Source organism: Scyliorhinus torazame, chromosome 15 (genome assembly GCF_047496885.1).
Source record: "Scyliorhinus torazame isolate Kashiwa2021f chromosome 15, sScyTor2.1, whole genome shotgun sequence".
NCBI classification, from domain to species: domain Eukaryota; kingdom Metazoa; phylum Chordata; class Chondrichthyes; order Carcharhiniformes; family Scyliorhinidae; genus Scyliorhinus; species Scyliorhinus torazame.
Window position 1 is genome coordinate 130,146,336 of NC_092721.1, and position 288,358 is coordinate 130,434,693.

Genomic DNA, 288,358 nt, shown 5'->3' on the forward strand with positions numbered 1-288,358 from the left:
TATATGGCCATTTATCTCTCTGCTGTTTGTGAGACAATGGCCTGGGTTTTGCACGAAGAACCGTCACGCGGCAACCAATGCCTACTGTTATTACACAATAAATAAAACAGCAACTTCTGACATCTGTACATGTGCAGTTAAATCTCAAAGTTGCTGTCCAATTTTCCCTGCTCTTTTACAAGCTGAAAACCACTGGTACCGAATGCCAGTAAATGTGGTGTTAAAATGCATCAAAGGCATTTAGTTAATGTACTCACTCACTAGTTATCTACTAAACACTGAGAAGAAGTTAGGGTTCATGCATTGAGGCATAAGTGTTTTTTTTTAACTATCTACTGAAGGAATTGCCTCTGACACTGAAAATTTAATGTTGCACGCTTAGAATCGATTCCATCAGAATTTCAGGCTTTCTTTCTGCCATTTTTATGCCTATTGTAATCTCATCAGCTTTCCCTCATTTTATTTCATTTTCTGTGCCTGCTTTTTGCAAGTAATTAAATATTCTAATCTACTTCATGCTTAGACTCTACGGGTGTGCTGGATTTTCAACTACATGTGGGGGTGATAATGGGTGTGGACTCACATTGGGCTGGATTCTCCGATCCTGCGGACATAGCCGCAGGATTGGTCTGGTCTTACGACCAGAAAGTCAATGCTGCCCTGCACTGATCCTCCGCCCGGTGGGGGGCTAGCAGCCATAAGCGTAAATCCCCCGGCTTTACCTGCGGACACGGCCGGAGAATTGCCGGGTCTGTGGCTGTGCATGCGCAAGGGGGCGGCCTGAGGGGGCCGCGCTGTGCAACATGGCAGCGGCCCCATGTGGACCAGTCCTGCCAAAAACTGTCCCCCTGCAACCCCCTTGCCACCCTCCAGACCACCCCACACCAGCCCCCGCCGAAGCCCCCCCTGCCAGTGGTACAGCTCCTCCTCCGACTGTGGTGGTGATGGACAGTCCACGGCCGCCACGCGAGGTCCCCGAATGGTTTGAGCACATGCGATGCCATCAGGGACTCGGCCCATCGGGGACGGAGCATCAGAGAAGGGCCTCAGGTGATGTCCTGTGTTTTTGGGGGGGTGGAGCATCGCAAAAATGGTGCCGCCCCCGATTCCGGAGTAAATGGGGATTCTCCGGCCAATCGCCCAACGTGGGGCGAAATTCTCCCCCAACGGCGCGATGTCCGCCGACTGGCGCCCAAAACGGTGCCAATCAGACGGGCATCGCGCCGGCCCAAAGGTGCGGAATGCTCCGTATCTTTGGCGGCCTAGCCCTGACATTGAGGGGCTAGGCCGACGCCGGAGGGATTTCCGCCCGCCAGCTGGTGGAAATGGCGTTTGTTGCCCCGCCAGCTGGCGCGGAAATGCGGCGCATGCGCGGGAGCATCTGCAGCCGCTGTCAGTTTCCCGGCGCATGCGCGGGAGCGTCAGCGGCCGCTGTCAGTTTCCCGCGCATGCGCAGTGGGGAGAGTCTCTTCCGCCTCCGCCATGGTGGCAGCCGTGGCGGAGGCGGAAGGGAAAGAGTGCCCCCACGGCACAGGCCCGCCCGCGGATCGGTGGGCACCGATCGCGGGCCAGGCCACCGTGGGGGCACCCCCCGGGGTCAGATCGCCCCGTGCCCCTACAGGACCCCGGAGCCCACCCACGCAGCCTGGTCCTGCCGGTAAATACCAGGTTTGATTTACGCCGGCGGGACAGGCAATTTATGGGCGGGACTTCGGCCCATTCGGGCCGGAGAATCCAGCGGGGGGTCCCGCCAACCAGCGCGGCCCGATTCCCACCCCCGCCCAATCTCCGGTACCGGAGACTTCGGCGGGGCGGGATTCACGGCGGCCAACGGCCTTCTCCGACCCGGCGGGGGGGGTCGGAGAATGACGCCCGTGATAGAACAAAGAACAAAGAACAAAGAAATGTACAGCACAGGAACAGGCCCTTCGGCCCTCCAAGCCCGTGCCGACCATACTGCCCGACTAAACTACAATCTTCTACACTTCCTGGGTCCGTATCCTTCTATTCCCATCCTATTCATATATTTGTCAAGATCTCGGCATCGTCGATCAGAGAATCCCGCTGATGCACGATCAATGACCACTAAAGCGAGGTTGTAGTCCAACTGAAGGATTTAATAAGCTAGATGTTTCCCCCAGCAGCTCAGGTACAGAAAGAAGGCTGCTGGGGTGGCATGGGCTCTTATACCCCGCCTTGCAGGGTGGGGCTACCACACAGCTTGACCAATAGGAAACATACAATATCTACCAATGGTGTTTCAGCATTACCAGGTACTGTAATACCTCTACACAGACTACCACATTCAACCCTGTTAAAAAAGAGTCCGGCGGGGGTGGTGGCTTGATTTTACAACATGGTAACATGGTTGAAATTATAGTTATGGAGGTACCGTAATACCTCCGTACAGTGTTTTGTAACTATTTACAGATTCACAATTATCGATATACACTTTTAAAATGAAGCAATCAGTCGATCGGGGGCCCTGGTCGTCCTCTGTGATCGGCAAAGCTCTGGTTGTGACGCCGGTGGAGGCTCGGGCGCCTGTGGCTCCGGGAGCGCGGCCTCGATCTCTGTGGCAGCTTCGACACCCCTAGACAGCGCTGGTGGGGATCACGGTTGACCTGGGAAACGGTTGAACTGGGCATCTGCGGGGTGCATCGGAGGGTGGGGGGGCCTAGACGGGGCCGGCGGAAGGACCGATCCTCCTGGGAAAGGGGCGGCTGTAAGGTGCACCAGTGGGAGAGAGGGTGGGGACTGGTGGCTGGGGTGTGCGTGGGGATCCGGCGGGCGCCAGGTCTCAGAGGGAGACCGTATCTTGCCGGCAGTCGGGGTACGCCACGTAGGCGTACTGGGGGTTAGCGTGGAGAAGATGGACCCTCTCAACCAACGGGTCCGACTTGTGCGCCCGCACGTGTTTTCGGAGCAGGATGGGTCCGGGAGCTGCCAGCCAGGTCGGGAGAGAGGCCCCAGAGGAGGACTTCCTGGGGAAGACAAGGAGACGTTCGAGAGGTGTTTGATTGGTCGTGGTACAAAGCAGTGACCGGATGGAGTGGAGGGCATCCGGGAGGACTTCCTGCCAGCGGGAGACTGGGAGATTCCTGGACCATAGGGCCAGTAGGACGGTGTTCCAGACCATTCCGTTCTCCCTCTCTACCTGTCCATTACCCCGGTGGTTGTAACTGGTCGTCCTGCTCGAGGCGGTGCCTTTGCTGAGCAGGAATTGACGCACTTCGTCGCTCATAAAGGAGGACCCCCTATCACTGTGTATGTAAGCGGGGAACCCGAACAGTACAAAGATGCTATGGAGGGCCTTGATGACAGTGGTTGCGGTCACGTCGGGGCAGGGGATGGCGAATGGGAACCGGGAGTACTCGTTAATTACGTTCAGGAAGTACGTGTTGCGGTCGGTGGAGGGGAGGGGGCCTTTGAAGTTCACGCTGAGGCGTTCAAAGGGACGGGAAGCCATTATCAGGTGCGCTTTCTCTGGCCGGTAGAAGTGCGGTTTGCACTCCGCGCAGATTTGGCAGTCCCTGGTGGCTGTCCTGACCTCCTCGATGGAGTAGGGCAGGTTGCGGGTCTTGATAAAGTGGAAGAAGCGAGTTACCCCCGGGTGGCAGAGGTCCTCATGGAGGGCTCGGAGGCGGTCCACTTGTGCGTTGGCACATGTGCCACAGGACAGGGCATCAGGAGGCGCGTTTAGCTTCCCGGGATGATACAAGATCTCATAGTTATAGGTGGAGAGTTTGATCCTCCACCGCAAGATCTTGTCGTTCTTGATCTTGCCGCGCTATGCATTATCGACCATGAAAGCAACCGACCGTTGGTCAGTGAGGAGAGTGAATCTCCTGCCGGCCAGGTAATGCCTCCAATGTCGCACAGCTTCTACTATGGCCTGGGCCTCCTTTTCGACTGAGGAGTGGTGGATTTCGGAAGCATGGAGGGTACGTGAGAAGAAGGCCACGGGCCTGCCCGCTTGGTTGAGGGTGGCCGCCAGAGGTACGTCAGACGCGTCGCTCTCGACCTGGAAGGGGAGGGACTCGTCGATGGCGTGCATCGTGGCCTTTGCAATGTCTGCTTTGATGCGGCTGAAGGCCTGGCGGGCCTCTATCGACAGGGGAAAAACTGTGGATTGGATCAGGGAATGGGCCTTGTCCGCATAGTTGGGGTCAACACTGGGCACAGTAAGAGAAAAACCCTAGGCAACGCTTCAGGGCCTTGGAGCAGTGAGGGAGGGGGAACTCCTTAAGGGGGCGCATGCGTTCAGGGTCGGGGCCTATAACTCCATTTCGCACTACATAGCCGAGGATGGCTGGGCGGTCGATGCTAAACACGCATTTATCCTTGTTATACGTAAGGTTAAGGATCTTTGCTGTCTGGAGAAATTTTCGGAGGTTGGTGTCGTGGTCCTGCTGGTCGTGGCTGCAGACGTGACATTATCGAGATACGGGAATGTTGCCCGTAACACGTACCAGTCAACCATTCGGTCCATCTTGCTCTGGATGACCGAGACCCCGTTAGTGACACCGAAGGGAACCCTTAAGAAGTGGTAGAGCCGCCTATCTGCCTCAAAGGCAGTGTATTTGTGGTCACTAGTGCAGATGGGGAGCTGGTGGTAGGCGGACTTAAGATCCACCGTGGAGAAGACCTTGTAATGCGCGATCCTGTTTACCAGGTCGGCTATGCGGGGGAGAGGGTACGCACCCAGCTGCGTAAACTTGTTGATGGTCTGACTGTAGTCTCCCCGGTCTTTACCACCACTACTTGAGCTCTCCAGGGACTGTTGCTAGCTTCAATGACTCCTTCCCTCAGTAGCCTTTGGACCTCTGACCTAATAAAGATCCGATTCTGGGCATTGTACTGTCTGCTCCTGGTGGCGACGGGTTTGCAATCCGGGGTGAGGTCTGCAAACAGGGAAGGCGGATCGACCTTGAGGGTCGCGAGGCTGCAGACAGTGAGGGAGGGTACAGGGCTGCCGAATTTGAAAGTTAGGCTTTGGAGATTGCACTGGAAGTCTAACCCTAGGAGTGTTGCCACGCAGAGGTGGGAAAGGACGTAGAGCTGGTAATTTTTAAACTCCCTTCCCTGGACCGTGAGGTTTGCTAGACAAAACCTCTTTTTCTCTACTGAGTGGGAACCGGAGGCCAGGGAGATTTTTTGATTAACGGGGTGGATGAGGAGAGAACAGCGCCTTACCGTGTCGGGGTGTATGAAGCTCTCTGTGCTCCCAGAGTCGATTAAGCAGGACGTCTCGTGCCCGTTGATTAGTACTGTTGTTGTAGCAGTTGAGCATGTTCGAGGCTGGGACTGGTCCCGGGTCACCGAGGCTAATCGCAGCAGTTGAGTGTTCTCTTCGGGCGATGTGCGGTCAGCCGAGCTGGGGTCCTAGGAGTCCATCCAAGATGGCGGCTCCCATTGGTCGCACATGGCTGGGAGTGCACAAAATGGCGGCGCCCATCCATCGAACGTGGCATCCGAGGGACAAGATAGCGGCATCCGAGTGATGCACGTGGCCCTGGAGGCGGAAGATGGCGGCGTCCACTGGACGCACGGGGACCGTGGAGAGGTTTGTGGTGGCAGTCCGCATTCGCCACCGGAGATCACGGCGACCGCACGAGCCTGGCATACCACCACGAAGTGGCCCTTTTTACCGCATCCCTTGCAGGTGGATGCGCGGGCCGGGCAGCGCTGCTGGGTGTACTTGGCCTGCCCGCGAAAGTAGCAGCGGGGCCCCACGGGGTTGCCAGGCCGCCTTGCAGCACAAGCTTGTGGGGGGATGGGAGATTTCTCGGGGTCAGCTGCGGAGGGGTTACACGCTGCCCAGGGGGCTGCCGCGTGATCGGGAACAAAAGCGCGGGCGTTTCGGGATGCCACATCCAGGGAGCCTGCAAGGGCCCGTGCCTCCTTGAGGCCTAGGGTGTATTTTTCCAGCAATCGCTGGCGGATTTGAGAGGACAGCATACCTGTCACAAAAGCGTCCCGGATCAAAAGTTCTGTGTGGTCGCTCGTCGAAACCTGCGGGCAGCTGCAGTTTCTCCCCAACACCAGGAGTGCACGGTAGAATTCTTCCAGCGATTCCCCAGGGATTTGTCGCCTCATTGCTAGCAGATGTCGGGCGCAGACCTGGTTTACCGGGCGAATATAATGTCCTTTTAGCAGCTGCATTGCTGCATCGAAGTTGTCCGCGTCCTCGATGAGGGTGTAAATTTCCGGGCTCACCCTCGAGTGCAGGACTTGCAATTTCTGTTCTCCCGTGTGTGTGTTTTCGGCCGTTCTGAGATATCCTTTAAAACATGCCAGCCAGTGCTTGAAGGTTGCCGCTGAGTTCACCGCATGGGGGCTGAGTTGCAGACACTCCGGCTTGATTCGGAGCTCCATCATTTTAAATCTATCTTATTAAATTGATGCACGATCAATGACCACTAAAACGAGGTTGTAGTCCAACTGAAGGCTTTAATAAGCTAGATGTTTCCCCCAGCAGCTCAGGTACAGAATGAAGGCTGCTGGGGCGGCATGGGCTCTTATACCCTGCCTTGCAGGGCGGAGCTACCATACAGCCTGACCAATAGGAAACATACAATATCTACCAATGGTGTTCCAGCATTACCAGGTACCGTAATACCCCTACACAGGCTACCACACCCGTCCATTGAATTTCACACATTCAAATAGCGTGTGTCTTTGGGGCATAAACAAAGAACAAAGAACAAAGAAATATACAGCACAGGAACAGGCCCTTCGGCCCTCCAAGCCCGTGCCGACCATACTGCCCGACTAAACTACAATCTTCTACACTTCCTGGGTCCGTATCCTTCTATTCCCATCCTATTCATATATTTGTCAAGATGCCCCTTAAATGTCCCTATCGTCCCTGCTTCCACTACCTCCTCCGGTAGTGAGTTCCAGGCACCCACTACCCTCTGCGTAAAAAACTTGCCTCGTACATCTACTCTAAACCTTGCCCCTCTCACCTTAAACCTATGCCCCCTAGTAATTGACCCCTCTACCCTGGGGAAAAGCCTCTGACTATCCACTCTGTCTATGCCCCTCATAATTTTGTATACCTCTATCAGGTCTCCCCTCAACCTCCTTCGTTCCAGTGAGAACAAACCGAGTTGATTCAATCGCTCCTCATAGCTTATGCCCTCCATACCAGGCAACATTCTGGTAAATCTCTTCTGCACCCTCTCTAAAGCCTCCACATCCTTCTGGTAGTGTGGCGACCAGAATTGAACACTATACTCCAAGTGTGGCCTAACTAAGGTTCTATACAGCTGCAACATGACTTGCCAATTCTTATACTCAATGCCCCGGCCAATGAAGGCAAGCATGCCGTATGCCTTCTTGACTACCTTCTCCACCTGTGTTGCCCCTTTCAATGACCTGTGGACCTGTACTCCTAGATCTCTTTGACTTTCAATACTCTTGAGGGTTCTACCATTCACTGTATATTCCCTACCTGCATTAGCCCTTCCAAAATGCATTACCTCACATTTGTCCGGATTAAACTCCATCTGCCATCTCTCCGCCCAAGTCTCCAGACAATCTAAATCCTGCTGTATCCTCAGACAGTCCTCATCGCTATCCGCAATTCCACCAACCTTTGTGTCGTCTGCAAACTTACTAATCAGACCAGTTACATTTTCCTCCAAATCATTTATATATACTACAAAGAGCAAAGGTCCCAGCACTGATCCCTGTGGAACACCACTGGTCACAGCCCTCCAATTAGAAAAGCATCCCTCCATTGCTACCCTCTGCCCTCTATGGCCTAGCCAGTTCTGTATCCACCTTGCCAGTTCACCCCTGATCCCGTGTGACTTCACCTTTTGTACTAGTCTACCATGAGGGACCGTGTCAAAGGCCTTACTGAAGTCCATATAGACAACATCTACTGCCCTACCTGCATCAATCACCTTAGTGACCTCCTCGAAAAACTCTATCAAGTTAGTGAGACACGACCTCCCCTTCACAAAACCGTGCTGCCTCTCACTAATACGTCCATTTGCTTCCAAATGGGAGTAGATCCTGTCTCGAAGAATTCTCTCCAGTAATTTCCCTACCACTGAAGTAAGGCTCACCGGCCTGTAGTTCCCGGGATTATCCTTGCTACCCTTCTTAAACAGAGGAACAACATTGGCTATTCTCCAGTCCTCCGGGACATCCCCTGAAGACAGCGAGGATCCAAAGATTTCTGTCAAGGCCTCAGCAATTTCCTCTCCAGCCTCCTTCAGTATTCTGGGGTAGATCCCATCAGGCCCTGGGGACTTATCTACCTTAATATTTTTTAAGACACCCAACACCTCGTCTTTTTGGATGACAATGTGACCCAGGCTATCTACACCCCCTTCTCCAGACTCAACATCTACCAATTCCTTCTCTTTGGTGAATACTGATGCAAAGTATTCATTTAGTACCTCGCCCATTTCCTCTGGCTCCACACATAGATTCCCTTGCCTATCCTTCAGTGGGCCAACCCTTTCCCTGGCTACCCTCTTGCTTTTTATGTACGTGTAAAAAGCCTTGGGATTTTCCTTAACCCTATTTGCCAATGACTTTTCATGACTCATGCTGGAGTTTCTAAAGGGAGGGTCATTGGAGGAGCCTGATAACTATATACTTGCATTCAACATACTGTTAAGCTCATTGAACAGCTTGTTGACTGGCTGAATAGTGACAGAATCAAGGATTCAATGTCATTAATGGAACAAAGGAACCATCTGAGGCACAGTAGTGCACAGCTGTCAAGAGCACAGTGGACAACCATTATTCATTGTGGCTGCTGTTGTGTTCCATTGTGTGGGTCTGTTGTCTGTTCTCTGTGCTGTTCGTCAAGCCTGGGTATGGTTACAGGGGATCAGAAACAAAATGGAAGGCTAGATGTTGTAAGCATGAAAGAGCAGACATTTTAAAGCATTCAATAAATCTGCTATTCAGATATTGAAACTGGTGTGCAATCTCTCCACCCCTCTGGGGCATAAAAGACTACAATTGCCGATGAGATGGAGAATAGTTTAAATTTACTGGCCCGAGCACCTATCCCTTGTTCACCGGGAGATACACCCATACTGGGGGATCGATGGATTTTTGGGTTTAGGATCCCTTTGTTTGGAACAGGGTGGGCAGTTCAGAGGTAGCAGTGACTCACTCACAAGAAGGAATTATTTCTACATTGTCTTGGAGCAGAAGGCAGGGGAATGTTTGAGCAGGTCATGGAAGACACATCTATGTTTGATTCAGTGGTAATGGCTCTCAAAAATGTGTTTTGGGCCATAGGAAAGTGTTATGCATCTTGCCAGAGAGCCCATCATGGTCAGACCTTGAAAAATGTGCTCCAATTATGTAGTTGGCAGCATCAATTCACAACACCATGTCCAGCTCCAGGCAAATAAAGCGTAACTCATGCTGGAAGTGGAATCATGTGTAGGTCATCGACATAGAGACTTTGTCGGGTCGACTTTTGGAGGAGCCACATGGGAACGTAAAGCACCAGGTCATTAGAAGGAATGTTCAGCTGAGATCACAGACATCTCAGTTTCGCCTCCCATTGATGTTGGTGCAAAAGTATTTATATGGAGTAAACACTTTCATCATTACCTTTTGCACCAAACTTTCACTCCTGTGACAGACACGCTTCAAGCTTACGATTCTGTTAACCAAAGAGAAAATGCTGTAAAATCTCAGCAGGTCTGGCAACGTCTGTAGGGTGAGAAAAAAGCTAACGTTTTGAGTCCAGGTGACCCTTTGTTAAGGCTATAAGACAGGGAAAGTGAGAAATATTTATATCATTTATACCGTGGGATGAGAGAATGATTCTCTCGTCCCACAGTATAAATATTTCCCACTTTCTAAGTCTTTTAGCTTTGTCAAAGGGTCATCTGGACTCGAAACGTTGGCTCTTTTCTGTCCCTACTGATGCTGCCAGACCTGCTGAGATTTTCCAGCATTTTCTCTTTGGTTTCAGATTCTAGCATCCGCAGAAATTTGCTTTTATGATTCTATTGCTCTGGTTATGGGACTGATCACAATTCCAGTACGTTACAAAAATGTCAACTGAGACAGGTCCATATTCCAAGCTGCCTAAGGAAGAACCTTTGAGGGTAAACCTCTTTGATAAGCTTGGCTTCAAACCTGAATGCCCCACCAGAGCACACAGTAACATATTCAATGACATAACTATGTACAACAATATCCTTCCTTATTCACTGAATTTAGAGAGAATGAGGGATATTATCATGCTTGTCATGTCAGCACATCAAGTCTGCCAGTTTTGAAAGATGTGAGATGGATGCTGTTTGGGATTCCTGCGAAAGTGCCACAGGAACTGAGACAACAGGAAGCAGACAGTATCATTGAAATAACGAACTCATTGCCATGGATATCAATGCAAAAAAAGAGAACATAGACTATGCATCCGACCTTAAGGGAACCAAGAAAGCAATCAATCCAAACCTGGATCCACTTCTCATGATCCAAGATCTATTGGCAGCATTTCATGAGTCCATAATCTTCAATATGATTGATAAGCTAGGATCTATCTGCAGATCACACTAGCAGAGCAAAGCCAATATCTTACAAATTTTGTTATTCCAAAGGTGTGTTCCAACACTGCAGAATAGCCTACAGTTGAAGTTCAACATCTAGCACATTCCAGAATATAATTTCTTCTTCCTGTCAGATGTTAAGGGTGCACGCAAACTACTTGACAATTCAGTTATCCATGTGAAGGACAAAACAGAACACAATCAGCAGTTATCAATGGCGCTCACTCGCACAATACAATTTGTCGCACAACACAATTTGGTGCTCAACAAGACAAATGCATATTCATGGGATCTGAACTTGACTTTCTGGAGTACAGTGCTGGCAGCAGCTGGAGTAAAGCTGAAACACGACAACATTAAAGCCATGCATGCGCTTCTGACCCCATCTATCATGAAACAGTTTGTTGGTACTACCAATTTTCACCATAAATTCATTCCTAAGTACACAACAGTTACAAGCATCTTCAGAAGCTACTGTTCAATAATGCACAATGGGAATGAACAATCGCAAAGCAAACAGCATTTAATATGTTAAAGGTGAAGATAGCAATTCTACCAGTTTTCACACATTTCAACCCACCTGTGGAAACGTATGTCACAACAGATACATCAGGAAATGCATTTGAAGTTGTGCTCTCGGAATATATTGAAGGAGGCGAACAACCAATTGCTTAGCATCACATCCGTAATTGGAAACTAAACACATATATTCTCCCAGAGAGTGGAACGCCTGCATCTATGTTTGGGATGTTATAACAGAAAGTTCACTCTCCACATAGATCACCAAGTGCTCACTACATTGTCAGCCATGTTATGACATCAGGGTCTGGTCATCGGCCTCTGCACATCTACAACCTAGTAATTAACTTACTGATGCACGATCAATTATACTCAAGACGAAGTGATTTCATAACTGAAGGCTTTAATGGACGAGAACTTGTTCCCCAGCAGCTTCGGTACAGAAGGTGAAGGCTGCTGGGACGGCACCGGTTCTTATACTCCGCCTGTCAGGGCGGAGCTACGTATCAACAGCCAATGGTAAACTCCTAAGTTTAACCAATGGTCATCAGCCTCTTAGGTACCACAATACCTGATAATACCACATTCACCCCCTGTTAAAAAAGAGTCCGGCGGGGGTGGTGGCCAGTGGTAACAGTCGCCTTTAACATGGTATGATCAGATATGGAGGTACCGTGATACCTCCTTACAGGGCTGTCGAGAATATTTACAAAGTGTTCGTTCACTGTTAAAGTCACAGTGAAGCAATCAGTCGATCGGGTGGCCTGGTCATCCTTCGGGATCGTCTGGGCTTCGGTGGTGATTCTAGTGGGGGTCCAGGTGGTTGCGACTCCGGGAGCGTGGTTTCGGCCTCCCTGGCAGCTTCATCACCCCTAGGCAGTGCTGTTGGGGCAAACGGTTGACACGGGGGGGGGTGCCTGTAGGGGGCGTCGGTGGGTGGGCGGGCCTAGGCAGGAGCGGCGGGAGTACTGACCCTCCAGTGTGGTGCTGAGGGGGTGGGGGGGGGGTAATGGCTCTGGTGCACGTGGGGTTCCGGCGGGCGGCAGGTCCCGTAGGGAGACCGCATCTTGCCGGCCGTCAGGGAATGCCACGTAGGCGTACTGGGGGTTAGCGTGCAGCAGGTGGACCCTCTCGACCAACGGGTCCGACTTGTGCGCCCGCACGTGCTTCCGAAGCAGGATGGGTCCGGGTGTCGCTAGCCAGCTTGGGAGCGAGGTCCCGGAGGAGGACTTCCTGGGGAAAACAAGGAGACGCTCATGAGGTGTCTGATTGGTAGTTGTACAGAGCAGCGACCGGATGCTGTGGAGGGCCACCGGGAGGACTTCTTGCCAGCGGGAGACTGGGAGATTCCTAGACTGTAGGGCCAGTAGAACAGTCTTCCAGACCGTTCCGTTCTCCCTCTCCACCTGTCCGTTTCCCCGGGGGTTGTAACTGGTCGTCCTGCTTGAGGCAATGCCCTGCTGAGCAGGAATTGACGCAGTTCGTTGCTCATAAAGGAGGACCCCCTATCACTGTGTGTATACGCGGGGAAACCGAACAGTGTAAAGATACCCTGGAGGGCCTAGATGACGGTGGTTGCGGTCATCTTTGGGGAGGGGATGGCGAATGGGAACCGGGAGTACTCGTCAATCACGTTCAGGAAATACGTGTTGCGGTCGGTGGAGGGGAGGGGGCCTTTGAAATCCATGCTGAGGCGTTGAAAGGGACGGGCAGCCTTTATCAGGTGGGCCCGCTTTGGCCGGTAGAAGTGCGGTTTGCACTCCGCGCAGATTTGGCAGTCCCTGGTGACTGTCCTGACCTCCTCGATGGAGTAGGGCAGGTTGCGGGTCTTGATGACGTGGAAGAAACGAGTGACCCCCGGGTGGCAGAGGTCCTCGTGGAGGGCTCGGAGGCTGTCCCCTTGTGCAGTGGCACAAGAGCCGCGGGAGAGGGTATCAGGAGGCTCGTTTAGCTTCCCCGGACTACAAGATCTCATTGTTGAAGGTGAAGAGTTCTATCCTCCACCGCAAGATCTTGTCGTTTTTAATCTTGTCCCGCTGTGCATTATCGAACATGAAAGCAACCAACCGTTTGTCCGTGAGGAGAGTGAATCTCCTGCCGGCCAGGTAATGCCTCCAATGTCTCACAGCTTCAACTATGGCTCGTGCTTCTTTTTCGACCGAGGAGTGGCAAATTTCAGAAGCATGGAGGGTTCGGGAGAAGAAGGCCATGGGCCTGCCCGCTTGGTTGAGGGTGGCCGCCAGAGCTACGTCGGATGCATCGCTCTCGACCTGGAAGGGGAGGGACTCGTCGATGGAGCGCATCGTGGCCTTTGCAATGTCTGCTTTGATGCGGCTGAAGGCCTGGCGGGCTTCCGTCGAGAGGGGGAAGGTTGTGGACTGGATTAGGGGTCGGGCTTTGTCTGCGTAGTTGGGGACCCACTGTGCGTAATAACTGAAAAACCCGAGGCAGCGCTTCAGGGCCTTGGGGCAGTGAGGGAGGGGGAGCTCCATTAGAGGGTGCATGCGCTCAGGGTCGGGGCCTATAACTCCATTTCGCACTATGTAGCCTAGAATGGCTAGACGGTCGGTGCTAAATACGCATTTATCCTTATTGTACGTTAAGTTAAGGATTTTCGCGGTCTGGAGAAATTTGCGGAGGTTGGTGTCGTGGTCCTGCTGGTCATGGCCGCTGATGGTGACGTTATCAAGATACGGGAACGTTGCGCGTAAGCCGTACCGGTCAACCATTCGGTCCATCTCTCGCTGGAAGACCGAGACCCCATTAGTGACACCAAAGGGAACTCTTAAAAATTGATAGAGCCGCCCATCTGCTTCGAAGGTAGTGTACTTGCGGTCACTATTAAGGAGGGGTAGCTGGTGGTAGGCGGACTTGAGATCCACCGTGGAGAAGACCTTGTATTGCACAATCCTGTTTACCAGGTCGGCTATACGGGGGAGAGGGTACGCGTCCAGCTGCGTAAACCTGTTGATGGTCTGACTGTAGTCAATGACCATCCTATGCTTCTCCCCGGTCTTTACCACCACTAATTGAGCTCTCCAGGGACTGTTGCTCGCCTCGATGACCCCTTCCCTCAGCAGCCTTTGGACCTCTGACCTGATGAAGGTCCGGTCCTGGGCACTGTACCGCCTGCTCCTGGTGGCGATGGGTTTGCAATCCGGGGTGAGGTTCACAAACAGGGAAGGCGAGTCGACCTTAAGGGTCGCGAGGCCGCAGACCTTGGGTAAGGGGGGATTTAGGGCCGCCGAATTTAAAGGTCAGGCTTTGCAAGTTACATTGGAAGTCCAACCCCAGGAGGGGTACCGCGCAGAGGTGCGGCAGGACATAAAGGCGGTAATTGTTGAATCTCCTGCCCTGGACACTGAGGTTCGCTAGGCAGAACCCCTTTATCTCCACCGAGTGTGACCCGGAGGCCAGGGAGATCCTTTGGTTTACAGGGTGCGTAACAAGTGAACAGCGCCTTACCATGTTGGGGTGAACAAAGCTTTCCGTGCTCCCAGAGTCAATCAGGCAAGATGTCTCGTGGCCGTTGATGAAGACCGTCATTGTTGCTGTTGCGAATGTCCGAGGTCGACTTTGGTCCAGTGTCACCGAGGCCAGATGAAGCAGATGCGAGTTCTGATTGGGCAGCGTGTAGTCGGCCGTGCTGGGGGCCTGGGGCCCCATCCAAGATGGCGTCTCCCATGGGTCGCACATGGTGGCCGGGGATGGACAAGATGGTGGCGGAGATGGACAAAATGGCGGCGCCCACCCGTCCAGCGTGGTGTCCGGAGGGCAAAATGGCCATGCCCGTGGGTCGCACGTGGCCCTCGGATAGGGGGGTGGCGGTGAGCGCTGGCCGGTCGGGGCCTGAAGGGGGGTTGCCGCGGTGGTCCGGAGTCGCTGGAGACCGCGGCCACGGCGCGGGCCTGGCAGACCCCTACAAAGTGGCCCATCTTGCCGCACCCTTTGCAGGTGGCGGTGCGGGCTGGGCAGTGCAGGCGGGGATGATTGGCCTGCCCGCAGAAGAAACAGCAGGGCCTGGCGGCGTTAGCGGACTGTCTCGCCGCGCAAGCCTCCGGGGTCAGGGGGAAGGTCTGTGGGGCTGCCGCTGTGGGGTGCCACGCAGCCCAGGGGGCCGCCACACGGTCGGGCGCCTGGGACTGCGCGTTGTGGGAGGCTACGTCCATGGACCCTGCCAGGGCCGGTGCCTCTCTAAGTCCCAGGGTGTCCTTTTCTAGGAGTCTTTGGCGGATCACTGAGGAGCTCATACCTGCTACGAAGGCATCCCTGATTAAAAGTTCCGTGTGCTTGCTCCCCGAAACTTGTGGGCAGCCACAGTTTCGGCCCAGAACCAGTAGCATCCGGTAGAATCCTCCAACGATTCCCCGGGGCTTTGCCGTCTAGTTGCAAGCAGGTGACGTGCGTAGACCTGATTTCCAGGGCGGACATAATGTCCTTTTAACAGTTCGATCGCGGCATCATAGTCCTCCGCCTCCTCGATAAGGGTGTAGATCCCAGGGTTGACCCTTGAGCGCAGGAGATGCATTTTCTGTCCTTCTGAGGGGGTGCCTCCGGCCGTCTCGAGGTAGCCTTTAAAGCACGCTAGCCAGTGTTTAAATATTGCAGCCGACTTCTCCGCGTGGGGACTGAGTTGTAGGCACTCCGGTTTGATTCGGAGATCCATCCTTCCAGCTTAAGTCTAGTCGATTAAATTGATGCACGATCAATTACACTCAAGACAAAGGGATTTCATAACTGAAGGCTTTAATCTACTAGAACTTGTTCCCCAGCAGCTTCGGTATAGAAAGTGAAGGCTGCTGGGACGGCACCGGTTCTTATACTCCGCCTGTCAGGGCAGAGCTACGTATCAACAGCCAATGGTAAACTCCTAGGTTTAACCAGCCTCATAGGTACCGCAATGCCTGATAATACCACACGTACTTACCACACTATTATCACAGTTAGTGGGAATGATAGCGAAGCCTTGCGACGTTGAAGACTTTGGGCAGGATTCAGCGTGGAGTCGGGTGCGATGGGTGAAACCCAGGAGATCCCCTTCGGCCCAGGCTGATCGTGAGTTTGGCTGAGGCCATACACATGAAATGGGGAGAGTGAAGACAGGTTTGAGGGGGCCACAGTAAGGTTTGGGGAATGATGGGGGTCCTGAAAGGGGGAACCCTGAAAGGAGGGAGGTGAGAGATCGGAACAGCCTTTCAAAATGCCGCCCAGATCTTGGAGGAGCCGGTCCTGCTGGCAAATACAGCTCCCAGTGCTGGAAAAAATTCCAAGTGTAGCCTCAACGCCGAGAAACTCCTCAAGGCTCAAAGAAAACGGCCAAGTGCCGTTGAATAGCGGTCTCAATTTTGACATTGCAGCTGTTGTGAAACACCCCTCCAAACGCCCAAAACCGGGCCTTGGAAGTTCTCTCGTGAATCTTGCCCTTTGTGATCATGTTATTTCACACATTATTGTGAAGGTTGGTACATGAGAAGAGTTGAAGGCAGAATTAGTGACAGTGTACTGCAAAAGAGTAAGCCACAGTGGCCTTGCAAAATAGAGGAAGAGCTGGTCCCACGGAATACGCAATGAATTTGCATTGTTTGATGATAACTATGTTGCATGTTGAACTCAAGCAATTATTCCAAAAATAATATGGCAATGTGCATTTCATCTTGCCCAGGAAGGTCATTGGGTGTTGACAAGGTGAAGCAATGATCCTGTGAAGCGGTCTGGTGTTCAACAATAGCCCGCTGTATAAAAGAGACCGTTGGAAACTGCATAGCATGACACCCAGTGAAAATTCTCTTAAACTGTATCCCACACCTCCACAACCATGATCAAAAAGAGCATGGCAAAAACTCCAGATTGTTACTTTTGGAGAAACACAAACAGCACCTGGGAATCAATGTCTGAACTTCTGTGGAGTTGCACTCAGATTGCCACTCTGCTCCTACTTTTTTACCTTTCAATCTGTATGATCCTTTCTGACCCAATCTTCTGACTCAGGCCGGGCAAGAACTGTGCAGGTTAATGCATTTCCAGGGCCTTCTGTCAACAGCTTCAGAGTGGGGTGCAAAGAGCCCCCACCCACATCTTTACAGTGCAGCTATTATGAAGCAGATAGGTTTAAAGGTCCAGCCACATTCAAACCAGGGCAAAGGTCAGTGTCAGGTAAATGGTTATAATTTGATGGGAGGCGGGGGTGAGCCGGGCACTCAGAGGGAGGGGAGGGGGGCAGTCAGGGGGAGAGTCAGACATTTGGTGGACGTTATGTTGGCTCGGGGTTGTAATTGGGGGTTGGGGTGAGTCCAGTGGGGGGGTGGGGGGGAGGGGGGGCGGGGAAGTGGGCAGCCCCCTGGGAAGATTAGATAGTGAGGTTGGAGAGGCTCTGCAGGTTTAGGGGCGGGCAGTACTGTGGGTAGGGGGAGTCCCATTGAGGGGGAGTTATATCGGAGGGGTGGGGAGAGGCATTGTGTGTGTGTGGGGGGGGGGTGCGGGGATCGGGGGTAGTCAGGAAGGTTGGGGAGTCCTTTAGAGGGAGTGGTGGTCCAGTACTGGGGGATCCCTATTGGGGGGGGGGGGGGGGGGGCGGCGGGGGCTGTTGTGTGTCAGTATAATAGTTGCCCAGAAGCTAGAAATGTTTTAATTCTTCTCAATTGTTCTGGGTAACTATTGACCTAAGATAGTTGGATCAATCTGAAGTTTGTGATTTAAATCACATTTATGGGTGCTTCCCAGTGCACGGCGATTGCCAATCAAAGTTTGCACTCCCCAAGCAATTGCCAGGCACACCTTACCTGGGAATGTTCCCGGGATAGGGCTGGGCATTCTCTAGCGCATCTTCGGGGTACTCCACAGTTACACTCTTCCAGAACTCGAAAGTTACAACCCAATGTTTTTTATTATTGTTCATGATCTGCTAAGTAAATGTTGGAAATCGTTACAACAAACTCAATAATCATCATTGTTTCCCTGACATTTTAGACAAGTTGTTTATAAAATGAGATTTGCTGAAGGTTATCACTCAGGCCAACAGACCACATTTTGTTTCCAATCAATTCACAGAGTTCCTGGCAAGCTACTATTGAATTCACCAACATCTGATATGGCAATACAACCCACAGTCGATTGGTAGCCTTTGATGATTCAACTAGGCGATCATAGACATTCTGAGAGCTTGTATGTTGGAGGAAGAAATGCTTGAACGGTCCATATATCTCCTACTCTGCATATATCAATTCACTCCACACTCTCTGACCAGCAAGACATCAGCTGAACCTAGATTCTCGCATGGTACTGATTATTCTCAAACTGTCACTGCTATCGAACGAGAACGCAGAAGAAATCACAAAGTGACAAGGTAAAAGAAAAGCATAATGTCTCATCCTGGAACCCTTTAAGATGCAATTGAGTCATCAGTGCAGATTAACCCAGATCATTGAAGGATGCACCTCACTGAACGAAGCACTCCCTCAATTGCACTGGACTATCAATCTAAATTTTGTGCGCAAGCTATTCAAGAAAGACTTGAATGCACTTTCCTCTGCCTCAGAGATGAGAATGATGCCAGATGAATCTAGGGGATAAAAGGGAACCACGATTTGAAGTTGGAGATTGTTGAGTTCACATCAAACAGCAAAACAATGACCATAAACTCACATCATCTCCATCTGGAGTAAAGCACATCAAGTGGTTGTCAGCAGCACCAAGTGGAACACGAGATGCTTGATAGTGAGCAGACCGGGATATATTGAGGACAGAGATTATGAGGATACATTTCCTTTCCCGATGACCGACCACCATGTTGATTATCCAGCTCATTGAGCAAACTCAGGTTTGTAGGCTCAGCATCACCATCAGCAACCTGGGACTGGGCGACTGGAACCTGAAGGACTGAATTCACTTGCAATTCAGTGATGCTGATGTCTTTCCACACCAGCTTGCTGTGTCACGTTCGATACACATCTAAAGCTTACTGAGCACAGACTAGATGCTCGATCCCAATGCTAGTACTGAAGCAGCTGGAATGATGAAGCTGCATTGCCTCTGCCATACAAACAGCACATTTGTGGCATTCCTCAAGGCCGAGGGGTCTTGTTGGTCTCATTGTCTGTGTGAAATCAGGATGAATAATTCCATTAAGGCATGAAAATGCTATCTGTTTGAATCTTAGAGTGAAAATTAGAGTTTGGAAATGTGAGTAAGTTGAGTACATGTGCATTTATTGGGATGCTTTGTGACAGGGATTTACTGAAAACCAGCAACATAACAATAATAATGTTCCACACTGGACAGATGAGCAGTTAATCCCTTTTTGGCGGTGCAAAATATGGGAGGAACAAAGAACAACGAAAGGTACAGCACAGGAACAGGTCCTTTGGCCCTCCAAGCCTGCGCCGACCATGCTGCCCGTCTAAACTAAAATCTTCTACACTTCCGGGGTCCGTATCCCTCTATTTCCATCTTACTCAGGTATTTGCCAAGATGCCCCTTAAACGTCACTATCGTCCCTGCTTTCACCACCTGCTCCGGCAGAGAGTTCCAGGCACCCACTACCCTCTGTGTAAAGAATTTGTCTCGCACATCTCCTCTAAGCCTTGCCCCTCGCACCTTAAACTATGCCCCCTAGTAATTGACCCCTCTACCCTGTAAAAAAGTCTCTGACTATCCACTCTGTCTATGCCCCTCAGAATTTTGTAGACCTCTATCAGGTCGCCCCTCAACCTTCTTCAGTTTGGTCAGCAGAAGAATTTCTTGGTCTTCTTGGAATCCTTTAAGATCCACTTGGCCATCAGAACATGTAGATCAGCCCAGATCATTGTGTGGTGATATGCTTGTGAACAATGTTGCAGATAGTTGGTGGTGCGACCTCCAACCAGCAGGTGGCGGTGCAGATCCACCATGCGGTCTCGAGACAGTGGTTATATAACAAGGCACTCAGATATAAGCCTGGGCAGATCCAGTGATCCGGAAAAGGTTGGAAGATGTACATGAGGACAGTCGTGCATCGGGGTAGTTCCAGAGGAATATAAAGTAACTCTATGATAACTTGCTCTGTATCTGATCATTACCTTAACACGTGTGTATTAATAAAGATGCTGGTTCAGACAAGTCACAAGCAGTTCTGTGGATTCCTTGCTCGACATCGAACACTGAACACAACATGGTACCAGATTGCTGAAGATTTGAAGATAACGATGGTTGTGACAAAGTTAAAATTCGGGGGAAAGACAGATCAGCTGAAGTGCAGCCATTGGTGACTCAGTGCTGTAAAAGACTGAAGCTTGAGATGGACAGACTGAAAGCCCTCACCAGCTTCAAGTATCCAGTAAAGTAGACGAAAACTGGCGGCTATTCAAGCAGCAGTTCAAACTCTATGTTTCGGCCCTCAGCCTGCAGGCACAACTGATGAAAGGTGAATAGCATTGCTGCTAATGGTGGCAGGTCCACAAGCAATTGAACTGTATATTACATTTGCTTTTGACAATAAGGAGGATAGCAAGTGATACAATTAAGTCATTGGATACTTTGATCGACATTGCTTATCCAAAAGGAATGAGACATTTGAGAGATATATGTACCGTACGCGTACCCAGATATCTGGTGAATTGTTCAACAGTTTTGTCACTGATTTGAGGCTGAAGGCCCAATCATGCAACTTGAGTAGCCTGAAATCTTCTCTTCAGAGTCCACGGTGCCTGGTACCCACTTCTCAAGGCCAGAAGAGATTGGCGCCTGGGTGTGGGGAAAGAGCATACTGGAAGGAGGGAGCATCTGGCCTCAAACCCGGTAATTATATTTAAATTCACATAGATCAGCTGTAATCAGGTTCTCGCCCTCTTTGGCCGAGAACCTGATTGGGCCAGGCCCAACAGGCCAAGAGACCAACTAATCATAGCCTCAATGCTTGTGCTCTTGGCTCCTTCAAGGATGCTGATGTTAGTCCACCTGGCCTCCCAGCTGATGCAGAGCTAAAGTACATTTGGATTTTGGAATGTATTTTATGCTGTGTTTAAGAGTCTCCCTGGTGTAATAATGCCCACAAGCCTAATTACTTCACATTTCAACAAGTGTAATGCCTTAGTTGACGTAAGTAAGCTAATGTGAACTATCAGGCAAAGGACATCATATGAAATGATGTCAGAGACAATGGGTGCCAGGAGACTGCTCTTCAGCAAGGAAGCAAGTGGATGCCTTTGTGAAATGTTGAAGGAAGACCTGAAGCTGAACTCTAGCTGCTGCACTGCTTTAACACAACTCTGCCCGTCAGCATGTACTGAACATTCACCTGGAAGATGACCTGCCACTAGAAATGGAGGAGTTGGAGGAGGGAGAATATGGTGCCTAATGCGGACATACCTCCTGGTGCAGGTGAAGAAGTTCAGGCTCCATTTTTCACCTCCCATCCTCCCCTCACCTTCCCCTCCCTTGTCTCCCTCCCCCTCCCTCTCCTCCACTCCCCAATCTTTGACTCCCTCCCCGCTCCTGTCCTTCCTCTGTTAAAGTAAAACAAAAAAATACTATTCATGAAAGGGAAAAAATATATATTTTATTGCAAGAAATTTGTAAAAGTTGAGGTAGTTATTAAACAAAATGTCATACTGCAGCTGAAATGTTAACATGGTATCAAAGTTTTGTATTTATAACATTCTATATTTCAATAAATGTTTTCCATTAAACTTTACAAACTTCTGGAAATGTTTTATTCAAACATTGAAACACAACTTTAAAATATTAGATAATTATAAATAAATACACGTTGAGCATTCCTTCTACGAAATTCCGAAAACCGAAAAATTCTGAAATCTGCACTTCTTTTCGAGCGCTGACATGACATCACAAGACTATGGGAAGGTTCTTGGGTGGTGCACAGGCCCCATCATGCCGCAAATGTGCAGGTCCCAACGCACTGCACATGCAAAGGTCCCAACATGCCGCATGTGCACAGGTCCCAACACGCTGAACACGCGCAGGTCCCAACGCGCCGCACATGCGCATCATCACATTACATTCCGAAATCTTTAAAATTCCAAAATCCAATACACCCTCTGCCTCAAGCATTTTGGATAAGTGATGGTCAACCGGTAACCTATTTGAAGTAAACAAGGCAGGAAAATACTAATAATAAACACCAATCAAAAAACTGTTTCAAAACACATTTCACATTAAATCGATGGGCTGCTCAGAAGAATTAAAAAGGAGCATGCATAAGAAAAGGAGGACGTAAGATAGTTGCCTCCCAGACAGTGAACGCTCCTGGGCATTATGGGCATTTTTGCCTGCAGAAAGAAATGGCAATTTCAAGCACAGAGACGGCTGAAAGCTTGTGCCTTCAGGGAATGTTTCCATTCTAACACTTATGACCAGGACAGAATCATCTCCACGGTACCAGAATTTTATGACACCTCGGAAAGTTATCAAACAGACATAATTGCATTTGATACATCAAAATCTGAGTAGGCAGAACAACCATTATCCTCTTTCTTAACTTTTAGTCAGAAACTAGGATTTTAAGTTTTAGCAATTACTTTATCCATTAAAATATATACACACCCCTGTTTCCAACTTATCGTCTATGAAGTTATAGAGTCAGCGAGTCATAGATGTTTACCGCATGAAAACAGACCCTTCGGCCAAGCTTGTCCATGCCGCCCAGTTTCTATCACTAAGCTAGTCCCACTTGTCCATATCTCTCTTTGCCCACTCTGCCCATCAAACTGTCTAACTGCTTTTTAAAGGACAAAATTGTACCTGCCCCAACCACTGCCTCTGGCAGCCCGTTCCAAATGCTCACCACCCTCTGTGTGAAGAATTTCCCCTCTGGTCTCTTTTGTAACTCTCCCCTCTCATCTTAAACCTATGCCCTCTAGTTCTAGACTCCTCTACCTTTGGCAAAAGATGTCGACTATCAACCTTATCGATGCTGCTCATTATTTTATAGACCTCTATAAGTTCACCCCTAAGCCTCCCACGCTCCAGGGAAAAAAAGTCCCATCCTATCTAGCCTGTCCTTATAACTCAGACCATCAGGTTCTCTTCTTCCTGATTAAATTTTGTGTTGCCATATTCTAAAAGAAAGCATACAAATACTTTTAAGCAAGCCACACGTAAAGTTACGTAATATATTGCCGATTGATATAGTCGTTTCATAGATTTAAAACAAAGAACAAAACCTGAGAAACCTCCACCCGATCCCCATAACCCAGTAACCCCACCCAACACTAAGGGCAATTTTGAACACTAAGGGCAACACGGTAGCATTGTGGATAGCACAATTGCTTCACAGCTCCAGGGTCCCAGGTTCGATTCCGGCTTGGGTCACTGTCTGTGCGGAGTTTGCACATCCTCCCCGTGTGTGCGTGGGTTTCCTCCGGGTGCTTCGGTTTCCTCCCACAGTCCAAAGATGTGCAGGTTAGGTAGATTGGCCATGATAAATTGCCCTTAGTGTTCAAAATTGCCCTTAGTGTTGGGTGTGGTTACTGGGTTATGGGGATCGGGTGGAGGTGTTGACCTTGGGTAGGGTGCTCTTTCCAAGAGCCGGTGCAGTCTCGATGGGCCGAATGGCCTCCTTCTGCACTGTAAATTCTATGTTAATCTATGTTAATAAATATTGAATAATAATCATAAATCATTTAAAAAAATATTACACTTTAAATGAGCCAATAAAAATGGCATTAATTGTGGAAAAGAAATGCCAAAAAACAATAAAAAATGCTTCAACATACCTTAATAATAATAGGGAATCCTTGGGCTGTCTCTGTTTTCACTTTAAATCTGCTGTTTCACAGCATACCCTCAATGGGCATTCCCCATCTATCCCCGTCATATGGGAGCATGGCTACACTCCTCCTGCGCCACACTGGGGCCTGCGGAAACTGTCCCAACTTAGGCCCAAGGTTTATTGCAACGCAAAGGTATATACAAGGGGCCCCGAGCCAGTTCTTTCGAAGGTAGGACACATAGTCCTATGTAAGTGTCAGCATAGGCAGCTGCCAGGCATATTGTGGCATTTTTGACAAAGATATCCAAATTTAACGTGGAAGACAGCATCTTGTTCTGGGGTATGTGTGTCGACTTTCCAAGCAAGGGCCAGGACCTGATCCTGAGAGACCTGCGCAACGAGCACCAAAAGGTGTCCAAAATGTAATGTTAGCACGTAGCTACATGCCAGCCTGGTGGCCGGGCCTGGGCCGAGAGAGAGAGAGTAGCCCAGCAATGCGGCGTATGTCAAGAGCACCAGAAACTCCCATCAGCGGCACGGCTATACCCATGGGAATCGCCGGGGCAACCATGGGTGCAGTTAGACGCCGACTTTGCTGGGCTGTTTCAAGGCTCGATATTCTTACTCCTATTAGATGCCACTCTGAGTGGTTGGAAATCCATAGGATGTCGACTTGCACAGCACCCATTGAAAAATTATGTTTGTCCTTCCATACACACGGTTTCCCAGAGGTGTTAGTTACAAATAATGAAACACCCTTCATGAGTGCAGAATTCTCAGGATTCCTGAATGCTAACGGGGTGCGGCACATCCATACGTCCCTGTTACACCCGGCTTCCAATGGGCTGTTGGAAAGGGCGGTACAAATGTTCAATCATAGACTCAAAAAGCAGACTTCAGGGTCGATGGACAAAAGACTGGCCAGGTTCTTGTTCTGCTACAGGACCACTCCACTGGGGTCGCACTGGCTGAATTCCTCATGGACTGAAGGTTTCGCACTTTTCTTAGTCTGGTTTTCCCTGATGTTGGTGGGAAAATCACCACAGCCAGGAGCTGCAAGTGCCTCGTTCAACGAAAACCACCCCGACTTTTTATACCAGGTGACGCAGTTTATGTTCGAAACTTTGCAAATGGTGCCCACTGGATCTCGGGGACAAACATCTGCCAAACTAGGCGGTATCTTACCAAGTGCAGGCACAAGGTCGAATCCTGCGAAAGCACCTTGATCACATTCGAGCCAGGTGGCCAATTCTATGGAAAATTCCTCAGGAGAGGAAAGTTAGAGTCAAGCCAAATCCGATGCCCAAAGAGGCATGTTACCAAGACACCAAAATGAGAGAGGTCGTAGATACGGATTCGGACATGGAAACTCAGGCGTTGGAGGTCCCCGACGGGGAGTAAGCAGTGCAGCAGCCTCAGACAGTGGATCCACCACAATGTTCCAATCAGAAGCTGCAGTCGCCATCCAGATATACTCCATCAGATCCAGGAAAGACAGCCAAGTGCATAGAGCGTCCGGCGCCCTCCTACTCCGCAGTCGTCAGAAGCGCCTTTGGACTTGGAGCGGGCAAGGATGTTCTAGCCCGCACGAGACTGATGCAGTTGGAGCAAGCAGTCTCCCCATGAGACTCGCCAAACATGAGCTCCCCCACTAAGGGGGCGGGGAGCCCTAGTTGAAATGAAATGAAAATTGCTTATTGTCACAAGTAGGCCCTAGTCGCCACATTCCGGCGCCTGTTCGGGGAGGCTGGTACGGGAATTGAACCGTGCTGCTGGCCTGCCTTGGTCTGCTTTCAAAGCCAGCGATTTAGCTTTGTGCTAAACCAGCCCCTCTTACGTCATGGTTAAGATCAGTATAAAGTTGGCCAGGGATGGAACTGATAGGACAAACCTGGCTTGGATCTGATGTACATTGTAAATGCTTTTGCGTTGCAATAAACCAAAATTACTTTTGTACCAACTCAGTCCAGACTCATTTGTGGTTTACAGAACCCTCTCTCGTTCTCTATCAATTTTCTTTACCTCTGTGCCTGTAAAGTCATCAACCTTTTAACTCCTGGAACTAAATTGCATTTCCCTTAAGCCTACAATCACACCACCAGTCAGCACCAGAATCCTTCTTTAAATTCAAAATGCATTTAAAATTAAGATCCTTGCCAGAGAAGTGTTATCAATTGCCAACTCCGGATAATGTGAGCGGACAGACGTTTCACTCTGCCGAGCTTCACGTTGGCCAAGGAAAATACAGCCCACAGAATCTGTTTTAGCTCTTGGCGTTAACTATATGCAAGCAAATGCCGGATTGTTAAGATCGATATTGAATGCACACCCAATCATTTCTCAACACCCATATAAATATCCTGTCAGTAACTATTTTCTACTGTTTTCCAGTAAATTGATACTAAAATGACATGCAAGCTGTGCATTGCCACTCGTGGAAATGGTAAATAAAGATACATTGTTTACATGATGGTCAATTCAATACAACTGACATTTCCAAATTAATGTATTTGGGAGTTGTTTCAGGGGTTTAGTTGCTGGCTCATATATTCATGTTAATTTGTTTACGAGACCCTACCTTGAGTGAGCTGTATCTGCCTTCAAAGGACAGCACTTTGAAGACAATCTTTTTAATGATGAAGTGGACAGGCCAAAAGAGACTTATGAACAGTCCTCATTATAATGTGTAGGAAAACGAGAAACTGTTCTCTGCTTATGTCAGCAGCAAAGAAATGCAATCTGTGATTTAACTTCGCTGCTTCAATCTCTTCGCCATTGCCAATTAATATAATTTGGGGATGACATTGATATGCTGACATCATCTCCAATGGGGCTGAGAGGCAATGGAGTGGAGCAAAGAATAAAAAGAACAATGAGGGGCTGGATTCAGAAGAAAAGATGACTCGTCTACTTGTAGCTTTGAGAGAGAGTGATGCCAGTTGTGTTTTTCAAAATACTTTATTTAATGCTTGTAAGGCCATGAAAAAAAGGCCAATAAAATTCAGGATATTAAAAATAGGAAGGATTTGCAACTTGGAATGAGAGTGTAAAATCTGGATTGCCGATATGTTGGGCAGGATTCTCCATCCATTAACGGCAGTGGGATTCTCCGGGCCGCCTGCAGTGAATGGGAGATTTGGCAAGGGTCAAATTCTCCTCCCTCACTAGCAGCGGTGGCAAGGTGGGCTCGCAATGGAGAATTCCGGCCGTTGTAGGAGCCACACCTGGTCCATTTCCAGCGGGTTCTAAAAAGACAGCTGATTGGCAAAGCCAGCTTTACACCTGAATGGAAAATTGGGGATCTACCCCAACGATATAATTGTACAAACCAATAGTTAGATCACAGTTCAATTGGGTGCAGCTTCGGGCACCTCGGGCGGGATTCTCCGCGAACCGGCGGGGTGGGTATCTGCGACGCGAAGGAGTGGCGTGAACCACTCCGGCATCGGGCCGCCCCAAAGGTGGGGAATCCTCCACACCTTCAGGGGCTAGGCCGGCGGCAGAGTGGTTTGCGCCGCGCCGGCTGGAGCAGAAGGGGCTTGGTGCCACGCCAACTGAGTTGGCACATGCGCGGGAGCGCCAGTGTGTACTGGCGTCATCCCAGTGCATGCGCAGGGGGGTTCATCTCCACGTCAGCCATCGCGGACTGTGACAGCGGCCGACGCGGAGGAATAGAGTGCCCCCACGACACAGGCCTGCCCGCAGATCGGTGAGCTCCGATCGCAGGTCAGGCCACCGTGGGGGCACCTCCCGGGGCCAGATCCCCTGCGCTCCCCAGAGGGTAAGTACCTGTTGTAATTAGAGAACTTGGGCGGGATTCTCCCAGCCCGGGGCCGGGCCCGAGAATCCCTGCAACTGGGTCCCGACGCCGGCACGCGATTCTCCACAGAGCGGAGAATCGGCCGCCGCCGCCGTCCACACCTAGTCGCAGCCGGTGGGAACTCTGCACGCAGGGTCGGGGGACGGCCTGTGGGAGGGGGGAACATCCGATGGGGCCTGGCCCGTGATCGGGCCCACCAATCGGTGGGCGGACCTCTTGCTGTCCGGGCCTATTTTCTTCCGCGCCAGCCCCTGAACTCCCGCGCCATGTTGCGTCGGGGCCGGCGCATTGAGGGAGGCCAGCGCGCATGCGTGGGTTGGCACCGGCGCCACTGTGCATGCGCGGATCCCGCGGCGCACAGTTTGCAGCAGCGTGAACCGCTCCAGCTCCGTGCTAGCGCCCTATAGGGGCCAGAATCAGCACTCCCAGCGGCCCGTTCACGCCGTTGTGAAACGCGAAGGCTTTTCCGACGGCATGGACACTCTGCCGCCGACTGGGAGAATCCCACCCCTTATATTCAAGCCAGTGTGGATTTGCCAGGCTGATCACAGGGAGGGAAACAATAGTTCAGTGATTCAATGAAGAGGGCAAGAGGGTGTGCTAAGAGCAGCCCCGGCATACCAATAAATGAATTTTAAACCAACAGCATAAGACAACTTGCAAAACTGCGGAAGCAGCATGCAATGGGCAGAGCTAAGCAATCCTACAATCAATGGATCAGATCAAACTCTGCAGTTCTGACGCATCTTGTTATGAATGGGAGTGGACAATTAAACAACTCACTGGAGGAGGAGGCTCCATTAATATTCCCATCCTCAATAATGGAGGAGCTCAGCACATCAATGCAAAAGACCAGGCTGAAGTATTTGCCTCCACCTTTAGCCCGAAGTGCTGCCTCCAGAACCAGAGATACCAATCTTCAGTGAACTCCAGTCACTCCACGTGATGTCAAGCAACAGCTGAAGGCATTGGATACTACAATGGTTAAGGGCTGTGACAACAATTGGCAATTGTAATAAAAGCTTGTGCTCCAGAAATAGCCACACCAATGGCCAAGCTTTTTCAATACAGCTAAAAGACTAGCATCTACCCGGCAATGAGAAACTTTTCCCAGGTACGTCCTGTCCACAAAAGGTGGCTCACCACCACCTCCTCAAGGGCAATTAGGGATACAGAATAAATGCTGGACCAGCTAACCATGCCCATATCATGTGAAAAAATAATATTTTAAAAGCAGGATGAATTCATGAAGTCAATTTCTGACCTACTAATCTATAGACCATAAGATTGTGAGATATGGGAGCAGAATTAGGCCATTTGGCTCAATGAGTCTGCTCCGCCACTCAATCATGGTTCATAAGTTTCTCATTCCCGTTCTCCTGTCTTCTCCCCGTCTACTCTCGATCATCAGCAAAGTGACGGAAATGGTCTTCGACAGTGTTGTCAAATGGCACTTACTCAGCAATAACCTGAAACTGATGCTCAATTTGGGTCCCTCAGGGTCACTCAGTTCCAGACCACATTCCAACCTTGCTCCAATCAGGGGCAAATGAGCTGAACAAAGAGGTGATATGAGAGTGACTGCCGTTGACATTTGACTGAGTATGGCATCAAGGAACCTTAGAAAACTGGAGTCAATGGGAATCGAGGGAAAACTCTCCACTGGTTGGAGCCATGCTCGGCACAAAGGAAGATGGTTGTGATTGTTGGAGGTCAGCCATCTCAGTCCAGGACATGGCTGCAGAGTTCCTAGGATAGTGCCCTAGACCCAACAATCTTCAGCTGCTTCATCAATTACCCTCCCTCCAACTTAAAGTCACAAATGGGGATGTTTGTTAATAATTGCACAATGTTCAGCACCATTCACAAATCGTCAGATACTGAAGCAGTCCATGTCCACATGCAGCAAGACCTGGACAACATTCAGACTTGGGTTGATAAGTTGGCAGCAACCTATGTGCCACACAGGGGCAGCACGGTGGCACAGTGGTTTAGCCCTGCTGCCTCACGGTGCCGAGGTCCCAGGTTCGATCCCGGCTCTGGGTCACTGTCTGTGTGGAGTTTGCACATTCTCCCCGTGTTTGCGTGGGTTTCACCCCCACAACCCAAAAAATGTGCAGGCTAGGTGGATTGGCCACGCCAGATTGCCCGTTAATTGGAAAAAAATGAATTGGATACTCTAAATTTATTTTAAAAATCCTTTGTGCCACTTGCCTGGATGAAGGCAGCTCAAACAACACTCAAGCTTGACACCATGCAGGGCTAAGCAGCCCGCTTGATTTCTCCCCCTTCCACAAACAGTCAACACCTCCATCACCGCTTTACAGTGGCAGCCATGTGTACCATCTATAAGATGCACTGCAGTAACTCACCTGCACCTTCCAAGCCCATGGCCACTATCATCTAGAAGGACAAAGGCAGTAGATACCTGGGAATGTCACCACCTGGAGGTTCCCCTCCAAGTCACCACCACCCTGACTTGGAAACATATCACTGCTCCTTCACTGTCACTGGGTTAAAATCCTGGAAGTCCCTTGCTAACAGCACTCTGGATGTACCTACACGTCAGGGACTGCAAAGGTTCAGGAAGGCAGTTTACCACCACCTTCTCAAGGGAAATTAGGGATGGGTAATAAATGCTGGCCTAGCCAGTGACGCCCACATCCCGTAAATGAATTTAAAAAACACTTGACATTTCTTCAGTGAGTCTGTAGCAGCAGAACCTTTTGCTCTCATTGTTTGAATGAAAAGCTGATGACTGCAGGGTTTTGCTAAGTGCTGAATCAATTACAGAATGCAATTTAATCAGAGCACCCTTGTGGACTCCAGAGACTGCAATTACTTTTGAACTGCCTGAAAATAAAAGGCCTCTTGTAAACTTTTATGAAGTGTTCTATTGACAGATAAGAAAATCATAATCTAAAAATTGGATTGCACTATTCAAGTACAGAGTTCACGATTCGTGATCAAATTGCGCCAATTCCAGTGGAGATGGGCATCATGCAAACTTGCTGCTGTCACTCCAGATACATGTTAATATTGTTGGCAACAAGAAACTCACACACTGCTGGCTGCCTCTGCACTTTGGCCTGTTGTTTTTTCATCACCAGGGAGGCTAGCAGCATTGTGATTGTACTTGGTGCAGTCAGTTTCCTATTCTGAAAGGCAATCAGTCCATCTTAAAGGGACGCTGCACTGAATGACAGAAAGGCACTGCTGGATGCTTTTGCTGCAATTCTAAACAAGAAATGGAACACCATGGCCGAAAGGGAGCTCCTTTTGGGCCTGATCCATGTCAAAGTGGATGTAGTCTTCCGCCCGGGCATACAGGGCATATGTGATGTAGTCTTCCGCTGGGCTTGCTGCCTTAGTGCTCAGTTGGGGAGGGGGAACCTCGACTGGGGATGAGGTGAGCCTCCATGAGAAGATGAGGGGAGATTGGGGGGGGCAACCGGGGGCAACCTCTTGCTGCACCACCATGCCAACCCTTTAATTGTGTGTACCCATTCCGGGGGCAGCCGTTGTCCCTGCCTGTCTGCCACAACGATCACCCATAACCCCCACCGGCTGCCGAGGCCTCTAGCCATGCAGCTGAAGGCTATTGCTAATGGGGAATTGGCAGTCGTGGTTAAGTTAACACTTCACACTTGCCAAGTGTATTCCAATGGGTAGGTGGGCCCTGTAGCATGTGGGAGTCATTGTCTAGCATCCCAATCAGACCGTGATGCCTGGACAGTGTACCTGAACACTGTGGGAGGGAACACCAATCGCACACAGAAGCCAACATTCGAACACCCAGGGGATGGGACACAGCTCCGGGGTACATGTCCACAGCGGATGATGGGTGAGTGCCACAGGGAGGGGACCAGCACCCGGTCTGGGTGATGTTGCGAGCGGGTGTCTGGGTTGTGGTGATCTTTCTGAGGGGTTTCAAGAATGGAAGACGTAGTGATCACAAAGATACACAAAGCTCTTTCGAAGAACTAAACTAATTTTATTAACACTACTAAATTTGAGTTCGACACTTATTCTGAATAGCAAAAGTACATGTAAGAATTAAACTACACTCACTAACACTATCTCTATCTAATAATTATAACTATTATATCTTAACTCACTCTCCAATACACTATGAATCATTTCTTCTTCAGATTCAGTCTATTCTCCTCCCCCTAGCTTAAGAGCCAAAGCTATTTATAGTACTGCCCCTTTGCTCCTTCTCGTGGCTAGGCTTAACATAACATTAACTCTTCACATGCTGTACATTTGTATAATGTCACATGGGGTACAGGGTCTGGTGCCCAGTGAGGGTGGCCTGTAGTATGTGGGAAGGGTGTTCCGGGTTTGGGGGGGGGGGGTGTGGAGGGGGAAATCAGGGGAGAATGGAGGGTCCCGGGGTGGGAGCCACTATAATACTAATAAGTAAGCACTTGCAGGGGAGGCTGCTGAATGACGGGAGGCCATTGGATAAGGTGTGGCTCTCATTAATTGTATAGAAATGGTGCTTATGTGGTGATAATTTGTTTCTCGCCACCCATGGCGAGATCCCGATTTCGCTGACGGTAGTGGGCCTGCTGCATCGCAAGCTGTTTGGCGGTTCCCGCTTTTGGCCTCTCCCGCTATTCACCGGCCTCGTTACGCTTGAGCGTGAGTGTAACGAGACCGGAAGATCACGTCCTCAGTCTCAGGAATGGAGAATCCAGCCCAATATATTTCTAAACTTTAAATCTAATTAAAAAGTAAAGATTCAATTAGGTAAGGTTGAGCATTTGGCTTTATTTTTGTGATTGGGTTTGCAGCTTCGTTGTACAGCTGCTGCTTCATAAATACAAATGAACTTTGTTACGCTTGTGTGGAATCACTTATTTTATGGTATGTCAGTAATTTCACTGAACTATGTGTGAATTATTTCTACCTCCCATTCATTCTAACCTATTGAACATTCATTCTAATGTTAGTTAACGCTACAGTGTTTCAGATTAGCAGAAGGATTCATAATAAGCAGGTTTTTCCTTCATTAAAAACGTAACAACGTTTCGTCTTGGAATCTTCCCTGTTTTTCAGACATAAAGCTTGACTGGTGTCACCTGGCTGTGTGATGCGACCATCAATTCACTCAAAGACACGTGGAGAAGTAAACCGTGGTTTTAATCAGCTTAGAACTGAGCCTGCCTGTGACCGGTACACCACTGAAGACGGCCCCGCAGGTCAGCAGCTCTTATACTTCCTGTAAAAGGGGTGGAGCCATGGGCGGAGCCCGTACATGCCCCAACATACCCCCTGTGGGTGAAACCACACAATCGGCCATAGGTAGAGCCCACAGGGTTAATAACATAACACAGTGCACTGGTGAATTATCAGTAATGATACATTCACCACATTCACCCCCTGTTTAAAAATGAAGTCCGGCGGGGGTGACGGGCTCATAGATTCAGTCGGTCCGGTGCCCGGATCGTACGTTGTGACCGCCGAAGCACTGGTGTTGCAGCCGCTTCGGGTGGCTGTGGAAGTGGGTCCCGTGCGGTCACAGGCGTGGACTCCGGGAGCGGCTCTTCGGAGCTTCATTCCTGTGGACCGGTGCGGCGGGTGGGAGGGAGCGCGGGAACCATATAGGGGTGGAGGGCACTGAACATGGGAGGTTGGACGGGACATAGTGTGGGGGATGCAGTAGTGGGAGTGGTGGTGGAGCCTGCGGGCACCAGGTTCCGGAGGGAGACGGTATCTTGCCGGCCATCGGGGTGTTCGGCGTACGCATAGTGTGGGTTGGAGTGCAGGAACTGGACCTACTCTACCAGGGGGTCGGTCTTATGTCTCCGAACATGTTTTCGGAGGAGGACTGGACCCGGTGTCATCAGCCAGGGCGGAAGCGAGGCCCCTGAGGTAGCTCCCCTAGGGAAAACAGACAAACGATCATGAGGAGTCTGGTTTGTGGCTGAGCAAAGGAGGGACCTAATAGAGTGGAGCGCATCGGGGAGGATCTCCTGCCAGTGAGAAACTGGGAGATTTCTGGACCACAGGGTCAGTAGGATGGTCGTCCAGACCGTCGCGTTCTCCCTCTCCACCTGTCCGTTTCCCCAGGGGTTATAACTGGGGATGCCCTTACTAAGCAGGTACTGACGCAGTTCGTCGCTCATGAACGACGAGCCCCTGTCGCTGTGGACATAACTGGGGAAACCAAACAGGGTGAAGACACTATGCAGGGCTTTAATGACAGTGGGGGTGGTCATATCAGGGCAGGGGATGGCAAACAGGAAGCGGGGGAACCCATCTATGATGTTAAGGAAGTACATGTTGCGGTTATTGGAGGGGAGAGGTCCTCTGAAATCGATACTGAGGCGTTCAATGGGCGGGATGCCTTTACCAGGTGGGCCTTATCCGGTCGATAGAAGTGCGGTTTAAACTCCGCACAGATTTGGCAGTCTCTGGTTATAGTTCTGACCTCCTCGGTGGAGTAGGGAACGTTGCGGGCCTTGATGTAATGGGCGAGCCGAGTGTCCCCCGGGTGGCAGAGGTTATCGTGGATAGCCCATAGTCGGTCATCTTGCGCGCTGGCTCGTTGAGCTTCCCAGGACGATATACTATATCGTAGTTATAGGTGGAGAGTTCGATTCACCTCCTCAAGATCTTATCATTCTTGATCTTGCCCCGCTGCGTAATGTCAAACATGAAGGCAACCGATCGTTGGTCGGTGACGAGGGTAAACCTCCTACCAGCGAGGTAGTGCCTCCAGTGCCGCACGGCTTCCACGATGGCTTGGGCTTCTTTTTTGACCGAGGAATGTCGAATTTCGGAGGTGGTGAGGGTGTGTGAGAAAAACGCTACCGGTCTGCCTGCTTGGTTGAGGGTGGCGGCGAGTGCGACCTCTGAGGCGTCGCTCTCCACCTGGAAGGGGACGGACTCATCCACCGCGCGCATCGCAGCTTTGGCGATGTCCGCCTTGATGCAGTTGAAGGCCTGGCGGGCCTCGGCTGCAGGCGGAAAGAGGGTGGCCTTAAATAGTGGGCGGGCTTTGTCCGCATACTGGGGGACCCACTGGGCGTAATAGGAGAAAAATCCAAGGCACCTCTTCAGGGCCTTGGGACAGTGACGGAGAGGGAGTTGTAGGAGAGGGCGCATACGGTCAGGGTCGGGCCACAGGACCCCATTTTCCATGAAGTAGCCGAGGATGGCTAGCCTGGTTGTGCGGAAAACACATTTCGCCTTGTTCTAGGTGAGGTTGAGCTTTTGGACGGTTTGGAGAAATCGGTGGAGGTTGGTGTCGTGGTCTTGCTGATCATGGCCGCAGATGGTGACATTGTCCAAGTACGGAAACGTGGCCTGCAGCCCGTACTGGTCCACCATTCGGTCCATCGCTCGTTGGAACACCAAAACCCCGTTCGTGACGCCGAAGGGGACCTGGAGGAAATGGAAAAGGCGGCCGTCTGCCTCAAGCGCCGTGTAGTGGCGGTCCTCCAGGCGGATTGGAAGCTGGTGGTATGCAGACTTCAGATCCACCGTGGAGAACACGCGGTAGTGCGCGATCTGGTTTACCATGTCTGCAATCTGGGGAAGAGGGTACACATCGAGTTGCGTGTACCGGTTAATGGTCTCGCTGTAATCAACCACCATCCGGAACTTTTCCCCGGTCTTGACGACCACCACCTGAGCTCTCCAGGGGCTATTGCTGGCCTCTATGACCCCCTCCCGCAAGAGACGCTGGACCTCGGACCTAACGAATGATCAGGGGGTTGGATAGGGTGGACAGTGAGAGCCTTCTCCCGCGGATGGAAATGGCTGGCACGAGGGGACATAGCTTTAAACTGAGGGGTAATAGATATAGGTCAGAGGTCAGAGGTTGGTTCTTTACGCAAAGAGTAGTGAGGCCGTGGAATGCCCTACCTGCTACAGTAGTGAACTCGCCAACATTGAGGGCATTTAAAGGTTTATTGGATAAACATATGGATGATAATGGCATAGTGTAGGTTAGATGGCTTTTGTTTCGGTGCAACATCGTGGGCCGAAGGGCCTGTACTGCGCTGTATCGTTCTATGTTCAATGATCTATGAATGTCCTGTCCTGCATGCTATACCGCCTGCTTCTGGTGGCTACTGGCTTGCAATTGGCGGTGAGGTTTGCGAAGGGAGGGGGGGGGGTGTCAATTTCTAGGGTCGCGAGGCTGCATATGGTGAGCGGGGGCAGGGGCCCCCCCGAATTTAAGAGTTAGGCTCCTGAGGTTGCACTGGAAGTCGAGTCCCAAAAGGAGAGGAGCGCAGAGGTCTGGGAGCACATATAGTTCAAAATTAGCGTACTCAGCACCCTGTATCGCTAGGGTTGCAGTAGTGCCCCCTCGGATTTGCACCGAATGCGACCCAGAGGCGTGGGAGATGGTTTGTTGCGTCGGAAATATTGGGAGCGAGCAGCATGTTACCATGCCCAGGTGAATGAAGCTCTCTGTGCTCCCGGAGTCGAAAAGGCAAGGTGTCTCGTACCCGTTAACCCGGACGGCCATCATGGAGCTCCGGAGGTGCTTAGGTCGCGACTGGTCCAGGGTGACCGCGTGATTGGAGGTGCTGGGGCGGCCCCGCGGTGGCTGTCCGTGTAGGTCGTACGCGTTGAGCGGCGTAGCAGATGGCGGCCAAGATGGCACCCCCCATGGATCGCACGTGGCCGGCCGCGTGGGGGAAGGATGGCCAAGATGGCGGCCCCCATGAGTCACACATGTTATGCGGAGGCGAAGTCGGCAGACACGCTGCCGCCTTGCGGGGTCTGCGGGCCTGTGAGTCTGTGGATCGGGTCTGTGAGTTCGAGTTCTTAGACCTGGCCAGGCAGACCTTGGCGAAGTGTCCTTTTCGTCCGCAGCTGCTGCAGTTCGCGTTGCGGGCCGGGCAGTGTAGTCGGGGGTGTTGGGACTGGCCGCAAAAGTAGCAGGGTAGCCCCCCATGATGGGCGGGTGGCCGCGCGGCACAGGCCTAGGGTAATCTCGGGTCGGGGGCCCACGAGGGGGTCGCGTGATCGGCCGGGAACGCAGTAAGGCTCTGAAAAGCGGCCTCCAGAGAGGTAGCCAGTTTTACCCTGTCGTCCAGGTCCTGGGCCCCTTTTTCGAGCAGGCGCTGTCTCACATAGTTCGATTGGACCCCCGCCATGTAAACGTCTCGGACGGCAAGCTCCATGTGCTGAGTGGCCGTAAAGGCCTGGTAGTTACAGTTGCGCATGACGGCTTTGAGGTCGCGTAGGTAATCATCTAGTGACTCCCCGGGGCGCTGGTGGCGAGTGGTGAAGACGTGTCACGCGTATACCTCGTTCACAGGCCGCACATAGAGGCGTTCAAGTAGTGCAAGGGCCTCTGTATAGGAAGCGGCTTCACCGAGCTGGACAGAAATGTGATGGCTCACCCGTACATGGATGAGGTTCAGCTTCTGTTCGTCAGTGACGGATGGCGTAGACGACGCGGCGAGATAGGACTTGAAGCATCGAAGCCAATGTGAAAACATTTATTTTGCCTCCGCGGCCTGTGGATCGAGTTCCAGTCTGTCATGTTTGAGGGCTGATTCCATAGTAGTATTTTAAGCTGATTAAATTGATGCGACCATCAATTCACTCGAAGACACGTGGAGAAGTAAACTGTGGTTTTAATCAGCTTAGAACTGAGCCTGCCTGTGACCAGTACAACACTGAAGGCGGCCCCGCAGGTCAGCAGCTCTTATACTTCCTGTAACGGGGGTGGAGCCATGGGCGGAGCCCATGCATGCCCCAACATATACCCTGTGGGTGAAGCCACACAATGGCCCATAGGTAGAACCCACAGGGTTAATAACATAACACAGTGCACTGGTGAATTATCAGTAATTATACATTCACCACACTGTGCATTGTCAGGTGATGCGATACACACTTCCATGTCACATATTCCTTGTATTGAAAGTTTGCTCCCTTTATTCAATATGGTTGGCTTGGTTTGACACACTGACATTATTTTTAGCCCTATGAAAGCAAAATACTGGGAATGCTGAAAACATGAACCAAAAAATACTAGATAAACCCACAGGTCTGGCAGCATCTGTGGAGAATGAAACAGACGTTTCTACAGAAGGGTCATATGGACTCAAGGATCTTGGTGTCAGCGCGGATACCACGGTGGTAAAAGAGTCTCGTCCTCAGGCATCCGAAGAAGGTGCTCTCAGATTGGATCCGATGTTGGATCTCTGCAGCGATATCAGCCTTAGAGGAGAGGTGGCTCCCCAGGTAAGGGCAATGTTCCACATTTGGGCCTTGCTGTGTTCTTTGTGTTGCTTATTTCAGGATGGTTGGCGTAGTGTTTCCAAAGGTCACAAAATAGCTTTAACTTAAACAAAGCTGTGACTTTATTGACACTACTAACTTGGATTCAACACGTACTTCTTAAGAATACACAATTGATCAGTAACATCTAACTACAGTCATCTACTGCTAATCTCACGATTAGTTTAAATTATGATCTAACCTTACTTGCACTATCTGCTCTTCTGACCTTCACTTGCTAACTCCTGCATACACTCCTCCCCTGAGGTCTAGCATCACTGCCTTATATAGTTGCAACTGTAGCTCCCTCTCGTGACTACTCATTAACCCTTGCAATGCTGATAGTTATGATAATACCACATGCCTGGCAAAATTAAAAGTAATGTTTTCAACAACACTTTCTAGAATGAGATGAGTTCACAATCAGATTTCAGCATGCATAATTTAAAGCACTAGTGATGCAGATTACAGTACACAAAATGTCCCTTCAGTAAGAATGCCTGCCGCCTTGATGTCTTTTTGCACTATTTCTGTAAAATAAGCATGCTGTCACTGCTTAGCCCTTTCCCCATTCCTTTTTCCTTCTACATTCCTCATTTCTAATTTCAATTTAATTTCGAACTAATCGAGCCCAATCTGTCTTTTCCTTTTCTATATTCCTCAGACTTGCTTTGTTCTCCTGAGGCAGTGAAAAACAGAGGGCAGCCTACCTGCCTCTCCCATTTCTGTCTTCCATCTCTCAGTGGTATCAGTGAGCAGAATTCTGCACTCAGTCAAGCGAAATGATATTGGAATAAACTCTGTTTGTTCAGAAGCTTATATTTGACTCATTTTGTGAATCAATTAGATTTAAATATAAGATCAGTTGTCGTGCTAAATTACATTGTCATTTTCATTGGCCCATGCAATTTGATTACTGCATCAGTTATTTCAATTAATTTAATAATTAGAGTTATAAAAGCAACTGGAATGTTATTTCAGATTTAGTCTGGGTTTTTTTTAGACGATCAGCAGCTCCAGCGAATTGACCAATTCCTTTGATTGGACAATTCCTTAAACGTTACCATATGACGATGTGACAAATACAACTAAAACCTGGGGCTGGATTTTCCGCCCCGCCGCGTCACATTTCCATTTCACCCCGCCGGTGGGATGCTCCATTACGTCGGCAGGTCAATGGGGTTTCCCATTGTTGGGCAGCCCCATGCCATCGGGAAACTCCCGGGCTGCCGGCGGAGAATCCAGCCCTTCTTGTTTCACAAATAGCTTTGTTATGCATTGTCAAAATCAATTCTCAAAATACAATTTAATTGAAAAAGAAACCCTTAATTTCTGCTCAGGCTGTCTCATTCTCCTAATCTCCGTTTTTGCCTATTTTAGTTTTAAATTGATTCCACCTAATCCTTTTATAGCTTAAAATCCCTTTTCCTATTCTGTTCATCTTCCTCATTTCAGCTGCCCATTTGGGTTTTCATTGACTGAGAACCAGCTATAAAGGTTGGCCAATCGATGTAAAACATTCCTCAGAACTGGAGCAAAGCAGAGGGCAGCACAGTGGCGCAGTGGTTGGCACTGCTGCCTCACCGTTCTGAGGACCGGGTTCGATCCTGGCCCCGGTTCACTGTCTGTGTGGAGTTTACACATCTCCCCGTATCGGCGTGGGTCTCACCCCCACAACCCAAAGATGTGCAGTTTGGGTGGATTGGCCACGTTAAATTGCCTCTTAATTGGAAAAAAATAATTGGTTACTATAAATTTTAAAAAAGAACTAGAACAAAGCAGAATTGATCATGATGGGCTCCTCAATCTGGCTAGATAAACTCACCCATGGGCGGGTTTCTGGTGCGGCACGCTGTCAGGATTCTCCGTTTCGCCGGCTGGTTAATGGGATTTCCCATTGTGGGGCAGCCCACGCCATTGGGAAACTCCCGGGCTGCCGGCAAAACGGAGACTCCCGACGGCAGAGATTTCAGCCCATTATGTATGCAATGCAGTAATTTTTTTACAAACCAACAAGATATTTTTCCTGACGTAAATAACTTATATTTTGGAACATAAAATGAGTAACTTGAAAATATGATTGGCAATCTTGGCTCCATAGTTACATGACAGAGATGCCAATCTACAGGGCTGCAGTCTTGAGGTGTACAAGGATACAGCTTTTATTTCATATTTTAAGCATTTTGCCAATAAGTTCAATAACCATTCTTTTAAATGCCAATAATGCTGAGCAACGTTCAACTTAACATGGTCATTGTCCAATTTCCCTCTTTACAAAGACAGGAGCAAAATAAATAATTAAGTTAGGAGCAATTGATTTAATACTGGTTTGGCAATTATTTTGCACGGTGAAAAATAATAGGCCCAATTTAATGGATACATTTCCAAGTGTGGTAGCGAGTGGGAACTGCTGTGAGCTTCCCGATGCTTGACCTGGCAAGGCCATCACTGGTATCAAATGTTAATTGGTCCACTTAACGAGGCCCCACAGACTTCACGCTGCAAATGATGTCCCGCTGGCTGATTCATTGGGACCGCACTTGCCAGCTCCCCACCAACAAGGGTTGGCAGAACCTAAATCGATTCTGCAGATCAAACCCCACACAGCTCGCAGCCATGCACCGAGGAGACCAGCCCCAGGATTCTGTGATATCGACCGGGACAGATTTCTGCATGCGGTCGAGTGCAGAAAGGAGGGGCTCGGAGGGTCAGCCACAGGGTAGCCAGTGCTGCCTGGGAGGAAGTGGCAGGGGCTGTCAGCTCGGAGGCGCCACTAGAAGGACCAGCACTGAGTGCCGTAAGAAAATCAACAACCTCAACCGGGCTGCTCAGGTGTGTTGCCATATCCGCAGCTGCGTGCCTGCTAGCCCCCCACCAGACAGAGGAGCGGTCTGTTTTGCGCCATTTCTTCGGTCATGAAATGCCACCGTTCCCGCACCGGCGTCAGTACTTAGTCTCAGAATCGAAGAATCCAGCCCCAGGAATTTGAGGGTGGCAGACAGCCAAAAATTCAAAGTGGAACAAAGGCATAATTGCCAAGACCCTCAGAAACAAGGAGGCCTCAGAAGCAGACAAGTCAGTGATGCGCGATCAATTACACTCAAGACGAAGTGATTTCATAACTGAAGGCATTAATCTACTAGAACTTGTTCCCCAGCAGCTTCGGTACAGAAAGTGAAGGCTGCTGGGATGGCACCATCTCTTATACTCCGCCTGTCAGGGCGGAGCTACGTAACAACAGCCAATGGTAGACTCCTGGGTCTAACCAATGGTCATCAGCCTCTTAGGTACCGCAATACCTGGTACTACCACATTCACCCCCTATTAAAAAAGAGTCCGGCGGGGGTGGTGGCCAGTGGTAACAGTCGCCTTTAACATGGTATGATCAGGTATGGAGGTACCGTGCAGTCGAGGATATTTACAACAGTTAAAGTCACAGCGAAGCAATCAGTCGATCTGGTGGCTTGGTCGTCCTTCTGGAGTGTCTGGGCTTCGGTGGTGATTCTGGTGGGAATTACGGTGGTTGCGACTCCGGGAGCGTGGTTTCGGCCTCCCTGGCAGCTTCGTCACCCCTAGGAGGACTTCCTGGGGAAAACAAGGAGACGTTCATGAGGTGTCTGATTTGTGGTTGTACAGAGCAGCGACCGGATGGCATGGAGGGCCATCGGGAGGACTTCTTGCCAGCGGGAGACTGGGAGATTCCTAGACCGTAAGGCCAGTGGAACAGTCTTCCAGAATATTCCGTTCTCCCTCTCCACCTGTCCGTTTCCCCGGGGGTTGTAACTCGTCGTCCTGCTCGAGGCGATGCCCTTGCTGAGCAGGAATTGACGCAGTTCGTCGCTCATAAAGGAGGACCCCCTATCACTGTGTGTGTACGCGGGGAAACCGAACAGTGTAAAGATACCCTGGAGGGCCTTGATGACGGTGGTTGTGGTCATGTCTGGGAAGGGGATGGCGAATGGGAACCGGGAGTACTCGTCAATCACGTTCAGGAAATACGTGTTGCGGTCGGTGGAGGGGAGGGGACCTTTGAAATCCACGCTGAGGCGCTCAAAGGGACGGGAAGCCTTTATCAGGTGCGCCCTCTCTGGCCGGTAGAAGTGCCGTTTGCACTCGCGCAGATTTGGCAGTCCCTGGTGACTGTCCTGACCTCCTCGATGGAGTAGGGCAGGTTGCTGGTCTTGATGAAGTGGAAGAAATGAGTGACCCCCGGGTGGCAGAAGTCCTCGTGGAGGGATCGGAGGCGGTCTACTTGTGCAGTGGCACAAGTGCCGCGACAGGGCATCAGGAGGCTCGTTTAGCTTCCCCGGACGGTACAAGATCTCATTGTTGAAGGTGGAGAGTTCTATCCTCCACCGCAAGATCTTGTCGTTTTTAATCTTGCCCCGCTGTGCATTATCGAACATGAAGGCAACCGACCGTTGGTCCGTGAGGAGAGTGAAACTCCTGCCGGCCAGGTAATGCCTCCAATGTCTCACATCTTCTACTGTGGCTTGTGCCACTTTTTCGACCGAGGAATGGCGAATTTCAGAAGCATGGAGGGTACGGGAGAAGAAAGCCACGGGCCTGCCCAGTTGGTTGAGGGTGGCCGTCAGAGCTACGTCGGACGCATCGCTCTCGACCTGGAAGGGAAGGGACTCGTCGAAGGCGTGCATCGTGGCCCTTGCAATGTCTGCTTTGATGCGGCTGAAAGCCTGGCGGGCCTCCGTCGACAGGGGGAAGGTTGTGGACTGGATTAGGGGTCAGGCTTTGTCTGCGTAGTTGGGGACCCACTGCGCGTAATAGCTGAAAAACCCGAGGCAGCGCTTCAGGGCCTTGGGGCAGTGAGGGAGGGGGAACTCCATAACGGGGCGCATGTGTTCGGGGTCGGGGCCTATAACTCCATTTCGCACTACGTAGCCTAGAATGGCTAGACAGTCGGTGCTAAACACGCATTTATCCTTATTGTATGTCAGGTTAAGGATTTTCGCGGTCTGGAGGAATTTGCGACGGTTGGTGTCGTGGTCCTGCTGGTCATGGCCGCAGATGGTGACATTATCCAGATACGGGAACGTTGCGCGTAAGCCGTACCGGTCAACCATTCGGTCCATCTCTCGCTGGAAGACCGAGACCCCATCAGTGACACCAAAGGGAACCCTTAAAAATTGATAGAGCCCGCCCATCTGCTTTGAAGGCAGTGTACTTGCGGTCACTATTACGGAGGGGTAGCTGGTGGTAGGCGGACTTGAGATCCACCGTGGAGAAGACCTTGTATTGTGCGATCCTGTTTACCAGGTCGGCTATATGGGGGAGAGGGTACGCGTCCAGCTGCGTAAACCTGTTGATGGTCTGGCTGTAGTCAATGACCATCTTATGCTTCTCCCCGGTCTTTACCACCACTCCTTGAGCTCTCCAGGGACTGTTGCTCGCTTCGATGACCCCTTCCCCCAGCAGCCTTTGGGCCTCTGACCTGATGAAGGTCCTGTCCTGGGCAGTGAACCGCCTGCTCCTGGTGGCGACGGGTTTGCAATCCGGGGTGAGGTTCGCAAACAGGGAAGGCGGGTCGGCCTTAAGGGTCGCGAGGCCGCAGACAGTAAGGGGAGGTATAGGGCCGCCAAATCTAAAGGTCAGGCTTTGCAAATGGCATTGGAAGTCCAGCCCCAGGAGGGTAGCCACGCAGAGGTGCGGCAGGACATACAGGCAGAAATTGTCGCAATTCCTGCCTTGGACAGTGAGGTTCGCTAGGCAGAACCCCTTTATCTCCACCGAGTGTGACCCGGAGGCCAGGGAGATCCTTTGGTTTACAGGGTGGTTACAAGTGAACAGCGCCTTACCGTGTCGGGGTGAACCAAGCTTTCCGTGCTCCCAGAGGCAATAAGGCAAGACGTCTCGTGGTCGTTGATGAAGACAGTCGTTGTAGCTGTTGCGAGTGTCCGGGGTCGACTTTGGTCCAGTGTCACCAAGGCCAGATGAAGCAGTTGCGAGTTCTGATCGGGCAGCGTGTAGTCGGCCGTGCTGGGGGCCTGGGGCCCCATCCAAGATGGCGTCACCCATGGGTCGCACATGGTGTCCGGGGATGAACAAGATGGCGGCGGCAATGGACAAAATGGCGGAGCCCACCTGTCCAGCGTGGTGTCCGGGGGGCAAGATGGTCGCGCCCATGGGTCGCACGTGGCCCTAGGATAGGGGATGGCGGTGAGCGCTGGCCAGTTGGGGCCTGAGGGGGGGTTGCCGCAACTGTCCGGAGTCGCTGGAGACTGCAGCCACGGCGCGGGCCTGGCAGACCCCCACAAAGTGGCCCTTCTTGTCGCACCCTTTGCAGGCGGCGGTGTGGGCTGGGCAGCACGGGTGGGGATGATTCGCCTGCCCGCAGAAGCAACAGTGGGGCCCGGTGGCGTTAGCGGGCCGTCTCGTAGCGCAGGCCTGCGGGGTCAGGGGGAAGGTCTGTGGGGCTGCCGCTGCGGGGTGCCACACAGCCCAGGAGGCCGCCGCACGGTCGGGCGTATAGGACTGCGCGTTTTTGTAGACAACCTCCATGGACCCTGCCAGGGCCCGTGCCTCTCTAAGTCCCAGGGTGTCCCTTTCTAGGAGTCTTCGGCGGATATCTGAGGAGCTCATACCTGCTACGAAAGCATCCCTGATTAAAAGTTCCGTGTGCTCGCTCCCCGAAACTTGCAGGCAGCCAGAGTTTCGGCCCAGCACCAGTAGCGCCCGGTAGAAATCTTCCAACGATTCCCCGGGGCATTGCCGTCTCGTAGCAAGCAGGTTACATGCATACACCTGATTTACAGGACAGATATAATGTCCTTCCAACAGTTCGATTGCGGCATCATAGTTATCTGCCTTCTCGATAAGGGTGTAGATCCCAGGGCTGACCATTGAGTGCAGGAGATGCATTTTCTGTCCTTCTGAGGGGGTGCCTCTGGCCGTCTCCAGGTAGCCTTTAATGCACGCCAGCCAGTGTTTAAATATTGCAGCTGAGTTCTCCGCGTGGGGGCTGAGTTGAAGGCATTCCGGTTTGATTCGGTGATCCATCCTTCCAGCTTAAATCTAGTAGATTAAATTGATGCGCGATCAATTACACTCAAGACAAAGTGATTTCAGAACTGAAGGTTTTAATCTACTAGAACTTGTTCCCCAGCAGCTTCGGTACAGAAAGTGAAGGCTGCTGGGATGGCACCATCTCTTATACTCCGTCTGTCAGGGCGGAGCTATGTAACAACAGCCAATGGTAGACTCCTGGGTCATCAGCCTCTTAGGTACCGCAGTATCTGGTACTACCACAGCCAGTTTCCTGTAGCCGCCTGGAGGCCACGTTTTACATCCAACAGCCGTTAAGTCTTAGAGCCAAGGCAATGCAGGAAACCTTTGTAACGGCAGTTTAAATAATTTCATTGGACCAGGCCAAGACATTTCCAAGACTTAAGTATCCTACCTGTATTGTGTGGTAATTATAAGCTGGTTTTGACTCATTGGTCTATTTAATTTGGACATTGTTTGGGAAAGAGGAAGTCTTAAGGTGTTCAGGGATCAGGGACACCAGCTGGTCCCGCCTTGTCGGAAGGTGATCCTGCAAGACAAAAGACAGGACATATGGTGAGATCACGGATAGATGAGGTGTGGGGGGAGGAGTGATACACGTGCCATCAGGACATCACAATGCATTGGGGGCTCACCTGGTTGTCCCATGCCAACCTCTGCCTCTTCAACTGCCCGCTCTCCCACCTCACCAACCAGATCCATCAACCTCTACTCCACGACGGTGAGAGGCCGCAGGTCTGGTGGGCCTCCTCCAGTCTTCTCCTGCTCCCAGCGATTGTGGGTCGCCTTCTCCTGGGGGCACAGATAAGGCACAGTGTGAGACACTCGAATGTGGGCAGGACAGGGGGTCCGCAGCTAGTGGCCTGCGGACACTCGGCGATGGTGGGTGGTATGGGTGTTGGCATGTAGGGCAGCGTGAGCTGCATGTGGACTGCTGGCAGGTGGGTTAGGTCACTCTCTAGGACGGATAGTTGGCTATGGGAATGCGGGACAGAGGTGGTGCCAGGAGCACGGAGATGGTGCCTCACCCGGCTGGCTTGGGAGATTGCCCATCCTCGTCGAGCACTGCCTACCGGCCTGCCTGGTGGGGCCGCATGGGAGTGGGTGGGCGGGGAGGGGGGGTGATGGGTGTGGGGTCGGGTTGTGTGGGACAAGGGTAGTGCCTGGGCATGGAGCTGGTGACTCACGTGGGCCGCAATGAGGAGGTCGTGCAGTGTCTAGTCCTCGCAGTTGGGCCCATGGCACTCACGGCCTCTTCCACTTCCGCCCAGGCCCAGTTGACATCGGCGGGTGACAGCCTCCTTCTCGCTCCGGAGAACAGGATGTCCCATCTCTTCTCCACGGCATCCGCAATATCTCCAGCTCTGTATTTGTGAACCTTGGGACTGCTCTCTGGGGTGCCATCTTCTTCGCTGGAATGACTGTGTGGGGAGGGGAGTGCTTACATACAGCTGCAGCTTAGCAAGCTCTCTAGTACTGATCCTGACCCCAGAAAATCACATGCCAGCGTGCGTTGGAATTGCACTAGTTCCACGTGGCGTGAGTACTCGCCCGTTAGCATGTCCCGAATTGCTTCGGCAATCGCCACCCCATCGGGCCCGTGGAACATCCCCAATAAGTCCCGGCGTCAGCACTTAGTCTCTCAAACGGAGAATCCCACAAACTGTCTTCTATCTTTTTAAATTGTTACCTTTCTCAATAAATCTTTCCCAGTTGAAGTGTTCAGTATGAATCAAATGATTTAATAGATAATTAACTCTTGGGTATTTATTGCAAACAACTGCATCCCATAAATCAAATTTGACAGTGGTGAGCTGGGGAATAGTGATTCTATGGTAGTAACATAAAATTTCCCTGTGGGAAGCAGGGTCTGGGTAGGCCCTCTTAAACAGCCCGTCTAGAGTGAAGGTGTCCTGGATGCCTCCTTCCCGCCTCCTCTTTCTCCTCTTCCTCCTCCTCCCAAAGTAATCTCTGGATTCCTGATGACAATGGCACTGCTGAAGGCGATGTTGTGGAGCGTTCTGCTGAGTAGCACGGATGCAGGTTCAATTCCAGTACCAGCTGAGAATTCTGAATTCTCTCTCTGTGCACCCGGATAGGCGTCGGAATGTGGCGACTAGGGGCTTTTCACAGTAACTTCATTGCAGTGTTAATGTAAGCCTACTTGTGACAATAAAGATTATTATTATTATGTGAAGACACACTTGGTGTGCAGGGCAGCCACGAGCAGTTTAGGCATGATGGTCGATCTTGTGATCTTCCTTTCGAAGATTTAGAATAAACTTTTCATTAATTAAAGTTCAGAAAAATCTCGATAGGAATGTCGCTATTTTAGGTCATGTGTCAGGTCAGGCTAGAAAAGGAAGCAATTGCTACCATTCAGGTCTGTATTGTGGCCAAATGTAATAAGCAAATTGAGATTCTTTTGAATGATATGAACTTTGAGGAACAGGGTTATCTTAAATGTTTTGTTAAAATATGGCATTTATTGAGAAGCAAAGTGGATTGCCTTAACAAATATTCACTTCCAAAACAAAATACTGCAATGAATGTTATTTATTAACTGTTTGGCCTGAATTTCCCTGCAGATGGACCGTAATATAATATAATATAATACAGCATAATATAATATAATATATAATATAATATAATACAATATAATACAGCATAATATAATATATATAATATAATATAATATAATGTAATATAATCTAATATAATACAGCATATCATAATATAATATAATAGACGTAGTTTAGTAGCAATCAAACTCATGGTTGACCCCAAGAAGCCCCATGACATCAGGTCAAACATGCACAAGGAAACCTCCTGCTGATTGCCACATACCACAGCCCCACAACCCCACCCCATAGCTGATGAATCAGTATTCTTCCATGTTGAACACTACTTGGAGGAAGCCCCGAGGATGGCAAGGGCTTAAAAAGTACTCTGGGTGGGGGATTTCAATGTCCAGTACCAAGTGTGGCTCAGTGGCACCACTGCTGACTGAGCCCTAAAGGACATAACTGCCAGACTGTATCTGTCCCAGGTGGTAAGGGAACCATCAGGAGGGAAAAACAAAGTTGACCTCATCCTCACCAGCCTGCCAGCTACAGATGAATTTGTCCATGACAGTGTCGGTAGGAGTGACTATTGCACAGCCCTTGTGAAGACAAAGTTCCACCTTCACTTTAAGGATAACCTCCATCATGTTGTGTGGCACTACCTCCATACCAACAGGTCTACCAGCTCAAGACGAGGCATCCATACTACTGGCCATCAGCAACATAATCTGTAACCATATGGCCAATCATATTCCCCACTCTATCATTACCTACAAGACAGGGGATCAACCCTGGTTCAATGAAGAGAGCAGGAGGGCATTCCAGGAGCAACACCAGGCATACTGAAAAATGAGGCATCAACCTGGTGAAGCTACAACATAGGTCTACTTGCATGTCAAACAGCATAAGCAGCAAATAATAGATGGAGCCAAGCAATTCCACAACCAATGGATCAGGTCTGAGCTATGCAGTCCTGCCACATTCAATCGTGAATGGTGATGAACAATTAAACAAGCCACGAGAGGAGGAGGCTCCACATCCTCAATGATGGAGGAACCCAGCATATCAGTAAAAAAGATAAGACTGACGCATTCACAACAATCTTCAGCCAGAAGTACCGATGATCGTCCTGGGTCTCCTCCGGAGGTCCCCAGCATCACAGATGGCAGTCTTCAGCCAATTTGATTCACTCCACGTCATATCAAGAAATGGCTGAAGAAATGGAAAAAGGTTACAGGCCCTGACAATATTCCGGCAATTGTACCGAATCGTACCATGCTCCTGACCTTGCCGTGCCCCTACCCAAGCTGCCCTAGTATAGTTACGACACTGGCATCTACCTGGTAATGTGAATACAGGCATGTTCTGTATACAAATAGCAGAACAAATCCAACCCGGCCAAGTACTGCCCTATCATCTACGCTTGGCCATCAGTAAAGTGATGGAAGACGTCATCAACAATGCTGTCAAGCAGCACTTGTTCAGCAGCAACCTGCTCATGGATGCTCAGTTTGGAGGCTGCCAACATCACTCAGCTCCTGAACTCATTACAGTCTTGGTTCAAACGTGGACAAAAGAGTTCAATTCCAGGGGTGAGGTTAGAGTGACTACCCTTGACATTAAGGCAGAATTTGTCCGGGTGCAATTAGGGATTGGCAATTAATTCTGGTCCAACCAATGATGCCAATATCCTTAAAGAATAAAAAATATATATGCAATAGAAGGAGATTTGGATAATAGTATTATAGAGAGCAATATAATAGATGGAGAGTAGTATAATAGTAATATTATAAATAGAGAGTAATATAATACATGGAGAGTAGTACAATAGTCACATAAAAGGGACAGAGTAATATACATGATGGATAGTAATCTTTTAAATAGAGAGTAATATAATAGATAAAGAGTAATATAATAGTATTATGCAAGTACTAGCTGTCTGAGAAAACCTTTTGGAGTTTAACAATTTAGGTGGGGCTTATGTTTAGCCTGGCTTGTCCCTCTCAAACTACTTTTCAGATAAGTCATGTGAAAGAAGGAATGGAAATGGGCACATCCTGAGATGCATAGAGGTTGATTGCTTAGGGGCATTTTGATTAGTCTCTTATAATTCACTGGCTTCTAGCTCTTGGTGGTGTGTTACCAACATCAGAAAAGCTAACAGGAACAGGCTGATTTTCCATTTGCTATTAAACTTTCAAACCTGATTCTTATACTTCAAAATGCACCATGTGCATTATTTTGCCGCTAAAGTGAAGCTTGTACCTTTAAAGTCACGAAATCTAAATGCCAATAGATAACTTTAAATCCATTGGCTTGTTTGGTGAGGGAGCTCAGATCACTCAGAGCTTGTAATTGGTTCCTGGTAGAGAACTACAAAACTGTTTTTAAAATATTATCTGGCAGTGATAGTCAGGGTCCTCCATGTGATGACTCTGAGCTTGCTGGTCAATATTTGAAACCCCACTCCCATCGGCTTTGTATCATTGGGCTGTTGAAGGTGGAACATTCCCCACTCCTGCCTTGCTAGCTGCTAATTTCTTGCTAATTTTGCTTCCAATGTTCAGCCAGAACGGCCTGGAAAAAAGCTTGGTAAAATGTTCTTGCCACTGCTGAGTGTGTGTGGCTCGCAGGGCTGAGAGAGTCTTGAACATCAAAAACTTTAATGACAGAAAGAAGTGGAAAAAACAGTGACTTCCAAGCAGTAGTTGTAAGCAGATGAAAACCCTGCTTATTTGGCTGCAGGGAAGGATGGGTGGAACAGAAGGTAATGGCAGAAGAAGGCTGGGCTGGAAGTGAGAGAAAGCAAAATAAGCCGGGATAAATGGAGGAGGGGAATGGATTCTCCACCTCGTGATGCCAGAAACGCGAATCGCGATTTGGCACCTGGCAATAATCAAGGTTCGCACCCGGCGTTGAATCAAATGCAATGCTTCGGTCCCTCGCTGGTGGCGATAACGAGACTTATGCCCCGCTCCGGTGGTGGCATGCAATACAGGCATTTACATACATTTGTGTTTCATTAACAGGTTGGACCCACTGTGCTTCGGGCCTCCGCAATGCTCCATCCATCTCAGGCAGAAGTCACGTGGGTGCGATTAACTATAGGTATTTACATGCGGGGACAGGCCCTCATGCTGATGGGGAGAGGGAAGGTAAGTAAAGTGTTAGAAATAGTACCGCTTGCTGGGAGGGATGGCTGCCAGCGCTGGGGGGAGGAGTGGGGAGTGATTTGGTGATAGCTCTGTGGATTCGGGCTGTCCCCCCCAGGATCGGGATGGCCCGGCTCAGACCTACATTGCTGCAGTATTTGTTTTAAACACACCCATTTGGTACAAGTTACAGACTCCTGGCTGCTCACTCTGCTAACTGGTCATTGTGTCCAGTAAATGTTCACAGAGCCTCTGGTCATCTGGGAGCCAACTCAGACTGTTGTGTTATGCTTCTTCATGTAGCATAAGCTGCTTCCTTGATGTATACTCTGACAAAGGAAGGTTCAGACTTGGAGAGAGGTTTAACACATTTATTGAACAGTTAACAATTCTCCTACTTGAGTTCGACTCTCCTGCTAATCTTACTATAGTAACTCAGTCTAACTAACCAGTCTGCTCTAATCCATGCGGTGGGTGTGATGCTTCCTGATCTGCCCCTGTCTCTCTGAGTGTCGCCTATGGAAAGAGAAAGAGCATGTGTGCCCTGTCCTTTTATATGGGTTGCCCCCTTGTGGTAATGTCACCTCTGGGTGTGTCTTGACTGCTCATTGGTCATGCCCTATCTTACTGACCTATTGGTTGAATGTCTGTGTGCCATGATGTCTCTGGTGCTCCCTCTAGTGTTTATTTAGTCTTAGTGTATTTGCATTAACCCCTTGTGTATTTACAGTGATGCATATCACCACACAGACCACCCCTCTTTTACCCTCAGACCCCAGCTGACCCAAAGGAATGGGCGTGGCTAAGCTCAATCAGCTTGTGCTGGCACTCCTTTGTGCGTTCATCAGAATCACTGCCACACTGCATGGGAAGCAGGGGAATAGCAGAGCTCACCCTAAACAAAAGACACATGCAATGTGTCTTTGGCACCCTCCCTGCCACACTGTGCCGCTCAGGGCAGAGACTTCACCAGTCACACTATCAGCCAACGCACTCCACAGGACCACCAGCTGTCTCCAAGCCCTGCCTGCCCACCATGCTCCTGCTACCACCATCCATACTGCCCCTGGTCAGGTTGTCATAACCTGTGTGTCACACCCAGCACCCACATCACACTTCAGCTATGCTTCCAGCAGGCACCCACTTCGCTATCTCACTCCCACCTGTAGGACCGGCCCACACACAAGCCTCTCAACATTGAGGCGATTAGTGGAACTCCACGACACTGTCCACTGCACAACCAGGTGTCACTCTGCTGGCGCCATAACACACGGCACACCCAATGAGGACACCCATAATAGACCCAACTGGGGAAACAGGCAGCAGCCACAGAGCCCATCGCTGACATGGGTTGCAGCAGCCACCGCTACCCCTGCTAACAAGGGCGGGTGGTGAGGATAGAGGCTCCCCAGTACCTCTCACTGATGGGACAGGGATGCAATGTGCAAGGCAACATATTGAAGAGAATGGCCAAAGGGATGGGGATGGGACAGGGAGGTGGGGACATGTGGAGGATGGGGCTGAAGTGAAATGATGGCGCACCTGGGACTGAGGGGGTTTGGAGTACGATATCCGGTCCTGGTGGGCATCAAGGTGACCGTCGCCCTGACCTTTTTTGCCTCTGAGTTTTTCCAGGCGCCTAGTGGAGACCTGTCTGGGATATCGCAGACCTCCGAACATAGCTGCATCTGCGCTGTTATGGATGCCCTATATGCCAGGGCAGCGGACTATATCAACTTCAATCTGGACTACACCCACCAGGATGCCCGGGCAGCTGGATTCGCCATTATTGTTGGCATTCCCAGGTCCAGGGGCTAATAGATGGGACACATGTCTCCCTGCGTGCACTTAGCTCATCAGGAGTGCCCTTCAGCAATAGGAAGGGCTTCCACTCCCTGAATGTGCAGTTGGCAGTTGGTTTGCAACCACCAGCTGCACATCATACATGTCTGTGCCCGATAAGAATGCAGCGTGCATGACGCATACGTCCTGTCGCATTCATCGGATCCCTCGATCTTTGAGGCGTCCTTCGGGTGACCGACGTGGAGAACCTTACAATGACGCCCATGCTGCAACCAGGAACATCACTGAGTGGTGCATCGGTGTCCTAAAGATGCAGTTCCGATGCCTGGAACTCTCTGGCCATGCTCTCCAACATAGCCCGAGGAGGGTCTCGCACATCGTGGTGGCTTGCTGAACCCTTCATAACATCGCACAGCAGAGGGAGGACATTCTGGAGGAGGAGGAAGAATGCCAGGCTTCATTTGACAAGGTGGATGAGGAGGATAGTGAGGATGAACCTGGCATGGAGCCTGAACTGGCACGGGAGGCCATCAAACATGTGCCCCGGCCCACCGCATATGGGACAACCTCATCACCTCCCGATTTTCCAACTGAAACCTGGCCACCGGCAGCTCCGTCACCCTTCCCACCTCTCCATACTCTTCCCCAACCCCTTTCCAAGTGTTACCCCTATGAAGATGACGACTCACTGTGAGATGAACTCTGATGCTCCCCATCGTCTGACAAAGTTTGGTTCCTGCCTGCAGGATCACATTTCACTTTCCACCAGGGTGATCCCTGCATGTGTACTGGCCATTCCATCTCACAGCCGCAGCTATGCCTCAGGGTAGTGGAGGTGGGGTGGGGGGAGAAGTGGAGGGGGGTTGGCTATGGAGATGGTGAGCAGTGATGTGATACTTACTGGGTAAGCTGTCCTGCAAGGCAGCCTCACACTTTTGGCCATGTTCCCTTCTGCCGCTGAGGGCAACCCCAGGTGGAACGTCCAATTGCCCTGGGGGCCCCGCCTCGTGCCATCCTCCAGCACCCACACTACCAACCTCCCCCACCCCCCACCTGGCTAACCCTCTGCACCCAGCCCTGACCATTCCTCACACCCTTCAAACAGAGGATTGAGGCAGGTTGTAATTTTGGTGCAAAGGGTTTAATAGAGATGAGTTATGATATTGTGCCTTGACACCTACCTACATATGTGCTGCACCCATGCCAGCTTAACTGGTGTCTAGATTTCTTGTCTTACTTGATCTACCACTCTTTCTTGGTCTGACCCCAGCCAGCAAATCAGTAATGGAGGCAGCTTGCTGCGTAACCCGTCCTCTGACCTTTGACTGCCGCCCTCTGGAAGGCCTGGATCTGGATGAGCCCGGTTGACTTTCGGTTGTCACAGGTGACGGGGTTCCAGCCTGCCCATCAAATGTGCCAATGCCTGGCAAATCCCTCTGTGCCTGGTCCAGGTCAGACAGTGTCAATGCTCCCGATGCCCTTGGCCATGATCCTGTGAGTGCAAGGCACCTGGTCAAGGGGACAATGCAGGTATTGGGGTTTGGTGCAGGGTGAGATGTAAGGGCAGATGGGTTTTTGATCAGCTTCTAGAGGAGTGGGGAGGTGGTCGGTGAGGAGTGAGGGACAGGTATGATGCCAAGGGCACAGAGGTGGTGACCTGAGGAGGTTGTTCATCTTATTTTGGCACAGTGTCCCAGTCTGCCTGGTGAGCACTCGCTGTTACTGCCACTTCCGCCCAGGCCAGGTTGACATCGGCGGGTGGTAGCCTTCTGCCCACCCTGGGGAAGAGGCCTCCCCTCCACAGGATCTTGCATCCTGTCAAGCTCGGCATCGCTGAACCAGGGGGCAGCTCTTTGCGGGGGCCATGTTCTCGACTGGAATGGGTGTGTGTGAGGTGTGGATGGCTTGTCAGCAGCTCCAGCTTGTCAAGCTCTCCAGCGCCAATTTCGACCCCATCAAATCCGGTGCCAGTGGGAATTGCTCTGGATTCAAACGGGCAGAGTGCTGGCCCATTAGCATGTCCTGAATTGCTCCGGAACTAGCGCCCCCAACAGGAATGCCAAACCCATGCAATTCAGTCCCGGTGTCAACACATAGGGCTGTATTCTCCATTTGTGAGAATTGGGGCGGGATTCTCCTGTCCGCAAGCTGTGTTTTCCTGCGTGGCACGCCCCTGCCAGCAGCGGGTTCTCCGTTACCAAAGCGGCCAAAGGGTTTCCTATTGTGGCCACCCAACACCGTTGGGAAAGCCTCGGGCGTGGGTGTGCTGCTGGATGACCAGAGGATCCCGCCGATGGAGATCCCGCCGGAGCGGAATTGCACCAGTTTACGATCCGCTTGCAGTTGTAAAGCGGATTACAACTCAGTGTTCCACGCCAAGCAAATTTATACATGCCGTGGAATACACAAGATTCTCAGTGAATCCCACTATTGGCCTGCCATCTTGAGCAGGCGGCTCGATTGCGAGGACCCGCAGCCAGCAGCCCCCCGCACTGGAAATTGCCCTCAACCCCCCCCATCACAAATCGCCCTCACCTCCCCCCCACCATGCGGCAACCCCCCAGCCCCAGATTGCCTGGATGTCCCCCCTACCCCCAAGTGCAGGATGATCCTTCCCCAGAGACCCCCATAATATGTGAGACCCCCAGGGATCCCTCTAATAGGGGGACCACCACAGGGACCCTTGTAGTAGAGAGATCCCCCACAGGGACCCATGTAATAAGGAGACCCCCACTCGGAGAATGCTGTAATAGAGGGACCCCTGCAAAGGGTCCCTCTGCCTAAAGGAACCTTCTCTACAGACCCTCACCACAGACAGAATCACCCCCACTCAGACCCTCAGAAATGTGCACTAAGTGCATCCCAATCACTCAAGTGTGTCATTTCACTGCACTTATCTCTCTTCGATGTGGTCAATGTGTATAAACATTGGAAATTCACCACTTAGGCCACTGAAGTGTGAAAGGATATGAATGAATCAAAGATGCAGATGGTTTTTATGAGAAGTCCATCACAGACCACTACTCCAATGGCTTACAAATAATGGATCTGTGGGACCAGACGCAGGGAAAGCTGCTCTCCTTCGAGGAATGGACACATGGAGCTGCAAGGTAGGTATAACAGCTATAATTCTTCCCACTGCCCTTGTCTGGACTGCTCACTAGCTTCCTGCAGGGGGCGGGATGGTCTGTGTGTGTGTGGGTGTTCTGTGTGTGGGGTGCTCTGTTGGGGGTTTCCGTCAGGCAGGGGGTCCTTATGAGGGGTCCCCCTATTACAGGGATCCCTGAGAAGGGTCCCTGAGAGGGACACCCAGGCAATCTGGGATTGAGGGCTGCTGTGAAGTGTGGGGGGAGGTGGTCGGAGCCGATGTGCAGTTGCGGGGTGGGGGTGGGAGGTGAGGGGGTTGGTTGGGCCTCAGATGGGTTCGGTTGGCTATTATGACTCATTTGCATTTATCTACATGCTCCCGCTGGCTTGCGGCATGGGAACTCATTCACGTTACCAGCAGGGGGTCGGACACCGCTTTGGGTCATGAGGCTTGATCCTCTGTCCCATCAAGGAACCCATTCCGGGCATCCCGGGACGGAGAATCCAGCCCTTAGTCTCTCAAATGGAGAATCCCACCCTCAGAGTGCAATCGTATGTGGCAGCAGAAGAGTGCAGGGAAACAGTAGCTACAACACTTTTCTGGGAATTTATGCATGTGAGAAACGGAAGATTAAAAGCATTGGCAGAAAAAAATGACAAGAAATGTTATAGGAAGCAAGTATTACAGCTACAGATTATACGCACTTCAGAATATCCCGGGCGGGATTCTCCGCTGCCCGATTCCGATACCGCAATTGGCGATTGGGCGGGGAATTCCTTCCGACGCCCAACTCGGGAGTGGTGCAGGTTTGACTCGTCGGTTTCCTAGTCTTCGGCCCCTCCGAAATGGCGTCATCGCATCACGTGCCGCACGGCGTTGGAATGGCATTGGTGTGTCACCGGAAGGCCCTCCCCTGATGCTCTGCCCCCGATGGACCGAGTTACCGTCCGCGACGTTGGTGTGTGGTCTGAGCAATCGGAAACCCGGTGTGGCGGCCGCGGACTGTGTCCTGTGCTGCCACAGTCGGCCGGGAGCCATGCTGCTGGCCGGGGGGGGGAGGAGCTTCTGCGAGGGCTGGGGCGACTGGTGGGGACTGGCCAGGGGGTGGCCAGGGGTTGTCCTGCGGGACAGAATTTGGCAGGTCGGCTCTGCGACCGGCCGACGCCATGTTGTATGGTGCACATGCGCGGCCACGGGCCCGGCCATTCTCCGGCTATTTTTGGCACGGGAGCCAGGAGTTTTACCCGGCGCAGCTGTTAGCCCCTAATCGGTCCCGGATCAGTGAGCGCTCGGTGCTGATTTTGGCATCGTAAACGCCACAGTTCCCACTCCGGCGTCTGCACTTTGCCGCTGGATCGGAGAATATAGTTCCTCCTTTATTGCTAAAGGAATCCCATTGCGCTGCTACTGATAAATAAAAGAAACCAAGCTATTCAAGTGACAACTTATCGATTAAATAAAAACAGCGCTCACTTAATAATCACTGGGTTGACTATTTCATCCAATGTACTCATATAAATTTATTAATTGAATTCATTACTTTTTTTGGAAAGGTAACCAGCTTACTGGAAAATTCACAAATTAAAATGAAGTAGTAAACAGAGTTTAGAGGGAGTAATATTGCCTTCATTTATTTGGCAGTTGTTAGAACCCCAATGGAGGTCCCAGGATCAGAACGATATTTCCCGTTACTTTCCCGGAATATGAACTTCCCATTTAAGGCAGGCAGGCCTTCCCCTTTAAGGAGTGGGGGTTTCCGCGGGGGTTTCCCAGCTTCAAGGACAGCCCCAGATGTATAAAAACCCTGACCTAGCTGCAGGTTGTGGAAGGAGACCCTTAGGGGAGTGGAACAGTATTATAATTATATTGAAATAAACCTTGTTCTGTAATCTCTACTTGCGCCTGTGTGTTCTGCCGACCGTGGATTCAACAAAAGTAATTTATGTTGAGAGGAAGGCAGACACAAAACCTAAAGTGGTGTAGCAGGGCCTTGGACAGGCTGGAGATGGAGGAGATTAGACCATGGCACAGAAGGGACGAAGTCAGATTGGCGGAACAGCACAGAAGGCCCAGAGGGCCTAGGCTGTAGAGAGCCAGACGAGGCCAGAGCATTGGGCCAAGTGTCAATCTAGAGCAGCTGCAACTTTGTGGGACTGGATACAACAAAGCCAGACTGGGGATGTAGTTTTTTTTAAATCCTAGTGGGGCAGCTGGAAACCATATGGCAAAGGTAGGGAGGCAGACTGCGGCTAAATTACTGACGGCTGGAGGACAGTGGGTAATGAGGCAAATTGAGGCCAGGCCATTTCTTTATATATATAGGAGACAGTGGCAGAGAGCCATACACTCTTTGAGCCAAGATACAATGCAGCCAAAAGAAAAATCAGCTGGGGAGCTGAAGAATGTGGCTGAGACAGGCCCAAAGATTGAATTTAGATTAACGTTTTCCTCAGGATGCGATTGTTGATCAAGAGGTTGCCAGCGGTCAAGCAGGACAAGTGCAGATTTGAAATAAACTTAATATCAGAGGATATCTGCTGGGCAGCAGGGGTTCTGAAAGATGAAATGATAAAAATAGGGGATAATACACGACATTTTGGGAGCTGAAGTTGAGCCATTTGCAGTAAAAGATCTGAAAAACACTTTGTAATCAGTACAGAGTGAGTATCTGGACAGCAGAATGAACGTGCTACAGTGCCACCTGCTAACCAGATTCTTGCAAATGCATCAGGAAAATCAACAGTTTACATTGCAAACTCCACTGGCATCAGGTTTAAACGCGAATCCCATTATTAATGTTTACCGAGGCAGTATCAATTTTAAATGTCGGCGTTAAAAGTAGGAAACCTATGGTTTTTGTACAGGATGTGCAGGCTTTAAATAAGATTTTTAATGATAGAGATATATGGCGCGATTTAATGGAAACGTTTCTAAGTGTGCTAGCGAGTGGGAAATGCCGCAAGCTTCCCGACGCTCGACCCGGCGAGGCTGTCATCGGTATCAAATGTCAATTTGTCCACTTAAAGAGGCCTCATAGGCTTCACGCGGCAAACGATGGTTCTGTTGGCTGATTCGCCAGGACCGCACCCACCACCGGTTGTGGAGGGCACAGCAGACCACCACGAAGTGGGCAACCCTCTGGGGCTGTGCTGCATTGCACCACCAGAACGGTCGAGGCATTGGAACTGCATTTTGAGGAGTCCGGTGCACTGCTCAATGACAGCCCAGCTTCATGGGCCCCGTAACGGGTCTACGCCTCGGTCACCGGCCTTCATACTGACGTCAATAGCCAGGTTCTCAGCGGGCACCCCTTATCCTCCAAGAGCCAATCGGCCATCTTGGGGTGGTCCTCGAAGAGACAGGGGATGTTCGACTTCCCCAGGATGTAGCTGTTGTGTACATTCCTCAGGATGTCGATGCTGCTGCCACCTTCTCCACCGTCTAGCCACCTGGCCGGCCATCAGCACCGCGGGGTCCAAGATATCATCCATCCCATGAAATACCTGTAAGGAATTGGAAAGGGTGTGAGACTGACAACCAGCGGTGTCTTCCATCCCAGGACCCTCTATTTCCCCATCGCTCCTCCCTCCCTATCTGTGGAACACTACCGCAGAAGGCTGTGGAGGCCAAATCACTGAGTGTCTTTAAGCCAAAGACAGAAAGGTTCTTGATTAATAAGGGAATCAGGCGTTATGGAGTGAAGGCAGGAGAATGGGGATGGGAAAAATATCAGCCATGATTGAATGGCGGAGCAGACACTATAGGCCGAGTGGCCTAATTCTGCTCCTAGATCTTATGGTCGCTCCCCATCCCCTGCCATGCAATAAGCCCTGCCCACACACCCCCAACAAGCCCTGCCCACGCACCCGCAGCTGCAGAGGGGGCTCCTGGTCATCAGACCCCAGACCCTGTACTCCAGACACCCGCACGTAACGTTTCCCGGACCAGGCGCTGGTCCCATCCCCGATGCACACACCTACCCTCTGGTCGCGAAAATGTCCTCGGTTCTGGGGCCCAGCCTTTGGGTGTTTGAATAGAACATACAGTGCAGAAGGAGGCCATTCGGCCCATCAAGTATGCACCGACCCACTAAGCCCTCACTTCCACCCTATCCCCGTAACCCAATAATCCCTTCTAACATTTGTTTGGTTACTAAGGGCAATTTATCATGACCAATCCAGCTAACCTGAACGTCTTTGGACTGGGGAGGAAACCGGAACACCCGGAGGAAACCCACGCAGACACGGGGAGAAGGTGCAAACTCCACACAGACAGTGACCCAAGCCGGGAATCGAACCTGGGACCCTGGTGCTATGAAGCAACTGTGTTAACCACTGTGCTACCGTGCTGCCCTGTTGGACACTCCGCCCGTGGTGTTGTTCCCTGAAGTGTTCAGGCACAGTGTCCAGGCATCACGGTCTGATTGGGATGCCAGGCAGTATCCACCACATGCTACATGGCCCGCCCGCCCACAGGGATCCACTTGGGAGGCGTGAAGTGCTCACTTAACTACAATTGCCAATTCCTTACTAGCAATAGCCTTCAGCTGCATGGTCAGATTGCTGATTGCTCCCACAATCAGTGGGAGTTATGGGTGGTTGGTGGGACATGGAGACAGGGGCCGGGTTTCACCCCATTATGGGTACACATGATTTGGGGGTGGCATGGCAGACCTATGGGTGCCAGGACAACCCCCACCGATGGCGGCCCAGCCCCCTCCCCACCTAGGCCACCTCCTCATGGGGCTCCCCTGAGCACTGGGGCAGCAAACCCGCGTGACCACTTGATGGGGAGGTGGTTAGATCACAGGAGGCCATTAGTTTGTGGGGTCACTCCCGTTAATTGATTGGAGATTGGCTTTAATTGGTGATTATTGATTTCTCGCAACACCATGGTGGAATCCTGATTCTGCCAACGGGAGAGGGCCAGTTAGATCGCAAACTGATCGGCGCCTGCCGCATCTCCGATTTCAGCTTCTCCTGCAATCTAACGGCCGCTCAATTGGGCTCGCGCTCAATTGCGACATGGCCGTAAAGTTGCGCCCATGGAGACATTATAAAGATATAAAAAGAGACAGCCTTGTCCCATTCTTACTGTCCTTCTGTGAACACTGAGTAATGAAGACAATTAAAGGAGCTTTGAAGCAAACACCAGGGACAAATAGTCTATTTTTATTGAGTCTTGAATCCCTGGATGATATGTAAAAATGTTCCTAATATTGAACCAAGAAAATAGAATTTGACAACGCCCTGTCTAACTTTAAATCTTTAATGAGAATTAACTCTCGGACTAATTACTTCACACATGGGGTGAAATTCCCTTTGAAAGAATATGTCAGTGCGACATATCTACCAGATCATGGCGCACCTAGCACCATGAAGATATGGTGTTGGTGGGGGCATGGGGGTAGTGGTTGTGGAGGGGGTATGGGGATAGTGGTGGTGGAGGGGGTATGGGGATGGTGGTGTTGGAGGGGGTATGGGGATAGTGGTGGTGGAGGGGGGTATGGGGATGGTGGTGGGGGTATGGGGATAGTGGTGGTGGAGGAGGTATGGGGATAGTGGTGGTGGAGGGGGTACGGGGATAGTGGTGGTGGAGGGGGTACGGGGATCGTGGTGTTGGAGGGGGTATGGGGATAGTGGTGGTGGAGGGGGGTATGGGGAGGGTGGTGGAGGGGGGGTATGGGGATGGTGGCGGTGGAGGGGGTATGGGGATAGTGGTGGTGGAGGGGGTATGGGGAAAGTGGTGGTGTAGGAGGGTATGGGGATAGTGGTGGAGGAGGGGGTATGGGGATGGTGGTGGTGGAGGGGGGTATGGGGGTGGTGGTCTTGGTGGGGGTATGGGGATGGTGGTGTTGGTGGGGGTATGGGGGTAGTGGTGGTGAAGGGGGGTATGGGGATGGTGGTGTTGGAGGGGGTATGGGGATAGTGGTGGTGGAGGGGGTATGGGGATGGTGGTGGTGGAGGGGGTATGGGGATGGTTGTGTTGGTGGGGGTATGGGGGTAGTGGTGGTGCAGGGGGTGTGGGGATGGTTGCGTTGGTGGGGGTATGGGGGTAGTGGTGGTGGAGGGGGTGTGGGGATAGTGGTGGTGGAGGGGGGTATGGGGATGGTGGTGTTGGTGGGGGCATGGGGGTAGTGGTGGTGGAGGGGGTATGGGGGTAGTGGTGGTGGAGGAGGTATGGGGATAGTGGTGGTGGAGGGGGGTATGGGGATAGTGGTGGTGGAGGGGGGTATGGGGATAGTGGTGGTGGAGGGGGGTATGGGGATAGTGGCGGTGGAGGGGGTTATGGGATAGTGGCGGTGGAGGGGGTATGGGGATGGTGGTGGTGGTGGGGGGTATGGGGATAGTGGTGGTGGAGGGGGGTATGGGGATAGTGGTGGTGGAGGGGGGTATGGGGATAGTGGTGGTGGAGGGGGGTACGGGGATAGTGGTGCTGGAGGGGGTACGGGGATAGTGGTGGTGGAGGGGAGTACGGGGATCGTGGTGTTGGAGGGGGTATTGGGATAGTGGTGGTGGAGGGGGGTATGGGGAAGGTGGTGGTGGAGGGGGGTATGGGGATGGTGGTGGAGGGGGTATGGGGATAGTGGTGGTGGAGGGGGTATCGGGGTGGTGGCGGTGGAGGGGGTATGGGGATAGTGGTGGTGGAGGGGGTATGGGGAAAGTGGTGGTTTAGGAGGGTATGGGGATAGTGGTGGAGGAGGGGGTATGGGGATGGTGGTGGTGGAGGGGGTTATGGGGGTGGTGGTCTTGGTGTGGGTATGGGGATGGTGGTGTTGGTGGGGGTATGGGGGTAGTGGTGGTGGAGGGGGGTATTGGGATGGTGGTGTTGGTGAGGGCATGGGGGTAGTGGTGGTGTTGGGGGTATGGGGATGGTGGTGTTGGTGGGGGTATGGGGATGGTGGTGTTGGTGGGGGTATGGGGGTAATGGTCTTGGAGGGGGTATGGGGATGGTGGTGGAGGGGGGTATGGGGATGGTGGTGGAGATGGTATGGGGATAGTGGTGGTGGAGGGGGTATGGGGATGGTGGTGGAGGGGGGTATGGGGATGGTGGTGGTGGAGGGGGTATGGGGGTGGTGGTCTTGGTGGGGGTATGGGGATGGTGGTGTTGGTGGGGGTATGGGGGTAATGGTCTTGGAGGGGGTATGGGGATGGTGGTGGAGGGGTTTATGGGGATGGTGGTGGAGATGGTATGGGGATGGTGGTGGTGGAGGGGGTATGGGGATGGTGGTGTTGGAGGCGGTATGGGGATAGTGGTGGTGGAGGTGGTATGGGGATGGTGGTGTTGGAGGGGGTATGGGGATAGTGGTGGTGTAGGGGGGGTATGGGGATGGTGGTGGTGGAGGGGGGTATGGGGATGGTGGTGGTGGAGGGGGGTATGGGGGTAATGGTCTTGGAGGGGGTATGGGGATGGTGGTGGTGGAGGGGGGTATCGGGATAGTGGTGTTGGAGGGGGTATGGGGATGGTGGTGGTGGAGGGGGGTTTGGGGATAGTGGTGGTGGAGGGGGTATGTGGATAGTGGTGTTGGAGGGGGATATGGGGATAGTGGTTGTGGAGGGGGGCATGGGGATGGTGGTGGTGGAGGGGGTATGGGGGTAGTGGTGTTGGAGGGGGTATGGGGATAGTGGTGTTGGAGGTGGTATGGGGATGGTGGTGGTGGAGGGGGGTATGGGGATAGTGGTGGTGGAGGGGGTATGTGGATGATGTGGATGGTGGTGTTGGAAGGGGATATGGGGATAGTGGTGGTGGAGGGGGGTATGGGGATGGTGGTGGTGGAGGGGGTATGGGGGTAGTGGTGTTGGAGGGGGTATGGGGATAGTGGTGTTGGAGGGGGTATGGGGATAGTGGTGGTGGAGGGGGGTATGGGGATGGTGGTGTTGGAGGGGGTATGGGGATAGTGGTGGTGGAGGGGGGTATGGGTGTAATGGTGTTGGAGGGGGTATGGGGATGGTGGTGATGGTGGGGGTATGGGGGTAGCGGTGGTGGAGGGGGTGTGGGGATAGTGGTGGTGGAGGGGGCATATGGGGACAGTGGTGGTGGAGGGGGTATGTGGATCGTGGTGGTGGAGGGTGTATGGAGATAGTGGTGGTGGAGGGGGTATGGGGATAGTGGTGGTGGAGGGGGGTATGGGGAAGGTGGTGGTGGAGGGGGGTATGGGGATCGTGGTGTTGGAGGGGGTATGAGGATAGTGGTGGTGGAGGGGGGTATGGGGATCGTGGTGTTGGAGGGGGTATGGGGATCGTGGTGTTGGAGGGGTTATGGGGTTAGTGGTGGTGGAGGGGGGGTGTGGGGATGGTGGTGGAGGGGGGGTATGGGGATGGTGGTGGTGGAGGGGGGTATGGGGATGGTGGTGGAGGGGCGTATGGGGATAGTGGTGGAGGGGGGTATGGGGATAGTGGTGGTGGAGGGGGTATGGGGATGGTGGTGGAGGGGGTATGGGGATGGTGGTGGAGGGTGGTATGGGGATGGTGGTGGAGATGGTATGGGGATGGTGGTGGTGGAGGGGGTATGGGGATGGTGGTGTTGCAGAGAGTATGGGGATAGTGGTGGTGGAGGTGGTATGGGGATAGTGGTGGTGGAGGGGGTATGGGGATGGTGGTGTTGGAGGGGGTATGGGGATAGTGGTGGTGTAGGGGGGGTATGGGGATGGTGGTGGTGGAGGGGGGTATGGGGATGGTGATGGTGGAGGGGGGTATGGGGGTAATGGTCTTGGAGGGGGTATGAGGAAGGTGGTGATGGTGGGGGTATGGGGGTAGTGGTGGTGGAGGGGGCGTGGGGATAGTGGTGGTGCAGGGGGGTATGGGGATTGTGGTGGTGGAGGGGGTATGGGGATAGTGGTGTTGGAGGGGGTATGGGGATGGTGGTGGTGGAGGGGGGTATGGGGATAGTGGTGGTGGAGGGGGTATGTGGATGGTGGTGTTGGAGGGGGGTATGGGGATAGTGGTGGTGGAGGTGGTATGGGGATGGTGGTGGTGGAGGGGGGTATGGGGATGGTGGTGGTGGAGGTGGTATGCGGATGGTGGTGGTGGAGGGGGGTATGGGGATAGTGGTGGTGGAGGTGTTATGCGGATGGTGGTGGTGGAGGGGGGTATGGGGATAGTGGTGGTGGAAGGGGGGTATGGGGATGGTGGTGGTGGAGGGGGTATCGGGATAGTGGTGTTGGAGGGGGTATGTGGATAGTGGTGTTGGAGGGGTATATGGGATAGTGGTTGTGGAGGGGGGCATGGGGATGGTGGTGGTGGAGGGGGTCTGGGGGTAGTGGTGTTGGAGGGGGATATGGGGATAGTGGTTGTGGAGGGGGGCATGGGGATGGTGGTGGTGGAGGAGGTATGGGGATAGTGGTGTTGGAGGGGGTATGGGGATAGTGGTGGTGGAGGGGGGTATGGGGATGGTGGTGTTGGAGGGGGTATGGGGATGGTGGTGATGGCGGGGGTATGGGGGTAGCGGTGGTGGAGGGGGTGTGGGGATAGTGGTGGTGGAGGGGGCGTATGGGGACAGTGGTGGTGGAGGGGGTATGTGGATCGTGGTGGTTAAGGGGGTATGGAGATAGTGGTGGTGGAGAGGGTATGGGGATCGTGGTGGTGGAGGGGGTATGGAGATAGTGGTGGTGGAGGGGGTATGGGGATGGTGGTGGTGGAGGGGGTATGGGGATAGTGGCGGTGGAGGGGGTATGGGGTTAGTGGTGGTGGAGGGGGTATGGGGATAGTGGTGGTGGAGGGGGTGTGGGGAACGTGGTGGTGGAGGGGGTATGGAGATAGTGGTGGTGGAGGGGGTATGGGGATGGTGGTGGTGGAGCGGGTATGGGGATAGTGGCGGTGGAGGGGGTATGGGGATAGTGGTGGTGGAGGGGGGTATGGGGATGGTGGTGTTGGAGGGGGTATGGGGATAGTGGTGGTGGAGGGGGGTATGGGGATGGTGGTGGTGGAGGGGGGTATGGGGGTAATGGTGTTGGAGGGGGTATGGCGATGGTGGTGATAGTGGGGGTATGGGGGTGGCGGTGGTGGAGGGGTTGTGGGGATAGTGGTGGTGGAGGGGGGTATGGGGATGGTGGTGGTGGAGGGGGGTATGGGGGTAATGGTGTTGGAGGGGGTATGGGGATGGTGGTGATAGTGGGGGTATGGGGGTGGCGGTGGTGGAGCGGGTGTGGGGATAGTGGTGGTGGAGGGGGTATGGGGATAGTGGTGGTGGAGGGGGGTATGGGGATGGTGGTGTTGGAGGGGGTATGGGGATAGTGGTGGTGGAGGGGGGTATGGGGATGGTGGTGGTGGAGGGGTGTATGGGGGTAATGGTGTTGGAGGGGGTATGGGGATGGTGGTGATAGTGGGGGTATGGGGGTGGCGGTGGTGGAGGGGGTGTGGGGATAGTGGTGGTGGAGGGGAGTATGGGGATGGTGGTGGTGGAGGGGGGTATGGGGGTAATGGTGTTGGAGGGGGTATGGGGATGGTGGTGATAGTGGGGGTATGGGGGTGGCGGTGGTGGAGGGGGTGTGGGGATAGTGGTGGTGGAGGGGGTATGGGGATAGTGGTGGTGGAGGGGGGTATGGGGATGGTGGTGGTGGAGGGGTTATGGGGTTAGTGGTGGTGTAGGGGGTATGGGGATAGTGGTGGTGGAGGGGGTATGGGGATGGTGGTGGAGGGGGGTATGGGGATAGTGGTGGTGGAGATGGTATGGGGATGGTGGTGGTGGAGGGGGTATGGGGATGGTGGTGTTGGAGGGGGTATGGGGATAGTGGTGGTGGAGGGGAGTATGGGGATGGTGGTGGTGGAGGGGGTATGGGGATAGTGGTGGTGGAGGGGGGTATGGGGATGGTGGTGGTGGAGGGGGGTATGGGGGTAATGGTGTTGGTGGGGGTATGGGGATGGTGGTGTTGGTGGGGGTATGGGGGTAGTGGTGGTGAAGGGGGGTATGGGGATGGTGGTGTTGGAGGGGGTATGGGGATAGTGGTGGTGGAGGGCGTATGGGGATGGTGGTGGTGGAGTGGGTATGGGGATGGTTGCGTTGGTGGGGGTATGGGGGTAGTGGTGGTGCAGGGGGTGTGGGGATGGTTGCGTTGGTGGGGGTAGTAGTGGTGGAGGGGGTGTGGGGATAGTGGTGGTGGAGGGGGTATGGGGATGGTGGTGTTGGTGGGGGCATGGGGGTAGTGGTGGTGGAGGGGGGTATGGGGGTAGTGGTGGTGGAGGAGGTATGGGGATAGTGGTGGTGGAGGGGGGTATGGGGATGGTGGTGGTGGTGGGGGGTATGGGGATAGTGGTGGTGGAGGGGGGTATGGGGATAGTGGTGGTGGAGGGGGGTATGGGGATAGTGGTCGTGGAGGGGGGTATGGGGATAGTGGTGGTGGAGGGGGGTATGGGGATAGTGGTCGTGGAGGGGGGTACGGGGATCGTGGTGTTGGAGGGGGTATAGGGTTAGTGGTGGTGGAGGGGGTATGGGGAAAGTGGTGGTTTCGGAGAGGGTATGGGGATGGTGGTGGTGGAGGGGTTATGAGGATAGTGGTGGTCGAGGGGGTATGGGGATGGTGCTGTTGGTGGGAGTATGGGGATAGTGGTGGTGGAGGAGGGTATGGGGATGGTGGTGGTGGAGGGGGTATGGGGATAGTGGTGGTGGAGGGGGTATGGGGATGGTGGTGTTGGAGGGGGTATGGGGATAGTGGTGGTGGAGGGGGTATGGGGATAGTGGTGGTGGAGGGGGGTACGGGGATAGTGGTGCTGGAGGGGGTATGGGGATAGTGGTGGTGGAGGGGGGTATGGGGAAGGTGGTGGTGGAGGGGGGTATGGGGATGGTGGTGGAGGGGGTATGGGGATAGTGGTGGTGGAGGGGGTATGGGGGTGGTGGCGGTGGAGCGGGTATGGGGATAGTGGTGGTGGAGGGGGTATGGGGAAAGTGGTGGTGTAGGATGGTATGGGGATAGTGGTGGAGGAGGGGGGTATGGGGGTGGTGGTCTTGGTGTGGGTATGGGGATGGTGGTGTTGGTGGGGGTATGGGGGTAGTGGTGGTGGAGGGGGGTATTGGGATGGTGGTGTTGGTGAGGGCATGGGGGTAGTGGTGGTGGTGGGGGTATGGGGATGGTGGTGTTGGTGAGGACATGGGGGAAGTGGTGATGGAGGGGGTATGGGGATAGTGGTGGTGGAGGGGTTATGGGGATTGTGTTGTTGGAGGGGGTATGGGGATAGTGGTGGTGGAGGGGGGTATGGGGATAGTGGTGGTGGAGATGGTATGGGAACCGTGGTGTTGGAGGGGGTATGGGGATGGTGGTGTTGGAGGGGGTATGGGGATAATGGTGGTGGAGGGGGGTACGGGGGTAATGGTCTTGGAGGTGGTATGGGGATGGTGGTGTTGGTGGGGGTATGGGGATGGTGGTGTTGGTGGGGGTATGGGGGTAATGGCCTTGGAGGGGGTGTGGGGATGGTGGTGGAGGGGGGTATGGGGATGGTGGTGGAGATGGTATGGGGATGGTGGTGGTGGAGGGGGTATGGGGATGGTGGTGGAGGGGGGTATGGGGATGGTGGTGGAGATGGTATGGGGATGGTGGTGGTGGAGGGGGTATGGGGGTGGTGGTCTTGGTGGGGGTATGGGGATGGTGGTGTTGGTGGGGGTATGGGGGTAATGGTCTTGGAGGGGGTATGGGGATGGTGGTGGAGGGGGGTATGGGGATGGTGGTGGAGATGGTCTGGGGATGGTGGTGGTGGAGGGGGTATGGGGATGGTGGTGGTGGAGGGGGTATGGGGATGGTGGTGTTGGAGGGGGTATGGGGATAGTGGTGGTGGAGGGGAGTATGGGGATGGTGGTGGTGGAGGGGGTATGGGGATAGTGGTGGTGGAGGGGGGTATGGGGATGGTGGTGGTGGAGGGGGGTATGGGGGTAATGGTGTTGGTGGGGGTATGGGGATGGTGGTGTTGGTGGGGGTATGGGGGTAGTGGTGGTGAAGGGGGGTATGGGGATGGTGGTGTTGGAGGGGGTATGGGGATAGTGGTGGTGGAGGGCGTATGGGGATGGTGGTGGTGGAGTGGGTATGGGGATGGTTGCGTTGGTGGGGGTATGGGGGTAGTGGTGGTGCAGGGGGTGTGGGGATGGTTGCGTTGGTGGGGGTATGGGTGTAGTAGTGGTGGAGGGGGTGTGGGGATAGTGGTGGTGGAGGGGGTATGGGGATGGTGGTGTTGGTGGGGGCATGGGGGTAGTGGTGGTGGAGGGGGGTATGGGGGTAGTGGTGGTGGAGGAGGTATGGGGATAGTGGTGGTGGAGGGGGGTATGGGGATTGTGGTGGTGGTGGGGGGTATGGGGATAGTGGTGGTGGAGGGGGGTATGGGGATAGTGGTGGTGGAGGGGGGTATGGGGATAGTGGTCGTGGAGGGGGGTATGGTGATAGTGGTGGTGGAGGGGGGTATGGGGATAGTGGTCGTGGAGGGGGGAATGGGGATCGTGGTGTTGGAGGGGGTATAGGGTTAGTGGTGGTGGAGGGGGTATGGGGAAAGTGGTGGTTTCGGAGAGGGTATGGGGATGGTGGTGGTGGAGGGGTTATGAGGATAGTGGTGGTCGAGGGGGTATGGGGATGGTGCTGTTGGTGGGAGTATGGGGATAGTGGTGGTGGAGGAGGGTATGGGGATGGTGGTGGTGGAGGGGGTATGGGGATAGTGGTGGTGGAGGGGGTATGGGGATGGTGGTGTTGGAGGGGGTATGGGGATAGTGGTGGTGGAGGGGGTATGGGGATAGTGGTGGTGGAGGGGGGTACGGGGATAGTGGTGCTGGAGGGGGTATGGGGATAGTGGTGGTGGAGGGGGGTATGGGGAAGGTGGTGGTGGAGGGGGGTATGGGGATGGTGGTGGAGGGGGTATGGGGATAGTGGTGGTGGAGGGGGTATGGGGGTGGTGGCGGTGGAGCGGGTATGGGGATAGTGGTGGTGGAGGGGGTATGGGGAAAGTGGTGGTGTAGGATGGTATGGGGATAGTGGTGGAGGAGGGGGGTATGGGGGTGGTGGTCTTGGTGTGGGTATGGGGATGGTGGTGTTGGTGGGGGTATGGGGGTAGTGGTGGTGGAGGGGGGTATTGGGATGGTGGTGTTGGTGAGGGCATGGGGGTAGTGGTGGTGGTGGGGGTATGGGGGTAGTGGTGGTGGAGGGGGGTATGGGGATGGTGGTGTTGGTGAGGACATGGGGGAAGTGGTGATGGAGGGGGTATGGGGATAGTGGTGGTGGAGGGGTTATGGGGATTGTGTTGTTGGAGGGGGGGTGGAGATGGAGGTGGAGGGGGGTATTGGGATGGTGGTGGTGGAGGGGGGTATGGGGATGGTGGTGGAGGGGGGTATGGGGATAGTGGTGGTGGCGGGGGTATGGGGATCGTGGTGTTGGAGGGGGTATGGGGATAGTGGTGGTGGAGGGGGGTATGGGGATAGTGGTGGTGGAGATGGTATGGGAACCGTGGTGTTGGAGGGGGTATGGGGATGGTGGTGTTGGAGGGGGTATGGGGATAATGGTGGTGGAGGGGGGTACGGGGGTAATGGTCTTGGAGGTGGTATGGGGATGGTGGTGTTGGTGGGGGTATGGGGATGGTGGTGTTGGTGGGGGTATGGGTGTAATGGCCTTGGAGTGGGTGTGGGGATGGTGGTGGAGGGGGGTATGGGGATGGTGGTGGAGATGGTATGGGGATGGTGGTGGTGGAGGGGGTATGGGGATGGTGGTGGAGGGGGGTATGGGGATGGTGGTGGAGATGGTATGGGGATGGTGGTGGTGGAGGGGGTATGGGGGTGGTGGTCTTGGTGGGGGTATGGGGATGGTGGTGTTGGTGGGGGTATGGGGGTAATGGTCTTGGAGGGGGTATGGGGATGGTGGTGGAGGGGGGTATGGGGATGGTGGTGGAGATGGTCTGGGGATGGTGGTGGTGGAGGGGGTATGGGGATGGTGGTGTTGGAGGCGGTATGGGGATAGTGGTGGTGGAGGTGATATGGGGATGGTGGTGTTGGAGGGGGTATGGGGATAGTGGTGGTGTAGGGGAGGTATGGGAATGGTGGTGGTGGAGGGGGGTATGGAGATGGTGGTGGTGGAGGGGGGTATGGGGGTAATGGTCTTGGAGGGGGTATGGGGATGGTGGTGATGGTGGGGGTATGGGGGTAGTGGTGGTGGAGGGGGCGTGGGGATAGTGGTGGTGCAGGGGGGTATGGGGATTGTGGTGGTGGAGGGGGTATGGGGATAGTGGTGTTGGAAGGGGTATGGGGATGGTGGTGGTGGAGGGGGGTATGCGGATAGTGGTGGTGGAGGTGGTATGGGGATGGTGGTGGTGGAGGGGGGTATGGGGATGGTGGTGGTGGAGGTTGGTATGGGGATGGTGGTGGTGGAGGGGGTATGTGGATGGTGGTGTTGGAGGGGGGTATGGGGATAGTGGTGGTGGAGGTGGTATGGGGATGGTGGTGGTGGAGGGGGGTATGGGGAGAGTGGTGGTGGAAGGGGGGTATGGGGATGGTGGTGGTGGAGGGGGGTATTGGGATAGTGGTGGTGGAGGGGGGTATGGGGATGGTGGTTGTGGAGGGCGTATGGGGGTAGTGGTGGTGGAGGGCGTATGGGGGTAGTGGTGTTGGAGGGGGTATGGGGATAGTGGTGTTGGAGGGGGTATGGGGATAGTGGTGGTGGAGGGGGGTATGGGTGTAATGGTGTTGGAGGGGGTATGGGGATGGTGGTGATGGTGGGGGTATGGGGGTACCGGTGGTGGAGGGGGTGTGGGGATAGTGGTGGTGGAGGGGGTATGGGGATCGTGGTGGTGGAGGGGGTATGGAGATAGTGGTTGTGGAGGGGGGTATGGAGATAGTGGCGGTGGTGTGGGTATGGGGATAGTGGTGGTGGAGGGGGGTATGGGGATAGTGGTGGTGGAGGGGGTGCGGGGAACGTGGTGGTGGAGGGGGTATGGAGATAGTGGTGGTGGAGGGGGTATGGGGATGGTGGTGGTGGAGAGGGTATGGGGATAGTGGCGGTGGAGGGGGGTAAGGGGATCGTGGTGTTGGAGGGGGTATGAGGATAGTAGTGGTGGAGGGGGGTATGGGGATAGTGGTGGTGGAGGGGGTGTGGGGATGGTGGTGGTGGAGGGGGGTATGGGGATAGTGGTGGTTGAGGGGGTATGTGGATGGTGGTGTTGGAGGGGGGTATGGGGATAGTGGTGGTGGAGGTGGTATGGGGATGGTGGTGGTGGATGGGGGTATGGGGATGGTGGTGGTGGAGGGGGGTATGGGGATAGTGGTGGTGGAGGTGGTATGGGGATGGTGGTGGTGGAGGGGGGTATGGGGATAGTGGTTGTGGAGGGGGGCATGGGGATGGTGGTGGTGGAGGGGGTATGGGGGTAGTGGTGTTGGAGGGGGATATGGGGATAGTGGTTGTGAAGGGGGGCATGGGGATGGTGGTGGTGGAGGGGGTATGGGGATAGTGGTGTTGGAGGGGGTATGGGGATAGTGGTGGTGGAGGGGGGTATGGGTGTAATGGTGTTGGAGGGGGTATGGGGATGGTGGTGATGGTGGGGGTATGAGGGTAGCGGTGGTGGAGGGGGTGTGGGGATAGTGGTGGTGGAGGGGGCGTATGGGGACAGTGGTGGTGGAGGGGTATGTGGATCGTGGTGGTGGAGGGGGTATGGAGATAGTGGTGGTGGAGAGGGTATGGGGATCGTGGTGGTGGAGGGGGTATGGAGATAGTGGTGGTGGAGGGGGTATGGGGATGGTGGTGGTGGAGGGGGCATGGGGATAGTGGCGGTGGAGGGGGTATGGGGTTAGTGGTGGTGGAGGGGGGTATGGGGATAGTGGTGGTGGAGGGGGTATGGAGATAGTGGTGGTGGAGGGGGTATAGGGATGGTGGTGGTGGAGAGGGTATGGGGATAGTGGCGTTGGAGGGGGTATGGGGATAGTGGTGGTGGAGGGGGGTATGGGGATGGTGGTGTTGGAGGGGGTATGGGGATAGTGGTGGTGGAGGGGGGTATGGGGATGGTGGTGGTGGAGGGGGGTATGGGGGTAATGGTGTTGGAGGGGGTATGGGGATGGTGGTTATAGTGGGGGTATGGTGGTGGCGGTGGTGGAGGGGGTGTGGGGATAGTGGTGGTGGAGGGGGTATGGGGATAGTGGTCGTGGAGGGGGGTATGGGGATGGTGGTGGTGGAGGGGTGTATGGGGATCCTGGTGTTGGAGGGGGTAAGGGGATCGTGGTGTTGGAGGGGTTATGGGGTTAGTGGTGGTGGAGGGTGTATGGGGATAGTGGTGGTGGAGGGGGTATGGGGATGGTGGTGTTGGAGGCGGTATGGGGATAGTGGTGTTGGAGGGGGTATGGGGATGGTGGTGTTGGAGGCGGTATGGGGATAGTGGTGGTGGAGGTGGTATGGGGATAGCGGTGGTGGAGGGGGGTATGGGGATGGTGGTGGTGGAGGGGGTATGGGGATAGTGGTGGTGGAGGTGGTATGGGGATGGTAGTGTTGGAGGGGGTATGGGGATAGTGGTGTTGGAGGGGGTATGGGGATAGTGGTGGTGTAGGGGGGGTATGGGGATGGTGGTGGTGGAGGGGGGTATGGGGATGGTGGTGTTGGAGGCGGTATGGGGATAGTGGTGGTGGAGGTGGTATGGGGATAGTGGTGGTGGAGGGGGGTATGGGGATGGTGGTGGTGGAGGGGGTATGGGGATAGTGGTGGTGGAGGTGGTATGGGGATGGTAGTGTTGGAGGGGGTATGGGGATAGTGGTGTTGGAGGGGGTATGGGGATAGTGGTGGTGTAGGGGGGGTATGGGGATGGTGGTGGTGGAGGGGGGTATGGGGATGGTGATGGTGGAGGGGGGTATGGGGGTAATGGTCTTGGAGGGGTTATGAGGATAGTGGTGGTGGAGGGGGGTATGGGGATCGTGGTGTTGGAGGGGGTATGGGGATCGTGGTGTTGGAGGGGTTATGGGGTTAGTGGTGGTGGAGGGGGTATGGGGATAGTGGTGGTGGAGGGGGTATGGGGATGGTGGTGTTGGAGGCGGTATGGGGATAGTGGTGGTGGCGGGGGGTATGGGGATGGTGGTGGTGGAGGGGGTATGGGGATAGTGGTGGTGGAGGTGGTATGGGGATGGTAGTGTTGGAGGGGTTATGGGGTTAGTGGTGGTGTAGGGGGGTATGGGGATACTGATGGTGGAGGAGGGTATGGGGATGGTATTGTTGGAGGGGGTATGGGGATGGTGGTGTTGGAGTGGGTATGGGGATAGTGGTGGTGTAGGGGGGGTTTTGGGATGGTGGTGGTGGAGGGGGGTATGGGGATGGTGATGGTGGAGGGGGGTATGGGGGGGGTAATGGTCTTGGAGTGGGTATGGGGATGGTGGTGATGGTGGGGGTATGGAGGTAGTGGTGGTGGAGGGGGTATGGGGATAGTGGTGGTGGAGGGGGTATGGGGATGGTGGTGGTGGAGGGGGGTATGGGGATAGTGGTGGTGGAGGGGGTATGTGGATGGTGGTGTTGGAGTGGGGTATGGGGATAGTGGTGGTGGAGGTGGTATGGGGATGGTGGTGGTGGAGGGGGGTATGGGGATGGTGGTGGTGGAGGGGCTATGGGGATAGTGGTGGTGGAGGTGGTATGGGGATGGTGGTGGTGGAGGGGGGTATGGGGATAGTGGTGTTGGAGGGGGGTATGGGGATCGTGGTGTTGGAGAGGGTATGAGGATAGTGGTGTTGGAGGGGGTATGAGGATAGTGGTGGTGGAGAGGGTATGGGGATCGTGGTGGTGGAGGGGGTATGGAGATAGTGGTGGTGGAGGGGATATGGGGATGGTGGTGGTGGAGGGGTATGGGGATAGTGGCGGTGGAGGGGGTATGGGGATAGTGGTGGTGGAGGGGGGTGTGGGGATGGTGGTGGTGGAGGGGGTGTGGGGATGGTGGTGGTGGAGGGGGTATGGGGATGGTGGTGGAGGGGGGTATGGGGATAGTGGTGGTGGAGATGGTATGGGGATGGTGGTGGTGGAGGGGGTATGGGGATGGTGGTGTTGGAGGCGGTACGGGGATAGTGGTGGTGGAGGGGGGTATGGGGATGGTGGTGGTGGAGGGGGTATGGGGATAGTGGTGGTGGAGGTGGTCTTGGAGGGGGTTTGGGGATGGTGGTGATGGTGGGGGTATGGGTGTAGTGGTGGTGGAGGGGGCGTGGGGATAGTGGTGGTGCAGGGGGGTATGGTGATTGTGGTGGTGGAGGGGGTATGGGGATAGTGGTGTTGGAGGGGGTATGGGGATGGTGGTGGTGGAGGGGGGTATGGGGATAGTGGTGGTGGAGGGGGTATGCGGATGGTGGTGTTGGAGTGGGGTATGGGGATAGTGCTGGTGGAGGTGGTATGGGGATGGTGGTGGTGGAGGGGGGTATGGGGATGGTGGTGGTGGAGGGGCTATGGGGATAGTGGTGGTGGAGGTGGTATGGGGATGGTGGTGGTGGAGGGGGGTATGGGGATAGTGGTGGTGGAAGGGGGGTATGGGGATGATGGTGGTGGAGGGGGGTATTGGGATAGTGGTGTTGGAGGTGGTATGCGGATGGTGGTGGTGGAGGGGGGTATGGGGATAGTGGTGGTGGAGGGGGTATGTGGATAGTGGTGTTGGAGGGGGATATGGGGATAGTGGTTGTGGAGGGGGGCATGGGGATGGTGGTGGTAGAGGGGGTATGGGGGGAGTGGTGTTGGAGGGGGTATGGGGATGGTGGTGTTGGAGGCGGTATGGGGATAGTGGTGGTGGAGGTGGTATGGGGATAGTGGTGGTGGAGGGGGGTATGGGGATGGTGGTGGTGGAGGGGGTATGGGGATAGTGGTGGTGGAGGTGGTATGGGGATGGTAGTGTTGGAGGGGGTATGGGGATAGTGGTGTTGGAGGGGGTATGGGGATAGTGGTGGTGTAGGGGGGGTATGGGGATGGTGGTGGTGGAGGGGGGTATGGGGATGGTGATGGTGGAGGGGGGTATGGGGTAATGGTCTTGGAGGGGGTATGAGGATAGTGGTGGTGGAGGGGGGTATGGGGATCTTGGTGTTGGAGGGGGTATGGGGATCGTGGTGTTGGAGAGGTTATGGGGTTAGTGGTGGTGGAGGGGGTATGGGGATAGTGGTGGTGAAGGGGGTATGGGGATGGTGGTGGAGGGGGGTATGGGGATAGTGGTGGTGGAGGGGGTATGGGGATGGTGGTGTTGGAGGCGGTATGGGGATAGTGGTGGTGGAGGGGGGTATGGGGATGGTGGTGGTGGAGGGGGTATGGGGATAGTGGTGGTGGAGGTGGTATGGGGATGGTAGTGTTGGAGGGGTTCTGAGGTTCGTGGTGGTGTAGGGGGGTATGGGGATAGTGGTGGTGTAGGGTGGTATGGGGATAGTGGTGGTGGAGGAGGGTATGTGGATGGTAGTGTTGGAGGGGGTATGGGGATGGTGGTGTTGGAGGGGGTATGGGGATAGTGGTGGTGTAGGGGGGGTATGGGGATGGTGGTGGTGGAGGGGGGTTTGGGGATGGTGATGGTGGAGGGGGGTATGGGGGTAATGGTCTTGGAGGGGGTATGGGGATGGTGGTGATGGTGGGGGTATGGGGTTAGTGGTGGTGGAGGGGGCGTGGGGATAGTGGTGGTGCAGGGGGGTATGGGGATTGTGGTGTTGGAGGGGGTATGGGGATGGTGGTGGTGGAGGGGGGTATGGGGATAGTGGTGGTGGAGGGGGGTATGGGGATAGTGGTGGTGGAGGGGGTATGGGGATGGTGGTGGTGGAGGGGGGTATGGGGATAGTGGTGGTGGAGGGGGTATGTGGATGGTGGTGTTGGAGGGGGGTATGGGGATAGTGGTGGTGGAGGTGGTATGGGGATGGTGGTGGTGGAGGGGGGTATGGGGATGGTGGTGGTGGAGGGGGGTATGGGGATAGTGGTGGTGGAAGGGGGGTATGGGGATGATGGTGGTGGAGGGGGGTATGGGGATAGTGGTGTTGGAGGTGTTATGGGGATGGTGGTGGTGGAGGGGGGTATGGGGATAGTGGTGGTGGAGGGGGTATGGGGGTAGTGGTGTTGGAGGGGGTATGGGGATAGTGGTGGTGGAGGGGGGTATGGGGATGGTGGTGGTGGAGGGGGTATGGGGATAGTGGTGGTGGAGGTGGTATGGGGATGGTAGTGTTGGAGGGGGTATGGGGATAGTGGTGTTGGAGGGGGTATGGGGATAGTGGTGGTGTAGGGGGGGTATGGGGATGGTGGAGGGGGGTATGGGGATGGTGATGGTGGAGGGGGGTATGGGGTAATGGTCTTGGAGGGTGTATGAGGATAGTGGTTGTGGAGGGGGGTATGGGGATTGTGGTGTTGTTGGGGGTATGGGGATCGTGGTGTTGGAGGGGTTATGGGATTAGTGGTGGTGGAGGGGGTATGGGGATGGTGGTGCAGGGGGGTATGGGGATAGTGGTGGTGGAGGGGGTATGGGGATGGTGGTGTTGGAGGCGGTATGGGGATAGTGGTGGTGGAGGGGGGTATGGGGATGGTGGTGGTGGAGGGGGTATGGGGATAATGGTGGTGGAGGTGGTATGGGGATGGAAGTGTTGGAGGGGTTCTGAGGTTCGTGGTGGTGAAGGGGGGTATGGGGATAGTGGTGGTGGAGGAGGGTATGGGGATGGTAGTGTTGGAGGGGGTATGGGGATGGTGGTGTTGGAGGGGGTATGGGGATAGTGGTGGTGTAGGGGGGGTATGGGGATGGTGGTGGTGGAGGGGGGTATGGGGATGGTGATGGTGGAGGGGGGTATGGGGGTAATGGTCTTGGAGGGGGTATGGGGATGGTGGTGATGGTGGGGGTATGGGGGTAGTGGTGGTGGAGGGGGCGTGGGGATAGTGGTGGTGCAGGGGGGTATGGGGATTGTGGTGGTGGAGCGGGTATGGGGATAGTGGTGTTGGAGGGGGTATGGGGATGGTGGTGGTGGAGGGGGGTATGGGGATAGTTGTGGTGGAGGCGGTATGGGGATAGTGGTGGTGGAGGGGGGTATGGGGATAGTGGTGGTGGAGGGGGTATGGGGATGGTGGTGGTGGAGGGGGGTATGGGGATAGTGGTGGTGGAGGGGGTATGTGGATGGTGGTGTTGGAGGGGGGTATGGGGATAGTGGTGGTGGAGGTGGTATGGGGATGGTGGTGGTGGAGGGGGGTATGGGGATGGTGGTGGTGGAGGGGGTATGGGGATAGTGGTGGTGGAGGTGGTATGGGGATGGTGGTGGTGGAGGGGGGTATGGGGATAGTGGTGGTGGAAGGGGGGTATGGGGATGATGGTGGTGGAGGGGGGTATCGGGATAGTGGTGTTGGAGGTGGTATGGGGATGGTGGTGGTGGAGGGGGGTATGGGGATAGTGGTGGTGGAGGGGGTATGTGGATAGTGGTGTTGGAGGGGGATATGGGGATAGTGGTTGTGGAGGGGGGCATGGGGATGGTGGTGGTGGAGGGGGAATGGGGGAAGTGGTGTTGGAGGGGGTATGTGGATGGTGGTGTTGGAGGGGGGTATGGGGATGGTGGTGGTGGAGGGGGGTATGGGGATAGTGGTGGTGGAGGGGGTATGTGGATGATGTGGATGGTGGTGTTGGAGGGGGATATGGGGATAGTGGTGGTGGATGGGGGTATGGGGATGGTGGTGGTGGAGGGGGTATGGGGATAGTGGTGGTGGAGGGGGGTATGGGGATGGTGGTGTTGGAGGGGGTATGGGGATAGTGGTGGTGGAGGGAGGTATGGGTGTAATGGTGTTGGAGGGGGTATGGGGATGGTGGTGATGGTGGGGGTATGGGGGTAGCGGTGGTGGAGGGGGTGTGGGGATAGTGGTGGTGGAGGGGGCGTATGGGGACAGTGGTGGTGGAGGGGGTATGTGGATCGTGGTGGTGGAGGGGGTATGGAGATATTGGTGGTGGAGAGGGTATGGGGATCGTGGTGGTGGAGGGGGTATGGAGATAGTGGTGTTGGAGGGGGTATGGGGATAGTGGTGTTGGAGGTGGTATGGGGATGGTGGTGGTGGAGGGGGGTATGGGGATAGCGGTGGTGGAGGGGGTATGTGGATAATGTGGATGGTGGTGTTGGAGGGGGATGTGGGGATAGTGGTGGTGGAGGGGGGTATGGGGATGGTGGTGGTGGAGGGGGTATGGGGGTAGTGGTGTTGGAGGCGGTATGGGGATAGTGGTGGTGGAGGGGGGTATGGGGATGGTGGTGTTGGAGGGGGTATGGGGATAGTGGTGGTGGAGGGGGGTATGGGTGTAATGGTGTTGGAGGGGGTATGGGGATGGTGGTGATGGTGGGGGTATGGGGGTAGCGGTGGTGGAGTGGGTGTGGGGATAGTGGTGGTGGAGGGGGCGTATGGGGACAGTGGTGGTGGAGGGGGTATGGGGATCGTGGTGGTGGAGGGGGTATGGAGATAGTGGTGGTGGAGGGGATATGGGGATGGTGGTGGTGGAGGGGTATGGGGATAGTGGCGGTGGAGGGGGTATGGGGATAGTGGTGGTGGAGGGGGGTATGGGGATAGTGGTGGTGGAGGGGGTGTGGGGAACGTGGTGGTGGAGGGGGTATGGAGATAGTGGTGGTGGAGGGGGTATGGGGATGGTGGTGGTGGAGAGGGTATGGGGATGGTGGTGGTGGAGGGGGGTATGGGGATGGTGGTGTTGGAGGGGGTATGGGGATAGTGGTGGTGGAGGGGGGTATGGGGATGGTGGTGGTGGAGGGGGATATGGGGGTAATGGTGTTGGAGGGGGTATGGAGATGGTGGTGATAGTGGGGGTATGGGGGTGGCGGTGGTGGAGGGGTTGTGGGGATAGTGGTGGTGGAGGGGGTATGGGGATAGTGGTGGTGGAGGGGGGTATGGGGATGGTGGTGGTGGAGGGGGGTATGGGGATTGTGGTGTTGGAGGGGGTATGAGGATAGTGGTGTTGGAGGGGGTATGATAGTGGTGGTGGATGGGGGTATGGGGATCGTGGTGTTGGAGGGGGTATGGGGATGGTGGTGATGGTGGGGGTATGGGGGTAGTGGTGGTGGAGGGGGCGTGGGGATAGTGGTGGTGCAGGGGGGTATGGGGATTGTGGTGGTGGAGCGGGTATGGGGATAGTGGTGTTGGAGGGGGTATGGGGATGGTGGTGGTGGAGGGGGGTATGGGGATAGTTGTGGTGGAGGCGGTATGGGGATAGTGGTGGTGGAGGGGGGTATGGGGATAGTGGTGGTGGAGGGGGTATGGGGATGGTGGTGGTGGAGGGGGGTATGGGGATAGTGGTGGTGGAGGGGGTATGTGGATGGTGGTGTTGGAGGGGGGTATGGGGATAGTGGTGGTGGAGGTGGTATGGGGATGGTGGTGGTGGAGGGGGGTATGGGGATGGTGGTGGTGGAGGGGGTATGGGGATAGTGGTGGTGGAGGTGGTATGGGGATGGTGGTGGTGGAGGGGGGTATGGGGATAGTGGTGGTGGAAGGGGGGTATGGGGATGATGGTGGTGGAGGGGGGTATCGGGATAGTGGTGTTGGAGGTGGTATGGGGATGGTGGTGGTGGAGGGGGGTATGGGGATAGTGGTGGTGGAGGGGGTATGTGGATAGTGGTGTTGGAGGGGGATATGGGGATAGTGGTTGTGGAGGGGGGCATGGGGATGGTGGTGGTGGAGGGGGTATGGGGGTAGTGGTGTTGGAGGGGGTATGTGGATGGTGGTGTTGGAGGGGGGTATGGGGATGGTGGTGGTGGAGGGGGGTATGGGGATAGTGGTGGTGGAGGGGGTATGTGGATGATGTGGATGGTGGTGTTGGAGGGGGATATGGGGATAGTGGTGGTGGAGGGGGGTATGGGGATGGTGGTGGTGGAGGGGGTATGGGGGTAGTGGTGTTGGAGGGGGTATGGGGATAGTGGTGTTGGAGGCGGTATGGGGATTGTGGTGGTGGAGGGGGGTATGGGGATGGTGGTGTTGGAGGGGGTATGGGGATAGTGGTGGTGGAGGGGGGTATGGGTGTAATGGTGTTGGAGGGGGTATGGGGATGGTGGTGATGGTGGGGGTATGGGGGTAGCGGTGGTGGAGGGGGTGTGGGGATAGTGGTGGTGGAGGGGGCGTATGGGGACAGTGGTGGTGGAGGGGGTATGTGGATCGTGGTGGTGGAGGGGGTATGGAGATAGTGGTGGTGGAGAGGGTATGGGGATCGTGGTGGTGGAGGGGGTATGGAGATAGTGGTGTTGGAGGGGGTATGGGGATAGTGGTGTTGGAGGGGGTATGTGGATGATGTGGATGGTGGTGTTGGAGGGGGATGTGGGGATAGTGGTGGTGGAGGGGGGTATGGGGATGGTGGTGGTGGAGGGGGTATGGGGGTAGTGGTGTTGGAGGGGGTATGGGGATAGTGGTGTTGGAGGCGGTATGGGGATAGTGGTGGTGGAGGGGGGTATGGGGATGGTGGTGTTGGAGGGTGTATGGGGATAGTGTTGGTGGAGGGGGGTATGGGTGTAATGGTGTTGGAGGGGCTATGGGGATGGTGGTGATTGTGGGGTTATGGGGGAAGCGGTGGTGGAGGGGGTGTGGGGATAGTGGTGGTGGAGGGGGCGTATGGGGACAGTGGTGGTGGAGGGGGTATGTGGATCGTGGTGGTGGAGGGGGTATGGAGATAGTGGTGGTGGAGAGGGTATGGGGATCGTGGTGGTGGAGGGGGTATGGAGATAGTGGTGGTGGAGGGGGTATGGGGATGGTGGCGGTGGAGGGGGTATGGGGATAGTGGTGGTGGAGGGGGGTATGGGGATGGTGGTGGTGGAGGGGGTATGGGGATAGTGGTGGTGTAGGGGGTGTGGGGAACGTGGTGGTGGAGGGGGTATGGAGATAGTGGTGGTGGAGGGGGTATGGGGATGGTGGTGGTGGAGAGGGTATGGGGATAGTGGCGGTGGAGGGGGTATGGGGATAGTGGTGGTGGAGGGGGGTATGGGGATGGTGGTGTTGGAGGGGGTATGGGGATAGTGGTGGTGGAGGGGGGTATGGGGATGGTGGTGGTGGAGGGGGTATGGGGATAGTGGTGGTGGAGGGGGGTATGGGGATAGTGGTGGTGGAGGGGGTATGGGGATAGTGGTGGTGGAGGGGGTATGGGGATAGTGGTGGTGGAGGGGGGTATGGGGATCGTGGTGTTGGAGGGGGTATGAGGATAGTGGTGTTGGAGGGGGGTATGGGGATCGTGGTGTTGGAGGGGGTATGGGGTAAGTGGTGGTGGAGGGGGTATGGGGATAGTGGTGGTGGAGGGGGATATGGGGATAGGGGTGGTGGAGGGGGTATGGAGATAGTGGTGGTGGAGGGGGTATGGGGATAGTGGTGGTGGAGGGGGGTATGGGGATGGTGGTGGTGGAGGGGGGTATGGGGATCGTGGTGTTGGAGGGGGTATGGGGATCGTGGTGTTGGAGGGGTTATGGGGTAAGTGGTGGTGGAGGGGGTATGGGGATAGTGGTGGTGGAGGGGGGTATGGGGATAGGGGTGGTGGAGGGGGTATGGAGATAGTGGTGGTGGAGGGGGTATGGGGATAGTGGTGGTGGAGGGGGGTATGGGGATGGTGGTGGTGGAGGGGGGTATGGGGATCGTGGTGCTGGAGGGGGTATGAGGATCGTGGTGTTGGAGGGGGTATGGGGATCGTGGTGTTGGAGGGGTTATGGGGTTAGTGGTGGTGGAGGGGGGTGTGGGGATGGTGGTGGAGGGGCATATGGGGATAGTGGTGGTGGAGGGGGTATGGGGATGGTGGTGGAGGGGGGGTATGGGGATAGTTGTGGTGGAGGGAGTGTATGAGGATGGTGGTGGAGGGGGTATGGGGATAGTTGTGGTGGAGTGGGGGTATGAGGATGGTGGTGGAGGGGGGGATATGGGAATAGTGGTGGTGGAGGGGGTATGGGGATTGTGGTGGTGGAGGGGGGTATGGGGATGGTGGTGTTGGAGGGGCTATGGGGATAGTGGTGGTGGAGGGGGTATGGGGATGGTGGTGGTGGAGGGGGGATGGTGGTGGTGGAGGGGTTATGTGAATGGTGTGGCGGGTGGTGGGAGAGGCAGGTTTTGGGGTGGCGACACACATGCCATGGGGAACCACAACCCAGCGGGGTGTCACTTGCTCGCTCGATGCCAACCTCCGCCTCGGTCATTGCCCTCTCCCTGGGCCCAGAAAAGCAAAATATACTTCCACATGCGCAGAATATATACAGTGGGTGAATATCCGTGCCATCATTGTGCTCTGTACCCAGAAGGTGGCACAGTCACTGGCTGATGTGGCACAGACCCAAAGGTGGTGTCACAGTCACAGTAGTTTTAATTTATTTTCCCCTATTACTAGGTCTAGGTGCATCCCTGACAGCCGCAATAGACATGGAGGCAGTCTGCTAACTGCTATACCCTGTTATCTGAGAAAGCTTGTCATGTGTCCTCTGGAAGCCTGAGGCCTGGAGGGCCACATCCTGATAAGGTTCTCCTGTTCCGGGTCATGTCCACCATCCTCAGCCTGACCTGTTGGTGTGAAGAGTGGCTTTGGAGTGGCTGTGGACACCTTTGGAGTGTTCTATATGGAGGTCTGTGGTGTCCGGCTGATACTCCTCCTCCCTGTATGTGACCAGGGGCCCCCCTCTGACTCCTTGAGGAGAAACAGCACCTGGAAGCAAATTGGGGTGCATTGCACCCTCTCAGCTGGCTACTGATGGATTCCGCTCAATGATAGAGAGATGGAGTGAAAGTCTGAGGGCAAAACTGGCAGAAACTGCTAGACCAGGTTCTCCAAGGCAGATGACACCTTCCAACGATGACCTCAATGTGCTCATGTGCCAGTGCCATGACATCAGGCAGAAGGTGGACAGATTTCTTCATCCTTCATTCTAATCTGCTGCCAGCCTCTGCCAACCCTGCTTCTCTTCGCAGCTCCGACATTTCGCTGATGCCGGATTCCAGAAGCTTATCATTGGACTCAGACTCAGCAATGGTCTGGCCTCCAGCAATCCACTTGTAGCGCACAATGACTTACGAGAGACGAGAAGTGATGAAGTCGATCCAGGCTTTATTAAGCGATGCTTGTCCCCAGCAGCTCAGCAACAGAATGAAGCTGCGGGGAGAAGCTCGGGTTCTTATACTCCGCCTTCAGGGCGGAGCCAGGAGTCGGCAGCCAACCAGGACCCGGGATCTGTCAGCCAATAGCATCACGGCTTCACAGTCCTACATGACCCCTAATACATACCACCACATTCACCCCTTGTTAAAAAGGAACCCAGCGGGGTGGTGGTTCGCATGGTGGTAGGGGTTTACAAGGCTGGCCCTGGAAGGAAAATTTCGGATAGTGTTACTACAGTTTTAGCCCTACACAGGGCTATGTACAAGTTTGTGAAAACTATTTACAATATTAGCAAAAACATTTTTTTTTTGTTTTTGTTACAACAACATTCTTGGTGTCACGCGGATTCCACGAGTCGAGCGGGCGGTCTGGTCTTCCTCGTCGATCGCCTCAGCCCCGGTGGTAGTGCAGGTGCTTGTTCAGGCGTTGTCGTCTCCGGGACCGTTTCGGTGTTTGTTTCTGTTTTACTCCTGGGCGGGCACGGGAGGAGGACCGATCCCCCTGGGAAGGGGGCGGTCGCGGGGTGTGCCAGTGGCAGGGAGGGGATGATCGGTGTCGGGGAGTTGTGTGTGTTGCCGGCGGGCGCCAGGTCCCGCAGGGAGACCGTGTCCTGTCGGCCGTCGGGGTACGCCACGGCGTACTGCGGGTTCGCGTGGAGAAGGTGAACCCTCTCGACCAACGGGTCTGATTTGTGCGCCCGCACATGTTTCCGGAGCAAGATGGGTCCTGGGGCCGCCAGCCAGGTCGGCAGCGACGTTCCGGAGGAGGACTTCCTGGGGAAGACAAGGAGGCGCTCATGAGGCGTTTGGTTCATGGTGGTACACAGCAGCGACCGGATGGAGTGGAGAGCGTCCGGGAGGACCTCCTGCCACCGGGAAACTGGGAGATCCCTGGACCGTAGGGCCAGTAGGACGGTCTTACAGACCATGCCGTTCTCCATCTCTACTTGCCCGTTCCCCTGGGGGTTGTAGCTGGTCGTCCTGCTCGAGGCTATGCCCTTGCTGAGCAGGAACTGGCGCAGCTCGTCACTCATGAAGGTGGACCCCCTGTCGCTATGGATATACGCGGGGCAACCGAACAGTGTGAATATGGTGCCAAGGGCTTTAATGACTGTGGCCGCTGTCATGTCAGGGCAGGGGATGGCGAAGGGGAAACGAGAGTACTCGTCCACCACGTTCAGGAAGTATGCGTTGCGGTCGGTGGAGGGGAGGGGCCCTTTGAAATCCAAACTGAGGCGTTCAAAGGGGCGGGAAGCCTTGATCAGGTGCGCTCTATCCGGCCTGAAAAAATGCGGTTTGCACTCTGCGCAGATGTGGCAGTTCCTGGTGACTGTACGGACCTCCTCCACAGAGTAGGGGAGGTTGCGGGACTTTACGAAATGGTAGAATCGAGGGACCCCCGCGTGGCAGAGGTCGTCGTGGAGGGCTCAGAGGCGGTCTATTTGTGCATTGGCACATGTGCCGCGGGATAGGGCATCGGACGGCTTGTTCAGCTTTCCGGGACGATACAAGATCTCATAGTTGAAGGTGGAGAGCTCGATCCTCCACCTTAAGATCTTGTCATTTTTAATTTTGCCCCGCTGTGCATTATCGAACATGAAGGCTACCGACCGTTGGTCGGTGAGGAGAGTGAATCTCCTGCCGGCCAGGTAATGCCTCCAATGTCGCACAGCTTCCACTATGGCTTGGGCTTCCTTTTCCACTGAGGAGTGGCGGATTTCTGAGGCGTGGAGGGTTCGGGAGAAAAACGCCACGGGTCTGCCCGCTTGGTTAAGGGTGGCCGCCAGAGCTACGTCGGATGCGTCGCTCTCGACCTGGAAGGGGAGGGACTCGTCAATGGCGCGCGTCGTGGCCTTTGCGGTATCCGCTTTCATGCGGCTGAAGGCCTGGCGAGCCTCTGTTGACAGGGGGAAGGTAGTGGACTGTATTAGCGGGCGGGCCTTGTCTGCATACTGGGGGACCCACTGGGCATAATATGAAAAGAAACCCAGGCAACGTTTCAGGGCTTTGGAGCAGTGGGGGAGGGGGAATTCCATAAGGGGGCGCATGCGTTCGGGGTCGGGACCTATTATCCCAGCTCGGGTTCTTATACTCCGCCTTCAGGGCGGAGCCAGGAGTCGGCAGCCAACCAGGACCCGGGATCTGTCAGCCAATAGCATCACGGCTTCACAGTCCCACATGACCCCTAATACATACCACCACACCTCTGAATATCAGAGACCTTGGCTGTCACTCTCTCCACTTTTTGCGGATCTGTTCTATGCTGTGCTCACCAGGCAGTGACCCTAAGCCTGCTCTAATACTAGGCCCAACTGAGGTGTGTGTCTCTGCACTGGTGGAGGATGCAGGTGAACTAAATGATGAGCCTTCCTCAGATGTTTCCTCAGAATTATCATTCAAGGTGCTCTGCCTTTTCTTGCTGGTAGCGGTAAGAAAGAGGAGATAATTAATTACCTTGAAGAGAATTCAGTCATTATCCATGAGGGGACATGACTAATGTACCGACCTTCACGAGCTTCTTGATCTAGCTCCGCTGCCTGCTCCTCATGCGAGGGGTAGGGGAGAGACCTCAACTGTGGCATCCCTTTTCTAGTCTGAGATTGCTCCCTTTTGTTCTGGGTGATCTTTTCTCGCATAGAGACAGATGGATAGACTGTGAGTACCATGGTTGAAAGCGCAGGTCAGAAGCATGCATGCTTGCTGTGTATACTCAGTGCTTCCTTGTCAGAGCTAACGACATGACTTGTGTAGAAGATGATGATGTTGAAGATTGAGATAATCAGTGGTAATTACCCTTTTGGTGACATTGTGCAAGATCTTTGTGAACTGTAACCCTTAGACTGCCGGTTGGCCTGATGAGAGTGTGATTTTGGAATAAGGAGAATGTTGCCTTCCCCTGGCGGAGTGACTGAGGTTATTTATCCTCTTCCGTTTCTGTGGTTAACATGCGCTGACCTCCCTGGTGACCTCCTCTCAAGCCGGCATGGTGAGATTGGCAAACCTCTTGCTGCCGCCTCTGGGATAGAGGACGTCCTGCCAGTCCTGGGCTGCTTGAAGATGACTCTCCAGGGAGCTGTCACTGAACTTTGGGGAAGATAGGGTATTTCTTCTGGGGGCCTTTACTCCCCATAACAAATCCTGGGCTGTGAATGTGTGTACGGGTGCCTAGGCCTTTGACCCCATGAAGTAACAGCAGGGCAGACAAATCCCAGCCTAACCTACTATTAGATTCGATGAGCTGCTCGTTAATGCATAAATAATGAGCTGAAAAGCAGTCTATCTGGTACAAGAAGCTACCCCGCCACCCAGCGGGAATCACACCGACTTCCCGCCTGCCACCACACTTAGTTTCCAGAACAGAAAATTCTGCCCATGAATCGGGGGCATCTTTGTACAAAGGTCTTATCAATCCCCAACCTTGCTATCACATCATCAAAAATGTAAATGTTGCCCCAGTCCCAAAGGACTGCTCTCCCTTTGAGGGCTTACTGATTTAACCTGAGGATCTCCACACCTCAGGCGAGGGACAAGGTTGAGAAGGGGCATTCATGGATAACCTCAGCCAATGCGGGAATTGAACCCGCATTGCGAGCATCTCTCTGAATCATGATCCAGCTGTCCAGCCAACTGAGCTAAATTACCCTCCACCAGTAGTAAATCCTATTGTATTAAGTAATGTACTGACCTGATTGCTTTGCCCTCTTTTTGAGTAAGCCAGAAGCAATTCTGTACCTTGTGAACCTCTTTATTTATTTGTCCCAGTTCTGGGCCTGTTGTCAGCCTTGTGTGTTCCAGAATGGCTCTGAGTGTGGTGGTGTGGATTCCATGCTTCTGCTGAGCCCTGGAATTGTTGTTGCTCTTCTGATGCTGCTTGTTGCCTTTGGTCTGTGTTTACTGCTGTCTGGACTCTGGGTTTGTGTCTCAGCTTGCATCTGCTGCACCTTATGCTGTAATGTTGTGGTGCATCTTTGAATTTGTTCCTATTGTCCTTCTTTCAAGGATCTAATTTCTTGCCAGGTCTGTAGCTTCCTCTTAAGGTTCTCTGGGTATTTTATTCACTGTCTACAGCCTCCATGTTATGTTTTGTATAGTTGGAGCCTAGATCGGTTTTTTGGGGGCTCATCTATTCTTGCAAAGTAAGTGACTTTGTGGGCAGCACGGTAGCCTTGTGGATAGCACAATTGCTTCACAGCTCCAGGGTTCCAGGTTTGATTCCAGCCTGGGTCACTGTCTGTGCGGAGTCTGCACGTCCTCCCCGTGTGTGCGTGGGTTTCCTCCGGGTGCTCTAGTTTCCTCCCACAGTCCAAAGATGTGCAGGTTAGGTGGATTGGCCATGATAAATTGCCCTTAGTGTCCAAAATTGCCCTTAGTGTTGGGTGGGGTTACTGGGTTATGGGGATAGGGTGGAGGTGTTGACCTTGGGTAGGGTGCTCTTTCCAAGAGCGGGTGCAGACTCGATGGGCTGAATGGCCTCCTTCTGCACTGTAAATTCTATGATAATCTATGACTTGAGACTGCAGTTTCCCAAAAGCATTATTTTTATTTACAACTATTATATACATATTATGGGACCTCTGCACAAGGTTGGAGTTTCTTTTCTTTCCAGATATATTACTTCTCAGTATTGTGGCCTGACATCATTATTACACCAGCGTCATATATGCTTCTGATGTTAACCCTTTACCTTACAATTGACAAGGATAACTGAAGAGATAGTCACCGATGACCATGACCTCTCAAATGACTGACCATTTGGAAGGGCGTTTAAAATGGTGAGCACAAACGATAAGCTTGGCTGACTGAAAAGAGGACCCAGAGAAAGCAAAGGCCATGAATCATGCACCTTCTCAGCTCACCGTCTTCCTTTGCAGAAAATGTGGCAGAGACTGACATGTCAGAATGTGTCACATCAGACAATTGTTAACACAGGATTGGCTGTCACTGCGAAATGGAAGGCTACCAAAGGCTAGCTTCAAATACTGCAAGTTAGCTTGAAGTGGTGTCAGCACATATGAACTCGGGTCTCGTGCTGAGATGTGCAGCAATTCTGCAATGCATTTAGAGCTGGAATAAATGAGGAGACACACAAAATTTGCATTCTCCCTGCATTAGCTTCAGCAGGTACCAGTTAATAGCAGATTGCAATCCTGACCAACCATTTTAACGGCAATCAGATTTTTATCCCAGGTTGTTCGATTTTAAGTCTCATCTGTTATATATATGAAATGACCCAAACCAATCAGGTTGAGTACCTCAGTATTTCTAATCTGAATTGATCCAATATCTCACTAGAATTGCAACAGCGAGGAAAGTAATGAAATGAGTTCAGATCTAGTAGAACAGGCCAACAAGAAATCACGTAAATAGTAGTGGAAGAGATTGCAAATTGATTTTCATTGCTTATTTCTAACAATTCCTACATTGTGTCAACTCTGAAACATTCTTTCGCCAATGCAGTTTACATTCAGATTGATCAGTCATAAATCAATAGAATTATGCTTACATCTTACAATCCACTCTTAAAATGTATATTGCGCTTCTTAAATCTTCAACCTCTGAAATTGCCACATTGTGTGAATCAATCGAGGACACATAAGGCTGCTGTAAATCAATTTGGCCCTTTCAGAGGACGATTGCCTTCCTTGGTTCAGCTCCTACCTTATTTCAGTGCCTTGCTTTGATTCAATATGATCCCTAGTGTCTCCTTCAGGGCTCAGTATCTGGGTTCAGAGTCTCCCACACTTCAACCCTCCCCCGTCCACCCCCCAGGTTTTGCATCTCTTCCACCAATGTCTTGCCTGTGATTAACAATGTACTGTGTGGAGAATCATGCATTTATAATTCCTATTGTACTGCTGTGTGACATGATGTTTGAGTATATATTACAATATTACACCTGAGATACATTGCAGTGCACATGCAGCAACATGAAGCCAAATATTTGTGATAATATATTGCTGGCCCATAGATCAAAACTCCAGTTAATTTCTTTAAGATCAAAATCCTGTCCGGGGTGTGAGGAATATTTAATTTGTGATGGGAATTTGTTGAATAAAAATCTACTTGTCCATCATGTGAATGCCATATGTAGTGAGCAGCTGCCAGCTGTGATCTTTGATAAAAAATGCAGGCCACAGAACTGAAAAGAGCTTAATGAGCAGATGCTCTGGACCACTGGGGTCTCCTCTAACCTGAACCTTAAATGACACTGAATTCAAGTTATAAGCCTTAGCAAATCATTACCCTGTCTTCAGTATTATTTCGATGACGTGGCACTGACAGACAAGAAATATTTTCCTTTGGAGTCCTATTTTCGTCTGGCAATGGTACATTCTATGGGATTCAGATATCAAAGGAAGTTTGGCCCTTAGTTTCATATTCTATGTGGATCAGAAGGAACTGTCAGATCTGGCGCCAGAATATCACGTCTGTTATTGCCATGATGCTAAGTGATGATATTTAATTTTGTTAACCAAAACTTCAATTTCATCGGCTGCATTCCCCTCTTACAGTAGCAACTAAACTTCAAACATTACTTCACCATATGTGTTTTGGGATATTCTGAAGGACAGTCGGTGCGAAAGGCAAATCTTTATTATTAACAAGCTGTCTTTTCAGCTTTCTGTTTTAGTTCCTCCCACCCAAAACTCCATCCTGATTTGGACGCACATCGTCATTTTCTTCATATTCTCTAAATCAAACTCCTGGAATTCCCTATCTAATAGCCCTATGTAGTATAAGGGTCTGGTGCATACAGGGTTAACATGGGACTGAGTACAGTACTGCCCAGGCAATGTAGGAAGGCACATGACCTATACCTCAGGTCAATGAGGTGTTGGCCAGAGACATGGGGCAGAATTCTCCCACCTGGAGCTAAGCCCCATGGCGGGAGCGAGGACGGGGAGAGTCCCAGGCTTAGCACAGAAATGAGCCGGGAGGGAGCGATAAAGGAGAGATCCACACCTGTAGAGACATCACAGCGTTCACTTGCACCCTCCCCCAGCTCAGGAACACACACCTCGATGGGTATTAGTGCTAGTTCAAGAAGAGTCTCACAACCTAGTGGTCTCAGCACGGACACATGTCCACGGCAGGAGGAGGCACGATACAGCCGAGCTCCCCATCTCTCGGTGGACTGCTGGGGAAGAAGTATCTGTGAGGCCCGAGTCAGATGCCGAGCTTTGGAATTGGCCTTCCAACTCATGGTGGAGAGTCAGGAAGGTGCGCCGCAACATCTGGAAGAACTGTTGGATGCCCTCAACAAAGTGGCACACGGGTTGGAGGAGTCCCTCTGCCTATTCTCTGATTAAGTGGTACCGACACGTGCATGCATTTTGGTCTCCATGGGGAGGGTGGTATTTGCAATGGAGGCCCTATCCCAGCAGAGCGCACAGTTTCTGCTAGCGATGTACGCAGACCTGCATCCATCGGCGTTGCCGTGGGTGACTTCAGGCAGCAGCATTTCCGAGAGAGGAATGGAGCACCTCTATGTTCCTCCAGGTGCCCCTTCCCCTCAAAGAGTCACGCTGGGGCTCTTGGGCACCCAGAGGGAGGGGGAATAGCAGTTGGACATCCCTGAGTCATCCACTCAGTTCTCTCAGAGGTTGTCTGCTTCCTCCGAATCCCCTTAGTCACCTCTTCAGCCTTGTCCTGTCACCACAGAGGGAACAGTTCATCCACCAGTGAAAAGCTCAAGTCAGCCATGGCTCTCGAGGCCTTGGCTTTCCAGAGGACAGATAACCAAGTCATCAAAAGCAACAGGGCCGCCAGCTCCACAGGCTGCCTCTGCCCCGTGCTGCAGATGTTGGGGCAGCATCTAGAAGAAGATCATGTAAATCTTTATCACAAGTTCTTGCATGGAAGAACACTGTCACTGTATTATATGTAAATATATTCCCTGTCATTAAATAATATCTAGTGTTGTCTTACAAGTGTCATTATATAGGCTTCGCGAGGCCTCCCCTCCCAACACTCAGAGTTCAGCTGTACGCAGCCGCATCACGAGTGATTCTGGAGGGAGAAGTGTCTGTGGCAGGGCCATTCACAGCCTTGTGCTAGCCCTCCTCCATGCACAAGGAGCTTTCATCCCTCTCACTCATCTGACTGTCCTGAGCGTTTCCAATGCTGTATGCTGGGATTCCCTTTCACTTGCCCACCTTAGCTGACCAGAGTCTCTGCCCACCCCCAAAATGATCTCCCTTGCAGCATCCATGCCCGTACAACATGAGGCTCCACTCACTTTCGACTTTGAAGGATGGCGTTGTAAGGCTTTTTTGTCCGCTCCCATCTCAATTTCCCTTCCCTTGTCACACATATTTGCTCCTCTATTGCAATTACTACGCCCCCCACCATGGCAATTTATTCAACTTCCCCTCCATTACCCTTCAACCCGAACCCTTCTCCTTCACCAATGTACAAATAAAATATACATTCCCTACCTCTGTGTACACCCTACCCCAATCCTCATTGACCTCCCCAACCTGTTCCTTCCATCGCAGGGACCGTGTCTGCCTCCAAGTCCTCACCAATCAGCCTCACAGCCCCTTCTCCTGACATATTCTCACCATCCCACTACAACAGCTCCCCCTCACCCTCTCACACTCACCATTCCACCCTACCATGCCCATCCTCAGTTTGCTCATCAGGAGGGACTCACTGTCTCCACAAGCCCCTCTCTTGCATGTTTACCTGGACATCCTCCCTCCCTCCCTCCTTACTCCTTCAGCCCTCCTTACTCTTTCCTCCTCTTTATTCCCTCCTCCCCGCTTAGTCCTTATCTTTGGTCCCCCTTACACATTACTCCAGACATGTTCTGGACTGGCGTGTCTCCCTGCTGGTGTAATAGAGAATTGGGCATGGGGGGAAAGATTTTGGTTGGGCCTTCATTTGCATTCCATTAGTGGCATGCAAATTGGTTTCACACCCGCCTCCAATGGGATTCCCGATCTGCCATGGCAAGCACCACCGGAAGACCCTGGGCGGGATTCTCCCATCTGAAGGCAGAGTGTTGACGCCATCAGAAAAACTGGAGAGTTTAACGACGGTTTCATCGGACCGCTATGTGTAACGATCCTCTGCCCTAAGGGAGGCCAGCACGACACTGGAGCGACCCACGCTGCTCCAGCTGCCGATACCGGCGTCAAATGGGCGGCACGGGTCTGCACATGCGCAGTGTGACCGGCGCGAATGCACGCATGCGCGGTAGCTTCCTTCTCCGCGCCAGCCCCGACGAAACGTGGCGTAGGGCTACAGGGGCCGGCGTGGAGCAAAAGAGGACCCCACCACGAGAGGCCGGCCAGCGAATCGGTAGGCCCCGATCATGGGCCAGGCCATGGTGGAGGACACCCCGCCCCCCCCCCCCCCCCCCCCCCCCCCCCCGTCGGACCCCCACTTCCCCCCACCCGGCCCAGACAGGATGCCGAGGTCCCGCTGGGTCAGACCAGATGTGAACGACGCCGGCGGGTCTCGGGCTTTTTGGGGCGGCCACTCGGCCCATCCCGGGCGAAGAATCGCCGGTGGGGGGGGGGGTGTGGCTGCGTAGACCGGCAGCGGCGTCAATGGCGCCTATTCTCCGCTCACCGGAGAATCGGCAGACCGGCATCGGAGCAGCCTCGCGCGATTCGTGCCCGGGCCGGCGATTCTATGACCCGCCGTGGGCTGACATAATCTCGCCTCCCATTGTATATTGATGCCGATGTGAAATAGATATTTGCATCTCCTGCCAAATTCTCCTCCCCCACCCCCACCCCCCACCCCCCCACCCCTCGCTCACCATTGATCCTGCCAGCTGGGGCATGGGAGAATTCCGCCCATAAAAGACCGAGGATGGAGAGAACTCTGCTCCTGTACCATTTACTGTTTCATTGTTCATAGTCACAAGTCATGAAGAAAAATTTGCTGCTAACATATAGAAGACTACAAAGACTTATTTAACAGACATGTTTCACAACCAACACCACCCCAACACCCTGTGGAGGCAGCTTCATCACACACTGAGCACAATGCATTGCCCTTATGAGTTATCATATAGGTCAAGAGATATTTTAACAAATAGTATCTATTTATCAGGCAGACCTCCCAATATACTATGAATGTTGTCAGCCTCTGGCCATGGAATAAATCCAATGTAAGTGGCTTTTATTTTCTGACACAATACCTCCGAACTGACTTTATTTATGGATTGGTTCAACCAAGGTTGATAGATGACAGTGTGGTTGACATTGTCCTCCAACCATCAATATTTCAGCATCTGAAAATATAATTCTATATACATGCTGCTCTTGTCAGTGCATGCAATCCCACAGAAATACTTAATTATGTATATACTGTCCATCTCATTCAACAGCTGTTTGATTATCAGTACATTAAAAATGGTTTTAATAATATTTCTCATAAAATTGTTTTATATGTCATTGACAGGATTCAAGAGTCACTGGCAAAGCTGGCCCACCCCTAGTTGCCCTGAGCGTGTGATGTAATAGGCCTTGTTCTTGAACCGTGCTGTTAGCAGAAGGAGGCAGTCGAGAGCTCTCAACAGGAGGCCTTACCCAGATAGCGTCTTCAGAAAGCACTTATCTCCCGCACCTCAGGCAGAGACGGCATCTGCCGAACCTGTGCTCCAGCAAGCACTGGTCACAGAATTGTGCCACCTCCTTGAACCAGACCTATAGGCTCAGAACAGGGCAAGGATGGTTTTGCCAGTGACCATCAAGGTTACTGGGGCCTTCAATTTCCACACTGATGCATCTTTCAAGTCTGAAGCTCGTGATATCGCCAGCATTTCATTGTTTTCAATGCTTCTAGGACGTCACATGGCCCTGAACACCAGAAGTTGTTAAATTCTCTCTGAGCAGAGGATAGTTAGCAGGAGGAGTAGGCTAAAAGCAAATTACTGTGGATGCTGGAATCTGAAACGAAAGAGAAAATGCTGGAAAATCTCAGCAGGTCTGGCAGCATCTGTAGGGAGAGAAAAGAGCTAACATTTTGAGTCCAATGACTCTCTGTCAAAGCGAACAGACAGAGAATGTGGGGAAAACAAAACGAGGAGTAGGCTCATGCCTTACCAAGATATCGGGTTTCACTATGGTACAGGGACATATCAGCTGAACACATCTCAATGGGAAGATGTACTGAAACTGCAAAAGGTATAACTCGCTGTGTGCCCATGCTCAGATGATCACATTGGCAAATACCTGCTTTCCTGGAGTAGTCAAGATGCTTTTGTCCTGAGACTTCCGGGTGCGGCGATGACCAGCTAAGTCGCACGTTTCGGCAGCTCCTGGTGGAATGGACTTTTGGGCTCTTGATAGGAGCCCCATCGGCAATTTTAACGGCAAATAACACTGTGCGGTAATCCAGAAGGGAATCACCCCTGGACACGGATGGACAAAAGAGAGGAAAGTAGCCGGATTGCGGTGGATCCTCAAGAGCAGCGGCCAGGAAGGCAGGCACAGAGCAAGATGGCGTCGGAAGGAGGCAGTTTAATATGGGGCCCTGACCAAGAAGAGTTCCTGCGGCGTTGCGTAGATGAACTCAAAAAGGAGATGAAGAAGGAGCTGTTGGCCCCGATATTACAAGCGATTGAGGGGCTAAAGGAGGAGCAAAAGACCCAGGAACAGGAGCTTCGGGTCGTGAAGGCAAAGGCTGCTGAAAATGAGGACGACATACAGGGCCTGGTGGTGAAAACGGAGATCCACGAGGCACAACACAAGATGTGTGGAAAGGCTGGAGGTGCTGGAGAACAATGCGAGGAGGAAGAACTTAAGGATTCTTGGTCTTCCCGAAGGTGCAGAAGGGGCGGACGTCGGGGCATATGTGAGCACGATGCTGCATTCGTTAATGGGATCGGAGGCCCCGACGGGTCCGCTGGAGGTGGAGGGTGCCTATCGGGTTATGGCGCGAAGACCGAGGGCTGGAGAAATTCCTCGAGCAATAGTTGTGAGATTTCTCCGATACAAGGACAGAGAGATGGTCCTCAGATGGGCCAAGAAAACTCGGAACAGTAGGTGGGAGAATGCGGTGATCCGCGTGTATCAAGATTGGAGTGCGGAGGTGGCGAGAAGGAGGGCAAGCTTTAATCAGGCCAAGGCGGTGTTGCATAAAAGGAAGGTCAAATTCGGAATGTTGCAACCGGCAAGACTGTGGGTCACACATTTAGGAAAACACCACTATTTCGAAACGGCAGACGAGGCGTGGACATTTATTGTCGAGGAGAAGCTGGAGTGAGCGGGCCAGAAAAAGAACGTTTGGGACAAAAGTGGGGGGGTGAATTTGTGGGATGAAGGGGGGAAAAGGGGGAAGAGAGGACTTCCCAGATTGTTAAGCCTGCGACCCTGTAACTTCTCTCTCTTCCCCATGTCGTGGGGGAGGGGGTGAGGGGGGATGAGGAGCTGTGGGCGCCGGCCATTGGGGGCGGGGCCAAAAGGGGAAGCGCGGGCTTTGTTCCCGCGCTATGGTAATCATGGCGGGAACAGGGAAGCAGGAAGGAGGGGGCCTCGCACAGTGTGAGCCGTGGTCACGGGGGGAAGACGAGGTCGGCCAGAGTTTGCTGACTTCTGGGAGCAACATGGGGGGTGCAATTATGCTAGCTTGGAATCTAGCGGGGGGGGGGGTGTTAACTGGGTTGCTGCTGCTGGGGAGAAGGGGGAGCTGGTATGGGAGGGGGGGGGTCGGGGCGGGGGGGGGGGGGGGGGGCGCCGAATGGGGGGGATACAGCTACGTGGGAACCGGGTGAGGAGCTGGATTGAAAAAGGAAATGGCTAGTCGTCAAGGGGGGGGGGGGTAAAGAGCCCCCCAACCCGGTTGATCACGTGGAATGTGAGAGGGCTGAACGGGCCAATTAAGAGGGCACGGGTACTCGCACACCTAAGCACGGTAGCCTTGTGGATAGCACAATTGCTTCACAGCTCCAGGGTCCCAGGTTCGATTCCAGCTTGGGTCACTGTCTGTGCGGAGTTAGCACATCCTCCCCGTGTGTGCGTGGGTTTCCACCGGGTGCTCCGGTTTCCTCCCACAGTCCAAAGATGTGCGGGTTAGGTGGATTGGCCATGATAAATTGCCCTTAGTGTCCAAAATTGCCCTTAGTGTTGGGTGGGGTTGCTGGGTTATGGGGATAGGGTGGCGGTGTTGACCTTGGGTAGGGTGCTCTTTCCAAGAGCCGGTGCAGACTCGATGGGCCGAATGGCCTCCTTCTGCACTGTAAATTCTATGATAAAGAAACTTAAGGCAGATGTGGTTATGCTTCAGGAGACGCATCTGAAGCTGACAGACAAGGTTAGACTTCGCAAAGGATGGGTGGGGCAGGTGTTTCATTCGGGGCTAGATGCAAAAAACAGGGGGGTGGCTATACTAGTGGGGAAGCGGGTAATGTTTGAGGCAAAGACTATAGTGGCGGATAGTGGGGGCAGATACGTAATGGTGAGTGTCAAACTGCAAGGGGAGGCGGTGGTATTAGTGAACGTGTATGCCCCGAACTGGGATGATGCCAATTTTATGAGGCGTATGTTAGGACGAATCCCGGACCTAGAAGTGGGGACGTTGGTAATGGGTGGAGACTTTAATACGGTGCTGGACCCAGGGCTGGACAGATCGAGGTCCAGGACCGGAAGGAGGCCGGCTGCAGCTAGGGTGCTTAAGGATTTTATGGTGCAGATGGGAGGAGTAGATCCCTGGAGATTTAGTAGACCTAGGAGTAAGGAGTTCTTGTTTTTCTCCTATGTACATAAAGTATTTTCACGAATAGATTTTTTTGTTTTGGGAAGGGCACTGATCCCAAAGGTGACGGGGACGGAGTACACGGCTATAGCCATCTCAGATCATGCTCCACACTGGGTGGACCTGGAGATAGGGGAAGAAAAACAACAGCTTCCACCCTGGAGAATGGACATGGGATTATTGGCAGATGAGGGGGGGGTGTTTAAGGGTGAGGGGGTGTATGAAAGGTACTTGGAAATTAATGATAATGGGGAGGTACAGGTGGGAGTGGTCTGGGAGGCACTGAAGGCAGTGGTTAGAGGGGAGCTGATATCTATTAGGGCACATAAAGGAAAGCAGGAGGGTAGGGAAAGGGAGCGGTTGTTGAAAGAACTGCTGAGGGTGGACAGACAATACGCGGAGGCACCGGAGGAGGGACTATACAGGGAAAGGCAAAGGCTACATGTAGAATTTGACTTGTTGACTACGGGTAAGGCAGAGGCACAATGGAGGTAGGCACAGGGTGTACAGTACGAATATGGGGAGAAGGCGAGTAGGTTGTTGGCCCACCAACTGAGGAAAAGGGGAGCAGCGAGGGAGATAGGGGGGGTGAGAGATGAGGGGGGAGAGATGGAGAGGGGAGCGGAGAGAGTGAATGGAGTGTTCAAGGCATTTTATGAAAGATTATATGAAGCGCAGCCCCCGGACGGGAAGGAGAGAATGATGCGCTTTCTGGATCAGCTGGAATTTCCTAAGGTGGAGGAACAGGAGAGAGTGGGGCTGGGAGCACAGATTGAGACGGAGGAAGTAGTGAAAGGGATTGGAAGCATGCAGGCGGGGAAGGCCCCGGGACCAGACGGATTCCCAGTTGAATTCTATAAGAAATATTTGGACTTGCTGGCCCCGCTACTGATGAGAACGTTTAATGAGGCGAGGGAAAGGGGGCAGCTGCCCCCGACTATGTCAGAGGCAACGATATCGCTCCTCCTAAAGAAGGAAAAAGACCCGCTGCAATGCGGGTCATACAGGCCCATTTCCCTCCTGAATGTGGATGCTAAGATTCTGGCCACGGTAATGGCAATGAGGATAGAGTATTGTGTCCCGGGGGTGGTCCATGAGGACCAAACTGGGTTTGTGAAGGGGAGACAGCTAAATACAAATATACGGAGGCTGCTAGGGGTAATGATGATGCCCCCACCAGAGGGGGAAGCGGAGATAGTGGTGGCGATGGATGCCGAGAAAGCATTTGATAGAGTGGAGTGGGATTATTTGTGGGAGGTGTTGAGGAGATTTGGCTTTGGGGTCGGGTATATCAGGTGGGTACAGTTGCTGTATAGGGCCCCGATGGTGAGCGTGGTCACGAATGGACGGGGGTCTGACTATTTTCGGCTCCATAGAGGGACGAGGCAGGGATGCCCTCTGTCCCCATTATTGTTTGCATTGCCGATTGAACCCCTGGCCATGGCACTGAGGGGTTCCAGGAAGTGGAGGGGAGTACTTAGGGGGGGAGAAGAAAACCGGGTATCTCTGTATGCGGATGATTTGTTGCTATATGTGGCGGACCCGGCGGAGGGGATGCCAGAGATAATGAGGATACTTGGGGAGTTTGGGGATTTTTCAGGGTATAAACTGAACATGGGGAAAAGTGAGCTATTTGTGGTGCATCCGGGGGGGCAGAGCAGAGAGATAGAGGATTTACCGTTGAGGAAAGTAACAAGGGACTTCTGGTACCTGGGGATCCAGATAGCCAAGAATTGGGGTACATTACATAGGCTTAATTTAACACGGTTGGTGGAACAGATGGAGGAGGATTTCAAGAGATGGGACATGGTGTCCCTGTCGTTGGCAGGTAGGGTGCAGGCGGTTAAAATGGCGGTCCTCCCGAGATTCCTTTTTGTGTTCCAGTGCCTCCAGGTGGTGATCACGAAGGCTTTTTTCAAAAGAATTGAGAAGAGCATTCTGAGTTTTGTGTGGGCTGGGAAGACCCCGAGAGTGAGGCGGGGATTCTTGCAGCGTAGTAGGGACAGGGGGGGGCTGACACTACCGAGCCTAAGTGAATACTACTGTGCCGCCAATGTTTCAATGGTGTGTAAGTGGATGGGAGAAAGGGAGGGAGCGGCGTGGAAGAGATTGGAGAGGGCGTCCTGCAGGGGGACTCGCCTGCAAGCAATGGTGACGGCGCCGTTGCCGTTCTCACCAAAGAAATACACCACAAGCCCGGTGCTGATGGCTACATTGAGAATTTGGGGGCAGTGGAGACGGCATAGGGGAGGGACGGGAGCTTCGGTGCGGTCCCCGATAAGAAACAATCATAGGTTCGTTCCGGGGAGAATGGATGGAGGATTTGGAGCATGGCAAAGAGCTGGGGTAGTACAATTAAGAGATCTATTTGTAGATGGGACGTTTGCGAGTCTGGGAGCGCTGACGGAGAAATATGGGTTGCCCCAAGGGAATGCATTTCGGTATATGCAATTGAGGGCTTGTGCGAGGCAACAGGTGAGGGAATTCCCGCAGCTCCCGACGCAGGAAGTGCAGGATAGAGTGATCTCAGAGACATGGGTGGGGGACGGTAAGGTGGCGGACATATACAGGGAGATGAGGGACGAGGGGGAGATCATGGTAGATGAGCTGAAAGGGAAATGGGAAGAAGAACTGGGGGAGGAGATTGAGGAGGGGCTGTGGGCTGATGCCCTACGTAGGGTAAACGCATCGTCCTCGTGTGCCAGGCTAAGCCTGATACAATTTAAGGTGCTACACAGGGCGCATATGACTGGAGCACGGCTTAGTAAATTTTTTGGGGTAGAGGATAGGTGTGGGAGATGCTCGAGAAGCCCAGCGAATCACACCCACATGTTCTGGTCATGCCCGGCACAACAGGGGTTCTGGGTGGGGGTGGCAAAGGTGCTTTCGAAGGTGGTGGGGGTCCGGGTCGAACCAAGCTGGGGGTTGGCTATATTTGGGGTTGCAGAAGAGCCGGGAGTGCAGGAGGCGAGAGAGGGTGACGTGTTGGCCTTTGCGTCCCTTGTAGCCCGGCGCAGGATATTGTTAATGTGGAAGGAAGCCAAACTCCCGGGGGTGGAGACCTGGATAAACTATATGGCAGGGTTCATAAAGTTAGAACGGATTAAGTTCGTGTTAAGGGGTTCGGCTCAGGGGTTCACCAGGCGGTGGCAACCGTTCATCGACTACCTCACAGAAAGATAGAGGGAATGGAAACGAAGTAGATAACAGCAGCAACCCAGGGGGAAGGGGGTGGAGGGGGGGGGGGGTGGTGGGGGGAGGGGGGGGGGAATTGGACGGACTCTCAGGGATGTTATTGTATAGATATTTGGTATATGTAATTGTATATTGGATTGCTGGACTGTATTTTTGGAGAGTATTTATTTTGGACAAGGCAGTTGCCATTTAGTTTTGTTTTTTGTTTTTGTTTATATATTACTTATTTATTTGTTTAAAACTGGCCACGGTTATTTATATTGCTTTATTGCTGTGTAAAAGAAACACTACGTATTGTTATGTTTGGCCAAAAAACTTGAATAAAATATATATTTTTTTAAAAGATGCTTTTGTCCTGTGTCAAACAGTCCTTCCAGCCAGCTTCCAGCCACCAAATCAAAACAGAGGATGGGTGCTTGCTGACGTGAGCTATCTGCTGTATATTATTCTCTAAGTCTAAATAAAGATTGTAGACTTCCAGTCAACACAAATACTTTATTTAGTAGGTTTGTTCTGTTTCCAGAGCTTAACTAGATGTAATACAGTCAAGAGGTATGACCAGTGAAGCTAAGGTAAACTGCCTATGCTGAGCTGTCTCTGTCTGCTGCTGCTCCCTAGCCCTGTGCTTCTGAAAGAGGCGGATCCTCCCTTGGGCTGGACCCTTTATACCCGTCTCTGATGCCCTCTAGTGATGCTGTGGCTGTTACATCTGTCTGCAGTCCCTGGTGTATGCACAGATGTATGTACAGATGTACAGGTCACTACATCCCTCCCGCCCTTTTATTGGACATGTTTTCTAGACTGGCCTCAAGAAAACTGTACATAACAAGCGGTGAGAATATGCAAATCTGCACACTGTGAAAATGATAAATGTAATACAGAAACAATTAACTGTGTTGTGAATCCATCGTGAGAAATGTCCATATTCGTCTTGTGCATGTGTTGAAGTGTCGTCACAAATCTAGCCGGTCGGGTGCCTTACGATTTCTGCTGGAGCGTCTTAACGGTGGTAGGAAGGATGATGGTTTGATGTCATGAAGAGTACTGCCTGGCGTTGTGTGGCGAGGAACGTCCTGTGGACAAATGGTCTCGGTCAAGTCAAGTGTGGGAAATACTGGCGTTGTAGGTCAAAACTCTGATAGATCCCAGCGGTTACGGCGAAAAAGTACTTCCGCAGACGATTTGACAATGTAGGACCGCGGTGCCTCCTGCCTGATCACCGTGGCTGACTCAGACCATCCGCCTTCTGGGTCCCTGATTCTGATGGTGTCTCCTGTTGTTAGTGGCTTGAGTGGGATCGCATGTTGATCGTAGTATAATTTTTGTTTGGAGCATGGTGCCCGCATGTCGTCGAGAACCGGTGCCGGGGTCTCGGAATTGCTTTGCCGGTAGGGTTGTCCGGATGTCTCTGCCGAAGAGCATTTGCGCTGGCAACAGTCCTGAGCTCAATGGGGCTGCTCGGTACGATGACAGAGCTAGGTTGATGTTGGAACGTGACTCGGCTGCTTTGCTGATGAGTCGTTTAATGATGTGGACACCTGTTTCCCCTGTTCCATTTGATTGCGGGTAGCGATTCTGTGTCGCACCGTAGTCTGACCTCGACATTTTCCTGTGTTTGTGGTAGTGATTCTGTATGTCATCGTTCGTGAAAGCTGTTTTGCTTGTTTGTTCTAGAGTAGATGTGAATTTGTGAGATTCTTTATAATGCCATGGCATGTTTGTAGTCTTGTCATTGTTTCGCAGTGTGCTGTGGCATTGTCCTTCACATGCAGAGTTGTACCATGTTGTACAGGTCATTGTTTCATTGTTGTTGTTTTTGTCTTTGTTGTTTTCGTTGGCGTTCTTGTTGTGGTCGTTCTTGTTATTCTTTTTGTTACGCTTGTTGATTCTATTTTCGTTGTTTTCTCTTTTATTCTTGCTCTTTTTCTTGTCGTCCTTGTGTTTCTGGGATGCTTCTTGTTGCTTTTGTCGTTTCCGTTGTTGTTCTTGTTTCTGATGTGCTTTGTGTGGTTTTTGGTGTTCTTGTTGCGCTCAATGAGTGTGCCATGTGGATGATTTGAGTCATTGTCAGTTATTGGTGTCAGTGTCCTTTATGGTATCTGCTACATTGAGCGTATCTTCTTGAGAAATGTGAGAATGATCTGATGTTGCATTGATGTTGGTGACATCAGTCATTTGTGGTGGATTTGATTCCTCTTCTTTGCTTACTTGGTACTCCTCTTCTTGAGTCATTTCTGGTTCACTTGAATCATCATTGATTTCTAGGTGCACCTCTTTTGGAGTCATTTCACATTCATTTGAATCATCTGTGATCTCTTTGTGCTCCTTTTCTGGAGTCAAAATCTTCACAATTTCATTTTGTTGTGGGTTGTGGTGCTCCTTTTCTTGAGTCAAAATCTTCAAGATTTCAATTGACATGGTCTCCCTGGACTCATGGGTGGCCATCCTCTGATTATTGAGTGATTCTGTGCAGATGAGCTGAGATATGTCAGTCTTGCTGTGATCCTGCACATCCTGTATGGGAATTGTGATTTCTTCGTCACTTGTCTCACATACAGTGGGTAGACATTCAGTGTCTTCTTTTGGTGGCTCAAATAAGCTTGATAGATCTTCATGGTCTTGTACATGCATGGCGTTCACTATGGAGTGTTTGCTTGCTCCATTTTTGAGTCTGTCACCGAGCTGTCTGCGGAGGCTTGCGTCACTCTCTTTGTGGAGGCTTGCATCACTCTCTTTGTGGAGTCCATCATTGCTCTCTCTGTGGAGTTTGTCATTGCTCTCTCTGTGGAGCCCTTCATCGCTCTCTTTGTGGAGATGTGCAGTGTTCTTTGTGTGGCGTTGTCTTCGTCTTGTGTATTGTTGTCATCCAATGTATTGACGATCTGCCATGGCATCATGGTGTTGGATTCATCTACCATGAGAAGAATCGTATTGAGCTGTTCAACCGTGTTGCTGATGCTGTGATCAGGATCTCCGAATAACTCAGCCATGTGTCATGTGAGAGTACCTTTAAGACATGGATGTTTAAGATCTGAGAGTATACCAGAGTGTTATTACCGTAAAAATTATGTCTTGATGAGAAAATGGAGACATGTACATATGCAGGCGGATGAAAAGTGGGCAGAAGTTCATCAAGTAGTATTGCCGTTCGGGTATAAAAAGGAGGTGTTGCGAGTGACACATGAGATACCAATGGGAGGTCATTTGGGAATAAGGAAAACTGAAGCTAAAATCCAGAAACATTTTTATTGGCCTGGACTACATAAAGATGTAGTTAAATTTTGTCAATCATGTCACACATGTCAAGTGACAGGGAAACCTCAAGCAGTGATAAAACCAGTGCCCTTAATACCCATTCCAGCATTTGAGGAACCTTTTATAAGGGTCCTAATCGATTGTGTAGGACCACTTCCTAAAACAAAAAGTGGGAATCAATATCTTTTGACTGTAATGGATGTGCCTATTAGGTTTCCAGAGGCCATTCCAGTAGGTAATATTAAAGCTAAAAGGATGTGGAGGAGTTACTTAAATTCTTTACTAGATATGGACTACCCACAGATCTTCAATCGGATCAAGGAACAAATTTTACTTCAAAGTTATTGAAAGAAGTTATGGATAGCTTAGGAATAAAACAATTTAAATCAACTGCGCACCATCCAGAATCGCAGGGAGCATTAGAAAGGTGGCATCAGACATTAAAGACAATGTTGAGGGCGTATTGTCAAGATTATCCAGAGGATTGGGATAAATTGGAATCCCATTCGTATTGTTTGCAATTAGGGATACACCTAATGAGTCTACCAAATTTAGTTCTTTTGAACTAATTTTTGGCCATGAGGACCACTTAAATTGATGAAGGAAAAATTGGTGGGTGAGAAATCGGAAATTACACTATTGGATTAGGTGTCAAATTTTAGGGAACGATTAAATGGAGCAGGTGAATTGGCTAGACAATATTTGAAAGTTGCACAAAATGTGATGAAACGGGTAGCGGACAAGAAATCCAAAGTTCGTAGTTTTGCCAGTGGGGATAAAGTATTAGTGTTGTTACCAGTGGTCGGGGAGCCTTTAAAAGCTAGGTTTTGTGGACGTTATCAGATTGAAAGGAAATTAAGTGAGGTGAATTATGTGGTAAAAACACCAGATAGAAGGAAAACTCACCGAGTGTGTCATGTGAATATGCTTAAAAGGTATTTTGAAAGGGAAGGAGAGAAAAAGGAGGTTTTAATGATTCTAACTCAAAGTGACAAACCAAATACAGATGACTGTGAATTTGACATACCTCAAATTATGAAAATGAGGATGTTCTTAAAAATTGCGATGAATTGTTAAGTTACCTTCGAGAGGAAAAGCGAACTGACCTGAAAGAGTTATTGATATCACATGGGCAAGTTTGTAGAGATAAATTGGGAAGTACTAAAATGGTACATGATGTAGTTGTGGGAAATGCTGTTCCTAACAAACAACATCCATATATACTTAATCCTTTAAAATTGGCACAATTTAACAGAGAGATTGAGAGTATGCTGAAGAATGGCATAATTGAAGTGGGTTGCAGCCAATGGAGCTCACCCATAGTGATGGTACCTAAACCAGATGGTATCCAAAGGGTTGTGTGTGGTCTATCGAAAGGTGAATGCAGTTAGAAGAACGGATTATCCTATCCCACGTTTGGAGGATTGCATTGAGAAAGTGGGACAATCCGCTTTTATTTCCAAATTGGATTTACTGAAAGGTTACTGGCAAGTACCTTTATCTGAAAGGATGAAGGATACTTCAGCTTTTGTGACTCCAGATGGTATATACCAATTCAAAGTTATGCTATTTGGCATGAAAAGCGCCCCAGCAACACTTCAACGGTTAACTAATACAGTCGTTTCAGGATTACCCAATTGTGCGGTATACATCGACGATCTGGTAGTTTTCAGCCAGACATGGAAAGAACATTTAAAACATCTGAGGGAGTTATTCGATCGACTTCAGGAGGCGGGTTTGGTGATAAACCTAGCCAAAAGTGAATTTGGAAAAACCCAAGTCACTTTCCTTGGCCATACAATCGGACAGGGTTGACTGGTCCCACGGGATGTGAAAACAAAAATTATTGGGGAGTTTCCGATACCCTCAACACGATGGGAAATAATGCAATTTCTTGGTATGAGTGAATTTTACCGGAAATTTGTACCAAATTTTAGCAGTGTGGTCGCTCCACTGACGGACTTGCTCAAGAAGCGTAACAAATTCCAGTGGACAGCGGAGTGTCAACAGGCATTTGACGGCCTGAAGGCTGTGTTAACCACTGCTCCTGTGTTAGTCATCCCAAATTATACCAAACCCTTCAAAGTGGCTGTTGATGCGAGCGATGTGGGCGTAGGTGCGGTGCTTCTACAAGACGACGACGAAGGGCTAGAGCGGCCTGTTGGTTATTTTTCAAAGAAATTGAATTCTCACCAGAAAAAGTATTCGACGATTGAGAAGGAGACTTTGAGTTTGGTGCTGGCTTTGCAACATTTTCACATTTATGTGACCAGCAATCCATCTGACACCATTATATATACTGATCATAACCCTTTGGCGTTTTTGGAGCGATTCCAGAATAACAACGCAAGGCTGTTTCGTTGGAGATTATTGTTACAGCCATTTCATTTTAAAATAGTACATGTGGCAGGACGGGAAAATGTGATAGCCGATGCCTTGTCACGAATGTGATCAATTGAGAAGGCTTTTGGTTGGAGGAAGAAGAACAAAGAAAAATGGACTATATTATTATACCTGTTTGCGTGTGTTGTTTTTTTTTAAACAAAAATGTATATTTACTGTGTACATTTCTTAGTGGATGGTGCAAAAGTGAAAAATGAAACCATCTTGAAGTTGATGGTTTATTTTTTTTTCTTGGGTGGAGGTGTCATGTGAGAGTACTTTTAAGACATGGATGTTTAAGCAATGTACCTTTAAGAAAACAGTGATGTCAGAGAGTGGGTGGGACTGAGCTCAGGTCAGCCATTTTGGAAATTTCAGTTTGGAAAAGCAGCTTGTGGGTGTCTGTGTGTTTCCAGAGAGCTGCAGTTTTGCAGTTTGAAAAGAGCTTGGGAGTGTCTGTGTTTGCAGTAAGCTGGATCTCTGCCATGAAAGACTATCTCTGGATCATTTGGGTGATTTAAACTGATAATAGTAAAGCCTTTAACCTGATGTGATTCTGTTTGAAGGTATTAAGTCTCTTGGAAGTTTGAAGGAACATTTTGAGGAGTTATTTACTGTTGCAATATTTTCGGAGTTATCTTTGAAGTAAGGGGTGTTAAGAGATCCAATGTTTATTTAAGATGTTAAGTTGAGTTCATGGAATAAGCAGTGTTTTGTGTTTAAAAACCCACGTGTCCATAATTGTAATCCCACACCTAGGGAACAAGCCGTGTGCTAGGAAAAGCAACAAATAATGGTTGAACTCCATGATACATTTTGGGGTGCTGAAAACACCTCTCCCATAACACATGTCTGAGCAGTATCGTGCGTATTGTTCGATAGACAAATTATTGCTTTTTGTTTCAGATTTGTGATCGTTCTCTTCATGTTCAATGAACAAATCATCTTGTGTGGAGGCTGGGACCCTTCGTGGTGTGTGGACGACTCTCTGTTTCTTGGCATCAGGCCGCAGCATAATCCTGCACTCACAAGTCGGGATATCATATATGCTGGGCTGAAGATTTCCCATTCCGAAGAACTCATCGTCAGGGTCTTCACGGTACAACACCTCTAGTTGCGGTTCGGATTTGGTACTGGGATAGCCATCTCCCAAGATGAAATCTTCGTCTGAGTCGTAGTCTACAAGGACCATATCATCTTCTAGGGTGATGCTAACTACTTGTTCCGGGGTGTTGTGAAAGTTATTTTTTACTGCTGGTGTAAGTTCGGGCATTGTTCTGTCTTTTCAGGCAAGAAAATTGGGTGTTGCAGCTTTATATTTATTTTTGTTCATTTTCGTGGGCGTGGTCCTGGTCATCTGACGCCATGACGCTAGTGATGCCGTGTGCCGGACTCGATTGCGCATGCGCAATTTGAGTTTCCTTTGCTATGCACTCTTGGCACAACTGCGCATGTGCGGCTCCTTCCTCAAGATGGCTGCTGCTCAGAACTTCCTTCAATCCTGTCTCTGCCTCGAGGTAAGTTTTGGCGCCGTTTTTTCTGATTTTCTTTTCTGGATACTGATTCTGTGTTTGTATCGACTGACAGTGTTGATTTAGTTTTTGTTCATAAGCAAGGCATTTTTGTATAGTGATTTCGAGAGTTAGATGCTTATTTTGTGAAAGTTCTTCCCTCAAATTTTTATCAGATAGTCCAGAAATTAATTGATGCTTATCACAGTGTCTCTGAAATCAGCATAATCACAGCCTTGTGGTATTAACTTGAGATTTGTAATAAAATCAGAGATGGGCCCTCCGATTCTCTGACAAGAGTTAAATCTTTCCAGCATCTCACCAGACGGACTCTTACAGCATTTAGCAATTTTTGAGTATGATTTCTACTTTCGATTTGTCTTCGTCTTTTATGTAATTAAAGCAATTATAGATTTCCCTAGCTCCATGCCCTCCTGTTGAGAGAAGTAGGGCTATCTTCGTTGCATCAGAGGCATGGCTTAAATCATTAGGTGTAATAAATATTTGGAACATCTGTTCAAATATTTTCCAGTTATAACTTAAATTATCGGTTGTTTCCAGCCGCCATGGAGTTCCAACAAGTTCCATCGAATCAGTTAGTTGTCGAGGATCCATTTGCTGCGAAGTCTTCCACAGTCGAATATCCGGTTTAAGTTTTTCTTCTCTTGCTGGTGTCTAGCTATCTGTCTGAAATCACTCCGGTACCATATATTATTCTCTAAGTCAGAATAAAGATTGTAGACTTCCAGTTAACACAAATACTTTATTCAGTAGGTTTGTTCTGTTTCCAGAGCTTAACTAGATGTAATACAGTCAAGAGGTATGACCAGTGAAGCTAAGGTAAGCTGCCTATGCTGAGCTGTCTCTGTCTGCTGCTGCTCCCTAGCCCTGTGCTTCTGAAAGAGGCGGATCCTCCCTTGGGCTGGACCCTTTATACCCGTCTGTGATGCCCTCTAGTGATGCTGTGGCTGTTACATCTGTCTGCAGTCCCTGGTGTATGTGCAGATGTATATACAGATGTACCGATCACTACATGCTGGACACATGGCTAATGACCACTCCACCTCCCCACCATATGTAGACAACACTCCTACAATGACAATCATGCTGAAACGAGGTACATCCTGAAGTAGACTACTGATGTCTAGACTGCTAATGGAGAGTCTCCAGTACTCACTGGAGTATGTCTCCCAATTTGTGATCGCCTGGTGTGCTCTTTAAAATCTGGCCATCATGAGGGCACAGACAACAATGACCACCAGCTGAGGAAGATGGCGTGGAGGAGGAAGAAGATGAGCTTTATGTGAACATCTCATCAGATTGCAGTCCCCTGAAAAATCCACCAGATCACATTGTTTCACACCCCCATCTGAGTATTCCTCTGTATTTGACTCTGTAAGTGTACTTTTGGCAGAATCCTTAGGCAGCTTTGAGAGTTAGCGAGCCTGATCAAAGCTGTCAATTAGTAGGTCCCAATGCTGGAGTCCCTAACACAATGGCAGTAATTCAGAGAAATGCAGAATCTTTTGTGTACCATGCTGTGTATTTCCTGATCAATCAATGCATCATTTTATATTTCTGGCCATGTATGTTTGTGATCGCTTTAGTTCACGTGGTGGGTGTGGATCAGTTAATGCCAGCATAGTACTCGATAACTGTGGGGAGGGGGTGAACTTTTTGAATCACTCCATCGCACCTGCAATGAGTTTCTGCCTTGCGTATAACTTACTTCTGGGGTATGTGCAATCGGGTGGATTTGCAGTGAATTAAAATCTTCCTCAAGTACCTCCGTAGTGGCAGATTTCCAGATATGGTTGTTCTTCGTACAATGCAGGAACAGTCAGTGATTACTTAACATTCAGCTTGACTGAGGAACAGCAGGTAAGGTGACACTGGATGTATCCTTTCCAGACCTGCTGCTACACCAGCCCATCAGGTGTACCAGCATTCCAAGCTAGGATTGACTGGAGAACAATGCCTTACAAATGCCATAGTTTACCAAGGGGATAATAGCGAAATGATGTCATGTCATCCAAAAACATCTGTCCACAGCAGCTGTGATCCAGATTGCACTGCCATTTAGATCACCGCTGCCCTCATGTTTTTATGGCTCCTTCAAGAGTAGTGCCAAGAATATCTACAGTGTCACCTTGTTTGCTAAGCAAAGTTACACCAAGGAGGTCGATCATGCTTTGTTCAGGACAATTGTCATTGAAAAGTAGCAACAGTAGCCACACAGAGCTGAACGGCTGACTTTCTCTAATGCAAGGGGTGAATGATTGCATCTAGGTAGCCATTCAAACCTCATCCGTAACTTAACGACTTTTCTAAGCCAACAAGAAATTCTATTTTCTTAATATGTCGCTGGGCTGTAGCTACTAGAACAGAATTTTATAGTTCAATTCCCAGTTCTCTGGAGGTTCCCACAATTCCTATATTTTGCTGCAATCATCTATGCCAGGCTTATTTGACGGGATAGATACAATAAAAGGATGATTCATGGAATTGAACAGTTTTGACACATTGATGTTGCTGGTCAGTGGCAAAATCAATTAAAGCATGGGCCCTTCTGAATAAAGCACCTTGATAATAGCAGAAAGCAAATTAGTTGACTCTGCTGAAATTGTATGTATTAAAGCGGCACCGTGGCACACTGGTTAGCACTGCTGTGTCACAGCACCAGGGACCCGGGTTCAATTCCGGCCTTGGGTGACTGTCTGGAGTTTGCACTTTCTCCTCATGTGCCAGGGTCCCAAGTTCAATTCCTCGCTGGGTCACTGTCTGTGCGGAGTCTGTACATTCTCCCCGTGTCTGTGTGGGTTCCCTCCGGGAGCTCCGGTTTCCTCCCACAGTCCAAAGACGTGCAGGTTAGGTGAATTGGCCATTATAAATTGCCCTTAATGACCAAAAAGGTTAGGAGGGATTATTGGGTTGCGGGGATAGGGTGGAAGTGCGGGCTTAAGTGGGTCGGTGCAGACTCGATGGGCTGAATAGCCTCCTTCTGCACTGTATGTTCTATGTTCTGCATGTCTGCATGAAATGAAAAATGAAATGAAAATCGCTTATTGTCACAAGTAGGCTTCAAATGAAGTTACTGTGAAAAGCCCCTAGTCGCCACATTCCGGCGCCTATTCGGGGAGGCTGGTATGGGAATTGAACCGTGCTGCTGGCCTGCCTTGGTCTGCTTTCAAAGCCAGCGATTTAGCCCTGTGCTAAACCAGGATGGGTTTCCACCGGGTGCTCCGGTTTCCTCCCACAGTCCAAAGATGTGTAGGTTAGGTGCATTGGTCATGCTAAATTGAACCTTAGTGGCCAAAGGTGTACAGGTTAGGTGGGGTTATGGGGTTATAGGAAAAGGGCGGCGGAGTGAGCCTGGGTAGGGTACTATCTCAGAGGGTCAGTGCGGATTCGATAAGCCAAATGGCCTCCTTCTGCACTTTAGGGATTCTATGGGCGGGATTCTCCCCTACCCAGTGGGGCGGGCGGTCCCAGCGCCGAGGAGTGGCGTGAACCACTCCGGCGTCGGGCCGCCCGAAAGGTGTGAAATCCTCCGCACCTTCAGGTGCTAGGCCGGCACCGGCGGGGTTGGCGCCACGCCAACCGGCGCGGAAAGAGCTTGGCGCCATGCCAATCGGTGTGCCTCCGCCGGCCGGTGCGAGGTGGTGCATGCGCGGGAGCGCCAGCACATGCTGGCGTCATCCCAGCGCATGCACAGGGGGGTTCGTCTCCGTACCGGCCATGGCGGAGGTCCACAGCAGCCGGTGGTGAGGGAAAGAGTGCCCCCATGGCACAGGCCCGCCCATGGATCGGTGGGCCCCGATCGCGGGCCAGGCCACCGTGGGGGCACCCCCTGGGGCCAGATCCCCCTGCGCCTCCCTGAGGCCGCCCGCAGAGCCAGGTCCCGCCGGTAAGTACCAGGTCTAATTTATGCCGGTGGGACTGGCCTAAAATGGGCAGCCGCTCGGCCCCTCGCGTGCCGGAGAATCGCCAGGGGGGGGCCACTGCCAGTGGCCGCCGACCGGCGCGGTGCGATTCCCACCCGCTCCAAAACCCCGGCGCCAGAGAATTCGGCAGCCAACGGGGGCGGGATTTACGCCGCCCCCCCGGCGATTCTCCGGCCTGGCGGGTGGTCGGACAAACCCACTCCATGATTCTGTTAGGTTTGAAACAGTTAGAGACATAAAATCAGAGCACAATGGTCATTTCAACAAACAGTCCTTCCTGAAAACTGTCCTTGTATTCAAACCCATAGGTCGTCTTACAACAAATAGCAGGGAACAGCAATTGAATCACTGTTTAGGTTCAGCTCTGCAGACAATAGCCTTCAATCATTGCCACGTAGCTGTGCTGATATCCATTAGGTGCAATGGATGGCATATAGGATTGGGTTCTTCGGCATTTCTTTGGTGCCACCCGACACTTTTCACATCTCTTCTCTTCTGCTGCTCATCTTCCTCTAGATAGTTGCATAGGAGTACTGGAAATAATCATCATTATAGTGAACTAACTGACAGCAGAAATTCAGTATAATGGCTGCTGCTTTCAAAACCCTCAGACAAGAACCTGTCTCAGCTGAATTGCATGCTTCATATAGGCATTATGAGAGCATCACATGTGATAAAATCCCAAATGATGTTCTAACTGGGCGGGAAGGTCCCAGAATGGGACCCTGGCTCAAAAGACCGCCACTTTTATTATTTTTTTTATAAAACATGGCGGAACAGAGTCACAGGACCGGTAATTAGTTTTAACAAAAAAAAGAACATTGGTTAAACATGAAAAGTTGGATTATTATACAATTCTCCTTTACTCCCCCCTGAGCTTAACAAGCACACATGTTTAAAGATTAACATGGAATACAAAGTACATTGTAAGCTACAAGGGTCTCATTAACACAAAACATATATTTTAAGCATACAAGATAATTGTGGTTAAGGACACACTCCACTCTGACTCTGAGGGCAGCGCGGTAGCCTGGTGGTTAGCACAATTGCTTCACAGCTCCATGGTCCCAGGTTCGATTCCCGGCTTGGGTCACCGTCTGTGCGGAGTCTGCACGTTCTCCCCGTGTGTGCGTGGGTTTCCTCCGAGTGCTCCGGTTTCCTCCCACAGTGCAAAGATGTGCAGGTTTGGTGGATTGGCCATGATAAATTGCCCATAGTGTTGGGTGGGGTTACAGGGTTATGGAGATCGGGTGGAGGTGTGGGCTTGGGTAGGGTGCTCTTTCAAAGAGCCGGTGCAGACTCAATGGGCCAAATGGCCTCCTTCTGCACTGTAAATTCGATGATTCTATGACTCCAAGTTAGTGTCTGTGATTTTCTCAGAATCCCCCCAGATGATTGAGACATGAGAGTTTCCAAACCCCACTGCCAAAAGCACACCAGATTGTTCTCTTAGAATAATGCTTTCCCTTGGAGGTTTGCATTCCAAAATCCATTCCAGGTTTTATAAATGACATTTTCAAACAAAGCTTTCACTTTACTTTTAACAGAGATCCCAGTTCAGGATTTCACAACAACCCCTTTGAGATTTCTTTGTCCGAACTATTGTGAAACCTGCTCACAAATGCTTTAACTGTCAGTACCCAGGCTGTATAAAAATAACATCAACCATTTCATCTCCCTCTGAAGTCTGCTGTCACATTTTACATCTCGTTACTGCAGTTGTTTCTTTATCTCAGAACACTTTGTTTACTCTTCCTCGAATTCTTATGAACAATAACAATACCTTGGTCTCTGTTCTCTTAACTTCAGATGTCTTAAATGTTCTGTTTGTCACAATTCCCTGGTTATCTGGAATGTAACTTGTGCTTTAGGAAGCCTGCCTCTTTGCAGCTCCTGCCTATCCAGTCTTTCTTCTTGCAGTGTTCAGAGATGTTCTCTCGCAGAGATCCTGGCCGCGATTCTACGACCCGGCACGGGGTCGGGGAATCCCTGGGGGACGCGAGAATCGTGTCTCACCGTTCCGACGCCGAATTCCCGATTCTCCCCCGCCAATTCTAGGATGCCTGCGGGATTCCAGCCGTGCCGGTCGGGGGCCATTGAAAGCGGCTCCCCATGCAATTCTCCGGGCACTGACGGGCCTAGTTGCCGTCGAGATTGGCTAAGTCCCATCAGCGTGGGTTACTCAGGTCCCACGCGGCGGGACCTGGAAGGTGTGTCCACGGGGGCCGTCCTGGAGGGAGGGGGGATCCAACCACGGGGGGGAGGGGGGGCCCACGATGGCCTGGCTCACGATTGGGGCCTACCGATCGGCGGCGGGCTGGTTCCGTGGGGGCCTATGTTCCTCCACACCGGGCCCCTGTCGGGCTCGCCATATTGCCCGGAGGCCGGTGTGGAGAAGGGAACCTCCGTGCACGCGCAGAATCACGCCGGCCATAGCGCGCATGCACGGAATCGCACGCCCATTCCGCACAAGCACGAACTCGTGCCAGTCGTTCCGTGCCAGCTGGAGCTGCGGGAACCACTCCACCGCCAACCTAGCCCCCTAGGAAGGGGAGCATTCCCCATTATCGGCGACCATTGACGCCGGAATGGTTGGCAAGGCTTTTCACGCCGGCGTGGGGACATAGCCCCAGCATTGGAGAATCCCACCCCCTGTTTCTAACTGCTCTGGCTTTTATTTAAAACTAAGAACAAAGAAACATGGCTCCATGTTGTTAAGCAATGCCTCTACTCCTACTGTTTATTTTTCATGCCACAGTCCTCTCTAAGCACAATAGAAATACTGTTGGAACTTACCCAACACCAAACATACAAACACTTTTGTCCAGCGTGAATTTAACTACAAGTTTTACCCTTCCAGGCACAGAAACATTAAATTAAACACACTTAAAACTATACCTTATTTTAGTTGTTTACCAATACTATAGAAATGCCTTAAATCTATCTTTGCTTTCTTAACACTCGTATTGCAGCTTATTGTGTTAGCTCCAAAAGAGCTATAATGCAACAACAAAGCTACTGGAGGGCTTAACATGCAGTAACACCTGATATCTTCAGCACATCCACAGCAATTCTGAGCCTGGAAAAAACAAGGCAATAGTGAGAAATATTCCTCACTTTTGTAGCCACTATGACGTATGTGGCATCAGCATGAAAGCTTTTCCAATGCTATCCTTGATAAAGAAGATGCTTAATATAGAAGTGTATCAATTATGTCAGTACTGAAGTGTCAGTACTGAAGTGTATGGGCAGTATCAGTGAAAACATTTGCAAATGTATCACTGTTACATAAAATATCCCTACTTTCGATCAAACTGTTGTTGTGTGCATTCCACTCCTTCTCATGTGCTCCTGTCTGTTCCAAAGACACTAGGCTGGATTCTCCACTGGCGGGATGCTCCATTTTGCTGGCAGCCCGGGGGTTTGCCGACAGTGTGGGGTGCCCCACAATTGTAAACCCCATTGACTAGCAGATACGTACGGTGCATCCTGCCGGAGGGGTGAAACAGAAATGTGGCGCGGTGGGGCAGAGAATCCAGCCCACTGACATTTCATGCAACCAATGATGACCATTGTTATCACTCTCATTGTCAAACCAGCACTGAAAGAAAATTACATCTGGATTAGCAGTCCAGCAAATTACTTCAAGATAAGGACAATCTAGCTGCTGGCGACCTAATCCCAAACTTATAAAGTGCTTCTTTGTTTTGAGTTTTCCTCCCGGATATTTTCTGCTCCCTCAGACTTTCCCAGTTGTTTTAGATATTTGGAAGATTTATTAAATTGAGTGTGAATACCACTTTACTGGTACAAATAGATAATATGATAGTTACTCCCATTCCCCAACAGTTGATAAATGTCTGTCACATTTACATTTCCAGGCAAATTACAAAATGGGAACAGCAGAATAACTACATTTGCAAGCTTCAGCGATGTGAGGGGAAGGTTTCCACAGGTCAAATACAGCAAGACCACAATGCTGTACTTGGGCTGAGAGTGTGAAGAGAGTAAATGTGTCAGCAACGGTCAGTTTCAGTGCACTGGGGCTCCTGCAGTCATACAGATGGAAAATACTTCATATGGTGCTACCTGCAGTCTTAAGTATCTTCTGATTTAAATATTCATCTGTTATTCAAGTCAGGGCGGGATTCTCCCCTACCCGGCGGGGCAAGGGGTCCCGGCGGGATGGAGTGGCGTGAATCACTCTGGCATTGGGCCGCCCCAAAGGTGCGGATTTCTCCACACCTTTAGGGGCTAAGCCCTCACCTTTCGGGGATAGGCCCGCACTGGAGTGGTTGCCATCCCGACGGCTTGCGTGGAAGGCCTTTGGCGCCACGCCAGCCAGGGCCGAAGGGACTCCGCCGGCCGGCGGAAGTCCGCGCATGTGCTGGAGTGTCGATGGCTGCCGATGCCATCCCCTGTGCATGCGCAGGGGGGGGACACCTATGCGTCGGCCATCGCGGAGACCTACACGGCCGACGCGTAGTAAAAGAGTGCCCCCAAGGCACAGGCCTGCCCGCGGATCGGTGGGCCCCGATCGTGGGCCAGGCCACCGTGGGGGCACCCCCCAGGGCCAGATCGCCCCACGCCTCCCCCAGGACCCAGGAGCCCGCTCTCGCCGCCTGGTCCCGCCGGTAAGGGAGGTGGTTTAATTCACGCTGGCGGTACCGGCATTACAGCAGCGGGACTTCGGGCCATTGCGGGCCAGAAAATCGCCGGGGGGGCCCGCCGACTGGCGCGGCGCGAGTCCCGGCCCCGCCGAATCTCCGGTGCCGGAGAATTCGGCGGCCGGCGGGGGCGGGATTCACGCCGCCCCCCGATTCTCCGACCCGGCGGGGGGTCGGAGAATCCCGCCCCAGGTCTCTGGTGTAATATGAATGCAGCATAAGAAAATATAACATGTGAAATGAACACTCTGCATGTCGGAGTGGAAATTTTAGGTGGTGCGTGCAAAATATGTGGCGTCCTCTCGACTTTGTGGGGCAGATGGCAACGTGGAGTTGTGACCACAACAAAATCGGCCGTAATCTTATTGAATGGTAGAGCAGGCTACTCCTAAGTCCTATGTTCTTCCCTTCATTTATTGAATTCCATTAAAAAAAATGTTGAGTGTAACTTCCTCAGAGTGACAATCAGCGTCGGAATACAGTATTGCTGACAAGGTTGTAAGAAGGATCCAGACCCAGGGTTAGTGTAGTGTTGAACAGCAAGGTGTATAGACCTAAGTACAGAGACAACTCCCATTCTGTGCTTCTACTGTGTATGTGTAACTAGTTTTAGCAGTTAATTGTCATGAGAATGTCACTTTAAGAAATGTTTGGCTGCTCATGTTACTGCAGTGATGTCAGAGTGTGGGTGGAGCTAAGCTCTGGTTCTGCTTTTTAGTTTCACTTTCAGAAAAGCTTGTGTGTGTCTGTGTTTTTTGGGTTTCATTTTAGTGTTGGAGCTGAAGCCAGACAAAGCAGGTGTACTGCTGTTCTCTCTGCCATAAAAAGACTATCTCTTGATCATTTGGTGAATTCAGAATTATAAATGTTCTCAGTAGTGAATGTAAACCTAATGTGCTTTTGTTAAAAGGTGTTTCTTTTGTCTTCTCGTTGTTGTTTGGGAAGTTATTAAGGATTACTTAGTGTTGTATTCTTTGGGGGTTGTATTTGAATTAATGGTTGCGAAGTTGTTCACTGTATCTTTTAAAAAGGTTCATAGAATAAACATTGTTTTGCTTTAAAAAATACTTTTCCATTTCTGCTGTACCACACCTGTAGAGTGGGCCGTGTGCTCCTCATACCACAATCTATGAAAAGTTGTGGGTCAGGTGAACTCCATGATGCACTTTGGGGTTCTCTAAACCCTGACTCATAAAGAATTGGCGGCTCGACCGGGATAAAAGTCTATCTATAGGACTGGCTTAGTGAACTTAAAGACAGTGAGGGGTGAGCATATTGTGGTTGCTTATAAGGTGTGGTATTCTGGTTTAAGTGGGGAGTGTGTTGTGGACAATGGCTCTTTCAGAGGCTCTGAAGTTTTTGAGGGTGGAGACGGCCACACGCAGTACCTTCCGGACAGAGGCTAAATGCAGACTGTTAGATTTGGCAAAAACATTGCAGTTGACATTACCTGACAAAATGCGAAAAGATGAGGGAATTATGGCGGTGGCTGAGCATTTAAAGTTGCCTGACATACAGTTTGACTCATTGGAAATGGCAAAAACTCAGTTACAATTAAACAAATGGAACATGAGAAAGAATTAAAGCAGCTTGAATATGACGGAGAGAGAGAGGAAAAAGAAACAGAGAGAGAAGAAAGGGGAAAAGAAAGAATAGCCCAAGCAGAACAAAAAGAAAGAGAAAGGGAGATACAGATCAGGGAAAAAGAAAAAGAGAGGGAGTTTGAACTTCAGAAAATGGCCATGAAACATGACAGTCAGTTTAAGTTGGTGGACGTAAAGGGAAACGTACAGTTAGTTGATAATGATGAGGATAGTGAGAAAGAGCGTCACAGTCGAAGGCTTGGTGGGGATTTATTTAAATATGTCCAAGCATTGCCAAGGTTTGATGAGAAGGAGGTAGAAGCCTTTTTCATTTCATTTGAGAAGGTAGCTAAACAAATGAAATGGCCACAGGACATGTGGGTATTACTGATTCAAACAAAGCTGGTAGGTAGGGCGAGTGAAGTGTTTGCATCACTACCGGAGGAGGTATCTGGGACGTATGAGGAGGTGAAAAAGTCCATCTTAGGTGCATATGAACTAGTGCCTGAAGCCTACAGACAAAGGTTGAGAAATTTAAGGAAAGAATTTGGTCAAACATACATGGGGCGAAATTCTCCCCCAACGGCGCGATGTCCGCCGACTGGCGCCCAAATCGGCGCCAATCAGACGGGCATCGCGCCGCCCCAAAGATGCGGAATGCTCCGCATCTTTGGCGGCCTAGCCCCTCAATGTCGGGGCTAGGCTGGCGCCGGAGGGATTTCCGCCCCGCCAGCTGGCGGAAATGGCGTTTGTTGCCCCGCCAGCTGGCGCGGAAATGCGGCGCATGCGCGTGAGCGTCAGCAGCCGCTGACAGTTTCCCGGCGCATGCGCAGTGGGGAGAGTCACTTCCGCCTCCGCCATGGTGGAGGCCGTGGCGGAGGCGGAAGGGAAAGAGTGCCCCCACGGCACAGGCCCGCCCGCGGATCGGTGGGCCCCGATCGCGGGCCAGGCCACCGTGGGGGCACCCCCCCGGGGTCAGATCACCCCGCGCCCCCCCCAGGACCCTGGAGCCCGCCCACGCCGCCTGGTCCCGCCGGTAAATACCAGGTTTAATTTACGCCGGCGGGACAGGCAATTTCTGGGCGGGACTTCAGCCCATCCGGCCTTTCAAACTCCAAGGGCGTCATTCTCTGTGGCCGTTGGCCGCCATGAATCCCGCCCCCGCCCCCGCCGAAGTCTCGGGTACCGGAGATTGGGCGGGGGCGGGATTCACAGCGGCCAACGGTCACAGAGAATGACGCCCTTGGAGTTTGAAAGGATCAAACAGGGTAATTTTGATAGGTGGATAAGGACTTTGAAAATAGACCAAACGTATGAAGCTCTCAGAGAAATTATACTTTTGGAGGAGTTTAAAAATTCAATTCCTGATGTAGTGAGAACTCATGTGGAAGAGCAGAGGGTTAAATCTGTGAGGTTAGCTGCAGAAATGGCAGATGATTATGAATTAGTTCATAAATCAACATCAGTTTCAGCCTGTGAGGAATAGAAACTGGGGACATGAGAAATACTCAAGTGGTAGAGGCAAAGGTGATCTAATGGGAGATAATAAGGAGAGTGTACCTCAGATTAAAAAAGAAATCCAGGAGTGTGGAAAAGAAATGATAAGTTTCAAATGTTTTCACTGTAATAAACTAGGCCATGTAAAGTCACAGTGTTGGTGGTTGAAGAAAAGCGCTGGGAAGGCTGATGTGGTAAAACAGGATAAGACGGTGGGGTTTGTTAAAGTGGTAAAGGAAAGCCCAAGTGAAGTGAAGGAGGTACAAAAGATTGTACAGCCTGATCAAGAGGTGATTGATAAGAAGGTGCCAGATCTCTTTAAAGAATTTACTTGTGTGGGTAAAGTTTACGCAAGAGGAGCAGGTAAAGAAGTTACAATGGTAAGAGATCCGGGAGGTAGTCAATCTTTAATGGTAAGAGATGAGGAGTGATGTAGTTTGGGAAGAATGTTGCCAGAAAAGGTGGTAATATGTGGAATTCAGGGTGAGAGGAGTAATGTTCCATTATATAAGGTAAGGTTTGAAAGTCCAGTGAAGAGTGGTGAAGTGGTAGTAGGAGTAATAGAGAACTTATCTTGTCCAGGAATACAGGGCGGGATTCTCCCCTACTCAGCGGGGTGGGCCGTACCGGCGCCGAGGAGTGGCGTGAAAAACTCTGGCGTTGGGCCGCCTGGAAGGTGTGGAATCCTTTACATATGCAGGTGGATGAAAAGTGGGCAGAAGTTCAAGTAGTATTGCCGGTAGGGTACAGAAAGGAGGTGGTGCGAGTTGCACATAAAGTACCAGTGGGAGGTCAATTGGGAATAAGGAAAACTCAAGCTGAAATCCAAAAACATTTTATTGACCTGGATTACATAAAGATGGAGTTAAATTTTGTCAATCATGTCACACATGTCGAGTGATAAGGAAACCTCAAGCGGTGATAAAACCATTGCCCTTAATACCCATTCCAGCATTTGGAGGAATCTTTTACAAGGGTCCTAATTGATTGCGTAGGACCGCTTCCGAAAACGAAAAGTGGGAATCAATATCTTTTCACTACAATGGATGTGTCTACTCGGTTTCCAGAGGCCATTCCAGTAGGTAATATTACAGCTAGAAAGATTGTGGAGGATGTACTTAAATTCTTTACTAGATATGGACTACCCACAGAAATACAATCGGATCAAGGATCGAATTTTACCTCAAGGTTATTCAAAGAGGTTATGGACAGCTTAGGAATAAAACAATTTAAATCAACTGCGTACCATCCAGAATTGCAGGGAGCGTTAGAAAGGTGGCATCAGACATTAAAGACAATGTTGAGGGCTTATTGTCATGATTATCTAGAGGATTGGGATAAAGGAATTCCATTCGTACTGTTTGCAATTAGGGATGCACCTAATGAGTCAACCAAATTCAGTCCTTTTGAACTAATTTTTGGTCATGAGGTGAGAGGACCACTTAAATTGATTAAGGAAAGATTGGAGAGTGAGAAATCGGAAATTACATTATTGGATTACGTGTCAAATTTTAGGGAATGATTAAATAGAGCAGGTGAATTGGCTAGACAACATTTAAAAGTTGCACATTATGTGATGAAACGGGTAGCGGACAAGAAATCCAAAGTTCGTAGTTTTGCCAGTGGAGATAGAGTTTTAGTATTGTTACCAGTGCAAGGTGAACCTTTAAAAGCTAGGTTTTGTGGACGTTATCAGATTGAAAGGAAATTAAGTGAGGTGAATTATGTGGTAAAAACACCAGATAGAAGGAAAACTCACCGAGTGTGTCATGTGAATATGCTTAAAAGGTACTTTGAAAGGGAAGGAGAGAAAAAGGAGAAGTTTTTAATGATTCTAACTCAAAGTGATGAATCAAATCCAGATGACTGTGAATTTGACATACCTCAAATTAAATTGGAAAATGAGGATGTTCTTCAAAAATGGGTTAAATTGTTGAGTTACCTTCCAGAGGACCTGAAAGAGTTATTGATATCAGATGGGCAAGTTTGTGGAGATAAATTGGGAAGTACTAAAATGGCTATACATGATGTAATTGTGGGAAATGCTTTTCCAATCTAACAACATCCATATAGACTTAACCCTTGAAAATTGGCACAGGTTAACACAGAGATTGAGATTATGCTTAAAAATGGCATAATTGAAGTGGGTTGCAGCCAATGGAGCTCACCCAAAGTGATGGTACCTAAACCAAATGGTACCCAATGGTTGTGTGTGGACTATAGAAAGGTTAATGCAGTTACAAGAACGCACTCTTATCCTATCCCATGTTTGGAGGATTGCATTGAGAAAGTGGGACAATCAACTTTTATTTCCAAACTGGATTTACTTAAAGGTTACTGGCAGGTACCTTTATCCGAAAGGGCAAAGGAGATTTCAGCTTTTGTGACTCCAGATGGTATATACAAATTCAAAGTTATGCCATTTGGCATGAAAAACGCCCCAGCCACATTTCAACGGTTAACTAACAAAGTTGTTTCAGGATTACCCAATTGTGCGGTGTACATCGATGATCAGGTAATTTTCAGCCAGACATGGAAAGAACATTTGAAACATCTGATGGAGTTATTCAATTGACTTCAGGAGGCAGGTTTGGTGATAAACCTAGTCAAAACTGAATTTGGAAAAGCCCAAGTGACTTTCCTTGGCCATACCAACGGATAGGGTCGAATGGTCATGGGGGATGTGAAGACAACAGTTATTGAGGAGTTTCCGATACCCTGAAGATGAAGGGAAATAATGCGATTTCTTGGCATGAGTGGATTTGATCGAACATTTGTGGAAAAGTTTTGTAGCGTGATTGCTCCACTGATGGACTTGCTGAAGAAACGTTGAAAATTTCAATGGACTGCGGAGTTTCAATAGGCATTTGACTGCCTGAAAGCTGTGATAACCAATGCTCCTGTGTCGGAGAATTGCAAGGCACTCTGTGATCAGATTGAACTAAAGTATCTGACTTTAAAGAGAAATGCCGAGGCATAGAGAAATGGACGGATCGTGCCAGGACCTTCTTGTTCAAAGAGACTGTCAATCGAGAGGGATTTCAGTTGGAGGAAGAAGAACAAAAAAAAATAGGCAATATTATTATACCTGTTTGCGTGTGTTGTTTTTTGAAACTTAAAAAGTATATTTACTGTGTGCGTTTCTTAAAGGATAGTGAAATGGTGAAAAATGAAACCATCTAGAAGTTGATGGTTTATTTGTTTTTCTTGGGGGGAGGTAATGAGAATGCCACTTTAAGAAATATTTGAATGCGCATGTTACTTCAGTGATGTCAGAGTGTGGTTGGAGCTGAGCTCTGGCTCTGCTTTTTAATTTCACTTTGAGAAAAGCTTGGGTGTGTCTGTGTTTTTTTGGTTTCGTATTAGTGTTGGAGCTGAAGCCAGACAAAGCAGGTGTACTGCTGTTCTCTCTGCCATGAAAAGACTATCTCTTGATCATTTGGTGAATTCAGAATTATAAATCTTCTCAGTCGTGAATGTAAACCTAATGTGCTTCTGTGAAAAGGTGTTTCTTTTGTCTTCTGGATGTTGTTTGGGAAGTTATTAAGGATTACTTGGTGTTGTATTCTTTGGGGGTTGTATTTGAATTGATGGTTGCTAAGATGTTCACTGTATGTTTTAAAAAGGTTAACTTGAGTTCATAGAATAAACATTGTTTTGCTTTAAAAAATACTTTTCGATTTCTGCTGTACCACACCTGTAGAGTGGGCCGTATGCTCCCCATACCACAATCTAGTAAAAATTGTGGGTCAGGTGAACTCCATGATACACTTTGGGGTTCTCTAAACCCTGGCCCATAACACGATATAGACTAACAGCTAACCTACAGAAGACGATGGAGACTTCTTTATGACATTCTATTCTGTAACCAACATTCCCCCAACAAATTGTGGCTATTGAATATTTTAACATTGTTCTGTGTTCCTCTGTTACCTCCTTTCTAGTCCACTCTTGTTTTGCCTCCATTTGATGATAATAAAGAGAGGCATGCCCATAGGAACACCAGTATCAGGGAATTTTGATGCAAAGTAAGAGAAATGAACCATTCTGCCAAGAACTGCTGAGAAACAGGTTGTGGAATTTAATTATAAACAGTACAGCATAGCACAGCACAAAACAATTCCAAATTGCTCCAGTGACAGTTAATGTATTAGTCAAGATTTTGAGACACTCAGAAGCTGTGTAACTTTTCAATTCTTCCTTTGTGATTTATATAGGTGGGAATAAGGTCAGTGTTGGCAGAAACAATTAAATTCACAAAAATAAATCCAACTAGTCATGAACTCATCATTTCCTTTCGATTACATACCTGATGCTTCTTTCACCCACTTCCAATTTCACTGACATTTTAAACCATTGCTAATGGGACAGAATTCTTGTGTTTTTAAGTGTGTCCCCATGTCGTAAACCCGACTGCAGCAGAAATCTGTGGTATTAATTGGCTAATAGAATAGACATGCTAATGGGTGATGTAGATAATGATGAATCAGGGACATCAACAGTTGTGTGCTGGATTCTCGGGAGAGAGGATTGACCATTTTCTGCACAGGAGCGACAAAGCTAGTCTGTAACTTATCTTATATATGGGCCAGGATTCTCCAGCCATTTGCTGCTGGTGAGATACTCTGGTCCCAGCCATATGGGGTGGCTTCAATGGGAATTTCCATTAGCAGCGGTGGGAGCAGAGAATCCCACTACTGGTGAACGGCGAGAAACACACGGCTGGGAGGCCAGAGAATCCTGCCCATAGTATTAATAACCGGTTTAAAGCAAGTACCAGATTAAAGCTAGGGAAAATAGGTCACGCAGACCAGAATTTAGGAACCATGGCAAGAGCACACAGAGCCTGATGACAACACGAAGCACGTGGCAGCAGTGGTGACACCAATCTAGCCACAGATTGGGGCCACTGACCAAGTCATAGCAGAAGAGTGAATGAAAACGTGCTAACTGCACAAATCTACAAACTTGCCAAAGGAATTAGTCAAATGGGAAACCGGTACATATGGACATTCAAACAGACAAGCTAAGAGCAGGATGAGACCATTCGAGGCTGCTCCGCTATTTAATAAGATCATGACTGATCCAATTGTAGCCTTAACTCCACATTTCCATCTACTCAAGATAACCTTTGACCCCCTTCTAATTCCCTGGGAAAGGGAATTCCAAAGATTCATGATCGCTGAGACAGAAAATATTTTCTCACCTTCATCTTCAATGGGAGAGCCCTTCTTTCTAAACAATGCCCCCGAGTTCTAGTCTCCCCCACAAGGGAAAACATTCTTTCAGCATCCACCCTGTCAAGTCCCCTCATGATCTTATATATTTCAATAAGTTCTCCTCTTAATCTTCTGCACTCCAATCGATACAAGCCCAGCCTGCCCAACCTTTCCTCATAAGATATTCTGCCTTCAGACATCAGTCGAGTAGCACACGTGGCTAGCACTGTGGCTTCACAGCACCAGGGTCCAACGTTCAATTCCCTGCTGGGTCACTGTCTGTGTGGAGTCTGCACATCCCCTTGTGTCTGCGTGGGTTTCCTCCAGGTGCTCCGGTTTCCTCCCACAGTCCAAAGACGTGCAGGTTAGGTGGATTGGCCATTCTAAATGCCCTTAGTGTCCAAAAAGGTTAGGAGGGGTTATTGGGGTATGGGGATAGGGTGGAAGTGAGGGCTTAAGTGGCTGGGTGCAGACTCGATGGGCCGAATGCCCTCATTCTGCACTGTATGTTCTATGTATCTATGTAGGAGTGAACCTTCTCGAAACTGCTTCTAACATATTTATATCCTTTTCTTAAATAAGGAGACCAAAATGGAACACAGTACTCTAAACGTGGTCTCACTAATGCCCTGAACAACATTGCGAAACATCCCTCCTTTTATATTACATATTCCTTTCAAAAAACAACATTTAATTTACCTTCCTAATTATTTGCTGTACCTGCATACTAACTTTTCCTGATTCATGTACCAGGACACCCAGACCCCTCTATACCTTAGAGTTCTGCCATCTCTCTCTATTTAAATAACATGCTGCTTTTCTGCTATTCCTGCCAAAGTGAACCAGTATACATATTTCCGCATTATACTCCATCTGCCAATTATTTGTCCACTCACTTAAACCATAAGACATAGGAGCAGAATCAGACCATTTGGCCCATCAAATCTGCTGCACCATTCAATGAGATCATGACTGAAAATCCTCAGTTCCATTTTCCTGCCTTATCCCCGTATCCCTTGATTTCCTTATTGATTAAAATTTGTCTATCTTAGCCTTTTTTCTTAATAAATTTAGAGTACCCAATTCATTTTTCCAATTAAGGGGCAATTTAGCGTGGCCAATCGACCTAGCTTGCACATCTTTGGGTTGTGGGGGGATGCCCACACAAACACGGGGAGAATGTGCAAACTCCACACGGACAGTTACCCAAAGCTGGGATCAAACCTGGGACCTTGGCGCCGTGAGGCAGCAATGCTAACCACTGTGCCACCATGGTGCCCCGTCTATCTTAGCCTTGAACAGAACTAATGACGCAGTCTCTACAGATTTCTGCAGTGAAGAATTCCAGATTCAATACCCTCTGAGAGAAGAAATACCTCCTCAACTATGTCTTAAATGGGCGAGCCCTCACTCTGAGATGATTTGCCCTGATCGTAGACTCTCCCACAAGTGGGGGAAATAATCTCTGTCCCCTGAGAATTCTATATGACTCAATAAGGTTGTACCTCATTCTTCTAAACTCCAATGAATTCTGGCCCAACCTACTCAACCTATCCTCATAAGAAGATCCCTCCATACCCAGAACCAACCTACTGAACCTTCTCTGGGCTGCCTCCAATGCCAGCATATCTTTCTTTCAATAAGGAGATCAAAACTGCTTACAGTATTCCTGGTGTAGTTTAACCGCTGCCTTGTATAGTTTTAGCAATACTTTCTTAGTTTTATACTCTATTCCTTTTGATTGTTATGGCACCGTACAACAATGCTTGATAACAGGAGGTGACTTTCTCCATGTCAATCTTTTTTCTGATGACAACAGAAACCCAGGATGCAGCTAGTCAGTGTGTACAAAGGTTCCATGTTCCTTTCCTTTTTTAATCTTTTTGTTTCTCTTTCCCTTTTATTGTCTGCACCTCCGTAGCGAGCGCAATATTTTCACCTCGGCTGTAATTTCCAATCTCTTTTCTTTAATTTACTATCCACACTGCACTTCCAGCAGAGAGAAACCTGCTCAATTTATCCACCTTAATTAAGGTTCACCGAGTCCAAATTTTGCCCCTCCTTCCCTTTCCCACTCCACTTGCCAGATGAAGATTGGTTATCGGGATCAAAACCTTCCATTTATGTAAAACCACAGGCACTCTTTAGATAAATTTTCTGAGGAACTCGGTCACAGTGATGTTATCACTGAGTGTAAACAGCAAGACTATTTTTGAAAAAACGACTGGATAAAAAGGTTTAAAATCAACCATCCTGTGGAATCCTTTACCAGGAAGCATGCATGTTTTAGTTGCTGCTATATGACGCATTGTCCATGAGGCACCATTCATTTTGAGGGTGTTTCCATTGTCCATTAGCTGAAACAGAATGAAAGCACAAAATGCAAATGCATATGCAACTTGTGAATAACCTTGGTCATGGAACACTCTGTTTCTCAAGGTCCTTGGGATTAGATCCAGCGAACTGTATAAGCACCATTTAATCGAACAGTCATGCCTACTCTAAAATTATTATTGGAATTAATTTACTTCTCCCAGAGGAATTCAAAAAAATTCAAAAAAACTGATGTTGGCAGCTGCATGTCATTCCTCTAAGAAGGCAACATTAGATTTATAGGCACCCATAATCAGGAACTTAATGAGGTATGCTGTCTATCAACAGAGGTGGGCTGAAGAGGAACAGATTGCAACATGTTACCTAAAGTCAGCATTACTGCTGACAGCTTAAAGCTTGATGTACACAATAACGCTGAAGTAGACAACATGCTTTTACACTAACCATAAGCCAACTGACAGCAACAGAAACTTTGAAAAACAACAGCAGAAAAAGGAAAGAAATGTTGAAAAAAGGGATCAACGTTGCTACTGCGGGCCAAAGATGTCCGGCCAAATTCACAGAACACAGAATGCAGAGAGTAAACATAAATCATGATCTGTGAAATTGTTGGAGGGCATGTCTGGCGATAACAGCTGCAAACTTAGCAAATAATTCCTTCTCACACATCTAATCCATACTCAATGCTGCTGCAAGTCACAAAGTCAAAGTAGCTCTTGAGATATATTTGGTCTCCTGCAAAATCTTATGTTTGGCTGAGGCTATCTCTGTCTATTGGTTCACTTTTAATATTATAATGAAAGAAACAATCAAATATTACAAATTGAAATGATAAAATGATTGTTCAGATATATAAAACTTCTAAAGTGTGATCCAAAAATAACAGCTTCGAAAAACTATGTTGCTTTATTGGTACATTTAATTTTCATGTCATAGTGTCAATTTTGTTGTTCTGTGCTCTCCAGGGAGATGTAGGATGTCTGGAACCCTCTTAAATAAAAATATGAGTTCCGAATGTTTAATTCAAAGCAAAGCAGTCCTCAGTTGTGCTTGACTTACAAGGTACGAATGACTAGTATTTGTGAATAAAACTGAATTTATTAAGAAAAATGTAATTAGACAAGAAGCAGTGAAGACAACCTGGATGCTCTATCCACAAGGACACAGACCAAGTCTGTTTTCTTCTGTCTCAGAAGTAATGATGAACTCATGTCTTTGAAGGAGTTTACCATTAACTATGCCAAAAAGATTACGATTTTCCCAAAATTTTTCCCCAAGTCTCATCATTTCGAGATTCCTTATTTGGAAATAATCCAAATTCACCTCTTCCATTGGCTTAGGCAGCTGCCACCCCCATCTCTGTAGGCTACGCAGACTAAAGACCAATGTTCATCCTAGTTTCCTTGCTCCCATCCCACCCCCACAGAGTTTACATTCCATTGATGCATTTCCTTCAGAAACAAAACAGTTATAAAGTCACGTCATCTTCTCAGTAATGCACCAATCGTAAACATTCACATGAACATATTTTAACCCATTCCCACAAATACTAAAACCATTAAGAACAAATGTAAAACACTTCCTGTCATAATGTAAAAACAGAAGGATGATCTACCCTACAAATATAGTTGATTAAATCAATGCATGGGTTTTGTTTAAAGATGAAGGGCATGATCTCCCCACTGCGTTGCGCCTGGTGCACCCCCTGCTATTCCCCCACAATAGCGGGAGAGCCGTGAAACAGGGTTCGCGCCGGGCACCGATGGAACGCAATGCTCCCGTCTGTGGCACTGGACGCAATCTGGTTTATGCCCAATGAAGGCGTGAACCAGATAAGCATATTTAAATGAGTAGTTGAACTAATTTAAAAATGCATTTCTGGGTTTTAGCCAGACTCTTCAGGCTCCTGGGATTCACCACTTCCGCTGGTGCAACGTGAGGCCGGCGGGAATCACTATTGATCTCTATCCCGAGACCAGATGTGATGACCACGTCGGGCACTTGGAGGCGATTGGAACCCCGGGTAGTCCGTGGCAGGGCAGTGCCATGGCATTACCCCCTGGCACTCTGGAACCCTGGAACCTTGGAACTCTGACAGTTGGCACTGCCTGTGTGCCAAGAGGCCAGACTGCAAAGGGGACAGTGCCAGAGTGCCATGGAGTGGCATTGCCAAAGGGTGGAACTGAAAGGGAGCATGACCCTGAAAGGGGGAGGGATTGGAGCGGGGCATGAAGGGAGACTTTTAAGGGGGGCATGAAGGGGCGCTTGAAAGCCGGGGGCCTTAAAGGAGGATGATGTTAAAGGGAAGGGGCCTTTAGCAACCCCATCGCGTGGTGTCAGTTACTTGGGGCTTCGCTGTTACTCGCAATGTGAGGTCCTGTTGCCTGCGAGTGGGGTGGTACTCTCTGCTGGTGAGTAGAGGGGGGTAGCTGAAGGGTTGTCTGGAAAGGCCGAGGAGCCAGCCTGGCCAGTGTCTTTAGGTTCAGCACTTCTCTGTCCTAGCGAGAATCTCCCCAGGCTCCAAAAAAATGACCGAGGCTCCAAAAAAAATGACAATGTGCAGGTGGATTGCAAAATGACATGTTATATTTTAGGAGAATTCCACGCAAGGTGTCATTCTAAGAACAAACTATTTTTCAGTCATTTTTCAAACAGAGCTGGAATGATTTATTACAAAGAAATTCAGTGCCAAGATGAACATCACAGCCACTGGCAATGCCCTCCTTCACCCTGCACTAAGATTGCAGGTGTGCCTGCAAGAGGTAACAGATATCTGTGATCACCTCCTACATAAAAAAAGAGTTAATGCACACATTACTCTTGGTGTGGGATGTGGTCTGAGAAATGGTCCTGGGAGATCTTGTGTGGATATGACCTCCTACTGAGGCCACTCCTTCCCCTCTTCCTCACTCTGTGAAAAGTTTGTCCTTTTATGTGCTACATCTGCTCCCTCTCCCTCTCATGGTGCAGGTCAAGAGGAGGGATAAATATAGCACCCATGATGGGCAGCAAGTGGTCTGAACAGAAGTCAAAATTTATCAACATTAAAGAACTGCTAACCACCAAGCACTTCTACAAACTCAGACAGTGCCAGTAGAATTAATCTGCTACTAACTTGAGGGTATTGATTTATTTAAATAGAATTCTGGGTGGCCCTTCCTTATGCTGAATGCATATTCAGCTTTGTGTGCTTAACGGTCTGCATTAGCTGGAGCAACAAGTTTGAAAATAGTAGTACTGGCATTAGATCAGCATCACACACTGACTAATATCACAATTGACATAATCTGTAGACTTCCAGCATACACTTCCAACATCTCCACTGACTGACTTTCCCAAAATGGCATAGTATTCAGACCACAAAAGAGTGCCTGCTTAGTACGAACACTATTTTGGACCTAAAACAATGGGTGTTCCAAAGATGAATTTTGAACTCTATGTCTTTGTGACTTGCATTGATGCATATGTGTCCTTCTCTGCCTATCTCGCTCAGAAAACCACATGCGCAAGATAATTACTAATAAATCCGACAGGAAAATAAGGAGAATGACCTTTACCCAGAGAGTGCATAGAATGCGGAACTCACCATCAGCGGAAATGGTTTGAGGCAAACAACTTTGATGTCTTCACAAGGAAACTCAACCAGCACGAGAGAAAAGGAATAGAAGGATGTGCTGAAAAACTGAGATGAGATAAATGGGATGGGGGGGAAACGTGTGTGGAATATAAGCACCAGAAGAGACTAATTGGCCTAATGGTCTGTTCTGTGCTATATTCTGTGTAACTCTATGGTCTGTAGTGCAAGTAAAATAGGAAAATGTTCCAATGTATTGTACAGAAGTATAATCAGAAAGCATAACACCAAGTTGAAGTGGGAAATGCGAGGAGGAGTTGACTAGTCGATAAGTTGGAATTTGAAGAGCTGAGAACTAAAGAGGCATTAACATGTAGGGAGGAAATTTCAGACTGTATAAGCTTGACAGCCAATAGAAACACTACCAATGGTGGAACAAAGCTGGGGTGAAGGTAGTAAGATGGTGCAAGAGAGGGTAGAAATGGAGGAATGCAGAATTCCTAGGAATTGTAGTTACAGAAATAGGGTTTGATGAGACCATGAAGGAATTTAAACACAAAGCTCAAAATTTTGATTTGGAGGCATTGGGAGCCAGGAATTGATTGGAACTTATTAGAATTAAGTAATAATGCAATTAAAATAGACAGATCTCCAGAGCCTGCAAGTTTCACCCAAGGCTATTAAGGAAATAGATGAAAAAATGAAGATGTGTTTGTCATAATTTTACAATACTGGTCTAGAATTGTGAATTGTACCATTTGGATTTGAAAATTGCAATTGACACTGTTATTTAACAAGGGATGCAGGGAGAAACCAGAAAACTACAGAGCTGTCAGTTTAACATCAGTTGTAGAAACGTCATTGTAATTTATCATCAGGAACAATAGTTGAGTACTTGGAATAATATGAGCTGATCAAAGAAAGTCAACACCATTTTGTGAGACAGCAGAACAAATTGTATGTGAGAGTCAGGGAACAAGGTAGGTTTAAAAAATCTAAAAGTATGATGAATTCAAGGGAGAGTGCTGCCCAGTGAGACCTTTTGTTTATACAAGTATTTCATAATTCTTTTTTTATTTCTGTTAGGGTTGATTAATCTATTGAATAAAAACAGCGCGGGGCACGTTAATCGCTGTGAAGTGCATATCCTGTTGCATGTGGGAACGCCAGAACATTTCTCGTGTCCAAGGATAACCACATGTTCAGGAGGTGCTGTCATCTGGAGGAGTGAGAGGTCTGCTCTCAGAGATGAACAGCATCTGGTATCAATACAGTGCATCCATGAGGTTGTGAGTTACATGGGTAACATATTTCTGGATTGGAAAAATTGCCGCCTCAGGCCATGGAGGCAGAGAGGGAATCAATGACCATTAGGCATCGAAGGAGGACCAGACAGGAGTCCCTTGAGTATATCTCACTTTCCAATCTGTATTTAGTGAGAGAGTTGGTTCCTCTAGGGAGTGCAACCAGCGCCAAATCCATGGCACAATGGTTGGCTCAACTGTACAGGAGGCAGGAGCAAGAATGGGAAAGCAACAGTGATAGTGGAATCCATAGTTAGAGAAACAGACAGGAATTTCTGTGGCTGTGGACTTGAATCCTGAATGGTATATTGCCTCCTAACTGCCGAAGTCAACAATGTCACTGAGCCTCTAAAGAACACCCACTGAGTGGGAACTGTGAAAAGACAGCAACATTGGTCCTTACTGGTGCTAACAATATAGATAGGAAGAGGGATGAGGTGCTGCAGGCAGATTTTAGAGAGTTAAGGAAGAAACGGGCAAAAGGAACCTCAAAGGAATCTCTATATTTTCCCCGGTGCCATGTACTAGTGAGTATAGAAATGGCAGGAGCAATGAGATGAATGTATGGTTGGAGGGATGGTGCAGAAAGGAGGGTCTTAGATTCCTGTGACATTGGGACTGGTTCTGGGGGGGATATGCCGGTACAGGCTGAACTAGTTGAACCTGAACAGAACTAGGGCCAATGTCCATAGAGGGCAGTTTGCTAGTGGTTTAAACTAACATGGTTTGGGGATGGGGACCAGAAAGTAACAGGAGAGAGGGGAAACAAAATGCAGGTGGAATTGGGAGAGGCAAACTACCAAAGTAAGAAATTGGAAAGTATTGGTAGGATCAGAGTAAGATGGTGTGCAATTAGGTTTAAATTAGATTTACCATGCATGTATTTGAATGCACAGAGTGTTGTAAGTAAAATTGATGGACTGCAGGTGCAGACAGCCATGTGGGAAGGTCACCTTCAAGCAGTCTGAATCGAATATGGATGACTTGAACGAGATTCTGATGAAGAGTCATCCAGACTCGAAATGTGAGCGCTCTTCTGTCTCCACAGATGCTGCCAGACTGCTGACATTTTTCAGCATTTCCTGTTTTTGGTCCAACAACCTGAAGGTCTCACCCAGGATCATAAATATATTCCTGACAAAATTCAGGCACAAAGGCAGGTAGGTGGAATGGGTGGATATATCGCAGGTGAAATTTAATGCAGAGAAGGGTGAAGTGATGTATTTTGGTTTGAAGAATGAGGCAATTAGAATATAAACTAAAGGGTACAATTCTAACGGGGACACATGAGCAGAGGGGAGTGGGGTGGGGAAGTGCTGCGGTATATGTGCAAAAGTAACAAAGTGGCAGGGGAGTTTGAGAAAGCGATGAATGAGTGTCATTAATACTTTGAAGGAAAACCAAGAAATTGTAATGTTTTTCTTTTGGTAATATTCTGGTCATATATTTAAACTGCCGGTATTTGTAAATGGTAATTAAAACAAGGGGCTGTATGAATCTACACTGTGGGTTTGAGCAAGTAATGAGCCGAGAAATATTTCGAACAGTTGTTTACCGAACGTAATTTATTAATGATGTGGAGATGCCGGCGTTGGACTGGGGTGAGCACAGTACGAAGTCTTTGATTTGTTTCAATTTTTGGACTGGGAGTCGGTTGGGGCTTAATCAGCCTCTTCCTTCTCCTACCTGTTCTGCTGTAAAAACAGATGAGTTAATCAGTGCTGTCTGTCTGGTGTGTGAAAGTAGGAGGGTGACCTGTCACAGCCCTTGTCAAAATCTCTTAAGTTTTTTCAATGTTTATGAATTTGTCTATATATGTGTTTCTGGAACAGACCTCTTCATTCACCTGAGGAAGGAGCAGCGCTCCGAAAGCTAGTGACATCGAAACAAACCTGTTGGACTTTAACCTGGTGTTGTAAGACTTGTAATTTATTAAGCGATGGTTACAGAACAGGAATAGATTTAAATGGTTGTTATGATTCAAAGTAGAAGATTATGCAAGGTGTGAAAAGAGAGGTGTTATGGACAGAGTGAGTTTGCTTTTATTTTCTATTCTAAATTGGGATGGCACGGTGGCACAATGGTTAGCACTGCTGCCTCACAGCTCCAGGGACCCGGGTTCAATTCCGGCTTCAGGTAACTGTGTGGAGTTCGCATTTTCTCCCTGTGTCTGTGTAGGTTTCCTCCAGGTGCTCCGGTTTCCTCCCACAGTCTTAAGGTGTGCAGTTTAGGTGGATTGGCTATGCTAAATTGCCCCTTAGTGTCCAAAAGGTTAGGTGAGGTTACTGGGTTACAGGGACAGGGTGGAGGTGTGGGCTTGAGTAGGGTGCTCGTTCCAAGGACCGATGCAGAAACGATGCGCTGAATGTCCTACATCTGCACTGTAAATTCGATGATTCTATAAATGCTCATGTCAAGAGATGCAATTATTAATTCTGGGAGTCAGTAGTTCCAAGAGACTGTGTGGACAATGGAGAGATCAAAGGGAAAGAACGTATTTAACGAGATGCTGAAACCTGTCAAGGGAGCTGTTTTAGAACTCAGCGGTCAGCAGCAAACAATAGACAAATTCCCAACAAGCAGTGCTAATGAAGACAGATCTGAGAAAGCAACTACTGGTAACCTCAGAGGGCACCCCAAGAGAGAATCAAAGGCACTGTGTGGTAAAAGTTACTGGACTTTTATATACCTTAAAATCTATAAGGTGTTGCTGAACACATGAGGAAGGTTAGCTCTGAAGGTGGTTAAATTAAGATTGTTTGGAACTGTTTTGAAATATTGGTACTGTGTGAAGTCATTATAATGTAATTTAATTTTGTTTCATTGTCTTTTCCTATTTCTTAATAAACCTAACTTTACTATAAAATCATCACAAGTAGTCATTTCTGGATTTCTCCTCATACTACTGAAATTGCAAAGACAAACATGAGAGCAGTTGTTTCAAGTTTCCCTCCCAGGATTTGAAGAATTCATTATTTACCAACCGCCGGGCCCTGAACATGAGGAGGTGTACAGGATCCTGGGTTTCATAAAGAAGGGTATAGGGTTCAAGAACAAGGAAGTTATGTTGAATATTTATAAAACACAGTTTTATAGTGGAGTATGGTTTTCAATTCTGGGTACTGAATTAAGGAAGGATTTGAAAGTATCATAGAATGTGCAGGATAGATTTATGAGAATTGTTCCCGTAAATTCCCGAAGAGAGACTTTAGTTATTTGGATAGATTGATAAAGATGAGGTTGTCCTCCTTGGAGAAGAGAAGGTGAAGAGACAGTTCAAAGTGTGTTCAGAATCATGAGGGTTCTCGAAAAAGCTGATAGAGAGAAACTGTTCCTATTGGGCCAAAGAGCCATGAACCAGTAGGCCACAAATGAGTCCAAACCAAGTTGGTAAAAAGAAAACTTGGTTTATTGCAAAGCAATTATATTTCCAATATATATATGATCCCAGTCGGGCCTGCTGTGTTGGTTCCATTCCTGGACGATTTTATACAGATCTCAATTATGAATGTCCTCAGGCTCCCCACCCACTTCGCGGGGAAGCTCGTATTCAGTGAGGCGCAAGTGGAGATTGATTGCTCCAACTCATGTGGGTTATAAGATTGGTTCTGGATGATGGTTAAATAATGGCTAGGCAGAACTCCCCTGTTCAATGAATCCTGCCATGGATATTTTTCATCCCTCTAAAAAGGAGGTCAAAGCCTCAATTTATCCAGAAACTGGCATCTCTAACAGTGCAGCACTTTATGGAGGATTTGAGCAAAAAACTGCAGACCTTGTGTGCACCTGGAGAGGCCAATGTCACGTTTGTAGTGTTTACATAGAACATCCTTCAAGTGAAGCAACTCTGAAGCAAAGAACAAAAGACCATTCAGACAGTTGTAGTTCAATCGAAAAACCTATCAGCAACCCCTCAGGGCAACTAGAGATGGGCAATAAATACAGGCCTTGCCAGGGATGCCCACATCATAAATCAATAAAATGTATTTTGTGCATTAACACAGAAGTTCAAATTACAATCTCATAATAAAATAACGCCATAAAACAGAGTATAATTTTTATCAGCCAGCACATGTCCTATTTTCCACCACAATGCATGTGCAAACATTTTACAAAATAAATGGGCACAAAGCTCTAAACTATTTCTGAGCAATACCATAGGAGATTTACTCGTAGCTTTTAAATAATTTCTTTCATATTCTTCAGCCAAGAATCACAAAGTTCATTTGAGGCGACACTATATTTACTCTATTTTGTGGCAATAACATTTACTGGAACCATTTTCCCATAACCATTTTTTACTACTATGGCGTCACGTTCCAAGAGTATTACTGGCAAATCGCAGAAGTCTTAGCTTTAAACGTACTGATCCCAGGAGATTCCATTCACCTCAATCAACAGCGACTGGCAACATAATGTTTTTCTCTACTGGCTAAAATAGCCATAGCATGGTAAACATTTGGAATGCACTGATTCCAGGATAGACTGCAACTTCTCAGCAAAGGAGAGATGTATCAGAGGAATGGTGATGTTTATAATCCAAGACATATTGTTGGTGCTTTCAATGTACCAGGTTCACAAAATACTTTTTCAGGTCAAATATGTTTTGGGGGACTCCTAATAAGGAACTGCCATGATAATAAAATGAAACATGGAATAACTTTCTGGAAATTGTCTGCTTCTTATTACCACCATTCCTTCTCCTGATATGCCTTTTATAATTATTGGTGTGTGGAACAGTTGTGAAGCCTGACATCCAATGTTGCTTGGCTACATCATGCTATCATGTGTTTGTAGGACTGAAGGCATGCCTTTGAAGGACTTCAGTAGAATAGGGCAGCACGGTAGCACAAGTGGATAGCACTGTGGCTTCACAGCGCCAGAGTCCCAGGTTCGATTCCCCGCTGGGTCACTATGTGTGGAGTCTGCACTTTCTCCCCGTGTCCGCGTGGGTTTCCTCCGGGTGCTCCGGTTTCCTCCTACAGTCCGAAGACGTACAGCTTAGGTGGATTGACCATGATAAATTGCCCTTAGTGACCAAAAAGGTTAGGAGGGGTTATTGGGTTATGGGGATGGGGTGGAAGTGAGGGCTTAAGTGGGTCAGTGCAGACTCGATGGGCCGAATGGCCTCCTTCTGCACTGTATGTTCTATGTTCTATGACTGCATCAGCTTTCCTATTCCTCCAACCTGATATCTAAGTCATCTGAGAGAGTTGCCCAGAGAGGGCACTTAATCGGTCATGGGAGAAAGGAGAGCAATCTGTAGCCACATCATTGTGGTAAGTCCTGGATTGAGTGCCAACTGGTTCATTGAGGGTTGACCTTGAGATATGTTTCCATGTGCTTTTGGAAGTTGTTTTCCATCATTCCCTCCAAATGGTTCCCGCAAGACCTAAAGACTAGTGGTCAAAATAGTCATTTTTAATGTTCATTGACTGGTCTAGAGGCCTCTCAGTCAATCGGAATGGATGCAGATGTACTTAGTGTCATCATCCGCTCCTCTGGGGAATGGATGATGACACTACATACTGCATGGCTTGAATCTTTCTTTGGTATTGGCACCAAAGATGGTATTGGATATCACTGTAAATCCTGCCATGGACTATCCTCCTCTGAAAAGGTCCTCAGTGTTATTCTACAATCAAACAGGGCTCACGTGACATATATCCTAATAATAATCTTTATGTGTGTCACAAGTACGCTTACATTAACACTGCAATGAAGTTGCTGTGAAATTCCCCTAGTCGCCACTCTCCGGCACTTGTTCAGATACACTGAGGGAGAATTCAAAATGTCCAATTCACTGAACAAGTATGTCTTTCGAGACTTGTGGGAGGAAATTGGAGCACGCGGAGTAAACCCATGCAGGCACAGGGAGAACCTGCAGACTCCGCACAGACAGTGACCCAAGCCTGAAATCGAACCCAGGTCCCTGGCGCTGTGAAGCAACAGTGCAAACCACTATGCTACCGTGCTGCCCCTATATCTTCCATATGAACGAACATATTTGGAGAAAGAGTAGGCCATTCAGCCCCTCAAGTCTGTTCTGCCATTTAATAAGATCATGGATGATCTGACTGTGACCTGAACTCTACACCTGAGAACCGTTGAAACATTTATTGGTCAAGAAATAATCTTCCACTATATGAACCTATATCCAACAGATTTAATGTCATTAATATCCTATAGGTTTAGTGTCACATCTATTGAATATTGCTGGCATAGCCTATAATCTACAGGGCTAGGATCTCAATATCCTACAGGGCTGGTGTAATTATATATTTTTTAGTATTAATGGCATATATACTGCGAGACAGCTGGTGACAAAAATATATCCTACATGTTCCATCGGCATCCTTCCACCTGTGAAGATGATGGACATGCAACTAACAAATTCATTTCAGGTGGGGTGTCTTTATGTGATGATGACTATAGAAGCCGAACCTTGAGAGGTAGCTTCTGCCACAAGTGCCTCAATCACAAAGTGTCATTTTAGGTTGCTGTTTACGGCATTGGCGTCAGTTGCCAAGACGTTGTGGACACTGGTCCTCGTGGTGGTACACGCCAACCCACAGGAGATGACGCTATTTTCCTTTGTCTTTGGCTAGTGACTCCCAGGCATGATAATCAATGTTTAGGGCCTTCCTGTTATGCTTGCAATCATCCTTGCAGTGGAGCTTTGTGAGTTCGACCTCACCAGACAAAAGCTGCTTGGTTAAGCGACTGTGTTCCATCTTCAGATGTTCCTGAGCCATCAAAGTCACCTCTCAAAAGATCAAACGAATTTGGGAGCTCTGCCTTTGAGAGAACTACTGCATTCATGATTTTGTCGAACCAGGATAGACCCATAATGCTTCATATACAGTGAAGACAGAAGTTGTTGGGCTTCTTTTCTTGATAGCTGTAAGTCACCATGTTTCACAGCCAAACATCAAAGTGCAGAGATCGCAGGTCTTATAAACAATCAGTTAGGTCCTAAACTCAGCTTGATGTTATTCCATATGCATATCATGAGTCAACTATAGGTGGTAGCTGTTTTCTCGATGCGTGTATCAGGTTCTACACCAAGGGGACAGATTGTGCACCCAAGGTAGCAGAATTTCCCAACCGCTTGTAGTGGGGTGTTATTTAATGTGATTGACGTGGGGAGAAGCAACTCCTTGTCCCACAAACGGGGTTTTCCTTATGCTTTTGTCAGGGAGAATGTGATATAGGCATGAGCCTGGTCGTCCATGAGACCTTTCAGCTACATTTCCATGAGGGTGACTAGGTAATTGACCACAGTCCACAAGGAATTATAAGCATCTCTCTCTGTTAGAGGGAGAGAAGAAAGTGTTTATATAGCTTGTGGGCACCAGAAGCATGGGGCAAGACAAGGAGGCAGGCCTCCAACAGCCACCGCAGCTGGTATGAGGATTGAATCCATGCTTCTGGCTTCATTCTGCATCGCACTCTGGCCATCCAAGCCAGGTGTGCTAACCAGGCCCTTCACAGTTTCATCAGTGTAGAGGAGTTCTCTGATCAGGACGCAATGTACTTGTGACTCAGCTTTCAGTCTTTTTAGATGTAGAGCTTGCCGCCCATACAGTGTGCAAATAGTTTCTGACCATAACTTCAGGGAAGGCAAAGATCAGGAGCACAGAGAAGAAGATGCCAAAGAGGGTAGGGCCTAGGACACAGCCCTGTTTCACTCCAATCTTCATTCTGAAATTTTCAGAAGTGGAGCCATCAAGCTGTACTGTGCCATGCATGTTGAGCATGTTGTATGAATGGAATGGATGAGACTGAGGATCTTTCAGCTATTTCCCCCCCAGAATTTGTAGAATTCAGTTGTGTTGGTGGTGTCGATGACTTTGTGAGATCTAAAAGTAAGGTAGAAAGGATATATCCTGTTCCGTTCAATTGTAGTTAGTGTATGGTGAAGATTATGTCCTTCCGGCATGAAAACCGTACTGTACTGTGCTTCTGAGTGCATTCGGTCTGCAAGTAGGTATGATCCAAACAAAGGAGATGTCCCTGTAGATGTTGCAATCTCTTCTGCCGCCTTTGTTTTTGTATATTGTGATGGGGAGGCGGTGGCATAGTGCTGGACTAGTAATTGAGAAACCCAAGATAATGATCTGGGAACCCGGGTTCAAATAGAACATATAACATAGAACATACAGTGCAGAAGGAGGCCATTCGGCCCATCGAGTCTGCACCGACCCATTTAAGCCCTCACTTCCACCCTAACCCCGTAACCCAATAACCCTTCCTAACATTTTTTGATTTATCATGGCCAATCCACCTAACCTGCACATTTTTGGACTCTGGGAGGAAACCGGAGCACCTGGAGGAAACCCAAGCAGACACGAGGAAAACGTGCAAACTCCACACAGACAGTGACCCAGCGGGGAATCGAACCTGTGACCCTGATGCTGTGCAGCCACAGTGCTATCCACTTGTGTTACCGAGCTGCCCACCAGGCAGGTGATGGAATTAAACTCAATAAAATATGTGGAATTAAAAGTTTAATGGTGACCATGAAAACTATTGTCAATTGTCGTAAAAACCCATCTGGTTCACTAATGTCCTTTAGGGAAGGAAAGCTGCCGTCCTTACCTGGTCTGCCTGCATGTGACTCCAGACCCACATCAATGTGGTTGACTCTTAATTGCCCCTCACGGGTAATTAGGGATGGGCAATACATGCTGGCACAGCCTGCGACCCCCATGTTCCATGAACAAATTTTTTTTCAATGATTTTTGCCGCACACATCTCTTCGTGAAGAGAGCCTGCTTTCCATTGGGGATACTCATAAAGGTGTGGCAATACATGGGATTTTCCATGCGTGAGCAGTTCGGCTGGAATTCCATCCTTGCTGGGTATCCTTCTGTTCGCTAAGCAGTCTATAGCTTTCTTGATTTCAAGCTATGAGGATTCTTTATCTAACTCTTCCATCAGTGATCTGGGTGAGAACACCAAGCGTGGACTGGGAGCTGTCTGTCTCACAGTGGTACAGCTCATAGTCATGTTTAGCCCAGCGGGATATCTGTTGACTTCTTTCATTGAGTACTCCACCATCTGTCAATTAAAGACAGGCAATTTTGGTGATGGGAGGACCCTGCGACACCTTGACCCCGTCATACATACACATAGATTTCCATTGTCACAGGCAGTTTGGATTTCTTGACATAAGTTGATCCATTGTTTATTTACACAGTATCACCCGATCTTTTGCACGGCAGTCTTGTCTATTTTCAAGTTGTGCAGTGTTTGAGCTGTTGGATTTGTATTGTGCATATGGAGCCCTTGTTTTTTTGCCAACTGAGCTGAGTAGGTCTTAATCCAGCCCTTATTGCAGGTTCTTGATTTATCAAATGATATTTCTATTGCTTCATAGTTGCTTGAGCTTAGTGGGTGGTGTGGTGGCCAGTGGTTAGCACTGCTGTCTCACAGCGCCAGGCACCCAGGTTTGATTCTGGCCTTAGGTCATTGTCTGTGTGGAGTCTGTACATTCCCCGTGGGTTTCCTACGGGTGCTCCAGTTTCCTCCCAGAGTCTAAAGATGTGCAGGCTAGGTGGATTGGCCATGCTAAATTGCCCCTTAATGTCCAGATATGTGCAGGTTAGGTGAGGTTGCGGGGATAGGGGCCTAGCTGGGCTTCTCTTTGGAGGATCAGTGCAGACTCACTGTGCTGACTGGCCTCCTTCTGCACTGTAGGGAGACTTTGGATTTTCTGGACTTCCAGGCTTCATTAATACCAGTATTGGCACTTCCTGGCAAACATTTGGAGGGTAGCAATTGCTCTAGTGACAGTGTGCAGTGGGTTTTAGCATTGTTACTTGTGCTTGGGACGTCGATGTGTAGCAGGCTGTCGAGTTTGGAACTGGAGCGGGGTGCACCTTCACTCTGCTGCTCGGTGCTACAGTCTGCACTGTGGAGGGTGCAGGGTGTGGAGAACACTGGGCAGATTGTACCTTCTCGTGATGACTTGATCTAATTGGTGACAATATCCAGATCTTTGCTGATGCTATGATTGTGGCGATTTCTGCCTGAAAGAAGATGCTGATGATGCAGAGTTCCTTCAGGGAACAAAGCCCAAGAAGGCATTGTCCGTTATTTTTGATCTTGTCACACGGGACAACTGAAACACTTTGACCATGAATCACTGTCTGCATCAACATGTGCATTGAAGTTACCCAGGAGGAATAACCTCTTGCCATTTGAAAGCTACCTCAGAACACCAGCCAGGATGTTAAGTAATGGGTTAAGAGACATTGCAATTAATTGTCTCATTTATGTTAAGTATCCATTAATTGACACTGATATGTAAAGGGGCTTCAGGTAGCCTCTGTCAGGTGATGTATAGTTAGAGTTTATTGCAAAGGCTGTTGGAATGAAATAAATGTGTGTTTGTGAAAAAGGAAAGGAACTTTAGACTCTTCATATCACAGCAACTTAAACGTCTAACAATTGGTAGCAGAGGATGGTTGCTGTGTAAATGTGAAGGGTTGAAAGATACAACTTTTCCAGATCAAACCAAGGAATGAGTGAGAAAAAAAAAAGGGATATATGGCTGAACCGAGGATGAAGATGGCTGGATATGACTATCCTCCCTTATTTTCTGAAAGGAAATCGTACGACCAATGGAGAAGTGCAGTAGTTATGTGGACTAAGGTAACTGCTTTGGAAAAGAGAAAACAAGGCATGGCATTGGCTCTTTCTCTACCATATGGCAGTAAAATCCGAAATAAAGTGCTTTCTGAGCTGGAATTCGAAGAGTTAGACTCGGAAGAAGGTCTGGAGACTTTATTACATTATATGGATAAGATTTATAAGAAAGATGACTTGTTAAGTGCGTATGAAGCATGATCGGATTTTGCTAAGTTCCGGAAAATGGAGGATATCTCCATGGAAGACTATATAATGGAATTTGGCAGACTATATAAAAGGCTGCAGAAACACAACCTGGAATTTCCACAGTCTGTGTTGGCCTTTAAATTACTTGACTGTGCTAGAGTGAGCAACATGGATAGCTCCTGGTTTTGACAGGAGTTCAGTTTACTGATAAGGATACCTTATTCGAACAGATGACAAAAGCTTTACAAAAGTTTCTGGGGAAACATTCGATTCCGATGGCTCTGATGACCCAAATAGGTCAGCCTGCAATAAGGCAGAATATGGTAGATACACTACTAACAGGATGGCAAAATCGTATGGTTACGAACAGGGCTCATGACTAATGAAGGAGACCGAGACAAGGAAATTATGAAGGCAGAAACCCAGTTGGAACCTACAATAGGAAGATGAACCCCAGAAATGCACGGGGCATGATAAATCGATGTTTTCGATGTGACTCTCAATACCATTATGCTTTCAACTTTCCAACTCGTTATGCTAGAGTGTTTGAAGCGACACATGACACGGAAGAGTCAGAAGAGGAAAAAGATAGTGACCAGAAAGAAGGCATTGTCCTATTGACAAGCAGTTTTACACCGGTAATGAGGGTGTTGGTTGCAGAATCCTTCAACTGTGCTGTATTGGACAGTGGCTGCACATCTACTGTGTGTGGAATTGACGGGTTAAAATGTTACCTGGACTCTTTGAATGCTGAAAATCGTAACAAGGTTAAGGAATTTGAAAGTTCCACAAGTTTCAGGTTTGGGGATGATAATACTCTGAAGTCGCTGAATAGAGTGGTGATCCCTTGCAATATTGCCGGAGTGAATCATTTCATTTGCACGGATGTTGTATCAAGTGAGATACCTTTGCTTCTGAGCAGACCGTCGATGAAGAAAGCACACATAAAACTGGAAATGAACAGGATAAGGCAATAGTTTTTGGAAAGACGGTGGACTTACAATTTACACAGTCGTGACACTATTGTATTCCATGACTGACAAATAATATTTCAAGTAGAGTGGTTAAGGATGTGTTAATGGCAGTTGAAAATGGGACTTTAGCTGATAAAATGCTTGTGGTATTAAAACTGCATAGGCAATTTGCACATCCGTCTCCTTGGAGGCTGAAACATTTATTAAAGGGTGCAGGGGTAAGGGATGACAACTATACTAAACTGATAGAACAGGTTAGTGACCGCTGTGAAGTGTGTAGGAAGTACAGAAGGACACCAGCACGACCGATGGTAACCCTACCTTTGGCCAGGCATTGTGGCCATGGACCTTAAGATCTGGGATAAAGCAAATAATATATTTATTTAGCATTTTGTAGATTTAGCAACCAGATTTAGTCAATCAACAACTGTACGAAGTAAAGAAAAGAGAGTAATTCTGGATCAAATCGTGGAAAAATGGATAGGGACAGGAATGGGTCCACCAGCAAAATTCCTTACGGACAATGGGGGAGAATTTGCTAATGATGAGTTTAGGGATATGTGTGAAAACATGAATATCAGAGTTATGAATACGGCTGCAGAAAGCCCATTTAGTAATGGTGTCTGTGAAAGAAATCATGCTGTCATCGATGACATGCTTCGGAAAATGTTGGCAGATCGACCAAATTGCAGGCTAAATTCAGCTTTAGCATGGGCAGTACATGCAAAGAATTCATTGCAGATGGTTGGGGGCTATAGTCCTTATCAATTAGTATTTGGTAGAAATCCTGAAATTCCATCCATTTTGGATGACCAGCCTCCAGCTTGGGAGGGGACTACAATTAGCTCTGGTTTTGCTGAACATTTAAATGCATTACATAGCAGTAGAAAAGCTTTTTTGGAAGCAGAAGTCTCTGAAAGAATTCGCAGAGTTTTAAGACTCTGTACGGCCATCAGATGCCGGCATGGTATACTATAAGAGAGACAATTCTAATGAATGGAAAGGCTCAGGGAAGATCAGAGGCATAGATGGCAAAACAATTATTTTGCAACATGGTAATCAAACTGTTAGGGTACATTCATCAAGGATAATGGGTACAGATTACAAATTTTCTAATTTAGACAGAGCAGACAGACACGACGAGGAACCAGAGTCATCTGGTACGCATGCGTTACAGAACTATGAGGACCAATTAACTGATATAGACAGGGTTTCTGTGGAGGAACACAACACTTCAGATGAATTTGAACAGGCCATTTTTCCGAAAGGGCAACTGCCAAAAGTTGGTACAAAAGTGACATACTTGCCTGAAGGGTCTAGTCAATGGAAGGATGCAACTGTTATTAGTCGAGTAGGGAAGGCCACTGGAAAGTATAAACATTGGTTGAATGTACAGCATTCAGGGGAAGGAGTCAAGACAATGGCTTGGAAAAACAAAGTTCAAAAATGGTGGGCACAGAAACGCAGTGCCAGTTCAGATAGTACATCGGATAGTGAACAGGTCCGCAGGAAAAGGTCAAGAACTATTGAAAGGACATCCCACAGCAGAAGGGAAAGATCAAGTAGTAGCAGTACAGAACGAGATACCAGGCGGGAGAGGGGACGTAGTTTATCAAGATCTCGGAACATGAGTAAGACTACGAATACTAATAGGAGTAGAAGCCCACATGCACGTGAGATTTTGGTAGCTTAAAATAAATTAGATGAAAAAGTTATCAAAGAAGCTAAACAGCAAGAATTGCAAAGTTGGAGTGAATTTGGGGTATACACGAAAGTGACGGATAGGGGACAAAGAGCTCTATCCCACAGATGGATTTGCACGGAAAAGGTTCTTCTGGATGGAACTTATAAGGCAAAGGGCAGGCTTGTGATTTGAAGAAAACTTAGAAGATCAGGATTTAAGGGTAGATTCACCTACAGCAGGAAAGGTTATTTTAAAGATCATCTTGGCTCTATTAGCCACAAAGGCATGGGAATGCAAATCTATAGATATAAAAGCTGCCTTTTTGCAGGGGCATCAGCTCCAGAGAGACAATTTTCTTCGTCCTCCTAAAGAAGCAGCTAACACAGAAGGGGTACTCTGGAAGTTGAACAAATGTGTATATGGATTAAATGATGCATCTAGAGTCTGGTATTTTTCGGTAAGGACAGTTTTGTTAAAGTTAGGCTGTTGCCAGTTGAAAGCAGATCCTGCAATGTTTTACTGGCACTACAAAGGAAATCTTTCTGGCATTTTTATGATGCATGTCGATGATTTCTTGTGGGGTGGGACTAGTGATTTTGAAGCTATTGCAATCTCTGGTTTGAGGAAAGAATTCAAGGTTGGAAGTCAGGCTTCCGGCGCATTTAAATATATTGGACTGGAAATTGAACAGACTAAGTTATGGGCAACTTTACGTCAGCAATCTTATTTGGAAAGCATCAGTCCAATAGCAATTAGTCGTGGCCGAGTTTCACAAAAAGACCAATGGTTTCAAAGATGGAAAAAGAGCAACTGTAAAGTTTAATTGGGCAACTGAACTGGTTAGGTAGACAGATTAGACCGGACGTGAGTTTTGATGTCTTAGAGTTGAGTACAAAAATGAATGATCCCAAAGTGGAAGACATAATAAGAGCAAATAAAGCGTTGGCCAAACTAAAAATGCAGGCGTGTGTTTTGAAGTTCCCGGTTTTAGGTGACCTTAGGCACTTGAAACTCATAGTTTATAGTGATGCGTCCTATGCAAATTTATGTGATGGGATTTCAAGTGCAGGAAGTTTTATAATTTTCCTTTTGGGGAACAATGGTAAATGTTGCCCACCTTGTGTGGGAAACAAAGAAAATAAGGAGAGTGGTAAAAAGCACTTTGGCTGCTAAGACGTTAAACCTTGTAGAGGCGGTGGATATGGCCTTTTATGTAAGTATGATATTGACAGAAATTTTGGGATTAGGGGATTTGGGTAATATACCTATTGACTGTCACATTGACAATAAATCCCTGTGGGAAAATGTGCACTCTACAAAACGTGTCAATGAAAAGAGGTTACGGATAGACATCGCAAGTTTGAAGCAGATGTTGGACAGAGGGGATATAACAAAAATTAAATGGGTCGACAGGAGCTATCAACTGTCAGACTGTTTTACGAAAAGAGGGGCGAGTTCACAGAAACTTTTGGATATTGTTAATGAAGGGCGCTTGTTTCTGTGACTGTTTTTTTTTCGTTCTCATCCAAACAAAAAAAAGGGAGGGAGAAATCATGGGCGGGATTCTCCGCAATCGGCGCGATGTCCGCCGACCGGCGCCAAAAACGGCGCACATCAGTCTGGCATCGCACCGCCCCAAAGGTGTGGAATTCTACGCATCTTGAGGGGCCGAGCCCTCACCTTGAGGGGCTAGGCCCGAGCCGGACTGATTTCCGCCCTGCCAGCTGGTGCGGAAATGACTTCGCCGGGCGACGCATGTTCGGGAGCGTCAGCGGGCGCTCACGGCATCCCCGCTCATGCGCAGTGGAGGGGGTCTCTTCCGCTTCCGCCATAGTGAAGACCATGGCGAAGGCGGAAGGAAAAGTGTGCCCCCATGGCACAGGCCTGTCCGCGGATCGGTGGGCTCCGATCGCAGGCCAGGCCACCGTGGGGCAACCCCGGGGCCAGATCGCCCGCGCCCCCCCCAGGACCCCGGAGCCTGCCCGCGCCGCCTTGTCCCGCCGTTCAAAAGGTCGTTCAATCCATGCCGGCTGGCGTGGGTTGACAGCGGCGGGACTTTGGCCCATCGCGGACCGGAGTATTGCCGGGGATGGGCCCGCCGACCGGCGCAATTTCCGCTGACCGCGCGGCACGATTCCCGCCCCCACCGAATCTCCGGTGGCGGAGAATTCGGGACATGGCGGAGGCGGGTTTCATGCCGGCCCCCGGTGATTCTCCGACCCGGTGAGGGGTCGGAGAATCGCACCCCATGTGTGTGTTTCTGAGTTTCTTGAAATTTTGTTTTCACCTAATTTTTTTTTTTCTCCAAGGAAGGGGAGACTGTTAAGTAATGGGTTAAGTAATGGGCAATTAGTTGTCTCATTTATGTTAAGTATCCATTAATTGACACTGATATGTAACGGGGCTTCAGGTGGCCTCTGTCAGGTGATGTATAGTTAGAGTTTTGTGCAAAGGCTGTTGGAATGAAATAAATGTGTGTTTGTGAAAAAGGAACAGAACTTTAGACTCTTCATATCACAGCAGCTAAAACGTCTAACACAAGATGTTGTACAAATGCTCTTTCAGATTTTATAGAGTTGGTGCAGCAGCACAAGAGATGTTGGCTGTGCCTCCATCAAATTATTGCCACAGGGCGACGAGTTACTCCAAGGTTGCTACTGGTGATGCAATTGACTGTGTCAGCTGATTGCTCACTGCAAAGTGTACCTTATGCTTATGGTGGTCCTCAACATTCTTCCAAGACATTAGAAGGTGTAATTAGCTTCACACATAAAAGCTGAGCTGACTGATCTGGTTTCTCGTGGAGAAACAATGTCATCACCAAGCTTGTGTAGGTCACAGTCGATCATGGTCATCTTGTGTACACTTGATGTGCAATGTGGGTTATTACTTGTACCAGGGCGCATAGTCTTCACATTCCGGCTTCCAAGCTGAAAGGTTACTATTTTTTGTTTCCTTCCTAACCAAGGTACATTTTTAGGAGGTGCAGACTTGCCGAGCATCTGAACGCCTTTCTCAGCATTGTATGCTTGCATCCATAGGAAAGCCTATATGTCTGGTTGCAGGAGTTGCCAGAAGGTGCTACTTGAGGGAAACACCAACTGTCTAATGGGACTCGGCTCCAGATTTTGTATTGTGCTTAATCCCTTCATCATTTTTGAAAACATTTAGGGTACCCAATTCTTTTTTCTCAACTAAGGGGCAATTTAGCGCATCCAATTCAGCTATTCTGCACATCTTTGGGTTGTGGGGGTGGGCGCGACCCATGCAGACACGGGGAGAATGTGCAAACTCCACACAGACAGTGACCCAGGGTCAGGATCGAACCTGGGTCCTCAGCACTGTGAGGCAGCAGTGCTAACCACTGCACCACCGTGCCGCCCATGTAATCCCTTCACCCTTAACAATCAATGTTGTCATTGATGCTGACTGGCTAGGCCTAGATCACTACAGACATAGATGTGATGTTGTCCTCCAAGGCTAATATATATATCACTCAGGGCTGCAGGGATAGTGACAAGCAAGTGACAGAGCGAGTGACATATATGCCACATATGTTCTGCAGGTATCCTATACCAGCTCAGATGATAATTAGTGGGATAGTTTGCTATTGGAAGTTGCATTGGTATGTTATATAGAATCTGTACAGTGCAGCAGGAGGCCATTCAGCATCGTGTCTGCACCAGACCTCGGAAAGAGCACCCTACTTAAGCCCACACCTCCACCCTATTCCCGTAACCCAGTAACTCTACCTAACCTTTTGGACACTAAGGGTAATTTAGCATGGCCGATTCACCTAACCTGCACATATTTGGACTGTGGGAGGAAACCGGAGCACCCGGAGGAAACCCTCGCAGAAAGTGCAAACTCCACACAGTCACCCGAGGCTGGAATTGAACCTGGGCCCCTGGAGCTGTGAGGAAGCAGTGCAAACCACTGTGCCACCGTGCCGCCTGGGTTTATGTATATGAATAGTTTATATTAACATAAATTATTGTTCAGAAAATGTGACAATCAGAGAGATTAGATTAGACTGATGTTTTTTTTAAAGATGGCTCTCCATTCCTTTCCATTACACTAATGGTGTGAGGCCCAAGTGAGGTGACCATCTCCTTGATTGAGTTGCATCTCCTCAGCAAAGGTGAGACTACTTCTTCAAGTATAGCCCTTTGAATGAGCTGAGACTATCTCCTCGAGTTGAGACAAATTACTGCTTCGAGTGAAGTGAGATCTGCCATATGCGTCAGATGGTATTGGCCGCTCAAGGGGAGGTTTGACAATCTCCTCGAATTAGCTGAAGCTATCTGTTATATTTCTTTGATGCCGCAAAGAAAACCGTATGGAGCTGTCCACAATCTGGATTCTTGTAAAACATAATGAGATGTTTATTAAGGGCGTTGCTCATACAATCAAGACGGTGATCTCCCCAAAGCCTGTGCCATCGCTTTGCTGATGGCACATCACGGGACCAGCAAGAATGGATTTATAACACTCCTCCCTCTTTACTTCATTAATGGATCAACAACGGTTAATATTAATACAACAGATCCCCAGATGTTATTTCTATACATATATACAATTCAATACAACAGTATCTGTGGTGGAAATCTTTTTGGTAGATTTTGGGATTCTTGAATTTGCCTACTTGCAATCTCAGAAGCGTCCTTCTTTTCAGTAGTTATTTCAGTATCTGTCACGATAGACTTTGAAATGTCCTCAGAAACAGAATCTGAACTCTTTCAATGTATCGGGTCTCTGTTCCAAATTACAGCTCTCTAGATCTTCTAAAGGTCAAACCTCTTGAGAAGTTTCCGCAAACTCACTTCATGCAGCAAGTAACTGATCAGCATGACGTCGCCAAACTCTTTCATCATCCGTTTGTGCGATGTATGATATTGGAACTGTCTTTGCTAGGATCATAGCTAGTGCCGATTTCTTGTGGGTTATGTAACTCCTAGCTAACACTCTCTCTCCCTGGTTGAGTACTCGCTTTTAGGAGATTTTCTCCCTCCCTGCTATTTTTGTTTGTTGTTGTTATTTGACAAACTCTGAAGTATCAGGTGGAGTTAACAAATCAAACTGTGTTTGCAGTTTCCTATTGAACAATAGCATTGCCGGTGAACTTTGCGTGGTAGCATGTACAGTGTTCTGATAAGATATTAAAAATGTGTTTACTCTTCTTGATAATAACCCCAGTCCTTCGATGCTTAGATAGAATGCTTTAATGATTGGACAAAACGTTCAGCCAATCCATTTGTTGCTGGATGATATGGAGCTGACTTGATATGGTGTATACCGTTCCCTATTAAGTGGTCCTCAAAGTCCTTCAAAATAAACTGTGTACCATTATCACTGACAATCTGTTCCGGTGTTCCAAATCTTGCGAATACTTCAGCTAGTTTCTCAATGGTTTGCTCAGTCGCCATTGACTTAATTATCGTGACTTCTGACCATTTCCAGTGAGTGCCACAATCACGAAGAACATGTGACCCTCAATTTGTGCGACAAATCCTGGCCACCAAAAAATAACTGTTCTAATGTCTTCATTCTTACACCAGGATGTCCCTCATGCAGTCAGTGAAGGATCCTACTCTGCCAGCATGGAGGGATAATCAGACCGATTCCCGACAATAGAACTACATTTTGTACTGTCAACTCAAGTCTGACATTGCTCCTTTTTGAGCAAAGTCCATCACCTTCCCCAACAATGGATTAGTTCTTGTACATCTTTGAATTTGAAATGAAGTTGTCGGTACACTATACGCAAGCAAGAAATACCAAATATTGATGAAATGTTCTTCAAGGTCATGCTTGACTTGTAACGGCAATTGTGACAGAGCATCAGCATTTGCAGGCTGTTCTGATTTGCGATACTGGATATCGTAAGTGTGCGCCAACAATATCATATTTGCAATCTACTAGCTGCCAAAGAAGGTATACTTTTATGCAGCCCAAAAATTGTAGTCAAGGGTTGATGATCCGTCAATAGGATAAAATAAAGCCCGTAAAGATAATAGTGGAACCAAATTTACAATATCTAGCTAATCTTCTTAAAGACGCTATAAATTGTAAATGGTTTTGCCTTCTGTGTACAGCAGTGAATTGGAACCTCTCTGCAATCAATAACAGTTCAGGAGAGGAATGCCTCCCTAAAAGTTTCATTAATCCACTGAAGGACCTGTCTCCTAGTTTTCCTGAGTGAATAAGATTCTGTAGCAGCATAAACGTTTTATGGCCAACTGAACTGAGAAATGTTGTGACCTTGAGGTTCACTGATGTTTCCCGACCCCCTGCCGGGTCGGAGAATCGCCGGGGGGCGGCATGAAACCCACCCCACCGCTCTGACGCCGGCTGCCGAATTCTCCGGCGCCGGTTTTCGGGCAGGGACAGGGATCACGCCGCGCTGGTTGCGGGCTATTGGCAGCGGCCCCCCTGGCAATTCTCCGGGCCCAGATGGGCCGAGCGGCTGCCCGTTTTCGGCCAGTCCCGTCGGCGTGAAATGGACATGGCCCATCACGGCGGGACCTGGCTTGTCGGCCGGCTAGGTGAGTCCTCAGGGGGGGGGGGGGGGCGCGGGGGGATCCGGCCCTAGAGGGGGCCCCCACGGTGGCCTGGCCCGCAATCGGGGCCCACCAATCTGCAGGCTGGCCTGTGCTGTGGGTTCACTCTTGCCTTCCGCGCCGGCCTCTTTAGGGCTCTGCCATGGCGGCGCAGAGAAGAACCCCCTGCGCATGCGCAGGAATCCGCCGGCCGGTCTGCGTATGCGTGGAACCACGCCGCCGGCCTAGGCCCCAGAAGTGCGGAGGATTCCGCACCTTCCGGTCGGCCCGACACCGGAGTGGTTCGCGCCGCTCTTAGCTCCGGCGTCGGGCCATCCGGCCAGTTGCGGGAGAATCACGCCCTTTGTTCATATGAATTCCTCATCGAATGCATCCATGGTGCTTGTTTTTCCTGCCATTTTTGGATCTCGGTTCCTAGGGTCTACACTTCCTACCTTCTGACTGTGTTGGAAAGTCTGGCACAAACAATACCTTGAACAAGCAACTAGGAACTCTTTCGACATTTCTATTGAATAATGGCCCAGACAGAGTTGGCAGACTTCATAATCCCTGTTCTCCGCAGCCCCTGTTGCTTCACCAAGTGTGCTGTCCATGCAGGCCAGACCAAACTCACTTCACACAAGCAAGTTCTCTCTGACTGTCAGTCTTCTAACTCACTGTTTATTTAAAACGTTTGTTAAACCTTCAGATAGGTGGCAGGGCTTCACCCAATATCTGTGTGTGTGCAAGTCCGGTCCTGAGAATTTCACATTGCTCCCGATGTCAAGCCACAATTAGTCAACGGAAATCTACTTTCCAACGATTTTCCAGCCTCAATCCTTGTCTCCAATTTTCTCTTCTGTTATATTTCTTTGTTGGCGCAAAGAGAAAAGGCATGGAAATGCCTCAACTCTGGATTCTTGTAGAACACGATGAGAGATTTATTAAGGGTGTTGCTCATACGCTCAAAGATGGTGATCTGCTCAAAGTTTGTACAAACACTCTGCTAACGTCACTGTACATCACGTGATGCAGGACCACCAAGAATGTATTCACAAATACATGACACTATTTATCTCCTCAAATGAGGTGTGACAACCTTCTTGAATGAGGTGAAACTATTTTCTTAAGTGATGTGAAACTACAAGTTCAAAATTTGCCAATGGCAAGGTGCCTCACGGGAGACTGCTGAGTAAAATAAGGGCCCATGTATTCGAGGCAAGGTACTAACATGGATTGACGATTGGCTGTCAGGCAGAAGGCAGAGAGATGGGATAAAAGGTTCTTTTTCGGAATGGCAACCGGTGCGAGTGGTGTCCCGCAGGATTCAGTGTTGGGGCCACAGCTGTTCTCTTCATATATTAATTGATCTAGATGACGGGACTGGGGGCATTCTGGCTAAGTTTGCCGATGAAACAAAGATAGGTGGAGTGGCAGGTAGTATGGAGGAGGTGGGGAGGCTGCAGAAAGATTTAGACAGTTTAGGAGAGTGGTCCAAGAAATGGCTGATGAAATTCAACGTGGGCAAGTGCGAGGTCTTGCACTTTGGAAAAAAGAATAGAGGCATGGACTATTTTCTAAACGGTGACAAAATTCATAATGCTGAAGTGCAAAGGGACTTGGGAGTCCTAGTCCAGGATTCTCTAAAGGTAAACTTGCAGGTTGAGTCCATAATTAAGAAAGCAAATGCAATGTTGTCATTCATCTCAAGAGGCTTGGAATATAAAAGCAGGGATGTACTTCTGAAGCTTTCTCAAGCATTAGTTAGGCCCCATTTAGAATACTGTGAGAAATTTTGGGCCCCACACCTCAGGAAGGACATACTGGCACTGGAGCGGGTCCAGCGGAGATTCACACGGATGATCCCAGGAATGGTAGGCCTAACATACGATGAACGTCTGAGGATCCTGGGATTATATTCATTGGAGTTTAGGAGGTTGGGGGAGATCTAATAGAAACTTACAAGATAATGAATGGCTTAGATAGGGTGGATGTAGGGAAGTTGTTTCCATTAGCAGGGGAGACTATGACCCGGGGGCACAGCCTTAGAATAAAAGGGAGTCACTTTAGAACAGAGATGAGGAGAAATTTCTTCAGCCAGAGAGTGGTGGGTCTGTGGAATTCATTGCCACAGAGGGAGGTGGAGGCCGGGACATTGAGTGTCTTTAAGACAGAAGTTGATAAATTCTTGATTTCTCAAGGAATTAAGGGCTATGGAGAGAGAGCGGGTAAATGGAGTTGAAATCAGCCATGATTGAATGGTGGAGTGGACTCGATGGGCCGAATGGCCTTACTTCCACTCCTATGTCTTGTGGTCTTATGGTCTTATGGATACCAAACTTAAAGGAGTGACAAATAGATAGTAAGGTACAACCTCGACTATTCGGAAGGGTAGGGGTTTTTAGTTCAGACGGGTAGCATGGTCGGTGCAGGCTTGGAGGGCCGAAGGGCCTGTTCCTGTGCTGTAATTTTTTTTGTTCTTTCTACTACCATGTACATGGACAAGGGCAGCAGATACATGGGAGCACCGCCACCTGGAAGTTCCCCTTCAAGTCAATCACCATCCTGACTTGGAAGTATATTGCCATTGCTTCACTATCACAAGGTCAAAATCCTGGAACTCCCTCGCTAACAGCACTGTGGGTATACCACTTGGCATTCAACAAGGCAGCTCACCATCATCTTCTCAAAGGCAATTGGGGATGGGTAATACATGCTGGGCAAGCCAACGATGGCCACATTCTTTGGATGAATAAAAGAAATATTGCCTGTGACAGAACATAGATGGGAGAAGAGAATGAATGGGCTGACGGGTAGCAAGTGGAATTTAATACAGAGAAGTGTGAGTTGAATAATTTTGGCTGATGGGATAGGGAGAGGAAATATAAACCTAATGACACAATTCTTAAAAAAAGGGGCATGGGGGTTTAGGTGGTTCGATCTTTGAAGATGGCAGGATAAATTGAGAGTGTGTTTGCCGAAACATATGGGATCTTGGGTTTCAATACACCAGTTAGCCGGAACTAATTTTTTAACCCAATTTCTTAAGTTCTTATCCGATTCTTATTGTGATGTATTTGGAAACACTGGAGCAATTTAGGCACCAGGGGCGTCATTCTCCGACCCCCCGCCGGGTCGGAGAATGGCCGTTGGCCGCCGTGAATCCCGCCCCCGCCCCTGCCGAAGTCTCCGGTATCGGAGATTGGGCGGGGCGGGAATCGGGCCGCGCCGGTTGGCGGGACCCCCGGTTCAATTCTCCGGCCCGGATGGGCCGAAGTCCCGCCCAGAAATTGCCTGTCCCGCCGGCGTAAATCAAACCTGGTATTTACCGGCGGGACCAGGCGGCGTGGGCGGGCTCCGAGGTCCTGGGGGGGCGCGGGGCGATCTGACCCCGGTGGCCTGGCCCGCGATCGGGGCCCACCGATCCGCGGGCGGGCCTGTGCCGTGGGGGCACTCTTTCCCTTCCGCCTCCGCTACGGCCTCCACCATGGCGGAGGCGGAAGCGACTCTCCCCACTGCGCATGCGCGGGAAACTTTCAGCGGCCGCTGACGATCCCGCGCATGCGCCGGGAAACTGTCAGCGGCCGCTGACGCTCCCGCGCATGCGCCGCATTTCCGCGCCAGCTGGCGGGGCAACAAACGCCATTTCCGCCAGCTGGCGGGGCGGAAATCCCTCCGGCGTCGGCCTAGCCCCTCAATGTTGGGGCTAGGCCGCCAAAGATGCGGAGCATTCCGCACCTTTGGGCCGGCGCGATGCCCGTCTGATTGGCGCGTCTTTGGCGCCAGTCGGCGGACATCGCGCCGTTGGGGGAGAATTTCGCCCCAGTTTTTCAAAGTTCAAATTGGCAGTGTGTAAATTCTGTCCTTGAAATGTCCTCACTGCTTAGGGACGTGAACAGGCAGAAGAAGCGGGAGTCACTCCACAGTCGAAATGGATGCAGTAATAGGGCATTTGCATTTATTGCCTGGAACACCTAGCTGCCGGACGGATAGCCAATTAAAAAACTGCATGATAAATATTTTTCCTGCCTCTGTCATTGAGTTCACAGTCCTGTTTAAATGACATGCTTGTCTTTCAAGTTAGCACAATAACATAACTGAGGTGTTACACTGAGAGTTTTGCTGTTCAGATCACCGGCAGGACTTCCCGTTTCTGAGACTAAGTGTTGACGCCGGGGCAGGATTTGTGGACTTTCACAACAACTAAACTGGTGCTGAACCTGGGCCGATTCAGCGACCATTGAGGGGCTAGCACTGGCATCACATGGAACACAATCGATTCCACTGAAAAATGGTGTGGGATTTGACGGGTCCATGATTGACACCCGGGAGGCTGAGAAGCAGCAGCCGCATATACACATTACACTCCTCACACACACGCATCACAGCTGACAAGATGGCACTCAGTGTGCTGGAGTGCGCCCATACAGCTGATGGGTTGGCTGGGGCCAGAGGGCAGCTAGGGGGGTGGCCTGGGAAACACTTATACAACCCATGGCACTCGGTTAGTAGTGGGCTGTCAGCGGCAGGCTTAGCTCATGGCCACCTTTATGGCTGCAGTAGTCCGTGCCCGTCCACCCCGACCCCACAGCCCATCTCTTGCCACCCCAGACTACATCCCCCGGCCCTGGCAGAAGCCCCCTGACCAGCGGCACAACTGTCAGCAAACTACGATGATGTTGGACACTTTCCGTACCCTCTCTCTCCCTCAGCAGCCACCACACCGGTTTCATGATTTTTAAAAGTACAAGTAAACACACCATCGGGAACCCGGCCCATCGTAGGCGGAGAATCGCGGAGACCCCGGAGAATATCGGGTCAGGCCCGCTGATGATATGCATATGATGTTTACTATACGTGCATTGCAGAAAGCATTGACGCCGCTGTCAAAGTGATGGAGAATTGCAATTTGACGTCAAATCGGCGCCCGGTGTGATTTTGGCTTCGGAATCGATTCTCCATCCAATTGCATTTCCCGATTTTTCCATCAGCCAACGGAAAATTCTCCACAACTCTGCTCATGTGAACGCAAAGCAGAAGTGAGGGAGAATAGACTCATCCTGACATAATAACAAAACATAAAGGCCGGGATTCTCCGAAAATGGGGCTATGCCCCCCACGCCCGCTGGAAAATGGGCGCGAATCACTCCAGACCTTTTTCAAAAAGTCTGGAGTGATTCTCCGATTTCAAGAGGGATGACAGGGTCCTGGCATGCGCCCCGCAGCTCCTGCTGCCTATACGGGGCCCTGCACGTCCGGTCGTTTTCGCGCCAGCCCCTCGCAACATGGTGGATGAAGATAGCCCCCCCCCCCCGGATCGCGCGCGCCTGCCGATCATTAGCCCCCGATCGCGGGCCTGGCCGTCGTGCAGGCCCCTCCCGGAGTCTGATACCCCATCCCCCCACCAGGATGGCCAGCGCGGCCGTGAGTCCGGCGGAACTCGGTGGGATCTCGGCCGGTCGATCGCGGAGATCAAAATATACCTTCTTGTTTGACTGCAGCTCCCAACTGAAAACGAAACCAAGCACTGAGCTACAAAACAGCTTCCAATTCAAATGAAAGTAAAAGTCAGAAACACAGCTCAGCTCCACCCACACAATGACATCACTGCAGCTATTTGATAAACACATTTTTCTTAAAGGAACACTCACGTGACATTATATACCTCAATTAGACCTCAATTAGAACTCCTTTCATTCTTCTAAACTTGAGAGAGCATATGTTTAAACTGCTTAATTTGTCTCCATAAAGCAAACCCCTCATCTCTGGAAGCCATCTAGTGAACTTCCTCTGAACTGCCTCTAATGCAGTTACGTCCCTCCTCAAATAAGGGGACCAAAACTGTACACAGTACTACAGGTGCAATCTCACCAATGTCTTGTACAGTTGCAGCAACACTTACCTACGTTTACACTCTATCCCTTCAGCTATGAAAACCAAAATTCCAATTCCTCATTACTTGCTGTACCTGCATGTTAGTATTCTGTGATTCATGCACAAGAGCACCCAGATCCCTCTGCACTGAAGCACCCTGAAGTTTCTCTTTAGTTAGATAATATGTTGCCTCTCCATTTTTAATTTTTTTGTCCAAATTGGATAACCTCACACTTATCCATGTTAAACTCCATCTACCAAATTTTGGCTCTCTCACCTAACCTCGCCATATCCATTTGTAAATTTCTTATTTCCCCATTGCAACTTATTATCCCACCTAGTTTAGTGTCATCTGCAAATTTGGCTATAGTAACTTCTATCCTTGCATCCAAGTCCTTAATATAGACTGGAAATAGTTGGGGCCCGAGGACCGAACTCTGTGGCACCTCACCAGTTACATTTTGCCAACCAGAAAAAGACCCATTTATCCCGGCTCTATGCCTTCTGTCAGTTACCCAGTCCTCTATCCAAGATAATAAGTTACCTCTAATCCCGTGTCAGCTGAGGTATAACTTAGTTACAACTACAAAGTTTAATATATCCCTTGCAAATTTTATTTGCATGTTCCCCAGTGCCTCTATACTGATTTTGTGGAGATGTCTGCAGCTCCGATGACTTGTGAGGTCTATATGTGAGAGCACTGAGGAATGCTAGAGTGAAGCAGACAATAAGACAGTAAATTGAATTCTGCAAAACATTGGGAAAATCCCAGTCCCTGCGAGGATAGTTTTGCATTCTCCTGAAACATGAGCCAAGCATCATTTCATAAATTATAGCAATGGGTGGACCTATGAATTAGGGCACATGCCATTGGTGGCATTTCCCACAACTGGATGGCCAAGTCCGTCCCAGTATAATTTTACGTGTTGGGGGAGGCATCAGGTGGGTCCATAAGACATATGAGCAGAAGTAGGCCATTTGGCCAATCGAGTCTGCTCCGCCATTCAATGAGGTCATGACTGATCTGAAATGATAATTTGCAACTCCACTTTCCTGCCTTATCCCCGTAACCATTGATTTCCTTACTGTTTAAAAATCTATCTATCCTGGCCTTGAACATACTTAAGTCCCAGCCTCTACTGCCCTCTGTAGTAAAGAATTCACTACCCTCTGAGAGAAGAAATTCCTCCTCATCTATGTCTTAAATGGGCGACCCCTTACTCTGAGATTACGCCCTCTGGTCCTCGACTCCCCCACATGGGGAAACAATCTCTCAGCATCTACCCTGTCAAGCCCACTGAGAATCCTAAGGGTGTGATTTAACCACTGCGTTGTTCCCGGCGTGGATCTGGATAAATAACAGGAAAGGCCAAAATTAAGATTCGCGCCAGGCACGAACCATGTTGAATTCACCTGGCCCGCTCCCAATAGCGAGTTACGGATCTTGGCCACAAATGGCGAGCATTTCATTAACCCTCATTTTGAGGTGAAGGGAATTAAAGGATATGGGGGAAAGTGGGATTAAGCTACTGTGATGGATGATCAGCCATGATCACAATGAATGGCGGAGCAGACTCAAAAGGCTGAATGACCTCCTCCCGTTCCTATTTTCTATGTATCTATGTTTCTATTTGCATTCAGTTCAATCTCATTAGTGAGACTGAAGGCGAATGCAGCAGCCTCCCGGGAATTACCCTTCTACCCAACAGGAAATCACACGGGCGTCGTTTAGTGCTCCTTTTTAAAAATGTGAAACTGGTGCAATGGCTGTCGAGGAGAAGTGAGGAGGTGAGTAGCCATTTGTATTTTCCATCATGCAGTTCAAGATCACTGGAGTTGCTTCCCCAATGCTCAGTGGGGTGAGGGGGTGGGGGTTGGGGGGCCCCTCAGGGGGTTCAACATGATCAGGGGTCACCCCTGGGTTTGAGGGCTGAGGCGCTTTGCAACTGTGAGGCGTTCAAGCCTCCTTTAAATATTGTGGAGGCCCATAACAGTGGCAACCACACCTGCAACCTGTCTGTCCTGCCAAACATTTCCAGCACAGAGCCCGACAGCAGCTTATCTCATGAAAGTCAATTTCACTCCCTTTGACTGTGAGCAGCTTCCAGCTTCACAACTGAAGGCTATTTCAATTGAGGAATTAGCCTTGTTAGTTGTGATAGCGCTTCACAGCTCTTCAACTCTCAAGCGTTTCATCAAGGGCACATGTGCCATTTCTCAGAGGATGATTAGTGCACTGTAAGTCGGGAACACTTTGAAAACTGACCAGTGTCCCTGTACTCTCGAAGAATCAGCATCATAGAGGTGGCTGCCAATAATGAAACACTAAAGATCTGGGCTTCAGCACTGAGGACCCTCTCACGAGCAAAGTGTGGATCAGGGAGGGCACCTGAGCATGGTCTGCCCAATGGCCCCGGCAAAGCTGTGGGTCTGGGATCTAGTGCTCCTGATGTGGCCAAGGGTGAGTGTGCAGGGCAAGGTTTGCCAACACAACTGGCTCGCTGGATGGCACTTTGTAAGAAGGTGGGACATTGTTTAAAAAAGGAGGTAAACAAAATGGGGGTAACAATAGGCAGGTTAGCTTAATTTCTGTCGTGGGGAAATGTTTGAATCTATCACCAAGGAAGAAATAGTGAGACATCTGGCTAGATATTGTCCCATTGAACAGGCGCAGCTTAGGTTCATGAAAGGCAGGTCATGTTTAACTAATTTCCTGGAATTCTTTGAGGACATTATGAGCGCAGTGGACAATGGGGAACCTGTAGATGTGGTGTATCTGGATTTCCAGAAGACATTCAACAAGGTGCCACACAAAGGCTGCTGCATACTATAAAGGTGTATGGCATTATGGGTAATGTATTAGCATGGGTAGAGGATTGGTTTACGAACAGAAAGCAAAGAGTAGGGATAAATGGGTGTTTTTCTGGTTGGCGATCAGTGGTGTGTTAGTGGTGTGCCTCAGGGATCAGTGTCGGGACTGCAATTGTTTACAATTTACATAGATGATTTGGAGTTGGAGACCAAGTGTAATGTGTCAACATTTACAGATGACACTATGATGAGCGGTAGAGCCAAGTTTGCAGGGGACATTGAAAGTCTGCAGAGGGATATAGATAGTTTAAGTGAGTGGACAAGGGTCTGGCAGATGGAGTACAATGTTGGTAAATGTGAGGTCATCCATTTTGGTTGGAATAACAGCAAAATGGGCTGTTACTTAAATGGTAAAACATTGTAGCATGCTGCTGTGCAGAGGGACCTTGGTATCCTTGTGTAGCAATCGTAAAAAATTTGGTTTGCTGGTACAGCAGGTAATTAAGAAGGCAAATAGAATTTTGTCCTTCATTGCTAGAGGGATGGAGTTTAAAAACAGGGAGGTTATGTTGCAGCTGTGTAGAGTGCTGGTGAGGGCACACCTGGAGTACTGTGCACAGTTTTGGTCTCCTTACTTGAGAAAGGATTTACTGGCACTGGAAGATGTGCAGAGGAGATTCACTCGGTTGATTCCGCAGTTGAGAGGATTGGCTTATGAGGAGAGACTGAGTAGACTGGGACTATACTCATTGGAATTTCAAAGAATGTGGAGGGATCTGAAAGAAACATATAAAATTATGAAGGGAATAGATAAGATAGAAGAAGGGAGGTTGTTACCACTGGCAGGTGCAACTATGACTAGGGGGCATAGCTTCAAAATAAGGAGGAACAGATTTAGGACTGAGTTGAGGAGGAACGTCTTCACCCAAGGGGTCATGAGTCTGTGGAATTTGTTGCCCAGTGAAGCAGTTGAGGCTACCTCGTTGAATGTTTCTGAGGCAAAGATAGATAGACTTTTGAACAGTAAAGGAATTGAGGGTTATGGTGAGCGGGCAGGTAAGTGGAGCTGAGTCCACAAATAGATCAGCCATGATCTTATTGAAGGCGGAGCAGGCTCGAGGTGCCAGATGGCCTACTCCTGCTCCTAGTTCTTATGTTCTTATAACGGGATTTGAGGGACCCAGGATGGAAGCCCTAACTTATTATTTCCTTCTCCAGTTCCTTACGTATACCAAAATGGTTGCTGGGGTTGATCCGGCAGTGGCTGCCCTCGAGTTGCTGGTGGCAGCTGAGTCGGCCAGATGCCAGAGAAGGCAACAGCGTCAATGCAGGCTGGAGGCGGCACCCTATGTGCAGGGGGCCACCACACACCCTGAAGACCCGGCCGTCCATTAAGCTGAGGAGGGTCCCAGAAGGGGAGGCCAGCAATTGTCCAAGGTGTACAGGCGTCGTTGGTCATTCAATGAGATGGGGGACAGCATATGCCTCCGGACAGAGACAGTGTGGCACCTCATAGACATGGCATCCCATGGAGAAGGAGGACACCCGCTCCTGGTGGCTGTGAAGATCACAGCTACCCTCAGCTTTCATGTCACCATTTCATTCCAAGGCTGGAGCGGGGACCTGTATGACATTTCACAATCTGCAGCACACAGATGTATCCGGGAGGTCACGGTTGCTCTGTATGCCTGGGCATCAGACGTTATCACCTTTGAGTTGAACCAGGCCCACCAAGATGCCCAGGCAGCAGGATTCTTCGCCATGGCAGGGATGCTCCAGGTCCAGGGGGCAATCGATGGCATGCATGTTGCCCTGTGGCACCGGGACTTCAGGAAGTGCCCTTCATTAACAAGAAGGGGTTCTTCTCCCTGAATGTTCAGATTCTGTGCATCTACAGCTTCCATATCATGCACCTCTGTGCCTACTACCCAGGGACCGTGCATGACAGCTACATCATGGGGCACTCGGAGATCCCGGTGTTTTCGAGGACCATGCCGTAATGACAGGTTGTCTCTTGGGGGACAAGGGGTACCCGCTGAGGTCCCAGCTGATGGCGCCGGTACGGAGGACGGAGACCGAGGCAGAGACCCGATATCATGAGACCCGTACCGCCACCCGTTCTGTCATTGAGCAATTATCAGACTGCTGAAAATGCGGCTGGGATGTTTGGACCAGAGGGTGATGGTCAGCTGTGCCCTCCACAACCTGGCACAGCAGTAGGATGACCTGCTGGGGGAGGAGGAGAATGAGGGACATGCAGCCTCATCTGAGGAGGAAGAGGAGGTGGATCAAGAGGGGCTGGAGGATAGAGGACAGATGGTGGCAAAGGTTCGGCATGCCTGGAGGACCAAGGAGGCCTCATCATCTCCACATTCTCATAGGATGAGGTTGTGTCTATCAGCTCAACCCACACCCCCTTTCCCTCCCTCCCAATCCTTAATTCCCTGTCCCCCTCCCCCATTTCCCTCCTTCCCCCCAATTCCCTCCTTCCCCCATTTTTGTCTTTCCCCTAAATCGCTCCTTGTCCCTCCTGCTCCCCACCGTTCCCCTTCTTTCCCTTCCCCTTCCCCATTTCCCTCCTTCGCCCCAATCCCCCCTCCCCCAATCCTCCCTCCCCTGTGCCATTCCCCATCCTCCCAGCACACCACCCTCTCCTTGACACCCTGTCCCACCCTCCAAGGGCCTGTGTAACATCACTCCAGGGTGATGGGCCTGTGACAAAACTGACAGCTGGTCACCATACAAGGCAGGAGAGTGATGATAACTCACTGTGAGGAAAGCTCTGGTGCTCCTCAGTTTCTGCAAAGGTCTGCCTCCTCTCTTTCTGCACTCACACCTATCCTCTGATCAGGGTCTGCATCAGGGGCTTTTGATCTTGGACCATTGTGCCCAGGGGTTGGGGAGTAGGGCGAGCAGAGGGCATCAGGTGTAGGGGTGTGGCCAGGTCCGCTGTGAAGATTAACATGACAGAGGCTTCACATTATTCACATGTTTTAATCGTGAACATTTTACATTTCCATTCCTCCTAGCTACACATAGTGCCCCCCCCCCCACCCCCACCCCAGTACCCACTCAGTGCTCCTCACTCTTCTTGATCTTTCGTGGTCTAGTGCTATGTCTAGGCATATCCCCAGGATGCACATCAGAGGAGGAGGCAGCCTGCTGATTTCCCCACCTGTGGCCTTTGATGCCCCTGGCGGATGCCCTCTGTAGGGCCTGAAACCTGAGGCCACGGCCGACTTACTGGAGCCACAAGCGCTGCCGTGCCACCCTTTCTGCCTTCTACCCTTGAGATGCGCTGATACCAGAAGGTGGGGGGGGGGGGATTCAGAAGAACAAGATACCGCCATTGTCTCTTTTGTGACAGGCCCCAGGTTGGCCTCCTACATTTCCTCCTTCATCCTGACGGTGCCTGTAGGGCCCTGGAGGACCCCATGGGATGGAGCGGAAGCTGGAGTCAGCTCCAGAGGCCTCTGAATCATCTGGCGCTGCCAGCCCTGGAGGCTCCCCATTGTTGGTAATATGGTGTTGATGCCCTCGGGAATGCTCCTCAGTGACTCTGCCATGCTCGGCAGTGCCTCGGCAATGTCCGTCTGCATCTGGGACACATCCCTCAGCAACTGGGACATGGGTTGAGGCCCTCAGCCATGGCCGTCACAGACTGAAACATGCCTTGGACACCACCACTAAAGATGCAGATGTCGTGCTGCAGGTTTTCCACTAGCAGTGTTGGTCTGGCAGCCATGCACTGTCGGCACCAGCTCCCATGCCTGAAACCTTTGGGTCACCTCCAATCGACTCTGCAGCTGCTAGGGTGTCGCTGACATCCTCTGCTAAATGTCACGGCTGTGTCCTATGATCTGCATTATCGCTGGGAGAACCTTGTCCAGAGCCTCGGCATCTGACTGGGACCTAGCAGATTCCTTGGATCAAAAGCCCCACAGCTGCTATCTCCCTTGGATCTTCCTGCCTCCATCTGATGCGCCTCAGCAACTGTGTGGTGCTCACCAGAAGCCTGTCATTAATGTCGCCCACCGAGGTGTGTGTCTCTGCGCTGGTGGAAGGTGGGGGTGATAGCTGCGACCTCACCGGTGGTCTCAGAGCTCTCCTCCAAGGTGGTCTATTGGCTGCTGGAGGGGGTGGGGAGGGGTGGGGGAGATAGTAAAGACAGCACCAGATGGCCCAGTTTCATCAGATGGAGTACTTGTGAGAAAATGGACATATGGTCACTGAGAGGGAAGGATCATTTTGTCTGACATGAACAGTTCACTTGAGACAGGTCATCTGGGTGAAGAGGCAATGGATCCTCACCTCTGCGGCTGAGACCAACATCGCTGTCTGATTGTTTTCTCCATGGTCATCCCCGTGATCTCCAGGGCCCGTTCCTAATAGAGGGTGAGGACTCGGATCTCTGGTGTCCCGATGCATCGTCCTGGCCCTTTCCCACTCACTATGGGCTATCTTCTCCTGCGGGGACAAAGAGAGGACATTGTGAGCCGTGCGCTTGATGAGTCAGGGGGGTCTATATCAGGTGGCATGTTTGGGCACTGCACCTGGACATGAAAGGGTTGTCCTGGTGGATGCCATGGGGTCTGAGGAACATGCACGAAGATCAGATATGGGGAGGGTGCCAGGTGTCAGCCAGTGATTTTTGCGTGGGTCTGCGATTTGGAAATTCGAGGGGTGGCAGGCAGAACTGATGCCAAGAGAGAGGTGGTAACTTACCCCTGCAGCTCAGTGGAGTTCTTTGTTCTTCTTCCTACATTGGACAGCGGTCCTCCTGGTCATGCTGCCCGCACTGGAAGCCGCTGCCACTGCCTCCCAGGCTCCATTGCTGACCCTGCTGCTGGGGCTCCGACCTCCTCGGGGAAACAGTGTGCCCCGCCTCTCATTCTTGACATGGAGAACTCTTGTGAGGTTGGCATCCCCAAAACGAGGAGCAGGGCTGCAGGCTGCCATGCTTGTGCGTCGACCGTGACTGAGTGGTGAAGGAGTGTTTTAAAGCAGCTCCCCCTTGTTAGTGGCGAGAGGCTGAGGCATGAGTCTGGCGAACCAGATGGTGAGGGAGCCAATAATGGCGAGAATATCGTGAGATCTCATTTTGGCCCTAAGTGCTATTGAATATGGGCCGTGATTGCGCCAACGTGGCCATCGAGAAACACCCCGTCAAACGCGCCCGATATGTCACAATAAGGTTGCCTCTCATTCTTCTAAACTCCATTGGGTACAGACAAAATCCACTTAACCTCTCCTCATAAGAAAATCCCTCCATAGCTGGGATCAACCGAGCGAACCTTCTCTGGACTGCCTTCAATACCAGTATATCTTTCCTTAGATAAGAGGACAAAACTGTTCACAGCATTTCAGGTGTGGTATAACTAGTGCCTTGTATAGTTTTAGTAAGACTTCCCTATTTTTATTCTCCATTCCCTTTGAAATAGAGGCTAACATTCCATTTGCCTTCCCTATTACCTGCTGTGCTTGCATGCTAGCTTTTTGTGATTTATGTACAAGGATCCCCAAATCCTATTGGGCAGCAGCTTTCTGCAGTCTCTCTCCATTTAGACAATATTTAGCTTGTCGTGAGCCAATTCAGGCCCTTAAGTGGCAATTAATGCTCAGCTCAGGGCATCATCCCACTCCCATTCTGATTTAACAAGCGGTAAAGAGACTGGCGTTCAATGTGCAGCAAGACAGATTTAACCCTGTGGTTTGCTGTCTAGTTGAAGCAGTGGAGGGTGCCTCTTGATAGGCCTCCAGTGCCAATGGAGAACCCCATCCCAGAGTTCAGCCTCCTCACATACACCCTTCATCCTGCCGCCACCATTGGTCCCAGTGAACTTCTGGACGTGCCTGAATGCCTGTCCCTGGCCCACCTGTAATACCAGTAGTAGCCAACGCCCCTGCTGCCACTGCCTCCGTGCAGAGCTGCCGGCTTCTAATTGGATGGCTGCTCTATGAGGTGGAATTCCTGCATGTCTTTTAGAAGACAGAGCCCATTACAGATTACCCTATCCTCACAAACATCTCCAATTTAATCAATGTCTTTGCTTCTCGATGTTAGACATCATCTCATACTTTTATTCTTAATCTGGTCCTTAGCTATTTATAACTTCGCTGTCACCTACCGCCCTGCCCACCTCCCCACTCTGACTCATGTGACTCTCCCTGGGTTGCTGAGTTCAAGGGAGATGGTGAATGATGGGATGGTTGAGAAGGTTCCAGATTTGTCAGATGTAAATGGAACATCAATATCTGCACCACCATCACTCTTGTCTTTCTTTGGAAGAAAATCGATCTTGGGTTTCCACCATCCCGCTATTTAACTAATTGATCTTTCATGGGTAACATAGTGGCTCATAAAATGATTGAAGAGTTCATAGTCACATTATATAAGAAAAGGTATACTTCCTCATGGACCCACTGAAGGCACTTTGGGCGGGATTCTCCCACCGTCCGCGCCGAAATCACGTTCGGGGGACGGGGGGATCCGACTCCGGGGGGGGGGCGGTGGCGGGCCTCCACAGTGGCCAGGCCTGCGATCGGTAGCTACCGATCGGCAGGCGCGCTCATTCCCGGGGGGCCTATGTTCCTCCACGTCGGGCCCATATAGGGCGCTGTCATGTTGCGCAGGGGCCAGCGCGAAGACGGCTGCCGCGCGCATTCACGGCCGCGAGGGCATAACTGCAGGGCCCCGCCGGCAGCCAGAGCTGTGGGACGCACGCCGGGGCCCTGCTAGCCCCCTTGAAGACGAAGAATCAACCCGGACTTTCTCGGAAAAAGTCCGGAATGATTCCCGCCCGTTTTCCGGCGGGCGTGGCGACTTAGTCCCCAGAAGGGAGAATCCCGCCCTTTACCTACTAAATCTCTCTTTTCAAATGTCAGGCCAGAGTTAATTCTACTGAGGGAAATTCTAAGTGTGGAAGACACTGGAAGATGCACAATTTTGGTGCAAAAGCAAAACACTGCAAGTGTTAACAGGTATGATAACACAAATCAGTTTAGAATTGGTCAGTCTGCCCAATTTCCTTTCCGTTGAAAGTTAAAATTACCATCACTGAGTACCGAGTTTCCTGTCCATGATAAGTTACTTTGCTGATGTCTGCACTTCCTCCCATAGTTACACAGACATTCCCTGGAAGAATACACTATTGTGTTAAATGTAGCTTTCTCCAGCCACAATTCATCAGGATTCATGGAATCGTTGCTAAATGGAAAGTAATAAGGGATTAAGATTACCATCTATTCCACTAGTCCTGATAGGCCGTGACTGGAAGGACACACAAACCGATGTGAAACCTGTGTGCTAACATGCATTACAGGATGTGAGATAGTTGACTTGAGCATTAGTCAGGCCTTGGCAGCGATGCTCATATCCATAAATGAATTTGTTAAAAATCAGTTGCAGAGAAATATATGACATCCCTTTGCAGTTGCCATTGCCTGCCTTCTTACCATACCATTCCCCTGACATTAATTTAATCCTTTAACTCTGGAAGCATACATGAGAACATGGAGACTTTGACCAAACATTGCCAAGACTGCCAATTCAGCCATCCACCTGAACAACCTGCAGGCCATGGAAGAACTTCGTGCCTAGTTCTGTGGCCAACCACTTACCCATGAACAAATGCCGAAATACCTTGGCATCACTCTTGACTGTACATTGACCTACCGGCAACACCTCAAGTCCACTGGAGCAAAGGTCAAGACATGTTGAATCTCACATGGAAGCTGACGGATACCAGCTGGGGCAGCAGAGCCAATACACTACATTTGTTTTACTTACCCTGCTCTACCTAATAACAGAGTACTGCTGCTCAATCTGACTCAGGAGCTGCGCACAAACAAGATAGATATCCACTTCCTGGAAGTCATGATGATTATTTCCGAGACACTGAGATCACCACTGTGCGAGCACATATTGAACCTCTTGACATCCGCAGGAAAATATTCTCCTCAAAAAACACCACCATGCTAACAAAGCACATGCAATGACTCAGGACCTCGGGAAAAAAAACATGCACTTGACTGAAATCCTCTCATCCCAATTGGAATACATCCTGAAAACTGGTGACAGCCCCATATCTCGATGGCATATCGCCTAATGACTGCAAACATCACCAACTGCAGCCTGACCACTGGACTGAGTGGTGACATCCCAGAGAAACCTTCCGTGGAAAATATGGACAGCCTTCCGCTGTTTGAAGACAGACCAGGGAAGATGTGGCCACTTTCTCCACAAGTGGAATATGAGGAACAGCTGAGATTGGACATCGATACGATTAAAAAGAAAACCCTTTAACATCCCTGCTGCACCTGCTTCCTGGCCTACTACTGGTGGGACACATGGCTCTGTATTATTGACATCATGCAAAGCAGTCACCCACGATTTGCAAAGATATTAGAAACCCTGGTCATTTTCAGGTTAAAATGTTAGCCTTAATTCTGTAATTTTGCTGTGAGGGTTGGAGGCTGACTCAAGCTGTGTCACTGAAATGTTTATAGGAACTTGCAAAAATTATTGAAACGGTGTAATGTTAACCCATCAGTCCTCTGACATACCATAAATATTTCAATCATGTTTTCAAGCCTCGCCTCTTTACTGAGTCAGTAAAAGAAGGGGCTGTTGTGATTTACCCAGGGGGATATACAGATGAAAACCTATAGTCACAGTTGCTCCATAGCTATTAGCTTTCTTAATGTAGCAGAAGCAATTTATTACTAAAAGTTGTAATGCACAAGCGTGTACAGAATAAGAAAAGCACTGACAATAACTTCAGCAAGCTAATGTCATAGGCTGTCAAAGAAAAGCGGGTCACCTGGAAATTTACATGCACAGAAAGAAATGTATTATCAGAAGGGTACAGAGGGGCAGTGACATGCAATATGTGTGATGAAGTGTAGGAGCTAAATAACTGACTCTATTCACCATCAAGCTGCAGCAGAAGACTTTTGTTTATTTGAACAATTTGAAATGACTTTCATGCTGAATTGATGCTCATAGCAATGTAAATTTGCCATGAAAATTGGAGCACACAGCTACACCATAACTCAGTTAGGTGATTTGGTGGTGCACTTATACTGTAACAATTCCATGATGGTCTTGCAACATGATTTGTGGTGCAAGTGTGTCACCTCAGATTATTAGGCCTGCAGTGATGAGTAGAACAGGGAGCTGCATTTGTTGACACTAGAAAACAAAACGCTGCAAATTCTGGAGATCTGAAATGAAAACAGAAATTGCTGGAAAACTTTGTCTGTTTGGCAGTATCTGTTGAGAGAGAAACAGCTCATATCTCAGGTTCAATATGACATTTCATCGGAATTCAGGAAGAGCCCCAAGAAGACTCATTTCGAACACTACACGTCTCTTCACAGATGCTGCCAGACCTGCTGAGTTTTTATTGCACTTTCTGTTTTTATTATAGCTGCACTTTAGATCATAAGGGTTGAAAGATTAGAAGCAGGATGCTATCCTATCTCCAACTCACACTGCCCTCAGCTGCAGCCTTTCTTCTACTGTTTACTCCTGTTCCCAAATCCCTGCATGCTCCTTTCCCCCTCCAACCTAACCTTGGGCGGGATTCTCACCTACCCGGCGGGGCGGGGGTTCCGGCGTAATGGAATGGCGGGAACCACTCCGGCGTCGGACCTCCCCAAAGGTGCGGAAGTCTCCGCACCTTTAGGGGCCAAGCCCTCACCTTGAGGGGCTAGGCCCGTGCCGGAGTGGTTCCCGCTCCGCCGGCTGGCGGGAAAAACCTTTGGCGCCACGCCAGCTGGCTCCAGAAGGTCTTCTCCAGGCGACGCATGCGCGGGAGTGTCAGCGGCCGCTCACGGCATCCCCGCGCATGCGCAGGGGAGGGGGTCTCTTCCGCCTCCGCCATAGTGAAGACCATGGCGAAGGCGGAAGAAAAAGAGGGCACAGGCCCGCAAGCGGATCGGTGGGCCCCGATCGCGGGTCAGGCCACTGTGCGGGCATCCCCCGGGGCCAGATCGCCATCCAGGACCCCGGAGTTTGCCCGCGCCGCCTTGTCCCGCCGTTCAAAAGGAGGTTTCATCCACGCTGGCGGGCGAGGGTTGACAGCGGCTCGGCTTTGGCCCATCGCGGGCCGGAGAGTCGCCGGGGGTGGGCCCGCCAACCGGCACGATTCCCGCCGACTGGCGCGGCGCGATTCCCGCCCCCACCGAATCTCTGGTGGCGGAGGATTCGGGACACGGCGGGGGCGGGATTCACGCCAGCCCCCGGCGATTCTCCGACCCGGGGGGGGGGTTGGAGAATCGCGCCCACTATATTTGACATGGAATCAGAATTTCTCAGATATGTCCTTGCCCTGCCACAGTTCTGGACAATTGCAGTGTTGGAACAAGAAGCTCCACAGAAATTCTGGATGACTGTTTCCATCTCAGCCATCAAGCTTGGGAGAGAATTCTGGCTCCTTACAACTCTCTCTTGATGTGTTGGGTGTTCTGGATCACATACACGTCACCAACACTTGAAGTAGTGCAACACTATTTTATTAAAAGGTTAACTATTTGAACATACTCGAACTGTGGGTAAATACGATACCAGCTTAAACTAAAGACCTTTGCCTTATCCTAGCCAGTTGATGCACTCAGCACATGGTGAATGTCTGTGTTGCAGGTTGTGAGCTCTGTGCTCCTAGCTAGCTGCTACTCGAATGAGCGGGAACTCTGATGTCCCCTGTCTTTATAGTGCGTGTACTCTCACTGGTGATTGGCTGTGGTGTTGTGTATGTCGATTGGTCCCACTGTGTGTCCATCAGTGTGTGTCTGCTCCATGACATACTGGTGTATATTATGACATCCCCCCTTTTATATAAAAAAATGTGCCTGCGTGACAATAAATAGTGTGTGGTGAATGTTCCTGACTACGTGTGTGCGAAGTATTTACAGGACTATGTACATAAAACTAAGCTATTTACATGGGAAGGTGCCTGGTGCAGAAAAAAACAGTGTGTCACACAAATAGCGAGATGAACACTATATACAAACCACTTGAACGATTAAACGGAAGAACAGAACAGACCAGAGAGTCCATTAGTGCACAAAGTTCACAAATCAAGTCTCTGAGGTGGGCGACGAATTCTGGTTGACCGCCGCAAGGGTGGGTCAGGAACCACCAGCTGAGGAGCGGGCTGGACTGCGTCAGAGTGAGGAGGATGTAGAGTCACCGGAATCTCCGCATAGTCCAGGTCAGGGACAACAGGAGGGCGTGGCACTGCCGGAGGAAGGATCAGGTAGCGAGCGCGGAACGAGACGAAGGGCACGCCGATTATGACGCAAAATGGAACATCCGGTAGACGAACCAGGAACGAGCGGGGAGCCACCTGCCGAAGATCCACAGCAGTTGCAGACCAGCCACCATCCGGAAGATGGATGCGGACATTGTCACCTGGAGCCAGAGCAGGGAGATCAGTTGCACGGGCGTCATGAGCCGCCTTGTGCTGTGCACAGGACAGTTGCATTCGTTGAAGGACCGGAACGTGGTCGAGGTCTGGGACGTGAATGGACGGCACCGTCATCCTCAGGGTGCGACCCATGAGCAGCTGGGCTGGCGACAGGTCAGTGGACAGTGGGGCCGAGCGATAGGCCAGCAGGGAGAGGTGGAAGTTGGATCCCGCGTCGGCAGCCTTGCAGAGGAGCCGTTTGACTATGTGAACGCCCTTCTCCGCTTTGCCATTGGATTGGGGGTACAGGGGACTGGATGTCACATGCACAAAGTTGTCCCTCCTGGCAATGTTGGACCATTCCTGGCTTGTGAAGCAGGGGCCATTGTCCGACATCGCAGTGAGTGGGATGCCGTGACCAGCAAAGGTGTCCTTACAGGCATGGATGACTGTAGACGATGTGGTGTCGTGCAAACGTACCACCTCCGGGTAGTTTGAAAAATAGTCTACAATCAGAACATAGTCCCTGCCCAGTGCGTGGAACAGGTCGATGCCGACCTTGGACCAAGGGGACGTGACCAACTCATGGGGCTGTAGGGTCTCACGTGGTTGGGCCGGCTGGAACCGCTGACAGGTGGGGCAGTTGAGCACTGTGTTGGCGATGTTGTCATTGATGCCGGGCCAGTACACTGCCTCTCGGGCAGATCGGCGGCACTTCTCCACGCCAAGATGGCCCTCGTGTAGCTGTTCCAAGACGAGTTGGCTCATGCTGTGCGGGATAACAATGCGGTCCAGCTTCAGGAGGACACCATCGACTACCGCCTGATCGTCTCCGATGTTGTAGAACTGCGGGCATTGGCCCTTGAGCCACCCGTCTGTTAGGTGGCGCATGACACGCTGTAGCAGGGGGTCAGCCGCAGTCTCGCAGCGAATTTGGACGAGGTGTTCATCCGTGGCCGGTAGATTGGAGGCCACGAAGGCCACATGGGTGTCAACCTGGCAGACGAATCCCGCTGGGTCACACGGGGTGTTGACTGCCCTGGACAGAGCGTCAGCTATGATCAGGTCTTTGCCCGGTGCATACGAGCTGAAAGTCGTATCGCCGGAGTTTGAGCAGAATGCGCTGGAGGAGAGGCGTCATGACGTTCAAGTCTTTTTGTATTATATTGACCAGCGGGCGATGGTCGGTCTCGACGGTGAATTGGGGAAGGCCGTACATATAATCAGAAAATTTGACAACACCGGTCAACAGGCCCAGGCACTCCTTTTCTATCTGCGCGTAGCGCTGTTCCGTGGGGGTCATGGCGCGTGACGCAAATGCAACGGGGGCCCATGATGAGGCCTCATTGCGTTGCAGGAGCACTGCCCCAATGCCGGATTGGCTGGCATCGGTCAAAATTTTTGTCTCTTTCGCTGGATCAGCAAAGGCCAATACCGGGGCCGTGGTAAGTTTGGTTTTACGTTCTCTCCATTCGCGCTCGTGGACAGGAAGCCATTGGAAGTCTGTCGTCTTCCTGACCAGGTTCCTGAGTGCTGTGGTATGAGAGGCGAGGTTAGGGATGAACTTCCCTAGGAAGTTGACCATGCCCAGAAATTGGAGGACCGCCTTCTTGTCCTCTGGCTTTTTCATGGCTGTGATGGCAGCCACCTTGTCCGCATCCAGCCGCACACCCAACTGGGAGATGTGGTCCCCTAGGGACTTGAGTTCCGTCTGGCCGAAGGAGCATTTGGCTCTGTTGAGGCGTAGGCCCTGCTCCCGTATGCGTTTGAACATGTGCTGGAGGCGACTGATATGCTCCTGCGGGGTAGTGGACCAAATGATTATGTCGTCAAGATAGACGCGAACACCTTCAATGCCTGCCATCATTTGTTCCATGATCCTGTGGAATACTTCTGACGCCGATATGATCCCAAACGGCATCCTGTTGTAACAATATCTGGCAAAAGGGGTGTTAAAGGTTCACAGTTTCCTCCTGGATCTGTCAAGTTGAATTTGCCAGAATCCCTTCGAGGCGTCAAGTTTGGTGAAGAGCTTGGCCCGAGTCATCTCGCATGTGATCTCTTCACGCTTGAGGATTGGGTAATGCTCCCTCATTATGTTGCGATTCAGATCCTTTGGAACAATGCAGATTCTGAGCTCGCCGGATGGCTTCTTTACGCACACCATGGAACTGACCCAGTCGGTTGGTTCCGTAACTCTGGAGATCACTCCTTGGTCTTGGAGGTCCTGCAGCTGCTGCTTGAGGCGGTCCTTGAGGGGTGCTGGGACTCTGCGAGGTGCGTGCACCACAGGCGTGGCGTTCTGTTTGAGTATGATCTTGTACGTATATGGGAGCGTGCCCATGCCTTCGAAGACGTTGCGGTGCTGGTCGATGATGGCGTTGAGTTGCGCCCAAAAGTCAGCATCCTGGAAGGCAGACGTGTCATCAGGAGAGAGAGAGTGAACTCTTTGAATGAGGTTTAGCAATTTGCACGCCTGTGTGCCAAGCAGAGAGTCCTTCGAGGAGCCCACGATCTCGAAAGAAAGGATGGCTTTTCGTGACTTGTGCGACACTTGGAGTTGCCATGAGCCTGTAGCAGGAATGATGTTGCCATTGTAGTCCAATAGCTGGCAGGCCGATGGGAGAATGCTTGGTTTGACACGAAGGCTTTGGAAAGCAGACCACGCCATGAGATTGGCGGAGGCACCAGTGTCCAGGCGGAATCGTATTTGGGACCGGTTGACCGTCAGGGTGGCACACCACGACTTCCGGGTGCGGCTATGAAGAGTTAGGTTGCATGTTCGGTAGCTCCCGCTTGGAACGGACTTTTGGGCTCTTTTACAGGGCCCCAGGGCATTTGTTTGACATTTCCCGGTGTGGGAAGAAGACTTCAACATTCCCCTGACAGTGTCCCCCAGGAATGGTATGTCTCTTGGTTACCGGACCCGGCAGAAACAGTAAAAGATTTGGCTTAACTGCAGGATAAACAAAGCCTCTTCCAGCATGCAGGCGGGGGAAGGGCAAGCTTAAAGCTGCAAGCTGACTTGAGGGCCTTTATTAAAGGTGGATTCTAGCAGCAGAGGGAACAACTGTGAAAAGATCTACCAAAGCCATTGAAGAAGCTAGTGGCGGCCATGGAGGAGTAGGTCGCGCATTCGGCAGCTCCCGTCTGGAACTGACTCTCAGACCTTTTTCAGGAGTTTCCACAGACTTTTTGGGGCAGATTGGTGAAGCGAACACTGCCAAAAGGATTCCCTCTCGAGACTTCCGGTTGCGGCTATGCGGAGCTAAGTCGCACATTCGGTGGCTCCCGCAAAAACGGACTTTTGGGCTCTTTTCAGGGCCCCCAAAGGCACTTTTTCGATGTTTCCCGGTGTGGGAAGGAGTTAATAATAGCTCCCCGCAGTATATGGCTTTAACTAGGAGCGGGGCGACAAAAAAGGTGGTGGTGGACCAGAGGAAGGGAGGGAAGAAGGACAAAATGGCGGCGGGCGGAGACCAGGCAGCGTGGAGGCAGTGGGCAGAGGAGCAACAGGAGGGTATCCAGTGCTGCCTCAGAGAGATGAAAACGGACCTGCTAGAGCCGATGAAGGCTTCTATTGATAAGCTGCTGGAGACACAGACGGCCCAGGGAGTGGCGATCCGAGAGGCTCGACAAAAGATCTCTGACAATGAGGACGAGATCTTTGGCCTGGCGGTAAAGGTGGAGGCGCACGAGGTGCTCCACAAGATATGGCAGGAGCGGTTCGAGGAGATGGAGAATCGGTCGAGGCGGAAGAATCTGCGGATTCTGGGCCTCCCGGAGGGGCTGGAGGGGCCGGACGTGTGGGCCTATGTGGTCACCATGTTGAACTCGCTGATGGGAGCGGGGTCCTTCCAGGGGCCCCTGGAGCTGGAAGGGGCCCATAGAGTGCTGGCGAGGAGGATCAAGGCTAACGAGCGTCCGCGGGCAGTGCTGGTGCGGTTCCATCGGTTCGTCGATCGGGAGTGTGTGCTCAGGTGGGCCAAGAAGGAGAGGAGCAGCAGGTGGGAGAACGCGGAGGTTCGGATATATCAGGACTGGAGTGCGGAGGTGGCGAAGAGGAGGGCCGGGTACAATCGAGCGAAGGCGGTGCTGCACAGGAAGGGGGTGACGTTTGGCATGTTGCAGCCGGCGCGACTGTGGGTTACCTACAAGAACCGGCACCATTATTTTGAGTCTCCGGAGGAGGCGTGGGCCTTTGTTCAGGCCGAGAAGCTGGGCACAGACGGAGGGTCGGGATGGGCGATTGGGGACTGCAGTGGATACGTTATGCCTATTTTTGGTTCCGGAGGGGGGGGGGGGGGCCTTTGCATTGTTTTGGGTTTCTTTTTCTCTGTGTTTTTCTCTTTCGGGTTGGGGAGGGTGGATGGGGCGGGTTGGGCACTGTTTTGGTTGGTGGCATCGCCTGGTAGGTGGAGAGCGCGGACTTTTTTCCCGCGCCGAAGACTGGGGGGGGGGGGGGGGGGGTAGGGCCAGTGCGGGGATGCGAGGATTGTTTCCCTCGCTTAGAACGGAGGGGGGAGGGCGAGAGCCTGTGGATGGGGAGCTGGAGAGGAGGGTGTGCCACACAATGGGAGGAGTCGAAGGGAGGCGGGAGTCAGCTGACTTGCGGAAGTGCAATGGGGGAGTAAACCAGCTAGGATGGGTCCTAGCCCGGGGGGGGGGGGGGGGGGGGTGGTGGTTGAGGGGGAATCGAGTTGCTGCTGCTAAGGTCAAGGAGGAGCTGGAGCGGGTGGGGGGGATCGAGACAGGGGTATGCCGCTGTGGGCAACGGGCCGAGTGGCCGAGTGTGGGGTGCGGGCGCGTGGCTGGCCGAGGAGGGGTCATGGCTAGTCGGCGGGGGAGGGGGGCGGGTAGCCCCCTGATCCGGCTGATAACCTGGAATGTAAGGGGACTGAATGGGCCGGTTAAGCGGGCCCATGTGTTTGCGCACCTGACGGGGCTCAAGACGGATGTGGTTATGCTCCAGGGGACACACCTGAAGGTGGCAGACCAGGTAAGACTGAGGAAAGGGTGGGTAGGTCAGGTGTTTCACTCGGGGCTAGATGCCAAAAATCGAGGGGTGGCATTCTTGGTGGGAAAGAAGATGTCATTCGAGGCGTCGAGCATTGTGGCAGATAATGGCGGTAGGTACATAATGGTTAGTGGTAAGTTGCAGGGAGGGAGGGTGGTACTGGTCAATGTGTATGTTCCGAACTGGGACAATGCGGGTTTTATGCGGCGTATGTTGAGTCGGATCCCAGACTTGGAAGTGGGGGCCTGATAATGGGGGAAGACTTTAACATGGTGTTGGATCCGGCACTGGATCGCTCCAGGTCTAGGACGGGTAGGAAGCCGGCGGCGGCTAGAGTGTTGAGGGGATTTATGGACCAAATGGGAGGGGTGGACCCTTGGAGATTTGCAGGGCCGGGGGCTAGGGAATTTTCATTCTTCTCACATGTCCATAAGGCTTATTCTCGAATCGACTTTTTCATTTTGAGTAGGGCGCTGATAGCGAGAGTAGAGGATACCGAGTATTCGGCAATAGCCATTTCGGACCACGCCCCGCATTGGGTGGACTTGGAGATGGGGGAAGGAGAGGGACCAGCCCCTGCTGTGGCTTGGAGTTGGGGCTGTTGGTGGACGAGGAGGTGAGTGAGCGGGTCCGAGGAAGTATAGAGAGGTACTTGGAGACCAACGACAACGGGGAGGTCCGAGTGGGGATGGTATGGGAGGCACTGAAGGCGGTGGTGAGGGGAGAGCTGATCTCCATTCGGGCCCACAAGGAGCGGAGGGAGCGGGGGGGAGAGGGAGAGACTGGTGGGGGAGATGGTGAGGGTAGACAGGAGGTATGCGGAAGAGCCTGAGGAAGGATTGTTGAAGAAGAGGCGCAGCCTCCAGGCCGAATTCGACCTGGTGACCACCAGGAAGGCGGAGGTGCAGTGGAGGAAGACCCAGGGGCGGTCTACGAGTATGGGGAAAAGGCAAGCCGGATGCTGGCGCATCAGCTTCGGAAGCGGGACGCAGCTAGGGAGATCGGGGGAGTTAAGGACAGGGTAGGGAGCATGGTGCAGAGTGGGGTTGGCATCAATGGGTTCTTCAGGGACTTCTACGAGGAATTGTACCGATCCGAGCCCCCACGGGAGGAGGGAGGGATGGGCCGTTTCCTGGACCAATTGAGGTTTCCAAAGTGGAAGAGGGACTGGTGGCGGGACTGGGGGCCCCGATTGGGCTGGAGGAGCTGATCAAAGGGGTAGAAAGCATGCAGGCAGGGAAGGCACCGGGGCCGGACAGTTTCCCGGTCGAGTTCTATAAAAAATATATGGACCTGTTGGGCCCGCAGTTAGTTAGGACCTTTAATGAGGCAAGGGAGGGGAGGGGCTTTACCCCCGATGATGTCCCGGGCACTGAACTCCTTGATCCTGAAACGGGACAAGGATCCCCTGCAATGTGGGTCTTACAGACCAATTTCCTTGCTAAATGTAGATGCCAAGGTGCTGGCGAAGGTCTTAGCCACGAGGATTGAGTATTGTGTGCCGCAGATCATCCATGAAGACCAGACGAGGTTTGTGAAGGGGAGACAGTTGAACGCAAATGTGCGGAGGCTTTTGAACGTTATCATGATGCCGGCGAGGGAGGGGGAGGCGGAGATAGTGGTGGCGATGGACGCTGAGAAAGCCTTCGATAGGGTAGAATGGGGGTACCTGTGGGAGGTGCTGAAGAGGTTTGGGTTTGGGGAGGGGTTTGTCAGGTGGGTTAGGCTGTTGTATGAGGTCCCGATGGCGAGTGTGGCCACAAATAGGAGGAGGTCCGAGTACTTTCAGCTGCACCGAGGGACGAGACAGGGGTGTCACCTGTCCCCCCTGCTCTTCGTACTGGCGATTGAACCCCTGGCTATGGCACTGAGAGTGTCGAGGAACTGGAGGGGGTTGGTGCGGGGTGGGGAGGAGCATAGGGTGTCGCTTTATGCGGACGACCTGCTGCTATATGTGGCAGACCTGGTGGGAGGAATGCCAGAGGTAATGAGGATCCTCAGGGAATTCGGGGACTTTTCGGGGTACAAGCTCAATATGGGGAAGAGCGAGCTGTTCGTAGTTCAGCTAGGGGACCAGGAGAGGGGGATTGGCGAGCTCCCACTAAAAAGGGCGAAGAGGAGCTTCAGGTATTTGGGGGTCCAGGTGGCCAGGAGCTGGGGGGCCCTGCATAGGCTTAACTTTACAAGGCTGGTGGAGCAAATGGAGGAGGAGTTCAAGAGGTGGGACGCGTTGCCGCTGTCCTTGGCGGGTAGGGTGCAGTCAATCAAAATGACGGTGCTCCCAAGGTTTTTGTTCCTGTTCCAGTGCCTCCCTGTGTTTATCCCGAAGGCTTTTTTCAGGTGGGTTAACAGGAGTATAATGGGGTTTGTGTGGGCGCGAGGGACTCCGAGGGTGAGAAGGGTGTTCCTGGAGCAGAGTAAAGATAGGGGGGGGCTGGCGCTGCCCAACCTCTGTGGGTACTACTGGGCCGCCAATGCGACAATGGTGCGCAAGTGGGTGATGGCGGGGGAGGGGGCTGCATGGAAGAGGCTGGAGACGGCGTCCTGTGTGGGTACGAGTCTGGGGGCGCTGGCAACGGCGCCGCTGCCGCTCCCTCCAAGGAGGTATACCACAAGCCCGGTGGTGGTGGCGGCCCTCAAAATTTGGGGGCAGTGGAGGCGCATAGGGGGGAAGTTGGGACCTCGGCGTGGACCCCATTACGGGGGAACCACCGGTTTGCCCCAGGAAGAACAGGTGGAGGGTTTTCGGGGTGGCACAGGGCAGGGATACGTAAGTTGGGGGACCTGTTTGTGGACAAGAAGTTCACAAGCTTGGGTGAGCTGGAGGAGAAGTACGGGCTTCCCCCGAGGAAAACCTTCAGGTACTTAAGCGCGTTTGCCAGGCGGCAGGTGGTGGAATTCCCGCGGCTACTGCCACACACAGTACAGGACAGGGTGCTCTCGGGGGGGTGGGTGGGAGTGGGGAAGATCTCGGAAACTTACCAGGTGATGCAGGAGGAGGCGGAGGCCTCGGTGGTGGAGTTGAAAGGTAAGTGGGAGGAGGAGTTGGGAGAGGAGATCGAAGAGGTGACGTGGGCAGATGCCCTAGGGAGGGTGAATTCTTCCTCTTCGTGCGTGAGGCTCAGCCTCATACAGTTTAAGGTGCTGCACAGGGCACACATGACCGGGACAAGGATGAGCCGGTTCTTTGGGGGTGAGAACAGGTGTGTTAGGTGCTCAGGGAGCCCAGCAAATCACACCCATATGTTCTGGGCATGCCCAGCGCTGGAGGTATTTTGGAAGAGCGTAGCGAGGATGGTGTCGAGGGTGGTATGATCCAGGGTCAGACCGGACTGGGGGCACGCAATATTTGGGGTGGCAGAGGAGCCGGGAGTGCAGGAGGCGAAAGAGGCCGGATTTCTGGCCTTTGCATCCCTGGTAGCCCGGCGAAGGATTCTCCTTCAGTGGAAAGATGCGAGGCCCCCAAGCGTGGAATCATGGATCAGCGATATGGCAGGGTTCATTAAATTGGAGAGGGTGAAATTTGCCTTGAGAGGGTCGGTACAAGGGTTCTTTAGGCGGTGGCAACCATTCTTAGACTTTCTGGCAGAACGATAGACATTGGTCAATGGCAGCAGAAGCTCGGGGTGGGGGGAGGGGTTACTTTATTTTTGTTTATGTAATTTACACTGGAGGGTCTGAGGGGGTGTACACACTGTAGCACTGTCAATATGACGCGAGGCAGGTTGAGGTAATGTCAATTGAAGGCTTTATTAAGCAGAACTTTATCCCCAGCAGCGTGGTTACAGAATACAACTGCTGAGGGAAATGGAGGGAAAAACTGGGTTCTTATACCGGCATTTCTGGGTGGAGTCCAGTAGGTGGCAGATCCTATCAGGACCTGGCATCCCTCCACCAATAGCCTGTCGACACGTGGTGTACCGTATTACCCCTAATACATACCACCACATTCACCCCTTGTTGAAAATAAACCTGGGGGGATGGTGGTTCGCATGGTGGTAGGGGTTTACAGAGTCGGTACTGTGGCGTAACTTTGAACAAAACACAAAATTATCGCTTCAACTGGGCCAACGGGCCAAGCAGGGTCGGCATGATGCCATAACTATAACAAGACACAATAACTGAAAACGTTGAGAGTTAAAGTGATTCGATGAGCCGGATGGGCGCCCTGGTCGTCCTTTCCGATCGTCTCGGGCGTGGTGGTGATGGCGCTGGCTCGAGTCCCGTCGACTCTGGGAGCGTAGCGCTGTCCCCTGTGTCCTTACTCCTGGGTAGGTCTGGGAGGAGAACCGAACCCCCCGGGAAGGGGGTGGCTGCGGGATGAACCGGCGGGAGTGAGGAGGTGGTGATTGGCGTTGGGGGGGTGTGGGTAGCTCCGGCGGGAGCCAGATCGCGCAGGGAGACCGTGTCCTGTCGCCCATTGGGGTACTCCACCTAGGCGTATTGCGGGTTGGCGTGAAGGAGATGCACCCGTTCCACCAACGGATCTGACTTGTGCGCCCGCACATGTTTCCGGAGCAGAATGGGTCCCGGAGCTGCTAGCCAGGTCGGAAGTGGTGTTCCAGAGGAGGACTTCCTAGGAAAGAGGAGGAGGCGCTCGTGAGGCGTTTGATTCGTGGTGGTGCACAGCAGGGACCGGATAGAGTGAAGGGCATACGGGAGGACTTCCTGCCAGCGGGAAATTGGGAGGCTCCTAGACCGGAGGGCCAGCAGGACGGCCTTCCAGACCGTTCCATTCTCCCTTTCTACCTGCCCGTTCCCCCGGGGGTTGTAACTGGTCGTCCTGCTCGAGGCTATGCCCCTGCTGAGCAGGAATTGACGCAGTTCGTCACTCAGAAAGGAGGACCCCCTGTCGCTATGGATATAGTCGGGGAAACCGAACAGTGTAAAAATGGTACCGAGGGCTTTAATGACCGTGGAAGCGGTCATGTCGGGGCAGGGGATGGCGAAAGGGAAACGGGAGTATTCGTCAACGACGTTCATGAAGTACGTGTTGCGATCGGTGGAGGGGAGTGGGCCTTTGAAATCCAAACTGAGGCGTTCAAAGGGTCGAGAGGCCTTAACCAGGTGCGCTCTATCTGGCCTGAAAAAGTGCGGTTTGCACTCAGCGCAGATCTGGCAGTTTCTGGTGACTGTTCGGACGTCCTCGACGGAGTAAGGGAGGTTGCGGGCCTTAAGGAAGTGGTAGAAACGAGTGACCCCCGGGTGGCAGAGGTCCTCGTGGAGGGCTTGTAGACGGTCCACTTGTACATTGGCACATGTGCCGCGAGATAGGGCTTCGGATGGCTCGTTCAGCTTTCCGGGACGATACAAGATCTCATAATTGAAGGTGGAGAGTTCGATCCTCCACCGCAAGATCTTGTCGTTCTTGATCTTGCCCCGCTGTGCATTATCGAACATGAAGGCAACCGACCGTTGGTCAGTGAGGAGAGTGAATCTGCTACCGGCCAGGTAATGCCTCCAGTGTCGCACAGCTTCCACTATTGCTTGTGCCTCCTTTTCCACTGAGGAGTGGCGGATTTCTGAAGCGTGGAGGGTTCGGGAGAAGAACCCTCTTCTCCAAGCCTGCTTGGTTGACGGTGGCCGCCAGAGCTACATCCGATGCGTCGCTCTCGACCTGGAAGGGGAGGGACTCGTCGATGGCGCGCATCGTGGCCTTTGCGATATCCGTTTTGATACGGCTAAAGGCCTGGCATGCCTCTGTCGTCAGGGGAAAAGTAGTGGACTGGATTAGAGCACGGGCCTTGTCTGCGTACTGGGGGACCCACTGGGCGTAATAAGAAAAGAAGCCCAGGCAACGTTTCAGGGCTTTGGCACAGTGGGGGAGAGGGAACTCCATGAGGGGGCGCATGCGTTCAGGGTCGCGGCCTATCACTCCATTACGCACTACGTAGCCCAGGATGGCTAGACGACCGGTGCGGAACACGCATTTTTCTTTGTTGTAAGTGAGGTTCAGGGCGTGAGCGGTCTGGGGGAATTTTTGGAGGTTGGCGTCGTGGTCCTGCTGGTCGGGGCCGCAGATGGTGACGTTGTCGAGATATGGGAACGTGGCCCGTAAACCGTGCTGGTCAACCATTCGGTCCATCTCTCGTTGGAAGACCGAGACTCCGTTCGTGACGCCGAATGGAACCCTTAAAAAGTGGTAGAACCGCCCGTCTGCTTCGAAGGCAGTATAGTTGCGGTCACCGGGATGGATGGGGAGCTGGTGGTAGGCGGACTTGAGGTCCACGGTGGAAAAGACCTTGTACTGTGCAATCCGATTGTCCATGTTGGATATGCGGGGGAGAGGGTACGCATCTAGCTGAGTGTACCTGTTGATGGTCTGACTATAGTCGATGACCATCCTCTGTTTCTCCCCGGTCTTAACAACTACCACCTGGGCTCTCCAGGGACTGTTGCTAGCCTGGATGATGCCTTCCTTCAGCAGCCTCTGGACTTCGGACTGGATAAATGCTCGGTCCTGGGCGCTGTACCGTCTGCTCCTTGTGGCGACGGGTTTGCAATCCGGTGTGAGGTTCGCAAACAAGGAAGGCGGTTCAACCTTGAGGGTCGCGAGGCCGCAGACAGTCAGTGGGGGTATAGGGCCGCCAAATTTAAATGTTAAACTCTGGAGGTTGCATTGGAAGTCCAACCCTAGGAGTGTGGGCGCACAGAGATGGGGAGGACATACAGCCGGTAATTTCGGAACTCCCTCCCCTGCACCGTTAGGTTAGCGATGCAAAACCCCGTGATCTGAACGGAGTGGGATCCCGCCGCCAGGAAAATTTTCTGGGTGCTTGGCCGAATTACGAGGGAACAGCGCCTTACCGTGTCCGGATGAATGAAGCTCTCCGTGCTCCCAGAGTCGATAAGACACGGAGTCTCGTAGCCATTCACTAGAACTGTAGTGGTTGCAGTCTGGAGCGTCCGGGGCCACGACTGGTCGAGGGTCGTCGAAGCCAGACGTGGTTGTTGAAGTTGAGCATCGTAATCAGGCAGTATGTGGCCGTCTGTGTCGTGGTCCTTCAGCCAAGATGGTGGCGTCCACGGATCGAGCACGGTCGGGGGTGGACAAAATGGCGGCGTCCGTTGGTCACACGTGGATCGCTGGGTGGGCTGGGTCTGTGGTCCAGTTTCTTCCCCGGAGATAGCGGCGACCCCGCGGGACTTGCACACCGTCGCGTAGTGGCCTTTCTTCCCGCAGCTTTTGCAGGTAGCCGCGTGGGCCGGGCATCGCTGCCGAGGGTGTTTCGGCTGGCCGCAAAAATAGCAGCGGGGCCCCCCCGGTTGGTCTGGTGTTTTGGCCGCGCAGGTTTGCGGGGGTGGGGGGGGTCGGAGAGTCGACCGCAGCGGGGGTCCACGGAGCCCAAGGGGCTGTAGTGCGGTCGGGGGCGTAGGCGCGGGCGTTACGCGAGGCCACATCGAGGGATGCCGCCAGGGCCCGAGCTTCTGTAAGTCCCAGAGATTCTTTCTCCAGAAGCCTCTGGCGGATCTGGGAAGAGGCCAAACCTGCCACATACGCATCGCGGACCAGGAGCTCTGTGTGTTCACTCGCTGTTACCGCCGGGCAGTTGCAGTTTCGACCCAGGATCTGCAGGGCGTTAGAAAACTTGTCCAGCGATTCCCCCGGAAATTGCCGTTGTGTGGCGAGCTGGTAGCGAGCAAAAACCTGGTTGGCGGGCCGGATGTAGATATCCTTCAGCGCGGCGATGGCACCGGTGAAACCGTCCTCGTCCTCGATAAGGGAGTAGACGTCAGGACTCACCCTGGAATAGAGGACCTGCATCTTTTGTTCATCAGTTGATGTGCCGGGGGCCGTTCAGAGGTAGCCCTCAAAGCATGCCATCCAGTGTTTAAAGATAGAGACCGAGTTAGCTGCTTGGGGTGCGATGCGCAGGCACTCCGGGGTGATTCGGAGCTCCATGTTCCCATGTCGTTTTCTTCAATTTAAATTATGCTTAATAAATTGTAGCACCGTCAATATGACGCGAGGCAGGTTGAGGTAATGTCAATTGAAGGCTTTATTAAGCAGAACTTTATCCCCAGCAGCGTGGTTACAGAATGCAGCTGCTGAGGGAAATGGAGGGAAAAACTGGGTTCTTATACCGGCATTTCTGGGTGGAGTCCAGTAGGTGGCAGATCCTATCAGGACCTGGCATCCCTCCACCAATAGCCTGTCGGCACGTGGTGTACCGTATTACCCCTAATGCATACCACCACACACACCTGTTGTGTTAAGTTGGGGTGTTAATGTTAATTTATTATTTATGTACAGTGGGGGAGGGGTTTGGGGGGTTGCTTTTTTAGATTGTGTTTTGTACTTAACCCTGTTGGGTTCTTTTTTCTTTCTCATTTTGTTGTTGATATTTTATGAAAACCTTTAATTAAAATTTTTTTTTTTTTTAAAAGGGTGGCACACAACTCATCGTCTGGATCGATGCTGTATACCGACAGTGGCTGATGTCTTTGCTTCGGGGACAGCCTGTTTTTCGTTACGACACCGACTCGAAAAGGCGCCTTCGGGTCCTCAGTGTCACTGCTGTGTGGGAGGTCGGAATCAGACTCGGTGACCATGGGTTGAATTGCCCGAACATTCCTGCGAGGCTGGCTGAAGCGATATGAATTGGAAGGCTAAGCTGCTCGACAGCAGGCAGCCTAGTGGCCTAGTCTTCCACATCATAGGCATTGTTGAGATTTTGCGGGGCACTGCCGCTTTAAATGGGCGGAGCCACAGTTGCCGCACGTCGTGACGTCAGCATGTTCGCTGCGCCACCGCGCATGAGTGGTGCGGTCCTGCGTGGTGCGTGCCTGCGCATTACGTTCCTCTATGTCGCCGTCCCCTCGTTTGGTGCGTACAAGCGCTGGAGTCCGCGAAAAGCGAGCAAAATGGCTGCCCTCATCCAGGCTGAGGCCCTGGAGGTGTTCAATCACTTGGACCCGTTCCGCCTCGTGGGGACCTTGCCGCGCCATTTCAGCCGCTTGTATATGGGAGTACGGACTGGTGGCATTTTCATGTAGGACACAGGTCTCGATGGCGTTCGCTAGGGTGAGTTGCTTTACTCTGAGGAGCTGTTGACGTAGGGGGTCCAACTGAACACCGAAAACAATCTGGTCGCGTATCATGGAGTCGGAGCTGGGTCCGTAGCTGCAAGATTGCGCAAGGTTGCGGAGGTGCATTGAAAAAGATTGGAAAGGTTCTTCCTTAACCTGCAAACGCTGCTGGAACTCATAGCGTTAGAAACTTTCATTCACCTCTACGCTCAGTGAGTGTCAAATTTGAGGAGAATCGTCTTGAACTTTGTCTTGTCTTCGTCATCTGCAAAGGTGAGAGAGTTGAAAATATGGATGGCATGGTCCCCAGCCGTGGAGAGGAGAAGAGCAATCTTTCTGGTGTCCGAGGCACCCTCCCTGTCCGTGGCTTCGAGGAAGAGCTGGAAGCGCTGTTTGAAAATCTTCCAGTTGGCCCTGAGGTTGCCGGCGATGCGGAGCAGCGGCGGCGGGCTGATGTTGTCCATGTTGCAGAATGACGGAATGCTGGCGGAAGGCAGATCACATGCAGGTAGGTCTAAGACGTGTTAGTATGCAACCACGCCTGGTATCATAATGTGTTGGGTGTTCTGGATCACATACAGGTCACTAACAGTTGAAGTAGTGCAACACTATTTTATGAAAAGGTCAACTATTTAAACATACTTGAACTGTGGGTAAATACGATACCAGCTTTAGCTAAAGACCTTTGCCTTATCCGAACCAGTTGATGCACTCAGCACATGGTGAATGTCTGTGTTACAGGTTGTGAGCTCTGTGCTCCTAGCTAGCTGCCGAATGAGCGGGAACTCTGGTGTCCCCTGTCTTTATAGTGCGTGTGCTCTCACTGGTGATTGGCTGCGGTGTTGTGTATGTTGATTGGTCTCACTGTGTGTCCATCAGTGTGTGGCTGCACCATGATATAGATATACTGGTGTATATTATGACATCTCTGTCAATAGGTTTCGCCTGCTCTCTGTTTGAAATCTCTTGTACTTACTCTCCTTCTAAGGACTCGAGTCCTAAACCTAAACCGCAATCTGCTGCAGCTATCTTGCCTGTCCTTAATTTCTTTCAGAGTGTGAAACGTTTCTAACATATCACTTGTTAATCTACATTGTCCTAATGGATTAAAGGCTCACATTTCTCTGTCTTTATTCCCAGTTATATTTCTTCACAATGGACAATGTTATGCCAGTTATAAGCCTTAACATCCATCGACAGTGTGCTGCATACTGTATTCAACAAACAGCTTACTAAGGTTTCATCTCAATTCATCATTGTCTCTTGGATTTTATACTTCAGACCTAGAGGTACAATTAAGAACACCATGGCTGGGATTCTCTGTCCCGTCATGCCGACGGGGTTCTGCGGTCCCACTGCAGTGAATGGGAGTTTGAGCTGAGTGCTCAATTCTCCCTTTTTGCTAGCAATCAGAGAATCATAAAATTTACAGTGCAGAAGGAGGCCATTTTGCCCATCGAGTCTGCACCAGCCCTTGGAAAGTGCACCCTCCCCAAACCCACACCTCCACCCTGTTCCCGTGACCCAGTAACTCCACCCCACCTTTTTGGGCACAGAGCAATTTAGCCTGGGTCACAGGGAATCAGAAGATGCAGACACACTTGTGTCCTGTCACAGGGGAACAGAAGATGCAGAAACCCTTGTGTCCTGTCAGAGGATCAGAAGATGCAGACACCCTTGTGTCCTGTCAGAGGATCAGAAGATGCAGACACACTTGTGTCCTGCCACAGGGGAACAGAAGATGCAGACACCCTTGTGTCCTGTCAGAGGATCAGAAGATGCAGACACCCTTGTGTCCTGTCACAGGGGATCGGAAGATGCAGACACCCTTGTGTCCTGTCAGAGGATCAGAAGATGCAGAAACCCTTGTGTCCTGTCAGAGGATCAGAAGATCCAGACACCCTTGTTCGGAGAGGCATAGGTCTTTAGTTTAATCTAACAGCGTGTTAACCCACAGTGAAAGTATGTTCAACAGTTTCGAACTTAATAAAATAGTGTTGCACTATTTTAAGTGTTGGTGGCCTGTATGTGTTCCACGGATCCAGAGCACCCAACACATCATGATACCAGGAGTTGAGGGATATTAGAACTTCTTAGACCTACCTGCAAGTGATCTGCCTTCCACCAGCATACAGCCATCCTGCAAAATGGACAGCGTCCGCCCCCGCCGCCGGTCCGCATCACCAGTAACCTGGGGGCCAACTGGAAAATATTCAAACAACGCTTCCAGCTCTACCTGGAAGCCACAGACCGGGAAGATGCCTCGGACACCAAGAATATCGGTCTCTTCCTATCCACGGCCGGGGAACAAGCCATCCACATTTTCAATTCTCTCACCTTTGCTGATGATGAAGATAAATCAAAATTCAAGACGGTCCTCCTCAAGTTTGACACTCACTGCAACATAGAGGTGAATGAAAGTTTTGAGCGCTATGTATTCCAACAGCGTTTACAGGGTAAGGATGAGCCTTTCCAGTCCTTTCTCACCCACCTCCGCATCCTTGTGCAGTCGTGTAATTACGGGCCCACCTCCGACTCCACGATACGCGACCAGATCGTTTTCGGTGTTCAGTCGGACCCCCTACGCCAGCAGCTCCTCAAGGTAAAGCAGCTCACACTAGCGCCCGCCATCGAGACCTGCGTGCTACACGAACACACCACTAGTCGGTATTCCCACATCCAAACGACTGAAACGGCGCGGCAAGGTCCCCACGAGGCAGAACGGGTCCAAGCAATTGAGCAACTCCAAGGCCTCAGCCTGGATGAGGGCGGCCATTTTGGGCGCTTTTCGCGGACCCCCGCGCTTGTGCGCACCGAACGAGGGGACGGCGATGTCGACGAACGTACTGCACCACGTATGGCCGCAGCATGCGCGGTGGCGCAGCAAACGTACTGACGCTACAACGTGCGGCAACTGTGGCTCCGCCCACTTAAAGCAGCAATGCCCTGCCAAATCCCGACAATGCCTGAGATGTGGCAAACTTGGACACTATGCTGCTTTATGCAGATCAGCTCGGCCTGCCAATTCGTATCGCTCCGGCCAGCCTTGCAGGAATGTCCGGGCCATTCAACCCACGGTCACCGAGTCCGATGCGGACCTACTACCCGATATTGACACCGCGGACCCGAAGGTACCTTTTTGAATTGGTATCGTTACAAAAAACAGGGTGTCCCCGAAGCAAAGAATCCAGCCTCTATCGGTATACAGCATCGATCTAGACGATGAGTGGTGTGGCAATCACGGTCGACCAGAATTCGTCGCCCACCTGAGAGACTTAAATCATGAACTTTGCGGACTTATAGACTCTCTGAATTGTTTCGTTGCTTTGTTTGATCGTTTCCCTGGTTTGTATATAGTGTTGATCTCGTTATTCTTGTTGCATACTGCTTCTCTGCACCAGGCACCTTCCCATGTAAATAGCTTAGTTCTCATGTACGTAGTCCTGTAATTATGTCTTCGCAACCCACACGTAGTTAGGAACATTCTCACCATACATTATTTATTGCCACACACATACATTCTTTTATAAAAGGGGGGATGTCATAATATACACCAGTATATCATGGTGCAGCCACACACACTGATGGACACACAGCAAGACCAATCAACACACACAACACCGCAACCAATCACCAGTTAGAGCACACTCACTATAAAGACAGGGGGCATCGGAGTTCCCGCTCATTTGGGATGCAGCCTCCTACAAGGACAGAGTTTACAGCTTACAGCACAATTCCTCACCATGTGCTGAGTGCATAGACTGGGTCGGACAGGCATAGGTCTTTAGTTTAATCTAACATCGTGTTAACCCACAGTGAAAGTATGTACAACAGTTTCTAACTTTATAAAATAGTGTTGCACTATTTTAAGTGTTGGTGGCCTATATGCGTTCCACGGATCCAGAGCACCCAACACATCAGAGGTGAGAAGATGCAGACACCCTTGTGTCCTGTCACAGGGGATCAGAAGATGCAGAAACCCTTGTGTCCTGTCATAGTGGATCAGAAAATGCAGACACCCTTGTTTCCTGTCACAGGAGATCAGAAGATGCAGAAACCCTTGTTTCCTGTCAGAGGAGATCAGAAGATGCAGACACCCTTGTGTCCTGTCACAGGGGATCAGAAGATGCAGTCACCCTTGTTTCCTGTCACAGGGGATCAGAAGATGCAGACACCCTTGTTTCCTGTCACAGGAGATCAGAAGATGCAGACACCCTTGTGTCCTGTCACAGGGGATCAGAAGATGCAGACACCCTTGTTTCCTGTCAGAGGATCAGAAGATGCAGTCACCCTTGTTTCCTGTCAGAGGATCAGAAGAAGCAGACACCCTTGTGTCCTGTCAGAGGATCAGAAGATGCAGACACCCTTGTTTCCTGTCAGAGGATCAGAAGAAGCAGACACCCTTGTTTCCTGTCACAGGGGATCAGAAGGTGCAGACACCCTTGTGTCCTGTCAGAGGGGATCAGAAGATGCAGACACCCTTGTTTCCTGTCAGAGGATCAGAAGATGCAGACACCACTGTTTCCTGTCAGAGGATCAGAAGATGCAGTCACCCTTGTTTCCTGTCACAGGAGATCAGAAGATGCAGACACCCTTATTTCCTGTCAGAGGATCAGAAGATGCAGACACCCTTGTTTCCTGTCACAGGGGATCAGAAGGTGCAGACACCCTTGTTTCCTGTCAGAGGATCAGAAGATGCAGACACCCTTGTGTCCGGTCACAGGGGATCAGAAGATGCAGAAACCCTTGTGTCCTGTCACAGGGGATCAGAAGATGCAGACACCCTTGTGTCCTGTCACAGGGGATCAGAAGATGCAGACACCCTTGTGTCCTGTCACAGGGGATCAGAAGATGCAGACACCCTTGTGTCCTGTCACAGGGGATCGGAAGATGCAGAAACCCTTGTTTCCTGTCAGAGGATCAGAAGATGCAGACACCCTTGTTTCCTGTCAGAGGATCAGAAGATGCAGTCACCCTTGTTTCCTGTCACAGGAGATCAGAAGATGCAGACACCCTTGTTTCCTGTCAGAGGATCAGAAGATGCAGACACCCTTGTGTCCTGTCACAGGGGATCAGAAGATGCAGAAACCCTTGTGTCCTGTCACAGGGGATCAGAAGATGCAGACACCCTTGTGTCCTGTTAGAGGATCAGAAGATGCAGTCACCCTTGTGTCCTGTCACAGGGGATCAGAAGATGCAGACACCCTTGTGTCCTGTCACAGGGGATCAGAAGATGCAGACACCCTTGTGTCCTGTCACAGGGGATCAGAAGATGCAGACACCCTTGTGTCCTGTCACAGGGGATCGGAAGATGCAGAAACCCTTGTTTCCTGTCAGAGGATCAGAAGATGCAGACACCCTTGTGTCCTGTCACAGTGGATCAGAAGATGCAGTCACCCTTGTGTCCTGTCACAGGGGATCGGAAGATGCAGAAACCCTTGTTTCCTGTCAGAGGATCAGAAGATGCAGACACCCTTGTGTCCTGTCAGAGGAGATCAGAAGATGCAGACACCCTTGTTTCCTGTCAGAGGAGATCAGAAGATGCAGACACCCTTGTTTCCTGTCAGAGGATAAGAAGAAGCAGACACCCTTGTGTCCTGTCAGAGGAGATCAGAAGATGCAGACACCCTTGTTTCCTGTCAGAGGAGATCACAAGATGCAGAAACCCTTGTGTCCTGTCACAGGGGATCATAAGATGCAGAAACCCTTGTGTCCTGTCAGAAGATCAGAAGATGCAGACACCCTTGTTTCCTGTCAGAGGATCAGAAGATGCAGACACCCTTGTGTCCTGTCAGAGGAGATCAGAAGAAGCAGACACCCTTGTTTCCTGTCAGAGGATCAGAAGATGCAGACACCCTTGTTTCCTGTCACAGGATCAGAAGATGCAGTCACCCTTGTTTCCTGTCACAGGAGATCAGAAGATGCAGACACCCTTGTTTCCTGTCACAGGATCAGAAGAAGCAGACACCCTTGTTTCCTGTCACAGGATCAGAAGATGCAGACACCCTTGTTTCCTGTCAGAGGATCAGAAGATGCAGACACCCTTGTTTCCTGTCACAGGAGATCAGAAGATGCAGACACCCTTGTTTCCTGTCAGAGGATCAGAAGATGCAGACACCCTTGTGTCCTGTCAGAGGGGATCGGAAAATGCAGACACCCTTGTTTCCTGTCAGAGGATCAGAAGATGCAGTCACCCTTGTTTCCTGTCAGAGGATCAGAAGAAGCAGACACCCTTGTGTCCTGTCAGAGGATCAGAAGAAGCAGACACCCTTGTGTCCTGTCAGAGGATCAGAAGATGCAGACACCCTTGTTTCCTGTCACAGGATCAGAAGAAGCAGACACCCTTGTTTCCTGTCACAGGATCAGAAGATGCAGACACCCTTGTTTCCTGTCAGAGGATCAGAAGAAGCAGACACCCTTGTTTCCTGTCACAGGATCAGAAGATGCAGACACCCTTGTTTCCTGTCAGAGGATCAGAAGATGCAGACACCCTTGTTTCCTGTCACAGGAGATCAGAAGATGCAGATACCCTTGTGTCCTGTCAGAGGGGATCGGAAAATGCAGACACCCTTGTGTCCTGTCACAGGGGATCAGAAGATGCAGACACCCTTGTGTCCTGTCAGAGGATCAGAAGAAGCAGACACCCTTGTGTCCTGTCAGAGGATCAGAAGAAGCAGACACCCTTGTGTCCTGTCACAGGGGATCAGAAGATGCAGAAACCCTTGTGTCCTGTCAGAGGATCAGAAGAAGCAGACACCCTTGTGTCCTGTCAGAGGATCAGAAGATGCAGACACCCTTGTGTCCTGTCACAGGGGATCAGAAGATGCAGACACCCTTGTGTCCTGTCACAGTGGATCAGAAGATGCAGACACCCTTGTTTCCTGTCAGAGGATCAGAAGATGCAGTCACCCTTGTTTCCTGTCACAGGAGATCAGAAGATGCAGACACCCTTGTTTCCTGTCAGAGGATCAGAAGATGCAGACACCCTTGTGTCCTGTCACAGGGGATCAGAAGATGCAGAAACCCTTGTGTCCTGTCACAGGGGATCAGAAGATGCAGACACCCTTGTGTCCTGTCAGAGGATCAGAAGATGCAGTCACCCTTGTGTCCTGTCACAGGGGATCAGAAGATGCAGTCACCCTTGTTTCCTGTCAGAGGATCAGAAGAAGCAGACACCCTTGTGTCCTGTCAGAGGATCAGAAGAAGCAGACACCCTTGTGTCCTGTCAGAGGATCAGAAGATGCAGACACCCTTGTTTCCTGTCACAGGATCAGAAGAAGCAGACACCCTTGTTTCCTGTCACAGGATCAGAAGATGCAGACACCCTTGTTTCCTGTCAGAGGATCAGAAGAAGCAGACACCCTTGTTTCCTGTCACAGGATCAGAAGATGCAGACACCCTTGTTTCCTGTCAGAGGATCAGAAGATGCAGACACCCTTGTTTCCTGTCACAGGAGATCAGAAGATGCAGACACCCTTGTGTCCTGTCAGAGGGGATCGGAAAATGCAGACACCCTTGTGTCCTGTCACAGGGGATCAGAAGATGCAGACACCCTTGTGTCCTGTCAGAGGATCAGAAGAAGCAGACACCCTTGTGTCCTGTCAGAGGATCAGAAGAAGCAGAAACCCTTGTGTCCTGTCACAGGGGATCAGAAGATGCAGAAACCCTTGTGTCCTGTCAGAGGATCAGAAGAAGCAGACACCCTTGTGTCCTGTCAGAGGATCAGAAGATGCAGACACCCTTGTGTCCTGTCACAGGGGATCAGAAGATGCAGACACCCTTGTGTCCTGTCACAGTGGATCAGAAGATGCAGACACCCTTGTTTCCTGTCAGAGGATCAGAAGATGCAGTCACCCTTGTTTCCTGTCACAGGAGATCAGAAGATGCAGACACCCTTGTTTCCTGTCAGAGGATCAGAAGATGCAGACACCCTTGTGTCCTGTCACAGGGGATCAGAAGATGCAGAAACCCTTGTGTCCTGTCACAGGGGATCAGAAGATGCAGACACCCTTGTGTCCTGTCAGAGGATCAGAAGATGCAGTCACCCTTGTGTCCTGTCACAGGGGATCAGAAGATGCAGACACCCTTGTGTCCTGTCACAGGGGATCAGAAGATGCAGACACCCTTGTGTCCTGTCACAGGGGATCAGAAGATGCAGACACCCTTGTGTCCTGTCACAGGGGATCGGAAGATGCAGAAACCCTTGTTTCCTGTCAGAGGATCAGAAGATGCAGACACCCTTGTGTCCTGTCACAGTGGATCAGAAGATGCAGTCACCCTTGTGTCCTGTCACAGGGGATCGGAAGATGCAGAAACCCTTGTTTCCTGTCAGAGGATCAGAAGATGCAGACACCCTTGTGTCCTGTCAGAGGAGATCAGAAGATGCAGACACCCTTGTTTCCTGTCAGAGGAGATCAGAAGATGCAGACACCCTTGTTTCCTGTCAGAGGATCAGAAGAAGCAGACACCCTTGTGTCCTGTCAGAGGAGATCAGAAGATGCAGACACCCTTGTTTCCTGTCAGAGGAGATCACAAGATGCAGAAACCCTTGTGTCCTGTCACAGGGGATCAGAAGATGCAGAAACCCTTGTGTCCTGTCAGAAGATCAGAAGATGCAGACACCCTTGTTTCCTGTCAGAGGATCAGAAGATGCAGACACCCTTGTGTCCTGTCACAGTGGATCAGAAGATGCAGTCACCCTTGTGTCCTGTCACAGGGGATCGGAAGATGCAGAAACCCTTGTTTCCTGTCAGAGGATCAGAAGATGCAGACACCCTTGTGTCCTGTCAGAGGAGATCAGAAGATGCAGACACCCTTGTTTCCTGTCAGAGGAGATCAGAAGATGCAGACACCCTTGTTTCCTGTCAGAGGATCAGAAGAAGCAGACACCCTTGTGTCCTGTCAGAGGAGATCAGAAGATGCAGACACCCTTGTTTCCTGTCAGAGGAGATCACAAGATGCAGAAACCCTTGTGTCCTGTCACAGGGGATCAGAAGATGCAGAAACCCTTGTGTCCTGTCAGAAGATCAGAAGATGCAGACACCCTTGTTTCCTGTCAGAGGATCAGAAGATGCAGACACCCTTGTGTCCTGTCAGAGGAGATCAGAAGAAGCAGACACCCTTGTTTCCTGTCAGAGGATCAGAAGATGCAGACACCCTTGTTTCCTGTCACAGGATCAGAAGATGCAGTCACCCTTGTTTCCTGTCACAGGAGATCAGAAGATGCAGACACCCTTGTTTCCTGTCACAGGATCAGAAGAAGCAGACACCCTTGTTTCCTGTCACAGGATCAGAAGATGCAGACACCCTTGTTTCCTGTCAGAGGATCAGAAGATGCAGACACCCTTGTTTCCTGTCACAGGAGATCAGAAGATGCAGACACCCTTGTTTCCTGTCAGAGGATCAGAAGATGCAGACACCCTTGTGTCCTGTCAGAGGGGATCGGAAAATGCAGACACCCTTGTTTCCTGTCAGACGATCAGAAGATGCAGTCACCCTTGTTTCCTGTCAGATGATCAGAAGAAGCAGACACCCTTGTGTCCTGTCAGAGGATCAGAAGAAGCAGACACCCTTGTGTCCTGTCAGAGGATCAGAAGATGCAGACACCCTTGTTTCCTGTCACAGGATCAGAAGATGCAGTCACCCTTGTTTCCTGTCACAGGAGATCAGAAGATGCAGACACCCTTGTTTCCTGTCACAGGGGATCAGAAGATGCAGACACCCTTGTGTCCTGTCACAGTGGATCAGAAGATGCAGACACCCTTGTTTCCTGTCAGAGGATCAGAAGATGCAGTCACCCTTGTTTCCTGTCACAGGAGATCAGAAGATGCAGACACCCTTGTTTCCTGTCAGAGGATCAGAAGATGCAGACACCCTTGTGTCCTGTCACAGGGGATCAGAAGATGCAGAAACCCTTGTGTCCTGTCACAGGGGATCAGAAGATGCAGACACCCTTGTGTCCTGTCAGAGGATCAGAAGATGCAGTCACCCTTGTGTCCTGTCACAGGGGATCAGAAGATGCAGACACCCTTGTGTCCTGTCACAGGGGATCAGAAGATGCAGACACCCTTGTGTCCTGTCACAGGGGATCAGAAGATGCAGACACCCTTGTGTCCTGTCACAGGGGATCGGAAGATGCAGAAACCCTTGTTTCCTGTCAGAGGATCAGAAGATGCAGACACCCTTGTGTCCTGTCACAGTGGATCAGAAGATGCAGTCACCCTTGTGTCCTGTCACAGGGGATCGGAAGATGCAGAAACCCTTGTTTCCTGTCAGAGGATCAGAAGATGCAGACACCCTTGTGTCCTGTCAGAGGAGATCAGAAGATGCAGACACCCTTGTTTCCTGTCAGAGGAGATCAGAAGATGCAGACACCCTTGTGTCCTGTCAGAGGATCAGAAGAAGCAGACACCCTTGTGTCCTGTCAGAGGATCAGAAGATGCAGACACCCTTGTGTCCTGTCACAGGGGATCAGAAGATGCAGACACCCTTGTGTCCTGTCACAGTGGATCAGAAGATGCAGACACCCTTGTTTCCTGTCAGAGGATCAGAAGATGCAGTCACCCTTGTTTCCTGTCACAGGAGATCAGAAGATGCAGACACCCTTGTTTCCTGTCAGAGGATCAGAAGATGCAGACACCCTTGTGTCCTGTCACAGGGGATCAGAAGATGCAGAAACCCTTGTGTCCTGTCACAGGGGATCAGAAGATGCAGACACCCTTGTGTCCTGTCAGAGGATCAGAAGATGCAGTCACCCTTGTGTCCTGTCACAGGGGATCAGAAGATGCAGACACCCTTGTGTCCTGTCACAGGGGATCAGAAGATGCAGACACCCTTGTGTCCTGTCACAGGGGATCAGAAGATGCAGACACCCTTGTGTCCTGTCACAGGGGATCGGAAGATGCAGAAACCCTTGTTTCCTGTCAGAGGATCAGAAGATGCAGACACCCTTGTGTCCTGTCACAGTGGATCAGAAGATGCAGTCACCCTTGTGTCCTGTCACAGGGGATCGGAAGATGCAGAAACCCTTGTTTCCTGTCAGAGGATCAGAAGATGCAGACACCCTTGTGTCCTGTCAGAGGAGATCAGAAGATGCAGACACCCTTGTTTCCTGTCAGAGGAGATCAGAAGATGCAGACACCCTTGTTTCCTGTCAGAGGATCAGAAGAAGCAGACACCCTTGTGTCCTGTCAGAGGAGAGCAGAAGATGCAGACACCCTTGTTTCCTGTCAGAGGAGATCACAAGATGCAGAAACCCTTGTGTCCTGTCACAGGGGATCAGAAGATGCAGAAACCCTTGTGTCCTGTCAGAAGATCAGAAGATGCAGACACCCTTGTTTCCTGTCAGAGGATCAGAAGATGCAGACACCCTTGTGTCCTGTCAGAGGAGATCAGAAGAAGCAGACACCCTTGTTTCCTGTCAGAGGATCAGAAGATGCAGACACCCTTGTTTCCTGTCACAGGATCAGAAGATGCAGTCACCCTTGTTTCCTGTCACAGGAGATCAGAAGATGCAGACACCCTTGTTTCCTGTCACAGGATCAGAAGAAGCAGACACCCTTGTTTCCTGTCAGAGGATCAGAAGATGCAGACACCCTTGTTTCCTGTCAGAGGATCAGAAGATGCAGACACCCTTGTTTCCTGTCACAGGAGATCAGAAGATGCAGACACCCTTGTTTCCTGTCAGAGGATCAGAAGATGCAGACACCCTTGTGTCCTGTCAGAGGGGATCGGAAAATGCAGACACCCTTGTTTCCTGTCAGACGATCAGAAGATGCAGTCACCCTTGTTTCCTGTCAGATGATCAGAAGAAGCAGACACCCTTGTGTCCTGTCAGAGGATCAGAAGAAGCAGACACCCTTGTGTCCTGTCAGAGGATCAGAAGATGCAGACACCCTTGTTTCCTGTCACAGGATCAGAAGATGCAGTCACCCTTGTTTCCTGTCACAGGAGATCAGAAGATGCAGACACCCTTGTTTCCTGTCACAGGGGATCAGAAGATGCAGACACCCTTGTGTCCTGTCACAGTGGATCAGAAGATGCAGACACCCTTGTTTCCTGTCAGAGGATCAGAAGATGCAGTCACCCTTGTTTCCTGTCACAGGAGATCAGAAGATGCAGACACCCTTGTTTCCTGTCAGAGGATCAGAAGATGCAGACACCCTTGTGTCCTGTCACAGGGGATCAGAAGATGCAGAAACCCTTGTGTCCTGTCACAGGGGATCAGAAGATGCAGACACCCTTGTGTCCTGTCACAGGGGATCAGAAGATGCAGACACCCTTGTGTCCTGTCACAGGGGATCAGAAGATGCAGACACCCTTGTGTCCTGTCACAGGGGATCAGAAGATGCAGACACCCTTGTGTCCTGTCACAGGGGATCGGAAGATGCAGAAACCCTTGTTTCCTGTCAGAGGATCAGAAGATGCAGACACCCTTGTGTCCTGTCACAGTGGATCAGAAGATGCAGTCACCCTTGTGTCCTGTCACAGGGGATCGGAAGATGCAGAAACCCTTGTTTCCTGTCAGAGGATCAGAAGATGCAGACACCCTTGTGTCCTGTCAGAGGAGATCAGAAGATGCAGACACCCTTGTTTCCTGTCAGAGGAGATCAGAAGATGCAGACACCCTTGTTTCCTGTCAGAGGATCAGAAGAAGCAGACACCCTTGTGTCCTGTCAGAGGAGATCAGAAGATGCAGACACCCTTGTTTCCTGTCAGAGGAGATCACAAGATGCAGAAACCCTTGTGTCCTGTCACAGGGGATCAGAAGATGCAGAAACCCTTGTGTCCTGTCAGAAGATCAGAAGATGCAGACACCCTTGTTTCCTGTCAGAGGATCAGAAGATGCAGACACCCTTGTGTCCTGTCAGAGGAGATCAGAAGAAGCAGACACCCTTGTTTCCTGTCAGAGGATCAGAAGATGCAGACACCCTTGTTTCCTGTCACAGGATCAGAAGATGCAGTCACCCTTGTTTCCTGTCACAGGAGATCAGAAGATGCAGACACCCTTGTTTCCTGTCACAGGATCAGAAGAAGCAGACACCCTTGTTTCCTGTCACAGGATCAGAAGATGCAGACACCCTTGTTTCCTGTCAGAGGATCAGAAGATGCAGACACCCTTGTTTCCTGTCACAGGAGATCAGAAGATGCAGACACCCTTGTTTCCTGTCAGAGGATCAGAAGATGCAGACACCCTTGTGTCCTGTCAGAGGGGATCGGAAAATGCAGACACCCTTGTTTCCTGTCAGAGGATCAGAAGATGCCGTCACCCTTGTTTCCTGTCAGAGGATCAGAAGAAGCAGACACCCTTGTGTGCTGTCAGAGGATCAGAAGAAGCAGACACCCTTGTGTCCTGTCAGAGGATCAGAAGATGCAGACACCCTTGTTTCCTGTCACAGGATCAGAAGATGCAGTCACCCTTGTTTCCTGTCACAGGAGATCAGAAGATGCAGACACCCTTGTTTCCTGTCACAGGATCAGAAGAAGCAGACACCCTTGTTTCCTGTCACAGGATCAGAAGATGCAGACACCCTTGTTTCCTGTCAGAGGATCAGAAGATGCAGACACCCTTGTTTCCTGTCACAGGAGATCAGAAGATGCAGACACCCTTGTGTCCTGTCAGAGGGGATCGGAAAATGCAGACACCCTTGTGTCCTGTCACAGGGGATCAGAAGATGCAGACACCCTTGTGTCCTGTCAGAGGATCAGAAGAAGCAGACACCCTTGTGTCCTGTCAGAGGATCAGAAGAAGCAGACACCCTTGTGTCCTGTCACAGGGGATCAGAAGATGCAGAAACCCTTGTGTCCTGTCAGAGGATCAGAAGAAGCAGACACCCTTGTGTCCTGTCAGAGGATCAGAAGATGCAGACACCCTTGTGTCCTGTCACAGGAGATCAGAAGATGCAGACACCCTTGTGTCCTGTCAGAGGATCAGAAGAAGCAGACACCCTTGTGTCCTGTCAGAGGATCAGAAGATGCAGACACCCTTGTTTCCTGTCACAGGGGATCAGAAGATGCAGACACCCTTGTTTCCTGTCACAGGGGATCAGAAGATGCAGACACACTTGTGTCCTGTCACAGTGGATCAGAAGATGCAGACACCCTTGTGTCCTGTCACAGGGGATCGGAAGATGCAGACACCCTTGTGTCCTGTCACAGTGGATCAGAAGATGCAGACACCCTTGTTTCCTGTCACAGTGGATCAGAAGATGCAGACACCCTTGTGTCCTGTCAGAGGATCAGACGATGCAGAAACCCTTGTGTCCTGTCACAGGAGATCGGAAGATGCAGACACACTTGTGTCCTGTCAGAGGGGATCAGAAGATGCAGAAACCCTTGTGTCCTGTCAGAAGATCAGAAGATGCAGACACCCTTGTGTCCTGTCAGAGGATCAGAAGATGCAGACACCCTTGTGTCCTGTCACAGGAGATCAGAAGATGCAGACACCCTTGTGTCCTGTCACAGGGGATCGGAAGATGCAGACACCCTTGATTCCTGTCAGAGGATCAGAAGATGCAGACACCCTTGTGTCCTGTCACAGGAGATCAGAAGATGCAGACACTCTTGTGTCCTGTCAGAGGAGATCAGAAGATGCAGACACCCTTGTTTCCTGTCACAGGAGATCAGAAGATGCAGACACCCTTGTTTCCTGTCAGAGGATCAGAAGATGCAGAAACCCTTGTGTCCTGTCACAGGAGATCAGAAGATGCAGACACCCTTGTTTCCTGTCAGAGGATCAGAAGATGCAGTCACCCTTGTTTCCTGTCAGAGGAGATCAGAAGAAGCAGACAGCCTTGTGTCCTGTCAGAGGATCAGAAGATGCAGTCACCCTTGTTTCCTGTCACAGGGGATCAGAAGAAGCAGACACCCTTGTGTCCTGTCAGAGGAGATCAGAAGATCAGACACCCTTGTTTCCTGTCAGAGGAGATCAGAAGATGCAGACACCCTTGTTTCCTGTCACAGGAGATCAGAAGATGCAGACACCCTTGTTTCCTGTCAGAGGATCAGAAGATGCAGAAACCCTTGTGTCCTGTCACAGGAGATCAGAAGATGCAGACACCCTTGTTTCCTGTCAGAGGATCAGAAGATGCAGTCACCCTTGTTTCCTGTCAGAGGAGATCAGAAGAAGCAGACACCCTTGTGTCCTGTCAGAGGATCAGAAGATGCAGACACCCTTGTTTCCTGTCAGAGGATCAGAAGATGCAGAAACACTTGTGTACTGTCACAGGAGATCAGAAGATGCAGACACCCTTGTTTCCTGTCAGAGGATCAGAAGATGCAGACACCCTTGTGTCCTGTCACAGGAGATCAGAAGATGCCGACACCCTTGTTTCCTGTCAGAGGATCAGAAGATGCAGTCACCCTTGTGTCCTGTCACAGAAGATCAGAAGATGCAGAAACCCTTGTGTCCTGTCAGAGGAGATCGGAAGATGCAGACACACTTGTGTCCTGTCACAGGGGATCAGAAGATGCAGCCACCCTTGTGTCCTGTCACAGGGGATCAGAAGATGCAGACACGCTTGTGTCCTGTCACAGGGGATCAGAAGATGCAGACACCCTTGTGTCCTGTCACAGGGGATCAGAAGATGCAGACACGCTTGTGTCCTGTCACAGAGGATCAGAAGATGCAGTCACCCTTGTGTCCTGTCACAGGGGATCAGAAGATGCAGAAACCCTTGTGTCCTGTCAGAGGATCAGAAGACGCAGACACCCTTGTGTCCTGTCACAGGGGATCAGAAGATGCAGACACCCTTGTTTCCTGTCACAGGAGATCACAAGATGCAGACACCCTTGTTTCCTGTCAGAGGATCAGAAGATGCAGACACCCTTGTGTCCTGTCAGAGGATCAGAAGATGCAGACACCCTTGTTTCCTGTCACAGGGGATCGGAAGATGCAGACACCCTTGTGTCCTGTCACAGGAGATCACAAGATGCAGACACCCTTTTTTCCTGTCAGAGGATCAGAAGACGCAGACACCCTTGTGTCCTGTCACAGGGGATCAGAAGATGCAGACACCCTTGTTTCCTGTCACAGGAGATCACAAGATGCAGACACCCTTGTTTCCTGTCAGAGGATCAGAAGATGCAGTCACCCTTGTTTCCTGTCACAGGGGATCAGAAGATGCAGAAACCCTTGTTTCCTGTCACAGGAGATCACAAGATGCAGACACCCTTGTTTCCTGTCACAGGGGATCGGAAGATGCAGACACCCTTGTGTCCTGTCACAGGAGATCAGAAGATGCAGACACCCTTGTTTCCTGTCAGAGGATCAGAAGATGCAGTCACCCTTGTTTCCTGTCACAGGGGATCGGAAGATGCAGTCACCCTTGTTTCCTGTCACAGGAGATCAGAAGATGCAGACATGCCTGTGTCCTGTCAGAGGAGATCAGAAGATGCAGAAACCCTTGTTTCCTGTCAGAGGAGATCAGAAGATGCAGAAACCCTTGTTTCCTGTCAGAGGAGATCAGAAGATGCAGAAACCCTTGTTTCCTGTCACAGGAGATCAGAAGATGCAGACACCCTTGTTTCCTGTCAGAGGATCAGAAGATGCAGACACCCTTGTGTCCTGTCAGAGGAGATCAGAAGATGCAGACACCCTTGTTTCCTGTCAGAGGATCAGAAGATGCAGACACCCTTGTTTCCTGTCAGAGGAGATCAGAAGATGCAGAAACCCTTGTTTCCTGTCACAGGAGAACAGAAGATGCAGACACCCTTGTTTCCAGTCAGAGGATCAGAAGATGCAGACACCCTTGTGTCCTGTCAGAGGAGATCAGAAGATGCAGAAACCCTTGTGTCCTGTCAGAAGATCAGAAGATGCAGACACCCTTGTTTCCTGTCAGAGGATCAGAAGATGCAGACACCCTTGTGTCCTGTCAGAGGAGATCAGAAGAAGCAGACACCCTTGTTTCCTGTCAGAGGATCAGAAGATGCAGACACCCTTGTGTCCTGTCAGAGGAGATCAGAAGATGCAGACACCCTTGTTTCCTGTCAGAGGATCAGAAGATGCAGACACCCTTGTTTCCTGTCACAGGATCAGAAGATGCAGTCACCCTTGTTTCCTGTCACAGTAGATCAGAAGATGCAGACACCCTTGTTTCCTGTCACAGGATCAGAAGATGCAGTCACCCTTGTTTCCTGTCACAGGAGATCAGAAGATGCAGACACCCTTGTTTCCTGTCAGAGGATCAGAAGATGCAGACACCCTTGTTTCCTGTCACAGGATCAGAAGATGCAGTCACCCTTGTTTCCTGTCACAGGAGATCAGAAGATGCAAACACCCTTGTTTCCTGTCACAGGATCAGAAGATGCAGTCACCCTTGTTTCCTGTCACAGGAGATCAGAAGATGCAGACACCCTTGTTTCCTGTCAGAGGATCAGAAGATGCAGACACCCTTGTTTCCTGTCACAGGATCAGAAGATGCAGACACCCTTGTGTCCTGTCACAGGGGATCAGAAGATGCAGACACGCTTGTGTCCTGTCACAGGGGATCAGAAGATGCAGAAACCCTTGTGTCCTGTCAGAGGATCAGAAGACGCAGACACCCTTGTGTCCTGTCACAGGGGATCAGAAGATGCAGACACCCTTGTTTCCTGTCACAGGAGATCACAAGATGCAGACACCCTTGTTTCCTGTCAGAGGATCAGAAGATGCAGACACCCTTGTGTCCTGTCAGAGGATCAGAAGATGCAGACACCCTTGTTTCCTGTCACAGGGGATCGGAAGATGCAGACACCCTTGTGTCCTGTCACAGGAGATCACAAGATGCAGACACCCTTGTTTCCTGTCAGAGGATCAGAAGACGCAGACACCCTTGTGTCCTGTCACAGGGGATCAGAAGATGCAGACACCCTTGTTTCCTGTCACAGGAGATCACAAGATGCAGACACCCTTGTTTCCTGTCAGAGGATCAGAAGATGCAGTCACCCTTGTTTCCTGTCACAGGGGATGAGAAGATGCAGAAACCCTTGTTTCCTGTCACAGGAGATCACAAGATGCAGACACCCTTGTTTCCTGTCACAGGGGATCGGAAGATGCAGACACACTTGTGTCCTGTCACAGGAGATCAGAAGATGCAGACACCCTTGTTTCCTGTCAGAGGATCAGAAGATGCAGTCACCCTTGTTTCCTGTCACAGGGGATCGGAAGATGCAGTCACCCTTGTTTCCTGTCACAGGAGATCAGAAGATGCAGACACCCTTGTGTCCTGTCAGAGGAGATCAGAAGATGCAGAAACCCTTGTTTCCTGTCAGAGGAGATCAGAAGATGCAGAAACCCTTGTTTCCTGTCAGAGGAGATCAGAAGATGCAGAAACCCTTGTTTCCTGTCACAGGAGATCAGAAGATGCAGACACCCTTGTTTCCTGTCAGAGGATCAGAAGATGCAGACACCCTTGTGTCCTGTCAGAGGAGATCAGAAGATGCAGACACCCTTGTTTCCTGTCAGAGGATCAGAAGATGCAGACACCCTTGTTTCCTGTCAGAGGAGATCAGAAGATGCAGAAACCCTTGTTTCCTATCACAGGAGATCAGAAGATGCAGACACCCTTGTTTCCTGTCAGAGGATCAGAAGATGCAGACACCCTTGTGTCCTGTCAGAGGAGATCAGAAGATGCAGAAACCCTTGTGTCCTGTCAGAAGATCAGAAGATGCAGACACCCTTGTTTCCTGTCAGAGGATCAGAAGATGCAGTCACCCTTGTTTCCTGTCACAGGAGATCAGAAGATGCAGACACCCTTGTTTCTTGTCAGAGGATCAGAAGATGCAGTCACCCTTGTTTCCTGTCACAGGAGATCAGAAGATGCAAACACCCTTGTTTCCTGTCACAGGATCAGAAGATGCAGTCACCCTTGTTTCCTGTCACAGGAGATCAGAAGATGCAGACACCCTTGTTTCCTGTCAGAGGATCAGAAGATGCAGACACCCTTGTTTCCTGTCACAGGATCAGAAGATGCAGTCACCCTTGTTTCCTGTCACAGGAGATCAGAAGATGCAGACACCCTTGTTTCCTGTCAGAGGATCAGAAGATGTAGTCACCCTTGTTTCCTGTCAGAGGATCAGAAGAAGCAGACACCCTTGTGTCCTGTCAGAGGATCAGAAGAAGCAGACACCCTTGTGTCCTGTCAGAGGATCAGAAGATGCAGACACCCTTGTTTCCTGTCACAGGATCAGAAGATGCAGTCACCCTTGTTTCCTGTCACAGGGGATCAGAAGATGCAGAAACCCTTGTTTCCTGTCACAGGAGATCACAAGATGCAGACACCCTTGTTTCCTGTCACAGGGGATCGGAAGATGCAGACACCCTTGTGTCCTGTCACAGGAGATCAGAAGATGCAGACACCCTTGTTTCCTGTCAGAGGATCAGAAGATGCAGTCACCCTTGTTTCCTGTCACAGGGGATCGGAAGATGCAGTCACCCTTGTTTCCTGTCACAGGAGATCAGAAGATGCAGACATGCTTGTGTCCTGTCAGAGGAGATCAGAAGATGCAGAAACCCTTGTTTCCTGTCAGAGGAGATCAGAAGATGCAGAAACCCTTGTTTCCTGTCAGAGGAGATCAGAAGATGCAGAAACCCTTGTTTCCTGTCACAGGAGATCAGAAGATGCAGACACCCTTGTTTCCTGTCAGAGGATCAGAAGATGCAGACACCCTTGTGTCCTGTCAGAGGAGATCAGAAGATGCAGACACCCTTGTTTCCTGTCAGAGGATCAGAAGATGCAGACACCCTTGTTTCCTGTCAGAGGAGATCAGAAGATGCAGAAACCCTTGTTTCCTGTCACAGGAGAACAGAAGATGCAGACACCCTTGTTTCCAGTCAGAGGATCAGAAGATGCAGACACCCTTGTGTCCTGTCAGAGGAGATCAGAAGATGCAGACACCCTTGTTTCCTGTCAGAGGATCAGAAGATGCAGTCACCCTTGTTTCCTGTCACAGGGGATCGGAAGATGCAGTCACCCTTGTTTCCTGTCACAGGAGATCAGAAGATGCAGACATGCTTGTGTCCTGTCAGAGGAGATCAGAAGATGCAGAAACCCTTGTTTCCTGTCAGAGGAGATCAGAAGATGCAGAAACCCTTGTTTCCTGTCAGAGGAGATCAGAAGATGCAGAAACCCTTGTTTCCTGTCACAGGAGATCAGAAGATGCAGACACCCTTGTTTCCTGTCAGAGGATCAGAAGATGCAGACACCCTTGTGTCCTGTCAGAGGAGATCAGAAGATGCAGACACCCTTGTTTCCTGTCAGAGGATCAGAAGATGCAGACACCCTTGTTTCCTGTCAGAGGAGATCAGAAGATGCAGAAACCCTTGTTTCCTGTCACAGGAGAACAGAAGATGCAGACACCCTTGTTTCCAGTCAGAGGATCAGAAGATGCAGACACCCTTGTGTCCTGTCAGAGGAGATCAGAAGATGCAGAAACCCTTGTGTCCTGTCAGAAGATCAGAAGATGCAGACACCCTTGTTTCCTGTCAGAGGATCAGAAGATGCAGACACCCTTGTGTCCTGTCAGAGGAGATCAGAAGAAGCAGACACCCTTGTTTCCTGTCAGAGGATCAGAAGATGCAGACACCCTTGTGTCCTGTCAGAGGAGATCAGAAGATGCAAACACCCTTGTTTCCTGTCACAGGATCAGAAGATGCAGTCACCCTTGTTTCCTGTCACAGGAGATCAGAAGATGCAGACACCCTTGTTTCCTGTCAGAGGATCAGAAGATGCAGACACCCTTGTTTCCTGTCACAGGATCAGAAGATGCAGTCACCCTTGTTTCCTGTCACAGGAGATCAGAAGATGCAGACACCCTTGTTTCCTGTCAGAGGATCAGAAGATGTAGTCACCCTTGTTTCCTGTCAGAGGATCAGAAGAAGCAGACACCCTTGTGTCCTGTCAGAGGATCAGAAGAAGCAGACACCCTTGTGTCCTGTCAGAGGATCAGAAGATGCAGACACCCTTGTTTCCTGTCACAGGATCAGAAGATGCAGTCACCCTTGTTTCCTGTCACAGGAGATCAGAAGATGCAGACACCCTTGTTTCCTGTCACAGGATCAGAAGATGCAGACACCCTTGTGTCCTGTCACAGGAGATCAGAAGATGCCGACACCCTTGTTTCCTGTCAGAGGATCAGAAGATGCAGTCACCCTTGTGTCCTGTCACAGAAGATCAGAAGATGCAGAAACCCTTGTGTCCTGTCAGAGGAGATCGGAAGATGCAGACACACTTGTGTCCTGTCACAGGGGATCAGAAGATGCAGCCACCCTTGTGTCCTGTCACAGGGGATCAGAAGATGCAGACACGCTTGTGTCCTGTCACAGGGGATCAGAAGATGCAGACACCCTTGTGTCCTGTCACAGGGGATCAGAAGATGCAGACACGCTTGTGTCCTGTCACAGAGGATCAGAAGATGCAGTCACCCTTGTGTCCTGTCACAGGGGATCAGAAGATGCAGAAACCCTTGTGTCCTGTCAGAGGATCAGAAGACGCAGACACCCTTGTGTCCTGTCACAGGGGATCAGAAGATGCAGACACCCTTGTTTCCTGTCACAGGAGATCACAAGATGCAGACACCCTTGTTTCCTGTCAGAGGATCAGAAGATGCAGACACCCTTGTGTCCTGTCAGAGGATCAGAAGATGCAGACACCCTTGTTTCCTGTCACAGGGGATCGGAAGATGCAGACACCCTTGTGTCCTGTCACAGGAGATCACAAGATGCAGACACCCTTTTTTCCTGTCAGAGGATCAGAAGACGCAGACACCCTTGTGTCCTGTCACAGGGGATCAGAAGATGCAGACACCCTTGTTTCCTGTCACAGGAGATCACAAGATGCAGACACCCTTGTTTCCTGTCAGAGGATCAGAAGATGCAGTCACCCTTGTTTCCTGTCACAGGGGATCAGAAGATGCAGAAACCCTTGTTTCCTGTCACAGGAGATCACAAGATGCAGACACCCTTGTTTCCTGTCACAGGGGATCGGAAGATGCAGACACCCTTGTGTCCTGTCACAGGAGATCAGAAGATGCAGACACCCTTGTGTCCTGTCAGAAGATCAGAAGATGCAGACACCCTTGTTTCCTGTCAGAGGATCAGAAGATGCAGTCACCCTTGTTTCCTGTCACAGGAGATCAGAAGATGCAGACACCCTTGTTTCCTGTCAGAGGATCAGAAGATGCAGTCACCCTTGTTTCCTGTCACAGGAGATCAGAAGATGCAAACACCCTTGTTTCCTGTCACAGGATCAGAAGATGCAGTCACCCTTGTTTCCTGTCACAGGAGATCAGAAGATGCAGACACCCTTGTTTCCTGTCAGAGGATCAGAAGATGCAAACACCCTTGTTTCCTGTCACAGGATCAGAAGATGCAGTCACCCTTGTTTCCTGTCACAGGAGATCAGAAGATGCAGACACCCTTGTTTCCTGTCAGAGGATCAGAAGATGCAGACACCCTTGTTTCCTGTCACAGGATCAGAAGATGCAGTCACCCTTGTTTCCTGTCACAGGAGATCAGAAGATGCAGACACCCTTGTTTCCTGTCAGAGGATCAGAAGATGTAGTCACCCTTGTTTCCTGTCAGAGGATCAGAAGAAGCAGACACCCTTGTGTCCTGTCAGAGGATCAGAAGAAGCAGACACCCTTGTGTCCTGTCAGAGGATCAGAAGATGCAGACACCCTTGTTTCCTGTCACAGGATCAGAAGATGCAGTCACCCTTGTTTCCTGTCACAGGAGATCAGAAGATGCAGACACCCTTGTTTCCTGTCACAGGATCAGAAGATGCAGACACCCTTGTGTCCTGTCACAGGAGATCAGAAGATGCCGACACCCTTGTTTCCTGTCAGAGGATCAGAAGATGCAGTCACCCTTGTGTCCTGTCACAGAAGATCAGAAGATGCAGAAACCCTTGTGTCCTGTCAGAGGAGATCGGAAGATGCAGACACACTTGTGTCCTGTCACAGGGGATCAGAAGATGCAGCCACCCTTGTGTCCTGTCACAGGGGATCAGAAGATGCAGACACGCTTGTGTCCTGTCACAGGGGATCAGAAGATGCAGACACCCTTGTGTCCTGTCACAGGGGATCAGAAGATGCAGACACGCTTGTGTCCTGTCACAGAGGATCAGAAGATGCAGTCACCCTTGTGTCCTGTCACAGGGGATCAGAAGATGCAGAAACCCTTGTGTCCTGTCAGAGGATCAGAAGACGCAGACACCCTTGTGTCCTGTCACAGGGGATCAGAAGATGCAGACACCCTTGTTTCCTGTCACAGGAGATCACAAGATGCAGACACCCTTGTTTCCTGTCAGAGGATCAGAAGATGCAGACACCCTTGTGTCCTGTCAGAGGATCAGAAGATGCAGACACCCTTGTTTCCTGTCACAGGGGATCGGAAGATGCAGACACCCTTGTGTCCTGTCACAGGAGATCACAAGATGCAGACACCCTTTTTTCCTGTCAGAGGATCAGAAGACGCAGACACCCTTGTGTCCTGTCACAGGGGATCAGAAGATGCAGACACCCTTGTTTCCTGTCACAGGAGATCACAAGATGCAGACACCCTTGTTTCCTGTCAGAGGATCAGAAGATGCAGTCACCCTTGTTTCCTGTCACAGGGGATCAGAAGATGCAGAAACCCTTGTTTCCTGTCACAGGAGATCACAAGATGCAGACACCCTTGTTTCCTGTCACAGGGGATCGGAAGATGCAGACACCCTTGTGTCCTGTCACAGGAGATCAGAAGATGCAGACACCCTTGTGTCCTGTCAGAAGATCAGAAGATGCAGACACCCTTGTTTCCTGTCAGAGGATCAGAAGATGCAGTCACCCTTGTTTCCTGTCACAGGAGATCAGAAGATGCAGACACCCTTGTTTCCTGTCAGAGGATCAGAAGATGCAGTCACCCTTGTTTCCTGTCACAGGAGATCAGAAGATGCAAACACCCTTGTTTCCTGTCACAGGATCAGAAGATGCAGTCACCCTTGTTTCCTGTCACAGGAGATCAGAAGATGCAGACACCCTTGTTTCCTGTCAGAGGATCAGAAGATGCAGACACCCTTGTTTCCTGTCACAGGATCAGAAGATGCAGTCACCCTTGTTTCCTGTCACAGGAGATCAGAAGATGCAGACACCCTTGTTTCCTGTCAGAGGATCAGAAGATGTAGTCACCCTTGTTTCCTGTCAGAGGATCAGAAGAAGCAGACACCCTTGTGTCCTGTCAGAGGATCAGAAGAAGCAGACACCCTTGTGTCCTGTCAGAGGATCAGAAGATGCAGACACCCTTGTTTCCTGTCACAGGATCAGAAGATGCAGTCACCCTTGTTTCCTGTCACAGGAGATCAGAAGATGCAGACACCCTTGTTTCCTGTCACAGGATCAGAAGATGCAGACACCCTTGTGTCCTGTCACAGGAGATCAGAAGATGCCGACACCCTTGTTTCCTGTCAGAGGATCAGAAGATGCAGTCACCCTTGTGTCCTGTCACAGAAGATCAGAAGATGCAGAAACCCTTGTGTCCTGTCAGAGGAGATCGGAAGATGCAGACACACTTGTGTCCTGTCACAGGGGATCAGAAGATGCAGCCACCCTTGTGTCCTGTCACAGGGGATCAGAAGATGCAGACACGCTTGTGTCCTGTCACAGGGGATCAGAAGATGCAGACACCCTTGTGTCCTGTCACAGGGGATCAGAAGATGCAGACACGCTTGTGTCCTGTCACAGAGGATCAGAAGATGCAGTCACCCTTGTGTCCTGTCACAGGGGATCAGAAGATCAGACACCCTTGTGTCCTGTCAGAGGAGATCAGAAGATGCAGACACCCTTGTTTCCTGTCAGAGGATCAGAAGATGCAGACACCCTTGTTTCCTGTCAGAGGAGATCAGAAGATGCAGAAACCCTTGTTTCCTATCACAGGAGATCAGAAGATGCAGACACCCTTGTTTCCTGTCAGAGGATCAGAAGATGCAGACACCCTTGTGTCCTGTCAGAGGAGATCAGAAGATGCAGAAACCCTTGTGTCCTGTCAGAAGATCAGAAGATGCAGACACCCTTGTTTCCTGTCAGAGGATCAGAAGATGCAGTCACCCTTGTTTCCTGTCACAGGAGATCAGAAGATGCAGACACCCTTGTTTCTTGTCAGAGGATCAGAAGATGCAGTCACCCTTGTTTCCTGTCACAGGAGATCAGAAGATGCAAACACCCTTGTTTCCTGTCACAGGATCAGAAGATGCAGTCACCCTTGTTTCCTGTCACAGGAGATCAGAAGATGCAGACACCCTTGTTTCCTGTCAGAGGATCAGAAGATGCAGACACCCTTGTTTCCTGTCACAGGATCAGAAGATGCAGTCACCCTTGTTTCCTGTCACAGGAGATCAGAAGATGCAGACACCCTTGTTTCCTGTCAGAGGATCAGAAGATGTAGTCACCCTTGTTTCCTGTCAGAGGATCAGAAGAAGCAGACACCCTTGTGTCCTGTCAGAGGATCAGAAGAAGCAGACACCCTTGTGTCCTGTCAGAGGATCAGAAGATGCAGACACCCTTGTTTCCTGTCACAGGATCAGAAGATGCAGTCACCCTTGTTTCCTGTCACAGGGGATCAGAAGATGCAGAAACCCTTGTTTCCTGTCACAGGAGATCACAAGATGCAGACACCCTTGTTTCCTGTCACAGGGGATCGGAAGATGCAGACACCCTTGTGTCCTGTCACAGGAGATCAGAAGATGCAGACACCCTTGTTTCCTGTCAGAGGATCAGAAGATGCAGTCACCCTTGTTTCCTGTCACAGGGGATCGGAAGATGCAGTCACCCTTGTTTCCTGTCACAGGAGATCAGAAGATGCAGACATGCTTGTGTCCTGTCAGAGGAGATCAGAAGATGCAGAAACCCTTGTTTCCTGTCAGAGGAGATCAGAAGATGCAGAAACCCTTGTTTCCTGTCAGAGGAGATCAGAAGATGCAGAAACCCTTGTTTCCTGTCACAGGAGATCAGAAGATGCAGACACCCTTGTTTCCTGTCAGAGGATCAGAAGATGCAGACACCCTTGTGTCCTGTCAGAGGAGATCAGAAGATGCAGACACCCTTGTTTCCTGTCAGAGGATCAGAAGATGCAGACACCCTTGTTTCCTGTCAGAGGAGATCAGAAGATGCAGAAACCCTTGTTTCCTGTCACAGGAGAACAGAAGATGCAGACACCCTTGTTTCCAGTCAGAGGATCAGAAGATGCAGACACCCTTGTGTCCTGTCAGAGGAGATCAGAAGATGCAGAAACCCTTGTGTCCTGTCAGAAGATCAGAAGATGCAGACACCCTTGTTTCCTGTCAGAGGATCAGAAGATGCAGACACCCTTGTGTCCTGTCAGAGGAGATCAGAAGAAGCAGACACCCTTGTTTCCTGTCAGAGGATCAGAAGATGCAGACACCCTTGTGTCCTGTCAGAGGAGATCAGAAGATGCAAACACCCTTGTTTCCTGTCACAGGATCAGAAGATGCAGTCACCCTTGTTTCCTGTCACAGGAGATCAGAAGATGCAGACACCCTTGTTTCCTGTCAGAGGATCAGAAGATGCAGACACCCTTGTTTCCTGTCACAGGATCAGAAGATGCAGTCACCCTTGTTTCCTGTCACAGGAGATCAGAAGATGCAGACACCCTTGTTTCCTGTCAGAGGATCAGAAGATGTAGTCACCCTTGTTTCCTGTCAGAGGATCAGAAGAAGCAGACACCCTTGTGTCCTGTCAGAGGATCAGAAGAAGCAGACACCCTTGTGTCCTGTCAGAGGATCAGAAGATGCAGACACCCTTGTTTCCTGTCACAGGATCAGAAGATGCAGTCACCCTTGTTTCCTGTCACAGGAGATCAGAAGATGCAGACACCCTTGTTTCCTGTCACAGGATCAGAAGATGCAGACACCCTTGTGTCCTGTCACAGGAGATCAGAAGATGCCGACACCCTTGTTTCCTGTCAGAGGATCAGAAGATGCAGTCACCCTTGTGTCCTGTCACAGAAGATCAGAAGATGCAGAAACCCTTGTGTCCTGTCAGAGGAGATCGGAAGATGCAGACACACTTGTGTCCTGTCACAGGGGATCAGAAGATGCAGCCACCCTTGTGTCCTGTCACAGGGGATCAGAAGATGCAGACACGCTTGTGTCCTGTCACAGGGGATCAGAAGATGCAGACACCCTTGTGTCCTGTCACAGGGGATCAGAAGATGCAGACACGCTTGTGTCCTGTCACAGAGGATCAGAAGATGCAGTCACCCTTGTGTCCTGTCACAGGGGATCAGAAGATGCAGAAACCCTTGTGTCCTGTCAGAGGATCAGAAGACGCAGACACCCTTGTGTCCTGTCACAGGGGATCAGAAGACGCAGACACCCTTGTTTCCTGTCACAGGAGATCACAAGATGCAGACACCCTTGTTTCCTGTCAGAGGATCAGAAGATGCAGACACCCTTGTGTCCTGTCAGAGGATCAGAAGATGCAGACACCCTTGTTTCCTGTCACAGGGGATCGGAAGATGCAGACACCCTTGTGTCCTGTCACAGGAGATCACAAGATGCAGACACCCTTTTTTCCTGTCAGAGGATCAGAAGACGCAGACACCCTTGTGTCCTGTCACAGGGGATCAGAAGATGCAGACACCCTTGTTTCCTGTCACAGGAGATCACAAGATGCAGACACCCTTGTTTCCTGTCAGAGGATCAGAAGATGCAGTCACCCTTGTTTCCTGTCACAGGGGATCAGAAGATGCAGAAACCCTTGTTTCCTGTCACAGGAGATCACAAGATGCAGACACCCTTGTTTCCTGTCACAGGGGATCGGAAGATGCAGACACCCTTGTGTCCTGTCACAGGAGATCAGAAGATGCAGACACCCTTGTGTCCTGTCAGAAGATCAGAAGATGCAGACACCCTTGTTTCCTGTCAGAGGATCAGAAGATGCAGTCACCCTTGTTTCCTGTCACAGGAGATCAGAAGATGCAGACACCCTTGTTTCCTGTCAGAGGATCAGAAGATGCAGTCACCCTTGTTTCCTGTCACAGGAGATCAGAAGATGCAAACACCCTTGTTTCCTGTCACAGGATCAGAAGATGCAGTCACCCTTGTTTCCTGTCACAGGAGATCAGAAGATGCAGACACCCTTGTTTCCTGTCAGAGGATCAGAAGATGCAGACACCCTTGTTTCCTGTCACAGGATCAGAAGATGCAGTCACCCTTGTTTCCTGTCACAGGAGATCAGAAGATGCAGACACCCTTGTTTCCTGTCAGAGGATCAGAAGATGTAGTCACCCTTGTTTCCTGTCAGAGGATCAGAAGAAGCAGACACCCTTGTGTCCTGTCAGAGGATCAGAAGAAGCAGACACCCTTGTGTCCTGTCAGAGGATCAGAAGATGCAGACACCCTTGTTTCCTGTCACAGGATCAGAAGATGCAGTCACCCTTGTTTCCTGTCACAGGAGATCAGAAGATGCAGACACCCTTGTTTCCTGTCACAGGATCAGAAGATGCAGACACCCTTGTGTCCTGTCACAGGAGATCAGAAGATGCCGACACCCTTGTTTCCTGTCAGAGGATCAGAAGATGCAGTCACCCTTGTGTCCTGTCACAGAAGATCAGAAGATGCAGAAACCCTTGTGTCCTGTCAGAGGAGATCGGAAGATGCAGACACACTTGTGTCCTGTCACAGGGGATCAGAAGATGCAGCCACCCTTGTGTCCTGTCACAGGGGATCAGAAGATGCAGACACGCTTGTGTCCTGTCACAGGGGATCAGAAGATGCAGACACCCTTGTGTCCTGTCACAGGGGATCAGAAGATGCAGACACGCTTGTGTCCTGTCACAGAGGATCAGAAGATGCAGTCACCCTTGTGTCCTGTCACAGGGGATCAGAAGATGCAGACACCCTTGTGTCCTGTCAGAGGAGATCAGAAGATGCAGACACCCTTGTTTCCTGTCAGAGGATCAGAAGATGCAGACACCCTTGTTTCCTGTCAGAGGAGATCAGAAGATGCAGAAACCCTTGTTTCCTATCACAGGAGATCAGAAGATGCAGACACCCTTGTTTCCTGTCAGAGGATCAGAAGATGCAGACACCCTTGTGTCCTGTCAGAGGAGATCAGAAGATGCAGAAACCCTTGTGTCCTGTCAGAAGATCAGAAGATGCAGACACCCTTGTTTCCTGTCAGAGGATCAGAAGATGCAGTCACCCTTGTTTCCTGTCACAGGAGATCAGAAGATGCAGACACCCTTGTTTCTTGTCAGAGGATCAGAAGATGCAGTCACCCTTGTTTCCTGTCACAGGAGATCAGAAGATGCAAACACCCTTGTTTCCTGTCACAGGATCAGAAGATGCAGTCACCCTTGTTTCCTGTCACAGGAGATCAGAAGATGCAGACACCCTTGTTTCCTGTCAGAGGATCAGAAGATGCAGACACCCTTGTTTCCTGTCACAGGATCAGAAGATGCAGTCACCCTTGTTTCCTGTCACAGGAGATCAGAAGATGCAGACACCCTTGTTTCCTGTCAGAGGATCAGAAGATGTAGTCACCCTTGTTTCCTGTCAGAGGATCAGAAGAAGCAGACACCCTTGTGTCCTGTCAGAGGATCAGAAGAAGCAGACACCCTTGTGTCCTGTCAGAGGATCAGAAGATGCAGACACCCTTGTTTCCTGTCACAGGATCAGAAGATGCAGTCACCCTTGTTTCCTGTCACAGGAGATCAGAAGATGCAGACACCCTTGTTTCCTGTCACAGGATCAGAAGATGCAGACACCCTTGTGTCCTGTCACAGGAGATCAGAAGATGCCGACACCCTTGTTTCCTGTCAGAGGATCAGAAGATGCAGTCACCCTTGTGTCCTGTCACAGAAGATCAGAAGATGCAGAAACCCTTGTGTCCTGTCAGAGGAGATCGGAAGATGCAGACACACTTGTGTCCTGTCACAGGGGATCAGAAGATGCAGCCACCCTTGTGTCCTGTCACAGGGGATCAGAAGATGCAGACACGCTTGTGTCCTGTCACAGGGGATCAGAAGATGCAGACACCCTTGTGTCCTGTCACAGGGGATCAGAAGATGCAGACACGCTTGTGTCCTGTCACAGAGGATCAGAAGATGCAGTCACCCTTGTGTCCTGTCACAGGGGATCAGAAGATGCAGAAACCCTTGTGTCCTGTCAGAGGATCAGAAGACGCAGACACCCTTGTGTCCTGTCACAGGGGATCAGAAGATGCAGACACCCTTGTTTCCTGTCACAGGAGATCACAAGATGCAGACACCCTTGTTTCCTGTCAGAGGATCAGAAGATGCAGACACCCTTGTGTCCTGTCAGAGGATCAGAAGATGCAGACACCCTTGTTTCCTGTCACAGGGGATCGGAAGATGCAGACACCCTTGTGTCCTGTCACAGGAGATCACAAGATGCAGACACCCTTTTTTCCTGTCAGAGGATCAGAAGACGCAGACACCCTTGTGTCCTGTCACAGGGGATCAGAAGATGCAGACACCCTTGTTTCCTGTCACAGGAGATCACAAGATGCAGACACCCTTGTTTCCTGTCAGAGGATCAGAAGATGCAGTCACCCTTGTTTCCTGTCACAGGGGATCAGAAGATGCAGAAACCCTTGTTTCCTGTCACAGGAGATCACAAGATGCAGACACCCTTGTTTCCTGTCACAGGGGATCGGAAGATGCAGACACCCTTGTGTCCTGTCACAGGAGATCAGAAGATGCAGACACCCTTGTTTCCTGTCAGAGGATCAGAAGATGCAGTCACCCTTGTTTCCTGTCACAGGGGATCGGAAGATGCAGTCACCCTTGTTTCCTGTCACAGGAGATCAGAAGATGCAGACATGCTTGTGTCCTGTCAGAGGAGATCAGAAGATGCAGAAACCCTTGTTTCCTGTCAGAGGAGATCAGAAGATGCAGAAACCCTTGTTTCCTGTCAGAGGAGATCAGAAGATGCAGAAACCCTTGTTTCCTGTCACAGGAGATCAGAAGATGCAGACACCCTTGTTTCCTGTCAGAGGATCAGAAGATGCAGACACCCTTGTGTCCTGTCAGAGGAGATCAGAAGATGCAGACACCCTTGTTTCCTGTCAGAGGATCAGAAGATGCAGACACCCTTGTTTCCTGTCAGAGGAGATCAGAAGATGCAGAAACCCTTGTTTCCTGTCACAGGAGAACAGAAGATGCAGACACCCTTGTTTCCAGTCAGAGGATCAGAAGATGCAGACACCCTTGTGTCCTGTCAGAGGAGATCAGAAGATGCAGAAACCCTTGTGTCCTGTCAGAAGATCAGAAGATGCAGACACCCTTGTTTCCTGTCAGAGGATCAGAAGATGCAGACACCCTTGTGTCCTGTCAGAGGAGATCAGAAGAAGCAGACACCCTTGTTTCCTGTCAGAGGATCAGAAGATGCAGACACCCTTGTGTCCTGTCAGAGGAGATCAGAAGATGCAGACACCCTTGTTTCCTGTCAGAGGATCAGAAGATGCAGACACCCTTGTTTCCTGTCACAGGATCAGAAGATGCAGTCACCCTTGTTTCCTGTCACAGGAGATCAGAAGATGCAGACACCCTTGTTTCCTGTCACAGGATCAGAAGATGCAGTCACCCTTGTTTCCTGTCACAGGAGATCAGAAGATGCAGACACCCTTGTTTCCTGTCAGAGGATCAGAAGATGCAGACACCCTTGTTTCCTGTCACAGGATCAGAAGATGCAGTCACCCTTGTTTCCTGTCACAGGAGATCAGAAGATGCAAACACCCTTGTTTCCTGTCACAGGATCAGAAGATGCAGACACCCTTGTGTCCTGTCACAGGGGATCAGAAGATGCAGACACGCTTGTGTCCTGTCACAGGGGATCAGAAGATGCAGAAACCCTTGTGTCCTGTCAGAGGATCAGAAGACGCAGACACCCTTGTGTCCTGTCACAGGGGATCAGAAGATGCAGACACCCTTGTTTCCTGTCACAGGAGATCACAAGATGCAGACACCCTTGTTTCCTGTCAGAGGATCAGAAGATGCAGACACCCTTGTGTCCTGTCAGAGGATCAGAAGATGCAGACACCCTTGTTTCCTGTCACAGGGGATCGGAAGATGCAGACACCCTTGTGTCCTGTCACAGGAGATCACAAGATGCAGACACCCTTGTTTCCTGTCAGAGGATCAGAAGACGCAGACACCCTTGTGTCCTGTCACAGGGGATCAGAAGATGCAGACACCCTTGTTTCCTGTCACAGGAGATCACAAGATGCAGACACCCTTGTTTCCTGTCAGAGGATCAGAAGATGCAGTCACCCTTGTTTCCTGTCACAGGGGATCAGAAGATGCAGAAATCCTTGTTTCCTGTCACAGGAGATCACAAGATGCAGACACCCTTGTTTCCTGACACAGGGGATCGGAAGATGCAGACACACTTGTGTCCTGTCACAGGAGATCAGAAGATGCAGACACCCTTGTTTCCTGTCAGAGGATCAGAAGATGCAGTCACCCTTGTTTCCTGTCACAGGGGATCGGAAGATGCAGTCACCCTTGTTTCCTGTCACAGGAGATCAGAAGATGCAGACACCCTTGTGTCCTGTCAGAGGAGATCAGAAGATGCAGAAACCCTTGTTTCCTGTCAGAGGAGATCAGAAGATGCAGAAACCCTTGTTTCCTGTCAGAGGAGATCAGAAGATGCAGAAACCCTTGTTTCCTGTCACAGGAGATCAGAAGATGCAGACACCCTTGTTTCCTGTCAGAGGATCAGAAGATGCAGACACCCTTGTGTCCTGTCAGAGGAGATCAGAAGATGCAGACACCCTTGTTTCCTGTCAGAGGATCAGAAGATGCAGACACCCTTGTTTCCTGTCAGAGGAGATCAGAAGATGCAGAAACCCTTGTTTCCTATCACAGGAGATCAGAAGATGCAGACACCCTTGTTTCCTGTCAGAGGATCAGAAGATGCAGACACCCTTGTGTCCTGTCAGAGGAGATCAGAAGATGCAGAAACCCTTGTGTCCTGTCAGAAGATCAGAAGATGCAGACACCCTTGTTTCCTGTCAGAGGATCAGAAGATGCAGTCACCCTTGTTTCCTGTCACAGGAGATCAGAAGATGCAGACACCCTTGTTTCCTGTCAGAGGATCAGAAGATGCAGTCACCCTTGTTTCCTGTCACAGGAGATCAGAAGATGCAAACACCCTTGTTTCCTGTCACAGGATCAGAAGATGCAGACACCCTTGTGTCCTGTCACAGGAGATCAGAAGATGCAGACACCCTTGTTTCCTGTCAGAGGATCAGAAGATGCAGTCACCCTTGTTTCCTGTCACAGGAGATCAGAAGATGCAGACACCCTTGTTTCCTGTCAGAGGATCAGAAGATGCAGTCACCCTTGTTTCCTGTCACAGGAGATCAGAAGATGCAGACACCCTTGTTTCCTGTCAGAGGATCAGAAGATGCAGACACCCTTGTTTCCTGTCACAGGATCAGAAGATGCAGTCACCCTTGTTTCCTGTCACAGGAGATCAGAAGATGCAGACACCCTTGTTTCCTGTCAGAGGATCAGAAGATGTAGTCACCCTTGTTTCCTGTCAGAGGATCAGAAGAAGCAGACACCCTTGTGTCCTGTCAGAGGATCAGAAGAAGCAGACACCCTTGTGTCCTGTCAGAGGATCAGAAGATGCAGACACCCTTGTTTCCTGTCACAGGATCAGAAGATGCAGTCACCCTTGTTTCCTGTCACAGGAGATCAGAAGATGCAGACACCCTTGTTTCCTGTCACAGGATCAGAAGATGCAGACACCCTTGTGTCCTGTCACAGGAGATCAGAAGATGCCGACACCCTTGTTTCCTGTCAGAGGATCAGAAGATGCAGTCACCCTTGTGTCCTGTCACAGAAGATCAGAAGATGCAGAAACCCTTGTGTCCTGTCAGAGGAGATCGGAAGATGCAGACACACTTGTGTCCTGTCACAGGGGATCAGAAGATGCAGTCACCCTTGTGTCCTGTCACAGGGGATCAGAAGATGCAGACACGCTTGTGTCCTGTCACAGGGGATCAGAAGATGCAGACACCCTTGTGTCCTGTCACAGGGGATCAGAAGATGCAGACACGCTTGTGTCCTGTCACAGAGGATCAGAAGATGCAGTCACCCTTGTGTCCTGTCACAGGGGATCAGAAGATGCAGACACCCTTGTGTCCTGTCAGAGGAGATCAGAAGATGCAGACACCCTTGTTTCCTGTCAGAGGATCAGAAGATGCAGACACCCTTGTTTCCTGTCAGAGGAGATCAGAAGATGCAGAAACCCTTGTTTCCTATCACAGGAGATCAGAAGATGCAGACACCCTTGTTTCCTGTCAGAGGATCAGAAGATGCAGACACCCTTGTGTCCTGTCAGAGGAGATCAGAAGATGCAGAAACCCTTGTGTCCTGTCAGAAGATCAGAAGATGCAGACACCCTTGTTTCCTGTCAGAGGATCAGAAGATGCAGTCACCCTTGTTTCCTGTCACAGGAGATCAGAAGATGCAGACACCCTTGTTTCTTGTCAGAGGATCAGAAGATGCAGTCACCCTTGTTTCCTGTCACAGGAGATCAGAAGATGCAAACACCCTTGTTTCCTGTCACAGGATCAGAAGATGCAGTCACCCTTGTTTCCTGTCACAGGAGATCAGAAGATGCAGACACCCTTGTTTCCTGTCAGAGGATCAGAAGATGCAGACACCCTTGTTTCCTGTCACAGGATCAGAAGATGCAGTCACCCTTGTTTCCTGTCACAGGAGATCAGAAGATGCAGACACCCTTGTTTCCTGTCAGAGGATCAGAAGATGTAGTCACCCTTGTTTCCTGTCAGAGGATCAGAAGAAGCAGACACCCTTGTGTCCTGTCAGAGGATCAGAAGAAGCAGACACCCTTGTGTCCTGTCAGAGGATCAGAAGATGCAGACACCCTTGTTTCCTGTCACAGGATCAGAAGATGCAGTCACCCTTGTTTCCTGTCACAGGAGATCAGAAGATGCAGACACCCTTGTTTCCTGTCACAGGATCAGAAGATGCAGACACCCTTGTGTCCTGTCACAGGAGATCAGAAGATGCCGACACCCTTGTTTCCTGTCAGAGGATCAGAAGATGCAGTCACCCTTGTGTCCTGTCACAGAAGATCAGAAGATGCAGAAACCCTTGTGTCCTGTCAGAGGAGATCGGAAGATGCAGACACACTTGTGTCCTGTCACAGGGGATCAGAAGATGCAGCCACCCTTGTGTCCTGTCACAGGGGATCAGAAGATGCAGACACGCTTGTGTCCTGTCACAGGGGATCAGAAGATGCAGACACCCTTGTGTCCTGTCACAGGGGATCAGAAGATGCAGACACGCTTGTGTCCTGTCACAGAGGATCAGAAGATGCAGTCACCCTTGTGTCCTGTCACAGGGGATCAGAAGATGCAGAAACCCTTGTGTATTGTCAGAGGATCAGAAGACGCAGACACCCTTGTGTCCTGTCACAGGGGATCAGAAGATGCAGACACCCTTGTTTCCTGTCACAGGAGATCACAAGATGCAGACACCCTTGTTTCCTGTCAGAGGATCAGAAGATGCAGACACCCTTGTGTCCTGTCAGAGGATCAGAAGATGCAGACACCCTTGTTTCCTGTCACAGGGGATCGGAAGATGCAGACACCCTTGTGTCCTGTCACAGGAGATCACAAGATGCAGACACCCTTTTTTCCTGTCAGAGGATCAGAAGACGCAGACACCCTTGTGTCCTGTCACAGGGGATCAGAAGATGCAGACACCCTTGTTTCCTGTCACAGGAGATCACAAGATGCAGACACCCTTGTTTCCTGTCAGAGGATCAGAAGATGCAGTCACCCTTGTTTCCTGTCACAGGGGATCAGAAGATGCAGAAACCCTTGTTTCCTGTCACAGGAGATCACAAGATGCAGACACCCTTGTTTCCTGTCACAGGGGATCGGAAGATGCAGACACCCTTGTGTCCTGTCACAGGAGATCAGAAGATGCAGACACCCTTGTGTCCTGTCAGAAGATCAGAAGATGCAGACACCCTTGTTTCCTGTCAGAGGATCAGAAGATGCAGTCACCCTTGTTTCCTGTCACAGGAGATCAGAAGATGCAGACACCCTTGTTTCCTGTCAGAGGATCAGAAGATGCAGTCACCCTTGTTTCCTGTCACAGGAGATCAGAAGATGCAAACACCCTTGTTTCCTGTCACAGGATCAGAAGATGCAGTCACCCTTGTTTCCTGTCACAGGAGATCAGAAGATGCAGACACCCTTGTTTCCTGTCAGAGGATCAGAAGATGCAGACACCCTTGTTTCCTGTCACAGGATCAGAAGATGCAGTCACCCTTGTTTCCTGTCACAGGAGATCAGAAGATGCAGACACCCTTGTTTCCTGTCAGAGGATCAGAAGATGTAGTCACCCTTGTTTCCTGTCAGAGGATCAGAAGAAGCAGACACCCTTGTGTCCTGTCAGAGGATCAGAAGAAGCAGACACCCTTGTGTCCTGTCAGAGGATCAGAAGATGCAGACACCCTTGTTTCCTGTCACAGGATCAGAAGATGCAGTCACCCTTGTTTCCTGTCACAGGAGATCAGAAGATGCAGACACCCTTGTTTCCTGTCACAGGATCAGAAGATGCAGACACCCTTGTGTCCTGTCACAGGAGATCAGAAGATGCCGACACCCTTGTTTCCTGTCAGAGGATCAGAAGATGCAGTCACCCTTGTGTCCTGTCACAGAAGATCAGAAGATGCAGAAACCCTTGTGTCCTGTCAGAGGAGATCGGAAGATGCAGACACACTTGTGTCCTGTCACAGGGGATCAGAAGATGCAGCCACCCTTGTGTCCTGTCACAGGGGATCAGAAGATGCAGACACGCTTGTGTCCTGTCACAGGGGATCAGAAGATGCAGACACCCTTGTGTCCTGTCACAGGGGATCAGAAGATGCAGACACGCTTGTGTCCTGTCACAGAGGATCAGAAGATGCAGTCACCCTTGTGTCCTGTCACAGGGGATCAGAAGATGCAGACACCCTTGTGTCCTGTCAGAGGAGATCAGAAGATGCAGACACCCTTGTTTCCTGTCAGAGGATCAGAAGATGCAGACACCCTTGTTTCCTGTCAGAGGAGATCAGAAGATGCAGAAACCCTTGTTTCCTATCACAGGAGATCAGAAGATGCAGACACCCTTGTTTCCTGTCAGAGGATCAGAAGATGCAGACACCCTTGTGTCCTGTCAGAGGAGATCAGAAGATGCAGAAACCCTTGTGTCCTGTCAGAAGATCAGAAGATGCAGACACCCTTGTTTCCTGTCAGAGGATCAGAAGATGCAGTCACCCTTGTTTCCTGTCACAGGAGATCAGAAGATGCAGACACCCTTGTTTCTTGTCAGAGGATCAGAAGATGCAGTCACCCTTGTTTCCTGTCACAGGAGATCAGAAGATGCAAACACCCTTGTTTCCTGTCACAGGATCAGAAGATGCAGTCACCCTTGTTTCCTGTCACAGGAGATCAGAAGATGCAGACACCCTTGTTTCCTGTCAGAGGATCAGAAGATGCAGACACCCTTGTTTCCTGTCACAGGATCAGAAGATGCAGTCACCCTTGTTTCCTGTCACAGGAGATCAGAAGATGCAGACACCCTTGTTTCCTGTCAGAGGATCAGAAGATGTAGTCACCCTTGTTTCCTGTCAGAGGATCAGAAGAAGCAGACACCCTTGTGTCCTGTCAGAGGATCAGAAGAAGCAGACACCCTTGTGTCCTGTCAGAGGATCAGAAGATGCAGACACCCTTGTTTCCTGTCACAGGATCAGAAGATGCAGTCACCCTTGTTTCCTGTCACAGGAGATCAGAAGATGCAGACACCCTTGTTTCCTGTCACAGGATCAGAAGATGCAGACACCCTTGTGTCCTGTCACAGGAGATCAGAAGATGCCGACACCCTTGTTTCCTGTCAGAGGATCAGAAGATGCAGTCACCCTTGTGTCCTGTCACAGAAGATCAGAAGATGCAGAAACCCTTGTGTCCTGTCAGAGGAGATCGGAAGATGCAGACACACTTGTGTCCTGTCACAGGGGATCAGAAGATGCAGCCACCCTTGTGTCCTGTCACAGGGGATCAGAAGATGCAGACACGCTTGTGTCCTGTCACAGGGGATCAGAAGATGCAGACACCCTTGTGTCCTGTCACAGGGGATCAGAAGATGCAGACACGCTTGTGTCCTGTCACAGAGGATCAGAAGATGCAGTCACCCTTGTGTCCTGTCACAGGGGATCAGAAGATGCAGAAACCCTTGTGTCCTGTCAGAGGATCAGAAGACGCAGACACCCTTGTGTCCTGTCACAGGGGATCAGAAGATGCAGACACCCTTGTTTCCTGTCACAGGAGATCACAAGATGCAGACACCCTTGTTTCCTGTCAGAGGATCAGAAGATGCAGACACCCTTGTGTCCTGTCAGAGGATCAGAAGATGCAGACACCCTTGTTTCCTGTCACAGGGGATCGGAAGATGCAGACACCCTTGTGTCCTGTCACAGGAGATCACAAGATGCAGACACCCTTTTTTCCTGTCAGAGGATCAGAAGACGCAGACACCCTTGTGTCCTGTCACAGGGGATCAGAAGATGCAGACACCCTTGTTTCCTGTCACAGGAGATCACAAGATGCAGACACCCTTGTTTCCTGTCAGAGGATCAGAAGATGCAGTCACCCTTGTTTCCTGTCACAGGGGATCAGAAGATGCAGAAACCCTTGTTTCCTGTCACAGGAGATCACAAGATGCAGACACCCTTGTTTCCTGTCACAGGGGATCGGAAGATGCAGACACCCTTGTGTCCTGTCACAGGAGATCAGAAGATGCAGACACCCTTGTTTCCTGTCAGAGGATCAGAAGATGCAGTCACCCTTGTTTCCTGTCACAGGGGATCGGAAGATGCAGTCACCCTTGTTTCCTGTCACAGGAGATCAGAAGATGCAGACATGCTTGTGTCCTGTCAGAGGAGATCAGAAGATGCAGAAACCCTTGTTTCCTGTCAGAGGAGATCAGAAGATGCAGAAACCCTTGTTTCCTGTCAGAGGAGATCAGAAGATGCAGAAACCCTTGTTTCCTGTCACAGGAGATCAGAAGATGCAGACACCCTTGTTTCCTGTCAGAGGATCAGAAGATGCAGACACCCTTGTGTCCTGTCAGAGGAGATCAGAAGATGCAGACACCCTTGTTTCCTGTCAGAGGATCAGAAGATGCAGACACCCTTGTTTCCTGTCAGAGGAGATCAGAAGATGCAGAAACCCTTGTTTCCTGTCACAGGAGAACAGAAGATGCAGACACCCTTGTTTCCAGTCAGAGGATCAGAAGATGCAGACACCCTTGTGTCCTGTCAGAGGAGATCAGAAGATGCAGAAACCCTTGTGTCCTGTCAGAAGATCAGAAGATGCAGACACCCTTGTTTCCTGTCAGAGGATCAGAAGATGCAGACACCCTTGTGTCCTGTCAGAGGAGATCAGAAGAAGCAGACACCCTTGTTTCCTGTCAGAGGATCAGAAGATGCAGACACCCTTGTGTCCTGTCAGAGGAGATCAGAAGATGCAGACACCCTTGTTTCCTGTCAGAGGATCAGAAGATGCAGACACCCTTGTTTCCTGTCACAGGATCAGAAGATGCAGTCACCCTTGTTTCCTGTCACAGGAGATCAGAAGATGCAGACACCCTTGTTTCCTGTCACAGGATCAGAAGATGCAGTCACCCTTGTTTCCTGTCACAGGAGATCAGAAGATGCAGACACCCTTGTTTCCTGTCAGAGGATCAGAAGATGCAGACACCCTTGTTTCCTGTCACAGGATCAGAAGATGCAGTCACCCTTGTTTCCTGTCACAGGAGATCAGAAGATGCAAACACCCTTGTTTCCTGTCACAGGATCAGAAGATGCAGTCACCCTTGTTTCCTGTCACAGGAGATCAGAAGATGCAGACACCCTTGTTTCCTGTCAGAGGATCAGAAGATGCAGACACCCTTGTTTCCTGTCACAGGATCAGAAGATGCAGACACGCTTGTGTCCTGTCACAGGGGATCAGAAGATGCAGAAACCCTTGTGTCCTGTCAGAGGATCAGAAGACGCAGACACCCTTGTGTCCTGTCACAGGGGATCAGAAGATGCAGACACCCTTGTTTCCTGTCACAGGAGATCACAAGATGCAGACACCCTTGTTTCCTGTCAGAGGATCAGAAGATGCAGACACCCTTGTGTCCTGTCAGAGGATCAGAAGATGCAGACACCCTTGTTTCCTGTCACAGGGGATCGGAAGATGCAGACACCCTTGTGTCCTGTCACAGGAGATCACAAGATGCAGACACCCTTGTTTCCTGTCAGAGGATCAGAAGACGCAGACACCCTTGTGTCCTGTCACAGGGGATCAGAAGATGCAGACACCCTTGTTTCCTGTCACAGGAGATCACAAGATGCAGACACCCTTGTTTCCTGTCAGAGGATCAGAAGATGCAGTCACCCTTGTTTCCTGTCACAGGGGATCAGAAGATGCAGAAACCCTTGTTTCCTGTCACAGGAGATCACAAGATGCAGACACCCTTGTTTCCTGTCACAGGGGATCGGAAGATGCAGACACACTTGTGTCCTGTCACAGGAGATCAGAATATGCAGACACCCTTGTTTCCTGTCAGAGGATCAGAAGATGCAGTCACCCTTGTTTCCTGTCACAGGGGATCGGAAGATGCAGTCACCCTTGTTTCCTGTCACAGGAGATCAGAAAATGCAGACACCCTAGTGTCCTGTCAGAGGAGATCAAAAGATGCAGAAACCCTTGTTTCCTGTCAGAGGAGATCAGAAGATGCAGAAACCCTTGTTTCCTGTCAGAGGAGATCAGAAGATGCAGAAACCCTTGTTTCCTGTCACAGGAGATCAGAAGATGCAGACACCCTTGTTTCCTGTCAGAGGATCAGAAGATGCAGACACCCTTGTGTCCTGTCAGAGGAGATCAGAAGATGCAGACACCCTTGTTTCCTGTCAGAGGATCAGAAGATGCAGACACCCTTGTTTCCTGTCAGAGGAGATCAGAAGATGCAGAAACCCTTGTTTCCTATCACAGGAGATCAGAAGATGCAGACACCCTTGTTTCCTGTCAGAGGATCAGAAGATGCAGACACCCTTGTGTCCTGTCAGAGGAGATCAGAAGATGCAGAAACCCTTGTGTCCTGTCAGAAGATCAGAAGATGCAGACACCCTTGTTTCCTGTCAGAGGATCAGAAGATGCAGTCACCCTTGTTTCCTGTCACAGGAGATCAGAAGATGCAGACACCCTTGTTTCCTGTCAGAGGATCAGAAGATGCAGTCACCCTTGTTTCCTGTCACAGGAGATCAGAAGATGCAAACACCCTTGTTTCCTGTCACAGGATCAGAAGATGCAGTCACCCTTGTTTCCTGTCACAGGAGATCAGAAGATGCAGACACCCTTGTTTCCTGTCAGAGGATCAGAAGATGCAGACACCCTTGTTTCCTGTCACAGGATCAGAAGATGCAGTCACCCTTGTTTCCTGTCACAGGAGATCAGAAGATGCAGACACCCTTGTTTCCTGTCAGAGGATCAGAAGATGTAGTCACCCTTGTTTCCTGTCAGAGGATCAGAAGAAGCAGACACCCTTGTGTCCTGTCAGAGGATCAGAAGAAGCAGACACCCTTGTGTCCTGTCAGAGGATCAGAAGATGCAGACACCCTTGTTTCCTGTCACAGGATCAGAAGATGCAGTCACCCTTGTTTCCTGTCACAGGAGATCAGAAGATGCAGACACCCTTGTTTCCTGTCACAGGATCAGAAGAAGCAGACACCCTTGTTTCCTGTCACAGGATCAGAAGATGCAGACACCGTTGTTTCCTGTCAGAGGATCAGTAGATGCAGACACCCTTGTGTCCTGTCAGAGGGGATCGGAAAATGCAGACACCCTTGTGTCCTGTCACAGGGGATCAGAAGATGCAGACACCCTTGTGTCCTGTCAGAGGATCAGAAGAAGCAGACACCCTTGTGTCCTGTCAGAGGATCAGAAGAAGCAGACACCCTTTTATCCTGTCACAGGGGATCAGAAGATGCAGAAACCCTTGTGTCCTGTCAGAGGATCAGAAGAAGCAGACACCCTTGTGTCCTGTCAGAGGATCAGAAGATGCAGACACCCTTGTGTCCTGTCACAGGAGATCAGAAGATGCAGACACCCTTGTGTCCTGTCAGAGGATCAGAAGAAGCAGACACCCTTGTGTCCTGTCAGAGGATCAGAAGATGCAGACACCCTTGTTTCCTGTCACAGGGGATCAGAAGATGCAGACACCCTTGTTTCCTGTCACAGGGGATCAGAAGATGCAGACACACTTGTGTCCTGTCATAGGGGATCAGAAGATGCAGACACACTTGTGTCCTGTCACAGGGGGTCAGAAGATTCAGACACCCTTGTGTCCTGTCACAGGGGATCGGAAGATGCAGACACCCTTGTGTCCTGTCACAGTGGATCAGAAGATGCAGACACCCTTGTTTCCTGTCACAGTGGATCAGAAGATGCAGACACCCTTGTGTCCTGTCAGAGGATCAGAAGATGCAGAAACCCTTGTGTCCTGTCACAGGAGATCGGAAGATGCAGACACCCTTGTGTCCTGTCAGAGGGGATCAGAAGATGCAGAAACCCTTGTGTCCTGTCAGAAGATCAGAAGATGCAGACACCCTTGTGTCCTGTCAGAGGATCAGAAGATGCAGACACCCTTGTGTCCTGTCACAGGAGATCAGAAGATGCAGACACCCTTGTGTCCTGTCACAGGGGATCGGAAGATGCAGACACCCTTGTTCCCTGTCAGAGGATCAGAAGATGCAGACACCCTTGTGTCCTGTCACAGGAGATCAGAAGATGCAGACACCCTTGTGTCCTGTCAGAGGAGATCAGAAGATGCAGACACCCTTGTTTCCTGTCACAGGAGATCAGAAGATGCAGACACCCTTGTTTCCTGTCAGAGGATCAGAAGATGCAGAAACCCTTGTGTCCTGTCACAGGAGATCAGAAGATGCAGACACCCTTGTTTCCTGTCAGAGGATCAGAAGATGCAGTCACCCTTGTTTCCTGTCAGAGGAGATCAGAAGAAGCAGACAGCCTTGTGTCCTGTCAGAGGATCAGAAGATGCAGTCACCCTTGTTTCCTGTCACAGGGGATCAGAAGAAGCAGACACCCTTGTGTCCTGTCAGAGGAGATCGGAAGATGCAGACACCCTTGTTTCCTGTCAGAGGAGATCAGAAGATGCAGACACCCTTGTTTCCTGTCACAGGAGATCAGAAGATGCAGACACCCTTGTTTCCTGTCAGAGCATCAGAAGATGCAGAAACCCTTGTGTCCTGTCACAGGAGATCAGAAGATGCAGACACCCTTGTTTCCTGTCAGAGGATCAGAAGATGCAGTCACCCTTGTTTCCTGTCAGAGGAGATCAGAAGAAGCAGACACCCTTGTGTCCTGTCAGAGGATCAGAAGATGCAGACACCCTTGTTTCCTGTCAGAGGATCAGAAGATGCAGAAACCCTTGTGTCCTGTCACAGGAGATCAGAAGATGCAGACACCCTTGTTTCCTGTCAGAGGATCAGAAGATGCAGACACCCTTGTGTCCTGTCACAGGAGATCAGAAGATGCAGACACCCTTGTTTCCTGTCAGAGGATCAGAAGATGCAGTCACCCTTGTGTCCTGTCACAGAAGATCAGAAGATGCAGAAACCCTTGTGTCCTGTCAGAGGAGATCGGAAGATGCAGACACACTTGTGTCCTGTCACAGGGGATCAGAAGATGCAGACACCCTTTTGTCCTGTCACAGGGGATCAGAAGATGCAGACACGCTTGTGTCCTGTCACAGGGGATCAGAAGATGCAGACACCCTTGTGTCCTGTCACAGGGGATCAGAAGATGCAGACACGCTTGTGTCCTGTCACAGAGGATCAGAAGATGCAGTCACCCTTGTGTCCTGTCACAGGCGATCAGAAGATGCAGAAACCCTTGTGTCCTGTCATAGTGGATCAGAAGATGCAGACACACTTGTGTCCTGTCACAGGAGATCAGAAGATGCAGACACACTTGTGTCCTGTCACAGGGGATCGGAAGATGCAGACACCCTTGTGTCCTGTCAGAGGATCAGAAGACGCAGACACCCTTGTGTCCTGTCACAGGGGATCAGAAGATGCAGACACCCTTGTTTCCTGTCACAGGAGATCACAAGATGCAGACACCCTTGTTTCCTGTCAGAGGATCAGAAGATGCAGTCACCCTTGTGTCCTGTCACAGGGGATCAGAAGATGCAGACACCCTTGTTTCCTGTCAGAGGAGATCACAAGATGCAGACACCCTTGTTTCCTGTCAGAGGATCAGAAGATGCAGACACCCTTGTGTCCTGTCAGAGGATCAGAAGATGCAGACACCCTTGTTTCCTGTCACAGGGGATCAGAAGATGCAGAAACCCTTGTTTCCTGTCACAGGAGATCACAAGATGCAGACACCCTTGTTTCCTGTCACAGGGGATCGGAAGATGCAGACACCCTTGTGTCCTGTCACAGGAGATCAGAAGATGCAGACACCCTTGTTTCCTGTCAGAGGATCAGAAGATGCAGTCACCCTTGTTTCCTGTCACAGGGGATCGGAAGATGCAGTCACCCTTGTTTCCTGTCACAGGAGATCAGAAGATGCAGACACCCTTGTGTCCTGTCAGAGGAGATCAGAAGATGCAGAAACCCTTGTTTCCTGTCAGAGGAGATCAGAAGATGCAGACACCCTTGTTTCCTGTCAGAGGAGATCAGAAGATGCAGAAACCCTTGTGTCCTGTCAGAGGAGATCAGAAGATGCAGAAACCCTTGTTTCCTGTCAGAGGAGATCAGAAGATGCAGAAACCCTTGTTTCCTGTCAGAGGAGATCAGAAGATGCAGAAACCCTTGTTTCCTGTCACAGGAGATCAGAAGATGCAGACACCCTTGTTTCCTGTCAGAGGATCAGAAGATGCAGACACCCTTGTGTCCTGTCACGGGGGATCAGAAGATGCAGAAACCCTTGTTTCCTGTCACAGGAGATCAGAAGATGCAGACACCCTTGTGTCCTGTCAGAGGAGATCAGAAGATGCAGAAACCCTTGTGTCCTGTCACAGGGGATCAGAAGATGCAGACACCCTTGTGTCCTGTCAGAGGAGATCAGAAGATGCAGAAACCCTTGTTTCCTGTCACAGGAGATCAGAAGATGCAGACACCCTTGTGTCCTGTCAGAGGAGATCAGAAGATGCAGACACCCTTGTGTCCTGTCACAGGAGATCAGAAGATGCAGAAACCCTTGTGTCCTGTCAGAGGATCAGAAGATGCAGTCACACTTGTTTCCTGTCAGAGGGGATCAGAAGATGCAGACACCCTTGTGTCCTGTCAGAGGATCAGAAGATGCAGACACCCTTGTTTCCTGTCAGAGCATCAGAAGATGCAGAAACCCTTGTGTCCTGTCACAGGAGATCAGAAGATGCAGACACCCTTGTTTCCTGTCAGAGGATCAGAAGATGCAGTCACCCTTGTTTCCTGTCAGAGGAGATCAGAAGAAGCAGACACCCTTGTGTCCTGTCAGAGGATCAGAAGATGCAGACACCCTTGTTTCCTGTCAGAGGATCAGAAGATGCAGAAACCCTTGTGTCCTGTCACAGGAGATCAGAAGATGCAGACACCCTTGTTTCCTGTCAGAGGATCAGAAGATGCAGACACCCTTGTGTCCTGTCACAGGAGATCAGAAGATGCAGACACCCTTGTTTCCTGTCAGAGGATCAGAAGATGCAGTCACCCTTGTGTCCTGTCACAGAAGATCAGAAGATGCAGAAACCCTTGTGTCCTGTCAGAGGAGATCGGAAGATGCAGACACACTTGTGTCCTGTCACAGGGGATCAGAAGATGCAGACACCCTTTTGTCCTGTCACAGGGGATCAGAAGATGCAGACACGTTTGTGTCCTGTCACAGGGGATCAGAAGATGCAGACACCCTTGTGTCCTGTCACAGGGGATCAGAAGATGCAGACACGCTTGTGTCCTGTCACAGAGGATCAGAAGATGCAGTCACCCTTGTGTCCTGTCACAGGGGATCAGAAGATGCAGAAACCCTTGTGTCCTGTCATAGTGGATCAGAAGATGCAGACACACTTGTGTCCTGTCACAGGAGATCAGAAGATGCAGACACACTTGTGTCCTGTCACAGGGGATCGGAAGATGCAGACACCCTTGTGTCCTGTCAGAGGATCAGAAGACGCAGACACCCTTGTGTCCTGTCACAGGGGATCAGAAGATGCAGACACCCTTGTTTCCTGTCACAGGAGATCACAAGATGCAGACACCCTTGTTTCCTGTCAGAGGATCAGAAGATGCAGTCACCCTTGTGTCCTGTCACAGGGGATCAGAAGATGCAGACACCCTTGTTTCCTGTCACAGGAGATCACAAGATGCAGACACCCTTGTTTCCTGTCAGAGGATCAGAAGATGCAGACACCCTTGTGTCCTGTCAGAGGATCAGAAGATGCAGACAGCCTTGTTTCCTGTCACAGGGGATCGGAAGATGCAGACACCCTTGTGTCCTGTCACAGGAGATCACAAGATGCAGACACCCTTGTTTCCTGTCAGAGGATCAGAAGACGCAGACACCCTTGTGTCCTGTCACAGGGGATCAGAAGATGCAGACAGCCTTGTTTCCTGTCACAGGAGATCACAAGATGCAGACACCCTTGTTTCCTGTCAGAGGATCAGAAGATGCAGTCACCCTTGTTTCCTGTCACAGGGGATTAAAAGATGCAGAAACCCTTGTTTCCTGTCACAGGAGATCACAAGATGCAGACACCCTTGTTTCCTGTCACAGGGGATCGGAAGATGCAGACACCCTTGTGTCCTGTCACAGGAGATCAGAAGATGCAGACACCCTTGTTTCCTGTCAGAGGATCAGAAGATGCAGTCACCCTTGTTTCCTGTCACAGGGGATCGGAAGATGCAGTCACCCTTGTTTCCTGTCACAGGAGATCAGAAGATGCAGACACCCTTGTGTCCTGTCAGAGGAGATCAGAAGATGCAGAAACCCTTGTTTCCTGTCAGAGGAGATCAGAAGATGCAGACACCCTTGTTTCCTGTCAGAGGAGATCAGAAGATGCAGAAACCCTTGTGTCCTGTCAGAGGAGATCAGAAGATGCAGAAACCCTTGTTTCCTGTCAGAGGAGATCAGAAGATGCAGAAACCCTTGTTTCCTGTCAGAGGAAATCAGAAGATGCAGAAACCCTTGTTTCCTGTCACAGGAGATCAGAAGATGCAGACACCCTTGTTTCCTGTCAGAGGATCAGAAGATGCAGACACCCTTGTGTCCTGTCACAGGGGATCAGAAGATGCAGAAACCCTTGTTTCCTGTCACAGGAGATCAGAAGATGCAGACACCCTTGTGTCCTGTCAGAGGAGATCAGAAGATGCAGAAACCCTTGTGTCCTGTCACAGGGGATCAGAAGATGCAGACACCCTTGTGTCCTGTCAGAGGAGATCAGAAGATGCAGAAACCCTTGTTTCCTGTCACAGGAGATCAGAAGATGCAGACACCCTTGTGTCCTGTCAGAGGAGATCAGAAGATGCAGACACCCTTGTGTCCTGTCACAGGAGATCAGAAGATGCAGAAACCCTTGTGTCCTGTCAGAGGATCAGAAGATGCAGTCACCCTTGTTTCCTGTCAGAGGGGATCAGAAGATGCAGACACCCTTGTGTCCTGTCAGAGGATCAGAAGATGCAGACACCCTTGTGTCCTGTCAGAGGAGATCAGAAGATGCAGAAACCATTGTTTCCTGTCACAGGAGATCAGAAGATGCAGACACCCTTGTTTCCTGTCAGAGGATCAGAAGATGCAGACACCCTTGTGTCCTGTCACAGGGGATCAGAAGATGCAGAAACCCTTGTTTCCTGTCACAGGAGATCAGAAGATGCAGACACCCTTGTGTCCTGTCAGAGGAGATCAGAAGATGCAGAAACCCTTGTGTCCTGTCACAGGGGATCAGAAGATGCAGACACCCTTGTGTCCTGTCAGAGGAGATCAGAAGATGCAGAAACCCTTGTTTCCTGTCACAGGAGATCAGAAGATGCAGACACCCTTGTGTCCTGTCAGAGGAGATCAGAAGATGCAGACACCCTTGTGTCCTGTCACAGGAGATCAGAAGATGCAGAAACCCTTGTGTCCTGTCAGAGGATCAGAAGATGCAGTCACCCTTGTTTCCTGTCAGAGGGGATCAGAAGATGCAGACACCCTTGTGTCCTGTCAGAGGATCAGAAAATGCAGACACCCTTGTTTCCTGTCACAGGGGATCAGAAGATGCAGACACCCTTGTTTCCTGTCAGTGGATCGGAAGATGCAGACACCCTTGTGTCCTGTCAGAGGAGATCAGAAGATGCAGACACCCTTGTTTCCTGTCAGAGGAGATCAGAAGATGCAGACACCCTTGTGTCCTGTCAGAGGAGATCAGAAGATACAGACACCCTTGTGTCCTGTCACAGGAGATCAGAAGATGCAGAAACCCTTGTGTCCTGTCAGAGGATCAGAAGTTGCAGTCACCCTTGTTTCCTGTCAGAGGGGATCAGAAGATGCAGACACCCTTGTTTCCTGTCACAGGGGATCAGAAGATGCAGAAACCCTTGTTTCATGTCACAGGAGATCACAAGATGCAGACACCCTTGTTTCCTGTCACAGGGGATCGGAAGATGCAGACACCCTTGTGTCCTGTCACAGGAGATCAGAAGATGCAGACACCCTTGTTTCCTGTCAGAGGATCAGAAGATGCAGTCACCCTTGTTTCCTGTCACAGGGGATCGGAAGATGCAGTCACCCTTGTTTCCTGTCACAGGAGATCAGAAGATGCAGACATGCTTGTGTCCTGTCAGAGGAGATCAGAAGATGCAGAAACCCTTGTTTCCTGTCAGAGGAGATCAGAAGATGCAGAAACCCTTGTTTCCTGTCAGAGGAGATCAGAAGATGCAGAAACCCTTGTTTCCTGTCACAGGAGATCAGAAGATGCAGACACCCTTGTTTCCTGTCAGAGGATCAGAAGATGCAGACACCCTTGTGTCCTGTCAGAGGAGATCAGAAGATGCAGACACCCTTGTTTCCTGTCAGAGGATCAGAAGATGCAGACACCCTTGTTTCCTGTCAGAGGAGATCAGAAGATGCAGAAACCCTTGTTTCCTGTCACAGGAGAACAGAAGATGCAGACACCCTTGTTTCCAGTCAGAGGATCAGAAGATGCAGACACCCTTGTGTCCTGTCAGAGGAGATCAGAAGATGCAGAAACCCTTGTGTCCTGTCAGAAGATCAGAAGATGCAGACACCCTTGTTTCCTGTCAGAGGATCAGAAGATGCAGACACCCTTGTGTCCTGTCAGAGGAGATCAGAAGAAGCAGACACCCTTGTTTCCTGTCAGAGGATCAGAAGATGCAGACACCCTTGTGTCCTGTCAGAGGAGATCAGAAGATGCAGACACCCTTGTTTCCTGTCAGAGGATCAGAAGATGCAGACACCCTTGTTTCCTGTCACAGGATCAGAAGATGCAGTCACCCTTGTTTCCTGTCACAGGAGATCAGAAGATGCAGACACCCTTGTTTCCTGTCACAGGATCAGAAGATGCAGTCACCCTTGTTTCCTGTCACAGGAGATCAGAAGATGCAGACACCCTTGTTTCCTGTCAGAGGATCAGAAGATGCAGACACCCTTGTTTCCTGTCACAGGATCAGAAGATGCAGTCACCCTTGTTTCCTGTCACAGGAGATCAGAAGATGCAAACACCCTTGTTTCCTGTCACAGGATCAGAAGATGCAGTCACCCTTGTTTCCTGTCACAGGAGATCAGAAGATGCAGACACCCTTGTTTCCTGTCAGAGGATCAGAAGATGCAGACACCCTTGTTTCCTGTCACAGGATCAGAAGATGCAGACACCCTTGTGTCCTGTCACAGGGGATCAGAAGATGCAGACACGCTTGTGTCCTGTCACAGGGGATCAGAAGATGCAGAAACCCTTGTGTCCTGTCAGAGAATCAGAAGACGCAGACACCCTTGTGTCCTGTCACAGGGGATCAGAAGATGCAGACACCCTTGTTTCCTGTCACAGGAGATCACAAGATGCAGACACCCTTGTTTCCTGTCAGAGGATCAGAAGATGCAGACACCCTTGTGTCCTGTCAGAGGATCAGAAGATGCAGACACCCTTGTTTCCTGTCACAGGGGATCGGAAGATGCAGACACCCTTGTGTCCTGTCACAGGAGATCACAAGATGCAGACACCCTTGTTTCCTGTCAGAGGATCAGAAGACGCAGACACCCTTGTGTCCTGTCACAGGGGATCAGAAGATGCAGACACCCTTGTTTCCTGTCACAGGAGATCACAAGATGCAGACACCCTTGTTTCCTGTCAGAGGATCAGAAGATGCAGTCACCCTTGTTTCCTGTCACAGGGGATCAGAAGATGCAGAAACCCTTGTTTCCTGTCACAGGAGATCACAAGATGCAGACACCCTTGTTTCCTGTCACAGGGGATCGGAAGATGCAGACACACTTGTGTCCTGTCACAGGAGATCAGAAGATGCAGACACCCTTGTTTCCTGTCAGAGGATCAGAAGATGCAGTCACCCTTGTTTCCTGTCACAGGGGATCGGAAGATGCAGTCACCCTTGTTTCCTGTCACAGGAGATCAGAAGATGCAGACACCCTTGTGTCCTGTCAGAGGAGATCAGAAGATGCAGAAACCCTTGTTTCCTGTCAGAGGAGATCAGAAGATGCAGAAACCCTTGTTTCCTGTCAGAGGAGATCAGAAGATGCAGAAACCCTTGTTTCCTGTCACAGGAGATCAGAAGATGCAGACACCCTTGTTTCCTGTCAGAGGATCAGAAGATGCAGACACCCTTGTGTCCTGTCAGAGGAGATCAGAAGATGCAGACACCCTTGTTTCCTGTCAGAGGATCAGAAGATGCAGACCCCCTTGTTTCCTGTCAGAGGAGATCAGAAGATGCAGAAACCCTTGTTTCCTATCACAGGAGATCAGAAGATGCAGACACCCTTGTTTCCTGTCAGAGGATCAGAAGATGCAGACACCCTTGTGTCCTGTCAGAGGAGATCAGAAGATGCAGAAACCCTTGTGTCCTGTCAGAAGATCAGAAGATGCAGACACCCTTGTTTCCTGTCAGAGGATCAGAAGATGCAGTCACCCTTGTTTCCTGTCACAGGAGATCAGAAGATGCAGACACCCTTGTTTCCTGTCAGAGGATCAGAAGATGCAGTCACCCTTGTTTCCTGTCACAGGAGATCAGAAGATGCAAACACCCTTGTTTCCTGTCACAGGATCAGAACATGCAGTCACCCTTGTTTCCTGTCACAGGAGATCAGAAGATGCAGACACCCTTGTTTCCTGTCAGAGGATCAGAAGATGCAGACACCCTTGTTTCCTGTCACAGGATCAGAAGATGCAGTCACCCTTGTTTCCTGTCACAGGAGATCAGAAGATGCAGACACCCTTGTTTCCTGTCAGAGGATCAGAAGATGTAGTCACCCTTGTTTCCTGTCAGAGGATCAGAAGAAGCAGACACCCTTGTGTCCTGTCAGAGGATCAGAAGAAGCAGACACCCTTGTGTCCTGTCAGAGGATCAGAAGATGCAGACACCCTTGTTTCCTGTCACAGGATCAGAAGATGCAGTCACCCTTGTTTCCTGTCACAGGAGATCAGAAGATGCAGACACCCTTGTTTCCTGTCACAGGATCAGAAGAAGCAGACACCCTTGTTTCCTGTCACAGGATCAGAAGATGCAGACACCGTTGTTTCCTGTCAGAGGATCAGTAGATGCAGACACCCTTGTGTCCTGTCAGAGGGGATCGGAAAATGCAGACACCCTTGTGTCCTGTCACAGGGGATCAGAAGATGCAGACACCCTTGTGTCCTGTCAGAGGATCAGAAGAAGCAGACACCCTTGTGTCCTGTCAGAGGATCAGAAGAAGCAGACACCCTTTTATCCTGTCACAGGGGATCAGAAGATGCAGAAACCCTTGTGTCCTGTCAGAGGATCAGAAGAAGCAGACACCCTTGTGTCCTGTCAGAGGATCAGAAGATGCAGACACCCTTGTGTCCTGTCACAGGAGATCAGAAGATGCAGACACCCTTGTGTCCTGTCAGAGGATCAGAAGAAGCAGACACCCTTGTGTCCTGTCAGAGGATCAGAAGATGCAGACACCCTTGTTTCCTGTCACAGGGGATCAGAAGATGCAGACACCCTTGTTTCCTGTCACAGGGGATCAGAAGATGCAGACACACTTGTGTCCTGTCATAGGGGATCAGAAGATGCAGACACACTTGTGTCCTGTCACAGGGGGTCAGAAGATTCAGACACCCTTGTGTCCTGTCACAGGGGATCGGAAGATGCAGACACCCTTGTGTCCTGTCACAGTGGATCAGAAGATGCAGACACCCTTGCTTCCTGTCACAGTGGATCAGAAGATGCAGACACCCTTGTGTCCTGTCAGAGGATCAGAAGATGCAGACACCCTTGTGTCCTGTCAGAGGAGATCAGAAGATGCAGACACCCTTGTTTCCTGTCAGAGGATCAGAAGATGCAGACACCCTTGTTTCCTGTCAGAGGAGATCAGAAGATGCAGAAACCCTTGTTTCCTGTCACAGGAGAACAGAAGATGCAGACACCCTTGTTTCCAGTCAGAGGATCAGAAGATGCAGACACCCTTGTGTCCTGTCAGAGGAGATCAGAAGATGCAGAAACCCTTGTGTCCTGTCAGAAGATCAGAAGATGCAGACACCCTTGTTTCCTGTCAGAGGATCAGAAGATGCAGACACCCTTGTGTCCTGTCAGAGGAGATCAGAAGAAGCAGACACCCTTGTTTCCTGTCAGAGGATCAGAAGATGCAGACACCCTTGTGTCCTGTCAGAGGAGATCAGAAGATGCAGACACCCTTGTTTCCTGTCAGAGGATCAGAAGATGCAGACACCCTTGTTTCCTGTCACAGGATCAGAAGATGCAGTCACCCTTGTTTCCTGTCACAGGAGATCAGAAGATGCAGACACCCTTGTTTCCTGTCACAGGATCAGAAGATGCAGTCACCCTTGTTTCCTGTCACAGGAGATCAGAAGATGCAGACACCCTTGTTTCCTGTCAGAGGATCAGAAGATGCAGACACCCTTGTTTCCTGTCACAGGATCAGAAGATGCAGTCACCCTTGTTTCCTGTCACAGGAGATCAGAAGATGCAAACACCCTTGTTTCCTGTCACAGGATCAGAAGATGCAGTCACCCTTGTTTCCTGTCACAGGAGATCAGAAGATGCAGACACCCTTGTTTCCTGTCAGAGGATCAGAAGATGCAGACACCCTTGTTTCCTGTCACAGGATCAGAAGATGCAGACACCCTTGTGTCCTGTCACAGGGGATCAGAAGATGCAGACACGCTTGTGTCCTGTCACAGGGGATCAGAAGATGCAGAAACCCTTGTGTCCTGTCAGAGGATCAGAAGACGCAGACACCCTTGTGTCCTGTCACAGGGGATCAGAAGATGCAGACACCCTTGTTTCCTGTCACAGGAGATCACAAGATGCAGACACCCTTGTTTCCTGTCAGAGGATCAGAAGATGCAGACACCCTTGTGTCCTGTCAGAGGATCAGAAGATGCAGACACCCTTGTTTCCTGTCACAGGGGATCGGAAGATGCAGACACCCTTGTGTCCTGTCACAGGAGATCACAAGATGCAGACACCCTTGTTTCCTGTCAGAGGATCAGAAGACGCAGACACCCTTGTGTCCTGTCACAGGGGATCAGAAGATGCAGACACCCTTGTTTCCTGTCACAGGAGATCACAAGATGCAGACACCCTTGTTTCCTGTCAGAGGATCAGAAGATGCAGTCACCCTTGTTTCCTGTCACAGGGGATCAGAAGATGCAGAAACCCTTGTTTCCTGTCACAGGAGATCACAAGATGCAGACACCCTTGTTTCCTGTCACAGGGGATCGGAAGATGCAGACACACTTGTGTCCTGTCACAGGAGATCAGAAGATGCAGACACCCTTGTTTCCTGTCAGAGGATCAGAAGATGCAGTCACCCTTGTTTCCTGTCACAGGGGATCGGAAGATGCAGTCACCCTTGTTTCCTGTCACAGGAGATCAGAAGATGCAGACACCCTTGTGTCCTGTTAGAGGAGATCAGAAGATGCAGAAACCCTTGTTTCCTGTCAGAGGAGATCAGAAGATGCAGAAACCCTTGTTTCCTGTCAGAGGAGATCAGAAGATGCAGAAACCCTTGTTTCCTGTCACAGGAGATCAGAAGATGCAGACACCCTTGTTTCCTGTCAGAGGATCAGAAGATGCAGACACCCTTGTGTCCTGTCAGAGGAGATCAGAAGATGCAGACACCCTTGTTTCCTGTCAGAGGATCAGAAGATGCAGACCCCCTTGTTTCCTGTCAGAGGAGATCAGAAGATGCAGAAACCCTTGTTTCCTATCACAGGAGATCAGAAGATGCAGACACCCTTGTTTCCTGTCAGAGGATCAGAAGATGCAGACACCCTTGTGTCCTGTCAGAGGAGATCAGAAGATGCAGAAACCCTTGTGTCCTGTCAGAAGATCAGAAGATGCAGACACCCTTGTTTCCTGTCAGAGGATCAGAAGATGCAGTCACCCTTGTTTCCTGTCACAGGAGATCAGAAGATGCAGACACCCTTGTTTCCTGTCAGAGGATCAGAAGATGCAGTCACCCTTGTTTCCTGTCACAGGAGATCAGAAGATGCAAACACCCTTGTTTCCTGTCACAGGATCAGAAGATGCAGTCACCCTTGTTTCCTGTCACAGGAGATCAGAAGATGCAGACACCCTTGTTTCCTGTCAGAGGATCAGAAGATGCAGACACCCTTGTTTCCTGTCACAGGATCAGAAGATGCAGTCACCCTTGTTTCCTGTCACAGGAGATCAGAAGATGCAGACACCCTTGTTTCCTGTCAGAGGATCAGAAGATGTAGTCACCCTTGTTTCCTGTCAGAGGATCAGAAGAAGCAGACACCCTTGTGTCCTGTCAGAGGATCAGAAGAAGCAGACACCCTTGTGTCCTGTCAGAGGATCAGAAGATGCAGACACCCTTGTTTCCTGTCACAGGATCAGAAGATGCAGTCACCCTTGTTTCCTGTCACAGGAGATCAGAAGATGCAGACACCCTTGTTTCCTGTCACAGGATCAGAAGAAGCAGACACCCTTGTTTCCTGTCACAGGATCAGAAGATGCAGACACCGTTGTTTCCTGTCAGAGGATCAGTAGATGCAGACACCCTTGTGTCCTGTCAGAGGGGATCGGAAAATGCAGACACCCTTGTGTCCTGTCACAGGGGATCAGAAGATGCAGACACCCTTGTGTCCTGTCAGAGGATCAGAAGAAGCAGACACCCTTGTGTCCTGTCAGAGGATCAGAAGAAGCAGACACCCTTTTATCCTGTCACAGGGGATCAGAAGATGCAGAAACCCTTGTGTCCTGTCAGAGGATCAGAAGAAGCAGACACCCTTGTGTCCTGTCAGAGGATCAGAAGATGCAGACACCCTTGTGTCCTGTCACAGGAGATCAGAAGATGCAGACACCCTTGTGTCCTGTCAGAGGATCAGAAGAAGCAGACACCCTTGTGTCCTGTCAGAGGATCAGAAGATGCAGACACCCTTGTTTCCTGTCACAGGGGATCAGAAGATGCAGACACCCTTGTTTCCTGTCACAGGGGATCAGAAGATGCAGACACACTTGTGTCCTGTCATAGGGGATCAGAAGATGCAGACACACTTGTGTCCTGTCACAGGGGGTCAGAAGATTCAGACACCCTTGTGTCCTGTCACAGGGGATCGGAAGATGCAGACACCCTTGTGTCCTGTCACAGTGGATCAGAAGATGCAGACACCCTTGTTTCCTGTCACAGTGGATCAGAAGATGCAGACACCCTTGTGTCCTGTCAGAGGATCAGAAGATGCAGAAACCCTTGTGTCCTGTCACAGGAGATCGGAAGATGCAGACACCCTTGTGTCCTGTCAGAGGGGATCAGAAGATGCAGAAACCCTTGTGTCCTGTCAGAAGATCAGAAGATGCAGACACCCTTGTGTCCTGTCAGAGGATCAGAAGATGCAGACACCCTTGTGTCCTGTCACAGGAGATCAGAAGATGCAGACACCCTTGTGTCCTGTCACAGGGGATCGGAAGATGCAGACACCCTTGTTCCCTGTCAGAGGATCAGAAGATGCAGACACCCTTGTGTCCTGTCACAGGAGATCAGAAGATGCAGACACCCTTGTGTCCTGTCAGAGGAGATCAGAAGATGCAGACACCCTTGTTTCCTGTCACAGGAGATCAGAAGATGCAGACACCCTTGTTTCCTCTCAGAGGATCAGAAGATGCAGAAACCCTTGTGTCCTGTCACAGGAGATCAGAAGATGCAGACACCCTTGTTTCCTGTCAGAGGATCAGAAGATGCAGTCACCCTTGTTTCCTGTCAGAGGAGATCAGAAGAAGCAGACAGCCTTGTGTCCTGTCAGAGGATCAGAAGATGCAGTCACCCTTGTTTCCTGTCACAGGGGATCAGAAGAAGCAGACACCCTTGTGTCCTGTCAGAGGAGATCAGAAGATGCAGACACCCTTGTTTCCTGTCAGAGGAGATCAGAAGATGCAGACACCCTTGTTTCCTGTCACAGGAGATCAGAAGATGCAGACACCCTTGTTTCCTGTCAGAGCATCAGAAGATGCAGAAACCCTTGTGTCCTGTCACAGGAGATCAGAAGATGCAGACACCCTTGTTTCCTGTCAGAAGATCAGAAGATGCAGTCACCCTTGTTTCCTGTCAGAGGAGATCAGAAGAAGCAGACACCCTTGTGTCCTGTCAGAGGATCAGAAGATGCAGACACCCTTGTTTCCTGTCAGAGGATCAGAAGATGCAGAAACCCTTGTGTCCTGTCACAGGAGATCAGAAGATGCAGACACCCTTGTTTCCTGTCAGAGGATCAGAAGATGCAGACACCCTTGTGTCCTGTCACAGGAGATCAGAAGATGCAGACACCCTTGTTTCCTGTCAGAGGATCAGAAGATGCAGTCACCCTTGTGTCCTGTCACAGAAGATCAGAAGATGCAGAAACCCTTGTGTCCTGTCAGAGGAGATCGGAAGATGCAGACACACTTGTGTCCTGTCACAGGGGATCAGAAGATGCAGACACCCTTTTGTCCTGTCACAGGGGATCAGAAGATGCAGACACGCTTGTGTCCTGTCACAGGGGATCAGAAGATGCAGACACCCTTGTGTCCTGTCACAGGGGATCAGAAGATGCAGACACGCTTGTGTCCTGTCACAGAGGATCAGAAGATGCAGTCACCCTTGTGTCCTGTCACAGGGGATCATAAGATGCAGAAACCCTTGTGTCCTGTCATAGTGGATCAGAAGATGCAGACACACTTGTGTCCTGTCACAGGAGATCAGAAGATGCAGACACACTTGTGTCCTGTCACAGGGGATCGGAAGATGCAGACACCCTTGTGTCCTGTCAGAGGATCAGAAGACGCAGACACACTTGTGTCCTGTCACAGGGGATCAGAAGATGCAGACACCCTTGTTTCCTGTCACAGGAGATCACAAGATGCAGACACCCTTGTTTCCTGTCAGAGGATCAGAAGATGCAGTCACCCTTGTGTCCTGTCACAGGGGATCAGAAGATGCAGACACCCTTGTTTCCTGTCACAGGAGATCAGAAGATGCAGACACCCTTGTGTCCTGTTAGAGGAGATCAGAAGATGCAGAAACCCTTGTTTCCTGTCAGAGGAGATCAGAAGATGCAGAAACCCTTGTTTCCTGTCAGAGGAGATCAGAAGATGCAGAAACCCTTGTTTCCTGTCAGAGGAGATCAGAAGATGCAGAAACCCTTGTTTCCTGTCACAGGAGATCAGAAGATGCAGACACCCTTGTTTCCTGTCAGAGGATCAGAAGATGCAGACACCCTTGTGTCCTGTCAGAGGAGATCAGAAGATGCAGACACCCTTGTTTCCTGTCAGAGGATCAGAAGATGCAGACCCCCTTGTTTCCTGTCAGAGGAGATCAGAAGATGCAGAAACCCTTGTTTCCTATCACAGGAGATCAGAAGATGCAGACACCCTTGTTTCCTGTCAGAGGATCAGAAGATGCAGACACCCTTGTGTCCTGTCAGAGGAGATCAGAAGATGCAGAAACCCTTGTGTCCTGTCAGAAGATCAGAAGATGCAGACACCCTTGTTTCCTGTCAGAGGATCAGAAGATGCAGTCACCCTTGTTTCCTGTCACAGGAGATCAGAAGATGCAGACACCCTTGTTTCCTGTCAGAGGATCAGAAGATGCAGTCACCCTTGTTTCCTGTCACAGGAGATCAGAAGATGCAAACACCCTTGTTTCCTGTCACAGGATCAGAAGATGCAGTCACCCTTGTTTCCTGTCACAGGAGATCAGAAGATGCAGACACCCTTGTTTCCTGTCAGAGGATCAGAAGATGCAGACACCCTTGTTTCCTGTCACAGGATCAGAAGATGCAGTCACCCTTGTTTCCTGTCACAGGAGATCAGAAGATGCAGACACCCTTGTTTCCTGTCAGAGGATCAGAAGATGTAGTCACCCTTGTTTCCTGTCAGAGGATCAGAAGAAGCAGACACCCTTGTGTCCTGTCAGAGGATCAGAAGAAGCAGACACCCTTGTGTCCTGTCAGAGGATCAGAAGATGCAGACACCCTTGTTTCCTGTCACAGGATCAGAAGATGCAGTCACCCTTGTTTCCTGTCACAGGAGATCAGAAGATGCAGACACCCTTGTTTCCTGTCACAGGATCAGAAGAAGCAGACACCCTTGTTTCCTGTCACAGGATCAGAAGATGCAGACACCGTTGTTTCCTGTCAGAGGATCAGTAGATGCAGACACCCTTGTGTCCTGTCAGAGGGGATCGGAAAATGCAGACACCCTTGTGTCCTGTCACAGGGGATCAGAAGATGCAGACACCCTTGTGTCCTGTCAGAGGATCAGAAGAAGCAGACACCCTTGTGTCCTGTCAGAGGATCAGAAGAAGCAGACACCCTTTTATCCTGTCACAGGGGATCAGAAGATGCAGAAACCCTTGTGTCCTGTCAGAGGATCAGAAGAAGCAGACACCCTTGTGTCCTGTCAGAGGATCAGAAGATGCAGACACCCTTGTGTCCTGTCACAGGAGATCAGAAGATGCAGACACCCTTGTGTCCTGTCAGAGGATCAGAAGAAGCAGACACCCTTGTGTCCTGTCAGAGGATCAGAAGATGCAGACACCCTTGTTTCCTGTCACAGGGGATCAGAAGATGCAGACACCCTTGTTTCCTGTCACAGGGGATCAGAAGATGCAGACACACTTGTGTCCTGTCATAGGGGATCAGAAGATGCAGACACACTTGTGTCCTGTCACAGGGGGTCAGAAGATTCAGACACCCTTGTGTCCTGTCACAGGGGATCGGAAGATGCAGACACCCTTGTGTCCTGTCACAGTGGATCAGAAGATGCAGACACCCTTGTTTCCTGTCACAGTGGATCAGAAGATGCAGACACCCTTGTGTCCTGTCAGAGGATCAGAAGATGCAGAAACCCTTGTGTCCTGTCACAGGAGATCGGAAGATGCAGACACCCTTGTGTCCTGTCAGAGGGGATCAGAAGATGCAGAAACCCTTGTGTCCTGTCAGAAGATCAGAAGATGCAGACACCCTTGTGTCCTGTCAGAGGATCAGAAGATGCAGACACCCTTGTGTCCTGTCACAGGAGATCAGAAGATGCAGACACCCTTGTGTCCTGTCACAGGGGATCGGAAGATGCAGACACCCTTGTTCCCTGTCAGAGGATCAGAAGATGCAGACACCCTTGTGTCCTGTCACAGGAGATCAGAAGATGCAGACACCCTTGTGTCCTGTCAGAGGAGATCAGAAGATGCAGACACCCTTGTTTCCTGTCACAGGAGATCAGAAGATGCAGACACCCTTGTTTCCTGTCAGAGGATCAGAAGATGCAGAAACCCTTGTGTCCTGTCACAGGAGATCAGAAGATGCAGACACCCTTGTTTCCTGTCAGAGGATCAGAAGATGCAGTCACCCTTGTTTCCTGTCAGAGGAGATCAGAAGAAGCAGACAGCCTTGTGTCCTGTCAGAGGATCAGAAGATGCAGTCACCCTTGTTTCCTGTCACAGGGGATCAGAAGAAGCAGACACCCTTGTGTCCTGTCAGAGGAGATCAGAAGATGCAGACACCCTTGTTTCCTGTCAGAGGAGATCAGAAGATGCAGACACCCTTGTTTCCTGTCACAGGAGATCAGAAGATGCAGACACCCTTGTTTCCTGTCAGAGCATCAGAAGATGCAGAAACCCTTGTGTCCTGTCACAGGAGATCAGAAGATGCAGACACCCTTGTTTCCTGTCAGAAGATCAGAAGATGCAGTCACCCTTGTTTCCTGTCAGAGGAGATCAGAAGAAGCAGACACCCTTGTGTCCTGTCAGAGGATCAGAAGATGCAGACACCCTTGTTTCCTGTCAGAGGATCAGAAGATGCAGAAACCCTTGTGTCCTGTCACAGGAGATCAGAAGATGCAGACACCCTTGTTTCCTGTCAGAGGATCAGAAGATGCAGACACCCTTGTGTCCTGTCACAGGAGATCAGAAGATGCAGACACCCTTGTTTCCTGTCAGAGGATCAGAAGATGCAGTCACCCTTGTGTCCTGTCACAGAAGATCAGAAGATGCAGAAACCCTTGTGTCCTGTCAGAGGAGATCGGAAGATGCAGACACACTTGTGTCCTGTCACAGGGGATCAGAAGATGCAGACACCCTTTTGTCCTGTCACAGGGGATCAGAAGATGCAGACACGCTTGTGTCCTGTCACAGGGGATCAGAAGATGCAGACACCCTTGTGTCCTGTCACAGGGGATCAGAAGATGCAGACACGCTTGTGTCCTGTCACAGAGGATCAGAAGATGCAGTCACCCTTGTGTCCTGTCACAGGGGATCATAAGATGCAGAAACCCTTGTGTCCTGTCATAGTGGATCAGAAGATGCAGACACACTTGTGTCCTGTCACAGGAGATCAGAAGATGCAGACACACTTGTGTCCTGTCACAGGGGATCGGAAGATGCAGACACCCTTGTGTCCTGTCAGAGGATCAGAAGACGCAGACACACTTGTGTCCTGTCACAGGGGATCAGAAGATGCAGACACCCTTGTTTCCTGTCACAGGAGATCACAAGATGCAGACACCCTTGTTTCCTGTCAGAGGATCAGAAGATGCAGTCACCCTTGTGTCCTGTCACAGGGGATCAGAAGATGCAGACACCCTTGTTTCCTGTCACAGGAGATCACAAGATGCAGACACCCTTGTTTCCTGTCAGAGGATCAGAAGACGCAGTCACCCTTGTTTCCTGTCACAGGGGATCAGAAGATGCAGAAACCCTTGTTTCCTGTCACAGGAGATCACAAGATGCAGACACCCTTGTTTCCTGTCACAGGGGATCGGAAGATGCAGACACCCTTGTGTCCTGTCACAGGAGATCAGAAGATGCAGACACCCTTGTTTCCTGTCAGAGGATCAGAAGATGCAGTCACCCTTGTTTCCTGTCACAGGGGATCGGAAGATGCAGTCACCCTTGTTTCCTGTCACAGGAGATCAGAAGATGCAGACACCCTTGTGTCCTGTCAGAGGAGATCAGAACATGCAGAAACCCTTGTTTCCTGTCAGAGGAGATCAGAAGATGCAGAAACCCTTGTTTCCTGTCAGAGGAGATCAGAAGATGCAGAAACCCTTGTTTCCTGTCACAGGAGATCAGAAGATGCAGACACCCTTGTTTCCTGTCAGAGGAGATCAGAAGATGCAGAAACCCTTGTGTCCTGTCAGAGGAGATCAGAAGATGCAGAAACCCTTGTTTCCTGTCAGAGGAGATCAGAAGATGCAGAAACCCTTGTTTCCTGTCAGAGGAGATCAGAAGATGCAGAAACCCTTGTTTCCTGTCACAGGAGATCAGAAGATGCAGACACCCTTGTTTCCTGTCAGAGGATCAGAAGATGCAGACACCCTTGTGTCCTGTCACAGGGGATCAGAAGATGCAGAAACCCTTGTTTCCTGTCACAGGAGATCAGAAGATGCAGACACCCTTGTGTCCTGTCAGAGGAGATCAGAAGATGCAGAAACCCTTGTGTCCTGTCACAGGGGATCAGAAGATGCAGACACCCTAGTGTCCTGTCAGAGGAGATCAGAAGATGCAGAAACCCTTGTTTCCTGTCACAGGAGATCAGAAGATGCAGACACCCTTGTGTCCTGTCAGAGGAGATCAGAAGATGCAGACACCCTTGTGTCCTGTCACAGGAGATCAGAAGATGCAGAAACCCTTGTGTCCTGTCAGAGGATCAGAAGATGCAGTCACCCTTGTTTCCTGTCAGAGGGGATCAGAAGATGCAGACACCCTTGTGTCCTGTCAGAGGATCAGAAGATGCAGACACCCTTGTGTCCTGTCAGAGGAGATCAGAAGATGCAGAAACCCTTGTTTCCTGTCACAGGAGATCAGAAGATGCAGACACCCTTGTTTCCTGTCAGAGGATCAGAAGATGCAGACACCCTTGTGTCCTGTCACAGGGGATCAGAAGATGCAGAAACCCTTGTTTCCTGTCACAGGAGATCAGAAGATGCAGACACCCTTGTGTCCTGTCAGAGGAGATCAGAAGATGCAGAAACCCTTGTGTCCTGTCACAGGGGATCAGAAGATGCAGACACCCTTGTGTCCTGTCAGAGGAGATCAGAAGATGCAGAAACCCTTGTTTCCTGTCACAGGAGATCAGAAGATGCAGACACCCTTGTGTCCTGTCAGAGGAGATCAGAAGATGCAGACACCCTTGTGTCCTGTCACAGGAGATCAGAAGATGCAGAAACCCTTGTGTCCTGTCAGAGGATCAGAAGATGCAGTCACCCTTGTTTCCTGTCAGAGGGGATCAGAAGATGCAGACACCCTTGTGTCCTGTCAGAGGATCAGAAAATGCAGACACCCTTGTTTCCTGTCACAGGGGATCAGAAGATGCAGACACCCTTGTTTCCTGTCAGTGGATCGGAAGATGCAGACACCCTTGTGTCCTGTCAGAGGAGATCAGAAGATGCAGACACCCTTGTTTCCTGTCAGAGGAGATCAGAAGATGCAGACACCCTTGTGTCCTGTCAGAGGAGATCAGAAGATACAGACACCCTTGTGTCCTGTCACAGGAGATCAGAAGATGCAGAAACCCTTGTGTCCTGTCAGAGGATCAGAAGTTGCAGTCACCCTTGTTTCCTGTCAGAGGGGATCAGAAGATGCAGACACCCTTGTGTCCTGTCAGAGGATCAGAAAATGCAGACACCCTTGTTTCCTGTCACAGGGGATCAGAAGATGCAGACACCCTTGTTTCCTGTCAGTGGATCGGAAGATGCAGACACCCTTGTGTCCTGTCAGAGGAGATCAGAAGATGCAGACACCCTTGTTTCCTGTCAGAGGAGATCAGAAGATGCAGACACCCTTGTGTCCTGTCACAGGATCAGAAGATGCAGAAACCCTTGTTTCCTGTCACAGGGGATCGGAAGATGCAGACACCCTTGTTTCCTGTCAGAGGAGATCGGAAGATGCAGACACCCTTGTGTCCTGTCAGAAGATCAGAAGATGCAGAAACCCTTGTGTCCTGTCAGAGGATCAGAAGATGCAGACACCCTTGTGTCCGGTCAGAAGATCAGAAGATGCAGACACCCTTGTTTCCTGTCAGAAGATCAGAAGATGCAGACACCCTTGTTTCCTGTCAGAAGATCAGAAGATGCAGACACCCTTGTGTCCTGTCAGAAGATCAGAAGATGCAGACACCCTTGTGTCCTGTCAGAAGATCAGAAGATGCAGACACCCTTGTGTCCTGTCAGAGGAGATCAGAAGATGCAGACACCCTTGTGTCCGGTCACAGGGGATCAGAAGATGCAGACACGCTTGTGTCCTGTCAGAGAAGATCACAAGATGCAGACACCCTTGTGTCCTGTCAGAGGAGATCAGAAGATGCAGACACCCTTGTGTCCTGTCACAGGGGATCGGAAGATGCAGACACCCTTGTGTCCTGTCACAGGGGATCAGAAGATGCAGACACCCTTGTGTCCTGTCAGGGAATCAGAAGATGCAGAAACCCTTGTGTCCTGTCACAGGGGATCAGAAGATGCAGACACCCTTGTGTCCGGTCACAGGGGATCAGAAGATGCAGACACGCTTGTGTCCTGTCAGAGGATCAGAAGAAGCAGACACCCTTGTGTCCTGTCAGAGGATCAGAAAATGCAGTCACCCTTGTTTCCTGTCACAGGGGATCAGAAGATGCAGACACCCTTGTGTCCTGTCAGAGGATCAGAAGATGCAGACACCCTTGTGTCCTGTCACAGGGGATCAGAAGATGCAGACACCCTTGTGTCCTGTCAGGGAATCAGAAGATGCAGAAACCCTTGTGTCCTGTCAGAGGATCAGAAGATGCAGACACCCTTGTGTCCTGTCAGAGGATCAGAAAATGCAGTCACCCTTGTTTCCTGTCACAGGGGATCAGAAGATGCAGACACCCTTGTGTCCTGTCAGAGGATCATAAGATGCAGACACCCTTGTGTCCTGTCAGAGGATCAGAAAATGCAGTCACCCTTGTTTCCTGTCACAGGGGATCGGAAGATGCAGACACCCTTGTTTCCTGTCAGAGGAGATCGGAAGATGCAGACACCCTTGTGTCCTGTCAGAAGATCAGAAGATGCAGACACCCTTGTTTCCTGTCAGAGGATCAGAAGATGCAGACACCCTTGTGTCCAGTCACAGGGAATCAGAAGATGCAGAAACCCTTGTGTCCTGTCAGAGGATCAGAAAATGCAGTCACCCTTGTTTCCTGTCACAGGGGATCGGAAGATGCAGACACCCTTGTTTCCTGTCAGAAGATCAGAAGATGCAGAAACCCTTGTGTCCTCTCAGAGGATCAGAAGATGCAGACACCCTTGTGTCCTGTCACAGGGGATCGGAAGATGCAGACACACTTGTGTCCTGTCACAGGGGATCAGAAGATGCAGACACACTTGTGTCCTGTCACAGGGGATCAGAAGATGCAGACACCCTTGTGTCCTGTCACAGGGGATCAGAAGATGCAGACACCCTTGTGTCCTGTCAGAGGATCAGAAGATGCAGACACCCTTGTGTCCGGTCACAGGGGATCGGAAGATGCAGACACCCTTGTTTCCTGTCAGAGGATCAGAAGATGCAGACACCCTTGTGTCCTGTCAGAGGATCAGAAGATGCAGACACCCTTGTGTCCTGTCACAGGGGATCAGAAGATGCAGACACCCTTGTGTCCTGTCAGAGGATCAGAAGATGCAGACACCCTTGTGTCCGGTCACAGGGGATCGGAAGATGCAGACACCCTTGTTTCCTGTCACAGGAGATCAGAAGATGCAGACACCCTTGTGTCCTGTCAGAGGAGATCAGAAGATGCAGACACCCTTGTGTCCGGTCACAGGGGATCGGAAGATGCAGACACACTTGTGTCCTGTCACAGGAGATCAGAAGATGCAGACACCCTTGTGTCCTTTCACAGGAGATCAGAAGATGCAGACACCCTTGTGTCCTGTCACAGGGGATCGGAAGATGCAGACACCCTTGTGTCCTGTCACAGGGGATCAGAAGATGCAGAAACCCTTGTTTCCTGTCACAGGGGATCAGAAGATGCAGACACCCTTGTGTCCTGTCACAGGGGATCAGAAGATGCAGACACCCTTGTGTCCTGTCACAGGGGATCAGAAGGTGCAGACACCCCTGTGTCCTGTCACAGGGGATCAGAAGATGCAGACACCCTTGTGTCCTGTCAGTGGATCGGAAGGTGCAGACACCCTTGTTTCCTGTCACAGGGGATCGGAAGATGCAGACACCCTTGTGTCCTGTCACAGGAGATCAGAAGATGCAGACACCCTTGTGTCCTGTCACAGGAGATCAGAAGATGCAGACACACTTGTGTCCTGTCAGAGGATCAGAAGATGCAGACACCCTTGTGTCCTGTCACAGGAGATCAGAAGATGCAGACACACTTGTGTCCTGTCAGAGGATCAGAAGATGCAGACACCCTTGTGTCCGGTCACAGGGGATCGGAAGATGCAGACACCCTTGTGTCCTGTCACAGGGGATCAGAAGATGCAGACACCCTTGTGTCCTGTCACAGAGGATCAGAAGATGCAGAAACCCTTGTGTCCTGTCACAGGGGATCAGAAGATGCAGACACCCCTGTGTCCTGTCACAGGGGATCAGAAGATGCAGTCACCCCTGTGTCCTGTCACAGGGGATCAGAAGATGCAGACACCATTGTGTCCTTTCACAGGAGATCAGAAGATGCAGACACCCTTGTGTCCTGTCACAGAGGATCAGAAGACGCAGAAACCCTTGTGTCCTGTCACAGGGGATCAGAAGATGCAGAAACCCTTGTGTCCTGTCACAGGGGATCAGAAGATGCAGACACCCTTGTGTCCTTTCACAGGAGATCAGAAGATGCAGAAACCCTTGTGTCCTGTCAGAGGATCAGAAGATGCAGACACCATTGTGTCCTTTCACAGGAGATCAGAAGATGCAGACACCCTTGTGCCCTGTCACAGGGGATCGGAAGATGCAGACACCCTTGTGTCCTGTCACAGGGGATCGGAAGATGCAGACACACTTGTGTCCTGTCACAGGGGATCAGAAGATGCAGACACACTTGTGTCCTGTCACAGGGGATCAGAAGATGCAGACACCCTTGTGTCCTGTCACAGGGGATCAGAAGATGCAGACACCCTTGTGTCCTGTCAGAGGATCAGAAGATGCAGACACCCTTGTGTCCGGTCACAGGGGATCGGAAGATGCAGACACCCTTGTTTCCTGTCAGAGGATCAGAAGATGCAGACACCCTTGTGTCCTGTCAGAGGATCAGAAGATGCAGACACCCTTGTGTCCTGTCACAGGGGATCAGAAGATGCAGACACCCTTGTGTCCTGTCAGAGGATCAGAAGATGCAGACACCCTTGTGTCCGGTCACAGGGGATCGTAAGATGCAGACACCCTTGTTTCCTGTCACAGGAGATCAGAAGATGCAGACACCCTTGTGTCCTGTCAGAGGAGATCAGAAGATGCAGACACCCTTGTGTCCGGTCACAGGGGATCGGAAGATGCAGACACACTCGTGTCCTGTCACAGGAGATCAGAAGATGCAGACACCCTTGTGTCCTTTCACAGGAGATCAGAAGATGCAGACACCCTTGTGTCCTGTCACAGGGGATCGGAAGATGCAGACACCCTTGTGTCCTGTCACAGGGGATCAGAAGATGCAGAAACCCTTGTTTCCTGTCACAGGGGATCAGAAGATGCAGACACCCTTGTGTCCTGTCACAGGGGATCAGAAGATGCAGACACCCTTGTGTCCTGTCACAGGGGATCAGAAGGTGCAGACACCCCTGTGTCCTGTCACAGGGGATCAGAAGATGCAGACACCCTTGTGTCCTGTCAGTGGATCGGAAGATGCAGACACCCTTGTTTCCTGTCACAGGGGATCGGAAGATGCAGACACCCTTGTGTCCTGTCACAGGAGATCAGAAGATGCAGACACCCTTGTGTCCTGTCACAGGAGATCAGAAGATGCAGACACACTTGTGTCCTGTCAGAGGATCAGAAGATGCAGACACCCTTGTGTCCTGTCACAGGAGATCAGAAGATGCAGACACACTTGTGTCCTGTCAGAGGATCAGAAGATGCAGACACCCTTGTGTCCGGTCACAGGGGATCGGAAGATGCAGACACCCTTGTGTCCTGTCACAGGGGATCAGAAGATGCAGACACCCTTGTGTCCTGTCACAGAGGATCAGAAGATGCAGAAACCCTTGTGTCCTGTCACAGGGGATCAGAAGATGCAGACACCCCTGTGTCCTGTCACAGGGGATCAGAAGATGCAGTCACCCCTGTGTCCTGTCACAGGGGATCAGAAGATGCAGACACCATTGTGTCCTTTCACAGGAGATCAGAAGATGCAGACACCCTTGTGTCCTGTCACAGAGGATCAGAAGATGCAGAAACCCTTGTGTCCTGTCACAGGGGATCAGAAGATGCAGACACCCTTGTGTCCTTTCACAGGAGATCAGAAGATGCAGAAACCCTTGTGTCCTGTCAGAGGATCAGAAGATGCAGACACCATTGTGTCCTTTCACAGGAGATCAGAAGATGCAGACACCCTTGTGCCCTGTCACAGGGGATCGGAAGATGCAGACACCCTTGTGTCCTGTCACAGGAGATCGGAAGATGCAGAAACCCTTGTGTCCTGTCACAGGGGATCGGAAGATGCAGACACCATTGTCTCCTGTCACAGGAGATTGTCATAATATACACAAGTATATCATGGTGCAGACACACACACTGATGGACACACAGCAAGACCATTCAATGCATACAACACTACAGCCAATCACCAGTTAGAGCACACGCACTATAAAGACAGGGGGCATCAGAGTTCCCGCTCATTCGGGATGCAGCCTCCGAGAAGGACAGAGTTTACAGCTTACAGCACAGATCCTCACCATGCGCTGAGTGCATAGACTGCTTCGGAGAGGCATAGGTATTTAGTTTAATCTAACAGCGTGTTAACCCACAGTGTAAGTATGTTCAACAGTTTCTAACTTAATAAAATAGTGTTGCACTATTTTAAGTGTTGGTGGCCTGTATGTGTTCCACTGATCCAGAGCACCCAACACATCATGATACCAGGAGTTGAGGGATATTAGTACTTCTTAGACCTACCTGCAAGTGATCTGCCTTCCACCAGCATACAGCCATCCTGCAAAATGGACAGCGTCCGCCCGCCGCCGCCGCTCTGCATCACCGGTAACCTGGGGGCCAACTGGAAAATATTCAAACAACGCTTCCAGCTCTACCTGGAAGCCACAGACCGGGAAGATGCCTCGGACACCAAGAATATCGGTCTCTTCCTATCCACGGCCGGGGAACAAGCCATCCACATTTTCAATTCTCTCACCTTTGCTGATGATGAAGATAAATCAAAATTCAAGACGGTCCTCCTCAAGTTTGACACTCACTGCAACATAGAGGTGAATGAAAGTTTTGAGCGCTATGTATTCCAACAGCGTTTACAGGGTAAGGATGAACCTTTCCAGTCCTTTCTCACCCACCTCCACATCCTTGTGCAGTCGTGTAATTACGGGCCCACCTCCGACTCCACGATACGCGACCAGATCGTTTTCGGTGTTCAGTCGGACCCCCTACGCCAGCAGCTCCTCAAGGTACAGCAGCTCACCCTAGCGACTGCCATCGAGACCTGCGTGCTACACGAACACACCACTAGTCGGTATTCCCACATCCAAACGACTGAAACGGCGCGGCAAGGTCCCCACGAGGCAGAACGGGTCCAAGCAATTGAGCAACTCCAAGGCCTCAGCCTGGATGAGGGCGGCCATTTCGGGCGCTTTTCGCGGACACCCGCGCTTGTGCGCACCGAACGAGGGGACGGCGATGTCGACGAACGTACTGCACCACGTATGGCCGCAGCATGCGCGGTGGCGCAGCAAACGTACTGACGCTACAACGTGCGGCAACTGTGGCTCCGCCCACTTAAAGCAGCAATGCCCTGCCAAATCCCGACAATGCCTGAGATGTGGCAAACTTGGACACTATGCTGCTTTATGCAGATCAGCTCGGCCTGCCAATTCGTATCGCTCCGGCCAGCCTTGCAGGAATGTCCGGGCCATTCTACCCACGGTCACCGAGTCCGATGCGGACCTACTACCCGATATTGACACCGCGGACCCGAAGGTACCTTTTTGAATTGGTATCGTTACAAAAAACAGGGTGTCCCCAAAGCAAAGAATCCAGCCTCTATCGGTATACAGCATTGATCTAGACGATGAGTGGTGCGGCAATCACGGTCGACCAGAATTCGTCGCCCACCTGAGAGACTTAATTCATGAACTTTGCGGACTTATAGACTCTCTGAATTGTTTCGTTGCTTTGTTTGATCGTTTCCCTGGTTTGTATATAGTGTTGATCTCGTTATTCTTGTTGCATACTGCTTCTCTGCACCAGGCACCTTCCCATGTAAATAGCTTAGTTCTCATGTACGTAGTCCTGTAAATATGTCTTCGCAACCCACACGTAGTTAGAAACATTCTCACCATACATTATTTATTGCCACACACATACATTCTTTTATAAAAGGGGGGATGTCATAATATACACCAGTATATCATGGTGCAGCCACACACACTGATGGACACACAGCAAGACCAATCAACACACACAACACCGCAGCCAATCACCAGTTAGAGCACACTCACTATAAAGACAGGGGGCATCAGAGTTCCCGCTCATTCAGGATGCAGCCTCCTACAAGGACAGACCTTACAGCTTACAGCACAATTCCTCACCATGTGCTGAGTGCATAGACTGGTTAGGACAGGCATAGGTCTTTAGTTTAATCTAACATCATGTTAACCCACAGTGAAAGTATGTACAACAGTTTCTAACTTTATAAAATAGTGTTGCACTATTTTAAGTGTTGGTGGCCTGTATGTGTTCCACGGATCCAGAGCACCCAACACATCAGAGTTCAGAAGATGCAGTCACCCTTGTGTCCGGTCACAGGGGATCAGAAGATGCAGAAACCCTTGTGTCCTGTCACAGGAGATCAGAAGATGCAGACACCCTTCTTTCCTGTCACAGCGGATCAGAAGATGCAGACACCCTTGTGTCCGGTCACAGGGGATCGGAAGATGCAGACACCCTTGTTTCCTGTCACAGGGGATCGGAAGATGCAGAAACCCTTGTGTCCTGTCACAGGCGATCAGAAAATACAGACACCCTTGTTTCCTGTCACAGGGGATCGGAAGATGCAGAAACCCTTGTTTCCTGTCACAGGGGATCGGAAGGTGCAGACACCCTTGTGTCCTGTCACAGGGGATCAGTAGATGCAGACTGTTATGGGCCAGAGTTTACAGAACCCAAAAGTGTATCATGGAGTTCACCTGCCCCACAACCTTTACTAGATTGTGGTATGGGGAGCACACAGCCCACTCCACAGGTGTGGTAGAGCAGAAATGGAAAAGTATATTATTAAAGCAAAACAATGTTTATTCTATGAACTCAAGTTAACCTTTTTAAAACATACAGTGAACATCTTAGCAACCATTAATTCAAATACAACCCCCAAAGAATACAACACTAAGTAATCCTTTAAGATTTCCTTTTAACACCTTATACCAGAAGCACATTAGGCTAAAGTCACTACTGTTATTAGTTTTAAATCACCAGGATCGATTTACAGTCTTTAGGTTACAGAGAGAGACTCTGATACACCTTCTGACTGTGACTGCAGCTATCCAGCTCTGAAAACGAAGCTAAAACCCGTTATTCCGGAATCGCTCCAAAAAGGTCAACGGATTATGATCAGTATATATAATGGTGTCAGACAGATTGCTGATCACATAAATGTGAAAATGTTGCATAGCTAGTACCAAACACAATGTCTCCTACTTAATCGTTGAATACTTTTTCTGGTGAGAATACAATTTCTTTGAAAAATAACCAATAGGCCGCTCTAGCCCTTCGTTGTCATCTTGTAGAAGCACCGCATCTACAGCCACATCACTCGCATCAACCGCCACTTTGAATGGTTTTGTATAATTTGGGATGACTGACACAGGAGCAGTGGTTAACACAGCCTTCAGGCCATCAAATGCCAGTTGACACTCGGCTGTCCACTGGAATTTGTTACACTTCTTGAGAAAGTCCGTCAGTGGAGCGACCACACTGCTGAAATTCGGTACAAATTTCCGGTAAAAAGAAATGAAATGAAGTGAAATGAAATGAAAATGAAATGAAAATCGCTTATTGTCACAAGTAGGCTTCAATGAAGTTACTGTGAAAAGCCCCTAGTCACCACATTCCGGCGCCTGTTCGGGGAGGCTGGTACGGGAATGGACCCATGCTGCTGGCCTGCCTTGGCCTGCTTTAAAATCCAGCTATTTAGCCCAGTGTGCTAAACTAACCCCTAAAACCCACTCATACCAAGAAATCACATTATTTCCCATCGTTTAGAGGGTATCAGAAACTCCCCAATAACTTTTGCTTTCACATCCCGTGGGACCATTCAACCCTGTCCAATTGTATGTCCAAGGAAAGTGACTTGGGTTTTCCAAATTCACTTTTGGCTAGGTTTGTCACCAAACCCGCCTCCTTAAGTCGATCGAATAACTCCATCAGATGTTTTAAATGTTCTGTCCATGTTTGGCTGAAAATTACCAGATCGTCGAAGTATACCGCACAATTGGGTAATCCTGAAACAACTTTGTTAGTTAACCGTTGAAATGTGGCTGGGGCGTTTTCATGCCAAATGGCATAACTTTGAATTGGTATATATCATCTGGAGTCACAAAAGGTGAAATCTTCTTCACCCTTTCGGATAAAGGTACCTGCCAGTAACCTTTAAGTAAATCCAGTTTGGAAATAAAAGCAGATTGTCCCACTTACTCAATGCAATCCGCCAAACGTGGGATAGGATAAGGATCCGTTCTTGTAACTGCATTAACCTTTCTATAGTCCACATACAACTGTTGGGTACCGTCTGGTTTTGGTACCATCACTATGGGTGAGCTCCATTGGCTGCAACCCACTTCAATTATGCCATTTTTAAACATACTCTCAATCTCTTTGTTAACCTGTGCCAATTTTAAAGGGTTAAGTCTGTATGGATGATGTTTGATTGGAACAGCATTTCCCACATCTACATCATGTATAGCCATTTTAGTACTTCCCAATTTATCTCTACGAACTTGCCCATGTATATCAATAATTCTTTCAGGTCAGTCCGTTTTTCCTCTGGAAGGCAACTCAACAATTTATCCCAATTTTTAAGAACATTCTCGTTTTCCAATTTAATTTGAGGTATGTCAAATTCACAGTTATCTGGATTTGGTTCGTCACTTTGAGTTAGAATCATTAAAACCTCCTACTTTTGCTCTCCTTCCCTTTCAAAGTACCTTTTAAACATATTCACATGACACACTCAGTGAGTCTTCCTTCTATCTGGTGTTTTTATCACATAATTCACCTCACTTAATTTCCTTTCAATCTGATAAGGTCCACAAAACCTTGCTTTTAAAGGTTCACCTACCACTGGTAACAACACTAAAAATTTATCTCCACTGGCAAAACTATGAACTTTGGATTTCTTGTCCGCTACCCGTTTCATCACATTTTGTGCGACCTTTGAATGTTGTCTAGCCAATTCACCTGCTCTATTTAATCATTCCCTGAAATTTGACACGTAATCCAATCACGTAATTTCCGATTTCTCAACCACCAATTTTTCCTTAATCAATTTAAGTGGTCCTCTTTCCTCATGACCAAAAATTAGTTCAAAAGGACTGAATTTGGTTGACTCATTAGGTGTATCCCTAATTGCAAACAATACAAATGGAATTCCTTTATCCCAATCCTCTGGATAATCATGCCAATAAGCCCTCAACATTGTCTTTAATGTCTGATGCCACCTTTCTAATGCTCCCTGCGATTCTGGATGGTACGCAGTTGATTTAAATTGTTTTATTCCTATGCTATCCATAACTTCTTTGAATAACCTTGAGGTAAAATTTGATCCTTGATCCGAGTGTATTTCTGTGGGTAATCCATAGCTCGTAAAGAATTTAAGTAACTCCTCCACAATCTTTTTAGCTGTAATGTTACGTACTGGAATGGCCTCTGGAAACCTAGTAGACACATCCATTATCATCAAAAGATATTGATTCCCACTTTTCGTTTCAGGAAGCGGCCCTACGCAATCAATTAGGACCCTTGTAAAAGGTTCCTCAAATGCTGGAATGGGTATGAAGGGTGCTGGTTTTATCACTGCTTGAGGTTTCCTTATCACTTGACATGTGTGACATGATTGACAAATTTTAACTACATCTTTACGTAGTCCAGGCCAATAAAAATGTTTCTGGAGTTTAGCTTGAGTTTTCCTCATTCCCAAATGACCTCCCACCCACTGGTACCTCATGTGCAACTCGCAACACCTCCTGTCTATACCCTACTGGCAATACTACTTGATGAACTTCTGCTCACTTTTCATTCGCCTGCATATGTAAAGGTCTCTATTTTCTCATCAAGACATCACGTTTACGGTAATAACACTCTGGTATACACTCAGATTCCTCTTCCGTGTATGCTTTCTGATACATCCGTTTTATTTCTACATCTTTCTGTTGTAACTCTGCCAATTTTTCTGAACTAAAAATATCTGCCTCATCCTCGACCTGTTCTTGTTCTTTTTCAACCATCTGATCAAAAATCGTTTCTGATAATTGCACTTCAACTTCATCTTCACTCTTTGATTTCTCCTCTTGTTTAAACCTGTGTCTTTGCGACCTTGTAACTACACAATCCGGAAAAATCCCAGGATATTCGTCCTTCAGTCCTTCAGTTGTCTGATTTTCCATTGGCTTATCAACCACAGTAGGCATCACTCCCACCTGCGATCGAGCTATATCATTACCCAAGATAAACTGTATTCCTGGACAAGATAGTTTCTCTATTACTCCTACTACCACTTCACCACTCTTCACTGGACTTTCCAACCTTACCTTATATAATTGAACACCACTCCTCTCACCCTGAATTCCACATATTACCACCTTTTCTGGCAACATTCTTCCCAAACTACAAAACTCCTCATCTCTTACCATTAAAGATTGACTAGCTCCCGTACCTCTTAAAATTGTGACTTCTTTACCTGCTCTTCCTGATACACATGAGTAAACTTTACTCACACAAGTAAATTTTTAAAGAGATCTGGCACCTTCTTCTCAATCACCTCTTGATCAGGCTGTACAATCATTTGTACTTCCTTCGCTTCATTTGGGCTTTCCTTTGCCACTTTAACAAACCCCACTATCTTATCTTGTTTTACCACATCAGCCTTCCCAGTGCTTTTCTTCAACTACCAACACTGTGACTTTACATGACCGAGTTTATTACAGTGAAAACATTTGAAACTTTTCATTTCTTTTCCACCCTCCTGGATTTCCTTTTTAATCTGAGGTACACTCTCCTGATTATCTCCCATCAGATCACCTTTACTTTTACCACTTGAGTATTTCTCATGTCCCCAGTTTCTATCCCTCACAGGCTGAAACTGATGTCGGAAACCAAGCTTTGATTTATGAACTAATTCATAATCATCTGCCATTTCTGCTGCTAATCTCTCAGTTTTAACCCTCTGCTCTTCCACATGAATTCTCACTACATCAGGAATTGGAATTTTTAAACTCCTCCAAAAGTATAATTTCTCTGAGAGCTTTATACGTTTGGTCTATTTTCAAAGCCCTTATCCCACCTATCATAATTACTCTGTTTGAGCCTTTCAAACTCCATGTATGTTTGACCAAATTCTTTCCTTAAATTTCCAAACCTTTGTCTGTAGGCTTCAGGCACGAGTTCATATGCACCTAAGATGGATTTTTTCACCTCCTCATACGTCCCAGAGACCTCCTCCAATGCAATCACTTCACCAGCCCTACCTATCAGCTTTGTTTGAATCAGTAAAACTCACATGTCCTGTGGCCATTTCATTTGTTTAGCTACCTTCTCAAATGAAATGAAAAAGGCTTCTACCTCCTTCTTGTCAAACCTTTGCATTTTGTCATGTTGTGTTAACTGCAATGTTTTTGCCAAATCTAACAGTCTGCTTTTAGTCTCTGTCTGTAAGGTACTGCGTGTGACCGTCTCCACCCCCAAAAACTACTGAGCCTCTGAAAGAGCCAGAGTCCACAAAGCACTCCCTTCTTATCCTGAAATACCACACCTGAAAAGCAACCATAATATGCTCACCCCTCACTGTCTTGAAGTTCACTAATCCAATCGAATAGATATACTTTTATCGCAGACGAACCCCCAATTTGTTATGGGCCAGGGTTTAGAGAACCCCAAGGTGTATCATGGAGTTCACCTGATGCACAACTTTTAGTAAATTGTGGTATGGGGAGCACACGGTCCACTCTACAGAGGTGGTAGAGCAGAAATGGAAAAGTATTTTTTAAAGCAAAACAATGTTTATTCTATGAACTCAAGTTAACCTTTTTAAAACATACAGTGAACATCCTAGCAACCATTAATTCAAATACAACCCCAAAGAATACAACACTAAGTAATCCTTGATGCTTTCCTTTTAACATCCATAAGACTTAAAACATCTTTTACCAGAAGCACATGAGGTTAAAGTCACTACTGTTATTAGTTTTAAATCACCAGGATCGATTTACAGTCTTTAGGTTACAGAGAGAGACTCTAATACACCTTCTGGCTGTCACTGCAGCTACCCAGCTCTGAAAACGAAACTAAAACCCACCTTGCAGCAAACAGCCTAAAACGAAAGTAAGCAGCTGACAGACAGCCCAGCTTCACCCACTCTCTGACATCACTGCAGTAATAAACACCCATTTCTTAACGGTACTCTCACTACAGAGACTTATATACACACCCATTTATAAACACCCATTTCTTAAAGGTACCCTCACATGACTAGACACCCTTGTGTCCTGTACAAATTTTATTTCAGGTTGCCAGCATCCACAGTGCTTTGCTTTTGCACTGCAAAAAATAGATTGGTCGGGATTCTCTGATCCTGAGGCTAGGTGTTGACGTCACGTTTTACGACGGCGCGAACAGACCCCTAGAAGCTGCGATCTTGCACCGCACAGGGGGCCAGCATGGCACTGGAGCGACTCACACAGCTCCAGCTGCCGATACCGGCGCAGAACAGGCCCCGCGGGTCTGCGCACGTGCGCTACGGCTGGCGTGAATCCGCGCATGTGCATGGGTTGCCTTCTCCGCGCCAGCCCCGACACAACGGAGAGCTACAGGGGCCCAGTGCGGAGGAACATAAGCCCGCACGAGGATAAGCCCGCCTGCCGATCGGGAGGCCCGATCGCCGGCCAGGCCACCGTGGAGGCCCCACCGGGGTCTGATCCCCCCCCCAACCAGGCCGCCCCCCGCAGGATGAACGCCGAGGTCCCGCCGGGTAGGATTACATGTGAACGGCGCCGGTGCGACTCGGCCTATCTCAGCGGCCACTCGGCCCATTGCGCGTGGCGAACCACACTGGAGAATCGGCAGACCGTCGTCGGAGCGGCGTGGCATGAATCGCGGTCCGGGGTCGGAGAATCCCGCCCAGTATCTTTTTGTCTGTGATGTTTTGTGTTATTAGCACAACAAATGTCCAGGTTGCATCATTTTCAGAACTGTGTGTAGTTTAGATTGTGTGTGTTATCTGTGAAACCTTCAATAAAATATCATCTAAATGTAATAGATTATCTTGTTATCCAGTCATTTGTTTTGTGAGCCTTGCTGTGTCCGTATGGCAGTGACTGAAAATCAAAAGCCACTTCAAAATTACCGCATTGGCTGTAAATACCTTTCAGACATCCTAAGGATATGCTAATGTATTTTACAAATGCAATGTTCTTTCTTTCTATGTTAGGAAAGAAAGTGTAGAAATTATGCATGGCACTGCTGACTTGAATCAGAGAGTTAATGCGCAACAATGTCCTCTGTTTAAATTTGCCTTCTGTCTTGATCTATTTCAAAGCAAAACTTAAATTCAAATCTGTCTCGTTTCTATATCAATATTAATGTCCTTTATTATGGGGTTTATTTTTCTCTGCGTGATATTTGTCACTTGCATATTCTTTTAAAATGAAGGTAAGAAATTATGCTTAATATGTTATAAATTTTAACAGACAGATTACTGTGGGTTAAAGACAGAAAAGTCTGGAAATACTCATCACGTTTAACACCATCTGCAGTGAAAGAAACAGATTTATTGGACGTATTAGCGGCCTCGTTGCGCCCAATTTGGTGTGGGACGGGCTTTTGAACCTCGCAAGAGACTTCTTGCGAGTTTTGCAACGCTCAAATCACTTTAACCAAATCACGTGAAATAGAAACCGGATCTTGTCCTCACTGGGTGTGATCCAGATCTGCATATTTAAATGAGCCATTAGGCTCATTTAAATATACATCCCCTGATTCTCCCGGTGCAGTGACCTAAAGGTGGCACCTGGGAGAACTTGCCAGGGTGTCGTTTAATACTGGTTTCCAGAAACATGGACCAGTCAAAATGACACCTGGGGAGTCTCCCATGCCATTAGAGATCCCTGGATGGTCGTGGACAGTGCAGGGTGGCACCCTGGCACTTCCTCTGGGATCCAGGCACCTTGGCACTGCCAGCCTTGCACCTTGACAGTGTTAACCTGGCACTGCCAGGGTGCCAGGCTGGTAGTGTGAGGATGCCAGGGTGCCTATTTGTCACTGCCAGGCTTCAGGCCCACGGGACCTTACCAGGTGGAGGGGGTGAAGGGGTGTTCCTGGGGGCAGGGGGTCGAAAACAGAGGGGGAGGCTGAAAGAGAGGGGGGGGGGGGGAAGATGCAGCCAGACAAAATGGTGTCCTGATCAGCAAAGAGCCATTCCTGCTGGTCTCGTCAGCAGGAAATGCCTTCAGTGCGGTCTCGGCGGAACAAAACTCACCGAGGTCAAAAGAAACGGCAAAGTGCCAATGAATAGCGGGGTGTTTCTCAGCCCTGCAGATGCCGAAAGACCCCATTAAAAGCGCCCAAAATTGGACCTTACAATGAATCCCAGAAAGTGTTTCAGGTTGATGATCCCTCATCAGCAATGGGAAAGGTTCGAGATGCAGTACGTTTGAAACAAGTGAATGGAAAGTGAGTGGGTAGTAAAAAGAACAAATAGAAAGGTCTGTGATAAGATGGTAGGCTGGAAATATTAAATGACAAAAGTGCAGGGGCAAAGAGAGTGGATAATGGGGCAAGTAAAAGAAGATATGTCGAGAAGAATGTGAATGGCAGATTCATGAGTAGCTGCTGACAAACAGAAAGAAAAAAGAAAAGAAAAGCAAAGGGAAAATCCAAAACCAGCAAACAGAAAGGAAACAGAAAATGAGGGCTGAGGTTATAATCTGAAACTTCTGGGGTGGGATTCTTTGTTTGCTGCACAGGAATCGGGAATGTGATTGTGTGGAGAATAGGTCCCAACGCCAAAATCGAGTTGGGCACCGATTTGCCGCCAAATCGCAATTCTCCGTCACCTCGACAACGGGGTCAATGCATTCCGGAACGCATGTACAATAAACACTGTTTGCAGATCATTAGTGGGCCCGATCTGGTATTCTCCGGGGCCTCGACGATTCTCCGCCCCCGATGGGCCGAGTTCCTGACGGTGCGGTTCACTTGTGCTTTTAAAAATCGTGAAATTGGTATCGTGGCTGATGAGGGAGAGAGAGGAGGTAGGACACAGAGAGGAGCGACTGCGGGCTGCCAGGCCGGACACTGGCCAAGCTGGCTGGGGTGGGGGGCCTCAACCAAGGCCAGGAGTCCAGTTCCAAGCCGCCATTACCGTGGCCTGCAAGGCAACCATCTTGCTGCGCATCCACGGAACACCCACCTTGGCCCCGAGTTCTGCAGAGTGAAACCAGCCATTTGGGTGCCCCCACTCCATCCATACCTGCTCCCAACCCTCCGCCATATCCTTCCCCACCCGGCTGCCACCTACCGGCGGCCCACCCAGGACAGCCCCCACAGAAGCCCCTACGGGGACTCCGGCTGGGGCCCGCGGAGCATAGCCCTGGTAAAAGCGGTGCCAGCCGACGGGACCACTGGCATAAGGGACAGGCCAGGGCCAGAGCCCCCACGGTGACAGCCACCAATGGAACCAGGGGTGCGGATAGGGGGTGCATGAGAGGGCAGAGAGTACAATGCCAACCGGGCCACTATGTAGCCCATTGGACCTGGTTTGGCACAGCTGGTACGCACCATGCTAACATGTCGGTCTTTCACCCCCTGCAGACAATAGATATTGGAATTCAATCAACAATGGTGACCTTCCTGCTAGCCGCTGAAGCCCTGGGGGATGCCCTGTGGCTATACGAGCTGGAGCTGCTCAAGGAGGAGGAAGCTGCAGTAGCGGAGTGTGCAGCAGTGGGGCGTGCAACAAGGGAGCAGGTGGTAGCCACCCAGGATGGTGAGACAGCCACCCAACAGGCCAAGGAGGAGGAGGTAACAAACAGGTACTGCATGAGGCCTTAAGTGTACTGGCACCGCCTGTCATTAGAGGACCTGCTGGGCCGGGCATGCTATCAAAGACTGAACAGGGAGACAGTGCAACATATATGCAAGATGATGGCACATCTGGCACCGCGGGGACATGGGGGAGGACACCCACTCCCGGTGGTCATCAAGGTGTCGGTCACGCTGAGCTTTTCTGCTACGGGATACTTCCAGGTGCCAAGTGGGGATCTATATGGCAAATCACAGACCTCGGTGCACAGGTGGTCCTGTATGCCCAGGCAGCTCAATACATCCATTTCAATGTGGACCGAGCCCACCCGGATGCATGGTCAGGGGGTTTACCATCGATGGGTTGCATGTCCTCCTACGAGCAACTGAAGATGTAAGGCCACTCTACACCAGCGGCACGGTAGCATAGTGGTTAGCACTGTTGATCTCTCCGTGTCTGCGTGGGTTTCCTCCGGGTGCTCCGGTTTCCTCGCACAAGTCCCGAAAGACGTGCTGTTAGGTGAATTGGACATTCTGAATTCTCCCTCTGTGTACCCAAACAGGCGCTGGAATGTAGCGACTAGGGGCTTTTCACAGTAACTTCATTGCAGTGTTAATGCCTGTGACAATAATAGCGAATATTATTAACCTCTGCGCCTGATACTCTGGCAGTGTGCATGACACCTTCATCCTGGCACACTTGACAATTCCTAACATGTTCGAGCCCTGGAGGCTCCCCGATGTCTGCACCATCGTGTCGACGCTCTCGGCGATGCTCTTCAGTGATTGGGCCATTGTCTGCAGTGCCTAGGCCATGCCCATCTGAGAGCGGGACATGTCCCGCAGCACCTTATCAAGGTCAGCGTGACCTTGGGTCATGTCCCCCAGTGTGTCGGACATTCTGCCGAGGCCCTCAGCCATGGCCGTTACCGACTGCGCGACGCCTTGGACACCTCCACTCATGGTGCCGACGTTGTGCACCAGGCTCTCCACTGCGGTCGCCACCCTCGGTGCCACGCATTGCCGGCGTCATCTCCTGAGTTCGTAGTCTCTGGGACTCCTCCAATTGGCTATGAACCTGATGGAGAGTCACTGATGTCTCTCTCTGAATGTCCCGGCCACTCCGTAACGTCTCCTTCAGATCTGGGATAGCATGTTCCATAGGCTCAGCATCTGGCTGGGGCCCAGCTGGGTCCTGAGATCCAGCAGACCCCCGACTGCTGTCTAACCTGGCCGTTCCTGCCTCCACCCAATGCACATCATCAGCAGTGCGGTGATCACCAGATTATGTCCCAGAAGCCTGATCACTACATTTTCCAGGGTGCAGGGTGGGGATGACAGCTGTGACGTGTCAATTGTGGCATCCTCGGAGCTCTCTTCTGAAGTGGTGTCATGGGAGGCAGTGGATGGGGCCACCCAGAACAGGCCAATGCCGTCGGCTGGAGGACATGCGGGAGAATGGACATGTGGCCAGTGGGAGGGATGGGTTAGTGTGCATGGCAATAATGACTCAAGTGTGACAGATCTTCCGGGTGTGGTCCGGTGGATCCTCACCTCTGCGCCATGTGACCGTTCTGTCCTCCGTCACCCCTGTCACCTCCAGGGCCCATTCCTCAAAGATCGTGAGGATTCTTATGTCCAGCACCCCTCTGCCAGTCTGGGCCCTCTCTCGACGATTGTGGGAGAGCTTCTCCTGCGGACACACAGAGAGGGCATTGTTAGCCGCACGCGTGGTTCACAGTGGTGGAGGGGTGGTGAAGGAAGGTTTGGGGGGGGGGGTTGAATGGAGAGGGAGGGTGAAGGGAGGGTTGGGGGGTGACATGGTAGCGCAGTGGATAGCACTGTTGCTTCACAGCTCCAGGGTCCCAGGTTCGATTCCCGGCTTGGATCACTGTCTGTGTGGAGTCTGCACATCTTCCCCGTGTGTGCGTGGGTTTCCTCCCACAGACCAAAGATGTGCACATTAGGTGGATTGGCCATGATCAATTTCCCTTAGTGTTCAAAAAGGTTAGGTGGGGTTACTGGGTTACAGGGATAGGGTGGAGGTGTGGGGTTAGTGCCCTTTCCAAGGGCTGGTGCATGCTCGATGGGCCGAATGGCCTCCTTCTACACTGCAAATTCTATGATTCTATGATCGTATGTATGCTCGCATGTGGACAGAAAGGTCTCGGGGATGGTCCATTGGTGTCAACTCACTCATGCTGCCTGGTGTAGGTTGTTGACTTTCTTGTAGCACACTGGAGGCCAGTCCTCCTGATCACGCTTCCCGAGCTGTCAGCCACTGCCAATTTGTCTCAGGCAGCACTGGCTGACCTGTGGATCACCCTTCAGGACCCTCGAGGAAAATGCCATCCCTCCACTGCATCTAGGAACCTCCCCAGGTCTGTGTCTCCAAATTCTGGAGCCGGTCTTCTCTGCGCCATGGCTCCGAGCTAGCTGGGGTTGGCTGTGCAAGTGCTGTTTAAGTGCTGCGCGACCTTGTTAGTGGGGGGCTGTCGAGCACGGTCCTGGTGAATTGGCGGGTGAGCCTTCATTTGCATCGTGATGCCCCGAACAGGCGCCGGAATGTGGCGACTAGGGGCGTTTCACAGTAACTTCATTTGAAGCCTACTTGTGACAATAAGTGATTTTCATTTCATTTTCATGGGCCTCGTTAAGTGGACCAATTAACATTGAATAGCGATTCCAGCCTCGCTGATCCGAGCGCTGAAGAATTAGCGACAGTTCCCGCTCGCTACCACACTTCGAAATCTTTCTGGAGAATCGTGTCCATAGTCTCCCAAGCTGAGAATCCTGCCCCTGATCTATATTTTGATTTTAGATTTGCTCCGTGTCATGTTTCATTTATGATCCTTAATTCCGTGAATTGTCCAGCAATCTTTATTTTTCTTGGCTTGTGTTTTTTTGTTGAATATGCTTCGGATAGGAGTGTCAACCTGTCAGCTCTACTGAAGCTTTACCCTGTTTCCAAGGTAGATATGTATAGTTGGTACTCTACTCCCCCACTTAGAATTCTGATTAAGTCACCTCTTCAAAGTGATTGCTGAAGCACCTTGCTTTATTCAGAAGTAACTGAATCCTTTCCCAATATGTTTTCCTTAATAGCTGAGTAATGAGAAAGATAGACTCAAACTGTCTGGAAATCCTTCCATCCTGAGAAAGATATTAAGATTGCTATAATTCACATTATTTGTCACCTGGAAACGCTTGAGCAGATTAGAACCAGAACTCCAGTCTTTGAATACTGGGTTGACTTATGTCTGATGGGAGTGCTGTGAGTGATGACTTCCCACAACTTAGCCCACACTCACCCCAATCATATTTAGCAAGTCTTTCTGGATGTGAACAACCTTCATTACAAAATATTCCAAAGCAAAACTTGCTGGAAGAAATGAATAGTTTCATTTTCTTTTTTAAAATAAATTTAGAGTACCCAATTCATTTTTTTTCCAATTAAGGAGCAATTTAGCATGGCCAATCCACGCAAACACGGGGAGAATGTACAAACTCCACACGGACAGTGACCCAGAGCCGGGATCGGACCTGAGACCTCGGCGCCGTGAGGCAGCAGTGCTACCACTGCACCACTGTACTGCCCAATAGTTTCATTTTCTGCTTGGCACAAAAGATAAAACAAAGAGAAGATGGCCTTTAATTCAAACAGTGAGTCTTGATTTTCTCACCTGCCCATTGTTTTTGCCGCAGAAGATTATTCTGCGTGCAATCTTCAAAACGAGGCAAGTGTTAGGCAAAAAAAAAGTGATGAGATTAAATTTCTCAAAGACTATTCAAGCAGCAGCCTGACATATCATACTCACAAAATCATACCTGAGACATAATGTCCCAGATACCACCATCACCGGCAGGCCAGACCCAGAGGAGGTGGCAGCACAGTGTTATACAGTCTGGAGGGAGCTGCCCTGGGAGCCCTCAATGTCATCTATTGTTTCATGATGTCTGATGGCACATGGTCAAGCATGGGCAAGGAAACCACCTGCTGATTACCATGTACCGTCACCCCTCAGCTGATGAATCAGTACTCCTCCATGTTGAACATGGCTAAGAGGAAGCACTGAGTAGGCAAGGGTGCTGAATGTACTCTGGGTGGGGACTTCAAATTATGTCATGAAGAGTGTTTTGGTAGTGCCACCACAGATTGAACTGGCTGAGTCCTAAAAGACATTGTTGCTGGACTGGACTGTGGCAGCTGGTGAGGGAAAAAACAAGAGGGAAAACATACTTGCCCTCATCCTCACCAGTCTGCCTGCTCCAGATGCATCTGTCCATGGTAGTATCGGGAGGAGTGACCACTCCACAGTCCTTGTAGAGACAAAGTTCCATCACTACCACCGTGCTAAATATGATAGACTTTGAACAGATCCAGCAAATCAAGACGGCACATCCATGAGGAGCTGTGAGCCATCAGTATTATTGTACTCAACCACAATCTGTAACACCATGGCCTGGGATATCCCCCACTCTACCATTACCACCAAGCCAGGGGATCAACCCAGTCTACTCTCAATCATCAGCAAACTGATGGAAGGAGACTTCACTAGTGCAATCAAGCTCTTACTCAACAATAACCTGTTCAAGGATGCTCAGCTTAGGTTCTGCCAGGACCTCTCATAACAGCTTTGGTTCAAACGTGGAAAAAAGGGCTGAATGCTAGCGGTGAAAATGAAAAGTGTTCTCGAGTGGGATTGGAGCTGCAAGACCTACAACACAGGACTACTTGCATGCCAAACAGCATGAGCAGCAAGTAATAGACAGGGCTAAGTGATCCCACAACCAACGGATCAAATCTAAGCTCTACAGTCCTACCACATCCAGCCGTGAATGGTGGTGGACAATTAAACAACTCACTGGAGGAGGGGGCTCCACAAATATCCCCATTCTCAATGTTGGAGGAGCCCAGCACATCAGTGCAAAAGATAGGCTGAAGTATTCGCAATGATCTTCAGTCAGAAGTGCTGAGTGGATGATCAATCTTGGCCTGCTCCGGAGGTTCCCAGGATCACAGATGTCAGTCTTCAACCAATTTGACTACGTGATAACCACCACAACCATATTCAGTGCCTATGAGGCACTGAATACTGCAAAGGCTATGGGCCTTGACAATATTCTGGCAATAGTCCTGAAGACCTGTGCTGCAGAACTTGCCGTGCTCCTAGCCAAGCTGTCCTAGTACAGCTACAACACTTGCATTTACCCAGCAATATGGAAAATTGCCCAGGTATGTCCTAGAATCATAGAACCATGGAATACCTACAGTGCTAGCCAATCGGCCTATCGAGTCTGCACTGACCCCCTGGAAGAGCACCCTGCCTCGGCCCACTTTCCCGTCTTATCCCTGTAGCCCCATAACCCCACCTGACCTGCACATCTTTAGACACTGAGGGGCAATTTAGCATGGCCAATCCACCTAAGTTGCAAATCTTTGGACTACACAGAAACAGGCCAAATCTATCATGGCCAATTACCAGCCCATTAGTCTACTCCCGATTATCAGCAAAGTGATGGAAGGAGTCATCAACAGTGCTCTCAAGCTCTTACTTGGCAATAACCTGCTCAAGGATGATCAGCTTGGGTTCTGTGAGGGTCACTCAGCTCTTGACCTCATTACAACCTTGGTTCAAACATGGAAAAAAGGGCTGAATGTTAGAGGTGAGGTGAGAGTGACTGCCCTTGACATCATAGCAGCATTCGAGCGAGTATGGCATCAAGGAGCCCGCGCTAAACTGGAGTCAATAGGAATCAGGGGAAAACTCTCCGCTGGTTGGAGTCATACCTGGCACAAAGGAAGATGGTTGTGGTGGTTGGAGGTTAATCATCTCAGCTCCAGGATATCACTGCAGGAGTTTCTAGGGTAGTGCCCTCGGCCCAATCATCTTCAGCTGCTTAGTAAATTACCTTTTTTCCATCATAAGGTCAGCAGTGAGGATGTTCGCAGATGACTGCACAATGTTCGGCAGCACTTCTGACCCTCAGATAATGAAGCAACCCATGTCAAAATACAGCAAGAGCTGGACAATATCCATGTTTGAGCTGACAAGTGGCAAGTAACTTAGGTGCCACTCAAGTGCCAGACAATGACCATCTCCACCAAGAGATCTCCAGTTAATATTCAATGGCATTACCATCACTGAATCCCCCACCATAGACATCCTGGATGTTACCATTGACCAGAAACTGAGCTGGACTAGCCATATTAATACTGTGGCTACCAGAGCAGGTCAAAGACTAGGGATCCTGCAGCGAGTAACTCACCTCCTAATCCTCCAAAAACTATCCATCATCTGCAAAGTCAGGAGTTAATGGAATACTCCCCACTGGCAAGAATGAGTGCAGCTCCAATGATGTGGCGATGCCGGCGTTGGACTGGGGTGAGCACAGTAAGAAACCTTACAACACCAGGTTAAAGTCCAACAGTTTTCTTTCAAATCACTAGCTTTCAGAGCACTGCTCCTTCCTCAGGTGAATGAGGAGGTATGTTCCAGAAACATATATATGGACAAAGTCAAAGATGCCAGACAATGCTTTGAATGCGAGCATTTGCAAGTAATTAAGTCTTTACAGACCCAGAGATAGTGATAACCCCAGGTTAAAGAGGTGCAAATTGTATCAAGCCAGGACAGTTGGTAGGATTTCGCAGGCCAGATGGTGGGGGGTGAATGTAATGCAACATGAATCCAAGGTCCCGGTTGAGGCTGTACTCATTTGTGCGGAACTCGGCTATAAGTTTCTGTTCTTCGATTTTGCGTTGTCGAGTGTCCTGAAATGCGCCTTGGAGAACACTTACCCGGAGATCAGAGGCTGAATGCCCTTGACTGCTGAAGTGTTTAGCATTCTCCAAGGCGGCCTTCAGGACGCGCGACAACGCAAAATCACCGAGCAGAAGCTTATAGCCACGTTCCGCATACATGGGTACTGCCTCAAGCGGGACCTTGGATTCATGTCGCATTACATTCATCCCCCACCATCTGGCCTGGGCTTGCGAAATCCTACCAACTGTCCTGGCTTGAGACAATTCACACCTCTTTAACCTGGGGTTACCCCTATCTCTGGACCTGTAAAGGCTTTATTACCTGCAAATGCTCGTATTCAATGTATTGTGTTGCATCTTTGAATTTGTCTATATATATGTTTCTGGAACATACCTCTTCATTCACCTGAGGAAGGAGCAGTGCTCCGAAAACTAGTGATTTGAAACAAACCTGTTGAACTTTAACCTGGTGTTGTAAGACTTCTTACTGTGCAGCTCCAACATCACTCGAGGTTTGACACTATCCAGTACAAAGCAGCCAGCTTGATTGCTACCCTTTCCACATACGTTCAATCCCTCTATCACTGATGAACAGTGGCAGTCATAGGTACTGTCTACATGATGCACTGTAGGACCAAGTTTCCTGAGGCAGCACCTTCTAAACCCACGACCACTACCCTCTAGGAGGACAAGAGTAGCAGATACCTGGGAACCCCCACAAAAGTCCACAAAAGATCAGCCATGATCTCATTGAATGGCGGAGCAGGCACGAGGGGCCAGATGGCCTACTCCTGCTCCTAGTTCTTATGTTCTTATGTAAGCCCACCACCTGGAAGTTCTCCTCTAAATCACTCACCACCCTGACTTGGAAATATATTGCCGTTCCTTCACCGTCGCTGGGGCAACATCCTGGAATTCCCTCCCTAAGAGCACAGTGGGTGTACCTACAACCCATGAATGTGTTTTATAAATGTAGTCAGTTCACAAAAAGCTATCATCTTCCACTGAATCAAAGGCAGAATTGTATTGTTACCTTCAACTGCTGAGTAGCGAAAGATGTGCTGTAGCCAAAAATATATATAAAAGCATGATCACGAGCAAATCCTTAGCATCAAAAATATAAAACGAAAATTGAAAAACAGTGCAAATTTATTTCAAAATACTTGTGTCAACATGGTTACCTGAATTCAATATGAAAACTAATTTTAAAAAACCTCAACAACGATCACTGGTCATACATCAATATAGCAGGTGGTTTGCGGACAAATTGCTTCTTAAGAGGATACACATCCAATTTAGTAACAGTTAAAGCAATAAAAACACAGCATCCCTTCAAAGCTGAATTACTCCTGTTTCTGCCTGACACTAATACAAATAGTTTGCGTGCAAACTGGCCTGCCAACTAAAGTAGCCAGGCAGATGATATTATGGAAAACAAACTACTTTCCCACTAGCATGGTCCATGCAAAATGAATGCACTATCCTGATAATGTTGTGTACAGTGTCTCATCAGGTGTGCGAATATATTTCAAGTGAGAGCCATTTAAGGTTAAACAGAATATTTATGTTCGAGGATTCTTACACAATTATGAAACTATATGAATTCGTCGTATGTTTAATTGATAAACATCAAAAATAAAGGTGCAACATGGTTGCCTGGTTATTCTGAATGTGACGAGGAACAGTAGTTAGTCAGTTGCCCTCCACTCTATTCATTTTCACCCTCTTCTCTTCCTTTAGCATCAAACTTCATATTCTCTCACTGCACAGAAATTTGTGTAGCCTTTTCTTCTCTGATTAAAGTCAATCTCATCCTCCACAGAGTTACCCCAATCCACACCCACAATCACTTCATTACTGCAGATGTACACAATTATGAGGGGAAGAAATAGGGTGGACGGTGTTATGGGCCAGGGTTTAGAGAACCCCAAAGTGTATCATGGAGTTCACCTGACCCACAACTTTTAACAGATTGTGGTATGGGGAGCACACGGCCCACTCTACAATTGTGGTACTTCAGAAATGGAAAAGTTATTTTTAAAGCAGCAAAACAATGTTTATTCTATGAACTCAGGTTAACCTTTCTAAAACAAACAGTGAACATCTTAGCAACCAGGAAATCAAATACACCCCCCAAAGAATACAACACTAAGTAATCTGTAAGCTGTCCTTTTAACACCCAGAAGACTTAACAAACCTTTAAACAGAAGCACATCAGGGTTTATTTTCACTACTGAGAACATTTATAATTCTGAATTCACCAAATGATCCAGAGATAGTCTTTCATGGCAAAGAGCTCAACAGTACAGCTACTTTGTCTGACTTCAGCTGCGACACACTGAAAAACGAAACCAAAAAGACACTGAGGGATCAACAGGCGAGGCGGGACATCACGTTCAGGTGGCGAGCGTGGAAGCAGCTGCAGTGCCCACCTATTACGGCGAAGAAAAGAGCCATCATGCATGCGATGATCTGGGGGCCACTTGCTTGACCACCACAGCTATGGCAGACCAGCCCCGTCAGGTAACTGAACAAGAACTCGGTCAGCAGGGACCAGAGCAGGGAGATCTGTGGCGTGGGGAACATACGCCAACTTGCATTGGGCCGAGATAGTGGCATTCTTTGCAGGACCAGAACACTGTCAAAGTCCAGGACGTGGATAGCTGGCACCGTCGTCCGAGTGTGCGGTTCATTCGCAGCTGTGCTGGGTGCAGGCCAGCAGACAAAGGAGTCGCCCTGTAGGCTAGCAGTGCCAGGTGAAAATCTGAACCCGAATCAGCAGCTTGACACAACAGTCGTTTTACAATGTGTACCCCCTTTTTTGCTTTCCCATTTGACTGGGGGTAGTGGGGGCTTGAAGTGACGTGCGTGAAATTGTACTGTCGGGCAAAATGCGTCCACTCCTGACTGAAGAAGCACGGGCCATTATCTGTCATGACCGTAAGTGGAATGCCATGACGGGCAAAGGTCTCTTTGCACGCCCTGATGACTGTTGCTGATGTGAGGTCATTCAGTCTGATCACCTCGGGGTAATTTGAAAAATAGTCCACGAGGAGGACGTAGTCCCGGCCTTTTGCGTGGAAGAGATCAATCAAAATGCGTTCTGCTGTTTGGGGCAGGTCGACTAAAACTACGGGGTGTTTTGTGCTAATGGTTCCGATTTGGATGGGTACAGGGGCTGTGATGTGTCCCTGCTGTGAGTGGCCTGTGAAGCCGCTGAGGGTGATAGTGGCTGTAGTGGGCCACGTGTCCTGACCAAGGGTGGAGGAATTTAAGGTGGTGCGGGACCCTCCTATGTTCCAGAGAAACTCGATCGGCTGTCCCCAAATTTTCACTGCGACTACAGGTTGTCCTGACCTATCCCAAAGGGTATAGCAGACCCAACTGGGGGAGCCTGTACACCGTCAGTCCGTTCCGGTCAAGTCTGTCTGATCCGACTGGGCGCTAACGCTATGTATGGGCTCTGCCTTTTTCTTACTGAGTGCCTGTCTGTTGGGCTCTCTGTGGCTTTTTCGGGGCATTGCACTCTTTGGCAAAATGTCCCAACTGTCCGCAGTTGTAACATTCTTGCGGTTTTGCTGGGGGGCTGCTGTTTCCCTCGTTTACCCAGGCGGGGTTGTGAGGAGTGGTTCTTACTGCCTGCACGTCTGCGGTGGCTTGCTTTTCCTCGGGGGTTTTAGCGGCAGGTTTATTGTGAACAGACTGTTCCCAAACGCGGGACAATCTTTTAACCACCCACTTTTTATTATGAGCCTCCTCCGAGGGGTCATAATTACTACAGGCATTCTGTCCTGCCTCTGTGGCATGGGAGATAAGGGTGCGGGTCCATTTGGCCATATTGTCTGGGGACAAATGGGCACGGTCTACGTCTCCGAAAACGGCTTCAAAGTGAATCCACAAGCGTCCTGCGAACGCTGTGGGGTGTTCAGACTTCTTCTGTCTGCACTTATTTAGGCCATCTACGGGGTCACCCCGGTTATACCCGATCGCATCCAGGATCGCGGTATGCATTTCTGCAAGGGTGCCTCCTCCTACGTTCTGTGGGTTGGGAAGGGCTGCTGCTACCGATGGGTCTAAGCTTAGAACCATGAGCTTTACCTGCTCTCTCTCATCCAGGCCGTACAAGGTCGCCTGGTGTTTGACGGTGGCAAAGAAATGGTGTGGGTCTGAAGCGGTGAGGAACGGTGTGATTTTCGCACACGCGTCCCGTAATTGGGTCACTGAAGGGGGTGGAATATAGGAATTCCGCCTCGTCTGATGTGGCTGTGCGGTGGGTTGTTACAGGGTTCATTGGAGCCTGAACTACCTGCTGTGTGGGGGGTGGGGCGCTTTTCTCCTTTGGGGCTTTCCCTGCGCACATGTTCCCTGAACACATCTCTGCGCTGTCTCCTGCAATTCTTCCCAATCAGGGCCGTCTTCCTGTTCTAAACTCTCCCCAAAGGTTTCTTGGAATCCCTTTTGGACAGAAAGCAGTGATTGCAGGTCTGCAATTTGCTTCCGGCACTTCGCATGGTCTATGGTACTCTGCCTTTGTTCCGCGGTTGCAGCGTGGAGCGCTCTCAAGGCTGCCTTGAGATCACTACATTGCTTCTGTAGCATCTCCACCTGCTTCTCTGTCTCTTTCTTTACCAGGACTGCACGCTGCGTGTCCTGATAAGCCTTTTCGTACTGGGACTGGAAACTACTCAAATGCGCCAGACAAGACTGGTGACTCCATTTGGCGTCAGCCACCTCTTCGTCCTTTGCTGCTAATTTCCGCCTTAATTCCAGATTCTCTTTCTCCACCTCGCATACATTGACTTTACTCATCCGATGTATGCCCTCTACCTCTTTGCGGAGCGTCCTGACGACCTCCTCTGTGCCTCGCAATTGTGCCAGACAGGACACAATTGCCATCGGCTTGCGCGCTTTTGCTAAGCTCCTCTTATGGATTTCACTCATGTTCTCCCACCAAGTATGTCCTATACTTCCGGGACCTGAGTCGTCATTACTGCAGAAATCATCCCACATGGGCCATCCTTTGCCCTTGAGATATTTCCGAATATCCTCTTCCCAAATGGGACACTGTCCCACTCTACTGCTGCTGGTTGCTGCGACCGCAAATTCTTTGGGATTCATGAGGCATTGCATTGCCTGCATGGCCATCTCTCCTATCTGCTTGCTTTGGTCGAATTTGGAACAGGGGGCTAAGGTGGTGTCATAGATGCGGGTACGGCTTGTGCTAATTTCCAAAAATACAGACTTCCGACAGTTTTGACGCAACAAAATCTATCAGTTTTACCTTATAGTCCTGTTAGTTACTCATGCATACACACACTTCCGAATTGTGAATTATTAATCAGAACCGCTTGAACACTTGTGGGTTTTTCTTTTTGTTTCCAATTGGATTCTATTCAAATTTCTTGGGTTCTCCCGGAGTGGTTTTCCACTTCTAGATCGGGTCCCGGCAGAGTTGCTAATTTGTTGCTCTTATTAGCCTTAGTTTTATTAGCTCTAATTCTGTCACCTTTGCTCACGAGTCGCCAGGTAGCTTTCTGATACCGCCACGTGGTTCAAGCTCTAGTTATGATTAATAAGACAGCACACCGCTTAGTAAGAGTAAAATCAACGGTCATTTATTATATACAGAAATAAATACTTATACAATAATCCTACTTTCTCGACTACTACCTACCACTACTGGCCAATACTTAACTTTTGGGAATGGCCTACCAGGTCAGGGAAACGAATGGCTTATCGAATTGGGTGTGGCCTGCGGGATTCAAAGGCTGATACAGGTCGATGGCTAGGAGTCTCTATCGGGCAGCGATCGCTGGAGTCAAACTTACGGTTTCTGGTCGATGGTTCTTGCGAAGGTTGCGAGCAGGAGAAGAAGGGAGAGAAGGGTTGATCTGAACTTGGCCCCTATCTTTATAGTCCCCGGGAACTTGTTCCCGCCTCTCGGGGCGGACCTTGACCCTGGTCCCAAGTGATTGGACTTGTTCCCAATCACTGGGTTCGATATGCTCCAATAATGGGGCGATTCCTTGATCGGGGGGTGGTCGTTCACCTTTCTTTGTCTCGGCCTCTGCTGGTGCCGAGAGGTCTGCATCAGCATTCAATTGCTAATTTGTTGCAATTGTTCCCGGGGATAGCCGATTAAACTGCAGATGTCTGGGTTGATGTGCTGCTAATGGTTGCAGGTATCGATCTGGGCCGACTTCCCCAGAGCCGAATACGCTGTTCTGTCTGCAGCTGTCCGTTTGTGCCCTGTTGGCTGCTTTTCCCATCAGCCTTTTCGGTTAGCCATTTTATATCGGGTTTTGGCCAAATTAATCGGGACTCAGCCATTTTAGGTGGCTACACTGGGAAGATGCCTCGGACACCAAGAATATCGGTCTCTTCCTATCCACGGCCGGGGAACCTGTCATCCACATTTTCAATTCTCTCACCTTTGCTGATGATGAAGATAAATCAAAATTCAAGACGGTCCTCCTCAAGTTTGACACTCACTGTAACGTAGAGGTGAATGAAAGTTTTGAGCGCTATGTATTGCAACAGCGTTTGCAGGGTAAGGATGAACCTTTCCAGTCCTTTCTCACCCACCTCCGACTCCATGATACGCGGCCATATCGTTTTCGGTGTTCAGTCGGACCCCCTACGCCAGCAGCTCCTCAAGGTACAGCAGCTCACCCTAGCGACCGCCATCGAGACCTGCGTGCTACACGATCACGCCACTAGTCGGTATTCCCACATCCAAGCGGCTGAAGCGGCGCGGCAAGGTCCCCACGAGGCAGAACGGGTCCAAGCAATCGAGCAACTCCAAGGCCTCAGCCTGGATGAGGGCGGCCATTTTGCGCGCTTTTCGTGGACTCCCACGCTTGTGCGCACTGAACGAGGGGACGGCGACGTCAACGAATGTACTGCGTAGGTGCACACCATGTACGGCTGCACCGCGCATGCGCGGTGGTGCAGCTAACGTACTGACGCTACAACGTGCGGCAACTGTGGCTCCGCCCACTTAAAGCGCCAATGCCCTGCCAAATCCCGACAATGCCTGAGATGTGGCAAACTTGGCCACTATGCTGCTTTATGCAGATCAGCTCAGCCTGCCAATTAGTATCGCTCCGGCCAGCCTCGCAGGAATGTCCGGGCCATTCAACCCACGGTCACCGAGTCCGATGCGGACCTACTACCCGATATTGACACCGAGGACCCGAAGGCACCTTTTTGAATCGGTATTGTTACAAAAAACAGGGTGTCCTCGAAGCAAAGAATCCAGCCTCTATCAGTATACAGCATCGATCCAGACGACGAGTGGTGTGCCACCCTTACGGTCAACCGGTCCCAAATACCATTCCGCCTGGACATTGGTGCCTCCGCCAATCTCATTGCGCGGTCTGACCTCCAAAACCTTCGTGTCAAACCAGCCATCCTCCCATCATCCTGCCAGTTATTAGATTATAATGGCAATGCCATTGCTGCCAGCGGCTCGTGTCAACTTGAAGTGACGCACAGGTCACGCAAAGCCATCTTTCCCTTTGAAATCGTGGGCTCCTCGAAAGCCTCCCTGCTTGGCGCGCAGGCATGCAAGCTGTTGAACCTAGTTCAGAGAGTTCACTCTCTCTCTCCTGCTGAGGTGTCTGCCTTTCAGGACACCGACTTCAGGGCGCAGCTCGACGCCATTATCAACAAGTACCATGATGTCTTCGAGGGCATGGGCACGCTCCCGTACACCTACAAGATTTTATTAAAACCGAATGCCACGTCTGTGGTGCACGCACCTTGCAGGGTCCCAGCACCCCTTAAGGACCGCCTCAAGCAGCAGCTGCAGGACCTCCAGAACCAAGGAGTGATTTGCAAAGTCACAGAACCGACCGACTAGGTCAGTTCCATGGTATGTGTAAAAAAGGCTTCCGGCGAATTGAGAATTTGCATTGATCCCAAGGATCTAAATCGCAATATCATGAGGAAGCATTATCCAATTCCCAATGCGAAGAGCTCACATGTGAGATGGCTCGCCCCAAGCTCTTCACCAAACTCGCCGTTAACATCGTGTTAACCCACAGTGAAAGTATGTTCAACAGTTTCTAACTTAATAAAATAGTGTTGCACTATTTTAAGTGTTGGTGGCCTGTATGTGTTCCACGGATCCAGAGCACCCAACACATCAGCACAGAAATAAATTACAGAGATAGGGAGCGATGAGGTCGTGGATAAATTTAACGGTGAGGATAACAATTTTAAATGTGAAAAACAGGTTTGCTGGAAGCCAATGTAGGCCAGTGAAGACAGTGTAATGAGATGGGCCTTTACGAGATAGGACATGGGTAGCAGAGTTTTGGCGATCTGTAACTTATGAAGGATCAAGGATGGGAAGCTATCCAGAAAACCATTGGATTGGTACGGATTTAATCTAGGCACAGATGAAGGTTTCATGACAATTGGACTGAGGTAGGGGGTGGAGGAGTTACATTGGAGCATAGGAATTAGGAGCAGAGTAGGCAATTCAGCCCCTCGAGCCTCCTCTGCTATTCAATCAGACCATGGCTGCTCTCTTCCTCCTCTCAAATTCACCTCCTTACCTGTTCACCATATCCTTTTAACCCATTTTTAAAAATCAGAAATATATCTAGCGCCTTCTTGAAACCATTTAATGACTCCGATTCCACCGCTCTATGGGGCATTATGGGGCAGTGTGAAAAAGAGTGAAAAAGAAGCGCAGTACATCATGGAAAGGATTTTGCAGTCAGTAGATCAGCTTTGAGGCAACTGGGATACGAAGAGTACGAGAGCTGGTTCAGCTTGAAGCAATGGTCCGGGTGAGAGAGACAATCAAAGTCAAGGAAACAAAATTGGATACAAAAATTCTGCTGGCACAAGATTATGGCTTCAGTCTTCCCAGTATTTGGCTGGAGAAAATTACAACTCATACACGATTTGTTGCTGGAGAAGCAACGATGTGGTAATGAGGAAGGCAGTACAAAGAACAAAGAACAAAGAAATGTACAGCACAGGAACAGGCCCTTCGGCCCTCCAAGCCCATGCCGACCATGCTGCGCGACTAAACTACAATCTTCTACATTTCCTGGATCCGTATCCCTCTATTCTCATCCTATTCATGCATTTGCCAAGATGCCCCTTAAATGTTACCATCGTCCCTGCTTCCACCACCTCCTCCGGTAGCGAGTTCCAGGCACCCACTACCCTCTGTGTAAAAAACTTGTCTCGGACATCTACTCTAAACCTTGCCCCTCTCACCTTAAACCTATGCCCCCTAGTGATTAACCCCTCTACCCTGGGGAAAAGCCTCTGACTATCCACTCTGTCTATGCCCCTCATAGTTTTGTAGACCTCTATCAGGTCGCCCCTCAACTTCCGTCATTCCAGTGAGAACAAACCTAGTTTATTCAACTGCTCCTCATAGCTAATGCCCTCCATACCAGGCAACATTCTGGTAAATCTCTTCTGCACCCTCTCAAAAGCCTCCACATCCTTCTGGTAGTGTGGCGACCAGAATTGAACACTATACTCCAAGTGTGGCCTAACTAAGGTTCTATACAGCTGCAACATGACTTGCCAATTCTTATACTCAATGCCCCGGCCAATGAAGGCAAGCATGCCGTATGCCTTCTTGACTTCCTTCTCCACCTGTGTTGCCCCTTTCAGTGACCTGTGGACGTGTACTCCTAGATCTCTCTGACTTTCAATACTCTTGAGGGTTCTACCATTCACTATATATTCCCTACCTGCATTAGACCTTCCAAAATGCATTACCTCACATTTGTGAGGTAATATTTGTCTTTATTGCTTGAGCTATAAACTGGTGGAACAGATCTCCAAATCAGTGTAGAAACTGCCTGATTTTAATGTCCATTGACTTGAGTGATTGTGAAGATTGAGCACTTTCTGTAACAGCCATCTGATCAACCTCGCTAATGATCCAGGAGGTGAAGAGAAAAATGATCTGTTAAAGCTGGGTGTTGTCAGGGCTTTCATGAAAGTTAACTCCATGGCTACAAACAAAGATACCATAAGGCAGCAACTATATAATGAAGAGGGAACCTTGAGAAATTCCAAGATAAGATATATTGGGCAGGATTCTCCGGTCCGCCCTCGCCAGCAGCGGGATCCTCCATTCTGGCAGCCAGCCAATGAGATTTCCCATGGTGGCCACCCCACTCCGTCGGGAAACCCGTGGGCATGAGTACACTGCCGGCAGAACAGAGGACCCCATCGATGGAGAATTTTATCAGGAAAGAAGCAAGAATGCCAAATGCCAAAGGGAACATGCAGTAGAAATTGTTGCTCCCTTTGAAATTTGGCAGTCTTGAGTCTGTTCTGATGATTGCAAGATGAAAAGCTTCAACCACAGGTCTCTTTTATTCCAGCAACATTCATGAACCATTGATACAATAAAGGCCCATGGTGCAATTGCAGACTGAGCAGAATTAACTGAGCTCAGAGTATTTCTCAGCAGGCAAACTGGAATGGCATGCTAAACTGCTGTTATAGGGTGCGGGAAAGAATTCAGCCCTTGGGCCTTCCACAACTCAATGATTGCATTCTGAATATATCAATGTATTCCTACATAATACACCATATCTTGGGGCTAGATTGGTGCTCGATGAGCCATCTGGTCCACTTCTGCTCTTTTGTCTCATAATGTGACTTCAAACACCTATAAAAAGCTTTGTGCTAAACCTTTATAATGGTGTCAGCATTACTTAAATGAATTGAACACAATCTGATGAATCCCAAGCCAATTACACGCACCCATTTGATATTAAAATGCAGAACAGATTGAAAAGTGAAATGAATTGTAACTGATGTATATAAACCCAATTCTCAGTCACTTTGCTTCTTGCTGAATATTCCTGGTTATTGATGGTAAAGGACTGTCAAATTTCTTCGATGCATAAAATTTGTTTTATCGCTCAATTGTAATCTTCCTGAGTGCTGAAGAACTAACTTAATATTACTTTTCTTGCTTGCCAGCTTTTCCCTGTCTATCGTGAAAGTGTTGATCCCTTGTCAGAATGCACTTCCACTCACACTTATAGTCACCACCCCAAACTCAACTGCACTTAATTCATGCATGAGCCTTGTCTGGCTGGTTGGCTATGGCAAATTATCCAGGTGCACCTTAATTTAGAGATGCTGTAAAATGGAATTTTCCAATTTGTGCAGTAAATTCCACAGCAATAATGAAAAATGGTGTGGTTTTCCATCAGCCACAATGGCAGATTTTCACTCGATTTCGTCCCCTGCACAGCTTGTTAAATATTCATCCACAGGAAACACGGTGGCATGCGGATGAGCCCTGGAAAAAAAAACTGGTGTAGAATTCCCGGGTGGCAGTGACTTCCACAGCCACTGACAGTGGATGTCCTCCCGGTGCCCTTGGTGCGAAGCCCTGACATATGTGAACCACGAGATCGCGGGACATGTGGGGATTGTCGGCAACACTGTCTCTTTCTTGCTCATCTGCAGGAACGCATGCATGTCTTGTACATCCTGTGTCTTGCAAGACATCAACAAACAATGTTCCCAGGACCTTCAACCTCAGCGTGTGGGTGGGACCCTGCTGACCCTTGCTCCTGAGGATGAATCTTCTGTCTTTGACGAGACTGGCTGCATGCAATAATGGGGGTTCAATCAATACAGCATCCATCTTCTTTTTTAAAATAAATTTAGAGTACCAAATTATTTTTATTCCAATTACGGGGCAATTTAGCGTGGCCAATCCACCTATCCTGCACATCTTTGGGTTGTAGGGGTAAAACCCACGCAGACACGGGGAGAATATGCAAACTCCACACGGAGAGTGACCCAGAGCCGGGATTCAAACCCGGGCCCTCAGCACCGTGGGCAGCAGTGCTAACCACTGTGCCACCGTGCTGTGTCAGCATGCATCTTCTTGATGGTCTTCTCTCTGAACATACATGCGAAAAAGACATGCATCAGTATGAGGCTCCATATGCCCTATTTCTTCCCATAATGACTGATGAGTCACTGGTGGATAGAGGGCTTGGTAATAGCACAGATAAATAATTGCCCCTGAAAACAGGTCATGTACATGGTGCGCTTCAACATTAGCCTTCCCCTGACTCTTTAGGTGAGGATACTAGACTCTTTGCCAATAGATCTTTAGATGCTTTGCCAAGATATGAGATCATTTGTGGGAGTTGGGAGCAGGGTGTGTGTGTGTGGTGGCGGAGGGGGGGGGGGGGGGGGGGGGGGGGGGCGGCGGAGGAGGCTGTCGCTTTCCATGGGTGCACCTGTGAGCAGCACAATTGTAACTAGCATGTGAGGCAGATCAGGTCACCCAATTGGTCCTGACTTCCTCATTGCTCTGGGGAATTTCAAGACTTTGACCAAGTGAGGTGGTCAGTTAATATTACTTATCGGTATTAATCTCATATAAGTACGCTTCATTGGCACCTTTTCTGATTTCCTGCATTATGAATAAAGGGCTCATAATCTGTCTCAGCTGTGCATCTCTCTTCATCTCAGAACACTCAAAGGACAAAGAACAAAAAAAAAGTAAAGCACCTTCGGCCCTCTAATCCTGTGCTGATCATGATGCCAAACTAAAAACAAAACGTTCAAGGATGTCGGTCAGATGCAGCATGGTGGCGCAGTGGTTAGCATTGCTGCCTCACGGCGCCGAGGTCCCAGATTCAATCCCGGCTCTGGGTCACAGTCCGTGTGGAGTTTGCACATTTTCCCCGTTTTTGCGTGATTTCGCCCCCACAACCCAAAGATGTGCAAGGTAGGTTGATTGGCCATGCTAAATTGCCCCTTAATTGGAAAACATGAATTGGGTACTCTAAATTTAAAAAAAAGATGTCAGTCGGTGGGCCCTTTATTTGACCCTCCAGTGCAGTGCACCAATAGTCCCAGAGGCCCACAGAAAACTCACCAGCTGAGTTCATCCTCATTTAAATTGTTTGCTGCCTAATTATTTCATGTTGTAAGATGGTGGTCTCAGCGTCAGACCTGCCTTGTCTGCTTCCTGTGCAAGCGTGCAAATCCCTCCCAATGTCCTGGTAGAGCAGGATTTTGAGGTTTCACTCACTCCATGATCTCGCAATCCTTACACTCAAGACATTAACCCCATTGTTAGCACAAATGTGCCTATGACCTAGGTGGACTTTGACCCTACCGCCTTGAGTTCTCTGGCACAGTGGGACATAGAAACCCCCCAATCCCACACATCTACAGCACTCCAATCATCTGTGAACTATCCCTTCTCCCTGAGCAGGCCTCACCCAACTACAGAATTCCCAATGCCCACTCTCTGGTTTGGGGCCTGACCCTGCAGTCGGTTTGAAGTAATCCCTGCCTTACTGCTGCTCACCTCATCCTGAACACCACCATCCCCCTCCCCAACCCAACCCCGAGAGCAAAGTGAGTGGTGAGCCTGCCAAAGTATCCTCAATGCTGGGAGCACTGCGTGAGCTACATGAATGAACCGCAATCTGAGGGAAGTGTTGTGAAAGACGTTGGCATGCTTGCCTCTGGTCTTCTTTGATTTTATGTTATTTACGATACTTTGAGAAAACACATAACATCACTACCAATAATGAGCTTTTCCCGATCTTCTATTGCCACCTCATCTCCAACGTTACCATTTCTCATCGTCTTTCTGACAATGATGTACACATTTTGAGTAACAGGGCTCCATTATCCATTATCTTGGTTGTTGCATATCTACCAGCTTCTCATTTGAAGTTAAATGAGAGATTATTGTACGAACGCTTTCCCATTTGAGCACACATATGTCACAATGATGAGTGAAGGGGATGTATTTTCTTTTAAGGGGCAATTTTAGCACGACCAATCCACCTACCCTGCACATTTTTGGGTTGTGGGGGTGAGACCCACGCACTCAGGGGGAGAATGTGTAAACTCCACACGGACAGTGACCCGGGGCCAGGATCGAACCCGGGTCCACGGCACCATGAGGCAGCAGTGCTAACCACTGTGCCACTGTGCTGGCCCTGTGAAGATGGTGTATTGGCCTTTTAACTAAAATGTCCTTGAATTTGAGAAGGAACTTCTGTGGCATCTGTGTGAGCTGAAAAACTGATTGCTAGCAAAACCAGCACTTGAATATTTGAGGGGATTCTCTTTACATTCATGAATGTGCCCTGACATTTTCACTATGAAATCATCAAAAAGATTAATGATAGGTTATGGTAGGGAAGGTGATCAGTGAAGCTAGCATGAGTGGTAAAAGATGTGTGTTGTCAAAAATGCTTCGGCTATAGGCCATCCTAATGAGGTAATTGAGCTCCTTGCAGCATTGTTTAACAGTTCTTGGAGTGCTGGAAGTTGCACTGACTGTCTCAACTCTCACTCTCCATGCAGCTTGCACCATACTCTTAATGATGAGGAGCGATCAAAGGAACACATGTGCCAGTCAAGGCCTCAGATTACATCTCCCCAATTTAATGAAAAGAAAAGTCTTTCATTTTATTAATTTGCAGTCAATGTGCAGCACACTACAGAGACAATTAGCACTTCACATCTGTATTGGACAGAAAATCAGGGCCCGAGGGAAGAAAAAGCTGCGGGTTAGTTCTGCAGTCACATGGGTAGGTTTAATCAGGAAGCTGCCAGTGGGAAGAGATTCCAGTCTGCAACTCCCTACCCTCCTACATGTACAACCATGTACCACATGTGCGCGACCACCCACCCACTGGGGAATTTTCAATTCTGGCAAGGAAAATAAATATCGAGAAGGTCAGAACCCACCATTCACCCCTCCCAGATTTTTTTCTCATTAACTTCTATTTAAAAGTGAATTGGCTGGAGTGTATAACTGATGCTCGGTCTGCTACTGCCTATTTTCCCATTTTGCCAAAAGTTAAAATCAGCCCCAATATAAACAAGGGGTGCTAAATACAGCTGGACTCAGTGCTGCCACAAATGCAGAAGCCACATTTCCCATCCGTGAGCAGTTACACTGCCTGTATTCATGGTGCAGCCCACTACGGTTTAATCTCCAATAATAGTCTTTCTCCATCCCCATTACATGTTTACTCACTGAATATAGCCTTCGCATTACGTTTAGAAACTGAACACAGGCAGGTTGAAAAGCAACAGCTCAGATCCCTACCACAGGGAAGCCAGGCCTGAGAGCCAAGGGCCAGGGACCCAGCCACCCTCAACCCGATGCCATGCGCCCACGCTGAATCGAGAAATCAGCTGCACCGGTTACAAAGACGACATCTCTGCAGAATCTAACTTCTCAGTCCCAGTGGCTGTGATGGCCACAACCAGCGACTCAGTGGCAGCAACCAGGCACTAGGAGGTGGCGACAAGGACTCAAGTTTTATCATGTAACCAAATAATTGGGGAAAGCTGCCAATCCATGGGTGCATACAATATGCATGCACACATTTGGCTTTAAGTCACCGTCAGTACATCTTTGCATGTGTGCTGTTAAGATTCACAACTCAATTCAATCGGTAACAATTGGACAAGAGAGCCACAACCATTAAATTGAGTTAAGAGGAACAGGACACAGAGAACAGACAGACACATTTGGAAATTTCACAGTCCCCAGCAGGGAACCTGTATCATTGCAAACCTCTCTTTAACCAACACTTCCT